The sequence below is a fragment of the Ambystoma mexicanum genome, chromosome 2p (assembly GCF_040938575.1).
Source record: "Ambystoma mexicanum isolate Mex_15411 chromosome 2p, UKY_AmexF1_1, whole genome shotgun sequence".
NCBI lineage: Eukaryota > Metazoa > Chordata > Amphibia > Caudata > Ambystomatidae > Ambystoma > Ambystoma mexicanum.
Window position 1 is genome coordinate 60,899,263 of NC_090923.1, and position 242,524 is coordinate 61,141,786.

A 242,524-nucleotide genomic window follows, 5' to 3' on the forward strand; every position below is an offset into this window, starting at 1 on the left:
AGTGACTTTACATATACAAACACACATCATAACACCACAACATTACCTTTTTCCATTAAAATATACATAAATACTATCTGATAATTCATATAAAATTGCTTAAATAATCTCATCATATGAAAAATCAAATTCATATAATTTCCTTCCATAAGTCATTGCCATATTGTTTCAGTCTCTTCTGGTACGCAGTTTTCATAGACTTTCACATTCACATATTAGATGTTTAGCAGTTTCAATCTTATCCCACCCACATAATCTGCATAGTCTTAAACTTCTCTCACTGCCAAACTTTGCAACCAGTAACTGCATGGTGTCGCATCTATTAAACTTTACCTCAGATACAGACTGACTTTTGACTGATTAGGAAAAGCAAATTGATATTTCGGTTTTGGCGCATCAATGGACCAGTATTCTAAAAATAACCCACTAGTTGCTTTTGTGGATAGTGCAATCATATCCCATTCTTTAGCACAGCCATAGATCTCCCTTTGTAATAGTTTAATTTTGGCATGCGAGACGCCTAACCAGCTAGCTAGGATATTTATAAACTCTCTCACCCCACCCCCCTTTTTTCCAACTCACCACTTTCTCACACCATGAACAACAGACTAAGAGCAGAGCCATTTACCCAACATGTACCAACACAAGGGTCAGGCAGAGTCAGGCAACTGATGACAACCACACACACCTGACAGCCCTTTCCCTTCCCCATAGGGAAGGAAGGCGGAACACGAGAACACACTTTGAGCAAGGCCAAAGAAGCAGCTATTCCAGGACGGCAGATCAAACGGAGAACTGACCTGAAAGGACGTCAAGGAGGAAGTTGCACCCTGCCCTTTTCAGCACAGACCCGCAAAGCCACCAACAAAAGAAACACAGGACCGGGAATCACAGCTGGCGAATGGTGTGAAGGAAGTCTGCGGTACATGGTACTCTCCAGCACTGATAGCCAGGGCAGGGAGATGTGGTTGCCATTGTGGTACCATCCTTAACTCCAACAGCAAAAGAAACACCAACAAGTTCAAAACAGCCAGTGAGTCAGAAAAACCTGATAGTGGACCGGACTGTGTTAGGCTCAAGGTGGCAGTGGAAACATTAAGAAGAAGATATAAAGGTCTTTTTGTGAACAAACCTGGTACCAGAGATAAAGTGCTTGTTCGGAGCTCTCTGGCTGGTATCCCTCTGAACAAATAGACTGTGTTGAACTCAAAGGGTAAAGAAACTACAAGTACCAAGAGGCCATAGGGAAGGCTGACGTGAGGGGTCATGGTGGTCATACAATTGTCAAGGCAAACCCCTTGTACAATTGAAAGTTCTTGACACATTGCAGAAGTTTTGACGACTGATTTGTGAACCCAAATGAGGTCATTGTGAAATAGGCGTTTGCGCCCAGCAGAGGGGAACGCTCTGCAAACTGCGATTTTGTGAATAAACACACACTTGCCATAGGCTAAAAGAGTGACCCAGCGAGACATGAACGCTCTTCGGAAGTCTTTATTTAAAGTTGGCAAGTGATGTGGAAGGTCTGCACCCAGAAAAATTACCAACAAGGAGATTGTGATTGAAAGACAGTAGTGAACCCGACTGAGGGATGCCAAGAGACAAATTGTGAAGAAGCTAAGTGAACAACATTGTGACGACAAGTATGAACCCGATGGAGGGATGTCCACAGTAAGTGGTTGATGTGAGCCCGATTGAGGGAGGCTAACGAGTGAGAGAAGGATCAGAGCCCAACTGAGGGATGTCCACAGTGAGTGGTTGATGTGAGCCCAATTGAGGGAGGCTAATGAGTGAGAGAAGGATCAGAGCCCAGCTGAGGGATGTCCACAGTGAGTGGTTGATGTTAGCCTCCCTCAATCGGGCTCACGAGTGAGAGAAGGATCAGAGCCCGGCTGAGGGAGATCCAAGGGTGAAGGGTAATCACCCGATGTGAAGGTTAACAGAAGGACCTTTTGTTTTGACATATTAGGCCCCCTGAAGCAAGTGAATTTGCATGAGAAGAGACTTGGGCACAGAAGTTCAGATATTGAGAAAATAAACTGTAAGCTCATGCCAGAGAAGCTCAGGACTGTGATGTGCTCGAGTGTCCCGCCTTGTCCCTTGCTAAAAACGTAGGGAAGGGAGAACCCGGCCATAACATCCTGACATCATTTTGTGAACACTTCTTTCTTTTCTTGTGAACATTATCCCCACTCTTATGTAGCATAGCGGTAAGGATTGGCAATAGGTTTTTTGTATAGGCTCTTTTTATCCAACTAGACTCCACTTGGACGGTATTATTATTTGATGGTCGTAGCATGCTCCCATCTTAGATTTAGGTTTAGATTAGGCGTTTATTTAACAATTTTTACAGTTTAATAAACACCCTTGAACTGTGATCACTTGTGTCTGTCTTGCTTTGATATCATGCCTTTCTTACAAACTACACTGATTTTCACCAATAGCCAATGCAGGCAGAGTATCTTTGCCAAAGATTAGACAATATAGTGCCAGGCTTTGTCTGAAAGTCACTTAAATTTGAGCATTCCATTTGGTCATTCTGGTTTGTCATACTATGCATCTTACTATGTAACACAGCTGCAAGTTTAGCTAATCTCCCTCTTAGAACCTACTCCTGTACTTTTGGATACGACTATAAAACATTTTCATGTTGGCTCGAGGTTTTGATTAGGTTATCAATTTTTGCCTTCATGCTATTATCAATCAGAAGTCCATTCCGGCAAACTCCTATGTCATTATACGGAACACAGCTGTAGCTAGCGTTCATTTCACTCTTAAAAGAACCCACTGAACCTGGGAAGTACATAACATATATGAGGTATCTATCAGGGTTTTGTCTGCAAGTCACTTCATCTTCCCTCTCATTCATAACTATGGCCATTTACTTAGTACCATGGAAGTTCAAACTAAGCCTTCAGGTTACATACAAGCACAGTAGCCACCTACCAGCAACATCATTCAACCAGGCTCAGCTTCTGATTCACCCATGGGACATTTATCAAAATGCACACTATACAGTCTCTGAGCTTTGCATGCATATACTATTCACAAACATTAGCAGCCAGCGTGGAGGTATCAGCCAGTCCGTATCCTGTTATGTTATGTTATTTTTCTTATACCACCCCAAAGCCCGTAGGCATCCAGGCGCCGAGACAGAATACAGCGGCTAACAATGAAGAGAAATGTACTAGTAGAAGAGGTAAGTCTTCAAAAGTTTCCGAAACGCAAGCAAGTCCCCGGTTTTACGCAAAGTAGCTGGCAAGGCATTCCAGGCCTTGGCGCCTTGGATATGAAACGCTCTGCCAAGCCCACGGGTTTGTTTCAAGTGGTGATGGGCTAATAAGAGATCTTCAGCTGATCTGAGTCTTCTTGTGGGTTGGTAGACATTTATAACATCTTTCAGGTATCTAGGTGCAATCCCATAAATGCATTTATGGCACATGGTAAGTAGCTTAAACCGAATACGGGCCTCTACAGGGGGCCAGTGTAGTTCTATTCTGGCAGCAGTAATCGGTTCAGAGTTTTTCATCCGAAAGATGATGCGGATGGCTTTGTTTTGTACTTTCTGGAGATCATGGAGATCAGCTTTACTAGCCCCACATAGAAGTGCGTTACAGTAATCCACATGTGGTAAAATGACAGCTCGCACAAGTTTGGTGCGGTTTTCGATGGAGACAAGTGGGCCAACCTGTCTGAGCACTTTGAGATGGTAATTGGTGCTCTTTGAGATAGCTGTAACGTGAGCATCACAATCTAAACTACTCTCCATGTACGTACCTAGAGTTTTAACTTTCTGCATGACTTTTATGTCACTGCCATCAATCCTAAAGCCTGAGTACGCCTGGTCCAGTTTAGTCAATGCCTGGCTGGGCCCAAAGAGTATAAGCTCAGTCTTTGATGCATTTAGGCAGAGCCAATTGGTAGACATCCACTTTTTTATTAATTGATTCACCATGTCCACCAAACTTTGGTTAGTATCATGATTGCCAGTGATGTCAAGGACCAATTGAAAATCATCTGCATAGTTACAAAAGAAAATCTGAAAAAGTTCCAAATCATTACAGAGAGGGAGGATATAAATATTAAACAATAGAGGGGAGAGGCATGCCCCTGTGGGACTCCACAAGTCAGTATGTGTGGTTCAGAGGCACAGGCCCCCCAGTATACCTGGGATCGTCGACCCTCTAAATGGCTGGGTTCTCCCTTCAGTACCAGGCTGCATCCCCCAGTATACTCCAAGTTCCTAAACAGCTGACCCTCATCCCACCACTATCTACCTCTTCGACGGTCCCACACTCATCCTCCATTGCTATAAGAGTCCATCAAGGGGGGTGTTAAAGAACATTCTCAGACATGTGCTAATTCTCTCTACCTTAGAGACCCCAGCAACTTTGCTGGATTTTGAGGACTTGACTTCTTTTTTAACCTGGACAGATTGAGACACTTTTTCCCCCACTCCCGTATGTATTTTAATGGGATTTTGTGCACTGTGTTTCTTTTGGTTGTGGAGTCTGACAAACTCCATATGCATCATCTTTTATATTGTGTCACACAACACCTTCAGTGCAGTGACATAGGGAAGTCTTTCAGATTTCCCAAATGTTTGTTTACCAGAGCAGTAAAGTGAAATTGACTTTACTTACTGTTGTGATGTTCCTCACTAGGAGACATTGCTGTATGTAGAAGTTATGCCATGGAATGCTTATTACCTCAGGTTCTGATGAGGTCACAGAGCCTGCATGTGTTTATGTTTCTCTTAGAATTCTATAGTTTGTCAGTTGAAGCTACTTGTTGGTGAAGAGGGGTCCTCTGTGTTGGAGGGGGTCTTTCTATTTTGTTATCCTAATAAATACCTATCCTGAAGGATTACCTGCTGTCCAGAGTGTCTTCGTAACACTTACCTTTGTAACTTTCTAGACCCAGGACACACGATCTTACAATAGGGTGCTTGCTGGAGGGGTTACGTAGTATCCCCTTTGTCTAGCTTCTCACGTAACAGTTTTGCTACCCATTCCTCACTGAATGGCTGGTGTCAGTGGTTTACTTTGAACTACAGTGGTGTGCATTTACCGCGGGCTGCACTCGCTGCTACAGTAAAGCACCCAAGGATGCCATTTTTGTCAAAATTGGCCCCGGTCATCTTTTTTCACCATTTCTTTGTGGAAAGGTCCTTCTTGAGATTTACTCTATGCGCCAAACCAGGTTTGGTCCCTTTTTTCATTTTGCCTTTGGCAGGATTCACGCGTGAAGCTCCAGGGTGTCTGGCTGGCAGGAAGCGAGGGAGGTGCCCGAAACTCCCTGTGCTTAGTCTCCTAGGAGACAGGAATGCACTCTTAGAGGATTGGCCGGCGAGGCTTTTTGGATTGGAAGGTAGAGTCGACCACTGGACGAAGGAATCCGAAGAAGCACTTGCAGAAGACGCCTGCTGCAACTCCTGGACCATTTGTTTGCCCAGTGAAGCCCTGCTGCTGTGCTGAAACTCCCAATTCGTATTGACAGAGAAGCCCCTGCAATGACGACTTCTCCCTTAGAGTTGATGGGACCAATCAACTCCAAAGTAAGCCACCTGGACATCCTCTCGAAGCTGGTTGAATTTCCACTGCAGTCGCTGTTGGACCGAATAGCCAGGGAGAGGAAAACCAGTGCGTGCGTTGCTTTTAAGATGGCCAAGAGCTCCAGGAAGGTCCTCTGGACTCCCAGGAAGCAGGACTGACCAAGCCCGAGCCCCCTTAAAAGAGTGCATGACCACAGATGCAAGGAAAGCCCATCTCGACAGCCAGGAACCGCGGTGTTGCTATTTGCAGTAGACGCAAGGGGCTGAAACACCGAAGTTCCACTTGTTTGAAGTTTTCCAGTTGCGATCAGTGACTGTCCCATTGTAGTGCAGGAGACCCAGATGTCCTCCCTCTTGTCCCCACGACTGAGGCCCAGGAACAACAGGATCTGCATGTGCAATACGTTCTACCTACCTGTAAGAAGTGCTTCAGCTCACCTTGACATTTGCTAACTTTAGCTGGCGGGGCTCCCTGAATGACTCTCATCTCTTCTGCTTGTGTGTTTTGCCTTCCATCCAGGAAAGGGTTAACTGACCTTGCATTAGGGGGGTTATTGAAAGTACTTACCTGCTTAAGAATCATTGTGTGAATACGTGGTTTATTCTAATCCCTCTTTTCTTTAACACTTCTCAGAAGAATATTCTAAATGTAAACAGTGATATATTAATGTCCACAGCACCCTAGTAATTGAAGTCATCTGAGGGTGTAGGTAGTGTGTGAGCCATCCCGAATTGGTATAATCCGATTTAAAAAACCAAGAGTGTTTACTTTTTAAGTGTGTTTGTGTGTTGCTGTATTTTGCTCCTTTCTGAAGAAGGCTTACATTAACTGACTGGTAAATAAATTAATAACTGTTTTATCAAGAAAGCTTGTGTGTAACAGTTTATTTGAATACTTGTCACTGAATCTCTGTGTAACTCCCCTACAGCTCACATTGACCCCTCTTGGGATAATCCTGGCTGTTCAACACGCTACCAACCTGTGTAGTACAGACTTATACCAAAAGGTTGGGGTCCTTTTGCCAGGTCGTCAGGGTTGTCGTAGTGCACCCAAAGGGTACTGCATACAATGTTACCTAACCGGGAGAGAGAATGGACTTGCTTACGAGCCCCTGGTGTGTCACCATGGCAGCCATACAATGTCAAGCTGATCTCCCCTTTTACAGATGGGCACACCCACTGAAAGGGAACATACTTTTCTTTTTTAATGGAAAAACCACAAGTCACCCAGTGCAATGAGCCATGTGCTAATAGCGCTAACCGCTGCATCATAGGGAAGTAACTGACCAAGTCCTTGCTTCACTCATATCTACCTGGGTTAACATTAACACTCAACCCAAAATGTGGGACTTAATGGACTTAATGGTACATTCTAACCTTTACTCGTCATGGCTAGGATGGGTTGACTAGGATACAACAGCACTCTATTCTGTCATGCTCCCCTGTCGTTCCACAGAACACAGCTGTTTATACCAATTAAACTAACTTTTAGAACCGGTCACTGTAGTTTGGAGTGCCTACGTGAAAGATCTTCAGATGTCAGAACTTTTATCGAAGAGTCACTTTTTCAAACGTCCCCATCTATGGACATTTATGTTTTCTTCATTGTACCTTCTTTTTCTAACGAAAACGAGACTTATTTCCATCTAATCTAAGCCTTGTAACATTTCACTGGATTTGAGAAGCACCCATGCCGTCGATCTATGTGCTATGTCTCGGGGGAGGGGGGGAGGGAGAAGTGACTTGCAGACAAAACCCCATTTTCTCTCTCATCATGCTATTGAATACAGCTGTGCTACCAGTTAATCTCACAAGCAGAGACCACCACCGCATTTTGCGAGTACCTCTGCTAAAGAGCTATGCGATACATAAGCCGCCTCTCCGGTGTATTTCACCTCCAGACAGGTAGGCTGCGGAATTGATGAGTCACTCCAAGAAAATACTGAGCATACACAGAAATGCATCTTCCTGCCCTGAGTCAACCCCAGGACGTTTTGCTGGACTGTGATCATCTTTCCCTTGTCACCCCTCTCACCTAGTCTTTTACTCTTTTTATGGGTGACCTTTTTATGTCTCTCCATATGTGTGATTGGAGTTATAGTTCCCTATAACTTTGGACCGACTGTAAAGTACTATGGCAGCACACAACATTTTAAATGGAGTGGCTTCCCTTTACTTCTATTTAATGTACTCGGGGGAACTACTGTTCCCAAGGAGTAAAGTGGGATTTCCATCCCCTTTACATTGTATATAGTGAGCCAGAACACCCCCACCTTATGTGGAGTGCTGGGTGGATACAACGTATCCCCTGCTTACTTACCTGGTAACATTTTTGTTACAACTCCAAGTTTACCAGTATGGCTGGTGAAACTACTTTAATGACTTTTAGTCATTATCCGCAGGCTGTCAAATCAGCTGCGGTAATGCACAGTAGGGCCACCATTCTGCGGGAATGGGGGGCTCCTTTTTTTCACCATTTCTGGTTTGCATGTTGTTTCCTAGGTCGTCTTCTGGCATTCTAGGAGGGAATACCCTCAGTGGAAGTTTTGTTGTTGGAGGGAATGCTTTGTATTCCACACTTAGGCTCCAGAGTGTCTGAGAAGGCAGGAAGGGAGGGAGGAGTCGAAAACGCCACAGCCCTTTGTCTTTCACCTTGCCTGAAAGGAATCAAGTCCCAATGGGGGGATGGTTGTCCTTGTTGAACAGCCAGACCACCCGTTCTGTTAACTGCAGGGAGAGTTGGCAGAAGCCGTGCTGTAGTTCCTGATAAATACTCTTATCCTGGAGGCTGCGGACTAGTCGACCGACGGAACTAAATCCGAAGAGGAAGATGATGAAAGACAGCTGTAAAGATTTCCTGCAACCAGGGAGCCCGCTCTGTAACCAGAGCCTGATCTAACCCTTCCTTCCAAGCGGACTGGGGGTCCCGAATGAGATCCACAAGACCTGCCAAACGAGTTATCCCTCGATATGCTGTGACCTTTCGGAAGGCATTGAGCCTGAGTGCAGTGCATGGTCTTCTGAAGTCCAAATGCCACTGAAACTTTGGTGGACACCTGCTGGACCTCCAGAGATAAGATTTGAATCCCTGAATTCTCTTCACCAGAGTGCAGGACCAGAAGAGTGAAGAGAATCTGACCAGCAACATTCGTTTTTAATCTGGCTCCTGTGAAAAGGCATCAAATCCACAGAACCACGAGAAACTGTGAAGAATCCTTTGCTGGAAGGTTCCTTTGGCGACTACTGCTGCAAGTACTTACCAAGTGTCTGTTCCTTTCTTCTCCAGACCAAGAATGCAGGGACCGGGTCCTGTGCGTCTGCATCCTGAAGGCATCAATCCAGAAGCTCTTTTCACCGTTTTGGCTTGGGTAATACTTACATTAAGCCTTTGTGAATCCTGTGAGGCTGAGTGGGTGAATCAAGTACTTAAGAAAGTATTTAAGTTACTTGACTTGCTCTGAATAGTGTTGATACGGTTTTATTATTCTTACCTGAATGAGTGTAAAAGCTTACCAATAGGGTTTGCATGTCTTCAATAACGGTGTGTTCTTCTTAAAGTGTTCCATTGGGATTTGCTTTCCCTGATCTGCCTTGTGCAGTCAAGTGAATACCAACCATTGCTGCGTGCCCTTCTTAAAAGTATACTAGGTTACTTAATTACCTTGAAATACATTGTACCTTTCTAAAAGTGTATAACTGGGTTATGCTTTCCCTGAAGTGCTTTAGAGCACTTCTAAAATAGTCATAAGAGTTCATACTTGCCTTAGAATTGTATCCTACACCCCATAAAAGTATAATTGGTTAAACTATCTATTCCCATGCGGAGTAATAGTGTTAATGGTTATGTACCAACAGGTTAGACTGACATTGAATAGCTGCTGCTCTTCTAAAACTGCAGTACTGGGTTGTGCTATCCCCGAAACTGCACTAGGGGCACTTCTAAAATAGTTTACTGTATTCATACCCATCCTTGAGAAGCTTTAGGCCTCTAGATAATATACAAGTTAAGCTACTCCCTTTGAACTAGGTTCTTAAAAATGACATTGGTCTGGTAACTGTATCCATTCTTGATAGAAAAAAGTTACACAGGTTGCAAGAGATAGTCTTACCAACGCCAGTTACAAGTAAGTGACTCTGAAAGTGAATAACACTGTATGTTATAACCAATTGAGCCTACTACCCTTGAAATACTGAATGTAATCTAAAAGTAACTAACTGCAATTTAACTCCCCAAGAATAGCTGAATGCCATTTTAAATGTGTTATTGGTTTGACTCACCTGGACTGCTGATTGTAATTCTAAATAAGGTCACACTTTGGATTATGTCCCAGTATCCAGTTGGCTTTTATAATTTTGTTTATATGATACGTTATACTACTTACTTCCAGAAGATTTATCTTGGCTTACTTGTATGTAAATAAAATCTAAAATAAGCTTGGCTGCTCGGTCTATGCTACCAAATGTTCTCAGCTGGTACAGCCTTATACTAATAGTGGAGTGTTGTATTGACTTAGATAGGGTTGTATGAAGCCCTTAGTTGGACTTTAGAAAACTGTCCCAACTCCTCTCGTAGAACCGCAGAACAGGAACTGCACTCAAGTCAACAAAACAAGTAATTTGCCATGACTCACAGGTATGTACCACACTACATCTCGATGGAAGATAACTGTTTCCCCCCAAAGGCAAGACCCCCGATCCGCCAACATCTGCAAGCATCTGCTATTTGAAGATATCACACAACACATCTGCCACTAGAATGCAGCCAAGTCCCACGATAACAATTTGGTCTACCTGGGTACATAATCACCTTTACTCACATGCTCTCCCAACAGCCTTTACAGCACCTACCCACAAGCCAGCTCTACATTGGTCACTAGCAGGGACTTTGTGAACGATGCCGATCTTCCTTCTGGCTAGAATGCACACAATCTCTCATACCTCGGTCCTCAATGTGCGTAGCCCAAGTCCATACATAATGACTATCCACAATGCAACCTGCAGCCAAAATGAAAACTGTGGAAAATGGAAAATTGGGATCAAATTCCTACTTCCACATTTCGCCATATTACATTATGATCAAATCACTATCGCACTAGGCCGATATAATTCTGAGCGAGCCCCAATAGGTGACTCTGGTAAGCATCCAGTATATCAATATCACTAATGCACGGTTTAATAGACTACAGCATCACTCTATTCATTGGCAGGCAGAGAGCACAACATCGTTTTTCACTGTATATTTTGTTTTACGGGGGAAGGGCGCTGTACTGAATTACCTTACCCTGCAATTTATTGATGTGAGAAACGGCTGGAGGAGAAGATATATCTGAACTTCCGCCCAAAGAAATGACCTTCAAGAAAATCAACAAAAGAAATGTGCAATTTATTATGGCAATGTTATCTTTTTACGAAAACACGAATCACTACACAAACCTTTTACAAAATACGATCCCATAGGAATACACCAGGTTGTCGCCATCTTTGCAAACATTGCCTTCTCTTGGTTTACGCATGATGAATTCCAGCAGCAGCTATGTCCGGTCACAAGGGCAGCACATCAGCTACACTGCAGAAAGTGAGTACGGTCCATGGCCTGCATTCAAAGTAAGTCTGATCTACCACTCAAACCACAGCTTCTTGACCATCAGCCATGTGACGCACCTCGAGTGGTGACGCTTGGAAGTGGTTTCCTTTGAGATAACAAGGAATACATACCTACAAAAAGGAATAAAGGGGAACCAACAGACAGCTGCAGATACACACACATATATATATAGTTTTTAAATTAATTAGAAAAAGGCATATTTCTTAAAAAAAAACACTTCACCATACGGATTTGGCAATTATCCATGTTAAATAGGAAAGTATACAGACATGCAGAAACCGTTCACCGTACGTCTGCAGTTTCAGCCAACCGAGGCTACTAGGAGAACATCTCCCTATAAAAATAAAACGTGGATGCCACAGAAATGTGCAGCCAAAGGTTGAAGACCAGCATGTCCAATTAATGCCCAAGCACTCGAAACCTGTATCATCGTTCAGAAAAGAATACAATGATTCCAGTATAATTTCAATTCGGGCACACATTCAAAATCGGACAATTTACAACAGTATACAACGGAGGGCTAGAAATCTAGTTCTGAGCATAAGCATAAGAGGGCTTTGCACTGACATGATTTGCAAGCAACCAGCACAGCTTTTCATTTGATTGTGTACTTTGGAGAAGCTTAAAATCTTTGCACAACAAACTTCTTAGAAAAACATTACAACACAGCCACGGAAATAATTATGGACACAAACCTACTAGGACAAACCAAAGATGACATTTTTTATAAAATAACTTAACTAGTGCTACAAAGGCCCAAAGAATGAACAATGAAAAGAAGCATACACAGGCCTTTGAATCTCTTAGCAGGAGACGTTATGTTCTATATGGCTTTCACTCTGTTGTGGGGGTGGGCATGGCTTTAAAGGATCCCAGTGAGAGCCACGGTCGGATCGCCCACCCCCCAAAAGCAAGGGTGAAAGCCATTCAAACTCCAGGGTGTATGCATGGTGCAAATGTTATTTTTTTTATTTTTTTCCCCTCCCCTCTGGAGATTCTCTGGAGGAAAATAAAAAACACACACAATGGCCACCCACATAGAGAAACGGCACTAAGTCCCCTTTCCATTTAAATGTTGGTCAGGAGACTGGAGGAGCACTGGGACAGGAGCACAAATATCTGGTCCAGCAGGTAAGCGGGGGAGGGAGGGAGAAGGTGGGGAAAATGTTTGGTTGGTTGTGGGGGGTGGCAAGGCAACAGAGAGAGACTCACTGTTGCCTCCTCACAAAAAAATAAAAATAAACTCAAAATAACTAAAGATGGCGCCCGCAACCCAGGGAAGGACCTTGGGGCTGGAGCAGCGGGCAGAATGTGTGTATTCTCGCCCACTGTTCCAGGCACCTGACTGGCTGAGCACCCATCCCCGGGTGCACGCACGCACGCACACACGGAACAAAGTGACATTTGCTAGTAGTTGTAATGCAATCTTTACATCCGCACCCTGTTCTTCATCACAAATCTGGACGAAATGGGAGTAGAATTGGAACATGAACTAAAGGATATCCCTTGTTTTCATTTCAACTCAAAGCAAGACTTTTCCAAAGTGTCAACGTCCGTCTACTACAAACAGAAGGGTTGCATATAAGAATAATGTCCATAAATAAAGGGAGTTTTGTCACCCCACACAATCAAAAGAGAAATAAATGAGCTGCTCCACATAACACAGTAACTGGAACTTAACATTCAAGCATATTATAATAGACGATTTCTTGCAAATGCCAGACACAAAGCTCAAGATGTCGACCTCTTGGAAGGAAGACTATGCTCGAGCAACAGAAAAAGAAATACTGTACCTTCTTGGTCGGGGTCCTAATTGTAAGGTAGTTTGTTTTCTTCAACTTCCCAAGCCGTTTACCACCACAAAAGATTGCAAATGGATGCAGACGATCACATTTTGGAATCACCTGCTAGACGGTGCACAAAAGGCACTGCATCTTTCCTTTGTTTCAGTTCCGTGTAGATCTGATGATCACAGAACACACATCCTTCGATTGTGCCGCTTGCAGAGCCTTTCCTGTCAGGCCCCAGATCGCATTGACAATTTTCCTCTATACACCAAAGAAAACCTCCTAAAATGGTATCTTGCAAGCAAACAATGTTATCAACAAGACAAATATAACAAACCACAAGGAGACATTGTTTCTGCAGAAAAACATGAAATGGTTTCAGTCTCTATCCTTTAAGTTAAACATATAACAGCACCATGGAAAGGGAAGAGTAACCATCAGACGTATGGTGGCAGATGGATGGTTGTGGAGGTTAAATACCACTTCAGTGCTTAATTCCATCGCCTCCTCATGCACTCACATCATGCCCAGCTGTGTACTGGGCATCGGATGGGCATTCAGAGTGAATATCCAGGCTCATGTATATGAAGTCATGGCAGTTTCTGGAGGAACCAGTAAAGTTTGATTCAGGGGCTAAAGAGATACTGGGCTACTAGTTGCATCAAACTTGCTAGCCATCTAGAAGTTTCAGGATGCTCTCCCTTTCCTTCAACGTCTTCCAGGCTTGTTCCTTTTCTTTCTTCGTTGGCGTTCTCTTCTTTTGCCGTGCAGCCATAATTTTCCGAAAGGCATCCATCACTTCATTATCTGCCATTCGCACCCTCTGTCGAAGCTCCTGCTTATTCATCTCGTCTTTTGCTAATCTGAAGCGAGAAAGCATTAATAGTTTTTTAAAAAGAAGCCCTCGTTTCTCCATATCCAAACAACCTGGCAGTGCAAATGCCAACAGGCTAAATATTATTAAAAAATGTAATGATAGAAAAAGCCAAATTTATTCATTTTCATAGCATACAGATTTTGGACCAAATTAGTACTGACTATCCACTATACAAAGTAAAGTACTTCTAATCCAGTTTCCTTTCACTACTGAGCTGTCATTGCAGGTAAAGGAACTGGACCAGATCACACTTGAATTACACTAACAGTATCCAGGTTTTCAATAACCATTAAGATGCTGGCTGTAAACTAACTTTCTTGTATCTGAAGGGTGTGGCGACCAACCTTTTAAAACTAATTAGGAACCGGAGCGATCAAAGGGGTCCTGTCGGGGAGAGGGCTGAAGTGTAAACCTGCTCTGTTTCCCCTCCACCCCCAATGAACAGGGAAAAAAAAAACAGTTGTCTTTGGTGCCCATTTGAAGCTGCTCCGGTGCGGGCAAAGGAAGATGGCATATTTGCAAAGCAGGCTGAAACGGACAAACTTAAGACATAGAATCTTTATTGTTTGTGAGGGTATAGGAAGAATTCCTGTTCTGGTGGATTCTAGTGCCACTTTTTAGGAGCCATCGATGTTTTGCTCCCCGTCCTTAATTTTCTGGATCACCCACTTCTGTCAGTGATTAGAAGGACTTCTCCTGCAGTCTCCCTGCCATTGCAACACTTTTTACTTTACTTGGGTATACGGTACTGGATCCCTCATGGGCGATTCTATCACCCTACATAGGTTTTTAGGGAGTAAGGTGGTGGCAGCTACACGTTAGTTTTGACTTCACCAAGGGTGCAAGTCATTTTAACGCATTGGGGGGCCAATGTACCTTTTTGATAGCCATTGGGCACCAATAGAAAAAATGTAAATCCTGCTCTAAGCCATTTTTTTAAATCTTGGGTCCCTTCGTTCAGAGCAATCCTGAGGTGGCCTTAAAATGGCCGTTGTGACCATGTGAAAACTTTGTGAGCACTCATAGCAGCTCCATATGATCGCTCACAGTCCCCAAGCTCTCCACTCCCACTTCCTGTCAGGGTGGATCTAGGCTGAGTGGCAGTCCTACTGGTTGGTCATCTGACACTTTGCCACCAATTCACTCAAGTGATAGGTAGGATAGCATTTGGTCAACCCATTTTTGCAGTGGATTTAAAGCCCTGCCTGGTTTCTACTTTTCTCTCCTGCTGCTTTTTTTCTGCTTTATGGAAGAAGTAGTTCTGCCAACCCGATGGAGTTTATTTTAGTAGACTCTAGCTGTTTGAAAGCTCCTCCCTAGTCATACTGGCAAGGTACAGTGGTGCACGCATTTCCCGATTTGGGTGTTTTGCCTCTAGGTTCCAGTCTGGGATTCATGAAGAAGCCTAATGCTTCCCCACATCTGCTGGGTCGGACCTGCCATGCAGGAACGCTTTTCAGGGCAGTGCACTGCTGCGTCCTGCGGTTTACCGCCGGAATCGTCCACTTGCTGTGGGTCGCTGCCACTGTCCAAAAGAGTGGTGAGATACCAAGAGCCTGGCTGATTTTCTGCTTGGAACATCCTAAATTACATCCAGCTGTTGCACCTGTGCATCGGATCTTGAAAGCCGACCCTGGAGAAGAAGCCCTCTGCTCAACAGGTTCTTTCGTCATGCTGAAGCCATTGTCACCGAAACTGCCAACACAAGTCTAACTCTGGGATTTGGGGTGAGCAATTATTCATGATGGTCACTCTCAGGGGCCTCTAAGGTCTGTCCAGGATCATGACTCTTAGGAGGAGAGTCAACTACATTTCCCATCTACTTCTATTGGAGGAAGTCCTGCTCTGCTGCATCTTCCTCTGGGGTTCCTGGTGTGTGGCCTGACCACTGGATCCCTTCATTGGGGCCCTCTTTGGCCTTCCGTGGGGTTTTATGCAGCATAATCTGCACCTCACGGTTAAAACAGACTTATCTCCATTAAAGCAGATGGCCCATTGACTAATCTCATGAATGCCTACGGAACTACGTCCAGTCCAGGAACTCTCCTTAAGTTACTCTGGGGCTACTGTGATTATTCACAGGTTCTCATCACTTCTCCCCAGAGCAGAGCCCTTACGTATGAGGCTAGGTCGCTAGTCAATAGTCCCCCTAGGGGTGGTGGAATGCGAGACCACACAGGGAGAGACTCCCCTCCGGGGGGAAAAGGACTTCCAGCCCATAAAAGGCCTCCCTATACCAGTTTCCAGAGAAGTCATGCCCCTCGTAAAACCATCTAACATCCAACCTGACAGTGCTACTGTATGTTGTTGTAAAGTCTATCTCACCCTCAAGATCTGCTTTGACTGAGATAAGGACGAGCCAAGGAAATATGCACAGTAACCACAGACTGCACTACCAGTGACTAGGTGGCCCCAACGAGTCATGACGATTGCATCGGGAACACCAAAGAAACACATTGACCTTACGCTGGGGTGGGCCCAGCTATATAACAAAGACTGAGGAAGGACTAATCCTTGGGTGAGACACAGTAGCCTCCATTTCCCATTCACAATGAGTCTGCCATCCCCCAGGCCTTGATAAGCTATTGCCAGCCCTTTCCCAATGTGCTCAGCAAAAGATACCAACACCCAGGCAGATGGGGAGCAAGTGCAAGTGGATTTAGGTCACCTAGCCTAAGCCCTGCCCACCTGGTGCCTTCCTGCTGCTCTTTTTCACCACTTAGCAAGCCCGCCCACTTGGTGCCTTCTTGCTTGCCGCTGTTTCCCAGCCTCTTTTCCTTTGCAGATGGGGAGCAGGTGCAAGTGGATCTAGGTTACCTAGCCTAAGCCCTGCCCACCTGGTGCCTTCCTGCCTGCCGCTCTTTTTCACCACTTAACGAAGCCCCGCCCACTACTTCTGCAGGAGTCTGTCCTGATAAATTCTGGTTTCGCCCTCACCGTCTTGTGGCCAATGCTGGATTTAACTTTTATGGACTTCATTCATTCATGGTGCGTCACTCTTTCTCAACTCTCATGCTGAACTTCCTTTGCATCTTGTACTCATGGTGGCCCTGAATCATGCTGTTCCCATCTTCATCTTGTATCCTGGCTTGCAACATTATGTTACTACTGACTTCTGCAATTGTATTCGCTCTCCACTCTTGCTTCTCCACTCTTTTTGACTGCTTACTCTCTGTTCTCCCCTCCTTTCCTTTCTCCCTTTTTCCTATCTCCTCCCCTTACTTTCATCTATGCTCTTACTCTATCAGAATTGTCCCTGGACCTAATATGATAGCAACCTCGTCTGTTTCCTCCACCCTCCCATTACTGTTTCCGCCCCCCACTCCTCTCTAGCACTATCTGAAATGTTGTCAGGCCTAGTATGATAGTCGCTTGTTTTGTTCCTCCCCTCCCTTTCTGCACCCCTCTCCCTCACCTTTTGTTTTTCTCCGGCTCTACCAGAAATGTCGTCAGGCCTAGTACGGTAGTCGCCTGTCTGTTTCCATTTCCTTCCCACTCTCCCCCTCCCTTCCATATATATGTCTTAGCTCCTGCACTATCTGAAATAGTCAGGCCGAGTACGATAGTTAATTTCACATCCTTACTGTTCATGGCCTGTAACAATGTCATTGTATTTCCTCTTGTTCCCTCCCTTGCCTTGAAGCGCTTTGAAACACATTGTGTATAGGCGCTATATAAATAAACTATCAAATCATATCATAGATATCCATTAGGTACTTGGACGAGGAAGAGACCACCAGAAACATACATCCTCACTTGCACACACCGTTTTGGTACTGGGACGAGGAGGAGGCAAGCAAGAGCAATGTGGAACTCCCAAGTCGGCTGTGAGCGGTCTAGTCCTTTTTTTACCAATCAACCTGGCAGGAAGAATGGGGGAAAATGAGGTCAGCTGTGGAAGGAGAACTACGGACTGCTGGAAGAGCGCAGACCTCTACTGGAAGGTGGTGTGGCAGATGGAGTGCTCGAGAACCCCAGTATGATGCAGAGAATGCAGCAGGAAGCAAAACTGAAGGAAGCTGGAGGCCTGTGATGTACTGCAGAAAGAAATCTGACGTGAACAGGCAAAACTGAGTGAGGCCTGAGCTGTGAGCGAAGGGAAATCCCACCTTAGCATAGGGCAAGTTAGGAATTCTATTTTGTTGAATAAAGGTTTATAACCGAAAAATTTACTTCAGTTGTCTTTGTCTACTTCATGACGCTTTCACAGTCATCAGGGAACGTCTTAAAATGGTACAAGTCAGTAATATAGTGTTTCAATGAAGCCAGATCAGACCATTTATTCATTCATCCATCCATTCATTCATTCATTCCTGCAAGAAACCATCAAAATGGTACATCAGGTCTCTCCAACTGACCCTGAAGGACACATCAGTGTGAATGTTGAGATAAGGCCTTCTTTCTCGCTCCGATACATTTTCCATAAATAGCCAACTTTTCTGAAACCTCTTTTTTTTACGAGCCCCCTGTTTATAACAGTGGAGATAACACAGAAGAGAGCAAAAGTAGAGCACTCAAATATACTTCGATACGCAACGAAAGTATACAGCGTGATGAGAGAAAGGATAGACAAGATAGACAGATGGAAATAGAGGTGGAAATAGAGGAAGAAGCAAGGAAGCAGAAAGAAATAAAAGACAAAGCCAAGGGAATAACAATAGTACAGAATGAATGGAAGGACATCTATTACTCAAGCTGGATAAGGACATTGATGGGGTTGATGGGGTTCGAGGAAGAAGAGAGCAGAGCGGGAAAAGAAAGAAAAGGAAGAAGAGAGGGCATATAAAGAAGAGAAAGAAAGAATGCAAGCAAAGGGAAGAACGAAAAAGGTACAAGGCGGTAAAGAAAATCAGGTGAGAAGAGAGGAGGTAGTAGCACAAAGAATGAAAGGACGTAGGTTGCAAAGAAGGCAAGAGTTAGATGAATTAAGTGAGATGAGAAGGGAGGAAGAAATGAACAGAAGTAGGGGACTAAAAGATGACGAGATAGAGTATTTATGTCACAGAAGCATAGTGCCGATCGAAGCACAACAACTACTTGAGGAAGAGAGAGGGTCACAACAGCCCCGTAGGGAGCTACAGGGGATACGAAGAAAGCCAACACGGGCTGATGTGCGAGTTACAGAAGGCATAGAGAAAAGACTTGGGGATTTATATAGGCAAATCAGGGATAAAGAAGGGTATAAAACCCAAGATAACGTAGAACCATCTGTATCGAGGGAAACTGGAGGAAGGCTAGATGACATAACAGACGAGCATAGGACGTGGTCTTTAACTAGACTAGATCTTGATGACGCGGAAAAGGATAACAGTCATACATGTTGGGGCATAATGATGCCAGATTAAGAAATGGAAGAAAAAACGGAGGGAGCGAAGGGAGGGCGCATGCAGATTTTCAAAGGAACCAAGTGTAAGCAAGGGGTAAAATAGTCAAATTTAGAGGACCGCAAAGAGAGAACACCAGTATCAACACCATATGCTGAGCGACCACAAGCATGATCACGTAGTACAGGGGACGTATCCCTGCCTTATGTAAGCAGATTAAGGGCACTACCAGGACGGAGATAAACAGGCAAAACAAGCCCCACCAGGGAAACAAGGCGTGTAGGCAGGTACGATTGTGGACCAGGAGTTTCAGTTTCCACCATTAGAAAAAGGGGGGAGGACGACCACAATACATACCATGGCCACAGATGGATAAAGACAATTTAAGATGTAAATTACTGAGTTTAACGTCCGGTGCGGGAAAGTGGATTTATGAATTAGAGAGAATGACATCAGGAATGACATTAGCTATAGGTGACATAAAAAGCTTTCTTGTATCCATAATGGGGGAGAGCTCACGACATTTTGAACAAGCAGGCTATGCAGGTGTAACTGCACAAAACACGACGCACAATGGAGTACCATTTAATAATTGCAGAGCCGATGTATAGCGGGCGCACAGAGTACTACATCCAGATACATCCGATATGATATGGGTGTCATTATCACTCGGAAAATGGGGAAGATGAAAATCCTGTTGCTTATATTCAAGACATTCAAGAGAGATGGTGCCTAGAGACACGTGAACTGTGGGATAAAACAGTTTTTGTTTAGACCAGAAATCTGTATGGATGATGAAGAAGGGCAGGTTATCGGTTAGAAGCAGCAGTGGTCAGAGAAGTAAGGATGGTTCTTCATGGGACCGATGATGAGGGAAGAGGATGAAGACCAGTAATGGCGCTCAGTGAAGGATACAGGCCGACAGATTTGACAGACGAGAAGCTGTTTAAGGATCAGTACTCAGATGAATAATTCATATTTTTCATAAATCACATTTAAAGAAGCCCTTCTTTTTTCAAGGGAGATTTGGAGAAAGTTCCAAATATTGTATGGACCACAAGTCCATATGATGTGGGTCTATTAAAAGGAGTAGGAGCAGTTAAAATTAAACTTAAACCAGGAGCCCTTTTGCCACATGCAAAGCAATAGCCCATGTCCAGAGAGGTAGATTAAGGTATATTTGAGGCCCTCTCCGCTCCAATGAAGCAATGAATATTAGACCATCTGATTCTCCATGTAACACGGCTGGGTACCCAGTAAGAAAATCAAGAGGGGGAGAAGGGGAAGAGTCATGGAGATTTATACAGGACCATCGCACCCTAAACAATATAGTCGAAGCTGAGTTTCTCTTCGTTCCAAACCCTTCAACAATATTGTGAAACATCCCATCTAAGGCCAAATATTTCAAAGTCCTAGATTTAAAAAATACGTTCTTTTCTATTCCCCTTACAAAGACTCAAAGGATTGGACTTCCTTTTTGTATAGAAATATTCGCTTGAAACATACTTGTTTGCCCCAGGAGTACTTTGAGTCCCCTTCAATCTTTAACTGAGTCCTTCAGAAGGACTTGCGCAATGTGCAGCTCCAAAGTGCAATGCATGGATAACATTTTGGTGTCTAGTGAGACAGAAGAAAGATGCAGAGAAGATTCAGTTAAGCTCATGACTGTACTCTCAGAGAAAGGATATTAAGTAAGAGCATTATGTTCCCTAAAACAAAGAATGGTGTCTGCACCTTTGCAAATTGCAAACTGTTGCTGAATAAATGTCTGAAGGGTGTCATATTCGTCATAATTGTCAATCATCAAACCATTGCAAAGAAAGATACGTTATGGGCGGTTTTGAATGTGTCACTACTGATAATCAGATGATCATTTTGTATATATGTAACTGATGTAGATTGCTCGTTCTCTTGCATCCCATGTGGTCTGGGTGACACGTTGCGGGACGCGAGACCCCAGTCGGCCGCCTGAGACTATTTGCTTTGCAATAAACCCTAGATTTTGGTAATTGAACCTCGTATCTGGCGTATCCGTTTGTGTGTGTGGTGATTGTGCCTTGTTTCCATACGCGAGGGTCCCCTAGGGGTCCCATCAAAATGGCGCCCGAACAGGGACCCTCACCCACTTGCTCCATCGTATACTTTGTAATTTAAGGAAGGCGAGAGAGAAAAAACTAAGCGAGGACGAGACGGTCGAGCCGGGATCGAGAGGTGGTCGGGGCGCCCCTGTGAAAGTGATGAGACTCCTTTGCAGATCTGTACACAACTGATCCCTGATCAACGTGTCTGGCCAGAGAGCAAGAAGGCGAGGGTCCCGAAACGAGGCAGAGTGAACCAAGATACGCAGACACGCCGATTCTTGGCTGCGTCAGTATACAGACAAATTGCGTCTTGAAAGACGACTTGGTTGATCAGGTGAGTCGTGCCCCGATTCTAAATAACCCTGATATGGGTTGAGTGTTGCTCTTGCAATATCAAACGCCCAGCGTAAGGTTAAAACATGCCTGGGATATCGTCTACCTGTTTAGTGGGATTTTTCCACTGAGGTAGACAATCTTTGGAAACTGGCCAGGCTGCGCCACCCATAGGGTCGCCAGCGTATGAGATGTATGTGAAGTATGGTACAGGGGCAATAATGTTTTCTGAAATTTGGCATAGGCAAAACAGACACGAGGAAGATTTCCAATAGCCAAACCATGGGAGTTATGAGATGGCGCGCATTTGACATCATTAGAGACTGGAGGAAGGAAGCTATGCTCCGCTTGAGAAGCAGACAGAAAAACGCGTGCAGGCACAAGTCTAGAGAAGAGAGAGCGAAAGAACAGGACGAAAAAGAGTGGGATGAGAATATAAGAAAGGCAGCTGTGTCCAGATGAGAGTAGACAAAATATATCCTCAACAAGAATTGCATTCATCAGATTAATCAATAAGATATTAAACGAAAAGAGACAAGAACACCCAAAAACTAAGGCTGATAAAATTGCATTAGCACCCATTGCCCAGCCCATCCCTGTTGCCCAGCCTCCATTACAGCCGCAGCAACCACTCCTCCTTCCAGTTGTTCCCCTCCAAAACATCCCCCTTCCCCTCCGCCTATTGAACTTGAATTCACCGTAACAAGAGAAGAAGGTATGGGAAGAGAGGGGACGGCACAAAGTGAGTGTACTAGAATAACCCGTAGTGCGGTCAGCAAGTAGAGGAGAAAGGAGTTGAAGGAACAGGCAAAAATGTATATAGATGGAAACGATGATACATCGACGCTGGATTCGATATATGATTTCAGGAAGACTAGTGAAAAACAGGTATTGTTGGAGTGCATGGGAGAATATTTAATGGAGAGATGGAAGCAGTTAGTTGGAATGGTACCGCCGCAGAAGTTGCGGGATTTGAATGCGTTCGCAAGGTTGAGAGAAAGAGATTCAGAAATAAAGGAACATGTACACAGGCTTTTTGAGTTTAAAAATGAAATTGACGAAGCATATGCTCAAACGTTTTCTATACCAGGGTTTAGGAACAAAGACATAAGAAGGGGAAGGCAAGAGGTGGTACCATATGTACAGCAGCATTTTTTTCCACCGTCAAGACAGGCTAGTGAGGAAATGAAAATATGTACACGAGAGGCGCTTAGATGGATTTCAGATGCTAGTATTCCCACAATGGAAGTGCAAAAATATTTGATCAATATACATTACCAATGCAGAGAAAAGCACTGCATGTGATGGTTGAATATTTGTAGGATAAAAATATAGAAAACATGCAATTTAGCCCCCCCCCGAATTAATGGCAGTGTATAAGAGAGCTTTTGTACGCGATACAGGAGAAACAGCCTTATCCCTTGATTTAGCAATAGTGTTGCATATGAGGGAGGGAGAAGGAAAAGCAAGTGTGATATTTCCCATGAGGGAAGTTTCACCTACTTTTGTGCCGTAACGGAAGCGCATTATACAGCACAGTACGTGCATGTTCCTTTCTCCAGACAAGAGGTGAATAATATAAAACAGACGATCCCTGATTTGAGAAAAAAATCTGGCGGGATTCTATAAAGTAGAGTCCTATTTGAAATCGTCCATTTTTACTATGAACGATATTGACCTAATACTCCCAGTAATTTTACCAGCAGACATGGAAGCAGATAAGAAAAGTAGATGTGGATAGTTTTGGTGACACGTGGGAGCATCTAGCAAAAGAGGATGCGGACAGGAAAGCAGGCGAGAAACCATTGCCAAATATGGCAGCATTACCAGCACGAATAATACAAAAACTGAAGGAAATAGTTCCAGAAAAAAAGAATTTTATGGGACAAACTAACTGCATGTGTTCAAGTTAGCTACAAACTATTTCAATAAATTTGAGGAATTGTTTACAGATTTTAGTGGCCAAGATGCTAGTACTGAGGCGGGGAAAAGATTATTCGTTGACAAATATGTGAAGGGATTAATACCTCCAATCCAAAATTTGATAATGACATCTGAAAGTGCATGGCAAGCAAAATCATTGAGTGAGGTATTACACATGGCCCAGTATTATGAGAATAGAGTGAATACAGAGAAAGAGAAAGATGTGAAAGAAAAGAGTACATTTGAAAACAAGGGCGTTTCTCCAGCAGGTAGCGGGTCACAATAGAGGAAGAGGAAATGCACAAGGGAGAGGGAGTAATTCCAACATGCTTGGAGGTCCTCTGGGATTAAATCAGTGTTCATATTCTAGGGGAGAGGGTCATTGGCGAGCGCAATGACCACACTTGCAAAATAGAAATGGGTATGGTCAGAGAAGACAGCACAGAGGTTGCCCGGGAACAAATGGACAGGAGAGAAAGGATATGCAGCAAAACCAGAATAATCAAGGGAATAGCAATCAGAATCAGAACCAAAATCAGAGTCAGACTCCTTACTTCCAAAATCAAAGGTGAGTGCAATTGAGGTGGGGGCGGAAATATTTTTGACACAACCAAATACATACTATTCTGGTGATTACACATCAGATGATGTATTGTTTCCCCGATAGGACAGCCCAAGACAGGGGGCAGGAACCAGTGTACATTCCCGTAAATCAAAAAGGACCCTAAGTAGAAATGAAAGTCGGGAATAGAGAGCACAGCTTTCTCGTAGACACAGGTGCGCAGGAGTGCTCAATAGACCACCACTTGGTTCCGGAAATACCTCTGTCAGGGCAAAAGAATGTTTCAGTAGGGTTCGCAGGTACGCCAGTATCAATCCAGTGTCCCAATCAGAACCAGTAACAATAGGACCATTTACCGAATATTGTCCATTTTTGTTGACACAGAATTGTGGGGAAAATCTATTAGGATTAAACATATTGAAGAAACTAAGTGCAATTATCCATTGTACTCCTGATGAAGTGTTTTTGACAATATCACCACAGAATATACCAGTGTCCGAGTTCCTGTCCAAACCTCTGCCCGGGGAGTCAAGTGAAGTACCGGCTTATGTATGGGCAATGAATGACAATGATGAGGGATGTTTGAAGATAGAACCAGTGAATTTGTTTTAAAAGAAGGAGTAACATATTCCGCAGTATAAGATTATGATGGAGGGCAAGAAAGCATTGAAAAGTATTGTCTCAGATTTGGTAAAAAGGAATGTAATTGAAGAGATTACAGGTAGCACTTGTAACAGCCCCATTCTCCAAGTGTATAAAAAAGGGGATAATGAAATACCGTACCGTTTCATAATTGATTTACGCACATTGAACAAAGTGGTTGATCCTCAGTTCCCATTGGTCCCAGACAGTCACCACAATTCTGACAATGATACCTGCCTCGGCTGCATATTTTAGCGTGATTGACCTTAAGAATGCATTTTTTAGCATTCCAGTACACCAGGATAGCAGATATATATTTGCTTTCACATTAGTGGGGCGGTCATTTACATTCACACGCATTCCACAAGGTTATACAGAGAGTCCAAGTATTTACAGCAGAGCATTAAAAGAACAGGTAGATATGCTAGAACTACCGGCGGGTTGTGTATTATTGCAATACATAGATGATCTGTTGATTGCTGCTGATACAGAGGAGATTTGTAAAAAGGAGTACCATTTTATTTTTGTCACACTTAGCAGCACATGGCCATAAAGCGAGTTTGAAAAAATTCCAATATTGTAGAAAGGAGGTGGCTTATTTAGGCTACCTACGTTCGAGAGAGGGGAGAAGACGGACATCAGAATGGATAGAGAGTATCTCTGGTATGCATAATAGGTATGGCTTCCTATTGCCGTCAATGGATAGCAAATTTTGCGATGATTGTGAAGCCGATGGTGGCATTGACGAAAAAGGATGCTGTGATGCCTTTGCAATGGAATGAAGAATGCCAGAGAGCATTTGATCTGCTCAAAACTGCGTTGTGCACCGCCGCAGTTTTGGGCACACCAAATTATGAAAAAACGTTCAGATTGTTTGTACATGAGAATGAAAGCTGTGCGCTGGCTGTTTTAACGCAGGAACAAGGTGGAAGAAATAGTCCATGTGGTTACATTTTTTCTGCGCTGGACCCTGTAGCATGCGCTTTACCAGGTTGTTTGCAAGCTGTTGCAGTGGCTGCTGTGTCAGTGAAACAAACTGAAGGAATGGTGTTGGGGCACACCTTAATTTTGATGGTGCCACAAGCCATAGACGTTCTATTAAATAGAATGCAAACGCAACATCTCACGTCCGCTAGATTGGCTAGATATGAAATTGTCCTATTTGCACCAAACATTCAAATTACGAGGTGTAGCGCTTTGAATCCTGCAGAATTAATGCCACTGCCCAGGGGAGAAATATGGGAGAATGAATCACCTCCCCATGATTGTTTAATGGTTACTGAAGAAGAAATGAAAGGAAGAGTTGATTTAACAGACACCCCACAGAAAGAGCCAGATGGATAACTGTTTTGCGACGGCTCCTGTTTTAAGTTACCTGATGGCACATCAACGGCTGCCTACGCCATTACGACAAAAAAGTATTGTAGAAAGCAAAAGAATCCCTTTCAACTCTGCACAAGCCGCGGAGATAATAGCATTAACCAGAGCATCTGAAATTTCTGGAAATCTGAATGTAAACATATATACTGACAGACAGTATGCCTTTGGGGTGGTACATCATTTTGGCCGACACTGGGCTCAGAGGGGTTTCTTGACATCACATGGAACTAGGATTCAACATGGCCCTTTGATAGTACGATTGCTGTCTGCACTTACGTGTCCGAAGCGACTAGCAATAATAAAATGAGAGGCGCATAAAAAAGTAACATGTAAAGTGGGAGAAGGAAATACATTTGCAGACAGCATTTCGAAACAAACTGCCACTGATTTGAGCACCAAAATGTTAACAGTACAGTCAGAGGAAGTGCTCTGCATGATAGAGAATGGGATTGCTACAGTCAAAGAGATGCAGGCGGTAGCAACTGCTGATGAAATACAAGAGTGGGCTGAGGGCTCTGCAGAATTAGATCTGGAAGGTTGCTGGGTAGACAAGAGTAGAAATTGGATGTTGCCAAACTCCTATGTAACTGCAATGGTTACTATGGCCCACAGCCCCACGCACAAAAAAGATGATTCTGCATTTGGCTACAGTGTGGCAGGACACACACATTAGGAAAAAATGCAGAAAGGCTAGTACAAAATTGTATAACGTGTTTGCAACACAATGTTGGAAAAAGAACAGCTACTCCAACAGGTAGTTTTGGCCCCCCCTCTATGCCATTTGAGGTGATCCATTTTGATTTTATAGAAATGGAAAGGTTTCAGAACTTAAAATATGTACTGGTGGTAGTGCGTGCGTTCAGTAAATGGGTGGAAGCATATCCACTGAAGGATTGTACAGCCATGAGCACTGCTAAAGTGATGCTTAAGGAGTACTTTTCACGGTTCGGCCTGCCCCGGGTCATATGGTCGGACAACGGCCTGCACTTTGTTGGTGCAGTAATATTACTGATTTGCGCAGGTCTTCATATTGATAAAAGATTCCATTGCGCCAGGATCTGATGAGTGCCGGTCTTATTGAACGCCAGAACAGCATAAAAAAAAGAGCAAGATCAGTAAAAATGTGTGCAGGAAACAAGTTAAGATGGACTGATGCACTGCCCCTAGCTTTGTTGTGCATGCACACATCTGTGCAAGCAAGGACTGGGCTCTCCCCCTATGAAATTGTAATGGGGAGCCCTGCTAATGTTTGGTGCGCGCTGCAGCTTAGGTGGTTGAGCAAAGTAGAATATCCTGTGCTTAGTACATACTGTAACATTTAAATAGAGAAATTGTGTTTGATTCATCAGCAGGTGCAGGAGGCTATTCCTATCAGATATACTGGTCCGGGGCATTCTCAGCAACCAAGCAACTGGATCCTGGTGAAAACTTCGAGAGGAAGTCATCGCTTGCACCCAGATGGCATGGGCCATACCAAGTCCTTCTGAAGGCACAGACAGCAGTCCGTGTGGACGGTAGGAAGGCGTGGATACATGCCACGCACACGAAAGAATTCCATCGCCATTCAAAGAACGGCCTGATCCAGACGATAAGGAAGAAACAGCTGCCCCTGAATCGAAGGAAATTGTTGCCAGTTCTGTGCCACAAAATGTGCCTGATCCCGAGACAAAACCTGGAACGATTGCTACAAAGGAGAAAGGGCTAAGAGTGCCCCAACGTTGCCCAGCAGAATCTGCATCGCTGCTGGTTGACACGAAACCTTCATCATCACTTTGGCGCCTACCACCTCTAGTTGCGCCGCAGACTGACTGAGCCTGAATCTGGAAGTGCACCCGCACTATTCATCGATCACACAGTACCTGGAGCAATACGGTGCAATCTACGTTCTCGAGATAAGAAGTGATCAGATCTTCGTTTTATTTTCTTTGTTGCCTCTATTTCCCATCACGGATGAAGTGGGAACCGGAGGCCTAGGGGAGAGAGGCGTGGGAGTTGTGCAAATCTGACAGCCCAGGAACGCTGCTCCACGGTGCTATCTTTGAAAACAAAATCCATGTGTTGATCACCCCATACGGACAAGTGGGGCTCATATGGTACAAAGGCAATTGACTGCTACGGAGTTCTTTGAGCAATGTGCAGAAGCACGATAATCTTGCCCAACGTATAGCAATCCAGGCTGCTGAGAACTGGCTAAAACACGTTGTTAACACTTCAGATCTTACTGATATTCGGACGAGTGCAGCGGTAAGAGGTATTCACGATGAACATTGTTGGAGAAGAATCAAGAAAAATGCCTGCACCAGCTTCTGCTCCCTCCTGCACCAATGCTGATAATGTAGTGAATATAGAGACTGTAAGATTGCCGAAAAAAAAGTGCCGGAAAAATTGTATGCTGATCTTAACAATAGTCATGTGTGTTATGAGTTTACTAGCACCGATAATGACAGTCCTGGTATTATGGTATCTAGAAGAGATACATCCCTTGGAAGTGTTTTTGCCCATTAGAAATATTTCCGCCACTGAAAGCCCGGTTCATGTAATTTCCTATACTTCCCCAATGGAAGAAAGACACAGGGAAGGTTATGGAGATAACATATTACTTTTGATAATGAATATGACGCACTCAATTTTGAGAAAAAACAATTGTTGGGTGTGTACACATATACCGCAACATGGTGGTAAGGAAGGGAATAGGTTGGTATGTGCAGCCATTGCCATTGAGTTCTACATGTTACGCGTCCTTAAGTGCATTATATTATGGGAAATGGAATAAGACTGAAACGGGTCAATTAGATAGAACAAACATGGACGAATTTGATGAGGTAATAATGAAACCTGTAGGTTGCTCTATATTTCGCAAAGCAAGACCAATAACACAAGTAGTAATGCCGCAAGATAGATTATGTGTGCCATATAAATCATCTGTAATCACGTTTCACATGAACAGGGAATAAAGATACAGTGCCCCCCTTCTATACAATAAATTACAGTCCTCGCTCTGTTCCATTTTGCTTAAGAAAGAGAGGCTCCTATTCAGAAGGTACATTCACCAGGTGTATGAACATTGCAATCCTTGAGAGAGAGGAAGAACCGGTGTACGTAGGTGATCCTGTCTATTTCATATGTGGAAAAAAAGCTTATCCCTGGTTGCCGAGAAATTGGGGAGGTACTTGTTACTTAGGGATTCGGTTTCCGGGGGTGTTTCTTTCAAAAACATCAGATATAGCCAAACTATCTAGATCAAGACCGCGACGAAATTAGGAAGGAGGATTAATAGCAGAAGACATAGCAAAATCGTTTATACCACTTTCGGGTGAAGCAATACATTCCTATAATATAAGACAACTTTCCAGAATATTAAAAAAAACAATAAATGGAACGGATATATTATAGAACATGATTTTGGAGGAAAAAGCGATTAGATTAATGACACTTCAAAACAGGATGGCTCTTGACATAGTTCTGGCTGATTGTGGGGGAGTTTGCAAAATCGTGGGGTCAATGTGTTGTGTATTTGTAAGTGACTCCTCCCCTACGATTTTTGAAGCGATAAAGTTGCACGTTCTGAGCTCCGATCTCCATCCCCCAGAAGGTAGTTGGGAATTAGACATAAGCTCCTGGTTTTGGGAAGTATTACGCTCATGGGGATGGAAATTGGTTGCAATTCTAGTCGCAATGCTCGGAATATTCATGACATGTTGTTGCATACACTCTTTACCAATAATTTGCACCGAAGTAAGTGATGAATGCATACACATTGTAACACAAAAAAGAACCCCCGGATTGGATACAAAGATGAATCATGAAATGAAAACAGTAAAAGAATTTATGTCAATTAATATGGATGACAATGATGACGATTATAGTAGTATGCAAAGTTCGGAATCAGATCCATGGTCAGAGGAAGACGCAATGTTTGGATGAGGTGTTTGGCTTACGGCCAAGAGAACGGTTTGTGAGTCTAGAAATTACCCTCCCATAACATAGGCGGTATATTTTGTTGGCCGAAAACCAACCGCATCAAGATATTCAGCATTATTGGTACAGACTCATGAGCATAACCAGAGAGCGTCCATTTTGTAGGAATAGAATACGCCAGGTTATTAATTTTTGCTTTCTTGCTTTTCTGTTCAGAATGCTTTGCTCTAAGTGAATTCTATTTCATTCTTGCTCATGCATAGAGCAAGGCCACAAGTTACATGTTGAAATATAGCCCAGACAACCCAGACAGCAATGCCCCGGTTTCCTCCCTCACAAGTCCTTGGAAGTAAGTAACAAGGCATTTAATCACTACGCAGGTGCCAGCTAGTCTCGCTGGTGCAGCAGAAACTGTAGAAATGAACAGTTAAAGACTGAATTATACTCTCTTCTGCGGCCCCCCTTCATTGAGCCCCTGTAAATCGAGCTGACCTCTAGCCCACGAATAGAAACTTGAAGATAGTGAGGCCTGGAATGTGTCTCTCCCCTGCACACAGCTACTTGTAAGAACAATAATATTATGTTCCCTAAAACAAAGAATGGACAAAGGAATAATATCAGAAATAATATCACAAAACACAGAATTTTGGTGAGTATAACTGAAAGGCAATACTATTACAGTTGTTTATAACATTTACCACCACTATTGTTTGTTTTAAAAAAAGAGTTAATTTTTTTGTATAATTTTCTTCTCTTAATTAGAATCTCTCCTGATGAACCACGTGTATTTCACGTGGGGAAACACGTGTTGAGAGGAAAGAATTACAAGGATGTGTATCAATGTATAAAGAAGGAAACCGCATGATCTCAATGCAAAGAATAAATACTACTGAAAAAGTTATTTTGTTGGTGTGATAATACTGTTCGTGCCAGAAGCGCACTCCATATAAGTGTTTTTTTTAAAAAAAAAACATAGAATGGTGTCTGCACCTTTGCAAACTGTTGCTGAATAAATGTCTGAAGGGTGTCATTCGTCATAATTGTCAATCATCAAACCATTGCAAAGAAAGATACATTATGGGCAGTTTTGAATGTGTCACTACTGATAAGGTGATCATTTTGTATATATCTACCTGATGTAGAATGCTCGCTCTCTTGCGTCCGTCCCACGAGGTCTGGGTGGCACACGTTGCGGGACGTGAGACCCAGTCGGCCGACTTAGACTATTTTCTATGCAATAAACCCTAGATTTGGGGAATTGAACCTTGTGTCTGGCGTATCAGTTTGTGTGTGGCGATTGTGCCTTGTTTCCATACGCAAGGGTCCCCTAGGGGGCCCCCCCCAATCAACATGACTTGGAGTGTGAAGTAACATATAAAGAATGCAGGTCACCCGAGGGGAAGGTGGGGGGGGGGCTTGACGGAGATATGGGTCCCTAAGAAACAACAGTATGAAGAGATCAAGGAGAATGAAGAGGAGGATGTGGTTGAGGACTCGACCAGAGGGGGGAATGTAGAGGAACAGGTGGATGCATTATCCCCAACTCCCGCCCCCTCACTGTAGTAATACTGGACTAGTAGAGGAGCCCTATATGGGACTCCCTTTGTTATGCCTATACTGCACCAAAGACTATATGTACTCAGACAACCGTATCGAATGTATCCTCGCACAGAGTGTGAAAGGATGTCATGTGGAAGGATGTCAGCACGCACCACTGGAAATCATGTAGCACGGAAGTGAAATCTGACAAGGGCAGAGTGACGTTATGAAGAATATACACAGGGACATACTGAAACGATATGAAAGTACTTAAGAATGACAATACAACTGAAGCAACAAGAGAAACATGTATGAAATAATAAAGTGATCATATACAAATAAGATAAAGTAACTTGATGACCAATAATTGAAAACGTGCAGCAATGCAAAGTAGATGCCACATACAGAAACTTACTGTTGAGGAAAATATAACGTTGCAAGGATGGCCACGATAGGAAAACGGACATCGGCTCGTGCAAAGATTCAATTCAGCTACCTCAGAAACAGACCAGAGTCGGGAGACGTTGGAAAATTAGCTTAGTGTGCAAAACGAAGAGGAGCCTATGTTGGCCTGGGATCAAGGATGCTATTTCAAGGAATAGCTACAAAGCACAAAGGGAGGCAGACCATTAAGTCATGGACATGTGAGACATTTCTCTTAGATTAGAGAAGAAAATATTTGCAAGAGCCAAATATTGGCTATGGACAATGAATAGGGCTCCTACAAGATGGAGTGAGCAAGTCTCTAGAGGCCAAAAGGAGCAATGACACCCAGCATAATTTAAACAGCAGTAAATAAGAGGACTAAATGGACAGATTAGCTGTCTCCTCACAAGCGATTCAGAAGTCGAAAACAAGGGCTATTCATTGAAATGTGGACAAAGATAGTGATGTGCTTACACTCCCTGTCCCAGAAAAGAGAGCGAGCTGCAAGGTGAACTACAGATGGGAATTGTTGGCTCATGGTCAGACTGATGAGAGATGGACTAATTGGGAAAGTGGGGAGTAATCGGACGTGACTGAAGCACCGGTTTTTCATTTGGCTTCATTTTCATTGCTAGCTGAGCGGAAAGTCCAAGTTTCTGTGGGTATACCAACCCATCAGTGGGTCTATGGGGCAACCTGCTTTACATGTTGCATGGACCAATCTGCAGCCTTTTTGTCCACCATAATCAGTATTATACGTATTGATGTGATATGGCATTTGTGATGCACCTATGCACAAGTGTTTCAATGCAAGACGAGGCAAGGAAGGGAGGACAGACAACGATTTTACTAGGCCCAAGTAACATTTAGTTTGCGCAAGTGCAGGGGAAGGGAAACGTGCCAGGGGGAAGTGGAGGGGGCAGTCCTGTACATGGGATCAAATCAATAACAAGAAGTGTGGCCAGCAGGTGGCAGGTGCAAGGGTAAGTGCAGGTATCCAAATGTGCAGGTAGTGGGACTGTAGGGTTACAAATACAGACCAAAGTGCAAGGGTTGCCGGGTGGCAGTGCGGGTGTGCAACTGGGCGGGTAGGGACCTGGGCCCGAAATCAGAGGGTAGCCAGGGGACCAGTGCAGTATCAGACAGGAAATCAGCAGGGAAGAGAGAAGGCAGAAGCAAAGAGGAAGGTCTTGAGGTGCTTCCGGAACCGGAGATGGTTCTCCTTGAGTTTCAGAGAGGCAGGGAGGCTGTTCCAGTGTGAGGCCCCAGCCTGAGAAAGATCTACCACCAACTTGTTGCTTGGAGAAGCTACTGACCCGGACAGAGTTGGAGGTGGACGAGCGAAGAGCTTGAGTAGGAAGGTATTTAGGAATAGAGAGCTGGAGGTATTGAGGACCCAGGCCCCAGAAGGCTGTGTGGACAATGCAGAGGATCTTGAATTAATCATTGCAGCCACTGGGAGCCAATTCAGAGATATAAGTGCTGGAGGGATACGATACCTGGGACAAGTCTCGCAGTCCTGTTCTGGATGAGTTGTAGAGGGCGGATAGGAAGTTCAAGGAGTGCCTCACAGATGACAGCCAATGAAGTACTAACCAAAATGTAGAAAAAGTTGATCCACATAGGAGAAGCGCTGCTAGTATGGGTATTTGGGGTGAAAGCTAGAATTAAAACATGTGTAAACAGATACCAAATTACATTAGATACCAAATTAATTAGAGGTGGAAAACATTTTTTAATAAATTGCATCAGATCTGCTGACACGTGTTTTGACCCTCACCGGGTCTTTCAAGGCAAAACGTGTGTTGAATGAAGCTGCCGAAAAATAGAGCTTCCAATAGTTGGCTTCGAATGAATGTCTGAAAACAATATTGCACGGTCATTTCTGATGTTATCTCGATGGTTAGCTAGAAACAGTTTTTTTTGTGAACAGTACGCACACGGATGGACGTTTCAACTAACTATGGGGAATTAATTACAGGAAACAGGCACATTCAGGCTTCCCAATATGGCTTTTGTTTTGATGCATGTTACTCAAGTTACATAATATGCTAACATCAGGCATCTTCGTGTGCAGTATCAAGGATATCTGCCTATCATCATGGGTTACATTGGCTAACGTATAGATCTTCTAAATGCAACGGATAGGTTACCATCTTTGAGCGCAACATACAAGTTAAAATTATAAAAGGTGCCGCCCAAAGTGTCCACTCCCAGATCTATCCAGGTACAGCACAGTGCTCGCGCTTAAATCCATCTAACCTTCACAGATCTAAGTGAAATACATGTGTAACCATCACAATCTCTTCTAGAGTCGTACATGTGCTAGTTCCAAAGAAGTGATGGGGAAGGCTTTGAATAAATCTCAGCCACCCGCACTGCTCTGGGCAACCTTCCAAACTACTGTTTTTAGCCCGTCTGTGCCACTGCCAAAGGGGTCCAGCCATATTGAAACCAGTCAGGTACTACAACCAGTGGTAGCAGCTCAGCCAAAACATTCTAGGCCAGGTCCCCTCTGCATGGAAACACAAGCAACCCCAGACATGTTTCGGCCTTGTCAGGCCTCCTCTGTGAGGTGCAGCTTGGTTCCCTATGGCACAGCGAGCAAGGGACCCACGTCTGGGTATACCCTCTCTCACATAAGGAGACAAATTACAACCAGAAAAGTGATGGATGGAAGGTTTTGAATAAATCTGAACCACTGGCACTGCTCTGGGCAACCTTCCATACCAACCACTGTTTTTCAGCCCATCTGTGCCATTGCAGAAGGAGTCCGGCATATGCAAATTAGTGAGGTACTACAACCAATGGTAGCAGCACAACCCAAGCCGCTAGGCAAAGTCCTCTCTGCATAGAAACACAAGCAACCTCAGGCATGGAAACAAAGCTACTCCTCACTGATGAGTCTCAACAAGGCTATGTCTGGGGATGTTTGTGGTCTCGTGCAGAAGGGATGTGACCTAGCAGTTCGGGCTGGACTGCCCCCTTTTGGGGTGGGACCAAGCCTGATTGGCATATGGTCTGTAATGGCCTTCTGTAATGGCTTGAAGGCGAAAAACAATGGTAAGGTTGCCCAAAGCAATGCCAAAGGTTAAGATTCATTCAAAACCTTCCAACCAACACCTCTTTGTACATGTGCTAATCTTCACGGTTCTTAATGTGAACTTGTCTTTGAGGTAGTCGGTGCTTAGGTCATCTGCAATGGCTGAATTATCTCTAGACTGGAACAGGACATGCTGGCCCAATACATCTTGTAATCGTAATAGACAGGTTGTCGTCCTTGAACTTGTGATTCCAATTTCAAGAACATTGAGCGTTTCATCAGCAATCCCCATACATCGCTACTAGTATGGGTGATGTAGGTGTGCAGCTGAGGTGGGAGGTGTTAGGCAAGATTGTTTGTAGTAACCCTTTGGAGACTTACACCAGCCTTGTCCTCTTGGCAATAGGCAACCCAACTTTTGGCGTAGGTCTGTACTACACAAGTTGGTAGAGTGACTGAGCAGCCAGACTTATCTCAAGAGGGGTCAATGTGAGCTGTAGGGTTGCAACATAGAGATTCATAGTGACAAGTATTCAAATAACACGTATACTCAAGGTTTCTTGATTAAAATATTTATTTATTTATTACTTTAACAGTCAGTTTTAACATAAGCCTGCTTTAGAAAGGGCCATATGAAACAATAAAATACACTTAAAAAAAACACTCCCTCAGTTTCAGTTAAGTAAGCAGATGCCCTTTTGGGATGTCACACACACACACTCCCTACACCCAGAGGTGACTTCAATTGCTAGGACAATGGGGACACTGATATATCACTTTTAACACTTAATGCAATACTGAGATTGTGGAAAAAGGAATAGGTTAGGGAAGGAAACAAAGGTTAACAAGTTCCTCAAACAGGTAAGCACTTTTTCAACTGCCCCAGTGAAATATAGGTTAACCCTATCCCTGCTATACAAGTAAAGTATGTATGACTTTTTGGAGGGACAGATCAACACAAAGTCAAAGGGTAAGAAGAGTCTTCAGGGAGCCAGGGCAGTCAATGTCAATTGAGCAAGTCTGGGGGAGCAGAGGCACTTCTTGAAAATAGCACAAAAGTCTTCCACAAGGCTAAAGAGTATTTTGTTAAAAGAAATTACTGGGAGGCTTGTGAAGAGCAAACATGCAAGCAACTCTGCAAAGAGCAGCCAATGCAAGTATCCAGTGAGAGCAAGCAAGCTACAAACAAGAGGTGTGACCCCTAGTTACACAGTACCTTGAGTCTGAAGAAAAGGATCCAGCTGGCTTCTGTTCCTGTTGTAGTCCTGTAGTTCCTGTTGTTCCAGGGCCTCAGTCGTGGGGACAAGAGGGAAGACGTCTCGGGACTCCTGCACTACGGTTTGAAGGTCGGCAGCAGCAATGGGCACATTTCAGATCAGCAGCACTTTGTGGTTTCAGCTACTCGCAAATAGCACCAGCGCGGTTTTTGGACACCTTATGTGCTCTCCTTGCTTCTGGGGTCCAGCACACTGTGGAGGTGGCTCAGGCTTGGATAGTCCTGCTTCGAGGGAGTCGGAGGATCTTCCTGGAGCTCGGGTCAGACTTAAAAACGATGCACTCAATTCTGGTGTTCCTGTCCCCTGGCACTCGGTTCCAGCAGCATCAAAGAAGTATGCCCAGCAGGTAGAGGGGTTCCAATCAAGTTCATCTTGGGATCAGTTGGTCCCACCAACTCAAGGGAAGAAGTCGTCCCTTCCGGGCTTCTATAGTCTATTATAAATCTGGCGCTTCAGCACTGTAGCAGGGCTTCACCAGGCAAACCAACGGTCCAGGAGGGAGCAGCAAGCTTCTCTTCCAGTTTCTTCTTCGGTTCCTTCGTCCAGTGGTCGACTCTGCCTTTGTTGAAAAAGACCTTGCCTTTTATGCAAGTCTCTCCCATTCATATGCAGCCCAGCGGTCACTCACAGAGCACTAAGCACAGGGAGTTTTGGGAAACTCCCTCGCTTCTTGCCCTGCCAGACACACTGGAGCCAGAGGCGGGCTTCACCAAGGAATCATGCCAAAGACCAAACGAACAACGGGACCAAACCTGGTTTGATGCGCAGAGTAAATCTCAAGAAGGACCTCACAAACTACAAATGGCGAAAAAAGAAGACCAGGGCCATTTTGAGAAATGGGTGCAATACTGCAGCAGCAAATGCAGCCTGTGGTAAAAACGCACAATGGAAGAAAAAATTAAACCACTGCCACCAGCCATTAATTGTCGTAAGGGTAACATAATAAATGTTATATGAGAAGGTAGACAAAGGAGATACTAAGTAACCCCTCCATCATTCCATGTAAGATGGTGTGTGCTGGGTCTACAAAGAGAAAAAGGTAAGTAAAGTCAATTTCACATTACTGCTCTTGTAAACAGTAATGTATCCAATAGAAGGTATGTAAACCTTTCAGATATCCAAAGGACTTCTCTGTTACGCTGCACTGAGGGTGCTGTGTGTCACAATACAAAAACGTGATGCCTATGAAGACTCCAAAACCAAAAAGAGAAACAAGAGTCCGAATCAGAGAAAAACACAAGAAAGAATGGGGGGAAAAAAAGGTCTCGCTCTCAAAAATCTTGAAGTCCAGCAAAAGAGCTGGGGTCTCTAAGGTAGACGGGCATCAACACAGAAATTAGAATTCTCCCCAACAGGGTGTAATGGACGGGAACATAGTGCAGATTTCGTCTCTTTGGCGGCTATTGTTAGGGAGAATTTTCAGTTTCTGTGCCAATTCCCTTTTATCTGAGAGAAGCCCAGCACTTTTGCTGGATTCTGGATTTTTTTGTTTTTGAATGTCCTGAGTGAGTGGAACTTTTTACCACTCACTCATTCTTTTTCTAGGACTGGGATTTTTATTTTTACTGTTTCATGGTGTTACGACAGTTTTTCTGAAGTCCTACTAAGGGCTTAGTAAAACCATTCAACTGAGGCAGTACAAGACTCCACTCTTAGTATAATGCTGTACCACCTGAGTTCAGGGTAGCGTAGACAGAGCAGCCAGGCTTATCTTAGGAGGGAGAGAGGGCTGTAGAATCAGTATAAATGAAATTGCGATACAAATGGTCCAAAGAAACACAAACACTATGGGCCTCATTAGGACTCCGGCGCTAAACCATGGTGCTATTAGCACCATGGTCCATGCCGGAGTCCGACATGGCGGAATGGGGAATTACCACCCCATTCCGAGGTTGGTGGGGCGGTAATTCCCCTTGCCGCCATGGCCCTTCCCTATTCCCATTTTTGCCCCATAGGTCTCAATGGGAATGGGGAAGGTGCCAATTACGGTACCGCCAAGGTCCCTTTGCAGGTCCCTACTTTAACGGCTGGTAAAACCAGCCGTTAAGGTCGGGTCCCGCAAAGGGACCTCGTAATTAGGCGCTAAGTGTTTAACGGCACCGCAACCTTTTACGGCGCTGTTAAACACTTAGCGCCTGGGTCATAATGAGGCCCTATGTATGCAAAAATAAAGGATTTATTTAAATACAGGTAGGCCCAGATAAATCTAGGAGTAAATAAGTGCTAACACATTATATGAAATCACAATTTTAAAAACACCACACTATACTTGAAGGTACACAGACCAAAGTATAAACCGTATTTGGAACACCCAACAGTAGTTCTAGAGAAGTTGAAAACTTTTCATACACATTCAGTATAGATCACACCTATTCTTGGGGAGTACAAACCAATGGTTACTTTCACAATTACATTCAGTAATGCAAGGGCAGTAGACCCTACCAGTTGTACACTGACTCTCGGTACAAATCACATAATCAGTCAACTGGACAATATACTTTTTGTGAATAATGGAACACTTATTCAGGTACAGTAAACGCCTATAAATACTTTTGTGATAATTATACTAGGCGAGTAAAACCTAAGAATGTAATATTCAATTACAGGTGCTTTTGAGATCAGTGAAACACAGATTGAGATAAACAGTAACTCTTGTAACTTATTTTGGGTGGCACATAGCTAACTCAAGGTAAGTAAAACCCATACACTATTTTTTATCTCACAAGGAGGCCAGGTTAGATCTTTCCAGTTATACAAGGAACTGATGTATGACTTACAAGGGACAGTTAGAACCACAGACTCTGGGTCAGATCGCCCAGGGAAAGTAAAACCCAATGTTACACTTTACTGAATGACTCAGTTATTCTAGGTAGGCAACAACCTAATTCAGACATATTATGGACAGGCTAACAGCAAGTCAGGGGAAGCAAACCCAGTTGGGGGACACTCATACAATTATCCTAACAGGCTAATGTGGTAATACCAACAGTTGGAGGACACTCATACAATTATCCTGCAGGAATAATCTGGTGAGAACAACACAACCTAATCACAGGAGAGTAATATACCCTCACTTCCACTTTCTATTAGAATGGCAAAACAGTTTCTAGGAAAGAGAAGATGTCAACCATACTTTTAAAAATAGTGCATCACACATCCAAGGTAAGTAAGAACCTTTGTAACTGTTCACGCTTAGAGTTACTGTTACCAACCAACTCTTTACAAGTAATTAACTTTTAAACATGTATTATGTTTTCTAGGCAAAAGTCCCAATCCCTTAAAAGTCTTTCCCTTATTCTTTGAGCAGGAGTGTTCTCAGTGGCAGAAGGGCGGTCACTAGGATATAGTGACCAACAGAAAGTGTTAGGATAGGTTCTTAAGTAGCAAAGGTCAGAGTTCCTTAGGAAGACTCGGCAAACAGGTGAGTATTTTACTTCTAGAGTTAGAAGAGGGTATAGGGGCTTCACAGAAACCATCCTAGCAGGTTTCTAGCAGTGAGACTGGGTGCACTGGATGAGAGGCCTCACCATCACAGAAAACTCCCCACAGCTACACAGAAATCCTAACAGACTTAAGGTACATACCCAAGCCAACATAGTACCTCGGCATTGAAGAGGAGTTCGGGATCTGCAGCCAAATACCCGGTCAGTGGATTCCTTGTCGTGGCGACTGAAAACAGACCTCAGAAGGAACTTTGCAGCAGGGATCAATGAAGAAGGCTCTAGGCAAGGTTTTCCTCACGGCTAAATGCGTTTCTGAGGATTTGGCACCTTTTCAAGGAGCACAGAAAACACAGAAAATCGTGGTTGAATTTGCATCGTTTCAAAGGTCCAGCACACTGTTGAGGGGACAGTACTGTGAACACAGCCCGCGGTAAAGGTGCCCCAAGTTAATACAAGGTATCACTGCCACCAGCCATTGAAGGTAAACTTGTCCCTGTAACAGACTTCTTACAGTTTTAATGTGAAAGGGGATGCATTGCGTCTCCCCAGCACTCCACATAAGGTGGGGGTGTGCTGGCTTCACAGAATAAAATGTAAAAGGGATCCAAAGATCCTTCCTACCCTTGGGAACTGCAGTTCTCTCATGGTTAGCAAAAGAAAGATAAAAGGGGTGCCCTAAGGCAACCCAGCAACAACAGGCACTTCATGCCGATAAGTTGTTAGAGGATAACTCACCAGAGTGCTGGACCTTTAAAATTGATGAGAATTCAACCGCCATTTTCTGTCTTCTTCTGTGCTCCTTGAAAAGGTGCCAATCCGCAGAACCGCATTCAGCCGCGAGGGAAACCTTGCCTAGAGCCTTCAATCCCTGCTGCAAAGTCCCTTCTGAGGTCTTGTTTTCAGTCTCTACGACAAGGAATCCACTGACAGGGTATTTGGCTGCAGACCCTGAAGTTCGCCTGCTGCAAAATCTTCTTCAATACTGGAGGTACTGTTTTGGCTTGGGTATGTACTTACCTTAAGCCGGTTAGGATTTCTGTGTAGCTGTGGGTTGTTTTCTGTGATAGGGAAGCCCCTCATCCAGTGCACCCAGTCCCACTGCTAGAATCCTGCTAGGGTGTCTTCTGCGAAGCCCCTTAACCCTCTTCTAACTCTAAAGTAAAGTACTTACCCATTGCCCAGTTTTCCTAAGTAAATCTGACTTTTGCTTCTAAAGAACCTATTCTGACACTGCCTTTTGGTCACTAGTCCTAGTGACCCCCCTTCTGCCACTGAGAACACTCATGAGTTAACAGTTACAAAAGTTCTTACTGTCTCAGTTGAATGGTTTTTACTAAGCCCTTAGACTTCAGAAAAACTGTCGTAACAAACAACTTTTATCTTACTATTATTGAGAACTGTAATCTTTTCTTTGGTGGGTCCAGCACACACCACCCTATGTGGGATGCAGTGGGTAACATTTAACTCCTTCTCCCACTCTCATGTAACATTTTGTGACAACTGACTGCTTCTGGCATTGGTTACTGTTTTCTACCTTTTGTGCAGGTACTAGCAGGATGATTTCTCAGCTGCAGTACAGCACACATGGGTGACCATTTTCTCAAAATGGCGCCCGTCTTCTTTTTTCACCCTTTTTCGATTGTCAGTTCCTTCTGGGCTTTTACTCTATCCTTTATAATAGATTTGAGTCCTGTATGCGTTTTGCCGTTGGTGGGCTTCACCCAGAAACCCACCTAGGCTCCAGTGTGTCCAGGAAGGCAGGAAGTGAGGGAGGGAGGAGCCCAAAAACTCACTATCCTTTGTCTGTAGGTATGCCTTGCTGAAACCAGTTCTAACTGGCGGTTGGCTGTCCTGGAGGACAGCCACCCCCCAGGTCATTGACAGCTCCATGACTGAATGAATGGTTTCCCCGCATAAAAGGCAAGAATTTTGGAACCACAGACCGAGTCAACCACTGGAACAAGGAATCCGAAGCAGAAGACGAGCAGAGATTCCAGCAGCACCTTCCAGGACCACAGAAGCACTGATAAAGCCTGGTCAAGGACGACTTCCTCGCTTAGGCTGGTGGGACCAAGTAGCCTCAAGACCGTCATTTTGGGCCATCCCCTGACTTGCTGTGACTTTCCTGAGCTGCAGAAAATGTAGAGTGCATCGTCTTCTGAAGATCGAATTCGGCTAAACTTTGCAGGCACCCGTGTGGACCTCCAGAGGCAGGAATTATTCCCCAAAACTCCCCTCACCAGAGTTCAGGATGTAGTATCCGACCAGCAATATTTATTTCTTCTTGGCACTATGAAAAAGGCCCCAAAACCACAAAGAGCCACTGGAGTGTGGTGAATCCATTGCTGCCGACCCCTTCTCCCGAGTGCTGCCCCAGAAGCCAGCCAGAAGTCCCCCCCCCCCTTTCCTCACCACGACCAAGGAGCAGGCATCTGGGTCTGCAACGTAGCACCTAGAAGGAAGCCAGATACAATTTCTTCTTCCCTTTCAAGGTACAGTGGGGCTTAGGTTCTAAATAAATTGTGCCATTTTCTGTGCTTCCTGGCTTGGGAAGTTCTGTTTTCTTCAACTAAGAGTTGACCTCCACTCCTTTGTGCAGGCCTTGCAGCTTGTGCACTATCAGGTAGGCTCCCCTTGAGCTCCGGTGTTTCTTCCAGAACCACAGACTGCTTAACTAACTTTTCACCTGAAGATCTTCATCAGAAGTGGAACTGTCCAATTGACTTTGGCTGTCATGGTTTCCCAAAGGTCCATCTTCTGATCCATCTTAGGCAATGCTGGTTCCTACATAGGTTTTAATTGTGAGCACTTGTATTGCTAGGAAACAGACTGCCTATACTCCTCTGGGAGAGTATTTGTTATTTACAGTTACTAGTGGTGTTCAGCCCAACTTTGAAACTGTCCCACCCATCTCAATTTTGCAAAGGTGATATATAGAAGTGCTGATACTGACCTTAATTGACGTCGCTCTGTGTGTCGGATATGTAAATGGTATAGTATAGTATGGTATTGTTTATTTTTAAAGCGCCTACACACAGGCAAATATTTCAAAGGGCTCAAGGAGGATGGAAACATGGGTAAAAAAAACAACAGTGGGTAAGAGCCCTTGAAATTCCGGGGCGATAATAGTCTGCACAGGCAGAGTAGGTGCGTAAAAATACAGTTAGCAGTTTGAGGTACAGCAAATAGGCTTGACAGCGAATCTGCAGTTTTACCAGTGCAATTAAGGGGTGGAGAAATGGGAGGTCAGGCAATATTCCGTCACGGTGCTTACGGATCGTGCAGGTGCATAGATGGTCAAGGGGGGGGTCCAAGTGCACCCGGTCGGGGAGACTGGGGTAAGTGCAGAGAGAGAGCCACTCTCTTTGGTTATTTCTCAAGTGCAGTGAGTGTGGGTGCGGTGCGGGTGGCCTGAGTCAAGTTCGACAAAGGTTTGGCGGGTTGCCAGGGACCTGTAAGACTCTGAGGTATACCAGGCAGCAGGTCAGAAAGCTATAAGGAAAAGGGGTCGGGGGGAGGAGAGAGAGAGAGGTAAAGAGCAGAGAACTAGGTTAGCAGGGTAGAGGGAGAGAGAAGGAAGAGGAGAAGAGGAAGGTCTTGAGGAGTTTCTGGAACTTAAGACGATCAGACAGAAGACAGAGGGCGGCAGGGAGCCTTTCTCCAGAGGGAGGCACCTGCTGAGGGTAAGGATCTCCCTCCAAATCTCTGCTTTGAGACATGGCTCACTCGCAGAAGGTTGGAGAAGGTAGATGAGCGGCGAGCTCGTGAGGGACAGTATTTAGGTAGGCAGCGTTGCATGTAGGTAGGTCCCAGGCCCCCTGAAAGCCTTGTGAACAATGCAGGGGGTCTTGAACTTGATCCTTGCAGCCTCGGGGATCCACTGAAGGGATTTCAGCACCGGAGAGATGCAGTCTCTTGGCTTGAGGCCAAGGATAAGTCTTGCGGTTCGGTACTGGATGAGTTTCAGAGGGTGCAGGGCAGAAGAGAGGAGGCCTCTCAAGGCTGTTGCATTAGTACAGCCTGGAGAGAACCAGGGCTCTGGAGATAGTGAATGCTGGGGAAAGTGAAAATAGGTAGAGTACCTTTGAGGAGGTCAGGCTGATATTTAGACTTTTTAGAGATGTCCGAGATGTGAGAGGGAGAGGGTGGAGTCACAAATTACCAATGTTTTTTGCCTCGCAGGTGGGTCTGGGCGCAGGGCTAAGGGAGGCCGGCCAGAGAGAGTGGGAAAGCATAGGAAAAGTTAATCACCTGCATTATTGCTCCTTACATTAATGGATTCCTTTTCGCATTGAATGTTATTAGATGCATTTTAGATCTGTCTGCCTTGTGTATATATAAATATATTTTAATATAAGTTTAAGTGAGTGTTTACTGATTTCAGTGTACTGCTCTACAGCTCATATTACTCCCTCCTACGATAAGCCTGGCTGCTCAGCCACTCTTCCAACTTGTGTAGTACAGGCTTATATTAAGAGTTGAGCTCCAATACCAAGAGATGCGTTATGAAGTCCCACACCAGTTGAACAGAACACAGCTAGCAACTGGTAATTACCAGTTTATACTTTCCCAGAGGTATTTAGGCAGTCTGTTTCCGGACAAAAAAAAGTGTTCACAATTAAAGTTAATGGATGAACCAGCATGGCCAAAGCCATGGATGGACCTTTGGGGAAAACAGCGAAGTCACAGTAAAGTGGAACAGCACCAGTTCTGATGAAGATCTTCTTGGAGAAAACACATGAGCTTTCCTGATAGCACACAGTCTTCAAGGCCTGTACAGTGGAGTTGAGGTCAACTCCGAATTGAAGAAAACAGCAATCCCCAAGCAAGGAGCACTAAAAATGGCACATGGTAAGTACAACCCAAGCCCCACAGTACCTTAGGAGTGAAGATGAAAACGTAGCTGGTTCGCCCTTCTAGGTGCAATGATACAGACCCAGATTCCTGCTCCTTGGTCGTGGTGACGAAGTGGGGACCTGTGACGGGCTTCTATGGCAGTACTTGGGAGAAGGGGCCGGCAGCAAAGGATTCAGCTCACTACAACAGCTCTTTGTGGTTTTGGTGCCTTTTTCTTAGTGCCAAGAAGAAACAAATATTGCTGGTAATTCTCTTCAATTACTCGATTCAGAACTCTGGTGAGGAGACATTTGGTGAAGAATTCCTGACTCTGGTGTTAGGTAAGATTTTAACTTTAGTGCTAAATCTACCTTGCTTGTGCGAACCTCAGAACTGTTTCCTGGACTGGTGGATTATTTTTCCTTACACCTCATGTTAAGCAGAATTGCATGAAGTACCCTCTGGGACCACCACACATAGTTAGGACTATAAGTGTTAGCCAAACCAACCTTTGGTATAAGTCTGTACCACACAGTTTGTGGTAGCGAGCAGAGCAGCCAGGCTTATCTCAAGAGTGAATGTGAGCAGTACAAGTGATTACACAGAGGATTTTCAATCACAGTGGTTCAAGTAGACACAAATCCAAGGTTTCTTGGTAAAACACTTATTAATTTATTACCCAATTATTTAGAAAATATTTCACTAGATGAGGCAACTTAATATTATCAACCAATACACTTCAATACAAAACTCTAGATTTTGAGACAATTTGATCTCCCCTGAAATAGGAGCCAAATGGCAGTTCAGTTACTTAGAAGTGAGTAAAAGGGAACAAGGCAAGTAGAAGAGATCACATATACTTGGACAGTACAAATAGTTTCAGTTCACCAGAAGAGTTCAATTCAAGTCAATAGGCCAGGCCAAAGTCAATGGGCTAGTGTTCTGGATAGGAAAGAGCAGTTCTAGTATCAAAAGGTAAAGTCTTTGCAAAAGTTCTCAGAAGTATTTTAGGCGAAAAAGAATCATATGTCGGGTCACAAGCTGATTAGGCCTGCAAGTTGGGAAAGTTTCACGAATTTTCACTGCATGAGTGGCGTTCTCTCAATCGGGTTGGCACGGTGCCTTAGTATGAAGAAAAAAACCAGAGCTGAAGTCGTTGGTTCCTGGCAGTTCCTGCAGATCTCACTGTTCCTGAGCCTCAGTCGTGGGGACAAGAGGGAGGACGCCAGGGGACGCCTGCACTGCACGGGATCATCGGAAAAGCAAACAAGATGGAGTCACTTGGGTTCCAGTAGCTGTAGATTCAAGCACACAAACTGGTTTCCCTCTGCATGGTTAATCCTAAACAGCCTTGAGAATGGTATCCAGGTGGCCTACGAGTTGATTAGTCCCACCAACTCAAAGGAAGAAGTCGTCCTTGAATGGGCTTCTCTGTTGAGATGAACTTGGCAATTTGGACATGTAGCAGGGCTTCACCGGGCAAACGAACGGTCCAGGAGTTGCAGCAGTCGTGCTCTTCCATCTCTTCTTCGGTTCTTTCGTTCCAGTGGTCAACTCGGCTTTCCAGTCCAAGAGACTCGCCTTTTAAACAGATCTCTCCCTTTCATTCCAGCCGAGCTGTCACTCACCCAGCAGGGTGACTGTCCTTGCCAGACAGTCAGCCAGCCAATCACGCCAGAGTATTTTTTTTTTTGGTCTCCAAGGAGACTAAAGCACAGGGAGTTTCAGGCACCTCCCTCACTTCCTGCCCAACCCAGAGACGGTCTTCAGTCCTGAAGCCCGCCAAAGGCATACCAACAAAGGGAACAACCCTGGTTTGGCACGCAGAGACAAACTCTAGAAGGACCTTTTCAAAAAGAAACGGCGAAAAAAGAAGACCTGGGCCTGTTTAAACAAAGGGGCTTAAGGCGCCATCTTGAAAAACATGGTGTTCGCGGTCGGGAAACTTCATGGAAGTTCGTTATAAAACCACTGCCACCAGCCTTTTCAATAGTAAAGGGTAGCATTCGAATGCTACGTGAGTATTTAGACACAGGTGATACTATGTTACCCTCCAGCACTCCATTATAAGATGGTGTGTGCTGGGTCTAGGAATTTGGAAAGACTAGTAAAGTCAATTTCACTTTACATTCTCTGGGAAACAGTAGTTTATCCCAGAGAAGGTCTTTAAACCTTTGGAAAGTCTAAAAGACATCCCTGTGTCACTGCACTGAGGGTGCTGTGTAACACACATGAAAAGATGATGCCTATGGAGTTACCCAAAACTCCATAATCAAAGAACACCAAGTGTAAAACACACATCAAAATACATGAAAGACTGGGAAAAAAGGGTCACACTCTTTCCAGGTAATAAAAATCAAGTCCTCAAAATCCAGCAAAGTTGCTGAGGGTCTGTTAGGCAGAATTATATGCAGTACCCTTTGGGAACACCACACACAATTAAGACTACAAGTGACAGTACAATTTCACCTTTGGTACAAGCCCGTACTACACAGTTAAAGTGGTACCAGTAGCAGAGCAGCCAGACTTATCTCAAGAGTAAGTGAGCAGTATCAAATAGTTACACGAGGGTCAGCAATTACTATGATTCAGGCAAACACTGAGTCAAGGTTTTCAAGTAAAAGAATATACAGGTATTTCACTCTTCAGTTGTATTACATTACACTATTATAAGCAGTCTAAAAATCACACTCTTAATACACCACACCACTTCCCTTAAATTCCAGACAAGTTAAGCTCACAAAATGAAGTGGGAGCAAAATGGCACTCCAGCAATTTAAAAGGAAGGGAAAGACAAACTTTAACAGAAATGGATCCACACCAACAGGTATGTACTCAGGGAAAGCAAACAGGAGAGACTACAATGATAAAATCAATGGAAAAGGCTTAGGGCCAAAGTCAATGGTTCAAAAGTCTTTTGTTCAAGATAAGACAGTTCAGGGTAGTTTGCGGTAAAGTTCGTGGCTCGGTTTCCGGGCGAGGTTGGTTGGTAGAAAAGTTTGTTCAAAGAGAAGAGAAGGACAAGCCCTCGGATTGGAGTAAGATTTCAAACAGTTTCACCGCAGCTGAACGAAACGCACAACCAGATTTGCACAGTACCTCAAAAACAGGGAGGGAGCTGTAGTTTAGGGAGAAATTCCTGGTAGTTCCTGCTGCCTCACGGTTCCTGAAGTGACTGTCAGACTGATCAGAAGTAGGAAGACTGGAGGGTCCTGCACTACCCAGGGAAGAAACCAGCAGCAGAGCAAAGCAACAAATAAAAGGTGCGCTCCTTAAAACCCAAGCAGGGTCCGACCTTCCCTGGCTATCAAGCCAACTGTAGCTCTGTACAGCGAATTCGACCAGAGGAGGGGTCCTGGCTTGCAGTTTGGGTGAACTGGTTGGTCCCACCAGCTCAAGGGAAGAAGTTTCCTGGAGGATCTTCCCTGTTGTCGGATTCTGGAGATTCGGACCTGCCACAGGGCTTCAACGGGCGGTTTAGTTGTTGTAGGGGTCCTCTTCTTCCAGTTCCTCGTTGGTTCTTTCATTCCAGTGGCGACTCTGCTCTTCCAGTCCCAGAGACCTGCTTTTTATGCCGTTTTCCCCCATTCATACAGCCTGGCTGTCAATCGCACAGCAGGGTGCCTGGCCTGGCAAGGCCAGTACCCTTAGCCAATCAGACAAGAGTGCGACTTGGGTTACCAAGGGAACCCATGGCAGGGGTCCTAAAACCCCTCCCTCACATCCTGCCTACCCAGACTCTCAGGCGCCTAAAGGAGGGCTTCTGGGTGGAAGCCTACGAAAAATCGATGAACAAAAAGGGACCAAACCTGGTTTGGCGCGCATAGTAAAACACGAGAGACACTTTAACAAAAATAAATGGCGAATAAACCCGGCCAGAGCCAAAATAAAATGTATTTGGTCAATCGGGTTTATGTTTGAGGCTAATATAATAGCCTAAAACATTACCCCGTTTACATAAGATAATCGCGGTAGAAAGGTTATGGTAGATACCACTGCCACCAGCCAAGTCTTAATGTAAAGGGAGCGAAACAATGCTCCAAGAGACACAGACAAAAAGGGATACAAATTAACCCTTTCCAATACTCCATGGAAGATGGGGTGTACTGGGTCTGTGGTAAAAGTGACTAAATAAAGTCAATGGCAACTTTATCTTTTCTGGGGGACAGTAGTCAGCCGCAGAAATGGAGTCAGTGGGAAGTCTAAAAGACAACCCTGTGTCACTGCACTGAAGGTGCTGTGTAACAAACATGGAAGAATGTGGTGCCATGGAGTAGGTGAGGCTCCAGTGCCCAAGATCACACAAACAGTGAAAACACACACAGCAAAACACATGTGTGAAAAAGGCTCACTCTTACCAGGTGAAAAAAATAAATCCTAGAAATCCAGCAAAGCTGCTGAGGGACTCAGTAGGTGAGGGACATTAGTCATTCTGGAGACTTTTCCCTAACAGGGTCTCTAAGATGAAGGGAATTGGCACATTTATGAGCACTCTCCCTAACACCTCCGTGATGGGGGATCCTTTTTCCACATCCGCATATCCTTTTACGATCTTTATTGGTCTCATTTTTAAGACTCTCCATTGTGTTTTTGAAATTATCCCTTTTTGGCCTATATAGCCTATTGTTGCTGGGTTGCCCTTTGGGGTGCCCATTTTCAATTTTCTCTGGCTAAACCTTTGAGAACTACAGTTCCCAAGTAGTAAAGAGGAATTTACATCCCCCTTTACATTTTACCTAGTGAGCCAGGGATGTACGCGATTATTTCGTATTCAAAAATGTGGAATTCTAAAATCGGAAATTTGACATGCTCGTAACGCAATAATCACACACACCAAACCTCGCCTGCCATTGGCCCCACCCTCCAGCCCCCTAGCACTCATACTTGCCTCCGACGCCGACTTACCTGCAGCTCCTCTGCAAGGCTCTATCCCTCCGACACAAGTTCTGCCTCCCCATTAAGTGGCAGACCTTCCACTACTGGGTGCTTTTTTTCTTTAAACTTTATTTGACCCATGCTTCCCTTTCTTAATCCCCCGCCACTCCCGAATTTCATTAATGTCGAGTAAGGGAAGTGGAGGACAGCCCCACAACCCCTGATCTCAACTCGGCTATCTTTTTTAACGTTGTTAACATTGCTGAATTCTGCCCTTCTCCCACGTTCAGGTTTTTAGATTCAATCTTTTCGTTGAATACCGTGAGCCAGCACACCCCACCTGATGTGGAGTGCGGGGGGGGGGGGGGGAATACAATGTAGCCCCTTTCTTACTTACCTGTAAAATTTGTGTTACAATTGAAAGTTATACCTTTATGACTTTTAGTAATTTTTACTTGCAGGCTGCTAATACAGCCTATTTTTCAAAAAAGATGGGCTCCTTTTTTTGTGATTTCTTGATTGCTTGTGGTTTCTGAGATCGTCCCCTTCCATTCTAGGTGCGAATGACCTCAGTGGGAGTTTGGTCTTTGGCGGGAATCCTTTATATTCCCTCCAGAGGGTCTGAGAAGGCAGGAAGCAAGAGAGGAGTCAACACCTCTGCAGCTCTTTGTCTTTCAACTTCCCTTAAAGGAGCCGAGTCTGTAAAATGCAGGGAGAGATTGCTCAAGTTGTGCTATAGTTCCTGTTAAATAGTCTGAACCTGTAAGCTGCTGACAATTCGACCACTAGACCGGAATCCGAAGGGGAAGATGAACACTGCTGAGGCGATTTCCAGCGACCGGAGAGCCTGCTGTGTAACCGTAGCCGGCTGTAGCCCTTCCTTCCAGGCGGCCTGAAGACCCTGAAAACAACGGCCCCTTTTTCCAGAGCCTGGTGAGATTCACTAGACTCAAGAAGACCTGCATGTTGAGCCATCCCATGTTGTGCTGTGGCCTTGCTGGGCTGCAATACCCAAATACCTTGGGACCTCGAACCATTGGATGGCCCACGGTCTTCTGAATCGAGTTGAAACGTTGGTGGCATCCTGCTGGATCTCAAAAGATACGATTTGAGTATGTTAAGTCCCCTCAATGGAGTGCTGGCCCAGATTAGAGGAGAAGCCACCCAGCAATATTCAGTCTTCTCCTGGCTCCTGAAAAGGGCGCCAAAACCACAAAGCCGCATCCAGCTGTGAAGAAAGCCAGGGCAGCCAGCAGCCCAGTTAGAACTGGTTTCAACCAAACAGACCTACAGACAAAAGACAGTGAAGTTTCGGGGCGCTCCCTCACTTCCTGCCTTCCCAAACACACTGGAGCCTGGGCGGGCTTCAGGGCTGAAGCCCACCAAAAGCAAAACTCACAAAGGACTCAAATATACATAGATTGATAGAACCACCCAGAAGAAGATGACAAACTGAAAATGATGAAAAAAGACGACAGGGGCCATTTTGAGAAAATGGCTACTCATGATTGCTGTACTGCAGCTGAGAAATCAGCCTGCTAGCAACCTGCACACAAGGTAGTACAAATGAACCACTGCCACGAGCCATTTAAGTTCAGTCAGTGTAACAAAAAGATACATGAGTGTCAGGATTCCTGATTCCTGCCCCTCATGTCCCCAATCCTCCAAGATGTCAGGCTGGAGCCAGGTGACGATCACCTACATGGCCCTCAAAAGGCCTCTCCATCCCTCCAAAGACCCACTTGGAGTCAGACTTGGCGCTTGTGGCACCAGACTCACTCACTCCCATAGGATAACATTGTGGATTGGACTTGTAGTGTATTGATGGGGACAAGATGGATGCCCCCACATATTTCGGTTCCCAGAACTGCATGTGCAGTCTAGTCTTTTGGGTGTGGTTCAGCCCAGAGACACCCGGGATAACGAGAGACTATTTAAGCCACACCCAGGCTGAGAAACATGCTCTTTCAGCTCTTTCTCAACGTTCATGAACCAGTGCCGCCTGCACTTCCTTTGTAGGCCAGGGGCCTTTCCGAATGACCAATCACGGGTCGCTTTTGTGATATACTACCCGAGTGGTAGCGCCGCGGACTGGTCTGTACCGTTTGTGGCCCAAGACGATCCTTTGCTGCATGACTTCAGAGGCTTTCAGCAGGAGATGGAAAAGCCGTTCGCCCGTCGTACTCATGGGCAGGCATTAGACAACGAACTTCTGTCCCTACGCCAAGGGAATCAAGACTTGTTAACATATATAGCCACGTTCAATAGACTCGCAGTTGAAGCAGAATGGCCAGTGGAGAAGAGAACCACGTTATTTAATCAGGGGTTGCAGCGGGAGCTCAAGGATGTTCTTGCACAAGTAGTGAACCCCCCGAAAGACTGCTCAGAATTCATTGACCTTGTTGTTCAACTGGATCATAGGTTGCAGGACCGAAGAGCGGATCGAACCAGACCGGACCCTTGCCCCATGTATGTGCGTTCAAAGGACAATACTGCCCGAACAATGGAAGGTTCAGGAGAACCAATGCAAATCGGGGGGGAGGGGTCAGATCACCCTTGACTAAAGCAGAAAGGGATAAAAAGGAGACAGCAGCAGTTATGTCTGTACTGTGGAAGGTCAGGTAATTTCCTTAAAGAGTGCCCTGTGAAGCCACCGAGGACGACGGTAGGGGCCACCGACAAGGAAGATACCATCAAGGAATCGGAAAACTCCCCAGCCCGGCAAGTGTAGCGGTCCACTTGTCGAGCGAAGAAAGTGAACTTCCGACCACCCATTTTGCATCTGTGGTCTTGAACAATCACCAACAACCATCTTGGATGCACGCAGTAAGAGTGTACATAGACAGTGGAGCCGTTGGGAATTACATCGACCAGGATCTTGCGGCAAAGATGGGGCTTCCGTTATGCCCTAAATCAACCACTGACACTGTTACCACTGTCGACGGCACGGAAGAACAAGTTACTTCTTACCTGGTAACGTTCTTTCGACGGGATGTTCCTCCGACGTATTCCTTATCTTTGATACTACGTTTCCAGCTTGCTGGCCTCGGAAATTTTTCTGTAGAGGGCGCTGCGCGTCGACGTCCGCCAAGTCGATGTCCCTCGACGGCCACCGTATTGGCGCCGACGTCACCATGCCCATAAATAGCCATGCGCTGCGTCCGTTGCTCAGTTCCGTTTTGTAGCATAAGAAAATACATGCCTGAATCGGTTAGTAACCTTGAAGGAGCGAAAGCTGCAACCACAAGGGAAGTTATCACTGCGGGGATGGATGGGAGGGGTGATAAGGAATATGTCGGAGGAACATCCCGTCGAAAGAACGTTAACAGGTAAGAAGTAACTTGTTCTTCGAAGGGATTGTGTCCTCCGACGTATTCCTTATCTTTGATAGACTAGCATTGCAATGTGGAATGTAATTGGAGGAGGGAGTGATAGTGTTATGTATCCCTTTAGGGATGGACCGAATGTAATACGGCCTTGCCAAATCTGGTCTCTTGAGCAGTGGAGGAATCCAGATTGTAAAATTTTGTGAATGTATGTGCGGACAACCATGTGGCAGCCGCACATATGTCCCGGACCGGTACCCCTCTCTAGAGAGCCGAAGAGGCTGCGATACCCCTGGTTGAATGAGCCCTGAGATTTTGGGGTGGCTCTTTCCCTGCTATTCTATAACATTCCAGGATGGCCAAAATAATCCACCTGGAGATGGTTTGTTTTGTTATGGGTAGTCCCAACTTGTGACCTGAGTATCCTACAAACAGTTGGTCTGCTTGCCTGATCCTAGCCATTCTGCAGATGTAAAAGCTGAGAGTTCGCCTAGGGCCCAGCCTGTGTAGCCTTTCCTCCGCTTTCCCCGGATGGGGAGGAGGGTAGAATGAAGGCAAGGTAATTTTCTGAGTAATATGGAATTCAGAAACCACCTTTGGGAGGAAATTAGGCTTCACCTGTAGGACAACCTTGTCCTTGTGGAAAATTGTTTGTAGGGGTTTACAGGAGAGAGCTTGTAGCTCACTCACCCTCCTAGCAGATGTTAGTGCTACTAGTAGGACAGTTTTAAGCGTGAGAAATCTCAATGCGCAAGAGTGAAGAGGTTCGAATGGAGTGCCCATTAAGAAGTTTAAGACTAAATATAAATCCCATAATGGAACCTGGTATGGTTTTGGAGGGTAAACATTAGTTAGACCCTTGAGAAATTGTACCACTAGAGGAATTTTGAAATACGATGGTTCCTCCGCAGTGCGCTTGAAGATAGAAAGCGCTGCGAGATAGCTTTTTACAGTGCCAACTTGAAGCCCTGAGTTTGCCAAGTAGAGTAGAAACGATAACACCGTTGGTGTACCACATGAAAAAGGGTTGATATTCTCTTCCCTACATCAGCTGCAAAACTTGGTCCAACGGCAGCGGTATAAAGACTTTGTTGCTGGTCTTCTGGCCGAAAGCAACACCTCCATGACGTCATCAGGGAGATCCCAATCCTTGTACCTCAACCTTTCAGAAGCCAAGCGTGAAGGTTGAGGGTTCTGGTGTCTGGATGGAGAACCGGACCTCTCTTCTGCGAGAGAAGATTCTCTTTGAGTGGAAGATGGATTGGAGGGCAGATGGACATATCTAGAAGGTCCGGGTACCACGTTCTCCTGGCCCAATCCGGGGCAATTAGGATCATGGTTTTCCGGAATCTTCTGAACCTCCTGATCATTTGAGGAATAACAGGGACTGATGGGAACGCGTAAAGGAGTGGAAACTCCCAGTCCACTACGAACGCATCTTCTAGAGCTCCTCTCGGGGGAAATTCCCTTGAACAGAACAGATCGCACTTCCTGTTGGTGCTTGTGGCGAACAGATCCACCTGAGGGGTTCCCCAAAGGGCGAAGATCTCTTGAAGGACTTCCTGAGCTAGCTCCCACTCGTGGGAGACTGTGCTCTGCCTGCTCAGAGCGTCCGCTGTCAAATTCTTCTCTCCGGCTAGGTGGACTGCCGATAGAGAGTTTCCTTCCCGAAACCAGAGCTGCATTGCCTCTCTGCACAGTGGCAGTGATGCTACGCCTCCTCTTTTGTTGAGGTAGTGCATGGCCACCGTGTTGTTCGTCATTTTCAGGACATTTCTCCCCTGTACTGATGGCAGGACAGCTTTCAGCGCTAGTCTGATCGCTCTCAGCTCTAATAGGTTGATATGTAGTCTGGACTCCGAAGGAGACCAACGACCGCTGATGGTCAAGTCGTTGGCATGGGCTCCCCACCCTGTGAGCGAGGTGTCTGACTACTGTGATCTCCGGCCATGGTTGCCAAAACAGTTCTCCTTTCAAGATGTTCTCTGGATAGACCCACCATTGAAGGTCGTGGGCTACCTTGTCCGGAATCCGGAGGAGGTTTGTCATTCTCCCTGAGAATTGTGACCACTGACTTCTCAGTGCCCACTGAAGAGATCTCATTCTCAGGCGATCCTCTGGCACAAGGAAGATGCAGGATGCCATGAGGCCTAGCAACCTCAAAAAGTCGAAGGCTGGGAGAAGCTGGGCATTTTGAAACTTGGTGACCATCTGTAGAATATCTTGAGCCCTCACCTCTGGTGGCGAGGCTTTTCCCAGGGAAGTGTCCAGTACCGCTCCAATGAACTGGAGTCTCTGAGATGGTATCATCTGTGACTTCTTTAAATTGAGGGAGAAGCACAGTCTGTGAAGGAAGAGGCAGACATAATCTCGCTGGGTCTGGGCCTGTTCCGAAGATACGGCCCTGACCAGCCAATCGTCCAGGTAGGGATAGACGTGGATCCCTTCCCTCCTTAGACTCGCCGCCACTACCGACATCAGCTGGGTACAGACACTCGGGGCGGAGGTCAGCCCAAATGGCAGAACTCGAAATTCATAATGAGAGTTGCCAATTGCGAACCTCAGGTATTTCCTGTGCTTGAGATGGATTGGCACATGGAAATAAGCATCCTGAAGGTCCAGAGATACCAGCCAGTCCTGGAGCTGGAGGGCCTATCTGAGAGAGAGAGTTACCATCTTGAACTTGTCCTTCCTGAGGAACTTGTTCAATTCTCGTAAGTAAATTAACAAGGGGGGTCCTGGGAGTCCCTCTGCCAGACATTAGTCCTGGCTGAGAGACTTACCCAGAGTCTTTAACTCACTATCTTTCACAGAGAAAAAATATCCCAAACATATCAGTCTTTGTCCTGCCCTGGGGCAGTCCAGCACCGAAATGCTAGGCAATTCTCCTCTGAACAAGAGTACCAACAGCATCCCCAGACACGTGTTTCGGTCTGGTTGGACCTCATCAGTAGGGAGGAGCTGTGCCTCTCTAAGAATAGTGAGCAAGGGGTCCACGTCTGGATTCCCCATGTAACTTAGGCTGAGACCCAAAGTTACTCAAATATGTAAATTAACAAGGGGGGTCCTGGGAGTCCCTCTGCCAGACATGGGTCTCAGTCCTCCGTCCTTCTTTATTATGAGAAAGTAGGGGGGAGTACCAGCCCTTGTTCCTGTCCTCTACAGGTACCGGTTCTATGGCACCTTTCTCTAGCAGGTCCATAATTTCCTGCAAGAGGAGCGGATCTGGAACATTTAGGGAGCTGTTCCCCGGTGGATGACTCTGAGGGATGTGTAGAAAGGGTAGGCAGTAACCTTGGGCAACTGTCTCCAACGCCCAAGCATCTGACGTTATAGCCTGCCATTCCGTCAGATGGGGAGTTAACCTGCCCCCTACAGGTGTCTTGTGTGTGAAGGCCTCAGAGTGGTTTGGGGGCGGCTGATGCAGATGCCGAGGGTAAAGAGGCACCTGCTGCTGCTGTGGTCTTGGTACTTTTGACCCATCCACCTCGGGTAGATCTCCTTTGGCCTCCTTGAGCCGACTGTCCTCTGCCTTTCCCGAATGCGGAATAATAGCGAAAGGACTTTCCTCTCCCAGAGGTTCCCGAGGGGCGAAAAGGAGTTTGGCGGATAGCAGCTCCCAGGGGAGTTGCTAGGTCTGGAAAAGACCCGGGGCTAAGCTGATGTCGGAACTGTTGGGACTGGGGGCTAGCTAGTGTTTTGGCTGTAGCTCCTGAGTTTCTATCCGGGGCTACAACCAAAAGATCAGGGGCTATAGCCCCCTTAGCCCCCCTTAGCCCCCCCTAGCTACGCCCCTGGCAGCTCCTAAGGATTTTTCTGCTGCTTTAGAAGTCTGTAACTTTTCCAGACTGTCATCAGCCTTTTTCCTGAATAATGAAGAGCCGTCAAAGGGCATATTCAAAAGTCTGGCCTGTACATCAGGGGCAAAGCCCGACTTTCGCAACCACGCATGCCTGCGGATTGTTGTACTTGCCGCCATGGCCCTGCTGATACTGTCAGCGGAATCGATGCCCGTTTGAAGTGATTCGCACATGGCATCTTTACCATCTTTAATGTTAAGGAAGGCATCCTTTTCCTCTCCTTCGGGTATGCAGTCAGTCGCTGATGAAGCACACTCCCATAGTGTGTGACTGAACCTGGCGAGCGTACAGGTGGCGTTGATGGACTTCAACACTATACTGCAGGCAGAGAAGACCTTCTTTGCCATAGAGTCGTACCCCTTGTCATCCCTATCCTGTGGGACAGTAGGGTAAGCAGTCCTACTGCTGGATGAAGTTGCCGCTTGAACCACCAGGCTCTCTGGGGTCGGGTGTTTTGACAGGTATTCAGGGTCAGCAGCTGCTACCCTATACTTTGTCGACAATCTTTTATTGACTGCTGGGATAACTTCGGGAGTTTCCCAATTAGATGCAATTTTTCTCTGTAGGGCTGCATGGAAGGGGACCACCGGGTCCTCCTGTGGGCCTTTGTCCAATATATCTGTTAGATCATCCTGTTGGAAAACAGGTGAAGGCGCAGACCAACACAAACTCAATTATTCTTGCCATCAGGGTTCTATATGGTGTTTCGGCATGTTCCCCTGGGTCTGGCTTTACAAATTCCACTTCTGGGGAAGTGTCCAGTCCACTTGCCTCATGAAGTGACTCCTGTAGTTCCTTCAGCCTTCTTTCTTCAGAGGTGAAATCCTCTGCATTAGGCAGTGTGGTTCTCTGTAAACCAAATGTTTCCTGGTCAGAGTCTTCATAAATTGAAGAAAGACCAGGGTATTCTGATCTCTGAAATGGAGTAAAGCCCATCTCTAGGGCCAAAGGAGCCAAACTCGTCGTTATTGGACGAGAAAATGTCGATGTCGTCAACGCCGATGTAACAGGCTTCGAAGGCGCCGAAAACGGCGTCGAAAAAACTGGAAGGGGTCTCGAAGAACTCGAGAGGATCGGGATCCTACTCGAGGGCATCGACGACGGTCTTGGCGTCGTGCCGGAGGCCCTTGAAATCACCATTGGCTGTGGAGCCATGGTCCTCTCTTTCATCGGCGTCGAGTCGATCGGCCGATGCGTCGAGGAACCCTTCGACAACGGCGTCGATGGCGCCGATCCGTGCGTCGAAGGAATCCTCGACGACGGCGAAGGAACCTTCGAAGACGGTGCCTTCTTACCCGATGGCTCATGGCGCTCTCGGGTGGAAAGTTTTGCCGGGTGCTGCGACTCGCGGCGTTTTGATTTTTTGGGTTTTCCACCCGGGGTACCACCCTCAGCTGTCTTCGAGGGGGTCGAGGCCGCGTTCTCGAAGACGCTTAACATTTTCTTTCTGAATTCCTCCCACTCAGCTTGAGAACTGTGTTTGGTGGGACAGGAAACTTTCTTGTAACGCTCACCTGACTCCCACGGATGCGCTGGCCTGGTTCGCGCTGCTGTGACCTCTTCTAAGGTGATGCGCAGGGTTTGGAAGACGGACTGGACGGGGCCCCCAAATATGGCTTGTCTGGCTCGCAGAAGTTTCCTTCTGTAGGCGAAAATAGGGGATTAACTGTCTGCGGAGTAATGCAATCAGCCTCCCATTTTCCCCTCTCACCCTCCTCGAAACCCTTCTGTGATTCCTCGTAGCGTCTCACCTTAGGGTCTGGAAGGACGAGCTCTCCATCCTGCTTCTGATGCAGGGGCGCGTTGGTATCCAGTTACTTCACTGGATTTTCGGATTGGTGAGAACCAAACTTGCTTGGCTTCCAGGTAAGTTTTTTGATAAGAGGTTCCCCTTGTGTCCATGCATTAATGTACTAATGCTAGTGTCTTTTTTCCCCATAGGGGCCGGGGTACGGAATGCCGGGGAACAGGCACCGACCCGAGATGAGAGGTGAAATCCTTGTAGAAATCAGGTAAGTCTTTAATGAGCGTTTTTTGGTAATGTCTTTTCATTCGCTCATTAACGCTGATGTCTCTTTTTCCCCTTAGGGGCCGGGGTCCGGAAATGCCAGGATGCGGCGCGGACCCGAAATGAAGAGGGAATGAATCAACAGGTAAGTCTTAACATGGAGATTTAGCTTTCCTTATTCCCTTCTCTCTCTCTCACCTTTTGTTCTGGTCTTTTTCTCCCTAGGCGCTGGGGCGTGACTGCGAATCCGGATGATCGCTGCTGAACAAGGAGGCGCCCAGTAAAGGTGAGTGGAATGCGGCGCTGCAACGATCGACGCGATGAGCTTTTAAATAAAAGTCTTCCTTTTCAGGATTGTCGGCGAGATGTCTCTGGGATGCGGATTTAGCAGGTAAGGACTTTTCCTTCTTCTGTTCTCTTCTTCTCTTCCTTTGCAGGTGATCCAGGATGCTGGCAGGCGTGGCAGAAGTCAGGATGCAGGAGCAGACACGGTGAGCGTCCAGCTGCTAGATGCAGAACAACGCGAAGCACGTGTGGCTGTTCTGGTGGGGTTTAAATAGCCTTGGAAGAAGTTCCAGGTATGTATCCTTCCTCCAATCAGGTATGTATCCTTCCCCGACCACGCCCGGATGGTAAATTAGTCCCACAGGTAAAGTAGTTCCTTTCAGGCCTCAAGGAGGCCGGGATCCTGCAGCATGGTCTGCATCAGGTAAGTGCACCCAAGCACTTCCATAATGAGCCTGGCGCCATAGGCGCCAGGACACTGTCCAAAGGGCCCCTATATGGGGTTGCTGGGTCCTTCCTTGGGGACTGGATGTCCGCTTTCGGGGACGCAGGGCTTGAACCGGCTCCTCGGGAGCGGGCATCGTGACATTTCTGGGGACACAGAAGACGAGGAATGGGACCTTCGACGTCTCTTTTTTGAGTGTCTAGATCTCGACGAATGGTGGGAGCTGCTTCGAGATCTAGAATTGGAGTGTTTGACGGCGAGGAGACTAATGCCTCGACTCAGCCGACGACACCTTTGAGGAGGATTTGGCCGATTTACCTCTCTCGAGCTTCCCCTTTCAGGGCCTTCATGGACATGCAGTCCTCACAGGTGCTCGGACCCCAAGCACCATAAACAGAACCTGTGTGGATCCGTTATTGACATTTTTCCGGCGTTGTCGGTTCTGATGAAGAAGCCATCGAGAACGATAAGGAATATTCAAGTCGAAATAGATAGTAAACCTGACTGAACTGAGAAACGCCGTTCCGAGGCCCCACGAAGCGCGGAAAAACGGAACTGAGCAACGGACACAGCGTGTGGCTATTTATGGGCATGGTGACGACGGCGCCGATACGGTGGCCGTCGAGGGACATCGACTCGGCGGATGTTGACGCGCGGCGCCCTCTACAGAAAAATTTCCGAGGCCAGCAAACGTATTATCAAAGATAAGGAATACGTCGGAGGACACAATCCCTTCGAAATAGCTTCTAGTCCAGTATCCCAATGCACTGCAGCTTTAACCTTTCTGTGCCAAGATGGACACCAAGAATCTATCGTTTACGACCTCATTAAGGCACCACAGTTCCGGTTGATTTTGGGAATGCCATGGTTGGTAGCTCACAATCCTCGAATCGATTGGCGAGCAAAAGAATTGGCCTTTCCCGAGACTTGCGGCCACACATGTTATCGCCAAGAGAAACAACCAATAGACACCAGAACCACCACGCTTGCGACTGTGGCAATCGGCACCCTACCAAGTGAATACCAGGACTTTCAAGATGTCTTTCAGAAAGAACAGGCTAATACCCTGCCACCGCATAGACCATACGATTGCCAAATCGACCTGATACCCGGTGCACAAATCCCTTGTGGGCGAATTTACGCACTCACGGAACCAGAAAACCAGCACCCGAAGGCTTATCTTGACCAATACCTGGCCAACGGGTTCATCCGTCCCTCGAAGTCTCCAGCAGCCAGTCCACTATTCTTCGTACCAAAAAATGAGGGGGGACGTGAGAACGTGCATCGACTATCGCGCACTGAACCAGATTACCATAATAAATCACTACCCCCTGCCACTGGTCCCTGAATTGCTTGATCAAGTCAAAGATGCCCAAATCTACACAAAACTAGACCTGGGGGAGTGGGGGCATATCACCTTGTTCGCGTAAAACAGGGGGACAAATGGAAAACCGTTTCTCGCACCAAATACGGCTTGTACGAATATCAAGTAATGGCCTTTGTAACACGCCTGCTGCATTTCAATACTTCATGAACAATGTCCTACGGGAATTGATTGATGTCTGTGCTCTAGTGTACATCGACGATATCCTAGTATATTCTGCATCAAAGCAGGACCACGTTAAACACGTCCGATCCGTATTGGAGAAACTCCAGCTCTACGCCAAGCTCGAAAAGTGCTCATTCCACGTCTCCGAGGTGGAATTCCTGGGCTTGATTCTCAGCCTGAATGGAATCCGAATGGATGTACACAAGGTAGATGATATCCTGAACTGGCCATCCCCAAATTCATTCAAGGGGGTTCAAAGTATGCTGGGTTTTGCAAACTTCTGCCGCCGGTTCATCCCAGGATTTTCGCAAATCGTGCATCCCATCACGTCATTACTAAGGAAATGCAACAAAAAGTTCCAGTGGACAACAGAAGCGGAGGAGGCTTTCCAGGAATTCAAAGCAAGATTCACATCTGCCCCAATCTTACGCCACCCTCACCCTGATCTCCCATACCTGGTGGAAACGGACGCCTCAAGCATGGCTGTGGGAGCCGTCCTCTAACAAAAGGACCCCGAAACGGGCCAGTTACACCTTGTTGCCTTCTGGTTGCGTAAATTCTGACCCAATAGCAATCATCCCGAGTGACAAGCTCCTAGGAATCACAGCAACCATAACTTAGAAAGAATTACATGAAGAAATCCAAAACCTGATGAGTCCGGAGCAATTACAAGTGTAAAGTGCACAAGGAGAACATTACATGATAAAAGACCAGTTGCCCTACTTCAGGAATCATTTATTCTTACCAAACCAAGAACTACGGGAACAAGTCATGTCCGGTTATCATGATTCCTTGATCGAGGGCCAGCCCGGAATCGCTAAAACCCTAGCCAAGGTAAAACGAAATTATTGGTGGCCCACGTGAGGTAAAGACATTATCCAATTCATCCTATCTTGTGGAGTGTGTGCTCAAAACAAGTCATCCAAGCAGAAACCGGCTGGGCCATCACAACCATTGGAAATCCCACCAGCACCCTGGCACACGTTGTCCCCCGATTTTATTACCGATTTACCACCCAGTCAAGGGTTTAACACTATTCTTGTGGTCGTGGACCTATTTTCAAAACTGGCACAATTCATTCCTCTTAAGGGGCTCCCAAATGCTTCCACTCTGGCAAAAGGTATTTCTTGAAGGCATCGTACGGCTCCATGGGTTTCCTTCAGTTTTGGTCTGAGACCGAGGTACTCAATTTGTATCTAACTTCTGGAGGAAATGCTGCTCAATGGGCCAGATCGACATCCGGCCATCCACCAGTCACCATCCCCAAATGGATGGTCAAACAGAGGACAAATCAGACGCTCGAGCAGTATCCGAGTTGCATGTTATGCCAAGCTGAAGGAAGCTGGTTCGACCCATTATGGATAGCTTAATATGCTTATAATAATTCCATAGACACCAGCACTGGGCAGACACCCTTTTATACCATGTATGGCAGGCACCTGCGTACTTCTGAGTTGGACGTTCCTACAACCCTGGAAATACCAGCAGTCAAAACCTTGCACACAACCATTTCTCAAACCTTTATAAGGGCAGCTGAACACCTACTTCAAGCTAAGAATCGCCAAAAGAAGTTTGCTGATCAACACCGAGCAAAGGCCCCCAACTTCCAAGTGGGAGACAAAGTCTGGCTGCCGTCTAAACACGTGTCCATTAAAGGAGCCCGAACTTTCCGTCCAAGATACCTGGGTCCATTCACCGTCACCTCCGAGTTAAATCCTGTGGCGGTCAGACTAGCTTTGCCGTCAAACATGCAGATTCATCCTGTGTTCCACGTGTCTCTCCTTAAACCTGTTCAACCTGGGACCCGGGTAGCAACGCCACCGCAGCCAGTAGTAGTCGCCGGGGAGCCAGAATTCGAAGTCAAGGACATCCTAGATTCAAAGTACGTCAGATCCAAATTATACTACTTAGTAAACTGGGCCTCTCCATCCCTCCAAAGACCCACTTGGAGTCAGACTTTGGCACCAGACTCACTCACTCACTCACTCCCATAGGATAACATTGGGGATTGGACTTTTAGTGCATTGATGGGGACAAGATGGATGCCCCCACATATTTCGGTTCCCAGAACTGCATGTGCGGTCTAGTCTTTTGGAGGTGGTTCAGTCCAGAGATAACTGGGCTACCCAGAGACTATTTAAGCCACACCCAGCCTGAGAAACATGCTTTGCGTTTTCTTCACCTGCAGCGTGACACTCACCATGTTCGGATCGGTCTCCAGTAGGCCTGCATCTTTCTTCTGCACTCAGCTCCTGAAAGAACAAGAACACCGTTAGGAACAGCCTTACCTTGCGGCGCTTCTGCCCATCAATCATCGCTCCTTCTGTTCTGCAGGCATCTTCGGCTGTGTCATTCCCATCCCAGCACGCCGCTTCCTAAGGAAAAGGGAAAAGAACAGAAAAAAGTCATTAGTAAGCATTCTGCAAATCTTATTTTTAAATACTGAACGAGCTTCAAACGCTTACCTGAATCCCAGCCCCTCTCCGGAACTTCTCATCCATCTGCAAGAGGGAAAAGACACTCCAGGTTAGCGTGGAAACATCTAGAGGCGCTGCATACCGTGCTTACCCACTGCATTTGTTCTTCATAACTGGCATCCGCGCTGAAAACGTTGCGGCACCTAAAAGACACAGAAAAAGAACTCAGTTCAATGCAAATACGAAAGGGGTGCATCGCGCTCTCACTCACCTTCAGCGCTACTCATCTCAGCAGCATGCCGCCATCCCCGGACGCCGTCCATCATCTAAGGAAGGAAAGGAACAAAGTTAGAGAACTGTTCAAAAGACTCATACTTACCTGTCGGTCTCTTGCCAGTGAAGTAACTAGGCAGCAACGAGCCGCATCAATCAACGTGCCCCTGCGCTGAAAGCAGGACGGCGAGCACACTATCCAAGAAAACAAGGTGAGCTGTGGATCAAAGAGAAGGGTTGGACCCCGGGGAAGAAGGGGTTCAAGCACACAGACAATTGGGAGTTAAACTCTACCAATCCTGTGTTTCAGGCCCAGTCTCCAGTCGAATAGCCTCCAGGGAAGGGTTTGAGGTCATAAGCGGTCAGAACAGGCTGAGCGACGTCCCCGTGGATACCAGGTGAGCGTTACAATGAGAAGTGGGTTACAATGCAAACCCCAGCACCCTACATAAGGTGGTGTGTTCTGGATCCACAAAAGAAAGGTTAAGACACACGTCATCTCACTACTCACATAAGAGAACGTATTTAAAGATAAAGAGAAGTCCCAGGGGCTTCTCAGTGACACTGCACAGAGGAAGCTGGGTGTCACAAAGCAAAAAGCAGATGCCTGTATTAAATATATGGAGTTTACCAGACTCCATAAATAAGTCAAAATAAAAATCCCAGTCAGAAAAAGAATGAGTGAGTGGTAAAAGGTTCCACTCACTCAGGAGATTCAAAATCACAAACAGTCTAGAGTCCAGCAAAAGTGCTGGGGTTCTCTCAGGTTAAAGGGAGTTAGCACAGAAACTAAACATTCTCCCTACCATGTGAGTAACGGGAGAAGCAGAGGAATGGATGGAGGGTGTGTGAGGAGTGGAGGGAGCAATTAGTTTGGGAGGGTGGAGGGGAGAGACGCGTGGGTGACTGGAGGAGCAGTTTTCGATTCCAAATCGTCACTGTGCAGCTCTGATTTGGGAGGAGCAAGATCTGCATCGCGGATGGGTGGGTAGGTAGGTAGGTGAGCCTTTAATTGGGTGTGGTGGAGGGGGCTGTGTGTATGAGGGGGCAGACGGGGGAAGGAAGAGACGAGAGGTTGAGTGGGTAGGTCATTGGTTAGGTTTCTGGAACGTCAGCATGCAGCTCCCATCTGGGCAGTGGGAGGCATGGTGTGAAAAAACAAATTCAGACAAAACCTTGTAGTGAGAGGATGCACCTAAATTCAAACATTCAATGTTGTGGGAAATGCACCTAAATTCAAAACCTACAAAGCGGTTGGAAAAAGGAAAAATACACCTCGATTCAAAACATTCATAGTAGTAGTAAAACGATCCCAGAATCAAAAACATTTATTGTAGTAAAAATGCTCTGAGATTCAAAATATACAGTAGTAGTAAAATGCACCTAGATTCAAAACACAGTAGTAGTAATATGACACCAAGATTCAAAAAAGATAGGGGGGAAAAACGCACCTAGATTCAAAACATATAGGGCCTCCTATATTCGCGTTGCCGCCCACCCGTCCGGCTGTATTACCGCCAGATAACAGGTTGGGCGTTAAACCTTATTCCCCATTGGGTCCATTAAACCCAATGGAGAATGTTCGGTGCAATTACCGCTGGCGGTATTACTGTGCAGTAATTGAGCCGGAAGTCAGCTTTTATTCAGCATGTTTACTCCCAGTTCTGAGCATGAGCAAAACACGCCATACTCATGATTGGACGGACCCTTAAATGCGGCGGTAACACAGTTACCACAGCATTTAAGGGCTATCGCACAACTCGTGAGCAGGCCCTCAGTGTAGTGAAAATGCACCCAGATTGGGAGCATACGGTAGTGGAAATGTCCCTAGAGGCAAACCTGAACTATGCACGGAGTGAGATGAGCCAATAGTGAGGAGTATTCGGCCTCCCGGAAATCGAATCAAAGCTTACCCTGTGCAATGAATACCTACCGTCCCCCTCTTTCACAACTTGGCTACCCCTACCCAATCTTCTAGATGTTATGTGGTGGCAGTGCAAGGTGAGCAACAGGGCAGAATGCAAATCAGTATAGTACAAGGAACTGATAGCAATGTAAGAGTGACAGGGCTTTGATTTAGCACAGTAATGGCTGTGCTCACTGCCCGTACCAACCATAATTTAGTTGTCCCTGTAGGATGGTCCATCAGGCCTCCTAGTGTAGACGAGTCGGCAAATCTGACCCTCATGCCACCTGCACGACTCTCGACATGAAGACAGGGAACCGATAGATGTGCTTCACTCTTAGGCCCATCACTGCAATCATCGATTATCACAGGTGTGAAAAGCGATATTCTCTTAAACAACCATTCAGACCATTCCCAATTATTGATTTGGACGAATGGAATTGACATCAATTGATCGGGTCGACTGACTGGGAAAACAAAAACCAAGGGTGTCATCACTGACATCAGATTGTAGCCACAAACATGAAGTACATATTCATCCATTCATGAAGCTACACAGACCTGCACTAGTTTATTGCATATAGGCACAAAGGACATGCTTATGACCCACTTAGGCATAGGACGAACAGACATGCATATCTCTATATTCATATCTTTCGGCAAAGCTGAAACCGCAAGATGCACAGAATTCATATATTTAGCTTGCACATGCTTAGCTGCTACTTAAATGGAGAAGCCATGAGGAATACTATATAAGTTATAGGCTCTGAAACCAACAAAAAGGAGAGACAGATTCTGACTGCACAGTCAAGCTGACATGATCGCTGCAGCTCAAGGGGAGCAGAAACAGGACACCCAGCCAAGGAGAAAGTGGGAGCAGGATAATTCCAGCTACCGAGATAGTGAGCCACCTGCAGAAATTCAGGCTAAAATCTTCATAACTACAGACGAAAGGGCTTCATTTTGTGGTTCGAAACACGTGACCCAGACAGAGAAGACTGCTCCCAGAGAACCAGAGAGAAGATACAAGTGTTGCCCAAGTTTCGTTAACTTACTGCACTCACAGGACTTGGTGATCAGAGAATAGCAACATTAGGGAACGATTCACACCTTTATTTTCTTTCTCATTACCTCAAAGAGGTACATTCAGTCTGAGAACTGTCTAGGATTCCAGGAGCTGGGAGAACACATTCTGCTCAATTCAAATTCACGTGGGGATATAATTTGTTGCAAGGGCCAATGGTCTTTCAGCAACCCTGCAACATTGTAGAAGGGTACTAGTAGAGGTGGTGTAAGGAGGAGTCACTGGATATGGGTAACCAATCACAAAACTAACCTATACATTCCTTAACTTACCCAAACAGACCAATACAAATGTTTGATAGGTTTTCGGGAGGGAACACAGATTTACGACCTCAAAACAAATAAAACCGGGTGACACATGCTTAGAAGCTGAGAGCTCAACATGAAACTTGTTTTTCTGGTGTGATCCCCGTTATGTTAATTTGCTAATAAACAACAGTAACTTAGACCCCTGTCTATGTCCTCTGTTCTTGTGGCTGGGAGTTTGAGGGGCCCAAGTGTACTTTGTGAATAATCGAGGTGACTGCTAGAGGAATCCGGCACCGATATACAAAGTGGTAGCAGAGGATGGTTGCGTCTTTCTGCATGCCAAGGAAATCGACATCCATGCTCACACGTGAACGCAAAAGGAGTTCGACAGGAGCCGCCTTTGGAAAATTCCTGCCTGCTTCCTGTGGGACACCTATCAGACTGGATGGCAGAGTGGCAGGCTCAGAGAAAGTCGGAACCCGAGAGACCTCAGTAGATTACGGAATGTAAGTATAGACTCAGCTACAGGGCAAATGTGGGGAGAACAGATCTGTTCAGCGGTTTCGATCTGTTCAGTGGTTCAGGCGAGGTTTTCTTGCATAGTGTAAGGATATCGGTTTGTTGGGTGGTCAGTTTGAGTATTATGCTTGGTCAGTCGGCGTAGCTTGCAGAAGAAGAAAAACTTTGAAAAAAAAAAGTATATGGTGGTTTACCTGGGTATATTGGTTAACGGAAAAGGCAACCTTATATCACGGAAGGTGGTTTACCAAGTTTCTCTCTGAGATGTCATTCTGTATGGCGACACTACAGAAGAGGGACCACAAGATTGGCTGGTTTACCCTGTTAGAAGAAGCAGGAAGGAACATATGTTAGGTTGCAACAATTCTTCCTCTATGGTAGTGGTGACATCACCGATGAGGTTGTTTAATAGGATTTGAAGAGTGCGAAAACGTGGTGAAATTCGGTAGACAATTCTTCGATTGTGGTTGAGAATCAGTGTTAAGCCATTGGTGCAGAGCGTGAGGAGCAAGCGAGTGGAATTGAAGGATAACTCTTCAGGGCAGAGAGCCGCAAAGGAGTGCTCGGCAGAGCACGCCTTTTTTATGGTGTTGAGCCAGAGAGGCTGAGAAAAGATAGGATATACTGTATTCATTCAAATCTGATGTGTCGAAAACCGCAATTAGGGGTCAAGTAAGTATTTGACAAAGTATTCTTTAAAGTAACACAATTGGGGATACGCCTCTCCAACACTTATGCATGTCCCTTCCGCGGTATCAAGAATAAATACGCAAGTATAGGGCGGAATGGACTTGCGACGCAGAAGGCAAGTTGGTGAAGCCATGGCCCAAAGACGGAAGATTTTCCAAATGTGTGCAGCAACAATTGGTCACTTATCTACAGGCTGCAAAGAAGAGGAGTAAGTTAAGCAACGGATTCACCATACTAGAATAGAGGAGTATGTTTCAGAACGAGGAAGGAATTCGACTCCGCGACCTTGGATGATGAGCCAATGGGATGCAGAGAGCGAGCAGCCCTCGGCTCCCGCTCCCCCCTCCTCAAACAGTAGCCGCACACCTAGCAACAGAGAGCAAGGGATTTTACCACATGAAAGAATTGAAAGCACAATACACAAATCCCACTTTCATGCCAATAGGGAATAGTAGCAGAGACGCACTCGATAGCGCAACACAAGCGAGTAAGACGAGACAATAGCAGCGAACGAAAAGAGCGTAGCAAGATGCAAGCGAAAGTACAGGAAAACGATGCAGGGAATACAGGACTTGCTACGGCCCAAGAGTCAGTAGCATCAAACAAATGGATAGGTGTACAGATATTGCTCAAACTAGACGGAAACCAACAAGGGAAACAGGAAATGTGGAAAGGGAAACAGTGCACAATAAAGACAAGAAGGAGGACGCTAAAGAATGGTAGGAGATAATGGAGGAATGGCATAGGAGAGAAAGGGAAGAAAGGAAAATGAAAGAGCGAGCAGAAGTGTGAGCACGAGAGTTGAAGGAGAAAAGAAAACAGAGCTAGAAGATATAGAAAAGAGAAGGCCAGAAGAAGAGAGGGAGAGTAGCGCAGCTAAAAAAAGGAGGTAACAAGTCGAGCGGATCGTTAAGGAACACTGATGCAAGCAAGAAGAGCGCCGAAATGAAAGACAGGGACGAGAGCAGAGAAAGGCAAGTAGTAGGGATTAAGATGGATTTGGCACATGTAAATGATGAGGGTGGGGAAGGTATACCGAGAATAATAGGGGAACTCTATAGAGCAGGAGAAGCCCATGTGCAGAAGGGAGCGCTGAACCCTCTGTGAGAGGGGAACACAAAGTTATATATCCAACAAAGGGAAAGCAGCGGGACGGCATAATTTTAAGGAGACAGATTCAGTGACAACAGACAGGGGGACAGTGACGGTAGACTCGGAACCATGGGGTCAGACAGACTCACAAGGGAGTGAGGACAATAAGGAGGGAAACACTTTACCGCTCCAGTGAAGTGAGCCTAGACAGAGACACAGTAGGGGGGAAAATGAGAAAGGCATGGGCAGAGAAGAGGGAGATGTCAAAGGGTGACCGATGCATCCCGCGGGGGACGGGGGGGACGCGAGACACAGACGATGAGCACAGGGATGGCAAGGGCATTCACAGCCACTAAAGAAGAAGGGGGACAAGACGGAGGAGGGAGACTATCGCAGTTCCCATTACAGGAGAAGGTAGGTGGGCGAGCTCAATATATACTGGGGCAGAAAATGGATAAAGATGATTTAAAGGTATGGTCTGGTAAAAAAATTTATTTAAAAAATAGATAGGCAACATAAAAAAAAAAAAAAAATACTAGCATTCTCTTTTTTAAAACTTCCTATGTAAAATTTTGAGCTATTCAAGCTCAAAATTCGCAAAAGCAAGCACATGGGCGCATCCATTTTGTGAAATGGATGCCCTCCTGTGCTGGCTTTTGCTTTTGCGGCACTAATGAAGGAAAAGCCAGCCAGCTGTAGTAGCCCCAAATGGGAAAGCAGATTCAGGCAGAAACAACGCGGTTGTTTTCCGCAATGCCGCGTTGTTTCTGCCTAAATCTGCTTTCCATTTTTGGAAGGGGATAGTGTGCTCGATACCAGGAATTTATTACATGAACGTGAGGGAACGCTGCAAGCTGCTTATGGGCAGACGGTATAGAGGGGGGTGGAAGTAGACATTGAACATTTTTCATATAGGTTGGAAGTATTAATTGCATGACTTCCAAGGATACCGGGGAGGCCGCTATGAATACTGAACGAGTTAGTTCTTATTCAGACCAGAGATTGCCTTAGATGGGTGTCTAGTCAAATGGTCGACGTTTAGGGAAGAAAAGGGGTTTTTAGCAAAAAAAAGGGGGTTGGAGGGGGGACCCCCCCTCTCCCCCCCAAAAAAAAGAAAGTGGAAAAAACATTCAATCATTTGACCTGTCGACCTTTTGGTGTCGACCATTTGGCCTGTCGACCATTTAGATTCCACCAGTTGACCTACAACCCCTTAGATGAGAAGGAAGGAAAGGTGATCCCAAAAGAAACTGAGGCAGCCAAAGTGAGAAATGAGACGATAATATTGCATGTGACAGACAACACAGGACGATCCTCGAGGACAGCGAGTGCAGTAGGGGTAGGATACAGACTGAGGGACATGACAGATGAGAAATTATTCCAAGATGATCGATCAGACAATGAAGTGACATTAACATGAGTATTACACATTGGGTGAGAATACATTATAGGGAAGTGCCACAGAGAATGGCTGTGTTGCTGATAAAACGCGAATGGAAAAGACAATTGCTCAATTGTAAAAGGAAAGGATACAAAGTAACAGTGGTTCTCGCACATTCTAAAGCCTCTGAAATGTTATGAGCGTTGAAAGAAATAGCAAGAACCAAAGCAAAGAAAGTAACTGCAATAAGGAAATAAAGTTGAATAAGAGAAAAGCAAAGTATGTGAACTCTAAATATGCCAAGAGGGCAAAGTATATGAACTTTGAAAAAAGCCAAGAGGGAAAACTAAGAGAATAAGAACTACAAGTACCAAGAGGCATTGGTGCAAAAGAAATACAAAGTAGTATTGGTGTTGCAAGATGATAATTGAGAATTGCAGAATTGTAGGAGGTCGAAGTGGTCATGCAGAGGTCTATGTAAAATCCTTGCAGTTTTGAAAGTCTTCGACAGAGAAAAGATACCAAATATAAACCTGGGGAAGGGTAGTGTTAGGGAGAATTCTCATTTCTGTGTTAATTCCATTGAAGCTTTGAGACGCCCAGCTCTTTTGCTGGACTTTAGGACTTTTTAATTTCAACCCTGCAGTGAGTGAGCCTTTTTTCTCACTCACTCGTGTATTTTGATCCGATTTGGATTATATGTTTCCTTTGTTTTTGGAGTCTGACAGACTCTATAGGCATCTACTTATTGTATGGTGACACACAGCACCTTCAGTGCAGTGTGTCAGAGAAATCCTTTAGATTTGTCAGACGGTTTAAATACCTTTTCTTGTGTGAACTACAGTTCAAGAATAGTAAAGTGAAATTGACTTTGTAGGTCCAGCACACACCATCGTATGTGGAGTGCTGGGGGGGGGGGGTTACTTAGTAGCCCCTTTTTCCTACTTACTCATGTAAAAAAATTAGGTTACCCTCACTACTTTAAATGGCCGGTGGCAGTGGTTTAATTTTCCTACCATTGTGCTTTTTTACCGAATCCTCAGCTGCAGTATAGCACCCATGGGTGACCATTGTGTCAAAATGGCCAGTTTTTTTTTTTCTCGCCATTTCTGGTTTGCGAGGTCTTTCTTGGGTTTTACTCTGTGCGTCAAACCAGGTTTAACCCCTTTGTTAGTTTTGCCTATGGCCGGCTTTAGTACTGAAACCCTCCTCTGGCTCTACGGTGCCCGAAACTCCCCTGTCAATCTCCAGGGTAACCTGAATGCACACAGTGCCGATTGGCGGCTGCCCTTGCAGGACAGTAACCCTGCTGTGTGAGTGACAGCTAGGCTGTGCATGAGCGGGAGAAACCTGCATAAAATGTGAGGCTTCTTGGACTCAAGACGGTGTCGGCCACTGGAAGAAACATCCGAAGGAGGAATCAAGAGAAGCTTGCTGCATCGTCTTAGACCGTTGAACTGCCCGGTGAAGCCCTGCTGCTGTGCTTAAACTGCTTTTCCTAATCGACAAGAGAAGATCCGGAAAGGACAACTTCTCCTCTTGGGTTAGTGAGACCAACTAACCCAGACACAAACTTTGCTGGAGGACCTTCCCCAACTGGCTGTTCTTCTTTGCTGCTGCTAGAACTGAGTGCCAGGGGTCGAGAAATCCTTAGTCGAGTGCAATGTCTGTAAGCGGGACCGAAGCTCCAGGAAGATCCCAAGGACCCCCAATATCCCCCCACCCCCCCGAAGCAGAACGACTCAATCTCAAGAGGCAGACTAAGCCTAAGGAAGTGATTGAACTACCAGAAGTTTGAAGCCCAAGACTGAACAGTTGAAATGTACGAGTAAGCCAAAGTGCGCAGGACTGACAGAACTGTGCCATCCACCTATCCTTTTTAAGAAACTCTCTAGACCCTGTGGGGCTGAACGTGGGGAAGGGAGTTGTTATGTAGGCCATTCTTACATTTCCTTTGAGACACTATTTTCCTTTTGTATTCCCTTAACACATTTGTCATTTTGAGAAGGAGGGCAAGGTTAGGTTTTCTTAGTAAGGTCTTTTTATTTTGACTAGACTGACTTGGACTTGTTTGTTATTTGTTTAATGGTCGAGACTACTCCCATACTAGGGTTAGTTCCAGGTAGGAATTCTACCAACCTAACCAAAATACTAAATAGTTCGAAACTTGTATCCATTGTGCCCGTCTAGTGCTCAATACCATGCTTTCCGTACATAACCCAGAACGGGTGAAGGGTGACTCCAGAAAGGGCAGAGGCGATACGCAGAACGCTGATGCCAAAGACAGTGAGAGAGATGCAGCAGTTTCTAGGCCTCCAATTATTGCAGAGCATGGGTTCACTATAGCACATAAACAAGACCTTTGTTAAGCAGACTCAAAGAAGCACAGAAGGGGAATGGCAAGTTGGTATGGACACGAAATTACTGATATATTTGAAGAGCAGAAGAAAGCAATATGCACAGCTCCAGTAGTCGGGATTCCAGACTACAGTGAAAAACTGTGTTCTCACACTCCAACGGAGTGAGAATGACTGCGGTATTCAAACAGAAGACTACCCTAGGACACACGCCCTTGGCTTATTATAGTGGACGCTGTAAGAAAAGCATGGTATCATCAGTAAGACACAAGCGGCCACAGTTCAAGGGTGTTTATCGAACTTCAGAAAAGTGTTGGAAAAATGCCCATCTAATCTTAAATCTATAGATGGGAGCAAGCTACGACCATCAACAAATAACACAGTCCTAGTGGTGTCTTGTCATAATAAAAGGGCCTATACTAATAAACCTATTGCCAATCCTTAAATACAAATAGTGGGGGAAACAATGTTATGAAAAAGAAAGAAGCGTTCACAAAATGATATGTCAGGATGTTCAGGCCGTTGGCCTCCATTCTCCATGTTTTTAGCACGGGACAAGGTGGTACACTCGAGCATAGCACAGTCTCTGGCTTCTCTAGCATGAGGATACAGGTCAATCATTAGCATCAAGGCCTTCCATGCCCAGGTCTCTTTGCCTTTCAGAGTCTCTTCATTCAGGGAGCCTGATGCAACAAACAAGATGTTATTTTCCTCTTTCAGATTTTCAGAAGTACTACATTTCTTAGAAAATTCACTTTCACCTAGAATCCCCCTCAGCTGTGCTCAGATCCTCTCAACACAATGTTCGTAAATTATGTATGCATCCAATTTCTCGCATGATATTCTTTCAGGCATCACTTTCTATGGTGATTCACTGTTCACCCCGGATCCCCCTCAGTCGGGCTCAGATCTCGCATACCCCTCAGTCGGGCTCAGATCTCGCATACCCCTCAGTCGGGCTCAGATCTCGCATACCCCTCAGTCAGGCTCAGATCTCGCATACCCCTCAGTCAGGCTCAGATCTCGCATACCCCTCAGTCAGGCTCAGATCTCGCATACCCCTCAAGTCGGGCTGAGATCTCGCATACCCCTCAGTCGGGCTCAGATCTCGCATACCCCTCAGTCGGGCTCAGATCTGCCCCAGATCTCAGATCCGCCTCAGTCGGGCTCAGATCCTTTTTCAAACACAATGTTCAATTAGTCTCCCTCCGCCGGGGCTCAGACCAACTTCATACACTTTTTCATCAACTAATGAAGACTTTCAAATGTGCACAGGATTTTGCTTTACCCGTTGCAGGACCACTTCGATTTCACAATTCTTTCACACTTCACATTTGCCACCTTTCAGCTGGATACCCAACAGAGACTTTCGAATGAGCACCCACGTGGCGACGGACCACTCCATTTGCGGTATCATATCTTGCCTACAAAGTTCAATCACTCATCTGTTTAATTGTGTTTGCGTCGCTTGCCATATACGCTTCAAACACTGTTTTCTTCAGTTTTCACTATACAATGTTGACGCTTGCAACCTTGGCTTCAACACACCAGTCTGGTATCGTCTCTCCAACTCACCAGCTGTGCAGACTTTGCTGGCGCTGCTTTGTTGTAGGAGTCAAGGACAGTACCACAGCGGCAAACGATTTTCCCCGCCTTGACTATAGACGCGGCAGAGCCCGAGGAACCTCCCCCACACACACAATGCAGGATTGTTCAGCCTTGATTCCTGGTCTTAATTTCATAAAAATGCAAGAAAGGAAAACAATCTTTCGTTTGAAAGGTTAATGTCACTTCCCATCCTCTCCGGTCTTGCCGACTTTCACCTTGTATTAAACTTCCATCTTGGAACTGCTGCTTCTGTGTGCGCTTTGCTTTGCTCAGAGTGTGCTTTCGTGCTCTGCTTTTTATCTGTGTGGGGAAGTGTGATGGAAGTCAGGTGTGTAATGATCAGTAGTTGTCTGACATTGGGACATGTCAGGTATACGGCTCGGGTGTTCCGTTTTCCCTCACAGTGAGCTGTCCGTGAATGTTATTGTTGGGAAAGGGCGGATGGGGAGGGGAAGTGAGCTCCCAAGTATCCTACTAGGTAGGAAGAGGTAAAGGTGTTACAGTGAAGGGTATACTGCGTCTCACCATCCGGTGTCCCACTTCCACAAGACCCCTCACCCAGGTGATCCTCCCACACTGGTCCACCCCCAGGAACTGGATCAAAAAGAGATGGCCATGTTCTGGCCACCTGGATGACAGATCCCCAGGACTAGCAGGTGAGACACCTTCAGGTTTCTCACAACGCTTAGACCCAATAATGAGTTGACATTACCCTTGTGAGCAAGGTCTGGCTGCTGCCGCGTTTGGGGTAGAGAAGTCAGCAAGTATTACTATGGGGCATAGTACCACACTAAGTGTAGCACACCCTTTTTGCAATCCTCGATAGGCCCAAGGGTACGATAACTAACCAGAGAGCTTCCTGATGCGAGGTGATTATCTCGAATCCAGCAATCAAAAAAGTAAGATGCAGGACTGTAAACCCAGCAACATTTGTAGCAGAACCAGATGAGGAAGGAAACTAGATGCACAACTGTTAGGGAGAATGTTCATTTCTGTGATAATTCCCTTTAGCCTTAGAGACCCCCAGCTCTTTTGCTGGACTCATGTCTTTAAAAATTTAACTGAGTGAGTGGGACTTTTTTCTCACTCTCTCATGTGTTTTTTCTGACTAGAATTTCTGTGTTCTTTATTGTTTAATGGAGTCTGGTAAATTCCATAGGCATCTGCGTTTTGCATTGTGACACACATCACCTTTTGTGCAGTGCCACTGAGAAATCCCTTGGACTTTTCTTAATTTTTAACTATATTTTCTTGGATGAACTACTGCTCAAGAATAGTAAGATGACTCCTGTCTTACTTTTCTTTTGTGGCTCCAGCACACACCACCCTACGAGTGCTGGGGGGTAACATAGTAACTCCTTTTTCCCACTTCTCATGTAATATTCTGTTACACTAACTGACTTATTCTGTTATACTAACTGACTTGAATGGCTGGTGGCAGTGGATTCTTTTTTACTACCTTGTGCCTTCAGGCTGATACCCCAGCTGCAGTACAGCACCCATGGGTGACCATTTTCCCCAAATGGACCAGGACTTCTTTTTTCGCCATTTCTTGTCAGTTAGTTCCTTCTGGTTTTTACTCTGTTTGAATCGGGTTTGAGTCCTTTGGGTATTTTGCCTTTGCCGGCCTTCAGTGCTGAAGCACGCCCAGGCTCCAGTGTGTCTGGAAGGGCAGGATGTCAAGGAGGGTCCCGATACTGCTCTGTCCTTTGTATCTAGGTGTGCCTCAGTGAGACCAGCTCTGATTGGCCGGTAAACCAGCCACCATGCTGGGTGATTGACAGCCTAGGGCTGTGAATAAATGGGAACTTGCTTAAAAGGTGAAGTTTTTGGGGATAGAGACAGAGTCGACCACTGGAGGACAACATCCGAAGTAGAAGTGGCGAGATGCCAGCAGCACACACCTTGAACGCAAAGTGAAGCTCTGCAGCCGTGCAGACCCCATTTTCGTATCGACTGGGAAGACCCGTACGAGACTACTTCCTCCCTTCGGCTGGTGGGACCAACTAGCCTTGAGACAAGCTTCATTTTGGCACAACCCCCCGACTCGCACTGACTTTCCTAAGCTGCAGAATCCCAATGCCCGGGGACTCCTGACCCAGTGTCATAAATCCCCAAAGTATCTTATGAAAAGGATACGGTAACCAAAAAGGATACAATTGATAGGGGTCTTCCGGATCCTTGAATTCACACGATTTGATAGAAGTGATGTCAATTTAGACCTTCCAAATGATACAGCTCTCTGACTGGTAAAACAGGCAGAGAGAAGGATCACTGGAAAGGGCGTGGGAGAGTATTAGGAAGGCAGCCTAGGAAAAATAAAGCATAATCAGAAACTATCTCAACTAACCTCTCTGATAGAATGGCAATAATCCAAATTCCAACACTAACCTGTAGGCTTAGAACTGGAATATTCACCAAAGTCAATGAAGAAATCCAGGAAAAAAAACAACGACAAAGGAGGGAAGGTTAGTAAGGGAGACTTATCCCGAACGGCACGAGGCTCTCGCTAGATACCGGGTTGGTGCACCACGGGATAGCGTCCATAGCTCTGTGCACAGACACCTTCAAAAAAATGTTGTAGATACACCTTCCTTTCCCACCAGGAACAGAACAAAATTGAAATGAGTCCACCATTTCCTCACAGGTTCAAATCAACCACGTGCTGGATACACGCAGACTAAGTACATGTAGCCATGACAGCCACGCTTGAAGAGTTCCAGCGTCCGCGTGTGATTTTACACGCGAACCAAGTACACGCAGCCAGGACAGCCGCGCTTGAAGAGTTCCAGAGTTCGCGTGGGATTGAAAGCGGAAACTTACACGCGGACAGGAAAACCGCATACAAATGAAACAGGAACCCGCGTGTGAGAAGACACGCTAACAAAACCTGCTGAAGGCAGATACAGGAGATCGCGTGTGAAGGAACACGTCGAAGGCCAAGGAAGCAACTGACGGGATGCGAGGACGCAGATGAAAAGTTCAGCTACCAAGATGCCAAATTGTTCAATCAGAAGCAGCGAGCCACGTATCCATGCTGCTTATGAACATTCTGCCGTAAAACACGTGACTAACCTGAATCACGTGAATTCAACGACGTGAATAATGCAGACGTCGTTTTCCTGGTAATACATCAAACAACCTCCATCTCGAATAAAACGGTCTAGCAGTTCTATGAGCATAACCCGTTCTGCGTACAGACGGAGTTCCAGATCCAGAGGTAAAATGTCCAGTATGCATGACACCCGGAAGTGCGAATCTGGGCGAAACTTTGTAGGCAGCCATAGGACCCTATAGAAGCAAGAAATCTTCATCCAGAGTCCCCTCACCAAAGTCCAGGACCGAGAGATCAAGCAACGTCTAACCAGAGCTGTTCGTTCTGCTTTGGCGCACAGAAAAGGGTGACAAAAACCACAAAAGGCTGCTGAATCCAGGAGAATCCATTGCTGGAGAGTCCCTCTCTCTCGAGTGCTGCTGCAATAGCCTGCCAGGTGTCCTCCCTTTAGTCACCACGACCAAGGACCAGGAACAAGGGGCTGCTCCACTGCAACAGGAAAGCATCCAGCTGCAACAAATTCTTCAGTTCTCAGCTACTGTGGGACTTGGGCACTGGTGTAACAGGGGCCCCCCGCAGCACAGGGGCCCCGCCAGCACATGTCCTGCGAGGGGGGGGGCCCCACTTGCAGAAAAAAAACTCCAATTCCATGACATGGAAGACCCTAGGCTAGAGGCTCCCATGTCATGGGGTGGAGGGGAGCCCTATGACTTCAAAGAGAAATAGTTTCCATTATGGTTCGGTCCTTAAAGGAAATTAGTTTTTAATGAAGTCAGAGTGACTTCAAAAAGAAACAATGGGGCTCATTCTGACCATGCCGGTTGACTCCGGACCGGCATATTACAAGTCTGCCTGCCAGGGCCGCCATGCCAGACAGGTCTGACCCAGCCGGGCACAGCGGCCACAGTTGTCAGACCCGTCACGGAAGCACCGGCACTGTTAACAATGGTGCCGGTGCTTCTGTGTCCCCATTCCCGAATGGAGATTAACGAAATTACCGGTGCCCGACTTCCCGTAATTTTTTAGGGGTCCGGCGGCAACGCGCCATTAGCACCAGCATAGTTACCGCCGGACCCGTAATGAGCCCCAATTTCTTTTTAAAGTAATAGGGCTCCCCTCAACCCCATGACGTTTGCGTGTCTGAGTGTATGGTGAAAGGGTGCACATTTAAATGTATGGATGGCTGAGTGTGCGTGTGTGTATATGGTGAATGGTGTATGTGCTTGTGTTCAGGGGCGCAACCAAACCTACATTTCGGGGGGCTAACCCTTCAAATGTTGGGAGACGCGCTAACTTCACGGGCGATGGGGAGGGGCAAACCTATTTGTGTGGGGCCATCCAACTTCTTTACGCATTTTAATGAGACTATTCAACTGCAGCTTCAATGTTACAAGCAGTTAACTCTCTCCTTTAAGTCTGAAAGTACCCACTTATGGACTGCTGTGAGAATGAGCAGTCTCCTGTTCCCACTTTACCCTTCCAATCACTCCCCTGGCATGCAAGTACTAAACCCACATCACTATTTCAAATGCCCATGTCTAAAAAATTTGGCATTTGCATGAAGGTACTAACAGTGAAATGCTTTATGTTGGTAATTGCTGGGCCCTTGTTAACAGTGAAACCCAGGTGCCATTTAACATCTGTGTCCCATTGTGTCCAGCAACTGCTCTAAAGGTCAGCCAGGTAGAGTCAACATAGCCCAAAATTTCACGGGGGGAGTGATGAAGCCCAGTCAACTCAATGGTGTTGCGTCACTGCTTGTGTTTAATGCCTCGATTACTTATTGGCAATCTTCATTACTCCTAGCCCTATTCTTCCTCATCCCAGAACTTAGGTATGAGGCAGTACTTGTGTATGAGGCAGTCTGCCTCATACACAAGTACTGGGATACGGTAGAGGTACATGGAGGTAATGCCTGACTTAGCTACCTGCAATCTTCATTACTCCTAGTCCCACTCTTCCTCGTCCCAGTACTTATGAGGCAAGGAGCCTCATACGTAGGCTCTGGGACAAGGAAGAGAGACGTGGAGGTAATTCTGGGCCAAGCAGCTGATTTTGGAGGTTGGGGTAGGGTGTGGGCGGGAGAGTGGATGTGCAGGGAGGCAGGATTGTGCCATAAATCCTAATAGTTGTCCATGTCCAAGCAAAGCAGGCATGATATGTGGTATTAGTGGCTAGAGAGGTTTTTGGGTGCATCCAGTCTAGTCATTCCTCAGTTTGGTATGACTTTCTTTAACTAGACATTTCTGATAAAGCAGTCCTGGTAAGTGTAATTACCTGGCTAGATTAGCATTTGGGAGCTGCCAGTCTAGCCATTTCCTACTTTGGCACTGTATATTTTCTGGGCATCTGTGATAACATAACATGATAGAAGTCATTTATAACTTGTTTGTACACAAGTGTTTCTAGGCACGACAAGACAAGGGAAGGAATATAGAGGGAGGACAAGACAACCGATCTTACTAGGCCTATTGTCATTCAGATCGTGCAAGTGCGAGGGCGAGAAGTGCAAGGGAGAAAGGGAGTGGGAAATGCAAGGGAGATGGGAGGGGAAAACAAGGCAGCAATGCTCCGAGTGAGTGCAGCCAGGGCAGCGCGGCTATGTGTAGTATAAGGAGAACAAGGGACTGCAGGGTTACAGTTACAGCCCCTAAGTGCATGGTAGGCTCGGAGACAGTGCAAGGGTGACCGATCAAGAAAGAGCTTGGACTCAGAGAGACTCTGAGGGTAGCCAAGCAACCAGTTGGTACAGCAGACCGGTAGGTCAGCAGGAGAGGGAGAGAGAGAAAACAGGAGAAGAGGAACATTTTGAGCTGCTTCCGAAATTTCAGGTAGTCCGGCTCAAGTGTGAGAGGGGCAGGGAGGCCATTCCAGAGGGAGGCACGAGCAGAGGGGAGAGAGATCTATCCCCACTCTCTGCCTGGAGAAGCGTCTAACCCTTAGAGAGTTGGAGGTAGCCGAGTCAAGGGCTTGAGAAGGAAGGTATTTTGGAAGAGAGCGTTGGATGTAGTGCGTGCTCCAGCTCCAGAAAGCCTTGTGGACAATGCAAAGGGTCTTGAACTTGATCCTTGCAGCCACTGGGAGCCAATGGAGAGATTTCAGGACTGGAGAGATACGATCCCTGGGCTTGAGGCCAAGGATAAGTCCTGCAGTCCTGTTCTGGATTAGTTGCAGATGACGGAGAGTAGAGGAAGGCAGATTGAGACAGAGCCTGTTGCAGTAGTCCAGCCTAGAGAGAACCAGGGCTCTGGAGACAGTGAGCTTCTGGTTGAGTGAGAAAAGGAAGAGTCCCTTTGAGGAGGAGCAGCTGGTAGTGGAACTTCTTGGTAACGTCCGAGATGTGAGGAGAGAAAGAGAGAGTGACGTTGAAGAGGACACCAAGGTTTTTTGCCTCGCAGGAAGGCAAAGGAAGAGGGCCCAAGGCGGGCGGCCGCAGAGAGAAGGAAAGCAGGAGCAGGGGCCCCAATGAGAAGGCTCTCCGTCTTACTGGCATTAAGGCAGAGATCGTTGGAGGTGCACCAATCCTGAATCGTGGATAGACAGTCAGGAATGAGCGAGAGAGGACAGGAGGCCGAGTGGAGCCTGAAGGAAAGCGGAGTCATCCTCATAACACTGAAAGTTAGAGGAGAAGGTAGAGATCAGGTGGGCCAAAGTTACCAAGTAGAGGTTGAAAAACCAGGGTGAGAGGATAGAGCCCTGGGGAACGCCACAGGTGGAGAGAAGTGGCGGTGAGAAAGGGACCAAGAAGGACCTGGGAGGGAAGGGGTGGTCCAAGAGGAATGATGTCAGTCACTCCAGGGCCTGATCCGTGATGCCCAGATTCTCACGGGGGTCGGTGATTAATATGGCGTGGTTGATCGAGTCGAAAGCAGGGGAAAGAAGGAGGATGAGGGCAGTAGCAATGCTGGCATAAAGGTTAGGGAGCAGATCTTCACAGGTGTTCAGGAGAGCGGTTTCATAGCCTCTGGCAGCTCTGCAGCCAGATCGATAGTCACAGAGACAACCATCAGATTCAGTGTAGAGAGTAAGCTGGGAGATGGCAAGCGTTTCCAAGAGATTGCCCAGGAAAGGGGTGATGGAGATTGCGCAATAGTTTTCTGGGTAGGTAGGATCGGCAGACGGCTTTGTGAATAATGGTTGCACAAGGGCGTGCTTAAGGGGAGAGAGGAATGTTCCAGTGGCAAAAGAGTAATTAAAGAAATCAGCCAAGGCTGGAGCGAGGGTGTCAATATGGTACTTGATGCTTCTGGAGGAGCAGGGGAGCACCTGTTTGGATGACACTTTCATAGATTGACTTGTCTAGAAAACTCGTCAGGTGTTTTCAGAGAGAAAGAGGAAAAAGGAGGAGAGGTAGAGATGGTCAAAGGGGGCCGAGAGAGGAAGAGGAGATCGAGGACAGGATGTCCTGAGATTTAGCAGAGAAGTGAGAGGCCAGAGCTGTACAGAGAGCCTGGGTGGGAACAGGAGGGGTAGAGACGCAACAGGATTAACCAGTTCCTTGCAGATTTTAAAGAGTTCCACCATGTCATCGGAAGCCATGGAGACGCAGGCTTTAATCTGTGATTGCGTCGACTGGCAGGGGCGTTGCTAGGGGGGGGGCTAAGGGAGCTATAGCCCCTGATATTTTGGTTGTAGCCCCGGATAGAATCTCAGGAGCTACAGCCAAAAGACTAGCTAGCCCCCAGTCCCCACAGTTCCAACATCAGCTTAGCCCCTGGTCTTTTCCAGACCTAGCAACTCCCCTGTCGACTGGCATTTTAGTGCAACCATTCTGGGTATGTCTAAATGTGGCCCTGCATGCTTTACTGTAATGTTATTACGTGTCTACACTGGTCAACATTGTGCAGCCAGTTCGACATGTTTTCATTGTGACATGGCATTTTTAATAGCAAAGCATTAATGTTGCTGTGCAGTGTTGGTGACTTGAATTTATTGGATTGGTGTTACCCTACAAAACAACTGTGGCTTCATACCCAATTTTTCTCAGAAAGTGTGCTGTATATTGCATTAAAACAAATATGTATATCTTTCTCCTAATGCAGTGTGCAGCAAACCCCTTCAGCAGCACGTTTGTGCGTATTGCGCAAGCGTGATAATCTAGGCTGGCCCAGAGTGTGGCACGACCCGTGATTTGTTGCCGAGTTTGGGAGTAGGGGCTCAACATGGCTCGCAGGGGGGGGCCCCCACATTTTGGGTTACAGCTACCTTTTGCAATTGTGGTGCTTCCTAGCTTGTGGCGTACCATTATAACCCCTTTTGAGTTGACGTCAACTTACTTGCACTGGCCTTCCAGCTTGTGCTTCTTCAAGATGGCTCCTCTTGAGCTGCTGTGATCTTCTACTCAACTACTGATTTTATGTAAAGCATTTTATAAGAAGAGCATCAGAACTTTGAACTAGTCCATTGACTTTGGGTGTCCTGGCTCCCTAAAAGCCCCCTTCTGAACAGATTGGCTTTGACAGTGCTTGTTCCCTCACAGGTTTTAAATTGTTGACCACGATTATTGCTGGGATAAAAGACTGCCAAGATCCCTCTGGAAGAATCCAACTGTTTTTCTAAGAACAAAGTATGCTCTGATCCGACTAACTTCGACTCTGCCTTCCAAGCAAAAGACCTCACCTTTTCTGCAGGTTTCTCCCATTCATTCTCAGTCTAGCTGTCACTCACACAGCAGGGTGGCTGTCCTCCAAGGACAGCCAGCCAATCACCTTTGGGTGCATTCATGTAACCAGGGGGATTAAGCGCAGGGAGTATCGTGCACCTCCCTCACTTCCTGCCCTGCCAGACACGCTGCAGCCAAAGGCGGGCTTCAGCAGTGAACCCCACCAAAGACAAAATGAACAAAAGGACCAAACCTGGGCTGGGGCGCAGAAATCTCAAGAAGGACCTTTCCAACAAGAAATGGCAAAAAAGAAGACCAGGCCATTTTGGCAAAATGGGCACCCATGGGTGCTTTACTGCAGCTGCAATAGAAGAAACTAGACAAAGGGGATACTAAGTAACCCCTCCAGCACCCTATTGTAAGATAGTGTGTGCTGGGTAGTTACAAAATGTAAGTAAAGTCAAATTCACTTCACTGTTCTTAGAAACAGTAGTTTATCCAAGAGAAGGTATTTAAAACTCTGGGAAATCTGAAAGACTTCCCTGTGCCACTGCACTGAAGGTGCTGTGTGACACAATGTAAACAGATGATGCCTATGGATGTTGTCAGACTCCAAAACCAAAAGAAACAGCGTTCAAATTAATGAAAAATACATGAGAGTGGGGAAAAGGTCTCACTCTCTTCAGGATAAAAATTAAAGAAAGTTCTTAAATCCAGCAAAAGGAGTTGGGGGTCTCTAAGGTAGAAGTGAATTCACCCATTTCTGAGAATTCTCCCTACGAGGACTTTTTTGTTCCTGGGTCTGAAATGCATCTTTAAGTGTTGCTCAAGCGGGTCACGATTCTTTGGAAGCCGTGCGCTGAGAAGGAATTATTCTTTTCCACTCCCTCCCCCCATGGTTTGAGAATAAATTTCATTTTCACATTGTATTAATTTTAGCGCTATATCCTGAGGGCCAGAATTAATGTGTCGTACCATTGTCTGCCTTATGGGTGTCGCGGTTAATGGCGTCTAGATCCCTTAACTATGTGCGTTATGTCCTGACCGCAAGGTTTAAGCCACATATTATATAACCGATGTGGGACATGACTTTAGTACACTATGCCGGCGCATAGGGTATTTTACCTGCTTTGGTTCCCTATGCCACCTTCCTGTTAATTTATGATGGGCGCCATTCTGAAATTCTGAAATAGTGGACCCATATTTAGGCTGTGGGGCGAGGTGAGTGATTTTAGACCTCCGTTTTTATAAAATGCTCTGTATTTTCTTTTAATACTGTATTATTTTCTAGTACCTATTTGACCTGACTGAGACCTATATGTGTAACAGGTTAGTCCGTTACTACGGTCAGATGTTGTAGATCTTTCGTTATACTACAACTGCCTTAACAGACTTTCAACGATGTAAACAATGAATGGACATGGATCATATTCCAATATTAAAATTCCTACACAACATACAGAAAACACCCATCAGGGCACCCAGACTTTCTAGCATTCCCCATGCTTTCCTTACCTGAGCAATTCCTGCTTTTTGGCCCGATTATGCGCACTGAGGGCTTTAAGCTCTGCCTGCCGCTTGCGAAGTTCAGCCAAAACCTCGTCCTCCGAATCCTCAGCAGGCCTGTCCTCGGACTCGAGCAAGCCCTGAGAAATCAGCTCCTCCTTAATACGGCCTTCCAAAGACTTGGTGTGCGGGACACTGAAAGATGGAAAGGTTACGTTATTACACTACTATCTAGCACAAACAACATTCAAAAAACTATTTATGATGCAAGAAAAAACAAAATAGTTATATGCCTCTAACTGTGGTTCTCTCGGGAGATTATCTTTCATTTACTTTTAAACAAAAAGGTGGCGTCTTGCCACATACATTCTTTCTCTTGATATCTATTTCATCAAGAGTACCTACTTTAACATGCTTTATATTGTTGAAGAAAAAGACTGCTATGTGCTAGCTTGAAGTCAGTTAGCAAATCGAGAAGCAACAGCAATTAACGAGTTCACATAGTTTTTTAATACTTTAGCCAATGTTATGAATGCAATTGTGACCCAACTCATTACATTATTCATGACAAGGGTTTTCATTCAGTGTTGCTTTTTTATTCAATATATATGCAACTCTTATTGTGATAAGTGAAACAAAACTGTTACTTTCTTACCTGGCAACGTTCTTTTGATGGGAGGTTCCGACAACGTATTCCACATCTATGACAGGTAATCATCACAGCTGTGCTGCTTCGGAAAATTGTCGCGTCTGCGTCCATGACATCGATATGCTGTCCTCGAGGACCTCCATCGAGCTGACGTCATCGGATGTTATAAGTAGGACGCACAACGCCCGTAGCCTCAGTTGTTTTTTCCCCCAGAACGTGTGGCACCAATCTTCTGCCATTATAACTACAGAAAGCCTTGCGGAAACGTAAGCTGCAATCGCGTAAAAAAATTCTGTAGAGGGGCAGGCTGGGAGGGTACGATGTGGAATACGTCGCCGGAACATCCCATCGAAAGAACGTTACCAGGTAAAAAAGTAACTTGTTCTTAGAGGGGATTGTTTCCTCTGACGTATTCCACATCTATGACAGACTCCCAAAGCAGTACCAACTTATGGAAGTGGGAAAAGAATTTAGAATTTTAGAATGCCCAAATAAATTGCAGAATAGAGGACCGCCTTGCCAAAGGCCAAATCTTGCCATGGATGGAATCCAGGGAGTAGTGCCTTACAAAAGTATAGACAGAGGCCCATGTGGCTACTTCACAAATGTTACAAATGGGAACACCCCTCTGCAGAGCAGTAGAGGCAGCCACACCCCTGGTAGAATGGGCCCGTAAGCCTACCGGAGGGTCCTTACCCGCCAGGCAGTAACATTCAGAAATTGTCAAGATAATCCATCTAGACAAAGTCTGCTTATTAACAGCTTGTCCCAAACGCCTTCCAGCGTGTCCTACAAAGAGCTGATCGTCCACTCTGACCCGGGACATGCGTGAGATGTAGAAACTTCCAACCTATGGAGCCTCTCCTCTTCCTTACCAGGATGCGGAGGAGGATAGAAAACCGGAAGAATGACCTTCTGGCTTAAATTAAATTCCGACACCACTTTCGGAAGAAAAGAGGGACGAACCCTAAGGACATCCCTGTCCTTATGGAACACCGTGAAAGGTGGCTTAGCGGATTGTGCCTGCAACTCACTCACTCTGCAGGCAAAAGTAACCACAACTAAATACATTTTTAAAGGTCAACAGTCTCAAAGGACAAGAATGTAAAGGCTCAAACGGAGCTCCCATTAGGAATTTTAGAACCAGGTTGAAATCCCAACCGAGGACCTGGAAAGGTGACGGTGGGAACACATTTGGCAGCCCTTTCAGAAACTGAGAAATCAAAGGAATCTTAAAATAAGAACACTCCTCAGACGAGCGCTTCAATATGGACAGCACCGCCAGGTAACCTTTAATGGTACCCACTTGCAGGCCCTTGTGGGCTAACAAAAGCAAAAAAGACAGAACCACAGGAATGGCACATGAAAAAAGACCCACATTCTTAACCCTGCACCAGTCACAGAACTTTCTCCAATGGCAACGGTACAGGGACTTGGTTGCAGGCCTTCTGGCCGAAAGCAACACCTCCATCACGTCTTCAGGGAGGTCCCAATCCTTATACCTCAACCTTTCGGAAGCCAAGCATGAAGGTTGAGGGACTGGACCTCTGGATGGAGAACCTGACCCCCCTCCCGTGAGAGCAGATCGTCTCGGTAGGGAAGATGGCGTAGAGGGCAGATGGACATGTCGAGAAGGTCCGGGTACCACGTTCTCCTGGCCCATGCCGGAGCAATGACAAACATTCGGGAAACAAACCTCCGTAGCACTTGCAGAATTACTGGGACTGGAGGAAACGCATACAGCAGTGGGAAGGACCACTCCACTACGAACGCGTCTCCTAAGGCTCCACTTGGAGGAAATTCCCGCGAGCAGAATCTTTCGCACTTTCGGTTGACACTGGTGGCAAAGAGATCCACTTGTGGGGTCCCCCAAAAAGCCACGATCTCCATGAGAATTTCCTGAGCCAGCTCCCACTCGTGAGAGATCGCGCTCTGCCTGCTCAGAGCATCCGCCGCCTCGTTTTCGTCTCCGGCCAGATGAACTGCCGAGATCGAAATTTCCTGCTGGATGGCCCAGAACCAGAGCTGCATCGCCTCTCTGCACAGAGGGAGAGACCCTGCACCCCACTTTTTGTTGAGGTAATGCATGGCCACTGTATTGTCCGTCAGAATCAGGACATTCTTCCCCCGCACAGACAGCAGAAAAGCCTTCAGGGCTAGCATGACGGCCCTCAGCTCCAACAGATATATATATGGAGTCTGGACTCCGACGGAGACCAACGACCGTGGACTGTCAACTCATTGGCATGAGCTCCCCATCCCGTGAGGGATGCGTCCATCACAATCGTCACCTCTGGCCAGGGTAGCCAAAATGGAGCCCCCTTCATCAGATTGCCTTCGACGGCCCACCACAGAAGATACTGGGCGACCGAGGGCGGCAGCTGACCGTGATCTGACATCCTGCAGGAGGACTGTGACCACTAGATTACTGTAACGCCCTTTACATAGGGACAACCAAACAAATCATCAATAGAATTCAAGTGCTCCAAAATAATGCACTTAGAGCAGCCTTAAGCATCCCGAGAAGAGCACATATATCAGAAATAAGCCGTAAACACAAATGGCTCTCTACTCAAGAAAAAATCAACCTTAAATCTGCCTCCATCATCCATAAATGCTTAAACAAAGCCCTCCAGCTACCTCTCAGAACGCTTCAATAGGAAGAATCCGTCCAGACCTACAAGGACAGTCAGCTCTAACTGCCTCCTAGTGCCCAGATTTAAATTTACCACTATTGGAGGTTCCAGCTTCCCAGTCAAGGCAGCTCAGTTATGGAACGCCCTACCTCCTGCACTTAGATCCGACCAAACGTTCAACAACTTCACCTTACCTAACTTCAGAAAGAATACCATAAAATGGCTCACAGAGAATGCAACATAAATGGCACTCTACCTCTCGCACCTCCACTTGCACTCTACCTTTTTATCTTGCTCGCCATTGATTTGATTGTTTGGTGGCGCTATATCTGCACTTGTACTTGTCTCACCTGTAGAGACAAAAACTGCCTACTCTGTAACTTGCGTGTTCTGTAACTTGTAACTTCTGTAACCAAGCTGTAAACCTCCTCGTCTCTTGCGCCCTGCTACCTCAGGGTCCGGTGCGCATAACAAATAAACAAACAAACAAACAAACTGTATCTTGAGAGCCCACTGCGGAGATCTCATCCGCAGCCTGGCCTCTGGCACCAGGAGAATGCAGGATGCCATGAGGCCGAGCAACCTCAAGAACTCGAACGCCAGGAGACTCTGGGCATGTTGAAGCTTGTGAGTAGGCCTCACCTGGGGAGAGAAACACAGCCCCAGGGATGTGTCGAGCACTGATTTAATGTACTGGAGCCGCTGGGTAGGTGTCAAATGGGACTTCTTTAAGTTGAGGGAGAAGCCCAGCCTGTGAAGGGAGTGGCAGGTGACCGACAGATGATCCAGGACTTGCTCGGGAGAGTGGGCCCTGATCAACCAATCGTCCAGGTAGGGATAAACCCGAATCCCCCCTTTCCTGAGATATGCTGTCACCACCACCATGAGCTTGGTGAAGACCCTCGGGGCGGAGGTCAATCCGAACGGCAAGACCCGAAACTGAAAATGCGAGTCACCAAATGCAAACCTCAGGTACTTCTTGTTCTTGGCATGAATCGGCACATGAAAGTAAGCGTCCTTGAGGTCCAGAGACACCATCCAGTCCTGAAGTTGAAGGGCCTGGAGGACTTGAGAGTAACCATCTTGAACTTGTCCTTCCTGAGGAGCTTGTTCAAACCACGCAAGTCCATGATGGGTCTGAATCCTTCGTCTTTTTCCGGGATCAAAAAATATGGGGAATACCATCCCTTGTTCCTCTCCGCTACAGGCACCAGTTCTATGGCACCTTTCTCCAGCAGGGATTTGATTTCCTGCGCAAGGAGCAGATCCGGACTGTTCAAAGAGATTCCCTGGTGGATTGTCGTGAGGCCTCTGCCGGAAAGGACGACAGTTGCCGTTGGCTATGATCTCCAGAACCCACACATCTGAAGTAATGGCAGGCCATTCTACAAGATGCTGTGCCAGCCTTCCCCCAACCGGCGAACCATGGGACATGGCCTCATGACTGAGCTGAAGCAGCTGCGGCAGTGCCTGAGGGTAAAGAGGCAACTGTTCGAGCGGCCTTGGCACCTCGAGTACCCTCTGTTCCACCTCTGGTACTCCTACGTTGGCCCCTTTGACTTACAACTCTATCTTTGTTAGATCAAGGGGAGCTGCATCGAAAGGAACCTCCCCTCCATTGCTGTCCCCTAGGAAGAAAAGGCGGAGGTTGGCAGACTGCAGCGCTCAACGACTTTGCTGCAGCCTTTGAGGTCTGCAACCTCTCAACGCTCTAGTCAGCCTTGCTGCCAAAAAGATGTTCACCATCAAAGGGCATGTTGAGAAGCAGGACTTGTACATCAGGAGCAAACCCCGACTTCCGCAACCACGCAAATCTGCACATCACGGTGCTCGCCGCCATGGACCGGCTAACACAGTCTGCCACGTCCAGACCCGATTGAACGGATTCACACATGGCATCCTTGCCATCCTGAACAAGGGCAAGAAAGCCCGTTCCTCCCCTTCGGGAATATGTTCAGCTGCCAACGAAACACAATTCCACAGATTGTGAGTGAAACGTGCTAAGGCACACACGGAGGTGGCTGCTTTCAAAGCTATATCCCCTGAAGAAAAGACTTTCTTCGCCCATCCGTCAAAACGTTTGTCGCCCCTATCAGGAGGGATAGTAGGGTACGACGCCTGCTTTGCTGGGGCTGCAACAGCCTGCACCACCAAACTCTCCGGAGTAGGGTGCATGGACAAGTAGCGGGGGTCGCCACTTGCTGGGCGGTACTTTTTCAGCAACGACTAACCCACTGCCGGGAGACTTTAGGGAGCAGTCCAAGCCGCCACCACCCTTCTTTGCAAGGCCATATGGAATGGCAGTAACGGGTCAGTAGGTGGACCTTGGTCCAAGATATTGGTCAGATCATCCTGCAGAAAATCCACTGGTGGCGCAGACCACCTCAAGTACTCAGTCACCCTCGATATGAGCCGTCGGTATGAAGACTCGGCGTGCGTGCCAGGCTCAGGCCTGCCGAACTCAACCTCCAGAGAGGTGTCCAGACCACTGGCGTCGTGCAAAGACTGACGCAGATCTTCCATCTGGCTATGACCAGACAATAGGTCGTCAGGAATCTCATCAGGAACCAAACCTTCCTCAGACCCTTCCTCCACCTCAGAAATATAATCCAGAGGCTGGAACAAATCCCTGGAAGAGGGCACAGAAAAAGGATCAAATACAGGCCTCACTGACTTCTTCAGGGCCTTCCTCTAAGATTCAACTGATGCGCGGGGTACCTCCGGTAAAGCCTCCACAAAAGGAATCGTCGACGGAATCGGCGTTGATGTCAAGCGTGGCACCGACGACTTCGACACAAGCCACGAGGGTGAAGCCCAGAGCGTGTCCTTCGACGGCCTCGGCGCCGATGGCATCGATGACTTCCTCGGAGGCAGAGCCTCGACAGAGTCCTTCAACCGATATGGCGCAGATAGCGTCAACGTCTTCTCACAGGTTCCGCCAGTCTCAAGGGCGTCGAGGACCGGGACCTGGAGCGGGCATGGCTAGAGCGATCCACCTTGTCCGATCAGGACCTCGACGGCTCCCGATGATCGCGCCGAAGGCGTGCGAGCGGCGTCCCTACCACTTTCCCTGCCGGCTTCCTTCGAAGGCACGGACGGAATAGACCCCTGCAATTGTAAAATTGCCATCATCTCCGTACGAAACGCCTCCCATTCCGCAGGAGAGGAATGCTTGTTGGGATAAGCAACCCGCCGTCTGGCAGAGTCCTCGGACGAGGACGGGGAAGGCAACCGGTGACGGCGCTTCCGCGAGTGCCTCGAAGAGGCAGAGGAATGGCGGGAACCACTCTGGGACCGAGACCCCCCTGGACTTAGCACGACGTCTCGGAGAGTCGCCTCTCGAATCGTCGATCGAAAGCCCCGCGGATTTCGACTTTCGGGCTTTGGAAACCCTACTTACAGAAAGCTTCTTCCGCTTCCGCAAGGCCTTTGACGTTAACAACTGACAATCGTCACAGTCATCAGTGGCGCTGTCCTCGCCGAGGCACCAGAGGCAGACGTCGTGCGGGTCCGTAATTGACATCTTGGAACCACAGTCCCGACACTTCTTGAATCCCGACCGCGGGGTAGAAGAAGACGAAGATATGATATCTTCACAAAACACCAAGTTCGAAGAACCGAAAGAATCCGAAGAACCGAAGGCGCGCCGAGATCACCGAAGCGAACACGTTCACAGAAAAAACGGAACTGAGGCTATGGGCGTCGTGCGTCCTACTTATAACATCTGATGACGTCAGCTCGACGGAGGCCCTCGAGGACAGCGTTTCGACGTCAGATGCAGAAAGGTTTCCGAAGCAGCACCCTCAGTGCAGTGACACAGGGATGTCTTTTTAGACTGCCAAAAGGTTTAAATAAGTTCTCTGGGATAAACTACTGTTTTCCAGAGAATGTAAGGTTAAATTGACTACTAGTCTTTTTAAATTCCTAGACCCAGCACACACCATCTTCCTATAGAGTGCTGGAGGGGTTATCTAGTATCCCGTGTCTAGAAACTCATGTAGCAGTCAAATGCTACCCTTTCCTATCCCAATGGCTGGTGGCAGTGGTTTTACAATGAGCTACCATGATTTTTCCCGACCGCCAACACCGGTAGCTAAAAATCGCGGAAGAAATGTTTTTCAAGATGGCGCCTTAATCTCCTTCATTTAAAAGGGTCCCGGTCTTCTTTTTTCACCAATTCTTTTTGGAAAGGTCCTTCTAGTTTTTCTCTCTGCGCGCCAAAGCAGGTTTGGTCCCTTTGTTTGTATGTCTTTGGCGGGCTTGAAAACTGAAGACTGCCTCTGGCGTCCGAGTGTCTGGGGTGGGCAGGAAGTGAGGGAGGTGCCCAAAACTCCCTGTGCTTAGACTCCTAGGAGACCCAAATGCACTCCGACGTGATTGGCTGGCTGACTGTCCGGCAAGGACAGCCAACCTGCTGGGTGAGTCGCAGCTAGGCTGGAATGAAAGGGAGAAAACTGTTTAAAGGAGAGTCTTGTGGTCTGGAAAGCAGTCGACCACTGGAACGAAAGAACCGTAGACGAGCTGGAAGAGGACGGCAGCTGCAACCACTCGACTTCTTGGGTGATTGATCAGGGTAATTGTTAGGGAGAATTTTCATTTCTGTGCTAATTCCCTTCAACCTTAGAGACCCCCAGCTTATTTGCTGGACTTTTACTTTTAACTCCTGAGTGGTGGGACATTTTCCTCGCCCTCATGTGTTTTTCCCTAATTAGGATTTGATTTTTCACTGTTTTAGAAGTCTGACAAACTCAATAGGCATCATCTTTTTGTATAGTGACACACAGCACCTTCAGTGCAGTGTCACAGAGAAGTCCTATGGATTTCTCTGAAGGTTTAAATAACTTTTCTTGGGTGAACTACATATCCCAAGAGTAGTAAGGTGAAATTGATCTTACTAATCTTTTTACTTTGTAGGTCCAGCACACACCATTTTATGTGGAGTGCTGGTGGCCTAGTAGCCCCTTATCCTACTTTCTCATGTAACGTTTTTTGTTACACTCACTACTTTAAACGGCTGGTGGCAGTGGTTCACTTTTTACTACCAGTGTGCTTTTTTACTGCAGGCTGAACCCTCAGCTGCAGTACAGCACCCACGGGTGACCATTTTGTCAAAATGGCCCCAGTCTTCTTTTTTTGCCATTTTCTGTTTGTGAGGTTTTTCTTGGCTTTTACTCTGTGCGTTGAGGCAGGTTTGAGTCCTTTGTGCTTTGCCTTTGGCGGGCTTCAGCCCTGAAGCCTGCACCTGCCTCCAATTTGTCTAGAAGGCCAGGATGTGAGGAAGGGTCACGGAACTCCCCTGTGCTTTGTAACTAGGTATGCCTGATCAAAACTAGTTCCGATTGGCCGGCTGACAGTCCGGGAAGGACAGCCACCATGCTGTGCGATTGACAGCCTAGGGCTGTGAATGAGTGAGAACGAGCTTAAAAAGGAAAGGTTCTTGGCACTACAGGCAGAGTCGACCACTGGAAGAAACATCCAAAGAAAACACAGCGAAGAGAAGCCCGCTGCAAGCTCCTGGACCTTGAATTACCCGGTGAAGCCCTGCTGCTGTGCTGACCTCTTTCATATCGACAGAGAAGCTCCAGACAGACTCCACTTTGGCGCAATCCCTGACTTGCTGTGCCTCTCCAGTCTTGCAGAAGCCCAATGCCAGGGGTCGAGTGTCCATAACCAAGTGCAACGTCGTCTGCGGAACGAATCCGGCCAAAAGCTCCAGAAGCCTCCTAAGTACACTCCAGAAGCATGAAATCCCAATCCAGAGTCCCCTCACCAGAGTCCAGGACTGAGGGAGCAAGGAAAGATATTTGTTCTGCAGCTGTGCTGTTTGCGAGGCGCTGAAACTGTGCTGCTGAATCGAAGAGAGCCCGTAGCTGCCAACGTTCTTCCAGACTACTGCCACAGGAGCAATCCAGTTGTCCTCCCTCTTGTCCCCACAAATGAGGCTAAGGAACCAGGATCTGCTTGGCTGTGGCAAGACGGAATCCAGCTGGACAACGTTTCTTCAAACCAGAGGTACATTTTGGGTTTGGGGGTACTTACCTTCTTGCCTTAATTCATGCTTTCTCCCTTTAGAATTGCACTTCGAGTTGACTTCAACACCCCTTGCACAGACCCAACAGCTTGTGTTCCCTTCAGTGATTTTCGTTAACTAACTTTGTGAAAGGCTGTATCCAAGAAGTGCATAAGAACTATAGACTTTGTCCAATTGACTTTGGCTGTCCTGGCTCCCTAAAATGCCCCCCTCTTGAATCCATTGACTTTGGCATTGATTGTGCCTCAAAGGTTGTAATTTGTTGACAACCCTTAAACTGCTGGGAAAGGCTTACCTGGATTTCATTGGAGGATTCAAACTGTCTTTACTTCATAAGAAAGTATGTTCTAACCTTTCTATTTTCCTTAACCCTTCCTTGCTGAAACACAGTCTAACAAGTATATTGGTGTTTAACATAAATGCAATACTATCCTTGTTATTGAAGTCACCTCAGGGTGTAGGAGAAATGTATTAGCATAACCAAAGTGTATTCACCAACTTTATTGACTTTTGAAAAGTGATCCTAAAGTTTGACTGTTACAAACAATTGCCTTTTTAAAAATTGCTTAACTAAAAGTAATGTTTACATAAATGAATATATATTTATAACTGAAACCTTGAGTGTAAGTGTTTCTTGGTTACTTGTATTGACTAATTTCATCTGTACAGCTCACATTTACCCTTATTGAGATAGGCCTGGCTGCTCAGTCACACTACCAACTTGTGTAGAACGGACCTATACCAAAAGGTGGGTTACCCAATACCAAGCAGATAAGTCTTGAGTAGTCTCACCCTGTGTGACTGCACCAATTCGTAACTAATAGTAATGATATAAAATGTAGTCAAAAGCCTTCAGCACAGGTGTTGTATTGCTGTACAGATACATTACGTTTCAAAACTAGCTTGTCAATCTTTGCTGATATACGGGATGTTTGAGGCTGGTCTAAAATTGGAAAGAATGTGCAGATAAATTAAACAACCACTCAGAGAAGATGGAACCTCGTTGGAAACCACACAACTGGGAGGTTGGAAGATGAAGCAGGGACGTTTTAGAAGATAGTTGTGATCCAGTTGAGAGCAGGGCCATATAGGAAAAAGGTGGAGTGGAATCTGTTAATGAGAAGGTTGTAGATGACGAGAGCAACAGCAATCTTTTCCCTAAATCATCAAAGATATTCACCTTCATAAAAAGAGAGACTGGTGTCTGTGCCTCCGAGGGTCTAGAAACCGTATACTCATGCTACAAGCCTTTATTCTCAGATTGTGCCATCAGCTGGGTGGTCATGATTTTATTCAATTTTTTCCCCCAAGAAAGGAATGTTGGAAACTTGGAGAAAATTGTTCAAAGAATTATACCACTGCCGATAGATGTGTTACACAGTTCAGTAATTGGATCAGCTTAGTGTGAGAAACCAGAAGGTGTCCCAACCACTAGTCCCCGTGGATCTGTCATCCAGGGGGCCAGGATACGGCCATCGTTTTTGGATCCAGTTCCTGTGGGAGTACCAGTGCGGGAGGATCACCTGCGTGAGGGGTCTTCAGGGAGTGGTACACCAGATGGTGAGATGCAGTATCCCCTTCCCTGTAACACATTTACCCCATCCTACCCGATGGGCTATTTAGGAACTCTACGCCCACCCCTTTTACAACACAAACACTTTCTCACTGAAAGCCCGCTCTAAGGGAAAACAGACTAACACCCAAGCCGTGTACCTGACATGTCCCATGGTCAGGTGAGGTCAGGCAATTATCGACAATCACTCACAAGTGACTACCATTACACTTCCCTACACTGATAAGCGGCAGAGCATGAGAGCACACTCTGAGCGAAGCAAAGCACACAAAGAAACAGCAGTTCAGAGACGGCAGCTGAGCAGTAGAGGAAAGGCGGCAATACTGTAAGGGTGTCCCCAATTACGCTCACACCATAATGACTACACCCCTCTAGGGAAATTAGGCAAAAATGCGATCTCGTAAGGATAACAAGGTTAATCTTTCAAAATGAGGATGGTAGCAAAGGACTATGCTGCGTTAACGGTCTTCTCCTGTCCCTCATCCGTTCCTTCCTGCCAAAGCGGTTTCAGGCAGTGGTTTATATAAGCCAGGCTTGCTGTGGTGGTGTCACTGGATCTGGATCATGGCTTCCTCCCAATCCATTCTTTTTCAATAATAGGGATGCTCCAAATCCTGCTTTCTTGTCAGAGCATGCTGTTCTACATTTTGCTAACTATGCAAAAACACACTGCAGCTCTGCAGTCTTTTACAAACTTTGAGGCCTAGCCCAAGGAACAATTTTTTTGTGTACAATTTTTTTTATGTAAATGAATTTCATTAATTCTATCCATATTTCGCTCATCCTGTTCACGTTTTATCTGGGTCCTGTAGTCTCCTCCACACTTTACAATTTATCCCATTCTGCATTTTGTTGCACAGAACATGTTATTCCTATTTTTACCTGCATGAACCCTTCACGGACAGTGGACACCTGGTGAGTCCGTTTGTGCTGGCCATGGTGACTAACACCGCACACTAAGCGCCTGTGGCCTATTTTAGATCCCACAAGCTGCATCACTTCTTGGAAGGAGGGAGAGTTTGACTCATATACAGCACTAAGATTGTACAATGCCTAGGATCCGACATTACAAATCTATACAGCTAATAGTTAATTGTACCTTATATTTAAACAATAACTACCTTCTTCAGTGCTGGTCTGTATGTTATTTTTTTTTTCCATGAGAGAGCCTTCTCAGTGCCCCTCCTCCCCCTAGTCCATTGTAAGACCTTAAAGAGGTCTTGCCTAACTCGAAAGCGACTGGAGGTTCGGGAGGACCCTAGTTCCTTCCCAACAATACATAAGGGAGCGAAATTCCCTTGACCTTTTTGACAAGGAATTGTTACTTTCCCAAAACCGAGAGAAATCTTAAGACCAGGAAACCAGGCTGAAGAATCCTGCATTGTGTGTCGAAGATACCCAGGGCCCTCCCGCGTCAATAATCAAGGCAGGGAGAAAGACCAGCCAGCGTGGTACCGTCATTGGCTCCAAGAACAAAGCTGCTTCAGTGAAAGCAACATAGCCGGTGAGTTGAGGAGACCCATGCAAGGCCGGTCTGTGTTGAAGGCAAGGTTGCAAGCAGCAACATTTTATGGCGAGCGACGGAACAAACTTTGTTAAAACGCGTGTGATAAGAGATGAGTGAAGTTAAACTGCTGACAAGTTATAATATCTTTGACGGAGTCATCCAGCACTGTGTGGGTGCTCAATCGAATGTCTCTGTAAGATATCCAGCTGAGAAGTAATAACAGTAGTTACATTTGGTCCGAGCCCGGTGGAGGCAGACCAATTGAAGGAGAACACATGAATATGAATCAAAAGGGTCCTGCGACGGGTCAAGCTAAATCCTGTGCACAATCGAAAGGCTTCGATTTTGATGAAATAGGGAAAGCTTGGAAAAGTAGAGACAGTTAGTCCGAGCCCGGCAGAGGGAGATCAATTGAAAGCTTTGTGTTAAAGTGGGTCTGAGCCCGGCAGAGGGGAACACGGCGTGAATCGAAAATCACCCAAGAAGATGTACATGATAATCCGGAGGAGAAAGGAACTTTTGATGCGTGTTGTGTTGCAACAGACGCTCTGCAATAAGAGACTTTGAATGGCAAAGAGACTTTGGCACAGAAGGCCCGGATGTTTAATTCTTGAACTGCATCCTCATGCTAGAGAATCCAGAGACTGTGCTAAGCTAGAGTGTGCCGCTGTGCCAAGAGTTTGTGGAAGTAAAGAACACTTGAAGGACCACAAGCTGTTATGCTTGTGAAAGGCAAAGATGCAAGCAACTTCTCTCATTTATTCCAGCCTAGCTGTCAGTCATTCAGCAGGGTGGCTGTCCTTGCCGGACAGGCAGCTGGCCAATCACCTAAGAGTGCATTTATGTCTCCTAGGAGACTAAGCACAGGGAGTTTTGGGAACCTCCCTTGCTTCCTGTCCCTGCCAGACACTCTGGTGCCAGAGGCGGCCTTCACTTGCGAATCCCGCCAAAGACAAAACGAACAAAGAGACCAAACCTGGTTAGGCGCACAGAGTTAATCTCAAGAAGGACCTTTCCAGCAAAATGGCGAATAAAGAAGACTGGGGCCATTTTGATGAAATGGGCACCTATGGGTGCTTTACCAAGGCTGCAATTACAGCCCGCGGTAAAAACACACAATGGTAGTAAAAAGTAAACCACTGCCACCAGCCATTAATTGTAGAAAGGGTAACATGAAAATGTTACATGAGAAACTAGACAAAGGGATACTAAGTAACCCCTCCAGCCCCCTATTGTAAAATAGTGTGTGCTGGGTCTCGAAAGTTCCAATTTGTAAGTAAAGTCAATTTCACTTCACTTGGAAACAGTAGTTTCACCAAGAGATGGTATTTAAACCTTTGGGAAATTTAAGTGACTTCCCCATGCCACTGCACTGAAGGTGCAGTGTGTCACAATGTAAAGATGATGCCTATGGAATTTGTCAGACTCCAAAGTCAAAGAAGCACAAAGAACAAATCACAGAAAAAATACGAGAGAGTGGGGAAAAAGGTCTCACTCTCTCCAGGTAAGAAATTAACTTCCTAAAGTCCAGCAAAAAGAGCTGGGCGTCTCTGGGGTAGAAGGGAATTAGCACATTTCTGATAAATCTCCCTAACAGTGGCTGAGCAGCCAGGCTTATCTTAGGGGGGGTACTGTGAGCGGTATAGTAGCACAATGAAATGAGTAAACACAAGGCACAAAGTAAACACATACAGAGTTATATTAAAATGATTTATTTATATATAAGGCAAATTAAGCATTCTTTAAAAAAGTAGCAACTAATTAAATTCATTAAATGGAAGATGGAATTCACTTAAACAAGAACCAATAATGCAGGCGAGTAATTTCTATGCTAAACATGTTCCAGCACACTGAGTGACATCAATCAAGGTCAGTATTGGCACTTATTTTGGTTCACCATTTACAAAATTGGGGTTGGGAGGGAAAAGGGTTAGAGTCAAAGTAGAATACACTTTCAACTGGTTCAATAGATAGTTTCTCCCAGAGGGATGTAGGCGGTCTTATCCCAGAAATAATAGTGTCAACAATTAAAATCTGTAAGGGAACAAGCAGTGCCAAAGCCAATCGGGTTCAGAAGAGGAGCCGTTAAGAAACCAGGACAGCCAAAGTCAATGGAACAGTTACAGTTCTGATGCAGCTTTTCTTAGAAAATGTTAATCAAACAGTCAGGAGTACTAGAAAAATCGCAGGCGCCTACCTGCTGCGGTACAAACTGGAAGGCCTGCACAGGTGAGTTGAGGTCAACTCTAGAAGGGTGAGAAATAGTATTTCCCAAGCCAGGAAGCACCACAAATAGTAGTTATACCCTAAGCCCCACAGTAACTTAGAATTGAACAAGAGGTTCCAGCTGGACGCCTTCCTGATTCAGGCCCTTGTCCCTGGTCGTGGTGACGAAAGGGAGACCGTCTGGCGGATTTCTGCGCCAGCCCTCTGGAGAGGGACATAGCAGCAACAAATTCCACACGAATCAGGGCCTCTTTGGGGTGTTGGCGCCTTTTTCTCAGTGCCATGAAAGAACAAAAAGGTCTGGTTGGATTTTCCTCGGTCTCAGACTCTTACGAGGGGACACTGGATGAAGATTTCCTGCTTCTGTAGATGAACTAGGATTCCCACAAAAGTTTGGCCAGATTAGTTCTCTGGAAGACTATGCACTCGATGATGGTCATGGGTCCCCGGGCATTGGGATTCTGCAGCCTAGGAAAATCGCAGCAAGTCGAGGGATGAGCTAAAATGAAGCATGTCCCAAGGCTAGTTGTTCCCACCAGCCAAAGGGAGGAAGTCGTCGTGCACGGATCTTCCCTGTCGAAATTAAAATGGTGTCAGCATAGCTGCAAGGCTTCACCAGCGCTTCTGCAGTTCTGGAAGGTGCTGCTGTCGTCTCTGCTCGTCCTCTTCGTTGGATGTCTTGTTCCAGTGGTCGACTCTGCCTTTAGACCCAAAAACCTCGGCTTTTATGCAAAATCCCATTCATTCACAGCCCTAGGGCTGTCAATCACCCAGCAGTCTGGCTGTCACCAGGACAGCCAGCTGGCCAGTTAGAACTGGTTTCTGTCAGGCACACCTAAAGACGGAGGCCAGTGAAGTTACGGGCTCCTCCCTCACTTCCTGCCTTCCCAGACACACTGGAGCCTGTGGGGCTTGAGAGTTGAAGCCCGCCAAAGGCAAAACATACAAAGGACTCAAACCTAGTCTAAACAACAGAGTAAAAGCCCAGAAGGAACTAACAAATAAGAAATGGTGACAGGGGCCATTTTGGAAAAATGGTCACCCCTGGGCACTGAAATCAGCCTGCAAGTACCCTGCACGAAAGGTAGTGAAACAACTGCCACCAGCCATTCAAGTTCATGTAACAAAAGGTTACATGTGAAGTGGGATAAGGAGTTACTATGTAACCCTCCCCTCCCCCGAGCACTCCACATAGGGTGGTATGTGGTGGACCCACAAAAGAAAAGTTAAGATAAACGCTATAGTAATGTTCTTGGAAACGTTAGTTCACCCCAAGAAATAAATGCATTTAAAACATTAAGAGAAGTGGGTGCTCTTGGTCACTATGCAGAAGGCAGGTGCCTATGGAGTTTACCAGACTCCAGTAACAGTTAACAATCCTAGTTGAGGAAAAACACATGAGTGAGTGGCAAAAAGCACCACTCGCTCAGGGGGTTACAAATCAAAAGATCCCAGATTACAGCAAAAAAGCTGGGGGTCTATAAGGTCAAAGGGAATTCGTACAGAAACCGAAAATTCTCCCCAACTGTATGAGTCCAATCCATGAACGTCCCCTTCTTAGCATCGGACCTTGCACACTGATCTTTGTACAAGCACCCGACTGCACCGATCCTTACCCAGGGGATTCCTAGGGTAACGTTGACCCTAGACTCTGGTCATGATCCTAGATGGCCAGTCCTGCATCTACAACCATGATAGATCGCTACCCTAACCTCCATGATCTCGCACAGCCGATGTAACCCCCAGCTTGCTTGTTGCGGCTTTCCCCGACACGACCTACAACCCATTGCCTTACACTCCCTTCACATGTCTGCTGTGTTCCCGTACACCCACCATACCGCAACATGGTCCAAGCAGGTTGTGCAAATCTTAGTCCCTCTCCTGTAGATGACAACCATTTAATACTGTTACTTCTCAGTACCTGACTGTGCAATAAACTACCTTATAAATGTCTCATAACTATGAATCCTGTAACCACTTAATTATGAAACTTGTACCCAGTTACTATGAATCCTGCAAACATGTTAATATGTAACTTGTGAACCACGACTTACACATTACACTCCCTCCACTTGCCTGCTGCAATCCCATGCATCCACTTTTCCTAAAACTGAATGAGTGAAAAAGCTTACCAACAGGGTTTACATATCTTGACTGTGTTCTTCTTAAAGTGTACCATTGGGTTTTGCTTTCCCTGATCCGCTTCAGTGCATTTCTAAAACAGTCTTCGAGTTAATACTTTTCAGAGGCGCTTCAACCGACTCAGACAAGTATATTGGATACCAAAGTATACTTATCCTGAATTGTCCATTTCCTTTCTTTAAAGTCTGAATAGCGTTCCTACTTACCTTAGAACTGAATTCTATACTTCTGAAAAGTATCCTTGTTATATCTAGCTATTAGGTAGCAGATAGTTCACATACCAATACATGATAAACACCAACCATGAAAAGCTGTTGCTCTTCTTAGACTGTAATGTTGGGTTATGCTTTCCCTGAAACGCGTTAGTGCATTTCTAAAATAGTTTCACTGGGTTCTAACTTGTTCATGAGTAGCTTAAAGGATAGTTCCGGGACTTTTTTTTTTATTGTCCCTACGGTTCGGCCATGTGTTTTTAAACATAAATCGGTAGATCGTAGAAAACTTTCCTATGGTCCTTACCCGACTTTTCGTCCATTAACGCACTCGAAATCAGCCGCCATTTTGTGATAATCCTATCATTTCCCCCCATCGACCTGGCTCACCTGCGTTTGCGGCACTAAATCAAATCCCCCGCCCCTGAAACAGACTTTATCAAAACATTCATATTCCCCGCCTCTCTCCGTGACGTGACTGTGCTGCGTAGGCAAACGTGCCCAGGCGTCTTCTACGCGACTCCACACAGAACCCGGAAACCAACACAGATCAGCTCACAACACAGCGCGTCACAATTCGGAATATGAAACTGTACTTTTAAATCAAACAGCAACACGGTACATTTGGTAAAGTACATTTATTGGACATCAAATGTTTAGAGAATATTCAGCGATTTGCATTTTTCTTTGCTCTCGATCCAAAATAGTTCGTCTTGAGGCAAGCGATGTTCGTGTGCAGTACACAGGGTGTTGGTTTACGATAAAATAAGCTCTTCGGTCGCACTGATAATCGCATGGCTGTTCCAACAACGAGGCACTAGGCCACCACAACGGTATGTATGTTGCATCTAGCCATTAGTACCGCGTAAGGGCATACTTGTACTTGGCGATCGTCCCATAAAATGGTCAGGGTGGTAACGTTGTTCACGCGGAGAAGCAACTGGCGGTTATAAAAGCCATCCGCCGGTGTCTGGTACTCGTGACACGGACAATAATGAAGGATGTTTAAAAACATAAAAAATTAAATTAGTCTCCCCATCAGATCTTTATTAAAATTATTCATTTTATATATTAGGTCGGGAAATTATTTCATAGCTAGGACAGTGCGTCATTTCCAGTAACCCACCCCCTCTCCTCCGCCTTTTTCAGAGCCGCCTGAGCGCCAGTGGACCACTTCGTCACTGATATGATCTAATAAGGCATTTGCAACGCGCCTATACACAAGTGTTTCAAGGCGTGGCGAGGCAGGGAGAGGGGGGAACAAGGAGAAGAAGTACAGGGGTAGGGGGAAGGTAAAAGTGCAAGGGGAAGGGGAGGGGGGAAGTGGAGTACAAGGTAAGTAGCATAAAATAATAAATACATAGGGCCAGCTGGTGGCGAGTGCAAGGTAAGTGCAGAACAAGTGCTGGGAAGGGGGGGGCTGTAGGATACTGAGACAGTCCCCCAGTGCAGGGGTTGACAGGGAGGCAGTGCAGGTGGAGAGTGGAAGGGCCCAGGACCGAGGTCGCAGACAGTGGACCAGTTGTAGCAGGGGAGAGGGAGAGAGAAAGCAGAAGCAAAGAGGAAGGTTTTGAGGTGCTTCCGTAAAAGGAGATGGTTCTCCTCAAGATAATGCGCGGTACAAAACAATATGCCACATAGAACGAACAAGTACAACTTAACCCGTCTTTAAAGCTACTGTATAGTAATTAAATTGCGGTATAAACTCATCTAAAGAGTTACTTACATTATATTTGCATTTTCCATTGTGTCTGTGCGTAGGGCAGCCCCGAAATACCACTCCTTCTATGCCGACGTTATTTCTTCTAATGAACGAACATTAAATGGCTATCGTTTCTGAAATTTTATTCATTATCGTTTCTTACGTTATTGCACCACACTCCCAAAAAGAAGTCTTTCGGGATGGTCCCGGCCTGTCAAGGTCAAATAACAATAGAACCTTATACTGAGTCGTGGGCCATTCCGGCACCCGAGCAAAAAATCAAAGCAGCTGACCTTCACTTTGAACGAGCACACATTCCTAGTTCGCTACATTCAGTGTAAGGCCATCTCACAGGACTTGAAATTTACACTCCATCTTTGCATTTTGTCTGCGTGCTTTGCAGCCCCAGAGAACCATAAATACGGAGACATTCTATATGTTTTGAAAAATGATTTATATTACTGTTTGGTTTAATTTAATGTGCAAATGAACAAGGTTGGATAGACACATTGCATGTACACTGAGCAATCACTTTTATTTACACATTACATAGATACACATATTCAATGGGCCTGCAACATGAGGAGACTCGAGAGAACAGACAATCAAATTACAATCATTTAAACCGTGATGTGTATTTCTCAATGAGCTCTGCTTTAGGTGGACATGGAACAGAGGCAATGTTGGGTGGCAATGCAGTTGTCCCCTGCACAGGTTCGTTCACAACTCCATGTATGTGCCTATCTAGGACATCAACAATAAGTCTCTCAATAAACTCATATTGCATATCCTCAAACACTGGTTTGATCACCCATTGTTTACTTCTTTTAGTGAAGGCCTTATTGTAGCGAAGCGTCCCTAAAGTTCCGGTCGTCCTACTTTGTTGACGGCCAACATTATGGTTATGTGCCAAGACCGCTAGAAGAGTCCGATTTCTCATGCCCTCCATGCCAAAATGCAATCGTTTTGGCCTGTACTTTAGGCACATATTGTGGAACACCTCCAAATCTCCTGTGTGGCAGAATTCTGTGAGTCCCCTCAAATCTCTTGTTATAGTTTTATCAAATACAATCTTTTCAATGGCTTTGTGAGTGGGTGATGAAGGAATCAACCACTTCTTCTTCCGTGCCTCCTCTGTGGACAAATGGCCATGTTCACAATTGTGGAAATGTTGGTTCGTGGTCCAGCGGTGAACGTTGCTACAGTGTAGCATTACTGACCGCCATTTTTCCAGTAGAATTTCCAACGACCCTTCACATGTTTTTGAGCTCCACCAAAGATGGTTGCTGATTGACTTGGACCACTGTGAAATACCTTGCATATCTTTTTTTTTACCTGCAGCCGACATTTTTTTATTGATTGTTTTTGCAAGATGCCATACGTCAAATTGGTGATTTATATTTTTGTACTCTTCTCTCATTGTCTTGGCAATTGAAACGTGTCTGTCCGTGGCTATCAGGTCGATCACCATTCCCCGCGATTGTAGTTCTTGCAATGATGCTACAAAGCCAACTTTCTCCATGGCCACTGAGGATGTACTTTGTGACACCTGCACGACCACCGAACTCACAATTTTCTTACTTTCCATGTCCTGAAAGTGGTAGGTGCAGTACTTGGCTGAAAATCCTGGGCTGTCGCACTGTCCATCACCGGATAGCCTGAACCGTTTGCCCGCGAATGTACTTTCAATAGACATTTTTTCCATTCTCCAAGCTTCGCTAATGGCTGGAAATAGATAATCGGTTTGGTATTTGTAGAACTGAGTTTTCGCAATGAAATGGATTCCCACAAACTGAAAGAAATAATCTAACTTTTTAAAACTTGAACCACTAAAAAGTGCGGCAGCTGCACAAAGTAGATTGCCTGCTGGCAGTTGCCCCAGCATGGGTTGTGCAGACCATGAGAACGGATGATATTGTGTACAGGTGGCATGTATTTTAAGGTTAGTGCCTCGAATTGCACGAGTAACATTAATCAATGGCTCCCCACATACTTCCCCACCAACCAAATGCCCACATTTCAGCATAATAATAATATCAATCAAACAACTATCGAATACAATGAATTTGGCCACTTTCCTTATACTGTCACTCTGCATCCCAGCTGGTTCGGCCTGTAACGTTGAGGACATGTCACTCACATTAAAGGTACAATCTCTGATATCGTCTTCCGCTATGTTCAGTGATATTGATGGTGTTTCATTGTCGTCCATTACATTCTCTTCCATTGCAACATCTGTTCCTTCTCCGGCGATGGGAGAATAAAACAATTTCTTCAACTTTCTCGCGGTCTTAGTTTTTGCGGGTGTGGATTCTGTGAATTGATCTCCGACTGCATCCGAACTACCAGGAGGACATTCGCTATCAATGGCTGGTGGTGGTATAGCTCAGTTGTCAATCACTTCATATTCTTCCCATTGGCACGATGCATCTCCAGTCTCAAGTCCCTGCCAAAAGGTTTGACAAGCAACATCTCTCGTTCGCTTCACTGTCTGTGTAGATGTAGTTCGTACACCCACTCGCAACTAGAGGACAGATTGGAAAAGAGATGTTCAGTTTAAACACAACTTACAGTATTGAACTATTAACAGTGAAAAACAACATAATATAGTGACCAGGACATTAACCTTCTTTTGCTTTCTTTTCTTTGAAACTTTCTTGCCTCGAACTTCAACATCTGGATGCTGTTGCTCCGACTCGTGTGTGCATGTCTCCACTTCCTCTTGCGCTGCAACGACTATATTTTCATGATAAGCACATCCATCACGCACTGACGATCCATCGACTCCCTGAAACATAGAACTTTCATTAGTATGTATAATAATATTGAAAACACAAAATGTACTTGGGGACCAATACCCACGTACATCTCAATAGCAAAACACGAATGAACACATTGTGTAGAACATTCAAACGACAATTATTCACGCATTGTTGATCTAGTTAGATGGAACTGTCAAGATCCATACCTCGGGCTCCGCATAGACTTCCATTGATGATATTATTGAAGATGACGCTTCAGCAACTCCCTGAAACACAGTAATTGCATTAGTATGGTTTTCTATTTTGTTAAAAAGAACATAAACTTTGTGCAGGCGTCAACGGCTCATCTAAATAGACCTGCACAAATGATCAGTTGTCTAAAATAAATAATGGATATCTAAATATGATTCGATTTGCTCGATCGTAGGAAGTGTCACCACCCAGAGATCTGCATCCACTACTAGGGGTGATGTTCTTGTAGAAGAAGCTCCGTCATCTCCCTGAAACATAGTACTTGCGTTAATAAAGAATGAAGTATAGCGGATGTAATCACGTCATATGATCTCGCTTGATCGAACTGTCAGTATCCATACCTCGAAATGCATAAGAACATCAAGGAACGCTGTAACTGCGGTGCACACTTCTGCAAGCTGTTGCGCCGACCCGTAACTGCATGCTCCCCCTTCTTCTTGGACTAATGCTCCATCGACTCCCTGAAACATAGGACTTTCATTAGTAATGAACACAATATTGAAAAAAGAAGACACATAGGAGGGCGACGACAGAAGGACATATCAATGGCTAAAAACGAAAGAAACATTGTGTGTAACAATCACGCTACAAGAATGCAAGATCTGATGATCTCCATCGATGGAACTGTGCGGAAACGTACCTCGAGCATCTGAGTGACATCAACGGTTGTCGTCAATGCATTGGACTCCTCAGCATCTCCCTGAAAGACAGTACTTGCATTATTTTGGATAACAATAATTATAACTGAAAACAAAGACTAGAGGACGAGTACTAGGGTGTACCATTAGGTAAAATAATTACACGATAAATTAAAACTATTGATTTACATGCCTAAAACAAGTCAGTGGCAGAATAGCCAAGTAAGATTACCCGGTAGGCGCTTGAAGTGGCTGATGACTGCAATAACGACACGGATGGAGAATCTTACGCCTTCATATTGAGTGGATACATAAATGGGAAAATTATTGTTAGCTAATGCTACACACTACCGCAAGGCCGAGAGCTAAATCCGTAAACTTGACTCACCAGTTGAGGGATGTGGACGAATAGAGTGGGAATAGCGGTTGAGAGCAATTTTCGCCTCGCTCGCGGTGTTTTCTTCTTTATTAGCAATGATGTGTAGTACATGTCTGAGCTAAAGTGCCTGCTGCAGATGTGGTATCGATCACCCCTCTTGTCCGCAAAGACTTCTAGGACTCTACTTTCAAGCTCAGACGGTGGATATCCGCAATATCAGACCCATTCTCTTATCTGATCTATTGTCTTAGGGAAAACATGCATTATAGTACCTTCAGATTTATTATGGGTCTTCGAAGGGCAACCGCCAATGGAACAGGCAGGCATTGTGGAAAGTTCTGAAAAGTAAAGATCAACAATTCTCAATGAATACCAATGTGTTAAAAAATTAAATGACACATAAAAGGTCCAATGCAAGGTTCGTTTTGGTTCTTGGAACTATACACGTTATTCACATGCGGATAAGTATTTGAATAACTTTAAAAAAATAGAAAAATAATTTGACTAAACTCAGAACATGTGACTAGTTCTTTGCATGTACTGTCATTAACGAAAAGAAAACATGGATGCAATTTGATGACTTCTAGCAAATAGATATAAATTAAAAAATTGGACGCAAAAGGATTATGGTACATGGCCTTACCTTGACGAACAAACAGTTAGATGCAGGGATCAGAGTAGTTTCTTGTCGTAGAACAGGGAGCAGTTCACAGGTTGCAAACTGACGAGTTTGCTCGAAGTGGTCACGGAAGTTCACAGAGACGAAGAGCAGATAACCAGCACCTTCACGGGTTGACTAGCAAAGCGCAAAGAAGTTCTCATTCGAAATATGAAGTGGGTTAGAAAGAATTCGAAACAGGGGTGTGTTTGTGAATGAATGACGTGTATATGTCGTGGCATTATGCGGTTTGCAGGGGGGCGTCCAGCGTGAGGGGGGATGCTTGGCAGGAGACACGGGGTCTGGAGGTAGACATGGGAACAACAACCCATGCTCTATAGACCACTTTGAAGTGTACATGGTCTTTGGCACCTCTTGGCCTTTATCGCTCCCCGACAGCTCCACTTGCCAGCGCAAGTACCCTGGTGCGAACTGCCTTTGATAGGGCGGGGGGTGGATTGGGGCGGTGGTCGTGCAGACTAGACACAGGAAGACTCGTGAATGGAGACACACTTATGTGGATTGAAGGTGGGCGGCCAGCGTGAGGGAGGATGCTTGGCAGGAGACACGGGGTCTGGAGGTAGACATGGGAACAACAACCCATGCTCTATAGACCACTTTGAAGTGTACATGGTCTTTGGCACCTCTTGGCCTTTATCGCTCCCTGACAGCTCCACTTGCCAGCGCAAGCACCCCGGTGCGAACTGCCTTTGATAGGGCGGTGGGTGGATTGGGGCGGTGGTCGTGCAGACAAGACTCGTTTGCCGCAGGGCCTCACCAAGGAGAGGCCATCTAACTGCATGTAAGAGGCAGGCTGCAGGATCTAGTACATGGAAGGCAGGGGGGTGAGTTTATAAATACCTCACCCTCCCAGGAGAATATATGGGTGCAGTTCACCCTGGAGACCCTGGATGCCTAGGCAGTTAGTCAGCCTGTACCCGGTGCCCAAAAGGATGATTTATTATGACCATATTGATTATTTACCTATAACCATGTTTTGTATCAATAAATTCCAACGCCCTTTTATTGCCAACGCTTGAACAAAGTGGTGTGGTAAGTATTTTTGGGGGAGGAGGCAAGGCCGGGAGGCTTGATGCCAACCCGCAAAATAACATATGTATGCCTGCTGCATATGGGTTCAACGGTTATGTGGATTGAAGGTGGGCGGCCAGCGTGAGGGCGGATGCTGGCCGGAGACATGTGGTGTGACAAGACAAGGCACAGGAAGACTATTCAATGGAGACACACTAGATTCATTTAAAAAATCAAAACAACCATTGTTAAAATATATGTTGGGTTTTATTTTAGATCTTAATTTCAATTGAACATAAATAATAAACATTACACATTGTAAAGTTCCGGTTGCAGCACATCCAGAGAAAATCCGCGGTATTGTCCACTGTCGCTGGGGAAATGTTGTCTAATGGCAAGTACCGCACAGGCAGGTATTACTCTCCGAACGCGGTGTCCGAGCCTCCCGTGAAGCCACCAAGTGAAGCAACGATAGGCCACCAGCCTGTACCACCTGTGAAAAAGAAAGATGCAATGGAACCAATTTACATGCGTTCGAATGATATGTAGATGTAATTTTATATGTGGGAGACGACCATGAAATAGTAGTGGCATCACTGACATCACAACCAGAGTATACTTACTCGTTACTCGGATTACGTGGACGAACAGTGCCGCGAAGTTCGTGCATAAGCACCATCATCATCCTCAACACGGTCCGTGAGAGGCAGGCTTCCCGAACTCTGGCAGCTCGGTGATGCATTGCGGACTTGGCTCGCCTTCCGAAATGTAGGCCAAGCACCCGGAATTTTCACGGCAGCAGCAGTTCTCCTCCTCAGTTGGCATTAGCTCGCACCAATTGCACGTGCACCAGGTGGAGACGCCGTCCATGCGACATGGTCCAGGCTCTTCATCCGTTGACTGGTCCTCCCAACTGCCGTCCGAATCCCCATCGTTTTCGCGTGCTTGCCTTTCCAGTAGTTCCTCCTCGGTGTACTCGGGCTCGTACATATACGGCATTATTGTAGCCATTGTGTGGTAAAGAAAGTAAAATAATTTACAGAGATGGTACAGGTGTTCACAAGGCCTAGAAGCGGCGAAGGTAGCTGACCAGAGCACAGAAACGAGTCACAGAATACTCAAAGTAACAGAGAGAGGAATGGAATCGAAAATCTGCTGCTGTGTGTTGTGAAACAGTGTGTTTATACTTATTGAGGAAAGAGGCGTCCTGCCATTTCCATGGCGACACTTCATTAGCTGAGGCGCAGCGATTGTTGACACGAAACGTGCTTTGGCGTTGGGAAATGGGCGGTACGCGTCTGCTGATGTCAGGCTCAGGGGCGGGGGATTTGATTTAGTGCCGCAAACGCAGGTGAGCCAGGTCGATGGGGGGAAATGATAGGATTATCACAAAATGGTGGCTGATTTCGAGTGCGTTAATGGACGAAAAGTCGGGTAAGGTCCATAGGAAAGTTTTCTACGATCTACCGATTTATGCTTAAAAACACATGGCCGAACCGTAGGGACAATAAAAAAAAAGTCCCGGAACTATCCTTTAAGGCCCCTCTAGAAAATAACCAAGTTAAGTTGCTCCATTTGAACTGGGTTCTCAAAAGTAACATTGGTGTTGTAGTTGTATCCATTCCTAATAGAAGAAAGATATACTTGTAACGGTGTTGGTCTAATTAAGTGATTCAATAACTGAATAACACTATGTGATGACCAATAGGGTCTGCTGCCCTTGAATTACTTATTGTATTCAGTAAGTATAACTAACCTGGTCTTAAACCACCCCGCAAGAACAGCAGAGTGCTATTCTGAATGTATAACTTTAGGTTTGACTCACCTTGACTTGTTTAATTCTCCTCTAAATGAGGTTATTCTTTGGTTTGTATACCATATGTTTTTAGATGATTTTTATAAGTGTGCTTAGATGATATGTGGTATTAGTACCCGGCGAGGGTCAATGAGCTTGTTACAAGCAAGCTCATTGGCCCTCGCCTGGGCCTTACCTCGCCGACAAATCTCCGAAGCCTCTGCTTCTCCGCCACGGCACCCCAGATTGGTTTTAAAGGCTCCCATGGAAAGGGAGAAGGGACTACACGTAGTCCCTTCTACCCGTTCCCTGGTGTTTTTTTTTTGTTGCTCCCCCTGCCCCCCTCGAGTCAAGAAACGGCTGCTGCACCATTTCTCAACCTGAGAAAAATTGCTACTAGTACCCCGGTACGACGTGCCGGGGAAACTAATTGCAATGTGACCCAAGGAGGGAGGGGCTTATCGGTCGGGTAATGCCCCCAGGGGTCTGTTAAAGCTCTTGCTATGCTCTCCTTGGCATGGTCTGTCAGAGGATGGCGATTCATGTTCAACTAAAAACCTTCACAAGACTAAGATCCACTAGAAAAGCAATTGTAACATGCCAGATATGGATAACTTCAAGCAGGAAGCCCTGACCATTCTAACAGTAGAGCAACTGAAAGAAATGTGTAAAGTCAGGAATCTCCCTGGTAAAGGAAAGAAAAATGAATTGCAAGATTGTTGAATAATGAAAGTCTGGGTAGTAGGCCTGTCACACCTAACCAACCCTGGGAATGTGGAAAATGATGAGGATGATCATTCAGAGTCTAACTCTAATATTGTTGAAGAGTCAGAAGAGTCTCGAGTCTCGAGACGAGAGCCCCTCTTAATCTCAACAAGCCCTCATGACTCAACCTGTATCCACAGGGACCACACAAGGTCCATCACTGAGTCCAGAACGTGTCTCTCTTGAGAAAATGAGACTTCAGTTAGAAATCAAAAGATTACAAATCCAAGCTAAAACCAAACATCAGGACATCAAACTAAGGGAAATGGAAATGCAACATGCTCTTGAAATGAAGAAATTGTCTCTTGTAAATGTTTCTATGCCAGAGTCTTCTAGGTGGTCCTCCAGTCCAAAGCGACCTCGCATGCCTAAAGAAGCAGCGAGTGTGTAGGATGTGAAACTTGATATTTTGGATTGGCTGGGTGCTTTTGATATTGATATTTTATTTCTATTGCGCTCATACGCAAGTGTTTCTTTTGAATATAAAAATGGGATTCAGGATTTCACAGGGAATCAGTTGATTCCTTGGCTTTTGTCTAGGATCCCCCAGGTTGCAACTGATGCTGTAATGGAGGTGGGGGAACTTGAAAGATTGGAGTGTGAAAATGTGAAGCCAGCTTTGATAGCTAGATTTGGGAAAACTCCTTACCAGTACCTTAAGAGGTTTAGGACCCTCAAAAAGAAGGATGGTACCTGTTGGGCTACCTGGGTGTTTGAATGTTTAAAAAACAAACATGGATGATAGGGTTAAGGGTTACAAATTAACTACTTTTGAAGGAATGAGAAATCAATTTTTGTTGGAATCTATGTTTGATGCCTGAACTCCTGAACTGAGACAGCACTTGGTTGACTCAAAAGAGATTGATACCAAGAATAGATCCCAAGAAACTAGCAAAAGCTGCTGACTTGTGGGTTGCCAACAGGGTTACTCACAAGGATTCTGGGCCCACTCACAAAAAGGATGAGGTGAAACAGCACAAGAAAGATGACAAAGAGAATTCAAAATCCTCCCATCCAAAAGAGGGCCACAGACATAAGAAGGGTAAGCCATTGGGGAAACCAGGTCAGTCTAGTGAAACCTCTGATGCCAAACCAGGAGGAGGTCCGCCGAAGCCCCCGTTTGTCAAAAATCTGGAAAATGTTATGCTTGTGGGTCAACTGACCATGTGAAAGGGGATTCCAGATTCAAGGGTAAACCTTTAGGGTCCATACTGCCTCCTTAGCCTTCATCCCCGAGGGAGAACTACATATGGCAAGTGGAAACTTTCAACTATTGGCTGAAAACACCATTGGAGTCTCTGCCAGTGTTTCTTTAGTGTCCCTGGGTCTGTGGGAACGGCGGAATGTAGATGGGTATGACATGCATTACTCGCCGCAATAGCATTTCTGCTGATTGTATCTGCTTAGATTCACATGCGGTGCATATGGTCCGACATCCGGTGGTAACCGCAGAGTATTGCATCTTGTCTTTCGGGGACCGAAAGGGGACGTCGGCATAGGCGTGTCTAACACTATCCCTATCGTGACGTGTAGTGTACCCATAATCCCTCACGCACTGAGGTCCCTCCGATTGTATTATTTCTGCCATGAGGGAGCCCAATGCTATTGAGAGTGTGTACATAAAGAAGTAGTAAGACGTCTATGTTTCTTCCACCCGAGCGGGGAGGCAGGGTGGGCGCATGTGAATATAAGCAGATACAACCATCAGAAATGCTTTTACGGTAAGTAATGCATTGTCTTCTGATATTTGTTAATCTGCTTAGAATCACATGCTGTGCATAGACTAGCGAGCAGTACCCCGAGTTGCTGGTGGGTTGTGAGAAGGAACAGTAGTGAAAACATGTCTTAATACGGCTTGTCCCACCTGAGAATCAGATCTAGAATGAGTGTCTAGGCAACAGTGTTTTGTAACGGTGTGTACCGAACTCCAGGTTGCCACTTTGCAAATGGACTCAAGGGGAACATTTGTAATAAATGCTATGGAGGCCCCAGGGCCCAGAGTAGTGTGCTCTAAGCTTGAAGGGCAGTTATCTCTCAGCAAGAGTAGAACATAGTGTGATGCATTTGACAATCCACCTTGAGATAGCGGATTTAGAGACAGGATCCCCTTCTCTACCAGCTGCCACTAAAACGAAAAACTGGTTTGCTTCCTCAGTGGTTTTGTTCTTTCCAGGTAAAACATGACTGCCCTGCGCACATCTAGTGTGTGTAGGCTTCTTTCGCCCATTCGAGTGGGATTCTGGAACAAAGTGGGTAGTTCCTTTGTGCACATGGAACTTCGAAATAAATCTAGGCACAAATCCCTGTGAACTGTAACAAAAGGGTCTAGAACTGACAGGGCCTGGAGTTCACTAACCCTTCTAGTAGAAGTGATAGCCACTAGGAAGGCTATCTTATAAGTAAGGTCTTTTAGACTTGCTTTATGCATTGGTTCAAAGGAAGACCCCACAAGTCTGGTCAATACCACATTTAGATCCCATCTGGGAGCTGGGTTAGAGACGGGGGAATTAATTCTCTTAACCCCTTCCATAAAAGCCATTACAACAACAGGTATTTTCTACCACGACACCTTCTGTTGTGACATAGTGTAGGCTGAGAGAGAAGCTAGATGAACCTTTAGGGAATTAAAAACCAGTCCTGAATCTAACAAGTGTATCAGGTACAACACAATGTGAGTAGGAGAGCAGTCAATCGGGTTGATGTCTTTGGTATTGCACCAGATGACAAAGCGTTTCCAATTACTGGAATAGCAATGCCGGGTGTTAGGTTTCCTAGCTTCCCTAGGAAACCTAGGAGTATGTCCATGCATCTCTGAGGGAGTTGAAGGTGTCCGAACTCTCAGGAGCCAGGCCGCTAAATTCAGAGTTTGCGGGCATGGGTGAAGTGTTTCCCCTTTGTCCTGAGACAACATGTTTTACGGGCATGGCATCTTCATAGAGGAGAGAGGGACATCTCTATCAGATGAGAGAACCAGTGTTGGTTGGCCCACATGGAGGCCACCAATATCATGGTGATTGGTTCCTGGTGCATCATGTGCACGATCTTGTCGAGTAGGGTTGTCGGGCGGGGGGGGGCTTGGGGGGCGGCGTACACAAATTTCCCTGACCATGTTATCCAGAGTCTGTTCCCCTTGGAGTGGTTCTGGGGATATCTGGAGGCGTAATCTAGGCATCGGGCGTTCTCCTGAGTGGCGAACAAGTCGATCTGTGGGAAGCCCCATTCTGCAAAGACGTTGGAGACGATGTCTTCGTGTAGGCACCATTCGTACTCTGTGGGCAGTGGAAAATCTCTGCTTAGCAGGTCGGCTAGAAAGTTCAGTTCGCCGGGAATGTGCTGGGACAGCAGGAACATCTTGTGTTTGAGAGCCCACATCCAAATGTTCTGGGACAGCTTGGATAGCCCTGGAGAGTGTGCCCCCCTGCTAGTTTAGGTAATACATGGCTGTGGTGCTGTCCGTCAGGACCAGAACTTTCTTCCCCAGTAGTTGTGTCTAAAAGGCCTTTAGTGCTTTGAATACTGCGAATATCTCTAACAGGTTTACGTGGTTGGACGCTACTTGAGGGGCCCACACTTCATGCGCTGTCTGCTGTAGCAGATGAGCCCCCACCCCGTGAGAGATGAGTCTGTCGTAAGAGTGGCTTCTACTGCAGGGGTGGTGAAGGTCTTCCCCTTCAAGAGGTTTTCCCTCGACCACCACTTCAGAAAGAGAACGAGGACTGGCGAGACAACTACCAGATCCTCCCATTGTCTGCTGGCCTGACACCACTGGCCGTTGAGCCATTCTTGCATGGGACGCATGCGCCGCATGCGCCGCCGCGCATGAGGAACTAATAAATAAATGCATGACGCCATCATTCCTAGCAGTCGCATGGCCTTGCGTACCGTCACCTCCCGAATGGCTACATATTGAGGGATCTGAAACAGCATGTTCTGAACCCTCTCGTTGGAGGGGAAGACGAGGCCATCTTTGGTCCGAATTAGAGCCCCCAGAAACTGACCTGACTGGAGTCTAAGCTGGATTTCCTCTCATTGATGGAGAATCCCAGACTGGACAAGAGGTCTATTGTCAAGTGTTCAATAAGCATGTTTCGTAGGAGTCCTCCGTTATGAGCCAGTCGTCGAGGTAAGGGTAAACCGGGACGGATAGTCTGCGCAGGTGTGCTGCAGCTACCGCCAGAAACTTTGTAAACACCCTTGGCACCGAGGCAATGCCAAAGGGGAGTACTTTAAATTGATAGTGCCTGTCCTCTATCATGAACCTTAGATATTTTAAGTGCGCTGGCAACATGGAAATATGAAAGTATGCATCTTTCATGTCCAGTGTCGCCATGTAATCCCCCTGTTTTAACAGTGGGATTAATTCCTGCAGAGTTACCATACGAAACTTGAGGTTTGACAAATTTGTTTGCTGAGCGCAAGTCTAGTAAATGGCGCATGGTGAGGTCCTTTTTGGGTACAAGGAAGTGCACTGAATAAATATCCTCGTTTACCTGAAGAATAGGGACGGCTTCTATAGCGTCCTTTTCCAGAAGTGCTTCCACCTCTTGTATTAGGATTCGCAGATTGCAGTCAGGCGTCGTGCTTTGAGCGGTCTGAATTTTGGTGGTCGGGCGAATTCCACACAGCGCCCGTGGGCGACTGTCTTGAGAACCCACTGGTCTGACGTTATCCCCTCCCATGCCGAAAGGAAAAATGTTAAGCGCCCCCCGCCCCCACCGGGGTGACATGGGAGGGGACCTGGATCCATAGGTCATTTCTGACATGAGGCCTTTGCTTTCCCTGCGCCGCTGTCCCCGGGTGGATAGTTGACAGGGGTGCTGGATGCCTGTCCTGAGTTCCAGGTATTTCCTGTATTATACAGGTTTTGTGAGGAACGGGATTGGCCTCAAAAGGACCTGCGGGAATCGCTTCCCCTCTGAGGGGGGACGGGAGTGCTTTTGGGTGATTTGCTGAAGGGACTTAAGAGTCTCATGCTCCTTTTTGGAAGTCTCGCTGGCATCGGCGACTGCTTTACCAAAGAGATTTGTCTCCTCAACAGGCTTATTAATAAGAGATGCCTGGGTTTCCGGCTTGAAACCAGAGTTCCTAAACCAAGCATGCCGTTCGCGTAGGGTGCCTTGAGCTAGTAATCTTCCCGCCGTCTCCGCAGCATCCAGCGTGTTCTTTAGTACGTTTTGGTTGACCTGCCTGCCCTCGGTCACGATGGCAAATAACTTGGTTCTAGCGGGCTCAGGCACCTCTTGCAGGCCTTCCTGCAATAGGTTCCACTGTGCATCAGCATAACTAGCAAGCAAAGTAGTGTTTGCTATGCACGTGGAAAAGGCAGATGCCGTGGTGATCCGTTTTCCCCAAGGCGTACAGCCTCTTTGACTCCTTATCAGGAGATGCCTCTCCTGTAGGAAGGGGTACTTCCGCCAATTTACAGGTGGTGGTAACCACTAGTGAGTCGGGGGTGGCATGCCCTTAATGTATGTAGGGTCAGTAGGCGATTAACAACATTTCTCCACCCTCTGATTTACTGCACTAGCTTGGCTGGCGTGATCAAGGAAGGAGCCAGTCTCCTACTGATGGAATTGAGAAGAGGTATGGCCTGGCTGGAGGGCGGCTTTTCTTTGAGGAAATCCTCCACAAAGTCCTGTTCAGGCAAAGCCTCCTGGGTAGCTATTTGAAAGTATTCAGCTGCCTTCCTCAATATGGCTTTAAACGCCATTTGATCGTCCACTGGGGAAGCCTGGCGGCCGGAGGGGAATCCAAATATAGGACATCAGGGTCCTGGTCGTGAGTGGGGAGTGGTTCCTTCTCAACCTGGTGACTGTCCTCCCAGTCTCCTGTGGGATCTGCCTGGTCATCCACAGTGTGGTTCTGTAGGAAGTTAGTATCCTCCTCCTCATCATCATAAATGTCCTGATAAGTGTCCATCTGGATCTCGTCTTCGGGATGGATGGAACTGAAATCCTCCTGAAAAGGTCCTAATTTTCCTAGAAAATGTAAACAGGCACAGAGGGAGGGTTCTCCCGAGGTCTCTTGTGGGTAGGTTGCTTGAAAACGAGACAAACTTCTCCAACCTGTCCATACATACTTCAAAATTGTTCTCTGGTCCATCTAGATCAATCAGAAGGGTGGAAAATGTTCATTTTCCTCCCTATGGCACCGAAATTTGTCTCCAATAGCGCTAGACAAAAAGGCACAGAACTCTCTTCGTAGTCCTTGCGAGCATCGACGTGTCTGTGGACCGCTCCTTGTGCTCCGTCGTCTCCTTAGACCTCTCCTTCAGCCCCACTAGCAAAGTAATCCTAGCAATGCTTTTGGAGATGTTCGGCGAATCGGGGCGATGTGCCGGTTGACTAGGAGGCCTAGCGGTAGATTTTTCTCCTACCTTTGGGGGCGTCTGAGCGTCAGCTAAGCGCGCTTCAACGGCCGGATGTTTTTTTGAGGTAGCGCCCTTTGCTTTAGAAGGCCCAGTCGCAGGGCGCTGCTGCGGGTGTGGGAAGTCCGTTTGACATGAAGATCCCGTCTAAATTTTCGGCGGTCCTGTTGGCACTTCGCCCGTTTCAACGGTACCGTCGAAACCAGGGTTGGGGTCGTGTGTTTAGTGTGGCTTCGATCTGGTACGTGTTATCCCCATAGCGTGACTTGTGCCAGGCCTAGCGGGTTCGGGGATGGTTATGGCAGACCTTGGAGTGTCCGTCGTGAGGTCGATGGCATCCGACACAGACGCCTGGTCTCCCTAGTACCCCTGTCACTTTCGGCGGGTGCAGTGGTGCGGGAATAAGATCCAGCCCGTGACATGCCACAGGCAGCTCATCGCTTAATGCGGCACGCTTTATGCGTTTTCGGGGGCGCAGGAGTTTACAGGCCGTGCACCGCGCTTCGTCGTGGTTAAGGGGTAGACAATTATTGCACTTAGAGTGCTCGTCCTTCCAAGGATATCTGGCCCTGCAAGAGGGCAAAACCTAAATGGTGTCCTTTCCATAGCGAAAGGCAATAAAGGCGATGACCAGACCTAGAGTGTAAAGAGGGGGGAAAGAGGCGAGACATAGCTAAAAAGGATATGGCCACCCCGACCCCGCTCTCCCTACTGTGTAGGCCGGCCAGAAGGCCCGGCCATGTGGCCGGCTCTGTCGGCGGATCGTAGGCATCGAAAGTCCTCCGCAGTCTCCGGCGTAGTCCAGGAACCACCGTCGAAATGACATTAAGGGAATAATCAACAAAATAGATAACAAGGTGATAACAATGTCTCTCATGAAAGAGCTCCGCAATAGGGCGACCAGTAATATGGGTGGAAAAAAACAATCTGAGGGACCTCGGCACGTGAGGGATTTTGGGTACACTACATGTCATGATAGGGATAGTGTTACTGACACGCCTATGTCGACGTCCCCTTTCAGTCCCCGAAAGACTAGATGCAATACTCTGCGGTTATCACTGGATGTCGGACCATATGCACAGCATGCAATTCTAAGAAGATTAAGCATCAGAAAACTCTATACCAGATAACACAAAAGAGTACTACAAGGACAGTGTACTTGTAGATGGTCAGGAGACCCTGCCATTTGAGACACTGGTGCCAGCATTACAGTGGTGGATTAAACCTTTTTCAAATCTGTGGATGTTGCTAAGGCACCCAAAGCCCCCACTAAGCTTGCTGGAAGCCATCTCCAGATGGTTTCAATACTACCAGCTCTCATCCAGTGCAACAATAGGATTGTAAGACTACCGGTCAGTGTACAAAGTGAGGTGCCTGGGAGAGTCCTGCTGGGGAATGACTTAAAAACTCTTGGAGTTGTATCACGCATCCCCAAGCCTCCCAGTAAAAGGAAGCGGGAGCAGAATTAGATGGCCAGAGAGCTCACCTTGGATGACTCTAAATGGGTTGTTAAAAAAGAACCTATAACACTCAGTCCACAGGAAGGACACATTTCTACTTCCAGGAAGCAAGAGACAAAAGGGAAACCCAAGGTCTCAGGAAACCAGAAGAGTAGCACTTCTGTGCACAAAACCAGGACATCCCCGAGAGAACAGTACCCAGTCACACCTGTGACAACTCCACCAGCTGAGGCGGAGTGTGAGGTTCAAACAGAAGAGGTTGAATCAGCTACTGATGACAGAGTTGGAAGAACTTCCCCCTGTTGGAGATCTGGATCCTAAAGACCACCCTGAGCTGCAGAAGGTGGCCCCTGTAGGGCAGACTTCAGCAGAGGTCAAAGAGTGTCCTACTCCTGAAGGTCTTCGACAACAGGCAGCTTCCCAGTTGGATGGCAAGAGCCAGGGAAGCACAGGTTGTACTGGGAGGATGGTCTCCTATACAGTGCACCTATGTAGTCTACCCCAGGAGACTACAGAAGACTTGTAATGCCCCAGGAGGTGAGACCTCATTTCTACAGTTAGCCCATGAGATTCCTTTGGCTGGTCACTTAAGCTTTAAGAAGACCAAGGAAAGGATTTCGCTTTATTTCTACTGACCCAAGATGGGGTCTGATGTAGATAAATTCTGTAGAAGCTGTCACACTAGTCAGACTTCTGGCAAGAGTGGAGCCAAGAATGTGGCACCTTTCGTGCCTCTCCCTTTTGAATGGGTAGGAATCAACATTGTTGGTCCCTTGGACCCTCCCACATCTTCAGGCAACCGCGTTATATTGGTTATGGTAGACCAAGCTACCAGGTATCCTGAAGCCATACCTATGAGGACTGTTACTGCTCAGGCAGTGGCTAAAGCCCTACTTGGTATTTTTACCAGAGTAGGTTTTCCTAAAGGAGGTTTTCTCAGACCGGGGGACCCATTTTATGTCCCACTACATGCAAGCCATGTGGAAAAACTGTGGAGTGACCTACAAGTTCTCAACAGCCTACCATCCCCAAACCAATGGTTTGATAGAGAGGTTTAATAGAACTATGAAGAGCATGATGGGTGCTTTAGAAGAACCCCTTAGAAGAAAGTGGGACCTTCTACTGCCATGCCTTCTCTTTGCTTATAGAGAAGTCCCTCAGGAAGGGGTTGGATTCAGTCCCTTCAAGCTTCTCTAGGGCCAATGGACCTCTAACCAGATGACCATAATCAAGGAGATGGAGAGTGCTCCTTCCCACAAGCCATTGAGAGTCACTGACTATGTGATATGTCTCCGGAGGAGAATGTCACATGATGACAGAAGCTTCAGATAACTTGAAAGCAGGTGAAGCATTGGCATGACCAGAAGGACAACATGGCTGAGTTTACTCAAGACCAGCTAGTTCTAGTTATGGTACTTACAAGGCAGAGGGCCTTACAGGACAAATGAATTGGCGCCTTCAAGGTTGTGGGAAAACTTGGAGAGGTGTTACGCTCACCTGGTATTCACAGGGACCCCACCCAGCCGGGTTACACGCTGGCATGCTTCTCAGCTTTGCCCTAATGTGGTCTGCGGGGAAGGTTCTGCCTGAAAACACGGGAGGACTTTGTTCAAGACTGACCGACTGGGGTAGTATCCTCCCTCCACCCCCGTATGATTTCAGTCCCTCTGGCGCCCTCTCCTCACCTTGTGGTAGAATTAGGCATGCTCTCCGTCCTGCCTTCTTTGCAGGGGCGCGTTGTCTTTCATGGGCGAGTGTGGTCCAGTTACTTCACTGACGCCGGCTCGTTTGATATTGTTCAGGTAGGTCTTATTGCTGTTCTTTAGTTTTGTTGCCATCCTGCATGCCTTTCTTTGTAGAGGTTGCCTCCATCTTCCTCTTTCAGGTCGTTCTGTACGGGAGGCATGCAAATTCGAGGAAGCTGTTCTCAGTAGCTGCGAGTGTTTAAAGATGAAGATGTTCCTTTTGTCTCCTTGCAGGTTCTGCTTCTCCGAGGTTCGAGGGAATAGCTGGACACGGTGAGCGTCACGTTGCAAGCTGCAAAGTAACGCAAAGCGTGTTGTCTTGCTCGGGTGTGGTTTAAATAGCCCCAATAAAATAGTCCAGGAAAAGTAGTCCCTAGGCTACCACACCCAAAACACTAGACTGCATAGATTGGTTCCTAGGAACCAAGCTATGAGGATGCCTCCATGTTGGCTGACAATAATAAAGTAGTTCCCAAGCACATTGTTTATTCATAGTATATGAGCCTGGCGCCATAGGCTAGCGCCAGGACTGGCCCCATGAGGGCTTTTGAAGAGGATGCCAGGCTCTAGAGGCCAGAGTCCGGACTCCACCTGGCCAATGGGTTTGCCAGAGGGGGTTTTGGGCGAGGGACGTGACAAGAGGTCAATTATTTGGTGGACTTAGGCAATCCTAAGGAGGCCTGCACGGTCTTTCACACCAACCGCCTAAAGGCCTATGTCTCTAGACCAGAACTGGGAGCTTTGCTTCTAGCCTCTGCTGAAGAGGAGGAGCGTGAACCCCCTGACCTACCCGACCTCCTCAGGGGACAAACTTTAGATGCGAAGATAGGAGTTAATCTCTCTTCTGATCTGACACTGGAACAACAGGAGGAGTGCAAAACTCTGTTAAATCAGTTTGCCCCACTGTTTACTCGATCAGCAGGCTTGACCCCTTGGGGCCAGCATGAGATTCTCACTGGTGACCGTTTACCTGTGAAAAGCAGAGGTTATAGAATGTCCGACCATGTAGGAATCCACATAAAGGAAGAGGTCAACAAGATGCTTGATCTCGGGGTAATAGAGCCCTCTACAAGTCCATGTGCTAGTGCAGTTGTACTAGTGCCAGAGGCAGGATCCAAGGAATTGAGATTCTGTGTGGACTAAGAATTAATAAAAGAAATTATCCTCACCAAACAAACTTCCTATAACCTCCGAATTTCTCAAGCCAAATCTAACACCAAAGAACTCTTTGTAATTCTGAAAGAGGTAAAATCCCCTGTCCCAATCCCAGACTCTTGCCTTAAGTATAAAAATTGGTACACAGGTATACCAAAATGGTCTAGCTAATAAAATCACCTCCCTTCAAACCAAGATTAGTAATTAAAAAAATAAATAAAATAATATTTAAAAAAAAGACTCCCTCCTTGTCATGATCTCTGCTTCCAAAAGGTCAGGGTTTTCCCAACTCCCTTGGAAGCAGATCCATAACCCAGGTTCCGAGTGCCAACCAGTCCCAATTGGGACCTTTTGGACCCAGTCCTGGCGCCAGTGGCACCAGGCTCATAAATATGCCCAGTCCCAGCGCTGGAAGCGCCGGGCTCATAATGCTTGGGTGGACTTACCTTCAGCAGACCATGCTGCTTACTTGCCTGCCAGTTGAGCCTCTGATCCTCTTCTGTTTGGAAATACTTTTACTGTTGGGTGGGGCTGGAGCCACTCCCTAGATTCAGAACACTGGAACTCTTCTGGAAGGCAGGAACTCTTTTCTTACCAGGAACTCTTTTCTTACTTAGGCGTGGCTGTGGAAGGAGGGACCTAAGCACTACAGGAGGCTATTTAAACCACACCCGGTGGATGAATCTTGCTTTGCGTTATTCTGCAACCTCTGCAGCAGAACGCTCATCGTGTCTTCTGCATCCGGTCCTGGGCCTAAGGAAAAAGGCTTACCATCCTGAATCCAGTCTTCAGCAACACCTATAAAGACAAGAAAGAACAGGTTAGCATTCCGGCATCTGAAAGGCAAAGGCTTACCTACTCTTTGTGCGCTCCGGAGGTCTTCACACTGCATTCCGGCATCTGAAAGACAAAACAAGGTGCGTTTAAAGACATTGGGGAACTTTAATACTCACGTGCCATTACTCCTTTCCACATCTAATCCAGTGGGTATTCCGGCACCCTGCAGCCGCTCCGAACTCGTACCTGCAAAATAAAAAGACAGTTAGAGCGCATAGTGAAGCAGGCAACAAGCGCTTACTTACGTGCTTCCAGGCGCTTCTATTCATCACACGGGCTCCATCTTCAACTCACTTCAGCCCGTCATCCGCCATCGCCGGAACCCTGCAAAACAAGAGACATCATTACTAAAGACTTTAAAGACATTTGAATGACTCGAAACTTACCGTTCGTGCAGTAAACGACGGACAGCAGTCCTCTGAAGTCAAGAGGCCTGCGCTACCTATCCAGTGAAGAAACTGGTTACAGCACCCTGCCCCGAGGCAGATGGAGAGCTCGGCATTCACTTACCTAAGGTGAGAGCGTTAACCTTTGGGGGTCTACAGGAGAGGAGAAGAGGAAAGAGATAGGGCCACCCCAATAACCCCAGTTCATTAACCCCATATTTTCTATCTGCAGACATCTTACTCTACACGTCAGGCATACAGTGCACAGAGGTCCAGCCCAAAGAGCCAACCGGGTGCTACACATCACCTTTGAAGATACGGTAGTCGCCCAGTCAAGACCGGCGCCTCTGCGAGAATCAGGTGAGCGTTACAGACCTCTCCACTCCCATATCCAGCAACACTAACTCCTCAACGTCACAATCCATCCTGAAGCCTCCACCTGCGCCTATTCCCCACTTTAACTTTCGCAAAGTATCTACCAAAGAGGTTGAGAAAGTCATTCTCACTCTCAAACCCTCGAATTGCCATGGGGACCTATGCCCTGCACAATTGATAAAAGATGCAGCTCGCAAACTTTCCCCGTTTATCACCAAGCTAATAAACGCATGCTTTACGTCACCTAATAATCTGAAACAATCTTGGATCCTCCCACTCCTTAAAAAACCTAATCTAGATCCCTCCTCCCCCACCAATTACCGCCCCATCACCACAGTGTCCATCCTACTCAGAATCCTTGATAAAATAGCGTACCAACAAATTCAACACCACTTTGAACACAACCACCTTCTAGGAGTCTGACAGTCAGGCTTCAGACCCCAGCACGGAACAGACTGCGCTTATAGATCTCAAAGCACAGACAGATGAGCTGAGACACGTGGGTAAGACAGCGTTACTGCTACTCTTTGATCTCTTGGCTGCATACGATCTGGTCGACCATGAGATCATCTGCAATCATTTACAGTCGGCAGCCCACTTTTCCCAAGAGGCAACCGACTGGATTCAATCCTTTGTCAATAACCAAACCATGCGAGTCTTCTCCACACTAGCAGCTGCTGACCCAACGCCCATTACCTGTGGCGTGCCACAGGGCTCCTGCGTCTCCCCTACTCTGTACAACATTTTCACAAAGCCCCTTTTCGATGATCTAGATGGTCTGGGTATCACCTACACAAACTATGCTGATGATACCCAGATCCTCATCCCGCTGACGGGGGATTATTACAAGGATTTGGCCTTTCTAAACAGAGTGTACCTCATCATCCAGGCATGGATGGCCTTACACGGTCTATGCTTGAATGATGACAAAGCGGAACTCCTCATCCTAGGTACCACACCCAACCTTAATAAACTAGGCCGAAACTACTCTTCTTTTGCAATTGACAATAACAACATCGCCATAGCTAAGGAGGTTAAAACCCTCGGCTTCTACTTAGACTCCACACTTACCTTCAAAAAACAAGTAAATGCTATGGCATCTGCCACGTCCTATACATGCAAACTCAGAGCAGCCAAACAGTTCCTTTCACCCAATAACTGCATCACTTTAGCTAGAGCGGTGATCCTGTCTAAGTTGGACTATTGTAATGCTCTCTATGTAGGCAGTAAAATAAATGACGAATAAAATTCAAATTTGACAAAATAATGCATTAAGCCCTAAGCCTCCCGAAGAAAGCCCACATTTAAGAGACTAGAAGATCTGTTAATTGGCTCTCAACGAAAGACAACATTTTCCTTAAATCTGTCTCTCTAACTCACAAATGCCTCCACCAAGCTGCCCCTCAATACCCAATAACGAGATTCTCTAGACAGGTATCCTGCCGCCACTCCAGAAGGGCCAACTCCAACCTCCTTCTTGTGCCAAGATTCAAACATACTATGTCGGGGGGTTGGGGGTGGAACAGCTTTCCGGTTAAAGCAGCACAATTTTGGAACTCCCTACCACCATACCTCATGGAAGACCTTCCCTACCCACAATTCAGATCCAATACCATCCTCTGGATTAAGGAACATGACACCTAATGTATTTCCATGCGGCGCTATAATATAAATACTGTAAATTGTGTATATTCACTGATCCTCTATGCTTAGACATACTATATAACCTGTAAACCATGTATATCTCCTTGTAATTATAACCTGCTGTTTCGGTTTTCAATGTTTTGATGCTTCCAGCAACGTAACCTCAGTTGGATTCCATCTATTGTGCTCTCTGTAACCTAAGCTTTACAATCCTCGTGTTGCCTTTGCGCCCTGCTACCCCTGGGTTAGGTGCGCACTACAAATAAATAAACATAAACCGACTATAGAGCCCTTAAAGCAGACACCATGACCAATGCCCATCCTTTCCCTAGGACAGATGCGCTGGTGGACAAACTTGGTTCAGTCAAGTACCTCAGTACATTTGACCTAACATCAGGCTATTGGCAAATCGCTCCGACAGACCATGCTATGGAGAAAACTGCATTTTCAACCACATGAGGCCTCTACCAGTTTAAGGTCATGCCGTTTGGACAACAGAATGCACCTGCTACACCAGGATGGTGAATCATGTTCTGAATGGGATGGGGGACTTCTGCATGACATACTTGGATGACATTGCAGTGTTCAGCCCCATTTGGAAGGAACATATTGACCACTTAGGATATGTATTGCAGGCTTTTGAGCAGGCCACTCTGATCATAAAGCCAAGGAAATGTCAAATTGGTCAGAGTAAAGTGGTCTACCTTGGGCATGAGGTAGGAGGAGGTGAAATAAGGCCCTTGCCTAGCAATGTACAAGCTGTACAAGACTGGGCCACCCCTACTACTCAAACCCAAATCAGTGCCTTTCTTGGTCTCACAGGTTACTATAGAAACGTCATTGACAATTATGAGACCATAGCTTCTCCCTTGAATGTGATCTACTCACCAAAATTTCCCCAAGAAGGTCAGTTGGAATGAGGAGCGCACTAAGGCATTTGAAGGACTTAAGCCCTTTGTCAAGCTCCAGTTTTAAGAGCTCCTGACTACAACCAATCCTTTATTGTACAGACAGATGCTTCCAATACAGTTATAGGTGCAGTTCTGAGTCAGCTGGATGAGAAAGGCATAGAACACCCAATCTGCTTCATCAGTAGAAACTGAAGGAACCTGAAACAAGATGGGCAACCATAGAACGTGAATGTTTTGCCATTGTGTGGTCTGTGAAGAAGTATAGACCATACTTGTATGGATCTACTTTTGTGATTCAAACAGACCACCAACCGTTGAAATGGTTAATGCAGATGAAAGGGGAGAATCCTAAATTGTTAAACTGGTCAATCAGCCTACAGGAGTTTGATTTTACCACTGAACACAGTTCAGGGTGTAATCACCAAAATGCTGATGGTCTCTCCAGAAAGTAGGACTGACTGGAGTAAGGAGATTCATCCAGGGGTGGATTAAAATCCTCCTATCCCTTAGTCTGGTGGGGGACGAGTGCTAGGGAGAATTCTCAGAAATGTGCTAATTCCCTCTACCTTGGAGACCCCCAGCAACTTTGCTGTATTTTGAGGACTTGATTTTTTTTAACCTGGAGAGATTGAGACCTTTTTTCCCACTCTCTCATGTATTTTAAATGTGAATTTGAACACGGTTTCTTTTGGTTGTGTAGTCTGACAAACTCCATAGGCATCATCTTTTAAATTGCGTTCCACAGCCCCTTCAGTGCAGTGACACAGGGAGTCTTTCAGATTTCCCCAAGGTTTAAATACCTTCGCTTGGATAAACTACTGATTCCAAGAGCAGTAAAGTGAAACTGACTTTACTTACATTTGTAACTTTCTAGACCCCGCACACACCATCTTACAATAGGGTGCTGGAGGGGTTACTTAGTATCCCCTTTGTCTAGCTTCTCATGTAACAATTTTATTTTACCCTTTCCGCGATGAATGGCTGGTGGCAGTGGTTTACCTTTAACTAGTGTGGGGTGCATTTACCGTGGGTTGCATTCGCAGCTGCAGTAAAGCACACAAGAGTGCAATTTTTGTCAAAATGCCCCGATCATCTTTTTTCGAGATTTCTTCTTGGAAAGTTTCTTCTTGAGATTTGCTCTGCGCGCCAAACAGGGTTTGGTCCCTTAATTTGCTTTGCCGTTGGCGGGATTCACGAGTGAAGCCCACCTCCGGCTCCAGTTTGTCTGGTGTGGGCAGGACGTGAGGGAGGTGCCCGAAACTCCCTGTGCTTAGTCTCCTAGGAGACCCAAATGCACTCTGCGATGATTGGCTGGCTGACTGTAAGGCAAGGACAGGACAGGCAAGGACAGCCACCCTGATGGGCGACTGACAGCTAGGCTGGAATGAATTCTCTCGGAGCTGGTTGCATTTCCACAAAGTTGCTGCTGGAAACCGTAACGCCGGGGAAAGAAACACCAGATTATGTGCGTTGCTTTTAAGTTGGTCAAGAGCTCCAGGAAGATCCTCCGGACTCCCAGGACGCAGGACTGACCGAGGCGGAGCCTGAGCCCCCTCAACAGAGTGCAGAACCAGAGAAGCAAGGAAAGTCTCGACAGCCAGAAACCGCAGTGTTGCTATTTGCAGTAGTCACGAGGAGCTGCAAATGCTAAAGTGCCACTTGTTTGAAGATAACCGGTTGCGAGCGGTGCCCGTCCCATTGCAGTGCAGGAGTCCCCAGAAGTCCTCCCTCTTGTCCCCAAGACTGAGGCCCAGGAACAGGGAGATCTGCAGAGCTGCACAGGAACAGAAGTCATCTGCGGCACTTTTTCTTCAATCCAAACGTACTTTAAAGTCTGAGAGAACTTACCTCTTATTGTAGAGTTGCTTGCATCTTCTACTCCTCACAAGCCTAAACAGCTTGTGGCCCTACATTGATTCTTCTTTTCTTCAAAGACTTCTAATATATTGTGCAAATACCTTTCTGCTTACGTACCAGGAGTGCTTCAGCTCTTATAGACTTTTGCCCATTGACTTTGGCTTAACCGGTTATACTGAATGACTCTGCTTAGGGGATCCAAAAGTATTTGCCCGTTTAAGAATATTTGCGGTCTCTTGTTTGTTCTAATAACCATTTCCTTTGACCAATTCCTAAGAATATTCTAAACGCAACAGTAAGATATTAATGTCCCCAGCACAGTACCTATTGAAGTCCCCTGAGGGTGTAGGTAGTGTCTGTGGACCATCCCAAAAGGGTAATTCCTGATTTAGAAATATTAAGAGTGTGTTTTTGAAGTGTATTTGAGTGTTACTGTTATATTGCTCTCTTCTGAAGGATTACTCTTACCGATAAATAAATTAATAATTGTTTATTCAAGAAACCTTGCGTGTACCCTCTTGAGATACGCCGGGCTGCTCAACATGCTACCAACCTGTGTAGTACAAACTTATACCAAAGGTAGGGTTCCAGGAGGTCAGGGTTGTTGTAGTGCACCCAAAGGGTTCTGCATACAATCATGCCTAACAAGGGCCAGGTTTCCCCACTATGCATCAGCGCGATCCTTCGAGTCATTTTCTTGCCAGTTGGCCATTCTTAGGTTTCCAATACACTTAAAGGAGGGAAATCCAATAGTACTACCTAGGTAGTAGCTCTACCTTGTATCTGGAAAGTCAGTATTTATAAACATAGGAGGTAGTTGGCTCTTATCAACAGCTTACAGTCTATCTTCATTAAATCAATGCTGTAAAAAGTACATATTTAATCATATTGTAATATTCAATTTATTAGAAAAAATACATTTAAGGCTTAAAAAAAAGCAGTCAATCCTATTCACTTGACATGATAAAACGTTAACTGTCTGTCTAAAAACAGATGATTTAGTCGTGACACATAGATTTAGATGTAATCTAGTAACGTATGTCTAGTTGACAAATTATAGATTCAATGATCACTGCAGGGAGCAATTGCTGTCTTGCACTGATTGTGGAACCCTATGCTAGGATGGCTATTTCATCAATCTAGTGATTGCTAATCTAGATGAAGAAAACTCGACATGTTTCAGTTCTCTAATATTTCTCGGAACTTTCTTCAGGAGTGGTGTCACTGTATCTAAATAATTACAGTAAAAAACAGCAACAGGAAGTACTATAAATGCATAGCTCATTCGATATTCATTCTGTTGGCAGTGTTGAGTATCAAAACTTGAATGTTCTTTCTGCAGCTAGTCTTGTCGGTGCGAGTGGCTCTTTTGGGGGGGGTCGATTCCTGAATATAGCAGGATTTTGTCATCATTGGTCTGCTCTTGGCTCTAAGTTGAGTCTAAAGCGACCTCTTGTGGAGAGGCTCTATGTCCTTATAGAGTTAATTCTTTAATGATAGTTCTCTTAGTTTTTGGTGCGGTGGGTCGTTCCCCTTTTGGGTACTAGATGGAGTCGGTAGACTGGGTTGTGCCTTTTATAGAGTATTGGTAGCCTTGGTGGTTGTAATCCTTAGTGGCTAGTCATCAATTTTTCTCTTCCGTGTAGTGGTGCTGAGGTTATCATCGTTTAATGGCAATTTTGTAGAACTCGTTTTGTTTTGGTCCGTTCACTCGCATACTCTTGCTTCCTGCACGAACTCTGCCGGGTGCCGGAATGATCAACATTCTTAGGTTTCACCATCCGAGAATTTGTTCTGGGTCTGCTTCTCAGATCTTGCAACCACAGAACGGATTTGCTGTACCATTTGCCAAATTCAGCTACTCCAACAATACCAGAATTTGAGGACCCTAATTTTTTTTCAAACAGCTGGATCATACTAAACTTTTCTCACTACCGCAAAGGGACTTGGAGGTGGTGGTGTGCTTGAGAAAACATTCACATAAACAGGCCAACTAAACCTTTTGAGAGAGACCAAGCATAGAAAGAAGTCACCTACAAGAGAATGATTTCAACAGAAAGGTAGAATGCTCACCTGAAAGGCTTGTTCTGGCTTCGCGGAGAGGTACTAGCACAATCAGGTCCAGACTCCTTTGCAGCAATGTCTGGGATTGAGGAATCTTCAACAGGAGCTATGATGTTCTCCTAAAGACATATGGGATGAAACAGCAACTGGTTAGTGTCCCCAGAGCACCCCCTAATAAATGGCATTTAAATGTCACCAAGCATGGGATAATTCTGGACCCATAGGACGTTGACAATAAGAACATGAACGTGAATACTCAAGGTCAAACTAACAGCTAATGAGGAGGAAGTAGTAGAGGCCCAAGATCTGCAGGAGTGAAACCAGAGTATCTAAGGTCGAAGGGGGCCAATGCTTTGCTGAGTAAACATTGGCCCAGGATGCTAGATCTGTGGATTTAAGCAAGGCAGAATTAAACCCGGCAAGATGCGATGCAGAAGACCAGGTGAGATCAACATGCAGATTTTAGCATCATTGTGACATTGAAAACCTCAGAGATTATTACGCAGCTTCCTAATGCACACTGGGCTTCTACTTGGCATTGGGATACAAAAAAAAAAAAAAAGAGGAGTTCCTGGCCAAAGGAAGACAAATTCACCTAAGCATTAGTGACTGAGCAACAGAGTAATAAACACTATTAGCACATGGAGATCGTTATTGATTACCTTTCAGCCAATCAGAAAGTTTAGAGTGTGGTCAATGGTAGGCAGAATTGCATGCAGCACCTTCTGGGACCACCACATACAATTAGGACTACAGGTGTAAGCAAAACCAAGCTTGGCTATAAGTCTGTACCACACAGTATTTGATAGCGAGCTGAGCAGCCAGGCTTATCTCAAGAGGGGAATGTGAGCAGTACAAGGATGTTACACAGAGGTCTTACAATCACAATGGTTCAAGTAGACACACGCAAGGTTTCTTGGTAAAATACTTATTAATTCATTACACAGTCATTTAGAAAACATTCACTAGATAGAGGCATCCTAATTTTATGCACAAATATACTTCAACACAAAACCACTAAGTTTCTGAGTATATTAGTCTCCCCGGAAATAGGAGCAAAATGGCATTTCAGTTACTTTGAATGGGAGTAAAAAAGGCACAAGTTAATAGAATAGATCAAATACTTTCTTAGGCAGTGCAAATAGTTTCAGTTCACTGGAGGACTCGATTCAGTTCAATAGCCCTAGGCCAAAGTCAATGGGCTAGTGTCTTGGATAGGAAAAAGCAGTTCTTGTAGTAAACGGTAAAGTCTTTGCCAATGTACTAAGAAGTAGTTTGTACGAAAAAGAATCATATGTTGGGTCACAAGCTGATTAGGCCTGCAAGTTGGGAAGGTTTCACGAACTTTCACTGCAAGAGGTAAGTTCTCTCAATCGGGTTGACAGAGTACCTTAGCATGAAGAAAAAGATGCAGCTGAAGATGTTGATTCCTAGCAGTTCCTGCAGATCTCACTGTTCCTGAGCCTCAGTCGTGGGGACAAGAGGGAGGACGTCGGGGGACTCCTGCATGGGACGGGTCAAACAAGCTGGCAAAATGGAAGTTCTTCAGTTCGAGTAGCTGTTGTCAAGCCCACAAGCTGGTGTCCTTTCCACTGGTTAATCCTTACCAGCTCCGAGAATGGTATCCAGGTGGCTTACGAGTTGGATGGTCCCACCAACTCAAAGGAAGAAGTCGTCCATGAAGGGCTTCTCGGTCGAGATGAACTTGGCGATTCGGACCTGCAGCAGGGATTCACCGGGAAAACCCAACAGTCCAGGAGTTGCAGCAGCCATCCTCTTCCCCCTCGTCTTCGGTCGTTTTGTTCCAGTGGTCGACTCTGCCTTCCAAGCCAAGAGATTGCCTTTTAAAAAGTTTTCCCTCATTCATTCCAGCCTAGCTGCCACTCATCCAGCAGGGTGGCTGTCCTTTCCAGACAGTCATCCAGCCAATCACGCCAGAGTGCATTTGGCTCTCCTAGGAGACTAAGCACAGGGAGTTTCGGGCACCTCCCTCACTTCCAGCCCACTCCAGACACTCAGGCGCCCGAGGCGGTCTTCAGTCCTGAAGCCCGCCAAAGGCGTAGGAACAAAGGGACCAAACCTAGTTTGTCGAGCAGAGAAACTCTAGACGGACCTTTCCTAAAAGAAATGGCGAAAAAAGAAGACCGGGACCAGTTTAACCAAGTTTGGAATTAAAATGATTAACTTATGAAGTTACCTAAATACCAAAAAATAAAACCACATTTAAACTGACTAACTCATTTTGTCTATTTACTTCACACACTATTAAAATAAAATGTCTTACTTCACCTCCAAAATTAAAAACATGCATTTCTCCTGCCACTTTGTGCTAATAGCCTTATAGACTTCAGGGGAGCAGGTCCCGATCGAGGGTGAGGGGGTTGGGGGGTGGTCGGTGGTGGGGATTAGGAATAATACCCCTCCCCAACTCTGCTTCGCCTTGGGTCAGAACTTTATTATTTATCCCGCGAGAACAACCACTCCCCCAGTTTAGAAGACTGTAATATTACAATATAAAAGTATTCTAAATTGTGCTTCCTACTACTCATCACGAGAAACCTATGGTGTTGAGGCCGATTTTGTACCACCTTCTGTTGCGGTCACTACACCACTAACCCTAATGTAAGGCTAACAAACCTGACAAATAAGGGAAGGCAAGCCGCTCTTAAACGAAGGCAACATGGACAGAGTGACAAGTGTTATGTAAGTGTCCCAAACACACTAGAGCCTGGGTGGGCTTCAGGGCTGAAGCCCACCAAAGGCAAAACTCACAAAGGTCTCAAACCTACATGAATTGATAGAAGAGCCCAGAAGGACGTCACAAACTAAAAATGACGAAAAAAGAAGACTGGCGTGATTTTGAGAAAATGGTCACCCATGGGTGCTGTACTTCAGCTGAGAAATCAGCCTGCTAGTAACCTACACAAAAGGTAGTAAAAATGAACCACTGTCACCAGCCATTTAAGTTCAGTCAGTTTAACAAAAGGTTACATGAGGAGTGGGAAAAGGAGTTACAATGTAACCCCCACCACCCTACATAAGGTGGTGTGTGCTGGAACCACAAAAGAAAAAAGTTAAGTAATATAAAAGTTATTTTACTACTCTTGGGAACTCTAGTTCTTATAGGAGAATGTATTTAAATATGTATACATAGGGTGCTGGGTGTCGCAAATATTTACAAACTACGCGGATGACACTCAAGGTGTCATCCCGCTGTCTGGCTCACATAGCTTGGACGAACTGGCCATTAAAAAATGTTTCACTATAATTGAAACATGGATGGTCCATAACAAGCTGGCTCTAAACAAATCAAAGACTGAGCTTCTTGTTATAGGATCCTCTCACATATTAAATAAACTTGGTCCACACCATGATAGCTTTCAGCTGGGTGCAGAAACTATCATTCCACTAAAAAAGGTGTAAACACTTGGTGTGACTTTAGACCAACGACTGACTATGAAGCAAGATACCAAGTTTTGGTATCTTCATGTGCCTATTACATTAAACTACTAGCTCATTTACAGCCCCTCATATCACAAGATAACGCGGAGACCATCGCAAGAGCAATAATAGGGTCCAAAATGGACTACTGCTCAAGTCCTTTAATGGGAATAAACAAGACTGATTGTAACAAACTGCAAGTGTGCCAAAATGGGGCGGTCAGTTGTCATGAAACTCAAACGCAGAGACCATGACGCGACTGCAAGACATGCTCTCCATTGGCTCCCCGGGGAGTCCAGAATTATGTTTAGGACTCCAAGTATAATTAAAAAATGTAGACGTAGCAACATGCACGACTACTTGCAACAGCTTCTCATTATGAGAACCAATACTAGAGCCCCAACATCAAATAATCAACATTTGTTATTTGTGCCGAAATGCCGAACCGTTAAGGGGACCAATTCAGCCTTCTTTTCTATTGGGCCCAAGGTTTGGAATGCTCTTCCATTGGATATGAGATGCATTGAGTCACTCGAGACTCAAGAAAAGGTTAAAGACTCACCTTTGTAACTAGTCTGTTTTTTAATCTCCTAACTGATGCTTTTAGCTTCCTTCTTTGGTACTCAATTATGAATTCTTAGCTGCTTTTTATTATGCGTTTAGGTCTTGTAGCGCCCTCACGCCTTAGGGTCCATTACCGCGCTAGACAAATGCTATAAAGTAAAGCAAAAAGAACATGCATGTATTAAACAGAGTTTACCAGACTCCATAAAACAGTAAAAATAAAGATCCCAGCCAGAGAAAAAGAATGAGTGAGTGAGTGGTAAAAAGGTTCACACTCAGGAGATTAAAATCAAAAAGCTGTAGAGCTGATACAATGGAATCCAAACCTCTTGTCCGACAAACACTCCACGGCCAACCAGATCTCCCCGATCACAGAAAATACCGCCCCCCTCTTCAACTTCACACCAGTCTCTCATGATACAGTACTTAATACTATAGCCAAACTTAAAGCGTCCAACTGCAAAGGAGATAACTTTCCAGCACACCTAATTAAACTTAGTGCCCCCATTCTCACGCCTATAATCACTAACTTTGTAAATACCTCCTTCTCCACAAATCAGGTCCCAGTCAGCATTAAAGCGGCTTGGGTCACCCCTCTACTAAAAGCGCCCACACTAGACCCACTAGTGCCCACAAACTACCGGCCCATAACGACTGTCCTATTCTTACTTAAAATCATTGATAAAATAGCTTACAACCAACTACAAACTCACCTAGAACATAATAACCTGCTAGGAGCCATACAATCAGGCTGTAGGCCTAATCACAGCACTGAGACAGCCCTCCTGGATCTTAAAATACAAATAGACTCTTAGAGATTCAGGCAAACTAGCCACACTACTGCTACTGGACCTATCAGCAGCATTCGACTTGGTAGATCATGACAAACTATGCAACACTCTAAAAAAAGATTTTAATCTTTCCAACAACGCCACACACTGGATCAAATCCTTTCTCACTGACCGTACATCCAGAGTTGCCATTGGAAACTTTGCAGCGGACCCCATAATAGTACCCATTGGAGTCCCCCAGGGATCCTGCCTCTCCCCCACCCTCTATAATGCATATACTAAACTTTTATTCTGAACCTTAGACGATATGGGTGTCATCTACACCAACTTCGCAGATGACACACAGATCCTCATCCCTATTACAGGCGACTACACCCAAGACACCCTCACCATTAATAAAGTTTACTCCATAATCCAAAACTGGATGGCCCTGAACAGTCTCTGCCTAAATGATGAGAAAACAGAGGTCCTCATTGTGGGCTCCCAAAAAAGAATAAGCACCCTCCACCCGGACTACTCTCACATTAATATCGACTGTTCCCGGATCCCAGTACTTAAACAAGCCAAAATGTTAAGCGTCTACATTGATGCCAACCTCTCCATGCATAAACAAATAGCAGCCCTTTCCTCGTCCACAGCCTACACAGCAAAACTTATTGCACTCAGTTGCCAATTTCTCACCCCTGTAAATTGCATCACCCTGGCTAGAGCCCTAATCCTAACAAAACTAGATTACTGCAACGTCCTCTTCCTAGGAACTTCCAAAACCAATTTAAACAAAATCCAATTACTACAGAATAAAGCCCTCAGAGCGGCTTTAGGGATAAAGAAATCTGAACATATATCCAGCACTAGAAGAGAAAACCACTGGCTGCCAACTGAAGCAAGGGTCATATTCAAAACCCTTAGTATCGTCTACAAATGTACCACCAACAAAGCACCCAGCTACCTCAACAACTCCATTTAAAAAAAAAAAAAAAAAAATGTCATGTAGGTCGCTGAGATCTAATAATCTGGCCCTCTTAGAAGGTCCTCAATACAAATACAGCAGAGCAGGAGGAAGTAGTTTCAAAGTTCTAGCCCCTTCGCACTGGAACGCACTACCTCCGAGTATCAAAAACGAGGATTCCTTACAAAAATTCAAAAAAGCATTGAAAACCTGGTTATTCAATAAATATGAACCGCTCAAGCCCTACCCTCCCATGACCAACTACACTGCTTAGGGCAGCCGCAGTACTGCAAATAAGGCTGAAACAAAATGGGAAGGGCTAACTGACCAATTGGAATCTGGTGTATGACTACATGATATCTTGTAACCTATGTATAAAGAAAAATGTATTATTTGTATTGTAACTGCAACATTGTATAATAATGAGTTTAACTCTCCTGTATCTTTCGCCATGATACCCTAGGGTCTGGGCGAGTAACAAATGTAATAAATAAATAAATAAAAAAGTAACACCTATACTCAAGGTTTTTGTTATAAATAGTTATATATTTAACAAGTTTTAAAATAAGAATTCTTTAAAAAGTGCAATCTATGTAGCAATCAAATGCACTTTAAAATACTTTACCAGAATCAACACAAAGCTAGTAGATGCTCTTTAGAGATGTTTCTTACACACTTCCTACCCTTCACTAACTAGGACAGTAATGGCATGTATATATCACTAGCATACTTTGTAGAGTGGGAGGTTTGTAGAAAGGAAAAGGTAAGGATAGGAAAAAGGTTAAACAGGTTCTCAGAGCATGTGAGCACTTAAATCTTCCAATGAAGTCTAGATAAAAACCTTTTGCAGCAATAATAGTTTAAAACCAAAGTATCACCTATGAGGGACAGTAAGAATCAAAAGTCAAATGGATTAAGAGCCAGGACAGCCAAGGTCAATTGGAGCACAGTCTATGGAGCTGAGAGACTTCTTAGATAGTAAATGTCTTGCACAAAGTTAGATAGTTTGTTAACGAAAAATCAATGTAGGGTCACAAGCTGTTACATCTGCGAAGGGCAGAGCTGAAACCAACTCTAGCAAAGTAGCTACTGCAAGTCTCAACTGAGAAGAGCGAAGCTAAAGACACGGAGGTAAGTATCCCAAGTCAGAACAGTACCTTTTGTTAGAAGAAGAGTGGGTCATCTGGCTTCTGTCTGGCTGTAGCAATACAGATCCTGGGTTCCTGGGCCTCAGTCGTGGGGAAAGAGGAAGGAAGTCTGGGGATTCCTGGGGCAGCAATTCAAAGGTCACCAGCAGCTACGGGCTGTTTTCATATCATCAGCACTTCACGGTTTCAGCGCTCGGTAAACAGCACCACCACGGATCTTGGATACCGGTTGGGCTTCCTTCACACCTTGCATCCTGCACTCTTGTGAGGGGACTCTAGCTGTCGTCGTCCTGCTTCTGGAGGGTCCTTGAGACTCCTGGAGCTTCTGGGCGGATCAGACGTTGGTAGTTAAACTTTATGAGAAATCTAAAGTATTTCTCTGACACTGCACTGAAGGTTCTGTGTGTCGCCATACAAAAGGTAGATGCCTATGGAGTTTGTCAGACTCCAAAATCAAAGGAAACACATAATCCAAATCAAGTCAAAACACACGAGAGAGTGAGAAAAAGGGGCCACTCACTACAGGGTTAAAATTAAATAGTCCTAAAGTCCAGCAAAAGAGCTGGGGGTTCTCTAAAGTTGAAGGGAATTAGCACAGAAATTAGGGAAAATAGGGGGTCTCACAGGTTACAGGGAATTAGCACAGAAACTGAAAATTCTCCCCAACAAGCATCCACTCTCAGATAGGGATAGCAGGCCGACACATGCCACGTTAGGTTATGTTATTTGTAAAGCACCTATTGCCACTGTTGTAAAATGTCTGTGCATTTTTTAGCCATAAATAATGTAGGTAGGGAGTGGCAAGGTCCCCAACAGCAGCCATCAACTATACAATCAGGTTACGGGTGCTGCGACAAATTGTCAAAGAAGCAGAGGGATCAAAAGAGTCCGACTATAGCTATGTGAACAGCTGGACCGAATTGTGTGCGCGACTCCACTGTATTCTAGTTGGCACTCAGCCCGCTACGCTCGTAAAAAATAACCCCATTGATATACAAAGATATAAATATTTCAATAAAAACACATGCATAAAACTATCCCTTCAAATAAGCACTAGAGTAACAATACACAGTATTAAAAAGATAACAAGCATATTATAAAACTATACAAGGGTTCTCGTAATCCCACTTCTATATGTGGGTCCTCTACCAGAGGTGAGCACGCAACATGAAATAACAGGGGAGTGGAGAGAACCAATGAACCATACAATCTAGCAATCGGGCAGGTTTCTCTATGAGCCTTTACAATAACATAAAGTGTCATAAACACACAACTTCAACCCTAGAAAGTGTGTATGGCCTTTGACTGCGTGTTAGGTGCTGACTATCCGGTCTGAGTATGGGCTAAAAAGAGAAACAATTTTAGCATCAGCTAAAATACGTGCAAATCTGCTTTCCAGCAACATCTCACTGCTCTCTCTCGTCGTATTGTTTTTAAACACCACCTTATGTACCAAAATCAATAAGTGGAGGGACCAATTAGCATACAGAATGTGCATCCTCATATGCGAGGTCAAGACTTCCCTTCTGTAAGCCGATGTATCTAGTGCCTTGCGCTTACTTTATTAGCAGTTTAACAATTGTTCTCATATTCCACTCAGTAGTAACATGCCTGGAAATTAATTGTTCAGCAGGAATTCCAAATTTGCGACAAACTATCATCCACTTCTCTCACTGCTTGATCACTTATACGTATTTTTTAGAAAAATATGCAATTTTGCTTATTTTCACTTTGTAAATGTTTCACTACGAGCAGCAGAATGCAAAATGAGGTGAGCTCAAAAACAACGGCAGGCTAAAAGACAACTCAAGCTCTGTAAACTTTCCTGCTTAAAGATTCTTTATGTAGATTTTATTTATTGAGCAATTTTATGGCGCCTATACAGCCAAGGTGTTTCCATGCGCCACAAGGCGGGGGTGGGGATAACAGAGGAGAAAAAACAATAACAGTCCTGCTAGGCCTTGTGACATTCAGATTGTGTAACTGCAGAATAGGAAGTGCAAGGGGAGGAGGCAGGTCAGGGAGGAAGGATGGATAAGGGAGAAGTGGATGGGGAAGTGCAGGGCAAAGCGGGGCACCAGGGGCTGGGCAAGTCCTAAAGGGAGCCCAAAGGTCAAGTGCCGGGGGAACAGGGGAGAGGGTCAGCTAGTGCCAGGAGGGGGGGTGAGCAGACACAATAGGCTAGTCAGTGAAGGGTGCAGGAGCGAGTGCTGGTTATAGGGGTGTTGGGGGAAGACTGGTCGAGGAGGGCCGGGCACCAGTAAGACTCATAAGGTAACCAGGAAACTATTCGCAACAGCAGGAGGCATTCGCAAGGGAGAGGCAGAGGAAAGGAGGAGGGGAAAAGGAAGATCTTGAGGAGTTTCCGGAACTTAAGGCGATCCGGCTCAAGTTTGAGAGGGGATGGGAGGCCATTCCAGAGGGAGGCTCCTGCTGAAGAAAGATCTACCTCCGACTCTACTTGGAGAAACATCTGGTATTTAGGGAGAGAAAGTTGAATGTTGCGAGGTCCCAGGCCACAGAATGTCTTGTGGATGATGCAGAGGGTCTTGAATCTGATCCTTGCAGTCACCAGGAGCGAGTGGAGAGATTTTATGGCTGGAGAGATGCAGTCCCTGGGGTTCTATTTTGGTTTAGTTGAAGAGGGCGTAGGGAGGGAAGAGGCAGATTGAGGAAGAGGCTGGTGCAATAGTTCAGCCTGTAGAGAACCAGAGCTCTGGAGATATTGAGTTTCTGGGGGAAGGTGAGGAAGGGGAGAATACCTCTGAGGAGGCAAAGCTGATAGTGAGCCTTTTTGGCAAGATCAGCGATATGTGGTGGGAAGGAGAGAGGGGAGTCGAAGAGGACACCAAGGTTTTTTTGCCTCTTGAGAGGGTGAGGGGAGAGGGCCCAAGGAAGGTGGCCAGAGAGCAGGAGGGAAGGAGGAGGCAGGAACCCCAATGGGAAGCATCTCAGTCTTACTGGCAGTAAGGCAGAGATGATTAGCAGCACACCATGTCTGGATAGAAGTCAGAAATGATTAAGGAAGAAGAGGAGGTAGAGCAGGGAAGCTTAAAGGAGCGCTGGGTGTCATCAGCATAACACTGGAAATTAGGAGAGAAGGTGGAGATCAAGTGGGCAGGAGGGGCAAGGTAGATTTTGAAAAGCCAGGGCAAGAGGATAGAGCCCCGAGGGACGCCGCAAGTAGAGTGAGGTGGAGGAGAGCAAGGGGCCCAGTTGAACACGAGAAGGGCCATCAGAAAGGAAAACGGTCCAGTCTGAGATGCCAAGGGTATCACGGAGCAGATTATGAGGATGGCATAATTGACAGTGTCGAAGGAAGATGACACATCGAGGGGGATGAGAATGGAAGGAGAGTTGGAGTCAAGGTTTGAGAGCAAGTCTTCACGGGTGCTCAGGAAAGCAATTTCCATGCATCTGGCTGCTCTAAAGCCACACTGGTGATCGCGGAGACAGCCATAGAATCAATGTGATGGATTAGTTTGGGAGATGACCAACTTCTCCAAGCGTTTGCCCAAGAAAGGTGTAGTGGAGATAGGGCGATAGTTAGCTGGGCATGAAGGGTCAGCAGATGGCTTTTTTAGGAGGGGGTGCACAAGGGAGTGCTTGAGAGCCAGTGACAAAGGAGTGGTTGTAGAACTCAATGAAGGAGTGAGGGAGGCAATGTTCTCCTAGATAGTTTTGGAGGAGCAGGGAAGCACCTGTTTGGAGGAGGCTCATTAGAGCAGACTGTCTTGGTGACTTCATCAGGGTGCAATGGGTGAGAAGGTGGAGAGTAGGGGGCAGGGGAGAGAGGGGCCAAGGGAGGCCTGAGAGCAGGTGGGACAGGGGTAGAGGAGAGAGAAGACAGGATGTCCTGAGTTTTGGATGTGAAATGGGAGGCCAAAGCCGTGCAGAGGGCCTGGGAAGGAAGAGAAGTGGAGACTACAGTAGGATTGGCAGGTTACTTACATATTTTGAAAAGTTCAGCCGTGTTGTTGGTGGCCCCAGAGATGCGCGGCTTGGATATGGGCCCGCTTCTTTGAGCGGATGGAAAATCCGTATTGCCTTTGGAGCAGGTGACAGGCCAGTTTGTCAGAGGATGTACGAAGCCACCCACTTCCATTCCGCAACTCTGCTCTTACTTTTCAGCGAGGCACTTGCGCACTTGGGAGCAGGCGTCATGGAATCCTCATTGCCTGCCATGAGGATCCTATGAAGCCTGCTTCCAAGTGCAATAAAAAAATAAAACAGTCACTTGTGATGCAACACATACAGTAGAAACCCACACGGCCGTCCTGGAAGTATCATTGCCTATTCAGAACTTTTTTTCAAATACTTGGCAAGGGTGTCAAGAGTGTTGGAGATGCAGAGGTGAAGGTTAGCAAGGATTGAGTCGATGTGAGAGTCAATAGCCGGGGTGGGAGGGGGATTGAAAGAGGCAGCCAAAGCAGGTACTGGCACTCGCTTTATCAGTTGAATGACGGGTAAGGCGACTGGTAGTGTGGGAAGAGGCTTAGCCGGGGCGGGCCCCCAAGAGCTCCAGATGGGAGGAGAGGAGAGCATGGTCCGACCAGGCGAGAGTTGTAGTGAGAAGGTTAGAGAGATCCATTTGAAAAGAGGTTCAGATATAGCCACATGCTTTTAGTCATTCTGTGGTACAGGAAAGTTGACCGCTGTCCTGCATGTTACGATCCTCTGTTCTTATACTTATTATTTATTTGCATTTATTGAGCGCACAGCAGCCCGAAGGCATCGAGGCGCTTGTTACAGTTGTGCTTATACTTAGTTACATACAGTTCAAGTCCGTATATGTTACATTGGACGAGATGGCTTGCTTACATACATTGAAAGGTAGGTATCTCGGTGCGAGTATTTCATTGAAAAGAGCAGTTTTGAGATTTTTACGGAAGGTGTAGAGACATTTCCGCTCTGAGATCAGTAGGGAGGGTATTCCATAGCTTAGGGGCAAGGTAGGGGAAGCCTATTCCCCTGCCTTGGTCCTGTTGATGCGAGGTATCGTTAGTTGATTGGTATATCGTAGTCTAGTCGGTCTGGTAGATTGTGATCTAGATATGGTATCAGATAGGTATGAGGGTGCTAAGAGGTTGATGAATGTGTGTGTGGTTGTGAGAATTTTGAAGGTGGTGCGGTCCTTGACTGGGAGCCAGTGGGCGGTCGGTCTTGCTTGTGTAATATGGTCTCTTTTCGGTATGCTGAGGGCCTCTCTAAGAGCATTGTTTTGGGTTGTTTGGAGTCTGGTTAGATTTTTTTGGGAGGTGCCAGCTAAGAGTGCGTTGCAATAATCGAGTTTGGCTCCTATAGTTTCTCTAGCGATGGAGAGGCAGTTATCCTTAGTTAGGAATTGTTTTATAGCATTTATAGGTTTAGTACTCAGTGCGGAGGCCGAGACTATGGCGCTGACTTGTTTGTCCATGGATAGGGTCGCGTCTATGTGGACACCAAGAGTTTTAACCGAGGATAATACTGGGATGACGCAGTTATCTATGCTGGAATTGAGGTACAGCGGGTTAAGGTTGGATAATGTGGATTTCTGGACAAGAATGATGATGATTTCAGTCTTGTCCCCGTTCAGACAGAGGCCGTTGGTAGCCATCCATGCTTGTATGGTGGAGTAGATTTTCTGTAGTGTTGTGGTGTCTTGATGATAGTGCCCCGTAAGGGGAAGGAGCACCTGGGTGTCATCAGCATAGTTTGTGTATGTGATCCCAAGTGCATCCAATTTATCAAAGAGAGGCTTGGTAAAAAGATTATATAAAATGGGGGCAGTACAGGATCCTTGTAGCACACCGCAGTGGAGGATAGAGGGAGCTGCATGAGCTGTGTTAGAGAACACTTTCATAGCTCTGCCCTCTGGGAAGGAGGTTACCCATGTCGCTGCATCCTTGGAGAAATGCGCAGCATGTGTAAGGTGACTGGTGAGTGTGTTGTGATCTACCAGATCGAACGCTGCTGAGAGGTCGAGGAGGAGGAGTGGTGCAGGCTTGCCTTGGTCGAGGATGTTTGCGATTTCGTTTTTTAAGTCTAGAAGGGCGGTTTCAGTTCCGTGCCCCTTGCGGAACCCTAATTGTCCCTTTCCTAGGATCGAGTTCGATTCAATGTATAGTTGAATCTGTCTGTGGGCGGCCTCGTCTAGTATTTTCAGACGGAATGGAACTGTTGTTATGGGTCTGTAGTTATTGGGTTTAGAAGGGACTAGCGTAGGTTTTTTTAAAAGAGGGCACACCCAAGCCTCCTTAAGGCTATCTGGGACTATGCCCGTTTTGGATGAATGCCGTAAGGAGAGGAGCGAGTGGTTCTGCGCATTCCTTAATGATTTTAGGGGGACACACATCGCCCTTACATTGTGAGGGTTTGAGGTGTCTAATGATGTCAATGGCATCTGCATCAGTGATTTCCGTGCATGAAAATTTGGGCAGGTTGCTTTTTTGGGCGTTGGGCTGTGCCTGTGCACGAGGGCTCTGCTTGGGTAGGGCTTTGTAATGGCGAGATATTTTGTTTTGGAGGAGGTTTATTTTTTCAAGCATGGCGGATGTGTACCATGCTTTGTCTTTGACGATCTCATCAGTGCAGATGGGTGGTACAGTTAGTTCTTTAAAGGTACTAAAGAGTTCTTTGGTTTGGGAGTTAGCAGCGTTGATACAGTGGTTGTAGGCTTCAGATTTAGCATTGAAAATTGAGTCTTTGTATTTCTTGGCCATGGACAGGAAGTTATCTTTGGTGGTGTCACAAGGATTGCTCTGCCAGTTTGAGCGCCTGGCGTTTGTACTGCGCCAATCACCATTGTATTGGTCTTACAGTACAGAGACATGTACCAAGTTCAGTCGATTGTGTCCTCGGCCACAGAATCTGGACCATATAGAGACAATAAAAAGCAAACCAGGGGAAAGCAGGCTACAGATAAAACAAAAAGGGCGAGTTCAAACATAGTAAGGATTGGTTAAAGGTAGAAAGATGGTGTTAGTGATAACTTGGGTAAATATTGACCCAGCCAAAGTAGTTCATAGAGCAGGATTGCATACATTAGGAGGTACAATCCTAAGGATATGTTTTTACAAAAAAGTAGCGTGTGGCTGAATGATGGACTCAAAATGTGCTGAAGCAAACCCCTTGAATGGTGTCTGCTTTTATTGCCCAGGAGAATGTTTAATTTTGCCCACAAAAACTCCAGAATAGCAATGCTGGGAGCACCAAGCCTAGTGGCCAAAAGAAGCCAAGTCAGAAATAGACTGAAACATGTGAATGGGAACCGAAACAAACACCATCAGCTAAAAGCGTTTGGGAAGATTGCACTGACAACTTGGCAGCCATTTCTAACATGTTCTAGGGATGTAAGCACGTCTTCAGCACAAGCACGGTAAAGTGCTTTCGCAATTCCAGGGTATCATTGTTAAGTCTAGGTTCATTAAAACACCACACAAGGGAACAGGGAAGCAAGCCCCCTTGTACTTAGTCCCAAGGTCACGGACGGCCAGATTCTATAGAGAGGAAAACTGTGACAACTACTGGCCGTCTTAAATGAGGGTGGGTTTTAAACTGTGGCTCCCCTCGGAGAAAAGCCCTGTGTGGGGCTGCCTGCTATACCTTGAGACCTGCAAGGAGCTTTGTGGGACCATTATAGTATTGTGGGAGCCTGGGTTGCTGTTTGGGCAGAGATCGGGCTCCAAAGAAACCATAACACAGTATTAACAATAGCAGCCAGTGACCCTGCATGTGGCTTATGACTCAAATGAAGCACTGTCAACTCGTCCCTTTACCGTCCCAAAGGGATTGAGTCCCATATTTGCTCTGTCCGCCTCATATGTGCCCTCAACTTGAGCCTTGCTAATAAAGTCACCACTATATTTGTTGTATTGCACACCATACATTTCATCTTTGGGCCACCTTGCAAAGCTGGATTTGGCATGCAGGGGTGTCGGAACCTCGGTGGGCATGCACGTAAGGTTTTCAGGATATCCTTCATCAAGATTCATAAAATAAATTTACATACAGCGATAAGGCATGTACATTTCTCTCATGAATATTAATGAGGAATATCCTGAAAAGCCCGACATGATTGCAGCCCTCAAGTTTGACACCCCCTACTAGAGGTTCTGCTTGGGTAGATCTACTACTACTGCTTGTGTTTATATCATATCCACAAGATTCCACCAGTGCATAGAAGTGGTTTTGGTCATAGGCCTAATAGCTTAATCATTTTGAGGAGTTGTTTCTTGGCGCTCTCCAACCTATACTTCTCCCCTTTCATACGTGGCCTCCAAAAATGTAAAATGCTGCAAATGCGCTGTTCAGAAGGGGACACGTTTCTCCACCCAGTCCCCTAACACTCTCCAAAATGCTTCATGTTGAGGCTCATTCATCTTATAACCAAGAAACCGTCTTTGGTGTAGCAAAAGGATAGTTCTACTGGGCTCACAGTACAAGAAAGCACGTAACAGATTGTTCCCAATTATAAGCAAAATCTTTATTAGGGATAGTTTTAGAAGTTATTTTTGAAACTGTACTTTTAGAATAGAGCAGACCCCGCTTGTTTCTTTGATGTACAAGCAGAAGACCGAAAGACTTAAACTGATAAAATCGTCTGTCAGTTAAATTTGAAGGCATCAAATGTGTTCTAGGAGTAAATTAATGATCTACTACCCAAAACTTCCACCAAGCAATCGTCAGAATATGGTTACCCGCTAAATTCTGAATCAACAAAGCCACACTCACACTGCCCCATAGATAAGATCTTTGCTGTGGTCGATAGGATCAACTGACCGCTGCTTTCAAGGTCCCATGTTAGGACACAGATGTCATGTACTCAAATACAACACCATTCATTTCAGAAGAACTGTGCTCTCTCCTGCAGGACTGCTACACTCAAAATCCTACTTAAATCTTGAAAGGTATATATCCATCAGTTGGCGATCAGGCAGATGTTCTGTTCCCTATAATTTATGCAGGTTATCACCTTACATTAAGAATAAAGGAACAACTGGTTCGTCAGCATAAACATCACCCCTGTACTGCCCATTCAGTCGTCCGACTCCCAGGATAATTCTAGGTTTAAATTATTTAGTCTTGCTTGATCTGTCCTCATCACTTCATAGAGCCCTCAGTCAGTGTTTCTCCGACACCTGCTGCCTTAATGTTATCAACAACTCCATGGCACGAGTATGGGGGCAACCTTTGCCCCTGACTTAGCCAATCTGTACATGAACAACTTTGAAATCACTCACATCTATGTGACGGACAATCCCCACCATGATAAGATAAAGGCATGGTACCGCTACATAGACGACATTTTTATGATTTGGCAAGGCACCCAAGAAGAATTGGTAGTGTTCACCAGTTGGTTGAATACAAGAGAGGCATCTATACAATTCAAGTGTGAGTCGAATGAAAATGTCATTCCTTTTCTGGATCTTTCCATCCAGAGAATGGCAGATAATAAGGTTGGCACGAGCTTATATAAAAAACCTACTCAAAAAAACACCTTATTAGAATTCAACAGTTACCATCCACAATCATTAAGAGAAAACCTACCATTTGGCCAGTTTCTCCGTATCAGACGGAATTGTTCTGATAAAAATGATTTCAAAAACCATAGCCAGGTCCTGAAAAGGAATTTGAAAGAAAGAGGATATCCGTCCCACATTATTAGAAGGGCCTATAAGAAGGCCGCTAACATAACAAGGACAGATTGCCTATCGAAACACACCACGACTACTTTAGATAAAATCACCTGTGTGTCTTCTTTCACACCAATCAGCAATGATTTAAGGCAAACCGTTTTAGCTAACTGGAAAATGATTAACACAGAGGATTTTAGCATTCCTCCTCCTCGTTTTGCATTTAAACGCCTCACCAACATCAGAGATAAACTGGTCCACACCTATCCAGTGCCTAAATCCAGTTCTAATGCCCAATCTACATTGTGGCAATTACCCCCTGTAATAGGACATTTTAAATGTGGGAACTGCAACATGTGTCAATTTACAAAGAACATCAAAACCATAGTTCTGAAAAGCAGAAACTGGAAATTGGATTTCTTCAGTAATTGTGCCACCAAATGGGCGGTATATTGCATTATATGCCCATGCGGACTCATATACATCGGTAAGACCAAACGTCCGGTGCGCACAAGAATTGGGGAACACCGTGGGTGTATTAAAAACAACACGGCGGACAAACCACTGGTAGAACACTACAAAATGATGAAACACACACATAACGACATATTCTGGTGTGTGTTACAAAAAATGGACTATCACCCACGGGGAGGTGATCGTGATAGGAAACTACGTAAATTGGAACAAAAATGGATATATAATTTGGACTCGGTTAAACATGGTCTAAATTTGTATATTGAATGGGGATTATTTTTGCAAAAATAATTTACACAACTTCCCGAGTGCGCTCACACAAATGGGACTAATTTTGAAATAAGCATTGTTGAGCTTCTCTCATTGCTTATAATATCCCATTCAGCCGTTTTGCAGCACAGTCAGATTCATGTTGCCCTTTCAAATATGTCCGTCCTACAAACAGATATCTCTAGCTTCCCTCACGCGTTTCAGGTCATGTGATTTGTTTCGAAATGTGAATAATGTGATGATGACATAGGAAAAATTTGTTCGTTTCAGTTGCTGGTGGAAACCATTGAGGCAAGGCGATACGAGTCATATCTATGACCAAAAGGTAATTTGTATACCAGACAAAGAAGAAAGTGAGTTTCTGATGCATAAATAGATTCGGTTTAGTAACCGCGCTCGTGTGGTTTTTCTTTTCATTAGAAAACGTGCGAAGTCGAGCGGCGATAAATGTCCGATTTCCCTGCATGTGGATGAAAAATGCGCGTGTGGCATCACAGAGCCCGGAAGAGTGAATTCTTGCTGGTACGTCTTTTTGAGTCTGTAGTTATGCTCATGTCTGAGCGACATTAATAGTAGTATATCAACTGTTTTGTCAGAACAAACACATCGACATCGATTGTTCTGCGTTTCTCTTTCCTTTCTTTTCTTTCTTTTAGACAGGATTAAGCTATAACGCTACTCTTTGAAGTGGGAATAAGTGTCCATCTAAATAACGAAGGCCACGACAACATAGAGGACCGGCATTCTGAATGATTGCCGGTACGTTATGCTCTGACCAGAATGTATTATATGATCATGGTGAAATAGAGTTACTTGTGTGGAAACAACACCACCAGTCTATGAGAGTAAGACTGTTCCATTTTCTCTCCTCTGGCTAAATCTCAAAATGAGTTTCCTAATAGCCCAACAAAAGAATGTGGCTAGTTGATAACAAGTGAGGTGGAACCCATGTGTTTCCTTCACTATTGATAGCAAGAAATGACAGGCCTAATAACGTGAGCCAAAAAGAAATATAATCACTGATTCGTGATAGGACAAGCCAAATTATAGGGCTGGCACATACTAAGCTGCCAATGCTATGGTATGGCTTTTGTATGTGTTTTCTCTGAAATATAAACATACCCAACAAAACAGATGGAGAGGTTAAACATAGGTTCTCTGCTATAAATACATGTGAAAAATAATATTAGGCTCGTTTAGTAATTTATTTCGTTTTTTCTGTTTTTTTAGATACTTCAAGACATTGCATACTTGATTGTGTAACAAGCTGTATTTGTCAATATTGTGTCCTGAAGAAAGCCTTACATACACGACTAATTGATAAAAACTTAAGGAGAAGCCGGTGTGAAAATATTAAGGCTGGACACGTATTTGTGCACGTCGACACAAATGGAGTGGGGACGCTTTAGCAATATAAGTTTAGGCTATTGTGAAGTCACCCACTGTGCTACTAACATCACTATTGTCTGACGACCAAATATTAGGTGAACACATCATAAGATTTAAATCATAGATTAGATTTTTATTTGTGTTTGTAGTGTTTTTTATGTATAATGAGTTGTACAAATGTGACCCAATGGTCTGTTTTATTAGAAAATATAATAAACTGATGAATTATTTTTGCTAAAATTGAGCCTACCATCTCTTTATATTTGTTAAAAGATTGATGGTCTGTGATTACATGGATTTGGTGTGAGAGCTAGTTATGTTGACCCCTGATGAGGATATGTAATGGTAGTTTGTTGGAAACCCCTCTTGTGTTTTTCTATATACTTGGTCCTCGTCCAACATACCCCAAAAAAAAGAGGACTCATGCTATAAAAGCGTGCTCATTATCTTTGTATAAATTAATGTTAACCCCTCCACTTCCTCTACTGTTACCCCTTGCAATAACCAATGACTCAACCCTCCACTATGCAGCCCATCCAACTTTCCTCTTCCACCAGGGACACTACTTAAGCACACCTCATCACATCTTCCCGCTTTGTGCATTCCCTCATCTTTCTCTGCCATTATTGTTGCAGGATCTTCTTGACTAGATTGACATTTCACTAGGCCTCCATTTCTAATCAGGGTATAGAAGGGTACAAACAGGCCAGCACTGCTCCTACACTGCCTGCCCAAGACTGGGACCCTGCCTTGTACAAAAGGCATAGTGCATGTTCAACCACAGGTCTTTTGGCACTGAACTACAAGGTGACAAACGGGGACAGATCTCACTGGCTTTAGTTAAGAGTGCATCTGAAAGAAGTTATTGGAGATGGAATGGATTTCAAAGCACAATCAGTTCCAAAAAGTAGGTGCAGATCCCAAATAGGTCGTTCTAGGTCTTCAAAATCAGAATTTTGTCAAAGCAATCCTGTGCAGAGGAACTACAACACTGGTAGATTAAAAGGGTGGTTTTCATAGAGTCAGCCACAGTTTAAAACTTAGTTCATTGTACGATGCAATAAATATCCAAAATAAGCTTTTCAAAAGTGTGAAAAATGTAGTTGTTGCCACAGACGCTAGTGCTCAGTCACCACTAAGGGCCACTCAGGCATGGTATCTTGTGTAACTTCCCCAAGTCTCAAATACACTCTAGTAATGTTGCTCATTAAACTTCCATGTCCATGATTTTAGGATAGGTAAGCGGATTAATGCATTGTACAGAATGCAAATAGGCCCCCTCCACCCATACTCACCTCTACAAGAGCCTGTAGGAGCCGCTGCGTTAAAGGTCCAAAAGGGCAGCCATCCTCTGGTTGGTCATGATGCAAGTCAGATTTTTTCAGGAGTGCATCCATATCTAGAAAAAGTAAGAGTCATCAACCGCGAGCCTGGAAAGGCACATATGCAGCAAAGGGACAGCACAATGGAATACACACGTGCCTTCACTGCTACATAAAAACAGCTGCAAATCTGTTACAGTCCATCCTCATTACGCTGGATCGCATACAATTCCAAATCAACGCAGAGGATGTTGTGCTACAAAAATCTCTGATACAGGCGTGCATTCAACCTTCTGGCCTTCATCATACAACAGCTGCGGTCAATACAATATGGTTGGACTTCTGAGTTTGGCGATAGACATCCAAGGGAACCCAATAAAGGCTGCAATGGCCATGCGGGCTGGAATTGGAGCACTTTCTCCATCATGCCTTTCAAGCGTGTTCCTACTTTCCCAGGATGCATGGGGAATCAGTGAGAAGAGAGGCTTTCTGTATAGCGCTATTGCACTATCATGCTAGTGGAGGCACCTGCTCATTACAAGTCCAGACAGGGTTCCCCGAACAGCATGAAAAACCCTGCAAGGAAGCAGATCTCTACGGTAGCTCCATGAAAGTGTCACAATGACCTTCCCATCCACCAAGAGGTTAATTTTAATGTATTAATGAATTGCATTTAAAAGGGACACATGTCCTCAAAATGCAATTTGTGAAAAGCATCCCACCTAAAACATGCAGCCACAGAAAATGTACAACACCTGGGTAATGTTTTATAGATATGACAACTGTGCTTAGTTAGCTGAACAGAGAGAAAGTGGCCTTGCTGGAGGGCATTCTTCTTAACTAGATACGTTCTCTCATATTCCTGCATGCGCAAAGTTATTCACCACAGTGTCTATTGCTGGTTGTCTGTAGTCACACCCAGCATCACTCAGTATGCAACAGAGTAACGTTTACTTATTTAACCGACTGTGGGAAGTTACCCACACTAGTTACCTTTTGTGTCCAGTTCGGTTAATGGCCCCAGAATACCCTTTTTCTTATCTGCAGCTGCTGCAGCCCGGGCTCCATCCTTCTGTTCTTCCAGCAGGTCTTCCTGAGCCCATCGCAGAGAGTAATGCTTCCCAAGAGGCGGGATCTTAAGATACAACAATAAATCATATAGTAAAAAAAAGTAGGATTCTCATTACAGACACTAGCATTAACAAATGGAGCCTTATTTCATAAGAATGGGTTCCCGTCAACCTTAAAGGGGCAACGGTCAACAACTGTATATCCAGGGTTTACAGTTTTTATTTTTTAGCTCATTAAACTGCTCAACAAGTGTCCTTTTTTTCTTATTTGCACATTACAGATTTGCATGTTTTCGTCATGCAACCATTGTTTTTTGTTTGGAGCAATGTTGTTATGAACAATGGGCAATGAACTGAACTACTGTTGGGACAGTTTTTTCTAAAGGCTTCATAAAACCATATCCGAGGCAGTACAAAACCTCCACTCTTAGTATAAGGCTGTACCACCTGAGAATGTTTGGTAGTATGGCCAGAGCAGCCATGCTTATCGAAGGAGGGAGAGCGGACTGTAGGTCAGTACAAAGATATTGTAGCATACATATGTTTCAAAGAAACACTGACACATTAAGTATTGTAAACATGTTTTATTTTAAATACAGTAGGACAAGATACATCTTGGGGAAGTAAGTACCATTTACATAAGTTGTAAACACTTTTATAAAAACCAACGCAATACTTCTGGTATACAAAACAAAGTATTTTACAGTATTAAGAATAGCATTCAGCAGCTCAAGGTGAGTCAAACCTAAAGTTACACATTCAGAAAGGCAATATGCTATTCTTGGGGAATAAGACCAGGTCAGTTACTTTTAGATTAATAAGCAATTCAAGGGCAGCAGACCTTAATGGTCACAATGTACAGTGTTATTTGTTCATAAATAGAACGACTTAATTAGACCAACACTGTTACAAGTATAACTTGCAACATATGTGAAGGTATACAGTTTCACCACCAGTATTACTTTTAAGAAGAACAGTTCAGAGCTAATATGTTAACATATACTTTCTGGAAGGGCATTCAGCTATTCGGAGAGAAGTATGAACGCAGTAAACAATTTTTGAAGTGCACTAAAGCAATTCAGGGAAAGCAGCACCCAATTACAGTTTAAGAAGAGCAACATCTATTCAAGGTCACTATAGCCTATAGGTATATAAAACGTGTTACAATATTTCTATTAAAGGAATAAACAGTTTAACCAATTATACTTTTCAGAAGTGTGATATACAGTTATGCAGTAAGTTCAGGGAAAGCACAACCCAATTATACACTTTTAGAATGGCAAAACTATTCAAGGTTAGTAATTCAGCCATTCAAAGGTGAGAGCTCGCATACCTTTAAGAAGGGCTACAATCATCCCTACTCCAAGATAGTTTTTTTTTAAAAAAAATTAATTTTTTAAAAATGAATAATCTTGCTGTTTATTTTACCTACAGGAGTTGTTTCTTCCTCCTGAAGATGCCTTGTGTACAAGTATTGGCAACCACAGAAAATATGTGTATTTGATATCCCTAGCAGCTCCTCACATCTGTCGTGTGCAGCTGCTCAATCTAAAATGTCCTTAGATGTTCCAGCTCCTCACAAAAGGAATCCTATTGAAATAATCTGGATAGGCCCAGAGAGTTGGAATCAGTGACCGTTTAAGAAATGCACCAAAGCAGATCAGGGAACGCAAAGCCTACCACATTTAGAAAGGTAATGTAGTTCAAGTTGGGTAAATCCAATTGGTCAGCTTTTACACCCATTCACTTTAGAAATGATGCAACTCTACCAACAATATTACTTTTTTAGAATAGTGAAATAATTCAATGTTAGTAAAATAACTTCAATATGTTTAAAGGAGCTACAAGCAACATAAAGATAAGTATCAACTTGAAGGACACTTTGCAACTTATTCTGTACAAGAACCAAAGTTACGTACACAACTTATTTACAAGTAGGAACATTCAACACAGATTTCAAGACAGAAGCCTTATCATCAAAGTCCTTGTCTTACACTTCTGCCTCGGAGACAACTTGTGCACTAGAATGACCCTGGTGGTCTAGGTGCCAGCTGTAAGCAGGTCAAGATAGGGTTCAGTTGCAGGAGAGTCAAGAGTTCTAGAGGATCTCTCTTCAAACAAGTAAGTAACAGCTTCAGAATTAGTGAAAAGTGGTTAGGGGCTTCACAGAAGTATCCCTATGCGTGTTGCAGCATTAGGCCTGGGCGAATGGTATGGGAAACTCCCAACCACACATTACCCACTCAGCCTCACAGGATTCTACACAAGAAAGTATTATGCAAGCCAACACAGTACCTCAGTTAAGCGGAAGAGCTGGGAGTCGGTCGTCATCCCGTGACAGCAGAACAGGACCCGGTCCCTGGATTCTCGGTCTGGTGACTGAAGAACAGACACTGGATGGGAACTGGCAACAGCAGTGGCTTTCAACAAAGGATTCTTTGAAGCTACTCACGACGTTGCAATTTCGGTACCCTTTTACAGGTGCCCGATGAAGAACGAATATCGCCGGTCAAGTTCCCTCTTCACTCTCTCGGTCCTGCACTCTGGTGAGGGGACTTCAGGGATTCAAATAGTGTCCCTGGAGGTCCAGCAGGAGTCCACCAAAGTTTGACGGAATCGCACTTCTTAAGACCATGCACCGCACTCAGACTCGAGGTTCCTGGGTATTGGCGGTTTGCAGCCCAGCAAGGTCACAGCACGTCAAGGGATGGCTCGTCCTGCATATCTTCTTGAGACTTGTGGATCTCACCAGCCACTGGGTAGGAGCCATCGCATTCGGGACCCCCGGGTGATAGCCAGCGAGGAATAATGACTAAAAGTCATAAAAAAGGAGTTGTAATTGTAACATAAAATGTTACCCGGTAAGTGAGAAAGGGGGTACAGTGTTTCTCCCCAGCACTCCACAAAGGGTGGGGTGTGCTGACTCACTATATAAATTGTAAAAGGGGATGCAAATCCCACTTTACACCTTGGGAACAGTAGTTCACCCAAGTACATGAAAGAGAAATTAAAAAGGGAAGCCCAAAATGCAACCCAGCACCACTGCATTTAAATGCTGTGTGTTGCTGTAGTACATTAGTCGGCCCAAAAGTTATAGGGAACTATACATCCATAGACACACTATGGAGTAACAAAAAAGAAAAAAATAATAATAATCACCCATACAAATGTTTGTTTTAAAATGAGTAAAAGACTAGGTGAGAGGGGAAAAAGATTCCCACTCACCGAAGTACAAGGACAATCACCAAGTCCAAGCAAAAGGTTCTGGGGTTGACAAAGGTCAGGAAGATCATTCACATTTATGAAAATCTTACCAGCAACTACAAAGGCTTTCTTTTTTTTGGTAACTTTTGAAGATGTTTATATATGCTTCAGATTCATTTCTCTCTGTAAAGAGACTTTGCTGCATCGTTACACCGCAGCATGAAACGTTTTTCGTACTAACAGTTCTTTAATCCCTTAGGTGCTGCGCAGTATCATTTGTGTAAGGGCGAATTCTCAGAAATGTGCCAATTCCCTTGTACCTTAGTTCCCAGTCTTTTGCTGGACTTTAGGACTTTTAATTTCTAACCTGAGAGGGCGAAACCTTTTTCCCACTCTCATGCATTTTTCTGTGATTTGGTCTCAGTGGCACATGGAAGAGTCTCTTAGATTTTCCAAAGATTTAAATACCTTCTCTTGGTGAAACTAGTTATCAAGAGCAGAGAAGTGAAATTGATTTTACTCACATTTTGTAACTTTCTAGACCCAGCACACACCATCTTACCATAGGGTGCTGGAGGGGTTATTTAGTATCCCCTTTGTCCAGTTTCTCATGTAACATTTTTATGTTACCCTTTCTACAATTAATGGCTGGTGGCGGTGGTTTACTTTTTCCTACCATTATGTGTTTTTACCGCAGGCTGCAATTGTAGCTGAGGTTTGGTCCCTTTGTGCGTTTTGTCTTTGGCGGGATTCACTGGTGAAGCCCGCCTCTGGCTTCAGCGTGTCTGGCGGGGGCAGGAAGTGCGGGTGGTGCCTGAAACTTCCTCTGCTTAATCCTCTTGGTTACAGGAATGCACCCAAAAGGTGACTGGCCGGCTGGCTGTCCTTTGAGGACAGCCACCCTGCTGTGTGATTGACAGGTAGGTAGCGAATGAATGGGAGAAACCTGCATAAAAGGCAAAGCTTTTTCGTTGGAAGGCAGAGTCGACCACTGGACGAAGGAATCCAAAGAAGAACTTTGAAGAGACGCCTGCTGCAACTCCTGGACCGTTGGTTTCCCCAGCGAAGCCCTGCTGCTGTGCTGAAGCTCCAAATTCGCCTCGACTAGAGAAGACCTGCAAAGGACGACTTCTCCCCTTGGGTTGGTGGGACCAATCGAGCCCAAGACTAGCACATCTGAAAATCCTCTCAGAGCTGGCTGTACTTCCACTGCTGCTGCAGGAACCGATTGCCAGGGGGAGGAACACCAGAATCGAGTAAGTGTCTTTAAGTCAGACCCAAGCTCCAGGAAGATTCTCTGGACTCCCAGGAAGCAGGACTGAACAAGCCTGAGCACCATCAACAGAGTGCTGGACCACATATGAGAGGAAAGTCCATAGTGGTATCCGAGAACCGCAATGGTGCCATTTGTGAGAGCCGCAAGGAGCTGAAACAACAAGTGCAGCCGATCTGAAGCTTGCCAATTGCTGCCGCCAACCTTCAATTCGTAGTGCAGGAGTCCCCAGACGTCCTCACTCTTGTCCCCACGACTGAGGCCCAGGAACAACAGGATCAGCAGACCTACACAGGAACAGAAGCCAGCTGGAACCAATTTCTTCTAACCAAAAGGTACTGTAAAACTAAGGGGACTTGCCTCTCGTCGTGTAGCCTTGCTAGGTCTCAGTTGAGACTGGTCTTGGTTGCTTTTGCAAAGTTGTTTGCAGCTTTGCCCCTCACAAGCCTCCCAGCTTGTGGCCCTACACAGATTTCATTTCATACAAAAACGTCAAAAACATTGTGCAAGACTTTTCCTACCTGCAAGAAGTGCTTCAGCTCACCTAGACATTTTGCTAAACTAACATTGGCTGTCCAGGCTCCCTGAAAGACTCTTCCTACCTCAGACTTTGTGCTTTACCTTTCCCCAAGGAAAAGGTTAATTTACTTTGCATTGGAGGGTTCAAAAAGTACTTACCTGCTTAAGAATATTAGTTAACCATTTTTTATTCTCCTTTTGACACCAACTTCCATATTGCTCTAAATGTACCAGTGATATATTAATGTCCACAGTGTCCTAGTTATTTATGTCACCTCAGTGTGTAGGAAGAATCTGTGCCATCCCAAATGGGTATTTACTGACTTAAAGAAACTGAGTGTGTATTTTGAAGTATATTTTTTTTGTAACTATATATTATATTATATATATTGCTCTCTTCTAAAGAAGGCTTATTCAACTGACTGTTAAATAAATATTTGTTTAATCAAGAAACCTTGAGTCTAAGTGTTTATTTGGATACTTGTCACTGTGAATCACTGTAATAACCCTACAGCTTACATTGACCCCTCTTGAGATAAGCCTAGCTGCTCAGTCACTCTACCAATTGTGTAGTACATGCTTATACCAAAGGTTGGGTTAACTATTGCCACGAGGTGAAGGCTGGCCCAGTCTTCCACAGGGACAATTTATTTCATTACATGTTCACGTGTGAACATCAGAGCACAGCAGTTAGCACCGTAGGGATGCCCTTGGGTTGGTAGTACAGGGACCCTCTTAAATCCGGCTGGAGCAATTCGTGTAGACCTGTACATCTCAAACATCTTATCAAACCGTCAACAAGCTTAGGTCTTATTTTGGATCAGGAGCAGACCAACGAGGCTGAAGGGAAGTCTTGTGCTGTTACAGAAACTCTACCCACAGGTCAGGCAGCACAGTTATAACATGTTTTTACATGTTTATGCAAAGCTACTGCGAATTTTTCATGGAATGAGTCAAAAAGATGGAAAAAAGTGAATGGAGTGTGAGGTAAAAGTGAAGGGGGTGCTGACATTTTTGTAATAAATAAGAAGAATATGCCTATTCATTTGTAGACAAATGCATAAAACAATGTTAAAGACATGAAACAAGTCACTAAGGATTGCTGCACATTACCATTCTGAAATACATACAGGCTTATGTCAGTTTATGGATTCTGTCCTTCGATTATGGATGTTGGACTATAGCACATTTTAAAAAGGAATATTGCACCCAAATTGAAGAACTCAATCTATGTGCATTCTCCTACCTTCAACCGTGTCTAAGAGGAACTAAACGTGCCTACATGTTCATATACGACCAGCATACTTGCCAAGTGTCGTATTGCAATTGATTATAATAAGAAACAGTTTTTAAAACAATTAAGCAATTATGAGTGTTTGTCCTAGATTGAAATGCCGTAGGCCCTTGTTAAAATGTCAGAGTGAAACAAGGGCTTTTGACGCGGGCCCCTGGTAATCACCACTTGTGACAGCCTTAAAAACAGTTTTTTTTTTATTGATATAAGCAACCTGGGGGAACCTCCAAAAAGGCGCTACAGGCACATTTTGTTTTTAAAAAAATACGGGCATCTAGAGAATGTGACATATGGACTCGGGAAGCAAACATCAAACATGGCCAACATAGAAAGGTTAATCGAGGCTCTGAGTCGGGCCACTCATCCATTTCAATGCCGTGGTCATGGTGGGGCCAGCAAAAGTTAGGTGATGGACCAAAGATAAGACAGAGTCACCTAGAGAGCAGGGTCACCTGCAGGTGACGTGGTGGGAAGAGAGCGTGGGCATCAGGAGGGAAGAAAGAAAGGCAGGGGTAGGCCGAATAAGGATCCCCAGAAGCTGTGGTGCCAGCCAGCACGATGGAACACCAAGGTCTGGAAATATAGTCCGGGTTTCGGTTGGCGAACACTCCCCATGAAGCAATTCAAACAAATGGGGATTCTGGAATCCTGATGGTTGGTAAAATTAAGACCAAGATTCAGTTATTGGTTAGGAGAAATGGAATCTTGTTTCCGCTAGATTGCCCATTTAAACTCATGTTGACCTGTCCAGTGGCATTCTGCCGCCAGACAGTGAAGGGAACAGGCGCCAGTGCTTTATGAGAGCATCAAAGAATAAACATTCTTCCTTCCCAACTGTAACAGAATACATTAACACAGCACTGGATTGCTACGCTGCCTCCAGTGCAATGGCCATGCATGGTCCAATCAGTGGCCAATCGAGACAGACACTGCACTTCTGCGATATCACGTGTGCATTCCGTACTTCAGCATATACCAAGTGGTTTTCCAGCTCACATTCACATGGATACGCTGGTGAGGATCCTTAATGAATATGTACCTTGTAATGATCAGCTTCATCATCGGGAGCCTTGAGCAGATCTTCCACAGTACGGACTTCCTCACAAGTTATGTCTGCGCAGTACGGCTCTACAGACGCCCAAAACCTGAAAATCAAAGGCAAGTCAAGAACCAACCATGAAGTAGGATAGAACCCCAGCAAGCCCCAGCAAAGCCCACAGTTATGACAGGCACTGCCATAATGGTACTACCTGACCATAAGATTGCAATAGCTGGAAATAGTGCAAGTACATAGGCATATAACGTCAGTGCCTTGCAAATGCCTATTTAGGAACTATACATAATCCAAAACTGTTTGCACTTGCAATATTTTCTTTTAACATACCTTCACTGCAAGGAACAGGCATGAGGGGACATATAAAGTTGGCTGGTTAACATATTTCTATAATAACAGGAGCTCATTTACATCTGTAATTAAGTCAATAACGATCAGATGACAGCTTAAAAGGAACACCACAAAGGTTGATGTTGATGCGTGACTGAGCTTGCTTAAATAGATCTTTTGGATTTGGAGGTTCTGATAGCAGGTGTAAATGACCATAAGGTTTTGGCATGGCCATAGGGCTGGACAGCCAACTGGTCGGTAAAAGCTAGTGTTAGGAAAATGCTCACTTTTTAAAAACGTTCCCTCTATGCAGACACCAGTGAATCCACTATGAACCTGGAATTCTGCTGTCAGAGTGAGTGAGGTCTTTTTAGCCTCATTAATCTATTTAATTAATTGACTCAACTCCAAGAACGTCGGTCATTGCAAGGAAAGGGTACAGCTTTTCTCACTGTTTTACATTAGCGGACAAGTCATCTTCAATAGAGTTAAAAAGCACACAATGGGCCTGATTTACAAACATGTTTTCAATGGGGTTTCCCCCATGTTAAAACATTTTTGTAAATCAGTCTCATTTTCGTTTCATCATGTAACATTTTCTGTTACTTTTGTGATGTGCATAAAATTGGCTAGTGGCAGGATTTACCATTCTTTTTACCTGGATTTTTGGGTACCATATACTCCAAGTGGCTGCTTCCCCATGGTACAAGTTATGCCCTTTGTTAGGGTAGATTTCTTTCTTGTGTGAAATCTCCACTCTGAGTCCCCCAGCACTGGTGTGCTGGACACCCAGATTTTGTTGCCAATTCCCCTAATTGAGTGGGAACTTCCCCCACCCTCATTCAGTAGCATTTTTATTCTGGTTGTTAGGGAAGATTTTAATTTAGTGCTCAATTCCTCACACCTTAGAGACCCCCCGCTCTTTTGCTGGACTTTAGGACTTTTTATATTATGCGTTTCCTTTGTTTTTGGAGTCTGGCAAACTCCATAGGCATCTACTTTTTGTATGGTGTTAGAGAAAATATCAAGGTTTAATTACCTTTTCTTGGGTGAACTACAGTTCCCAAGAACAGTAAAGTGAAATTGAATTTACTTACCTTTTCTCTTTGTAGGTCCAGCACCCACCATCTTATGTGGAGTGCTGGGGAGGGTGGGTTACTTAGTAGCCCCTTTTCCAACTTACTCATGTAAAAATGTTATGTTACCCTCACTACTTTAAATATGGCTGGTGGCAGCGTTTTCAATTTTCCTACCATTGTACTTTTCCACCGCAGGCTGAATCCTCAGCTGCAGTATAAACACTCATGTGAGACAATTTTGTCAAAATAGCACAGTATACTTTTTTGCCGTTTCTTGTTTGTGAGGTCTTTCTTGGGTTTTACTCTGCACGTCAAACAAGGTTTAAGCCCTTGTTTGTTTTGCCTTTGGCGGGCTTCAGTACTGAAACCGCCTCTGGCTCCAGTGTGTCTGGCAGGGCAGGAAGTGAGGGAGGTGCCCAAAACTTCCCAGTCCTTAGTCTCCTTGGTTAACTGAATGCACCCAGTCTTGATTGGCTGGCTGCCTTGCAGGACAGCCACCCTGCTCTGTAAGTGAGAGCTAGGCCATGCTTGAATGGGAGAAGCCTGCATAAAAGGTGAGGCTTCTTGGATTGAAGACAGAGTCGACCACTGGAAGAAACATCTGAAGGAATCGTGAAGAGAAGCTTGCTGCATCGTCCTGGACCGTTGAACTGCCCGGTGAAGCCCTGCTGATGTGATGAAACTGCCTTCCCTAATCGATAAGAAGCTCCGGAAAGGACAACTTCTTCCCTTGGGTTGGTGGGACAACTAACGCAAAGACGAACTTTTCTGGAAGACATTCCCCAACTTGCTGTACTTCTTTGCTGCAGCTGGAACCGAGTGGGTCGAGAAATCCGTAGTTCAGCGCAATGTCTCTAAGCCGGACTGAAGGTCCAGGAAGATCCTGAGGACACCCCCAAAGCAGGACAACCCAAGCTTGAGTCTCCTCACCAGAGTGCTGGCCTCAGGGAGCGAAGGAAGCCCATCAAGTGTCCACGATACGTGGTGGTGCTATTTGCCAGTAGTAGAAACTGTGAAGTGCCGCTGAATTGAAAAGAGCCTGTAGCTGCCACCGACCTCCGAAATGCTGGGCAGGAGTCCTCCCGACGCCCTCCCTTTTGTCCCCATGGCTGAGTCCCAGAGACACAGGATCTGCAATGCTGCAACCAGGACAGAAGCCAGCTGAATCCTCTTCTAACCTAAGGTACTGTGTTGACTATGGGGTAGTTCTGCTCATCTCCCTCGAGACTTGCAGTAGCTGCTTTTCTAGAGTTGATCTCAGCTCAACTTTCACAGGCCTAACAGCTTGTGACCCAACAGTGATTTTCTACAACAAACTCCAACTTTGTGCAAGACTTTGTTATCTAAAGCAGTGCCTCAGCTCCATAGGCTTTTGCTCCAAAGTGACCTTGACTGTCCTAGCTCCCTGCAGACTCTTCTAGTCCATTGACTTTTGATTCTAACTGTCCCTCATAGGTGATCATATTTGCTGGGTAAGGTTTTATCTAGACTTCATTGGACGATTTAAAATGCTCACATGCTCCGAGAACCTATTGACCTTTTTCATTCCTCTAACCTTTTCCTTTTTTACCAATCTCAGAATGTACAAAGTGCAAAAGTGATATATAAATGACAATACTGTTCTAGTTAGTGAAATCACCTCAGGGTGTAGGAAGTGTGTATGAAGCATCTCTAAAGAGCATCTAGTTGCTTTGCCTTGATTCTGAGAAAGTATTTTGAAGAGTATTTTTATTGTTGCACAATGCTTATTTAAAACGGACCGTTAAATAATTATTTTACTAGAAAAACTTGAGTGCAAGTGTTATTTAGATACTTATATTTGTAGATTTCGATGCTACCACTCTAAAGCTCACATCTACCCCTCTTGAGATAGGTCTGGCTGCTCAGCCACTCTACCAGCTGGTGTAGTACAGACCTATACCAATAGGTGGGTTACCGAATAACAAGAGGACAAGGCTAGTGTAATCTCCCACAGGGTTACTACATCAAATCTTGCCCAACACTGGTGGCAGGCAGTGAGGATTTGTGTAGAGAGGTTACATCGACTATTTGCTATACTTGTGCCCAACTAAACAAGCCACAAGGCTAAGCTCCATCAAAAAGTGAAGCAATTGTAACATGCCAAATATAGATGACTTCAATGGGGAAGCCCCGATTGTTGTGACAGTAGATCAACTGAAAGATATGTGCAAAGTGAGGAAAATACCTGTAAAAGGAAAGAAATGAGAATTACAAGGTTGTTAAATCACCAAAGTTTGGGTAGTAGGCCTGTAACACCTACTAAACCTAATGTGGAAAATAATGATGAGGATGACATTTTTAGGGTCTAACAACAATCTGCAAGAGTAGTCCAAGGAGGTGGAAGAGTCCCAGAAAGGCAGACCCTCTCTACCACAGCCTGCCCTTATGCCTCAGACTATTTCCATTGGACCATACAAGGACCAGTTATAAGCCCAGAGTATGTTTAGTTTGAGTCACTGAAATTAGAGTTGGAATTCAAGAAATTACATGCCCAGGCTGACGCCAAACATCAAGATATGAAACTCAGAGAAAGGGAGATGCAACATGAAATGGATATGAAAAGGTATTCTGCTTCCCTTCCAGGGTCCTCTAGGTCTGCTAGTCCCAAGAGGCCTTGCTTGCCCAAAGAAGCAGCGAGTATGTATGAATCAAAACCTGATGTATTGGATTGGCTGGGTGCGTTTGAATACACCTATGGTCTTCAAGGAATCAGTGGGGATGTTCATCCCTTGGCTCATGTCTAGGCTCCCCCTGAATTTCTGTGATGCTGTAATGGAGTTAGGTGCGATTCAGAGAAAGGATTATGAATCTATGAAGTTGGCATGAATAGCCAGATTTGGGAAAACTCATTCCCAGTACCTTTAGAGTTTTAGGATCCTCACAAAGACTGATGGTACCCCTTGGGCTACCTGGGTATGCGAGTGCTTAAAAAACTTAGATGATTGAATTAAGGTTCACAAGGTGAACACCTTTGAAGGATAGAGAAATCTGTTTGTTATAATCCATTTATGATGCCTGCTCTCCTGAGCTGAGACAGCACTTGGCTGACTCAAAAGAAACGGATCTCAGAAAGCTAGCACAAGCAGCTGACTCATGGGTAGCCAACAGGGCCACTCACAAAAAACAAGAGATCCACAAACATCATAAGGGAAGATCCCATGGGAAATCTGGTAAGTATAGTGAACCCTCTGGTGCCTTACCAGAGGGAGGTCAGCAGAAACTCCAATTCCAGAGAGCAGTTGGGAAATGGTTTGTCTATGGGTCTGTAGACCATGTGAAAGGAGATCCCAGATGCAAGGGTAAACCTTCACGGGTCAGCACTGCCTCCTTAGCCTTTCTTCCGGTGGGAGAAGTTAAAATGGCTAGTGCCCACTTCACCTACTGGCTGCAGAACCCTTTGGTGTACAAGCCAGTGTATCTTTAGTGTCCCTGGGTCTTTGTAAAAACCAGAATATGGATGTGTATAGCTCCATTCCAGACAACACACAATGATATTAGATGGACAGTGTTCTTGTGAATGGACAGGATACTCCTGCCATGAGAGACACTTGGGCCAGCAGAACAGTAGTGATGAAAGCTTTTTCAAGCCTGGGAATTTGGCTAAGGTTCCCACAGGTTCCACTAGATTTGCTGGAGGCCCTGTCCAAATGGTTCCAATTCTACCAGCTCTTTCAGTGTATAAATATGACAGTAAGAGTCCCCGACAGTGTTCAGAATGAGCTGGGAAGAGTCCTGTTGGGGAATGACAAACTCTAGTGTCCAGAACCCCCAGGCCTCCCAGTAAGAGGAAACGGGAACAAACCAAATTGGCTAGAGAGGCTACCTTAAGAGACCACTGGGAGCCTGTAGGATCCTCCTTGTGTTAGTAAGTTACCCTCTAACCAAGGCAAATCCAAGACTTGACTATTAGGGAAATTGGAGCCCCAACCATGCCCGGGACACTTCTAAGCCAGATAAAATAAGACCCAGGAGAAGTGGTAGCATGTACCTTGCTGGACTAAAGCCCCTCTAACCAAGATACCAGAGACCCAACCAGCTCTTGAGAGGTAGTGAGGCATCCTGGAGGCCCCTCTAGCTCTAAGGGATTTCTTTCTGAGAACACCTCGAAAAAGCCTTTTGTAGGTTCAGAAGTTGTCAAAACTTCTGGAGGGGCTGTTAAACAAGTTTCCCCTATACATTATATACATGGGGGTTTCTGCTGACCTCCCTCTGGTTTAGCACCAGAGGTTTCACTAGACTGACCTGGTTTCACATATGGCTTACCCTTCTTATGATTGTGGCCCTCTTTTGTGTGGATGGATTTAGAATTCTCTTTGTCATATTTCTTGTGCTGCTTCCCCCTCATCCTTTTTGTGAGTGGGCCCGGAATCCTTGTGAGTGGCCCTGTTGGCAACCCACAAGTCAGCAGCCTTTGCTAGCTTCTTGGGATCAATTTCTTTTGAGTCAGCCAAGTGCTGTCTCAGCTCAGGAGAGCAGGCATCAAAAATAGATTCCAACAAAAACAGATTTCTCATTCATTCAAAAGGTAGTTACTCTGTAACCCTTAACCCATCCATCTATCTATGTTTTTCAAACATCTACACACCCAGGTAGCCCAAGGGGTACCATCAGTCTTTTTGAGTGTCCTAAACCTCTTAAGGTACTGTGAATGAGTTTTACCAAATCTAGCTATCAAAGCCAGCTTCACATTGTCATGCTCCAATCTTTCAAGACCCCCCCCCCCACCTCCACTACAGCATCAGTTGCAACCTGGGGAAACCTAGACAAAAGCCAAGGAATCGACCGATTCCCTGTGAGACCCTGAATCCCACGATTGTATTCAAAAGCACTCAACCAATCCAAAATATCAAGTTGTACATCCTACATACTCACTGCTTCTTTAGGCAGGCAATGCCTCTTTGGACTGGAAGACCTAAAAGGACTCTGGGATAGAAACATTTTCAAGAAAATGTTCTTCATTTCAAGAGCATGTTGCATTTCCAGTTCCCAGAGTTTGATGGCCCGATGTTTGGCTTCAGCTTGAGCCTGTATTCTTTTGAATTCCAATTCAAGTCTCATTTCTTTCAAGAGACACGTATTCTGGACTCAGTGATGGACCTTGTGGGGTTCCAGTGGACAAAGGTTGAGGCAAAAGGGCAGGCTGAGGCATAGAGGGGTTCCTATCCTGGGACTCGCTCCCTCCTCTGATTCTTCTAAGACAATAGAGTTAGACTCTGAATTATCATCCTCATTATCAATTTCCACATTTAGTAGGAGTTACAGGCCTACTATTCAACCGTTGGTGATCTAACAACCTTGTAATCAATTTATTTTTTCTTACCTTTAACAGAGAGTTTCCTGATCTTATACCTATTTTACAGTTGATCTACTGTTAGAATGATCAGGGCTTCCTGCTTAAGTTATCCATATTAGACATGTTACGATTGCTATTCTAGTGGGGCTTAGCCTTGTGAAGGTTTTTATAGTTGAACAAAAGTAAAGCAAACACTCTATGTAACAACTCTACAAAAGATCCTCACCACCTGCCACCAGTGTTAGGCAAGCTTGTATGCAGTACCAGTAGGGTGCACTACAATAACCCTGACCTCCAGGCAAAAGGGACCCAACATTTGGTAGAAGTCTGAACTACACAGGTTGGTAGTGTGGCTGAGCATCCAGGCTCATCTCAAGAGGGGTCAATGTGAGCAGTAATGTTGCGACAGAGTTTCACAGTACAGTTATTCAAATAAACTCCTACAGTCAAGGTTTCTTGATAAAAAAATTATTTTATTCCACAGTCAGTTGTATAAGCCTTCTTCAGAAGGGAGCAATATATGTAACACTTAGAAACACACTCTTCAGATAATACCCATTGGGGATGGCACACAGACACTTCCTACACCCCCAGGTGACCTAAATAGCTAGGACACTGTGGACATTGATTTATCATTGGTACATTTAGAGCAATACTGGGTTTGGTACAACGGTTAGATAGGGGACTAAAACAAAGGTTAACAAATAATTCACAAACAGGCAAGTACTTTTAAAACCTTCCAATGCAGAGTAAATGTACCCTTTCCTGGGGGAAAGGCCAAAGCACAAAGACAGAGGTAGGAAGAGTAACCCAGGGAGCCAGGACATCCAATGTTAATTGCACAATGTCTAGGGGAGCTGAAGTTCTTCTTTTGCAGGTAGGCAACAGGTCTTGCACAATGTTTTCAGAAATGTTTGTAGCAAATGGAACACTTGAAGGCAGGGGCGCCTCCAAGGGGTGGCCACGGCCACCCTTATAAAAGCATTTGCCCCCCACCGGCCCATTCATTTATGGATGTTTGTTTTGGTGTGCCACACCAAGACTTCGTGTGGCCACCCCTATGAAAAATGTCTGGGGGCGCCACTGCTTGAAGTGCCACAAGCTGGGAGGCTTGTGAGGGCAAAGCTATAGCAACTCTGCAAGGTAACCACGACAGGTCTCAACTGAAAGTAAGGCTATACAACAAGAGGTAAAGTCTCTTATACTTTACAGTACCTCTGGTTAGAAGAAATAGTTCCAGCTGGCTTCTGTTCCTCTACCTCTACAGCTCTGCAGATCCTGTTGTTCCTGAGCCTCATTCGTGGGGACAAGAGGGAGGACGTCTGCGGACTCCTGTTCTGCAATGGAAAGGTCAGCGGCAGCAATGGGCAAACTTCAAATCAGCGGTTCTTCAGCGTTTCAAATCCTCGTGTCTGACAGCAAACAGCAACACTGCAGTTCCCGTATACCACTCTGGACTTTCTTCGCATCTGGGGTCCAGCATTCTTGAGGTGGCTCAGGTTTGGTCAGTCCTGCTTCAGGGAAGTCCGGAGGATCTTCCTGGCGCTAGGGTCCAACTTAAAAGCAACGCACACAATCTGGTGTTCCTCTCCCTGGCACTTCGGTTCCAACAGCAGCAGCAGAAGTACAGCCAGCTCTGAGATGATGTCCAGACGGGCTTACTTTGGAGTTGATTGGTCCCACCAACTCAAGGGGAAAAGTCGTTCTTGCAGGGCTTCTCTAGTCGAGGTGAATTCGGACCTTCAGCACAGCAGCAGGGCTTCCCCGGGCAAACCAACGGTCCAGGAGTTGCAGCAGGCGCCTCTTCCAAGTTCTTCTTCGGATTCCTTCGTCCAGTGGTCGACTCTGCCTTCCAAGCCAAAAAGCCTTGGCTTATATGCAGGTTTCTCCCATTCATTCCAGCCTAGCTGTCAATCACACAGCAGGGTGGCTGTCCTTGCCGGACAACCAGCCGGCCAATCACCTTTGGGTGCATTCCTGTAACCAAGGAGATTAAGCACAGGACGTTTCGGGCACATCCCTCACTTCCTGCCCCTGCCAGACATACTGGAGCAAGAGACAGGCTTCACTCGTGAATCCCGCCAAAGACAAAACAAACAAAGGGACCAAACCTGGTTTGGCGTGCAGAGTAATTCTCAAGAAGGACCTTTCCAACAAGAAATTGCAAAAAAAGAAGACCGGGCCATTTTGACGAAATGCGCACCCATGGGTGCCTTACTGTGGCTGCGAACGCTGCCTCCGGTAAAAACACACAATGCTAGTAAATTGTAAACCAGTGCCACCAGCCATTAATTGTAGAAAGGGAAACATAAAAATGTTACATGAGAAACTAGACAAAAGGGGATACTAAGTAACCCCTCCAGCACCATATTGTAAGATATTGGGTGCTGGGTCTAGAAAGTTACAAAATGTAAGTAAAGTCAATTTCACTTCACTGCTCTTGGAAACAGTAGTTTCACCAAGAGAAGATATTTAAACCTTTGGGAAATCTAAGCGACTTCCCTGTGTCACTACACTGAGGGTGCTGTGTGTCACAATGTAAAGATGATGCCTATGGAGTTTGTCAGACTCCAAAGTCACAAAAAACACAGTCCAAATCACAGAATAATACATGGGAGATTTGGAACAGGGTCTCACTCTCTTCAGGTTAGAAATGAAAATTCCTAGATTCCAGCAAAAAGAGCTGGGGGTCTCCAAGGTAGAGAGGAACTCGCACATTTCTGAGAATTCTCCCCAACAGAGTATTTATCAGAAATTACAGCACAACTTCTGCAAACTCTCCCTGCAGTTTACAGAACAGGGCGATCTGGCTGCCTAATCAGGACAGCCAGCCCCCGCACTGAGAGTTGGTTCCTTTCAGGCAAGGTGAAAGAGAAAGGGATGCAGAGTTTTGACTCCTCCCTCGCTTCCTGCCTTCTCAGACTGGAGCATAAGCAGGGAATACAAAGGATTCTCGCACAGGACAACATTTCAACAGAGGTCATTCCCACCTAGAATGGCAGAGGAATACCTTGGATACAACAAACACACATGAAATGGTGAAAAAAGAAGGAGGCCACCATTCTAGCAGAATGGTGGCCCTGCTGTGCATTACTGAACCTGCGAGTAATAACGACAAAGTCATTAAAAGTAGTTACACTGCCACCAACCATTCAAGTAAACATGCATTTGTAACAAAATGTTACCTGCCAAGTATCCCCCCCCACCCCCCAGCACGCAACATAAGGTGGGGTATATGCTGGCTCACTATATAAAATGTAAAGGGGATGAAAATCCCTCTTTAGCCCTTGGGAACAGTAATTCACTAAAGACCTTCCTCTTCTCCTCTGCCCCTGCTAACCTCCGCTTTCTATGTGCTACCAGCTCTTGCTCAGCTTGCCGACTGGTTGTCTGGTTCACCTCAGAACCTTACAGGTCCCAGGCACCCACACCAGTCCCTGCACTTGCCTCCGGGCCGCCGCACTACTTGCAACATTACACACTTCCCTAAGAGATAACCCTCTGCACTTATCCAGTCCTCCAGGACCAGTCGCAATTGCATTTCCTGTCTGGCACTTACACGACCTGAATGCACCTTACCCAATAAGTTTGTTGTCTGTCTGTTCCCTTGCCCCCCCCCCCCTTGCATTGTGCACCTGAAACACTTGCGTTAGTACCACATACGTCCCGGGAGGATAGCTCAGCCTCGTTCTCGCCTTGGAAGCAAGACGACACGAAGCAACACAGGTTCGATCCCCGGCTCTGCGCTTAGAAACCTCTGGGTATTTAAGCGCATTATAAAAGATGCAACTAAGACAAAAAAAATAAAAAAACTTATACAAATTAAAACAAAAACAATTCCTGTAATAGCGCCTTGATGCCCGTCAGCGCTTTAAAAATGCAAAAATAAAGAAAAAAACATAAAGGCACAATAAACTGCTCATATCCCCCCTTATCTTAACTTCTGGTCATGCACTTTCATTATTGCCGGTGTGTTAGGCTTGTACCCTCTCTCTGCCCCGCCTGCCGCCCCCTCACCCCAACTACCTGGTAACACACTTGAGTTAGCATAAGTGTCGTTGGGACTAGTATGCTATTATTATTGTATATTATTCTGACATTTCCAAGGCCTTACGAATGATTATATCCCCATGTTCCCCTCCCGTCTTGGAGCGCTTTGAAACAGTTTTGTGTACAAGCGCTTTATAAACATACAATACATTAAAGAGAAATTAACAGGGAAGCCCAAAGGGTCAAAATGAAAATGTTCCCACTCATCTTGAGGCAAGGTGAAATAATTACCAAGTCCAAGCAAAACGTTCTGGGGTTGACACAGGTCAGGAATATTTATCACCAATATGAAAATCTTACCCAACACCTCCCCTCAGGCAGACAAACACAAGAGAGACACAAGAGACACACACACACGCCCTTCCAAGCAACAATCATTCCTCCTCCTCGACCCAAACAAACAATCCCTGTGCGCTCTCGCGTGAGGCAGGGGGCATGGCAGATTTAGAAAGACCACTAAGTGGGCTTTCTAAATTCTGTCTTATTTTCGATAAAATAAGAAGAAATGTTCACTCTACAGTACACACTTTTCATTAATGCTGAATCAGAGCATGCCCACACTTTGAAATATATCCTTATTCTCTTGCGTTCTCTTGGATAAAACACTTGTAGGTTAGCAAACATTGTGAAATAACATCAGCAGTGTAACAGGTAGGTAAAACTGTTTCAGAGTTCAAATATAAATAGGTGGTCTTTCCTACAAGAGAAAACGCAGCAATAGGTAAACGACATGTTAGAGAGATTGATCCGTTTCATACTTAATCCCCTCTCCTAGTGAGACCCGCAGCACTTTTTGTTGGACTTCTGGACCTTTTCCTTCAATCCTGAGGAGAGCCTTTTCCTCCCTCATCCATTTTGGTTTGCTCTGAATTTTGAAACTCTGTTCTCTGTATTTTACCTTTTCCATGGAGTCTGCTTTCCTCAATCTCTTTAAAAGCATCAGTGTTTAACTTTTTCAGCATACAGCACACTATGTGCAGTGTTGCTGGTAAACCTTTGGGTTCGCATTTTGAGATTCTTTTACTATTCCTAAAAACTACTGTTCTTAAGGATAGAGGGATACTTAGTATCCTTCCTAAAAATGTGTACTCCTGAGAGATTACCACACACCACCCTATGTGGATTGCTAACAGGATACCTAGTATCCCCCCCACCCTGCTCTTGTGACTTTTTAGTTACAGTGACAACCCTAAAGTTATGGCTGGTGGCAGTGGACGTGTTCTACCGACTATTGTGTTATTTTTTACCGCAGACGGTCATTCTAGTCTGGGCTATGCACAATGGGGTCACCTATGTTCCAACATGGGGGTTCCTTTCTTTTTTCGCCATTTCCCGCGTGGTTGCCCTTTGTTAGCCCTTCTACCATTCTGGGAGGGGGGAGGTCTGTGCGAGTTTTGCCTTTGGCGGGTTCCCTTAGGTGTCCCTGCCTAGGCTCCAGTGTGTCTGCGAAGGCAGGAAGCAGGAGAGGAGTTTAACACTCACCTGTACTTTATCTGCCAGAGTGCCAGAATGGAACCAGTTCCCTCTGAGGGGCTGGCTGTCCTAATTGCACAGGATTTACAGATCTCATTGTTACCAACACAGTAGGTATTGTTCCTGGTTCCTTGAGTAGGTTTGTGCTAAGGTTTTCCCCACATTTGCACTTTCGGTATACCTAGTTCATTGGGAGTTGTACATTGCCTTTTCTGCATTCAAACAATCCTTCAAATGGTATTGGGTTTCAACGGGTTTGTACATTTTTACCAAATCTCCATGGTTTGCATGAACCATTAGATCTAAAAATGCTACCACCAAAAGGTTCGAACACCAAACGTTTGATCCTTTGGTGGTAGCATTGTTAAAAAAAAAAAAACATTTAAAAGAAAGAAGAAACTGGGGCTGCGGGGGTGTCCCCTGCATCGCCTTGCTCACTATACTTTGTAGTATAGTGAGCGGAGGACACACCTGCAACCTTCCGTGTAAAAAAAAGGAAAAAAGAAGAAAAGGACCCTGCGGCACCGGTTCCCGATCACGGAAGTGAAAGGGAACGGGCGCCGCAGGGACCCAGCGTGAAGAAGACGGTAAGTGGAGTTTGTTTATGTTGGCGGTGTGGGTGGGGGTGTGTTGAGGGTGTGGGTGGGGGGGGGTCTCATGGGTGTGTTGCGGGTGTGGGTATGTAAGTTTGTTCGCATGAGAAAGGTGCAAACTTTTGGTAGTTCGCCCCTTTCTCGTGCGAACTTTCCGGTCACGGCAAAATCAGCTGCGGTAGGATCGCGTACATCAGTTTCAACTGCTGTTGCCGTAGTTGGTGGAACGCCCCAGAGTCCCCATTGGCTTTGGGAAGACTCACTGGCTTTCTCCAGCGTCTCTTTAGCATAGGGTCAGAGAAGCATTTTCCCCAACCCTTTTTCATTTAATAAATATCTTTGAAAAAAACATGACAACCTTCTGTCCAGCTCTCATTTCTGACCCCCTCACAGTAACCACTGCAGTCATGGCCTCAACTTTTGTGTGACAGGTAATCCCCGAAGCAGAAGACTTCCTTCTTGGACTGGTGGGGCTAACCAGTCCCAAGATGAACTGCATTTTGCGCTCTCCCTGGAAGAGCTGCAACCCCCACGGCCCGTAATTCGCGAATGCCCGGGGTTCTGTGACATTTTGCTGGGCAACGTCAACCGTAGCACAGTTTCGTCTGAAACTATGCAGGCATCCTCCTGGAAATCCAGAGGCTGGACTCCACCCCTAAACATCCCTCAGCCGAGCTGAGGACCAAGAACGGAGCAAAGTCTACCACGCAACAACCATCCTGGCAAAAGCCAAGAATCATGAACCAGTGTCTGGGCTCCAACACCAATACACCTCCCTTCGGGCAGCAGTTGAAGGTCTCAAGATCCCAGCAGGCGAAATACAGCTTCCCAAAGATGCATGCCAGGGGGCCCTCCCGACGGGGTGTGCCGGGGCTAGTTCAAGGAAGAACAGGCGAAAGGATTGTAGGCGCCCCTCAATGGACAAGAGAGAAAGAACCCGAGATTCTGAGAGCCCTACTTGAGGGACTGTTTCATAACCTAGGCGCAAGAGCGCTTTGAATGTTGGGCCATGTTATACAGTTTCAGTTCTGGTCACCGTATTTCGTTGCAGGCAGTTTTGATGATCTCAATATGCCGTATTGTAACAATGTATAAACAGTTATAAGGGCATTGGGAGCACTTACCCTCATCCAGGTCTTTGATTTTGACCTGTTGATTACCCTGGATGTTTTTTTTGTTTGTTGCTTTTTTTGTTTATGGGGTGCCTTTTTTCTTCTTCACGTTGGTTTCGTTTTTTTGCAATATATGTTTTTTGTGGTATGTTTTATACTGAGATGTGGAGTCGGATAGTGATCAAAGTACCGCCTTGCGAGATGTGGTCTAGCTTAAAGAGGCACGGCTCGTCAGGAGACCGGCTGAGGGTCAGGAAACCGGCTGAGGTTTGTGACACTTGTATACCAGGCTGCATCCAAGGATGGCCGATATAGAAATAGTCTCTATGAATGTCCAGGGGCTGAATACCCTGAGGAAAAAGGAGGAGGGTGCTTGCCAGACTGGTGGAATTGAAGGATGACATTTCCCCACTTAGAGACTTATTATTGCAAAAGGACTGGCCTAGGTTACGCTCCAGATGGTTCCCACATCTGTTTTTTGCCCCGTCCCCTCAAAAGAATGCAGGGGTGGCATCCTAATAGCCAATTCTCTTTGCTTTGAGAAAATTAATGTTTTTCGGGACTCCCCGCCACCGCCCACCCCTAAGGGTGGTATTTGGGGTTGCAGGTGAGGATAGGTGGCCGAGATCTGACCCTACTTTCGATTTATGGTCCGAATCAACAACATGATGTCTTCTATGCTCAAGTGCCCCCCTACATAGCCCAATTTCAACATGGGGACCTCAGGGACGGTGGGGATTTCAATGTGGTGTTGGATGCTGGGATGGATAGATCAGGGCTCGTAACCATGTCGGAAAAGGCGAAAACAATCTCCCTCAAACAAGCCATGGTCCATGTATGGCGACATTTGCATCCTCATACCCACGATTTTACATACTTCTCACTACCCTGCAGTTCTTCTAGAATAGACTTTGATGGCTTCTCAGTCCCTACTCCAGGGGATAAGCTCAGCCAATATAATAATATAGAACTAGTACTCCTTTCAGATCATTCCCCTATTACCGTACAGCTGGATGCGGGTAGGCTGGGTACTATGACAACCACCATATGGAAATTAAATGACTCCCTTTTAGTCAAAAATGCTTTCTGCGCCACCATCACAGAGAAAATAACAATATTTTCAAGCCATGAATGGGCAGTCACTATAGCTACGGTATGGAATGTTTTTAAGCCTACATTACTTGGTGAGTTTACTAGCCTTTATTTCGGCGTGTAAACTGATTTTAACAGCCCAACAACGGCAAGCTGAAGAGCGAGTGCAGGAATGGGGGAACCAATATAAAAAGGGATGGCTCAAAAAGACCTATAGACAGTTGCAAGTGGCGATGAAAACACAATATTGGATGTCTCCCATAAGTTGCTCAAATCTAAGTACTTCTACTTTAGCGCCTCTAATAAGCCCTCATGCATCCCAGCATACCAACTTAAAGCCCAGTAGAATAGGAACACTATAGGGGTCTTGAGGGATACAACAACCATGTTGTCGGAGGATGAGCACACTAAAATACACATCTTATCACAGTATTATACAACACTATTTAAAGCCGGACACTCAATGGGACTCAGCACAACAATTTCATACGGGAAGCACATCTTCGCCAGATTGTCGAAGACGATGAGCAGAGATTGGACAATGCTAGAACAATGGAGGAAATCACGCAAGCAATTCGTGCTCTTCCTACTAACAGATGGTTTTACAGACCTTTTTTATAAAAAACGTGCTCCTGTACTCGCCCCCAAATTGGCGCTCCTTTTTAATTCCTTTCCAGACACAGGAAACATCACTCCCTCCATAGGGGAAATCGACATTAACATTGATTGGCAAGCCAGGCAAAGATCACATAGATGACCTGGCCGGGTAATACATTTGGACAAGGACAGGGAAATACTCCAAGTTGGTTCAGCTTAGGGAGAATGGCATCAAACTGATGCTTCTATGGTATTTTACTCCAGAACGCCTTCATAAAATGAAAATCAACACATTTCCCCTCCCCCCCATGTTGGTGGTGCTCTAATGCTACGGGGACCTTTCTTCACATGTGGTGGACATGTCCTATTACCCAGGTGTTCTGGAAAGAGATGCTTGCCCAAGTTAAAATAATTAATGGAGTCGAACTAGCAGCAGACCCTCAAGTGGTGTTATTGGGCGATGAAGACTCACGGGGCATTATACGTTGGGGACTAGAATATCCAAGTTAATAACTGTTAGGTAAGAATCAGTGCAGTCCAACTGGTGTGGGACTACACATTATCTGCTTGGTATTAGTAAACCCCCCTTTTAATATCAGCCTGTACTACATACGTTGGTAGTGTGACTGAGCATCCAGGCTTATTTTAAGATAGGTAATGTGAGCTGTAGAGCTGTACAACTGAAATCATTAAGTACAAGTAGCCAAGTACACATTTATTTATAATATACACAAGGTTTGAATAAGCACCCTTTAAAAAGCTTTATCTACTAGTAACATTCAAAGTTTGGATTCAGTTTTTAAAAAAAAAATATAAAGTTGGTAATTACTTTACTTATGCCAACATGTTCCAGCAAACGGAGTAACTTTAGTAAAGGTCAGTCCAGTTACCAATTCAGTTATTGAGTTGTAAAGGAAGGACAGGTTAGAATAAGATTTAGAACATAGTTTCAACAGTTTGTATAACAATTACAATCTCCTAAAGGGAGGCAGGTAAACTTGAATCCCAGCAATAATAGTGTCAACAATTATAACCTATGAGGAAACAAGCACTGCCAAAGCTAGTAGTACCTTTAGGGAGCCAGGACAGCCAAAGTCAATGGACAAAGTCAATAGTTCTGATGTACATCTTCTTAGATAAAGTCTTGACAAAGTTAGTCACTGTAACTCAAGTGAGCTACTTTGTAGAGAGCACAAGCTGTTAGGCCAGTGCAGGTGAGTTGAGATCAACTCCAAAAAGTACTTTGCAAGACAGGAAGTACAATTTATGGCTAAAAAGGTGAACACTCCAAACCGCACAGTCCCTGTGATTTGAAGAAAAATGTTCCAGCTGATTTCCGCCTTGCAACAGCCTGCCAGACCCTTGTACCTGAACCTTGGTCGTGGTGACGAAAGGGAGGATGTCTGGTGGGCTCCTGCGGCAGTACTCAGGAAAGGGGCACCTCAGCAATGGATTTCCTTTGTTTCAGCTGCACTTCAGTGTTTTGGCGCCGTTTCTTCAGCGTGAATAAAGGACGAAAACTCTGGTTGGAAGAAGCTTGCTTCCCTCGGTCCTGGTCTCTGGTGAGGGGACTCTGGATCAAGATGTCCTGCTTCGATAGGGTCCTCTGTATGCCATGAAGATTTGGACAGATTTAGACTTTGCAAGACGATGCACTCATCCATGGTCACAGGAACCCTGACATTGGACTTCTGCAGCTCTGGTGAGGCACAACAAATCGGGGGTTGCGCCAAATGGAAGCTTGTCTTGGAGCTAGTTGGTACCACCAGCCCAAGGGAGGAAGTCGTCCCGTACGGGTCTTCTCAGTCGATATGAAAATGGGGTCAGCACAGCTGCAGGGCTTCACCGGGCACTTTAAGGTACAGGAGGGCTGGTGTCTCATCACGTCGTCTTCTTCGTATATTCTCCAGTGGTCGACTCTGCCTCTAGTCCCAAAGACCTTGCTTTGTATGCGATTTCCCATTCATTCACAGTCTAGGCTGTCACACAGCAGGATAGATGTCCTTCAGGACAGTGAACCAGCCAATCAGGACTGGTTTAACTCAGGCAAACCTAGAGATAAAGGACTATCCCTCACTTCCTGCCCGACAAAGAAAAAATACACAAACGGGCTCAAACCGGAGTAAAAGCCAAGAAAGAACTAACAAACAGAAAATGACGAAAAAAGAAGACAGGAGCCCTTTTGGAAAAAATGGTCACCCATGGGTGCTGTACTGAAGCGAAGGGTTCAGTCTGCGGTATAAATGCACACTGGTAGTTAAAGTAAACCACTGCCACCACCCATTTAAAGTATGTTAGTGTAACAATATTTTTTTACATGCAAAGTGAGATAGGGAATTACTAAGTATCCGCCCCAGCACTCCGCATAGGGTGGTATGTGCTGGACCCACAAAGAAAAGGGTGAGACTGGGATCATCTTACTATTCTTGGGAACTGTAGTTCACCCAAGAAAATGGAATTAAACATTAAAAGAAGTCCAAGGGATTTCTGACTGGCACTGCACCCAAGGTGCTGTGTGTCACCATGCATAAAGCAGATGCCTTTGGAGTTTGTCAGTAAAACCCAAAAATCAGGATGAATACATGAGGGAGTGAGAAAAAGGTCCCACTCACTCAGGAGAAAAAAAAAAAGGAGCATAAGAGCTGCGGTTCTCTAAGGTTGAGGGAATTAGCACAGAAGTGAATATTTTCCCTAACACTAACACACTTTCTGGTAGCAGCGAAGCTGGTCGTAGCAACGAAGTGGAAGTCCCTGGCCGCTCCAGATATTACGGAGTGGTGTACTAGAGTCTGGTATGTGGCCGCAATTAATAAAATAGATGCAGAGCTCATGGGGAGATGGAGTTGTACCTCCAGGAATGGGGCCACCTCATCACATAGCAAGTCAAAATGATAACCCTGGAATACATCATGAGCCTTACAAGATGACATCCTTCTCACCGTTTAGATATTTACATTAGACAAGGTAATCCCAACCCCGCTGCCTGTCACCCCCACCCCCCCGACCTCCACACCGATTCTTGGTTTTCATTTGGGCTCAGTTTGATTAAATGTTTGTGGTGTTGCCATATTATTGCAATGTCGTATTCAAGCTGCAATATCCATTTATTATTTAAGTAACGCTGCAGTAAAAATGTTATGATGCACTCCTACCACTGGCACTGTCAGCAGCAGTGAGCACAGTAATGCGGTTCATTTAATCTTTAAAATCTGAATTACACAAAAAAGGTATCGTTCTCCAATTATATAAAGGTTTCTTCTCCCCATCCACTTTACCATAAACAGTATTGCTTGTATTGTACTGCATCAATTGTGGTGTGCAATCCCATTTTGGGGTTACCTACTGCCCCCAAATATATCGGTGCACAAATGTTCGTTTAGTGTGTGGCACTTGATTTAATTGCATTTTTTTAAAAATTGCATATTTTTAATATACAACTAGAGCCCTGCTCTCCGAAGTGGAAGCCATACAGTCCAGACTGCGCCATCGAAAGAGTTTGGTTAGACCCAAGTGTAAAAATCGCTTGCAGATTCACTTGGTTGGCCTCTACGAACCTCACACCAGTGTTGGCTGTGAAAAGCCCTCCCTACAGCCAGTGGTAGCTGGATGATTATTTTATTGGAGGGGCGTAAATGTTGTCCGTGAATATGCAGAACGACAGAGTATAAGGAGCTCAAACCAACCAAGAAGGGTTTGAGGTGGTTCTACCCCCGCGAGGAGCAATATTGGGCTAAATCCCGCATCTTCACCACAGTTTCTGATTACATTTAGTTAAAGGTCCGTTTTTCAGCAGCATTGCAAGGAGTGTTTACCCATTTCTGTGCTAATTCCCTTCAGCCTTTGAGACCCCCAGCTCTTTTGCTGGATTTAGGACTTTTTTTATTTTAACCCTGCAGTGAGACCTTTTTCCTCACTCGCTCTTCCATACGCATCTGCTTTACGTATGGTGACACACATCACCTTCGGTGCATTGTCGCAGAGAAATACTTGTAGATTTCTCATAAGGGTTAAATACCTTCTCTTGTGTGAAGTACAGTTCCTAAGAATAGTAAAGCGAAATTAAATAGACTTTTCTCTTTGTATGTCCAGAAGACACCATCTTATGTGGAGTGCTGGGGGGTTACCTAGTAGCCCCTTATCCTACCCTCTCATGCAACATGTATACGTTACCCTCACTACTTTAAATGGCTGGTGGTAGTGGCTTAATTTTTGCTACCATCGTGCTTTTCTACCGCAGGCTGAACCCTCAGCCACAGTACAGCACCCATGGGTGACCATTTTGTCAAAAATGTCCCAACCCCGCCCTCCCCCCCCCAGGTCTTTAGTCACCATATCCGTTTGTGAGGTCTTTCTTGGGTTTTTGTGCATTGAGACAGGTTTGAGCCCTTTGTTTGTCGTGTCCCGCCAGGATGTGAGGGAGAGTCCAAAAACCTCACCTGTCCTTTATCTCTGGGAAGGCCTTAAGACAACTAGTCCCGATTGGACAGGATCAGGACAGCCACCCTGCTGCGCGATTGTCAGTCTAGGCAGCGCATGAATGGAAGAAACCTGCTTAAAAGGCGAGGGTTTCGGGACTACAGGCAGAGTCGACCACTGGGAGAAACGCCTGACGAAGAAACCATGAACGAAACTTGCTGCAACCTCCTGGACCTTTGAATTGCTCGGTGAAGCCCTGATGCTGTGCTGATCTCCTTTTTCACCTCGACAAAGAAGCTCCGGACTGACTATTTCTCCCCTTGGGTTAGTGGGACCAACTAATCCCGAGACAAACTCCACTGGACCAACCTCCACGACTGGGTGTGCTTCTTCGTTGCTGTAATAACCCAATGCCAGGGGTCGAGTGTCCGTAGTCTAGTGCAACATCTGCCGTGGAACGAATCCGGCTAGAAGATCCAGGAGACTACTAAGGACCATCCCGAAGCAGGACCTCCAGATCCAGAGTCCACTCACTAGAGTGCAGGACCAAGGAAGCAAAGAGTCCAACCGGTATCCATGATATGCAACTGTGCTGTTTGCCAAGTGCTGAAACTGCGAAGTGCCACTGAATCGAAAAGAGCCCGTAGTTGCCGACGACCTCCCAAGTACCGCCGCAGGAGCCCTTCAGACGTCCTCCCTCTTGTCCACCAACTGAGGCTCAGGAACCCAGGGTTGGCTTGGCTACAGCAAGACAGAATCCAGCTGGACCACGCTTCTTCAAACCAGTGGTACTGTTTAGGATTGGGGTTCTTACCTCATCGTCTTTTAGCCATGCTCTTCTCAGTTGGGAATTGCATTGGCTTACATTTTAAAGTTGATTTCAACTCTCTTCTCACAGGCTTAACAGCTTGTGGCCCTACAAGTGATTTTCTGACAAACTCTCTAACTCTGTACAAAACTTTGATCTAAGAATTGCAACAGATCCATAGACTGTCCCAATTGACTTCGGCTGTCCTGGCTCCCTGAAGACCCTTCTAGTCCATTGACTTTGATACCGTGTGACCCTCATAGGTGGTAGCTTGTTGTAGACTGTTACTGCTGGGAAAGGCTTACCTAGATTTCATTGGAAGATTTAGTTTTCCTCAAAAATACTGAGAAACCGTTAACCTTTTTCCTTCCTTAACCTTTCCTTTCTGCAAACTCAGAATCTGCAAACTCAGAATCTGCAAAGTATAACTAGTGTGATATACAAGCGTTTTACATTTATATGACAGAATCCAAGCCCCCCTGAAGCATGTACCAGGGCAGTGCTTCTGCCAGGCAAACCATGGAGTGAAGAAGCACAATCAGTCCAAGTACCCGCTACACATCTTTCTGGTGGGGGGGCAGTGTCCTTGCCCACAACGGTCCACCAATTAAGCTGCCAACTTATTAAGAGACGATGGGCCATTTCGCAGTCGAGCAAACATACCAAGCTAGAGGTTAGGATAGAAACTTCCAAAACAGAGAGACAAATTGTTTTAGCTGGAGCATGAAGCAACAAACACAGAGGACATCTGTCCAAAGCCAAAAACAGTAACGCAGCCACAGAACATCTATAAGCAATCTCACCAGTTTATTTGAAATTTTCAGTAGCTACATAACTGGACAACTATCTCCCGCAAAGTCAGACACAGCCAGTGTGAGGACAAATCTTAAACTATACCTGTGGTGAGAGGCTCTGAACGGTTTGCTTTTTTGTTTGGGTTAGGTCCACATCCAGGGCCTTATCCAGGACCGAGCTCTGATGTGCCCCATCCCATGGGAAGCCTTAAGTCTCTCAGATATAGGGTCCCTCAAGGATGCATAAATCATTTGCCAGAAGCCAAGTAACCCGTTGCACTAATTAGACTTTTTTTTAACCCATGTCCCAGAATGCAAGATACACTTTTCATACCTACTGGGAGCTTCGTTCTTTGGGACCCTGGGTGTATCGATGGGTTCTTCAGGAAATTCGTACTCTTGGACTTTGGGTTGCAGAAGTTTTGACTTTGGTCTCCCTGGGCCCGCACTTGTTATATGACCCACTTTACCCTCGAGTTTCGGCTTTTTAGGTTTGCCAGGCTTGATCGGTGTACCCAGTTCATGTTCCTTGCCCAACTTCAGGAAGCGGCGGTCACCTTTTTTGTCCTGCCAGTCAGTCAGAATCTAAAGAAAAGAAGAGAAGTTGAAATCAGAAAACCAGACAGCAAAACATAGCACGTAAAAATGACATGCATAGTCTTGGAAAATGGCGAAGTGTCAACTTCACTGAAACGGCATGTGAATTAACATTCACATTTTTAAAGCATCTGAACAGAGCGTCTGTAAGTAGTACTGGGCCTCATAAATGTACACTCACGACTAGACACTGTCTAGGGAGAATTGTTGTCGGCGAATGAGAAATTGTGCTCTGTGTTTGTGTCAAAATATTACTATTTTCTAAATATGTCCTTGTAAGGCCATTATACTGTCGATTTGGAGACCGCAAATACATTTGTCAAGGGGGAACATCCACAGAATTTTCAATCTTCACTCCATTGCAGGCATTGTGGGAGCTATGAAGTAGTTTGGAAGCGGATCCCAACAGTAGTTCCGTATAGACACACCCCCTTCAGATGAATGGCTACACTAAGTGATGACTTGCAATAGACGCCTCTGCGCTAGCCTAGGATAGACTAGCATACTTATCTAACTGACACATATTAGTAGTCTACCTCAGATAAGGGACCCATACTTTGCTTCCTTGTATTCACTTGAACACTTTGCACATCTGTATTCATGCTAGTTCATCAATATTACATGTACTGCAATTTTTGTATATCTAATATGTATGTAGCCTAAGTATTCTTGCAACTGCTGCGCCCGGCTACCCCTGGGTTTTGAGCGCATTATCAAATAATAAACTAAAACTAAACTAAGTGAGCATTTCGAAGAAGGACCATGGCACTGCTAGGACGTTCAACTACATTTCTGATTTTTACATGTGCTTTTGACTCAGGTTTGTAATTGTTTTTCAGAATCAGTCGTTTGGAAATAGGCATATAGAGATACTAGGCATAGACTTATTTGATAAGAACACACTGGACTAAAAATGTACTTCGTTGACAGGACAAAAAGTATGGTATGGGTGCAAAACAAATGCAAGAAGAATTGATTTTTCATAACAAGTTTAACTGTGCAAGATCAAAACTTTTAGAAAACTACTACATTTAAAGAGGGAACCAAAGTATTTAATATGCAAAAGAAGAATTATTAACGGAACAAAAATAAAATGGTGCTATATCATGTTGGATGTTCTAATGGTGTGAAATGCAAACATTTTGCACTGTACCCATTACATGAGAACTAATGTGACGGGCATTTTACAATACACACGTAAATGCTAAAGATTTTGTTTGAACTCATGTCCAAGCAGTCAGTTTTGTGCACCAATTTTCTATTCCATAACGTAGTATTGTACCCTCTTGAAACATGGGTTTTGCAGGGCTGCACCACTCAGAGCAATGGGAGATCTATAGGTGCAGCTTCACCATGTGCCAACCACAGGCATGTTTGAGATCTAGTTTTGTGGAAATTAATTATCTATTTTTTATCCTTCTAGGGGATCGATCTGAGGATGTGTTGTGCGATCAGACGCAAAATCAATCATATTTGCTTCTCTATTTCTAGCAAATGGGTCCCATTTTCAACCCGTTAGGTAAAGTTTCTGTCCCTGCAATGGTGTCGGATTAACAAAACATTTGAGACGGCGGCTTGCAGTTACCTAGTTCTGTCACACAAGGAAAAGGAGGGTGGATGAAGGACAATCACTTCTGGGCAAAAGCTGAAATGAGAAAGCTGAGAGTGAAGGGTAAGAATGGTGAAGCAACACAATTGGTGAAGGGGTGGCCTCAAAACAGGACCCAATGTCTGCGTCCAACAACTGATTAGCTGTAATCAGAACAGACGGTCCAGATATGAAGGTTTCTAGTATAAACTGGCCAGAGCACCAAAGCTGCAAGTAGCAAAAAAATTAGAACATACTGTTAAAAGGTTCCTGGATCGGCAGCGAGGGTGTCCTGCTCCCTTAGTTGGCTCCTTGCTTGTTGTTTCCCACAGGTCATGTTAACATATACCTATAAGTCGGAATGCATCAATCACTCGTCTTAAAGGATATGCAGGACAATTATTAGGAATTAGTGTGCCGCAATTGGGTCAGCCGAGGTCTTTTCCAAGAGGGGAGTAACCAGAGCCGTTTTTATTAAGGTCGGAAAAGTCCCTCCCTGGAGTGACACATTTATGATATTGGCTTTATCTTACGCCAGTACTGGGTTGTAGTCCTTTGGTACTTTAAGGGGAGTTAGGGGCAGGGGGGTAGGATCCAAAGCTGAACCTGAAACCATAAACCTATGGACCTTTTTATAATGTCCTCACTGGATAGCAAATCGATGCATTTAAAAGATGGTGAGCTTCTGCTGAAATGACACTAGGACTCTCACAAGTTGTTATCTCAACTTCAATGGATGCCCGCAATTTAGTGAATTTAGAGACGAAAACAGTTGACAATTTAACACACAACATTTGAGATGAAAGGACTATCTAAAGGGTTTGTCCATGTGGCGAGTCCATGAAAGATTTTACAAACTTCTCCCGAGTTGGAATTTGCTGCTGCTATCCTCCTAGAAAAGTAGGCCCTCTTGGCGAACAATCACTTTTTGTGATTAGCAATATTTTAAGCATAAGTTACCTGATCTGATCTAGTGGAACACCAACTTCTTTCTAGCTGATGGCCTTGCCCATTTCATTGGGCCAATTCCGATTTAAACTATTTAAGTGGGTTTCAGGTTTAATTTGCTGTTGATTTAAGTGTTGCCAGGCGGTTCAGGCACCAGATAACCTTATCACTGAAATGTGAAAACAGATAATCGGGTGCCTGAGTAGGGTCACAACCTGGATAAGTGTAAATAAGCATCATATTAGGTGCATTTTACGCCTTGGGCAACTTAAACCTCTGTTACGAGAGATTATCATTCTCTTTTTACACAACAGTAACAAGATCTAAAAGATGGCCCGCTACATGGGTAGGACCAGTAATGCTAAAAACTAAATGTCTAACCGGTTAATCCAACACAGTACTTTCATCAGCAACATTTATGTTAAAATCACCAAAAATATATTTCGCTGACAATGATTGCAGTTCTTCACAAAAAAGTTGCAAATGTGTTAAACACACATTAGGCCACAGCCCTACAAAAGAGAAACGAGAAACAAAGAGTGTGGGTTGCTCAAGAGAGGTCAGGTGGAGAGGAGGTGAACCAAGAGACCAGAAGGAGGACGGCAGAAATTGTTAGTGGTGACGTGGGGATTGTGAGAGAGAGCGGTACCTGTGTTTAAGAGTGCATGAATGGTTGTTGAAAGGTGTGAGCGCGGATTAGTGAAAGCGTAGGTGAGTGTATAGGAGAGTGAAATGGGTGAATTTAAGTGGGAGGCGAAGAAAAGCGTGGGGAGGAGGGTACAGAAGAGGAGAGCTATATACAGGGGAAAGGTAACAGTAACAGGAACTGGGCGGTTGAAAAGATACCAGATCACATTGAAGAACCCAACATCCTGGAGACGGTTAGGATAGGTTTTACCCCCTAGAAAATCCCAAGAGGGAGTGGGATAGAGATGGCTGAGGCTTTTAGGACAGAAATCTAGTCGAGTTATAGAGAGTAGGTGTGATCGTACTAGGCCAGGAAATAGGGACGCCCGGGATAATGAGGTGGGAAACACATGGGAGACGAGAGAACAGCCATTAGCGGGTCATATCTTATTCGCATATCATCCAAAGGAAAACCCTGAGTCCAAATTAAGAGAAACAAACACTATAACTGGGACTATCAAGACAAAATTATCCATCAAAAATGCTTCAAATGTTATGAACCTTTTCGTGGTACATGTAGACAGCATTGCAGAGAAAGAAGCCAGAGTGAACCAAATTGCGTACTTGGGAAACAAAAACAAACCAACCTAGACCAAAATTATTGTGGTTCTTCCACTGGCGGAATGATTGTTAAAAAGATGATTCCAAGTCTATGGAAGTCACCCACCACAGAGGACGTTAGAACACATTGTAACGTGGACAGCTTCAATAACATATGATCCTGCTTCATGGGAGTGTATGTCTTAGGTCAATCAGCAATTATTTTTTCAGAGGAAGCACCTGAAGTGATGCTCATAATCCTCTGGCCCTGTTAACCTGGCGCCCTATACAATTGGTTTACAGCACTTCCACTTTTGATGACTGTAGAATTATGATTATTATGTTTCCATATCTCGGATTAGAAATATGACTAATGGAATTTGTTACCAATTCAAAATTAGTATAGGTTTGCTTTTTCATGTCAACTGTTCGCCTACTGTAGTATGCCTTAATCTCGAAATAAAACTTGGAATGAAAAAAAAACGTATTTTAACATTTATAGCGACACACAGATGACAAATGTGCATTTTATGTGCCGGAACTTCGACAAATGAACAACGATATGGTGCTTATTCCTATAGAATGATAATGAAATACTTGCCTGTGTCTCCGCTTCCAGGACACGAAGTCTGCGGCTGGCAGATGAAAGCAAAGTCTCTAGCTCGAGTTGGAGCGTGTCCAGCTCCTCTATTCCAATGCCATCATCCTCACAGCGTGACAGCACGGCTGTATAGCGCGGGCACACCTTGATGTGGTCCACGGACTTGAAGTCATGGAACTGGAGGGGGCAGTCCTTCAGCTCATTCATTTTTCCGTTAAGAAAATACTAACCTGTGAAAGAGGAAAGGTATTAGTGGCCAAGATACTTAAACAATCAAAAGTATCTACAAAATCTTTAGATCAAAGAGAGAAGAACCCATGTATGCCAAGCACACTTGAGAACCACCTCAAGTATTTCAAAGGAGAGAGGCAGAACAGGGCAAAGGAGCACAGGCTTCTTAAGGTGTTGAAGGACACAGAAAAGTAGAGTACATTGTTGCAGTGCATACAAAGTTTAGGGAAATTAGTACCCAAAAATAAACACACACATATTTCGAGTTGCAAGCAACAAGCCAGGCATAAACGTCACTCACTTCACTCCCTCAGTTCTCCATATGCGCACAGCACACCATGGAGTAAATCATCATTTTCCAATGACTAGTGCCAATTTCGAGGACTTATAATGCTAGTGCATAGCATAGTTAAAGTAAATAAATTATGTATGTGGTTTTAGAAAATAACATTCCCCAATAACATTTGAACCATTGCATAGAAAATGTGGAAACAGTACGTTTTGTAGGCATCCGTCATTTACATGAAAAAGGTTTTACTTGTTCACCGACAGCTTAATATTTTTGTTTTCATTGCATTTTGAAAATGTTTTAATACAGTGTTTTCAGCTCAAATATCTCACAACTGTAATTGGTGGGAATTTTAGCAAGGATATACATATCAGGATATGGTATTCTAAACAAATGTTTTCACGCATGTGCATAATTAATGTACACCTCCCATATAGGAGATTTAGAACATCAAAATTTCGATGTGTATGAAAACTATCAACATCTGGGCTGACATGAATTTTCACAGGTGTTTAGGAGATGTATCAAATTTCCATGTACGAAATGTAAAACTCATATGTGGCACCTATACATATAAAAACGAACAAAATCAGACACCGGTTTAACACGTGTTTCATGAATATAGGACTTAATACAAAAACACACATATGCTACGTATACGCCATACTCTCAGAAGTCTTATACTAAAACATCAAATACTCATACGTCTAACACGACACACCCCTTACCCCAGTGCTCTTACACCAACCACTCACATGTCAGACAACCACACATCAGAAACACACATGTCATATGCTCACATGACATACTCTTGTTTATATGACATACTCATACTTTTTCCTACCCCAAACAAAGCCAACGAAGTACAATAATAAAGAATGTTAGTTGTTACCCCAACTAAAAAAAATTTAGTATACAAACAGTAGATAGAACAAAAGGAATAGGGCCATACGTTGATCGATCGTACAAACATTTCATATGTACCTTACCGTAGTTTTCCTCACTTTTACACATGCGAAATCAGGCAGCAGGGCGCAGCCATCTTGTGCTAATCTTATCCATTGCTGCATCGCCCTATTGTGAACTGCCGTGGCGGCACTAAATCATATGCCCCGCTCCTGAAGCTGACATTACTATACGCGTACGGCCCATTTCACAACGCCAATGCACGTCTCATGTCAACGTTCTCTGTGCTCCAGCTAATGACGTGTCTCCATAGAAACGGCAGGACACCTCTTTCCTCAATCAGACATCAGATTTGTTTTTCCAATCGTTTCACCGTCTATTTTAGTGTATCCTGTGGCTCGTTTCTGCTCTGATCAGCTATCGTCATTGCTCGTAGCCCGTGATACTAGTACTATCATTACTATCTATTTTAATTTTGTCGCATAATGTCAACAATGCAGACCTACCAGTATGAGCCGGAGTATTCCGAGGTGGAATTACTCGAAAGAGAAAGATGCGGAACCGATGGGGCTTCGGACGACAGTTGGGAGGACGAATCACCAGATCAAGAGCCTGAGCCTAGTCTCATTGACGACGTCTTTACCTGGTGTGCCTCCAATCGGTGCGAGGTAATGCCAACCGAGGAGGAGAACTGCTGCTGCCGAGAAAACTCTGGGTGCTTGTCCTACATATCAGAAGACGAGACACGGCCGCAATGCGTTACCAAGCTGCATGACTTCAGGGCAGCATGCCTCACATGGTCCGTTTTGAGGATTATGATGGTGCTTATGCATGAACTTCGCGCAACAGTTCGCCCTCGTAATCCAAGTAACGAGTAAGTGTACTCTAGATGTGATGTCACTTAGGCTACTAACATTTCAGGTTTGTCTACTATATTGTTGTAACTTTGATCTATCACTGCCAAATGAATAAGTCTTGCAATTCTATACATCACTCGCGATTTGTGGAAATCATATTTGTCATCTTATGCGTCTTTCACGTACAACCAAGAAACAATGTTTCTCTGTGTCCCAAATGTAATGGAATGCATAGCTGTTCACGTTTGTAATGTGTCTACACTTTAAAGCCCAAGTTGATTGATCCGTGAAGTACCATTTGTACTGGCACCAATGCCATAGGATACAAGATTTGATACACTTATCTTGTTCATTTAAATACAGTTCGTATCTTTCTCTTCCACGGGTGGTACAAGCTGGTGGCCTATCGTGTGTTTACATGGGAGGCTTGGACACCGCGATCGACGAGTAATACCCGCCTGTGTCGTTGGTGCCATTAGAGACATTCCCCAGTGACAGCGGTCAGTACACAAGATTTTCCCACACTGTGCTGCAAACCGAAGTATACAATGTGTAGTACATTTGTGCCATCAACATCAGCAACAAAATAAAATACAACTGAACTTTTATGAATGGTTGTTTCAATTTTTCAATGCAGCAAGGACACACTCACTTGTCCTGGCAAGGCTGACTGTGTCTGAACGGCCGAGGTGCCAGACACCATGTACACTTCAAAGATATCTGCTGCGCAGGGGCCATTGTACACATGGCCTAGCCAGCCCCCGTACCTCCATGCAGGCTCCCCTGAAGCAGGCCTGTGCCCCTGCAATCCACACAAGTGTGTCTCTCCCTTCAGTGGTGTTCCGGCCCTTTCCTGCATGCCTCTTGGCCGTCCACCCCTTACCCCATCAATGGCAGTTCGCACCTGTGTCCCTGCCCTCCCAAGGGGGCTCTCAGGGTGTGAATGGCCGAGGTATCAGACACCAGGTACACTTCAAAAGGTATCTTCCGAAAGGGGCCATTGTACACATGGCCTAGCCAGACCCCTTGTCTCCATGCAGGCTCCCCTGAAGCAGACTGTGCCCCGGCAATCCACATAAGTGTGTCTCTCCCTCCAGCGGTGCTCCGGGCCTCGTCTGCATACCTCATGCCCATCCATCCGCCCTCCATAATCAACGGCAGTTTGCACCTGTGTATGTGCGCTGCCAAGGATGGAACGGCCGAGGTGCCAAACACCATGTAAACTTCAAAGGCATCTTCCGCGTAGGGGCCATTGTTCACATGGCCTCCCCAGACCCAGTGTCTCCAGGCAGGCTCCCCCGAAGCAGGCCGCGCCCTGCTATCCACATAAACCCACGTCATATACACGTCACTAATTCACATATACACCAATTTTCTAATTCTTTATAAACCCCTTGATATTTATCATGAGAACATCTGTGAGCACTGCAAGTCAACTTGTGATCGCCCTACCTGTTCTCCTGCTACTAACTCCCCTGCTTGCTGAATCCAACAGTTAGTTGGTCAAGGTAAGGGCAGGTCACCTAATCATCTCTTCTTGATCTCTAAATTTCTATTTCGAACAAATGTACCCAGTAGTGTAATGTTCATTCATCTCATTGCCATTACCATGGAATTTGTTTTGTTCTCGATATATAGCAATTGTCATCAATGTCAATTGGGATAGGATTGCATCCTTCGCGGACTGTGTCGATAAGCAAGTTTCCTTTTGATGCGATAGTACATTCAAGGGACAAATAACACGTTACGATTTGCGTCACATCAATCAATTGTGTATGAAAGTTAACCTAGAATACAGTCAGCTAGGCTACACAGGTTTCGCTTCTGTGACCAAAACAAACATTGCATAGAAAAATGTATGATATAATTCCATCTTTCTCACGCATTCATGCAAAATAATGTTTGAACAATGACGACTTTTTTTTGTTTTGTTTTTTTTAACAGATTTTTCAACAATGCCTGCAAGTATGGTTCACGGTTGCCGTTCTAAGAGCCATAACAAACCTAAAAAGGCACAATACAGCATATATCCCCGAGGAATACAGACATAAGAGAATGGGTCAGATATTGCAGATTTGTGCCGGAAGAGCTTGAAAGTAGAGCCCAGGATGTCTTGGGGAACTTGAAGGGTGATCGATTCCGCATCTGCAACCTGCACTTTACCAAGAATATGTACGACCAATCGCAGTACACAAAGAAGCATCGACTCAGAACATCTCGTAAATTGCTTCCAAATGCAATTCCAACTCTATTCATGCACACGCTGCCTCACGGTTCATGATTTAGCTGTAGGCCTTGGGGTAACGAACAGGTAACGACATGGACGGATTGGTGCAAATGTTTCTTACTAAACTTTGCATATTTACCAGATTATATTGCTCTATAACTATACCCCATTTTGCTAGCCATCTGTCCCTGGTTTTAGGAGCATCATATAAAATTATTTATCAACACAGAAAACTATGCTATAATGCCCTTTGAAATAAGCACAATCTTTTCGTAATCCGTTGCTTCACATGTCAATTTTTTGTAGTTGAGCATATTCACTGAAGCACAGACTATCGGTAGTGACGACATCACTGTCACGTCCAGTATAAAAATGGGCCATACAGACTTTTTGAAGTTCATATTCTTGAGAGTTGGATCTTTGCACATATCTAATGCAAATCAAATGTTCCCTTTACCACTTTGTGACAATGCACTGAAAATTAAGGAGAAAGATTCTGCATCCATTTCTTTACCGGAGTCAACGACAACTTCGATCGCCTATCAGGTAGTTTTATTTCACTATTCGTGTACGGAAATGTAATATGTATGGAATTTTAGATAATATGAAATAGTTTACGTATACCGTCATTTGTTTATATAATGTTTCATTTATGGGTTTTTATTGATATGTACCATTGACCACATCCGATTGTGTCTGTTCAATTTCACTGTTTTCATCCATATTAAAACAAGTACTTTGTTACAGGGGTATGCTGGGACTTCCGCTACAATTACATCATTCTTTGGAGCTGGTCCACAGCATGAGGTATGCATACTGACAGTTCCGTTGAATGAAAGAAAGTATATCCTACATCTGATACGATTATAAACAAGAATCTTTTCAAACTTTTACAATTTCTACCCTAATGCCGAATACAATGCAAAATGCTTGAGTGCAAACATTACAAACAGCGGGTGTCGCACGGTGACCTCTGAGTACACTAGCCATCAATAAGGTGAAATTCGAAATATCTTTTGACTAAACGACATACAGTGTTTACGAGGGTATGATGTAAGCGATGTGTGCAAGGAAAGAATTTGATTTAAAAAACAATTGACTTTTTTTAATGAATATTCTATTCAAGGGATGTATACAAGGTCGGAAATTAGAAGAGGTGGCACGTGGATCAGAGGTGGCGGACCAGCTTGCTGGTGCGGGTCGTTAAGTGAAGAACATGGTTTCACAGAAAATCAAGAAAACAAGGGTAACTAACAAACAATTTTGTTTAAAAAAGTGGTTTGGGCTGGTGTTGTCTTCAGAACGTGTTTTATTTTTTATCTAAAGTGCTATATACTGTTTGTTGGATTTACATTGAACATGTTTTTCCAACGCATCTCCTAGAGGCCCAGAACAAAACGAAGTATGAAGACACAGACAACAAATGAAACCAAAGATGCTGCGTGCCAGATTTCACCATGGAGCAACTAATATTTGATGCGCGGCGTAGTCCAGTCAATAAGCAGACTCGAGATGCTTATGCCCAATGGCCAGAAAATTAATTCAATGTGACCAGCGAAGCGAGCAAAGTGTTTTTGGACCATTGCCGCAATGTGAGAACTCGACAAGATGAAGAAGAAACTGAATATAAGGAAGATGCTTTTGAATTACTCAGTGACCACTACACACAATCTCCGCAAAAAAAGGGCCACCCAATAAACAATCGACATTGATGGTTTCTCCAATTCGTGTGCAATAACACAAGCAGAAATAACAGACGCTGAGGTCTCAACGCAATTGACCACCAAAGATCTCGACTTCAGTGTGTCCTGTTCGGCCGATATGTCCACCACAGTTTAGTCACAAACCACATTCATGCAGGAGGATAGTCTAATAAAGGAGCACCAATACATTGCATTCGACAGCTGCCTGTTACAGATTATACTAATGCTGAAATGTGTCCATCCAGTGGGGGGGGGCAGTATGCGGGCAGCCATTGGTGAATGTGACCTGTGTATCACAAGGCACAAACCTGAAAATCCAAACCACCTGTGGCCTGCTCCATGCTACATTTTCATAGTCCGCTCAACCGATGCTGGGAAAAGTGCCAGCTGGAAATCTACTATATGCAGCAGTTTTACTTTTCAGTGGCTCTACTTTTAGTAAGTTGTCCAGTTTCTGTCAATTTGTGGGACTCTAGTTCCTTTCTAAAACACTGTACTACAAATATCAACGAGAATATTTATTCCCTGCATTGGAGGATGCCAGCAAACAGTTTGTTTTTCAAAAATATTTCAGATGCCACTGTGGTCTGCAAAGCTATTTGCGCACATTGAAGTAAAGGTCACCGCGTTTGAATTTTGCTTGTGAGCTGTGCACATCCACGCATCCTACACACTATTAGGTTTGATTGTTTTTCATCCTTGGAAGAAAGGGGGGCGTGTAATACCATCAAATATGATAAGGTTTACCATTCCAAAACTGGACAAAGGAACATGTAATTGCATTTTATGAAAATTTGTTGATCCGAACGGAGGCTCTGCGTTACGCTGAGAGAATGGAAATGCCGAATATTATGTACGTTTTACTGTAGACGATTTTATAGACAAACGAGTCAAGGTTTCATTATCTGACCGTTATTGCTGGCTTACATTGTAATGGGTTATTGTGGCATATTGCAACGACGCAAAAACAACCTGTGTGTGTACTCGTCTTTGTCCCGGGCAAATGGGCAGTCCAGCACCAAAATGCATGTAGTCTACATCTGGTTTTCCCCAGGTTCCACCAATGTCAAATTCTGTGCTAATATTCCGTTACAATGCCCTCTATGTGTTCTTCTAATTCTTCCGTCAACTTCCGCATCCCATTGCGATGGGAAACATTCTCATAGCACTAACCTCTCAAGTACATCGTAGACTCCAACTTTCCACAATGTTTTCTCTGTGTTTCCATTGTTTCAAGTTTGTGTTCATCATTAGTTTTCACACGGTGCAGAATGAATGGGTAAAATAAATTAGAAGAACAGCCACAGAGACACATTTCTGTTATGCTTTCTACACAGCTACATCCTGCCTTTCTGCGAATGTCATCGATTCCACATACCAATTGATGGCTTCCTTAGCCGGCAGCTGCAGATACACTTAAATGGCTGGAACACAATGACGCTGTTTTGGAATGATCGCCCCGGGCCGATATGCCCTTTCGCAGTACCAGCGAGAAGGAGCAACCTGACATCGTTTGCGGTGGCCTAGCGCCAAGCTAATGCCGAAGCTTTGCAATTCACGGTGCGTCCAATGCGCTTCTTATACCCAAAAGGAACACCGTGTGACTCACGATAAACATTTGTGGATCGAAAACAAAGAAAGAAATTACCAATGTGGCAATCACCGGATGTTCTTGGAGAGTTTATTGTGAAATAAAAGCACATTATAAATTGCACAGTATTGCGGTTTCTGTTAAAAATAAAGTTTTGTATTCAAAATTGAGACGCGCCGTGTTGTGATAGGATGTGTGTTGATATTCCGGGTTCTGCGTCAACTGACGTCAACACGTAGGTGATGACTGGGCGCATTTGGCTACGCTGCCCAGTAACATCATGGAAATAGGCAGAGAATATCGCTAGGAATGGTGATGTCAGCCTCAGGTGCAGGGGATATGATTTAGTGGCACCAAGGCAGTTCACTTTAGGGCAATGCGGCAATGAATAGGATTAGCACAAGATGGCTGCGCCCTGCTGCCTGATTTCGCATGTGTAAAAGTGAGGAAAACTATGGTAAGGTACATAGAAAATGTTTGTACGATCGATCAACATATGCTTAAAAACAGATGCCCGAATGCTCGGGACAATAATATTTTTGAGCGCACTATTCCTTTAAGGCACAAATCGTCACTCTATATCACTACAAATTCAGCCACTAGACACTAAGTAGAAACAATAACTCCATTCTACTACAAATCCAGACTTAACACTCACTTCAGATAGCAGGTAGGTTACAAAGTAATACCATGCAGTTACAAAGTGGAGGAACAGGGGCAGAGATTTCTCTCACAAGCAGGTTGTGGTGGACATTAAACCATTGTCTTATGGGCCCTGGCATAATCCCGAAGTAGCAAAATCCCTCTACCATCTGTAGGCACCAGCGGAATCCCTGGCTCGCCTGCGGGCGCCAGCGGACTCCCTCGCTCACCTGCAGCATGCAGAATCCCTCGCAGGCGTCAGCCGAATCCCTCGCTCGCCTGCGGGCGCCAGCGGACTCCTCACTCACCTGCGGGATGCCAGCGCACTCCCTCACTCGCCTACAGGCACCAGGCAGAATCCCTCGCAGGTGTCAGCGGACTCCCTTGCCTGTGGGCAGCAGCACACTCCCTTGCTCGCCTGCAGGTGCCAGCACACTCCCTCACTCGCCTGCGGGCACCAGGAGCATGCAGAATCCCTCACAGCTGTCAGTGGACTCCCTTACTCGCCTTCGGGCAGCAGCACACTCCATCACTCTCCTGCAGGTGCCAGCGGCTCCCTCGCTCACCTGCAGGCGCCAGCGGAATCCCTCACTCACCTGCAGGCGCCAGCGGAACCCCTCTCTTGCTCACAGGATCTAGTAGAATCCCTCTAGCAGGATCCTGTGGAATTCCCCTCACCTGAAGGATGTAGTGAAACTCATCACCTGCAGGAAATAGTAGAATCTCTCTCTCTCAGCTGAAGATCTAGTGGAATTCCTCTCACCTGCAGAAAATAGTAGAATCTCTCCCCCCCCCCCCCGAAGATCTAGTGGAATTCCTCTCACCTGCAGGAAATAGTAGAATCTCTCCCTCCTGAAGATCCAGTGGAATTCTTCTCACTTGCACATAGCTCTCAACCATTTGTGTCACAAAGGCGGGTGAAAACACCCGATTTTATTTTTGGCGGGTGAGAGGCCCATTGAAATGAATGGGCATGCAGGAGGCTTGGCGGGTGAGTCAGCTGTTTAGAAGGCGGGTGACACCCGCCAAAAGCATGTGAGTTGAGAGCTATGCATAATCTACTGGAACCCTATTTACCTGCAGGATCCGGTGGAACTCTTTCCCGCTGCAGGCTCTGGTCTACCCCTGCAGACTGTGGCTTCTCTCCACTGTGAATGCATTCCATGCTTCCTCCGGTAGCATGCATGTGGTGCGTGCGTCCCTGGATGGGGTGGGCTGACACGGTGCACTGCAAGGCAAGGCTCCTTCCTTAGCCTACACTGGGGCACCGCTCTGCGGCGTGCTAGAGGTGGCTCGCTCGCTCGCCACTGCCAGGTGAGAATCCCTTCACTGACACACGCTGCTGCCAACCCTTCCCGCTGCCCCGCCTCCACCTCCCATCTCCCACCTCCCAGCCCCATAGCCTGTACCTGCACACTGCCCAGCCACCGAGCACAGCTCCCAGGCTAGAGAGCCTAGTTCCCATTCGAGAAACGGACCATAGCAACGTTCAGCCTCCACTACATCACGTGGGCCGCTCTGCATCACGTGGGTATCATGGACCGTAGCAACGATCCGCCTCCGCTACATCACGTGGTCTGCTCGGCATCACGTGGGTTTCACGGACCGTAGCAACGCTCCGCCTCCACTATATCACGTGGGCTGTGCTGCATCACGTGGGTTTCACTTACCGGAGCAACGCTCTGCCTCCACTAATACACGTGGTGGGCTGATCTGCATCACGTGGGTTTCAACGTTCATTCGTCATCTTTTTTGCACGAGCGTGACGGCAAGGCAGGGTAACGGGTATCAAAGGCCCGCCTGCTCTTCCTCACGTGACGATTGTGATTTTCCCGGAGCAAAGAAGCAGTTCCGGATCAATTTCAGCGAGCGGGATTCTCGAAGCCGCAAGGCTTTGGCCGCCGGTGCAACTAGTGCAACCGAACTGCTCGTGCCTTTAGCTTGCAGTGGTTGGGGGTGAGCATTTTCTCCGGTACCGGGAACATTTCTGCATGTTTCTGAGCGGGAACTGGGAAGGCTCTTGCTGCCAGACTGCAAGAGCAGCAGTAATCTCTGTGGCTGGCTGACTATACAATGTGCATTTTCTTAGGGGTACCATGGACGTTCCTGCAAGACACCAGGTTGAGGCAGGGGAGCGGAAAATTAAATTAATTTTAAAAATCAATTTCAGATATTCAACATGAAAGGTATGGAGGGTTAAGAAAAGGAACAGGGAGACGGTGTATGATGGTGTTTAACTGATCAAAGGGGGCTAAGAGAGTAATTTAATGTTTCATGAGGCTGTGTTTAGGGTGGGTGGGTGTAGAGGGGGTCGGCTGGGGCTATCTGCGTGTGGTCCGGGAGAGGCACATGGGCATCTTGGTGTGGCTCTGTAAGGGGCATCTTGCTATGTGGAGGGAGGATACTGCATTATGGTATTGGTCTAGAGGGAGGGATGGGGCATCTTGGTGGGGTCTGAATAGTTGGATAGGGGTACACTGGTGTGGGTCTGGCAGGATGGGGCACATTGGTGTGGGTCTGGAGGGAGGGATAGGGACACTGGTGTGGGGTACATTGGTGTGGGTCTGGGGTAGGGATAGGGCACGTGGGTCTGGAGGGAGAGATGGGGCACAGTGGGTCTGGAGACTGGTATGGGTCATCTAGGTGTGGCTCTGGAGGGAGGGGATGGGGGCACATTGGTGTGGGTTTGATAGGGGAAATTGGTCTGCCTAATGTTATCGTATTTATACCGCACTACCATGACCTGAGGGTTTACGAGCGCCGACAATACCAACACACAAAAAAACGAGATCTAACTTATCAGGGTCCAGAATCTACGTACAGAAGATTTTTCAGTTTGTCCAGTCAGCCTCTAACAAATGAGAAATGTGTTTAATCTCTTTTTAAAAAGTTTGGTGGTTCTATATTTAATGGATTCGTATTGTTAGATCTTAAGGTCCTTACGCTATATTTGATAGCTAAAGGTTCAGTTAAGTACAGAGGCATGCGTTCCAGGCGAATTTTGAGTTATTAACAGGAGCCTAAACTGAATTCTGGCTCTCATCTGAGGCAATGTAGGGAGCGTCTCGCATCAGAAACTTGCTCTCGCCAACAAAGTCCTATGACAACCCTCACAGCACTATTCTGAATCACCTGGAGGCGGTCGTAGTCAGACTGTAATGTGTCATAATGATGTTGCTTGCCTGAAATGTTGGCCCGTTTTGTGAGACAACATTCCAGGTTGGCACAGTTGGTGGTAAGCTGGGCTCGGTGGCGGTGTGCTGCAGGATCTGTCATTCCCTTATCCCTGAGGTGTCTTGTATTTCTTCACTGGCGACGAGGATCTGTTTAGAGGGACAGACTCCGCACAGCTACCTGTGTGTGCAAGCCCCGGCATTGGAGATCGAGGAACAAGGGCAGGCTCTCCCTCCATGGCAGATTGCACCCCGCACCACTGGATCCCGATTGAGGTGCCAGGTGTTTCCTGTGTGTCGTGAGCTGCACAGCATAGGCGGCCAAAGGTAACGTTTTGAGGTGCGCGACGGAGCCGCTGCGCGTGTTGTGGCTCGAGGAAAGGACCCAGCAAAGACAAAGGCCGCGCTGAGGGGATCGCCAGCACTGACAGGCGCCGGTGGAAACAAGGCTGTTATTCAACAAACCAAGAGAAGAGGGATCCACAGCCTTAGAGACAGAAGGCACTATAGCCGGGGGCAGCAGGAAATGTGAATGGGAAGGCAAGGCACGCCTTTCATATGGGACAGCAGAAAATGTTAATGTGAAGGCAAGGCAAGCACTTCATCTGGGAACCGTCTAACGGAGAATGCAAACTGTAAGTACACGTTCTGCAGCTGTGCACTGTTGGTCATAGTGAGTCCAGTCCTGGGCTGCAGTACTTTCTTTTCTATTTTGGGCAGCAGGCGTGGAGGGGCGAGGGCATTTGGTTCCTGCAGGGAGAATCGCCACCAGAGAACACGTGATTGGCTGGGGTTCCAGTGAAAGGGAGTGAACCTCACTGCTACCATGCAACACACCAATGCCAGACCCCCTACAGCTTTCCTAATGTCCCCTGGTGAGCTGCCAGTTTCGTGAGATCAATGACGCTTTCAAAGTGTATTTGAGGGCGGTTGGTGGAGCCAGGTATAATGACGATGAGAAGGAGGCGGCTCTCTTCAACTGTACCGGCACAGAGGGTTTGCAGATTTTCAGACATTTACCAGGGGAGGATGTGCACATACCAGGAAGTGGAGAGGGAGAGAGAGTGGTGAGCGCTTATGAGACTGCCTTGAAGAAGTTCGAGGGGCTATTTGGCAAAAGTGTTAATGTGGTTCCCACTTCTCCAGAGCACAGGGACTTGGGGAGAACATTGACTCTTATGTTCCCGCTCTGCGGACACTGTTGGCCACGTGCAGGTTCACTGGATCCCAGGATGAGTAAATGAGGGATCAACTAATGATCAAGCCCAGCAACCCCAAGGTCAGGGAGAGGCTCTGGATAGAAAGCTATTTTTTCCCCCCCTGGAAAAATTGAGAGAGATCGTCAGGTCAATAGAGGCGTCGTGTGCAAGCGTACAGATTGTCACAGAGAAGGAGGAGAGGCATGTTTAAGGAGAATCTGTACAGGCGGTCTTTTCATCGTACCGGAAGGGCGGCAGCAACGACGTCAGAAGGAAAGCAGAAAAAGCTGAAGGGCAAGGGCCCAGGATGAACAAAGGGAGCTGGAGTGACAATTTAAAGGAGGTCTGCAAGAGGTACAGGTGGTCCAGTCATCCCACGGGATCCAAAGATTATCTGGCCGGAGCAGTCGAGTGCAGGCGATGCAGGACCAGAGGACACTATGCTAAGTGCACCTGCAGAGGAGGGATACAAATAACACAGGACAAGAGCGTCATCTATTGTCTGTTTGGGCCCCCGGGAGCATCTGTGATCATTCATATATCTTAAAAGACAGAAAATGGCTTACTTTAGTCAGGCGTCTTGTATTAGTAAACTGGAACGCCGCGGGATGCAGGCTTCTGTCCAAGCGCCAAATATTGAATTACAGCGCAGCGCTAAAACTGATGTTTTAGTTAGTTCTCCTCTCTCACATATACTAGACAGTCCAGAGGCTCATGTCCTTTTTCACTGATAGGACAATGTATATGACGTAAGGCACCACAATATTGGAGCACACACACCAGGATTTTCTCCATCACACTGGTTCCCCAGCCCATGAAGCCCAGAGGAGTTGAGCCGGCATTATATAGCTGTATCATTTACCTATTATAAAGGTCTTTTTAAATAAACAGAGATGACTAACTAGACACTTACAGCTTTATTTTTCATTCCCTAGCATCAAGGCTCTTTAGCCACACACCCCCAACTTGCATGAGGCAACGCCGAACTTGCGATTGCACTCCGTCCTGAAGAAGGTTGACTACGAACTATCTAATGAGGGAATTTAACCCTTCATAAGAGAACTGAACCGAAACATGTTGACAACAGTTTTCTGAACCCCTGCATGTAGACAGCGGCCACATCACAAAATAATAGAGTGCAAAAACTGACATTTGTTTGACTTACAACTGTGGTATCAATATTATATCGCTCTCTTAATGTATGCAAATATGATGAATGTATGTGGAAGGTATGAATGAAGATTGTTTGGAAGGATGTGTTTTTTGGTTTACTGAGCTGGATTTTGTTAAAAATATAATTGCCAATATTTCTTTGTGTATAAAGATTGTATATGTACAATAAATATGCAACGTATTATTTAATACAATTTTTACTTGTCATCTCTGGTTTAGTTTGCCCACCTCCTCCTTACCTCAGTGTTGCAGAGGGTGCAGGCGCGTCAGGACAGGGTGTGGTCTCAGCAAATTGGGAGGAAACCGGTTGAGGGCAGGGTGGGAGACCGGGTGTGTGTAAAGAATCCTAGGTTTGTTCCCAAAGGGGACAGAGGTTTCATGTCTCCTTGTGTGGTGGCAAGAGTTGGAACAGGATATGTGGTTCTTGATAATGGGTCGAGGTGGAGTAAAAGGAGAATTGTAGTGTTGGACATGGGTGTGGTACCTTTGTCCCACCAACGGGAGAGTGTTCTTGATGGTGTTTCCTGTGACTTTCAGGTGCAACAGCGGGTTGACCAACGTAATGAGGAGAGGTTTGCTTTGGATGGTGTGGAGACCGCGACCAGTGCTGTGTTGGGTGATGAAGTTCATTCAGAAGCTGTGAGTGGTGGTCGTCCAGCCAGGGTCTCTAGGTCACCCGCAAGGTTGAGGGATTATGTATGGTAGGAAAGGTGTGGGCAGTGTGAAAGTGTTATCCGCAGTTCTAGTTTGACGTTTGAAGGGTTTTTCTATTTTGAATGTTTCTCTTTAAGGATTAATGCCCTTCTTTGATGACTGTTTGTCTAAGCATGGGAGATGTGTCATAATGATGTTGCGTGCCTGGTATGTGGGCTTGTTTTATGAGACAACATTCCAGGTTGGCACAGTTGGTGGTTAAGCTGGGCTCGGTGGCGGTGTGCTGCGGGGTCTCAGGTTAAGTCTGATATTTAATAGCTTCACCAACCCCCTCCTCACCTGATGCCTTTAAGGTTGAGGTATCGTCTGTATCTGTGTCCCCAGAGTCGTCCGAAGATAGCTCTTTCCTTCTCTGTCTCCAATTATCGCTGGGCTTCATACACGTCCTTTTCCCCTGTTTGGAGTGATGGGAATGAGCTCCACTGGAGGCCACTTTGCCACAGATGCAGCTTGCCTGGCAGCGGGGATCCCGGGGAGCCCATCTCAGGCCAGGGAAAAGCTTTTCCGAAAAACCCTGGCAGATGGTTATGGTTGAATGGACTACGAATCCCAGAATGCACCTTGTAGTTGATGAAGGGTTCCGTGATATCTCCGGGAGAAGATCTGAATGCTTGAATAACACAGACAGATGGAAACTCAGAGTCTGGAGGTGAAAGGAAAGGTAGTGTAGCGTGCACCTCGCGTAGGATAGAACAAGCGTGCACGGGGAAGAAGTGGAATACAGGAGGTAGGCAAAGTAGAAGGCACAAAGAGTACAAGCCGTCTGAGAACGGCAGAAACGAAGGGTATGCCATATGGGAGCGGCAAAAGAGAACACACACACACACATGAGCGATGGATTACCTTCCGTAGCACTGGAAGTTGCAACGCGATTGTGTTGGTCGCTTCCTGGAAGATATAGGCCGAAATGTCTTCAGTGCGCAAGGCACTCCTGGGAGATTAGTCCTTCCTCTTTTTCTCATGGTGACATGGCCGGTAGGAATCAAATGTCTAGACCGCGTACAGCGTTCTCAGGGAGTAACCAAGATGCGATGTTCCAACAAAGTGGTAGAGAAGACAAGGATGTTGTCCAGGTAAACGACTACTGAAGAATAGAGCATGTCTGAAAAAAGGTTGTCCGTGAATCTTTGGAATTGTGCTGGTGCATTGACGAGCCCAAAGGGCATTACTCTGTATTCGTAGTGTCCAAGTGGCGTCCGGAATGCCGTCTTCCATTCATCTCCTTCGCGGAGTCTCAAAAGGTGATATGCCCCTCTCAAGTCCAACTTAGTGAACACCCGAGCACCCTGGACGGCTTCAATGATATCCTTCATCAAAGGCATAGGATATCTGTCCCGCACTGTAAGGCTGTTTAGACCTCTGTAATCTATACAGGGACGTAGTTCTGTTGTACCTTTTTTAGAAATGAAGAATAGTGAAGCTCCTGCTGAAGAAGTCGACTCTCTAATGAGCCCATTCTCCAACTTGATTGCAAGATAATATTTCAGAACTTCTTCTTTTTCGGGTAGAGAAAGTGGGAACATTCTACCGACAGGAACAACTGCTTCCGGTATCAGATCAATCTTACAATCTTCCTTACGGTGTGGGGGCAAAAGACGTGGTTGTGCGTCTGTGAACACATCCATGAATTCCCTATATGGGGCTGGCATCATGTTGACGCTGAAGGAAGGATGTAGTGTAGCTTGAATGACCGGGGAGATCTCCTTAGTCAAGCAATGTTGATCACAGTATTGTGATCTGAAGTCTACTGTGTTCAGACTCCAGTCGATGTGAGGATTATGCTTCCTTAACCAGGGAATTCCCAGTATAACTGGAAAATGTGCTGCCCTGATCAGATCAAAGGTAAGGTGTTCCTGATGGTTAGCCATCCTTATCTTCAGTTCCTGTGTTTTGTGGCTAATGGGACCTGAAGTGAGTGGAGTACCATCGACTCCTTCCACCGGTATAGACCTAATCTTTGGGCGTCCGGGTATTAGATGTTCCTTCGCCCACTTGTCCACAAAATTGCCTGCTGCTCCGCAGTCCAACATGGCTATGAATTCCACAGAACCATTTGGATCCCATTCTATCAGTACCTTGATCACCATAAGACTGCAGCAGTCCAACATCGGAGGCTGTGTCATACGACAGGGATTTTCGGTATTCACCCCTTCCCTTTCCATGTTTAACGTTGGGGTCTTTCGTTTCCCTGCCTTCTGGGAGGTACTTCTAGACAAACCCTCAATAAATGGCTGCCTGATCCACAATACATACACAAGCCAAGGTCCTTTCTTCTTTTACGTTAGCTGGTAGAGAGTGACCTCTTGTGGCTCCAATCTGCATAGGCTCTTCAGTGGATCCCTTTTCAGGCACCGAGGAGGGGCTTGGTCCCGATACGAAGGTGCGTGGTCTTCTCTTTGCCTTTCTTTCAGCCATACGGTACTCTATTTATAAGACCAAAGAGATCAGGTCTTGGAAAGTAGTAGGTCTGGCTACTCTCGCCAGCTCGTCTTTAATGTCTTCGTGGAGACCTCTTCGGAATATAGTCTGTTGGGCAGTTTCGGGCCATCCTGCCTCAGCTGCTATCCTTTGAAATCTCATAACGTAAGTCTGGACATCAGATGATCCTTGTCGTATGTCGAGCATGTTTTCGAAAGTGGAATATAAGACTTCCGGTCTCTCGAACCACTCTCGCAGTCTTTGAACATATGGGTCGTAACTGGTAAGGACCGGGTCCGAAGTAGTGACTAGAGGTGTGGCCCATGCGAGTGAATTGCCTGTTAGATTGGATATTAAGAACTCGACCTTTGTTCTGTCTAATTCGTAGGTTCTAGGACGAAAGGTAAATTGAATGGTACAGGCATCCAAAAACTCATTTATCTTCTTTGGGTCCCCATCATATTTCCCACATGACAGAGGAAGGGGAGGCAGTTCTCCTCTGCTATCATCCCACTGCGGAGCCTGTTGTCCCACCTGTTGGATCTGTTGCTGCAATGTAGTATTATCCGCTCTTAGAGACTGTACTTCAGCTGTCAATGCTTGAATAGCGTTTACCATTTCTTGGTATTGTGCTAGGGAGGCCATTTTCGTTAGGCGTTGCAATCTCTCAGGTTCTGTCTGATATTTAATAGCTTCACCAACCCCCCCACCCCCTCACCTGATGCCTTTAAGGTTGAGGTATTGTCTGTATCTGTGTCCCCGGAGTCGTCCGAAGATAGCTCTTTCCTTCTCTGTCTCCAATTATCGCTGGGCTTCATACACGTCCTTTTCCCCTGTTTGGAGTGATGGGAGTGAGCTCCACCGGAGGCCACTTTGCCAGAGATGCAGCTTGCCTGGCAGCGGGGACCCCGGGGAGCCCACCCCAGGCCAGGGAAAAGCTTTGCTGTAAAACACTGGCAGATGGTTATGGTTGAATGGACTACGAATCCCAGAATGCACCTTGTAGTTGATGAAGGGTTCTGTGATATCTCCGGGAGAAGATCTGAATGCTTGAACAACACGGACAGATGGAAACTCGGAGTCTGAAGGTGAAAGGAAAGGTAGCGTGGCGTGCACCTCGCATAGGATAGAACAAGCATGCACAGGGAAGAAGGGGAATACAGGAGGTAGACAAAGTAGAAGGCACAAGGAGTACAAGCCGTCTGAGAACAGCAGAAACGAAGGGTATGCCGTATGGGAGCGGCAAAAGAGAACACACACACAAGAGCGATGGATTACCTTCCGTAGCACTGGAAGTTGTAACGCGAATGCGTTAGTCGCTTCCTGGAAGATATAGGCCGAAATGACTTCAGTGCGCAAGGCACTCCTGGGAGATTTGTCCTTCCTCTATTTCTCATGGTGACATGGCCGGCAAGCATCAAACGTCTAGACCGCGTACAGCGTTCTCAGGGAGTAGTCCTTCCTCTATTTCCTCCATACTGTCCATGACAGGCGAGCCGTGAGTTTCTATGGTAGGCGAGTCGTGACACGGGGTCTGTCAATAAAGGCACTTACATTAGTTATCCCCGGGGTGTCCTGCATTTCTTCAAACTGCCAATTAGCAAGCTGCAGCAAAAGCTGAGTTTCTATCCAATAATTGCCCGGGCTATTGTCTCGCCACTGTCTGGGGGAGGGATGGGGGCACATTGTGGGTCTGTGCGGAGGGATGGTTTATCTAGGTGTGGGTCTGGAGGGCGGGATGGGGCATCTTGCTGTGTGGATGGTGGGATCTTGGGTCTGCAATGGATGGGGGCACATTGGTGTCGGTCTGGAACAGATATGGGGCATCTGTTCTGGAGGGTGGGATGGGGACATCTGTGTGCGTCTGGAGGGTTGGATGGGGACATCTTGGTGTGGGTCTGAAGGGAGGGGATGGGCGCACATTAGTGTGGGTTTGATGGGAGGGATGGGGGACATTGGCCTGTCACTGGTGGAGGGATGGTTCATCTAGTTGTGGGTCTGGATGGCGGGATGGGGCATCTTGCTCTGTGGATGAAGGGATGGTGGGATCTTGTGGGGTCTACAATGGATGGGGGCACATTGATGTCGGTCTGGAACAGGTATGGGGCATCTGTTGTTCGGGAGGGTGGGATGGGGCATCCAGTAGTAGGTGGGATAGGGACATTGTGCATCTGGAGGGTGGGATGGGGAAATCCTGGTGTGGCTCGGGAGGAAGTGGATGTAGGCACATTGGTGTGGGTTTGATGGGAGGGATGGTGCACATTAGTGTGGGTTTGATGGGAGGGATGGAGCGCATTGGTGTGGGTTTGATGTGAGGGATGGGGCACATTGGTGTGGGTTTGATGGGAGGGACGGGGCATTGGCCTGGAGAGGTATGGGGGCATATTGGTGTGGGTCTAGAGGGAGGGATGGGAGCACATTGGTGTGGGTTTGATGGGAGGGATGGGGTCAATGGTCTGTGTCTGGGGGTGATATGGTTCATCCAGGTGTGGATCTGGCGGGCAGGATAGGGGTATCTTGCTGTATGGATGGAGGGATGGTGGCATCTTGGTGGGGTCTGCAATGGATGGGGGCACATTGGTTTTGGTCTGCAGGGAGGGGTGGGACTTCCTGGTTTGGATGGGGACATTGGTGTGGGTCTGGAGGGAGGGGATGGGGGCACATTGGTGTGGGTTTGATGTGAGGGACAGGCACGTTGGTCTGGGGGAGGGATATGGCATATTAGTGGGGTCTGCAATGGATGGGGGCACATTGTGTCAGTCTGAAACAGGTATGGGGCATCTGTTATGGAGGGTGGGATGGGGCATCCTTGTGTGGGTGGGATGGGGACATCTTGGTGTGGGTCTGGATGGAGAGGATGGGGGAACATTGGTGTGGATTTGATGGGAGGGATGCGGACATTGGTCTGTGTCTGGGGAGGGATGGTTCATCTAGATGTGGGGCTGGATGGGGCCATCTTGCTGTGTGAATGGTGGTGTCTGCGATGGATGGGGAATATGATGTCGGTCTGGAACAGGTATGGTGTCATGAACCTTGGACATAGCCCCTTCTGGTCTTCCTGGTCCTGGTCCAGATGGAGAGTGTGTTTCTTGATACTTCCAACATGGCCGTGCCCAGTGCCATGTTCCGTACTAGCCTGTACGTCGGACACGGCACGTTCTATAAATGGGCCACGCCTCTGCGCGTCTCAATGCTATCTCTAGGTAGTATCTCGACGTGTGTGTGCTGCTTGGCGTTACCCTTCCAAGTTCCTGGCCAACTCCCTTATTTTTTCTTCCCTTTTCCCCTGTTTCCAGTATCTCTTAACTTTCTTTGATCCTCTTCCTGGACGTCCTGGAACACTCGACTTCCTGGAACTTTGAACGCTCGCGCTGGTGTCAGACTCAACTCGCGTGCACTTATACAAGTCCCGGTCCGGCCGGGAGAAGGAGTCCTCCGCGGAACGCCACAAGAAGAGAACTCGGGTGAGCCGGGGGGAAACCTTTGACAGATTGAGACGCCAAACGATCAACACTGATACCGCTATGGAGAAAGCGGTCCAGGACCTCATGCGCGGCATGCAGGAGCTAACAACCGAGGTACAGAACTTAAAGGCAAAGAACGCAGCCTTGAAACAATTAGTGCTGTCACGTGACTCTGCCAATAAGGAAAGCGTGATACTGGGTGGAGTGGTAGACAAATACGATGGCTCGCAAAAATCCTTACGTGGATTTCTGGATTCCTGCTTGGTGCATTTTACATTCAAGCCCTATTATTTTTCAACTTCCAGGGCCAAGGTGGGCTTCATAATCTCCCACCTTACAGGGAATGCGTTATCTTGGGCCACTCCCCTAGTGAACTCTGGAGACGTCCTCCTGGACGATTATGATGCATTTATCCAGGCGCTCAAGTCTATGTTTGACCGCCCGAACAAGTGTTCAGCGCCCAGGAACGCCTACTTGATTTTAGGCAAGGATCCCAGGATATGCTAACGTTCGTTACCAGATTCAAACAGCTGGTAAAGGAGGCTGATTGGGGCCCTGAAGCGAGTTTCACCTTATTTCGCAGGGGTCTAAATGACAATATCAAGGATGAATTAGCCAGAGTGGCTCGCCCCAGTTCGTTTCAGGCTTTGGTAGATCTAGCCTTACAAATAGACTTTCGTATCCAGGAAAGAAGGGCTGAAAGGAAAAGGCTAAAACTGCCTTTCAACGAACCCCTCCGGAGTCGACTGTGAAATCCGATCCTGTCTCAACCCCTGATAACGACTCCGAACCAATGCAAATAGGCGCCTTTCGTGGGCCAATTACTCCACAAGAAAGGATGAGAAGAATTCACACCAGCCTGTGTATGTATTGTGCCTCAGACAAGCATCTCGTTAGAGAATGTCCTTTAGCCCCTCCACGGCGTTCGGGAAACGCCAGCTCCCGGCCCTAGATGGAGCGAGGTTTCGGGAGAATGATGTCTGCTCCACATCAATCACATCCTTGAACTCTCCTGGACAGAATAACCTGGTGGTTCTACAGGCCTTTCTATCGCCCTCCAAGCACAAGACCTATCCCATACTGGCCCTGGTGGACTGTGGAACTATGGGAATTTTCATTGATCAAGACTGGGTTATCAAACATAAAATACCAAATGAGTCACGGAACATTATACAGCCGGTAGAAGCAATTGATGGGAGACCTCTCTCTTCAGGACCCATAACCCTACAGACAAAAGAGGTCTGTCTCTCCATAAACCACCACCAAGAGCAGATTACATTCGACATCATCAAGTCAGCCCATTACCCTATGGTTCTGGGTATGCCCTGGCTTCAAAGACATAATCCGTACATTAATTGGACAGCAGGGTCATTGTTTCTGGGCTCTGAGTTTTGTATGTCCCACTGTTTATCCCTGGATCTCTCCTTAATACCAGCTAATGAACATTCAGGAGAGCAAAAAACCTCACTCATGGTTTCCAACAGTGTACAAGTCCCAGAGGTCTACCAAGGATATACTGATGTCTTTTCGACTGCCATAGTCCAGGCTTTACCCCCTCACAGACCCGAAGATTGTGCCATTGAGACAGATCCCTCTGCAGTAATTCCCTTTGGCAGAATGTTTATCCTTTCAGAACCTGAGAAAAAGGCCCTCCGAGAATACCTGGACATCAATTTGGAAAATGGCACCATAAGACCCTCAAAATCTCCAGCGGGTGCCTCATTGTTCTTCGTTCCTAAGAAGGATTCCAAGGAACTCAGACCCTGCCTCGACTACCGTGGTCTAAATCAATGCACCCTCAAAGATCGGTACCCTCTGCCTCTGATTTCAGATATCCTGGAAGCTGTCAGAGGCGCCGTAATATTCATGAAGTTGGACCACCAGGGTGCCTATCACTTAATCCGTATCCGGGAAGGGGACGAATGGAAGACCGCCTTTAGAACGCCCTTTGGTCACTTTGAATATCTAGTCATGCCCTTTGGATTAGCTAATGCCCCTGCAGTTTTTCAACGTTTCATGGATAGGGTGTTTTCTGACATGCTTTTTCTCTTTGTCATTGTCTATCTAGATGACATTTTGATTTATTCCAAGGATCCCTTGAAACATGAAGAACATGTCATGGCGGTACTACAACGGCTCTGTGAAAACAAGCTCTTGGTCAAACCTGAGAAATGTCTTTTTCACGTGACTTCAGTTCATTACCTTGGATTCATCCTCAGCCCAGAAGGAGTTGGAATGGACCCTTCAAAGGTAAAGGCCATACTGGCCTGGCCTGCTCCTACATCGGTGAAACAGGTTCAGTCTTTCTTGGGACTTGCTAACTTTTATCGAAAGTTCATTCCTACCTTTTCTGAGCTTGTCCAACCGATCGTTGCCCTGCTGAAGAAGGATGTTCCCTTCATCTTGTCTTCCTCGCAAGAGAAGGCTTTTCAACGCTTGAAGACAAGATTCACGCAAGCCCCCGTCCTGGCTCAGCCTGACTTAGATCGCCCTTTCATAGTGGAAACGGATGCCTCCAACCATGCCATAGGAGCAGTCTTGAAACAGGTGCTTGAGGACAAAATGGACCACCCAGTGGCTTACCTCTCTAGAACCCTAACAACCAGCAAAACCCATTACTCCGTCCTGGAAAAGGAGCTGTTGGCAATCCGCCAAGCCTTCACAGAATGGCGACATTTACTCCTGGGTGCTAGATATCCAGTCCAGGTCCGTACGGACCATCGAAATCTACAAATTCTCCAATCTATGGAGTGCAGGAACAGTCGTCAGGCGCGTTGGGCCTACTTCTTCGCCCAGTACCAATTCCAAATCACTCATGTTCCTGGATCACAAAACGTGATTGCGGACGCCTTGTCCCGAGGTCCTGACTATTTAACCACTGAAGATAGGGCCTATCCTACAATGTTTCCCAACACAATCTTTATAGCTCAAGCGATCAACCTCTTGGAAGAGATTCGAGCCAAAACCCAGTCCTCTGACCTCTGGAAGGACGTCTCTAGGAAGAATCCCAGGAACTTAAGAATCAAGGAAGGATACTTATTCAAGGACAATGCCTTGGTCATTCCCACACCGAAACTTCAACATAAAATAATAACTCTCTGCCATGATACTTTTCATTCTGGACATCGTGGTGTAACCAACACACTCCGTCTTATACAAAGACAATTTTGGTGGCCGGAAATGAAATGCAAGGTACAAGAGTACATCAAGACCTGTACTGTCTGCAGTCAGAATAAGCACGACAATAAGAGACCGGCGGGCCTTCTATTGCAACCTACACTGCCAACAAGACCATGGGAATGTATAGCTACAGACTTCATTGTGGAATTACCACCTTTCCGGGGTTACACGACCATCATGGTAACCATAGACTTGTTTACTCATATGGCACATTTCACGCCTCTCTATAAACTTCCTTCCTCTTCAGAGCTCGCAGGAATTTTCCTAGAACACATTTTCCGTCTTCATGGACTCCCTTCCAAGATCATATCGGACCGAGGACCGCAATATTTTTCACAATTCTGGAAACATCTCTGTCGTGTTCTAGGGATTCAACGCGCTCTTTCATCTGGATATCATCCACAGACCAACGGGGCCACAGAACGTGTTAATCAAACCCTGGAGCAATATCTTTGTTGTTTCGCAACCAAGGTACAGGATGATTTGGTCCCTCCTTATACCCTTGGCCGAATTTGCCTATAACAAATCAGATCACTCAGCGATCAACGTTAGCCCCTTCTATTGCAGTCAAGGTTTTCATCCCTCCGTGTTACCTTCAGTTCTACCACATCCAGCTCCAGTCCCTTCACTTGATTCCTGGATTGAAACTCTCCTCAACATCCACAAGGAAGCCAAGGAACAATTGGGAAAGGCCCAGATTCGCACTAAGCGATATGCTGATTCCAAAAGAAGACCAGCACCCTCCTATTCTATTGGTGACCAGTTCTGGTTGTCCTCGAAACTATTACCACGACATCTACGCCCTAACAAGTTAGCCCCCCGATATTATGGTCCATTTTCCATAAAAGAAATCATCAATCCTGTTTCTTATCGGCTCAAGCTACCAGACTCCTGGAAGAGAATACATCCAGTTTTTCACACTTCTCTACTCAAACCCTACATCCACTCCACCCGGAAAACCGGCAGACCCAGTCCTGTGATTGTGGACAATCAGCTGGAATATGAAGTATCCAGAATATGTGACTCCAGGTACAAACGGGGTCGGCTTCAATACCTGGTCGAGTGGAAAGGCTATCCTCCTAGCGAGAGAACATGGGAACCACTATCCAACCTAAACACCCCTCAATTGCTGAGAAGATTCCATCTCATACACCCTGGCAAGCCTGGTGGGAGGGGGTTTCGGAGGAGGCATGCTGTCATGAACCTTGGACAAAGCCCCTTCTGGTCTTCCTGGTCCAGACGGAGAGTGTGCTCCTTGATACTTTTAACATGGCCGTGCCCAGTGCCGTGTTCCGTACTAGCCTGTACGTCGGACACGGCACATTCTATAAATGGGCCACCCCCCCGCGCCTCAGCGCGTCTCAACGCTATCTCTAGGTAGTGTCTCGACGTGTGTGTGCTGCTCGGCGTTACTGTTAAGACGGATTTCTGAATTCTGTCCTGGTGGCGCAGAAGCTCAGAAGGCCAACCTAATTACTTGGAACAGGGTAACCTCTGGACGAGCCAGACCAATCAAGGTAGCAATCGCGGCGGTCAAGACTAGGTCTCAAGAGGGGTGAGGGTGACTGAAAGCCCGCAATGAGCACACAAAGCAAGATCACTTACAAAACTACTCCAAACAGTTGGTATATTAAAAATATATACACATTTATTTCAAGGCCTTTAAAACAATGACCGTAGCGAGAAAATCACAATATAACGATAGTAAACCAACACATACCATATCAACACAATATATGTACAAATACAACAAGTCTCAAGCGTTATATGCACAAAATGTGTAGTCCACTTAAAAGGGAGGGAAAACAGGCAGTGCGAAATAATGCTTAGACCCAGTTCACCTTCAGAGGCACCTAACTAGATGGAAGTCCGAGCCCTGCGAAGAGTGGAGCCTTGTGCTCAAAAGTACCTGCACACGCTGGTGCCAACGGGCAAAAGGAGAAGCTCTTCGAGGGAAATCAGGCAGTTCAGTTTAGTGCACAAAAGAAGAACAACAAGTTCCGCGACTCAAGCGCAGCCTCCACAGTGGGCAGAAGCAGAGCGCGAGTACGGAAAAGGGTGCTGTTTGACACAGCGGGGAAAAGCAATGGGCTCCTGCAGGAGGGCGACCAGATCCTAGCTATGCTACTCACCGGTCCCTGATGCAAGCAGACCCAGGCTTCTCCGCGTCCGTTTCAGTAGCTGGCAGGTTCAGAAGAGCAGGGAACGCCTCGTCGTCGTGTTGAGTAAAAAGACGTCCCAATCGAAGAAACCCGCACAGTTTGTTACCACAGCAGGGCAACGGAGCGGCCGTGTGTATCTGAGCCAAATGTACACTACTCACTTCAGACCTGGGAACGCCAAGTGTAGGAAGCGTGTGAGAGTGACAAGGGCTCGAAATACTACACAACCTGGCGGCGGTTACAGAGCAATACTCCCTTGTAAGCTGGTCAGTCAGCTGGATGGCCCAGAGACGCTTCCGAAGGCTTACTGGCAGGAGATGGTGAAGATGCCGAGAATAGCTGTTCCCGCTATTCCAAGGGTCGAAGTACCAGTACAGGCCTTCTGGTTTGATCAAAGGTGAAAAGGGTTTCACAAGGCGACAGCAGTGCAGAGGAGAAGTCCTTCAGCGGGTCACCAGAGATTCCTCGGTCCAGCCTCTTGGTTGCAGGATACTTGGCTCCTGTATTCCTTCGTTCGTGAGAACTCAGGAGATCGACATGGTAGTGGTGTTTCCAGCCCCCTCTTATCCACGGTTCCCTTCGCGCCAAAACGGAGGGGACCCAATGGGAGATCCGCTCATCAACACTCACACCATTCGTGGACCAATCACGGACCACGGTGGTCCCAGGCATTCACACCACCCTAGACTCTCTGGCACCCAGGATGTGTATTGGGACCAGACATCCCAGCCCACATCCTGGAGGCACACACAAGACATGTAGAAGCCCTCGAAAGCATCCGTGTTTCGCGGGAAAGTACATGCCCAAATAAGGAAGGCCCCGGGTCGGCTCGACCTGGGGAAGGTGAAGGGAGCAAGACGGTCAGCGGACAGGACAAAGGAGCCTCGTGGTCTGGCCATTTTGGGAGCCAGGCCACCATTTTGGGTTAAGCGCGAGAAACGCGCTTAGAACGCCAAAAGGAGCTCAAAACACAAGAAACGATCGCTGCAACCATTCCCGTCCCTGAATCACTTGCACCGATCAGATACAATCCTAAACGAGTATCTAGGGCCTGTAGAAGGCTATTGTCCCAAGAGAGCTGTAACTTAGCTTACAGTGCCCTCTTGTGTCATGTTGCACGAAAGCCGCAACATGATAAAAGAAACTAAGGGAAACAGCGTTCCCCGGTACTGACTGTCTTAAGGGCATGTCAGTTTCCCCTTAAGAAAGGAGCGAAAGCCCAGAGGAGTGCGGCAGAAGGCTGCACTTCTCTGGCAAAGTCAAGAACAAGGTGAAAAACAACAGCAAAAAGTTTAGGGGTTGCCACATGGAAGGAAAATTACCTACAATTACGAAATCTTTCCTAACAGTTACCCTTCCAAGTTCCTGGCCAACTCCCTTATTTTTTCTTCCCTTTTCCCCTGTTTCCAGTATCTCTTACCTTTCTTCGATCCTCTTCCTGGACGTCCTGGAACACTCGACTTCCTGGAACTTTGAACGCTCGCGCTGGAGTCAGACTCGACTCACGCGCACTTATACAAGTCCCGGTCCGGCCGGGAGAAGGAGTCCTCCGCGGAACGCCACAAGAAGAGAACTCAGGTGAGCCGGGGGGAAACCTTTGACATATGGGGCATCTGTTGGTCTGGAGGGTGGATTGGGGCATCCTGGTGTGAGTGGGATGGGGACATCTATGTGCATCTGGAGTGTGGGATGGGGCTTCCTGGTGTGGCTCTAGAGGGAGTGGATGGAGGCACATTGGTGTGGGTCTGGGGAGGGATGGAGTACTTTGGTGTGGGTCTACACGGAGGGATGGGGCATCCTGGTTTGGATTGGATGGGGACATCAGTGTGTGTCTGGAGGGAGGGGATGGGGGACATTTGTCTCTGTCTGAGGGAGGGATGGGGACACATTGTGGGGCTGGGAGCAGGGATGGTACAGGGTCTGGAGGGCAGGATGGGGGCATCTTGCTGTGCATGGAGGGATGGTAGCATCTTGGTGTGGGATGGGGCATCTGTTGGTCTGGAGGGTGGGATGGGGAATCCTGGTGTGGGTGGGATGGGGACATCTGTGTGCATCTGGAGGGTGGGAATGGGGGCACATTGGTGTGGGTTTGATGGGAGTGACGGGGCATATTGGTGTGGGTCTGGGGGGAGCTATGGGGGCATGGTGTGGGTCTGGAGGGATGGATAATCTAGGTGTGGGTCTGGAGGGCAGGATGGGGGCACCTTGCTGTGTAGAGGGACTGATGGTGGCATCTTGGGGGGGGGGCCTGCAATGGACGAGAGCACATTAGTGTCTGTTTGGAACAGATATGGGGCATTTGTTCTGGAGGTTGGTATGGGTCATTTAGGTGTTGGTTGGGAGGGTGGGATGGAGCATTTAAGTGTGGGTGGGATGGAGATATATGTGTGCATCTGGAGAGTGGGATGGGGCATCTTTGTGCTGGTCTGGGGGAAGGATGGTGGCATCATGGTGTGGGTCTGGAGGGAGGGATGGGGAAAATCGGTCTGGGTCCGAAGGGTGGGATAGGGCATATTGGTGTGTGGAGATGGATATCTTGGTTTGAGCCTGGAGGGCAGAATGCAGGCTTCTTCCTGTGTGGAGGTAGGATGGGGCATCATGGTATGGGTCTTGAGGGTGGATTGGGGGGGTTTGGTGGCATCTTGGTGGGCTCTGGAATGGAGGGATGGGGCATTGTGGTTTGGGTCTAGAGGCATGTTGGCACCTTGGTGTGGGTCTAGAGGCATGGTGGCATCTTGGTGTGGGTCTGAGGGAGGGATGGGGCATATAGGTGTCGGTCTGAGAGGGAGGGATGGTTCATATTGGTGTGGGTCTGAGAGAGGGATGGGGCACATGGGTGTGGGTCTGGAGGGATGGGGACATTTTTCTGTGTGTGAAGGGAGGCATAGGACGCATTGGTGGGGTCTGGAGGGAGGGATGGAGCACATTGGTGTGGGTCTGAAGGGAGGGATGGGGGCTCATTGGTCGGGGGAGGGATAGGCGCATCTTGCTGTGTGGAGGGAGGATGGGGCATCATAGTATGGGTATTGAGGAAGGGATTTGGCATCTTTGTGGAGTCCGGAATGGAGGGACAGGGCATATGATGGGGGCATGCCAGGGAATGATGAGCATGTGGGTCTGCATGAGTGCTGGAGCACTGTGGAGGGAAGGAAGGGGATCATTTGGGTGTGAATGGAGGGATGGGGTATGTATGTCTGGAGAGAAGGATGTTGGTTTATGGAATGGGGTAATCGGGTGTGGGTATAGAGAGAGGGCGGATGGCGCCATCTGAGTGTGAGTCTGGAGGTAGAGGTGAACGAATATGGGTGTGGCTATGGAGTGAGGGATGGTGCTACTTGATATAGGTATGGAGGTACGGATGTTGGTGTTTGTGGGTTCGGAGAGAGGGATGGTGGAATGTGGGTCGGGAGTGAGGTGGCATTTGAATCTGGAACGTGTGTTTGGAACGAGAAATGGGGCATTTGAGTGTGAATTGGGACATATAGGGATGGGGGTATCTATTTGTGATTGGGGGCATGAAGGATCGTTAACAGCGGAGCAGCCGGAGGGAGTGCAGCGTGGCCCGACCTAGATTGCATCCCAGACGCGCACACCCACAGCCCGGGGCAACTCTCGCAGAGCGGTCTGGGGCGTGCATGCAACCGGGGAGCAGGGATTCCCTTCCACCGGAGGGGGGTCCGCGACCCAGAAGATGGACGGTGTCATGCCTGCCGGACATACCTCTGGACCAGGAACAACTTCTCCATACAAGAGGAGTTACGCCCATAGAACTATTAGACCTTTTTACTCAAAATGGAGGTTGTTCGATGCATTGCCCGGAAAACGACATCTGCATTTTTCACGTCGTTAACTTTCACGTGACTTAGTTCTGTCACGTGTATCACGGCACTGCGTACATAAGCAGCGTGGAAAGTCCATTCGCTGCTTCTGATTAAATCAATTTTGGCGTTTTGTAGCTGAACTCCGGACCTGAGTTCTCGCATTCTTTTCAGCAAACTTCTTTGGCCTAACTTGAGCGTGTTTTCTTCCACATGCAATTTCCTGGCTTGCGTGTACCCAGTTCACGTGCCAATCTCCACGCGGACGCTGTCTGCTAACGCGGCGGTCCTGAGCTGCGTGAATCCTGTTCGCGTGCCAATTCACCACGCGGACGCTGTCTGCAAACGCGGCGGTCCTGAGCTGCGTGAACCCTGTTCGCGTGCCAATTCTCCTCGCGGAAGCTGTCTGCAAACGCGGCGGTCCTGAGCTGCGTGAATCCTGTTTGCGTGCCAATTCGCCACGCGGACTCTGTCTGCAAGCGCGGCTGTCCTGAGCTGCGTGAATCCTGTTCGCGTGTCAATTCTCCACGCGGACGCTGTCTGCAAGCGCGGCTGTCCTGAGCTGCGTGAATCCTGTTCGCGTGTCAAAACTCCACGCGGACGCTGTCTGCAAGCGCGGCTGTCCTGAGCTATGTGAATCCAGTTCGCGTGTCAAATCTCCACGCGGACGCTGTCTGCAAGCGCGGCTGGCCTGGCTGTGTGTATGCTGTCGTGTGCAATCCTGCACGTGTTTTCTTTTTAACTACTTCGAACTTTTGGTACCTGTGAGATTCTTATTTTGTTCTTCGTGCGAAAGGAAGTATTTCATGAACTATTGGAAGGTGATTGTGCACAGTACATTGGACGCTATCCTGTGGTGCACCAACCCGGTATCTAGCGAGAGCCTCGTGCCGTTCGGGATAAGTCTCCCTTACTAATCTTCCCTTTCTTTGTCGTTTGTTCAACTCTTGGGATTCTTCAAGAAACTGTCCTGGAATTCTTCAGTTTAGCCTTAAGGTCAGTGTCTGAATTAATACCAATTCTGTGTTTCTTAGTATTTGACTTGGGACAGTGTCTTATGATACTTATCTATTCTAGGCATACTTCCTATACCATTCCCACGCCCTTTCCAGTGATCCATCTATCTGCCTGTTTTATTCAGTCAGAGAGTTGTATCATTTGGAAGGTCTAATTTGACCTGCCTACAATCAAGTCGTGTGAAGATAGGATCTGGAAAAGCCCTACCAAATTGTATCCTTTTTTGGTTACCGTATCCTTTTCAGTTGATACTTTGGTGATTTATGACAGACGGGGATGCCTGGTAGGGTTGGGTTAACCTGCTGGGGATGTCCCCAACCACGTACTGGAGAGGGAGCCCCGCGGGGCTGTCAGAATTCCTCTTCTTGGACTTGAACTCGTAGTGTAGAAGAAGAATTCTTCCCACTAATGTACCACTTTGAATGTAAAATTAAACATACAAAGCAATCCATTAATTGAAAGATTGGATTCCCACCGAGACCTCGTGGCTGTAGAAAATAAACAGAGATATGTGATTAGAACAGCTCTGATTAAGATTTCAGAAAACAGTTCCCAAACGTAAATCACACTAACCTGAATAACAACAACAGACTTGGAATGACTAACACAACTGGTTCTAGGGCGATATGCAAAGGATGTTCTGAAAGAAAGTTGAACACTATAATCCTATTTCCCTGAATCAGATAGAGAAAGACTAAATATAACAAGCGAAGAAAAAATAAATCTTGCTTACCCAAAATATTACGTAGGTTAGACACGAAAATGCGGAACGCCCTTATTCAGCTGGAGGATTGGATTCAAAACTGTTCTACTGTTTAGAGACAGGTGCTGTTCTTGGTGGGCTGTGATCACGCGGATTGGTGCTGATTCCGGCGTTGTAATGGAAGATCTCCCCCCCCGGTGCAGCAGAGGCTGTCCCACAGTGCAGCGGAGGCTGTCCGACGGTGCAGCGGAGGCTGTCCCACGGAGCAGCAGCGGTTGCTGACCCACGGTGCAGCGGAGGCTGTCCCACGGAGCAGCGGAGGCTGTCCCACAGTGCAGAAGTTGTCACGCGGAGATGTGAACACTGTCTCAAACGAGTTATTAAACAGATAGAATCGTAAACCAAAAGAGTATCCAAGTTCAATCAGGGTCGAAAACCAAGCGGACAGTATGGGAACAATAGGAGAAGATACCAGACGTAACCAAGGAACAAGAGCAAGAGTTCGTAACCAGGAAGACAGAAGGCAACTAAGTAGACAAGGAAAATCCAAAAGCAAGTCAAGTCCAAAGCCGGGTCAAGAGGTAACGTAGTCAGAACAAGAAAAAAGGCCAAAAACCGAACGCCAAAAAAGCTCGATCAGAAGCACTAAACCCAGGTGGAGGCGTGACCAAATAGCCAAGATCACATGATTAACGCCGTGATCCCACACGCACATAGCTTCCCCTTAGCAACGAGTCACGTAGCTTCTATGGTAACCTCAATTCACTGCGGCGAGCCGCGCTCCATGTTAATAAACCCGTAGTCCAAGGTTTAGTCTGTTGTGTCTCCTTGTCGTTTGCACTGAACTAAGAACACGGGACCCATCTCGCAGCGGTCTATTCATGACAGTACCCTTCCCTAAAGACAGACCCCGTCTTCTCAAGGCCCAAAAGTCAGAAATCAAACGGGGAGCATGAATATGTTGGACAGGTTCCCAGGTCCTCTCTTCCGGGCCGTACCCCTTCCAATCCACATAATACATTCTGACCCCCTTAGAGACCCTGGTGTCCAAAATCCTATTAACCTCATACTCCTCTTCCCCTGTACCATGACCGGAGGAGGATGCGAAGGTAGAGCAGTATCAGGCAAAAAAGGTTTGACGAGAGAGACATGAAACACCGGATGCACCTTCCACTTAGCAGGAAGAGACAAACGTACCACCACAGGATTAATTACAGCCGTAATCACATACAGCCCCACAAAACATGGAAGAAACATCTTCCCTCCAGGTATCCGCAGATTCTTAGTTGACAACCAAACCTTTCCACCCACCACATAATCAGGGGCCGGAGAACGGTGGGCATCCGCAAACCTCTTAGCGTTATCCTGTGCCATTTCCAAATGTTCCCTCGCCTGTTTATGTACTAAACACATGTGTTGAATGCAGGAAGATGCCGCCGGATGTCGTGCGGGCAAAACAGGAGAAACATGCAAAGATTTAGGGTGTCGTCCATACATAGCATAAAACGGGTAGACGTATGCAAAGAGTTATTATACGCAATTTCCGCCATTGGAGTAACGACAGCCAGGAGTCTTGATACTGGTTCGTAAGGCAACGAAGATACTGTTCCATGGTGGAGTTGAGACGTTCCGTTTGCCCGTCTGTTTGAGGGTGGTAAGCGCTAGAATACCTTTCATTTATACCAAAGGAAGCAGTAAGCGACTTCCAAAAATGAGATGTAAATTGGGAACCTCTATCCGTGATGATAACAGACGGGAGACCAAAAAGACGAAACACTTACTTGAGAAATAGATCCGCCAGCTTTGGGGCGGAAGGCACACCTTGACAAGGTACAAAAAGTGCCATTTTGGTGAAGTAATCGATGATCACCCATATGGTGTCATAACCAGGGACCGGCGGCAATTCCACCACAAAATCCATTGAGATCATGTACCAAGGATAGTCAGGAATTGGCATGGACTGCAACAGCCCAACAGGTTTGGTATTCGTGGTTTTGCACTGGGCGCATACATAGCAATGAGCAATATGAACAGAAACATCCTTTAACATAGAAGGCCACCAGCACCAACGTTGTAAAAGATCAACGGTCTTTTTATTACTGGGATGAGCAGCCAACCTCGAATCATGACACCATTGGATAGCTTTTTTCCTGGTTTCATTGTCCGGAAGAAACAACAGACCGTTGATATGGGGTAATCCGTTTATTATTTCGAGGTTGAGTTCGGCATGTTCTGCGGGATGGTTCTTTACCCATTCTCGTAAATAATTACATAACGTAGGCTGGAGGGTACATCCACAAATCACCTGATGTGGTAAGAGAAGAGGTCCGTCTGATCTAGGAAGGGATGAATCTCCATGTATACGCAAAAGTGCATCCGCTTTAGTGTGCAAAGAACCGGGCCGATAAGTAATGGTGAAATCAAACATTGAAAAGAACTCGCGCCACCTAGCACGTCTAGCCGTGGAACACTTTACGGATTGTAAGGCCACCAGATTTTTATGGTCAGTGAATACCTGAACTGGAAAGACTGACCCCAATAAATGATGTCGCCAAGTCAAAAACGAGTCACGTACTGCTAGCAGCTCCCTTTCTGTGATTGTGTAATTCCTTTCATATGGGATAAGTTTCCTTGAATGGAAAGCCACCGGATGCAACCCTTCAGTATCCGGACATACTTGACACAGAATGGCAACAAGAGCGATATCTGATGCATCCGCCTCTACCACAAATGGTAGCTTAGGATTAGGGTGTTGGAGTACCAGTGCACTAGTAAAAGCCGATTTAAGACTTTGAAAAGTCTGATTACAGACTGTCAAGATATATACAACCAATAAGGGAAGAGCGGTCGACACTCTCCCCCGAACCACAGAACCCGAATGAGGCGACCCTCCCACCGTGGTTGGCACAGGTGCCTGATGTACAGTAAACAGGACACCACGTGGCAGCCAGTGGGGGGAAGACGGTTAGGAAGAGGTTGTGGACAGGGTGGGGGATTACAAGGAAACCGGAAAGAGGTTGAAGGTAATCCTAGAGTGGATAGTTTGAGGGAAGCAACAGGAAAAAACCCTACACTACTAACCTGCCTAGTTTCCTGAACCTGACAACGCTCCAACACACTTGTGAACACCTTAGCACATCTTAATACATGTACCACAGTGCACATTGACATAAACAATACATAAAGCAAGCAGTATGGTACATACAATGGAGAAACTCTCCCTTATGAAGGACATAACACATGGCCCATTCGGGCTAGCAGAATGCAAACATGGATCACAATAACATAGAGTACACTTCTACGCGTGGAACCTGTTTTTCCTGCTCTGCTGCCATATATAAACCTCTAGCGCTGTAATTTCTCATGTCAGCAGATAACCTTATATGCTGTTTGAAGGAGGACGGATGTCTAAAAGTCCTCAAGAAAACATTGTATACCAGGGCGTAGTTTTTCCTCAATAGTGTTCATTTGAAAATGCCCTCGTGATTCAACATTGCGGAGTATATGGCCACCTTTCCGCACCCTAGCCTTTCAAGAATCAATGTTCGTGATACGTAGACCAAAGAACTCATGCAAGTGGTTAACCATAATTTGCAATAAACACTTATCTGAAGTCCGGGAGGCTCGGAAGCCGTCCTGGATGCTGGAGAACACAGCACTTCACACCGGTCATTGACGGGACCTTGGAACGCCTGGAAAATCGCTCGCCGCCACCGTCTCTGCCGTTGAAAATCGCCCCGGGATGGAGCTCCGCGTACACCCACAATAAGCCACACCTGCCGTGCGCCGCGTGGCCTTAATAAACCTTTCTTAATTCACATCAGCTGGTCACACGCGCGCACGGCAGTGAACTACCAGTCTCTCCCAAGTGTTCATGGGAATTGTAGTTTCTTGTTCATATTTGCATTTTTTGACATCTCTTTCGCCCTTGCCAGCCCCTAATCCTGACACAGACCTTCTCCCAAAGGAATGGTGTTTTGCTGCTTGTTAATGCGGTCAGTGGAGCGACCAAGGACGAGAAATCTTTTATGAATCTCCTGTAGAAATTTGCAAAGCCTAGAAATGATTGTAGGGCCTTCACAGTTGTGGGCCAGTCCAAGATTACCTTGATTTTAGACATGCTCATTTGTACTCCCTTACTCTGGTTATCTCATAACCCAAGAACTCTACTTCTGAAACGTGAAAGATACATTTCTCTAATTTTGCATACAGACTGTTATCGCAAAGCCTATGTAGGACACAAGCAACATGAATCACATGGAGATCATAAAATGCCGAATAGATCAATATATCATCCAGGTAAACCACTAGAAATTGGTCCATCATATCATGGAATACATCATTGATGAAATATTGAAAAGTGGCGGGTGCATTGCACAGCCCAAATGGCATGACTCTGTACTCAAATAACCCATACTTGGTTTTGAAGGCGGTTTTCCACTCATCTCCGCTATGGATTCTTACCAAATTATAAGTCCCGCGGAGATCAAATTTAGTAAAGATTACAGATGATCCCAATTGGTCCAAAAGCACAGAAATAAGAGGTATGGGATACTGATTACGCACAGTGTTGGCGTTAAGGTCCCTATAGTCAATACATGGATGGAGATCTCCCTCCTTCTTGGTTTTTGGGCACAAAAAATAACGGGGAGGCTGCAGGTGAACGAAGGACAAATGAAGCCTGATTTGAGGGACTTATCAATATATTTCTTATGAATAACATCCTCCTTCTGGGTTAGAGAGTATATTCTTCCAGATGGGATCTTAGCCCCAGGAAGCAAATCAATGGGACAATCGTATGGTCTGTGGGGGGGGAAACACAGTACCTCCCCCTTCATCAAACACATCCCGAAACTCGGAATATTCATTGGGTAAAACACCTGTCACAACAGCCCCGATAGTAGATTCTGTATCCATCAAAGGTTGGCAAGGATTATTGGTCAAGGGATTCCTATCAAAACTCTTAGTCTCACAATATTCCGACAAGAATTCGATGGTACCTGCGTGCCAATCAATAGACGGATTATGCAATCAAAGCCATGGTATTCCTAGAATAAGCTTGAACGGCGGGGCAGTGATTAGATCGAAATATATGTTTTCGGAATATCCATGGAGTGTTTCCATAATCAGATCAATGGTTTGCTGAACCACCATACCAGATATCAAAGTGTAACCATCGACAGCATTAACAAACACCGGATTTTCTTTTTCAACAATGGCCAACCCCAGGTCCTTCGCATAAGAGGTATCAATATAATTACCGGTAGCACCGGAATCCAGAATAGCTGTGGCATGAACGACCCGACCTTGCGGTAGTCGAAAGCTCACCTGTGCTGCTACAGGTTGATTGAATTTAGAGTCCATAGAAACATTAGTGCTCGGCAATCAGACTCCTCTCATTGCAGAGCTTTCAAGTTTCCCTGTTTCTTGGTAGGCTTCTTAGTACATGCTTTTAGTAGGTGTTCTGAAGACCCACAATAAAAACACATTGTTTTTCTTCCGGTGTTCTCTTTCTTCTTGAGAAAGAGGACCCCGCGTAGGTGCTCCTATCTGCATTGGTTCAGACACAGCCGTAACTGGAGTAGGAATGGGCTGAAGATCGGGAGCGAGGCCCCTTTTCTCCCCTTTTCTAGCAGCTTTGCGAGCATCAATCTGAAGCACTAGTTCAAGTAGTTCTGGAACGGTAACCGGAACTACTGGTACCATAGCAAGTGTGTCTTTCAAAGAATCCGATAATCCCTTGTAGAAGAGAGACGCCTTCTTATCATCAGGCCACCCTGTCTCCGCAGCCAACTGATTAAATTTGGCTAAATAAGCTAGAAGTGTCAAATCGCCCTGTTGTAAATTCAACAATTCCAGTTCCACGACTTGTCTTGTATCGGGTGTCAAACACTTTGCCCATGGCATCCATTAATGCATCGCAATCAAACAATAAAGGACTACCCTACTCCAAAAGAGGATTAGCCCATGCTGCAGCAGTACCACGAAAGTGTGACAACATAAATGCAGCCTTGGTAGCGGAATCATGAAAAGAACCTGGCCGGCACAAATAATGGAGTCGACATTGATTCAAAAAGGTCCTAAAGAGTCTTGGGTCTCCATGAAATCTTTCTGGTGAAGCCAAAGGGAACTGTGATGTAACATACACTGGGCCGGCCTCCGCCTGTGCAGGTTCAACGGCAGGAGCATTAGGCATTACCGGTGCCACTTGGGGCCGAGGCTGTATGGCGGTTTGTAGTTCTAAGATTTGTTGTTGAGTGGTGGCATAAGCAGTAGCAATGTCGGTTCTTAGGTCGGCCACTAGCTGAAGTAGATTAGCCAGGGTCTCGTTGGGATCCATTTTAGAAGGCTTCTGATTTTGTCAGAATTCCTCTTCTTGGACTTGAACTCATAGTGTAGACGAAGAATTCTTCCCACTAATGTACCATTTTGAATGTAAAATTAAACATACAAAGCAATTTGTTAATTGAAAGATTGGATTCCCACCGAGACCTCGTGGCTGTAGAAAATAAACAGAGATATGTGATTAGAACAGCTCTGATTAAGATTTCAGAAAACAGTTCCCAAACGTTAATCAAACTAACCTGAATAATAACAACAGACTTGGAATGACTAACGCAACTGGTTCTAGGACGATATCCAAAGGATGTTCTGAAAGAAAGTTGAACACTATAATCCTATTTCCCTGAATCAGATAGAGAAAAAGTAAATATAACAAGAGAAGAAAAAAAAATCTTGCTTACCCAAAATATTACTTAGGTTAGACACGAAAATGCTGAATGCCCTTATTCAGCTGGAGGATTGGATTCAAAACTGTTCTCCTGTTTAGAGACAGGTGCTGTTCTTGGTGAGTTCTGAGAACGCGGATTGGTGCTGATTCCGGCGTGATAATGGAAGATCTCCCTCGGTGCAGCAGAGGCTGTCCCACGGAGCAGCGGCGGCTGTCCCACGGAGCAGCGGCGGCTGTCCCACGGTGCAGCGGCGGCTGTCCCACGGTGCAGCGGTTGCTGACCCACGGTGCAGCGGAGGCTGTCCCACGGAGCAGCGGAGTCTGTCCCACGGTGCAGAAGTTGTCACGCGGAGATGTGAACACTGTCTCGAACGAGTTATTAAACAGATAGAATCGTAAACCAAAAGAGTATCCAAGTTCAATCAGGGTCAAAAACCAAGTGGACAGTACGGGAACAATAGGAGAAGATACCGGACGTAACCAAGGAACAAGAGCAAGAGTTCGTAACCAGGAAGACAGAAGGCAACTAAGCAGACAAGGGAAATCCAAAAGCAAGTCAAGTCCAAATCCGGGTCAAGAGGTAACGTAGTCAGAACAAGAAAAAAGGCCAAAAACCGAACGCCAAAAAAAGCTCGATCAGAAGCACTAAACCCAGGTGGAGGCGTGACTAAATAGCCAAGATCACATGATTAACGCCGTGATCCCACATGCACGTAGCTTCCCCTTAGCAATGAGTTGCATAGCTTCCATGGTAACCTCCATTCACTGCAGCGAGCCGCGCTCCGTGTTAATAAACCCCGTAGTCCAAGGTTTAGTCTGTTGTGTCTTCTTGTCGTTTGCACTGAACTAAGGACACAGGACCCATCTTGCAGCAGTCTATGCATGGCAGGGGCCCTCTCACCAAGCCAGCTGCTGCGCTGGTCGGGAGCACGCACTCCTCTCTGACCCGCAGATAGGTATAGGTGGGCACACACTGGTCAGCAGGGAAGCCCTGAGTGGGGGCAGCTGGGAGCCGAGGGTATCCTGACTGTTCTCGGGGGGCGCCTCCCCAGGCAGACAGGGGCCCGGCACGCCAGGCGTTAGCCCTGAGTCATGGCGCAGCAGGCTTACTTGACGGGCGGGTATCAAGGTTCCAGCTGACCATATCTGTGGGCGAGTGATGGCTAGGCCCACTGGTTCAGCGGGTGACCTTCCCTCTTGCCCAGGTACCTGGAGCTCGGCCCTGTGCGGCCAGGCTGGGGTTTGAAGAATCTAACAGTCCCTCCCGACCCCATGCGTATGCTGTCTTTGGCCTGCCTTGCTGTCTGTCTCCCAGCCCCCTCCTACACCCCAAAGGAGAGCGAAGGGGGTTAGGGAAGGATGAGTGGATTGGGCTGGTGGCGGAGCGCCCTGCGTCCATCCCCCTGGGAAGCACTGTGCTACTGCAGGCAGTGGGCAGGCTTCCTGGGCTGAGCACCTGGATTTTTTGTTTTAAAACCACAATAGTCTCAGCCTAGCTAGATGGGGTGCTGGGCTGCCTCGCCACAGGCGGCGCTGCCTCCCCCCGGCCTCGCCTGCACCGTTGACGTGTTGCCTGTGACTCTTGGCGGTGGATCACTCGGCTCACACGTCGATGAAGAACGCAGCTAGCTGCGAGAATTAGTGTGAATTGCAGGATACATTGATCGATACTTAGAATGCACAATGCGACCCCTGGTGCTACGCCTGTCTGGGGTTCGCTTGTACATCAATCACCCTGCGTTCCCTTTGTCCCCTTAAGGCAGGGGTGCACAACTGATTTTGACAAGAGGGCCCAAAGTACCTTACATGAGGGCTATAGTGGGCCGAAAAGTAAAAGTGGGCGGGTCGGTAGGCGGGACATGTCAGGAGGCTTTTTCAACCCCCAATTTGTATTAAACACATGGAAAAAGAATATGTTTTTGAGGGGTAACGATTTTTATTGCATTTCAAACTTACATTTTGTACTACACATTTTCCATTGTTATCATTTATTTCAATGTAGTTATTGTTTATCGTCTGTTTAATTAAATTATATATATTTTATTGACCCTTGATTGGACATTTCATTTTTTTGGACTGCTATAGTTTGCTGTTTGGGTTGCCCAAGAGGAGTATGGCCTTCGTTGAGTCAGGTTTCCTCAAAAAAGCAAAGGATGTACATCTCCTAACTGTGCCTGTTTTAGCTTTATTATTGAGTTCACTCTTGGAGTGCAACACTATGCCCCATGACTCCCACCCACAACCGAACACTATGCCCCACAGCCCCCTAACCCCCAACCAAACACTATGCCCCATGGCCCCCTCACCCCCAACCAAACACTATGCCCCATGGCTCCCACCCCCAACCAAACCCTATGCCCCCTGTCCCTCACCCCCCAAGCAAACACTATGCCCCCTGTCCCTCACCCCCAACCAAACACTATGCCCCATGGCCCCCTCACCCCCAACCAAACACTATGCCCCACGGCTCCCACCCCCAACCAAACACTATGCCCCATGGCCCCCACCCCCAACTAAACCCCATGCCTTTGGCCCCTCACCCCCAACCAAACACTATGCCCCATGGCTCCCACCCCCAACCAAACACTATGCCCCATGCCCCCCTCACCCCCAACCAAATACTATGCCCCATGGCTCCCTCACCCCCAACCAAACGCTATGCCACATGGCTCCCACCCCCAACCAAACACTATGCCCCCTGTCCCTCACCCCCCAAGCAAACACTATGCCCCATGGCCCCCTCACCCCCAACCAAACACTATGCCCCATGGCTCCCACCCCCAAGCAAACACTATGCCCCCTGTCCCTCACCCCCCAAAGAAACACTATGCCCCATGACCCCCTCACCCCCAACCAAACACTATGCCCCATGGCCCCCTCCCCCCCAAAGAAACACTATGCCCCATGACCCCCTCACCCCCAACCAAACACTATGCCCCATGGCCCCCTCACCCCCAACCAAACACTATGCCCCCTGTCCCTCACCCCAACCAAACACTATGCCCCATGGCCCCCTCACCCCCAACCAAACACTATGCCCCAAACACACAAGCATGCACCCATACAGACCCAAACCCCCAAATCAGCACACTCTCAAACATGCACCCATACAGACCTGAAGCCCCCACTCCCAACTCAGCACACACACTCTCAAAATGCACCCATACAGACCCAAATCCCCCAACTCAGCACACTCTCAAACATGCACCCATACAGACCTGAATCCCCCACTCCCAACTCAGCACACACACTCTCAAAATGCACCCATACAGACCCAAACCCCCAAATCAGCACACTCTCAAACATGCACCCATACAGACCTGAAGCCCCCACTCCCAACTCAGCACACACACTCTCAAAATGCACCCATACAGACCCAAACCCCCCAACTCAGCACACAAACTCTGAAGCATGCACCCATACATGCATCACAACATACACAGCACAAACATACAAAAACAAACATTCATGCACACCCGAACCCCCACCCCTCCCCAACTCAGCACACGCACTCTCAAACATGCACCCATACAGACACGAACCCCCCACCCCCCTACTCAGCACACACACACTCAAACATGCAACCATACAGACCCGAACCCCCCACCCCCCAAATCAGCACACTCTCAAACATGCACCCATACAGACCCGAACCCCCCACCCCCCAAATCAGCACACTCTCAAACATGCACCCATACAGACCCGAACCCCCCACCCCCCAACTCAGCACACACACTCTCAAACATGCACCCATACAGACCCAAACCCACACCCCCCAAATCAGCACACTCTCAAACATGCACCCATACCGACCCGAACCCCCCAACTCAGCACACACACACTCTCAAACATGCACCCATACAGACACAAACCCCCCACTTCCCAAATCAGCACACTCTCAAACATGCACCCATACAGACCCGAACCCCCCACCCCCAACTCAGCACACTCTCAAACATGCACCCATACAGACCCGAACCCCCCACCCCCCAACTCAGCACACACTCACTCCCAAACATCCACCCATACAGACCCAAACCCCCCACCCCCCAACTCAGCACACACTCTCAAGCATACACCATGCACCCATACAGACCCGAACCCCCCAAGCCCCAACTCAGCACACACACTCTCAAACATGCACCCATACAGACCCGAAACCCCCACCCCCCAACTCGGCACACACACTCTCAAACATGCACCTATACAGACCCAAACCACCCAACTCAGCACACAAACTCTGAAGCATGCACCCATACATGCATCTCAACATACACAACACGAACATTCAAAAACAAACATTCATGCACATCCGACACAACCCCCCACCCCCCATCTCAACATACACAACACAAACACTCAAAAACAAACATTCATACACATCCGACACACCCCCTCACCCCCCATCTCAACATACACAACACAAACACTCAAAAACAAACATTCATACACATCCGACATGCCCTCCCACCCCCCATCTCAACATACACAACACAAACACTCAAAAACAAACATTCATACACATCCGACACGCCCCCCCACCCCCCATCTCAACATACACAACACAAACATACAGCAGAACAGGCCCGACACACAAACACACAGACCACTTACGGGAGGCGTGCTGGAAGGCAGGTAAGCTGGAACGATGGCGAGGTAAGTGGAATCCTACTACGGCTGGCGTTGCAAGCAAGGCTGAAATGCCTTCCGGCATCAAGCCTTACTGGCCACGCCAGCCATAGTGCTGGCACTCCATTGGTGCAGCACACACGCACTACATGGCTCGTAGGAGTGACATGGTGTGTGTGCTGAGCCAATGACGGCCAGTGTTTTGTCCGGCCCGGAAGACAACAAAGACTTTCCTAATGGAGGGCGGCCGATGCTGCTTGCGGGCCGCCCTCCATTAGGAAAGTCTTTGTGCCTCGCGGGCTGGAAAAAACAGCAAGGCGGTCCGCAATTGGCCCGCGGGGCGTATGTTGTGCACCCATGCCCTAGGGACAGACCCCGATCAGCACCGTCGCAGGATCCATGGGCCTGGTATGCAGGCTCATTACCTGCGCGTCCCAGCTTTCCCCAGTTTCCCCGCACTGGATGTGGTGGTGGCGGCGGCGGCGGCGGCGGCCCTTAAAAAAGCCTGGTGCACCATCACCTTACCCCGGGGCACCTACCCGTGCTGTGTGTTGCTGTGGTGTCCCACGGCTGCCGGCGCGGGATGGCCATGGAGCGCAGGCCTCACGACCATGTGGCCTCGGCCGCAGATCGGGACAGCGCACACTCAGCTGCGCCAGAGGCACAGGGCTGGGGCAACCCCCCATACTGGCACGAGGCCAGCTGCCCCGAGCTTTGTGCTCCCCGACTACGGCCTCAGATCAGATGTGGCGACCCGCTGAATTTAAGCATATTACTAAGCGCAGGAAAAGGAACTTAGCAGGATTCCCTCGGTAATGGTTCCCTCAGTAACGGCCAGTGAAGAGGGAAGAGCACTGCGCCAAATCCCTGTTCAGCGGCGTGCGTTGGAAAAGTGGCGTACAGAAGACAGACTCCTGGCATCGCTCAGGGGGCTCAAGTCCTTCTCATCGAGTCTCACCCCGCGAACAGTGTTAGGCCAGTAGCGGCCTCTGGTACGCCGGGATCGGGTCTTCTCGGGGTCGGGGGCAGGTGGCTCTCCGCTCCGGCAGAGAGTGTTACAGCCCCCTGACAGCAGTTTAGCTGTGTCCGTGGGGCCGAGGGAGGTTGACAGCCACTGTGCCCTTCTCCAGCAACCATCCTGACCTCTCTTGGGGGTCGCTGAGGCGGCGACGGAAGACTGGGCTCCCGATGCGACTGTGGTGGACTGCCCTCAGTGCGCCCTGACCACGTAATGCCGCGGGCAGGGAGGCCCACAAAGGGCACCAGGGGTCTGATGTGATGTTGGTTACCCACCGGACCTTTCTTGAAACACGGACCAAGGAGTCTAACACGTGCACGAGTCGGAGGGCCGAACAAAACCCTGTGGTGCAATGAAGGTGAGGGCCGGCGCGTGCTGATTGCGGTGGAATCCTTTCCCGGTGGGCGCACCACCAAGCCGTCTCGCCCGCTCTGTCAGGGGGATGAAGTATGAGCGTGTGTGATAGGGACTGATAGATGGTGAACTAGCTCTGGTGGAGGGCCGTAGCAGTCCTGATGTGTAAATCGGTTATCTGACCTGGGTATAGGGGCGAAAAACGAATCAAACCATCTAGTAGCTGGTTCCCTCCGTAGTTTCCCACATGATAGCTGGCGCATGGAAAACCCAGTTTTATCTGGTAAAGCAAATGATTAGACCTCTTGGGGCCAAAATGATCTCAACCTATTCTCAAACTTTAAATGGGTAAGAATCCCAGCTCGCTGGCGTGGAGGCGGACTTTAAATGCAAGTGCCCTGTGGCCCACTTTTGGTAAGCAGAACTGACGCTGTGGGACGAACTGAACGCTGGGTTAAGGCGCCTGATGCCAACGCTCATCCGACACCATTGTGGTGATTCATTGCTAATGTGATGTTTGTATATGTGGTATAAATGTTCCATGAAGAATGGTTTGTATGGAGTAATTGAATTGTTTTTTGTATGATCAATTGTTGTGCTTTATGTGGTTCTATTTTTCTAATTTTCCAAAAAGAATTTCAATTTTGATGTAAAATAAATGTATATGTATTTTTGTATTTCGTTGTACTTTAACTATTCTTTCAAGATATAAGTATGCGTTTTCTATTTAGGAATACGTATAGGGTCTCAGTATTACACCTGTATTTTATTAGTTTGGTGTCCTATCTCTTTGTTTAAATATAGCTAGAGCATCTGGCCCATACCCAGCCAGCGCTGAGAGCCGTGGGAGCTTAGTCGTGACAAGTAGGAGGGCTGCTGCGATGCGCACGGAAGCCCGGGGGGAGTGCCCGGGTGGAGTCGCTGCAGGTGCAGATCTTGGTGGTAGTAGCAAATATTCAAACAAGAAAGTGTGAAGGCAAAAGTGGAGAAGGGTTCCATGTGAACAGCAGTTGAACATGGGCCATTAGGTCCTAAGAAATGGTTGAGTGCTGTTCGGAAGGGACGGGCGATGGCCTCCATTGCACTCAGCCAATCGAACGGGAGTCGGGTTGAGATCCCTGAACCCGGAGTGGCGGAGACGGGCTCTCTTGCGGCATCCAGTGCGAACTCAAACTTTCCCAGAGATGCTGGCGGGATCCCGAGGGAGAGTTTTCTTTGTGTAGGGCTGGGTACTCTGGAATGGGTTCGCCCCGAGAGAAGGGTGTAAGCCTTGGAAAGCGTTGCTGTTCCGGCAGCGGCCGGTGACCACTCGCTATTCCTTCAAAATCCAGTGGAGATGTGTAGCTCTGGATGTGAGCCAGGCTCTTCCTGTGGAACGCCCCAGCTGCAGTGGTCGCATCTAGCCATTCCGCTCCCAGGGTTCAGGGTTGGTGTTCTGCCTCGGCTGATGACTAGCAGCTGACTTAGAACTGGTGCGGACCAGGGGAATCCGACTGTTAAATTAAAACAAAGCATTGCGTAAGGCCCACGGTGGGTGTTGACACGATTTCTGCCCAGTGCCCTGAATGTCAGTGAAGAAATTCAATGTAGCATGGGTAAACGGCGAGAGTAACTATGACTCTCTTAAAGTAGCCAAATGCCTCCTCATCTAATTAGTGACGCGCATGAATGGAGGAACAAGATTTCACCTGTCCTTACCTATTATTATCTAGCGAAACCACAACCAAGGGAACGGGCTTGGCAGAATCAGTGATTCACTCTTGTCTGGCACTGTGAAGAGACATGAGAGGTGTAGGATAAGTGGGAGGCCCTGGGGTCGCCGGTGAAATACCACTACTATCGTTTTTTCACTTTCCCTGTGAGGGAGCCCTGACTTCAGTGCTCACGACACTGTCCAGGGACAGTGGCAGGTAGGGAGTTTGACTGGGGCGGTACACCTGGCAAACCATAACGCAGGTGCCCTTAGGCGAGCTCAGGAAGGACAGAAATCTCCCACGGAGCAGAATGGCAAAAGCTTGCTTGATCTCGATTTTCATTATGAATACAGACCATGAAATTGGGGCCTCAGGATCCTTCTGACTCTTTGGGTTTCAAACAGGAGGGGTCAGAAAAGTTATCAGAGGGATAAGTGGCTTCTGGCGGCCAAGTGTTCACAGCGACGTCACTTTTTGATCCTTCGATGTTGGCTCTTCCTATCATTGTGAAGCAGAATTCACCAAGCGTTGTATTGTTCACCCACTAATAGGGAACATGAGCTGGGTTTAGACAGTCGTGAGACAGGTTAGTTTGACCCTACGGATGATGTGATGTTGCAATAGTAATCCTGCTCCGTACGAGAGGAACCACAGATTCAGACAATTGTTGTATGTGCTTGGCTGAAGAGCCAATGGGGCAAAGCTACCATCTGTGTGATTACGACTGAGCGCTTTGAAGTCAGAATCCGCCCCTAACCGTAACAGTACTGCAGCACTGTGGAGCCTCAGTTTGCCTAGGATAGCCGGACTCTGAGCTGGTGTGTAGAGAAGCTCGCCTCCGGACTTGTGTGTGAACAGAAGGGGAACACCTCTTTCGCCCGTAGTGCACTGCATGTTCGTGGGTAACCTGGTGCTAAATCATTCGTAGACTAACCTGATTCTGGTTCAGGGTTTCCTAAGTAGCAGAGCAGCTACCTCGCTGTGATCTATTGGACATCTTCCTCTGAGCCAAGCTTTTGTCAAAAGGTGCTGGAGTGGTGCCGCAAGGGCTTCCTCCTGCTGTGCCACAGGGTGCACAGGAAACGACCACCCACCAAGCCCGTGCGGGTGTATGGGCTGGGTGGGGGGTGCTCTCCTCCCTCCCGCCCAACCAGCAGCCGGCAGAGTGGCTTGACCCAGCCCTTGAGAGGCAGGCAGAGAAGAGGCGCGGAAGTGCCTTAAGCCCTGGCCGGTGGCATAAGGGCAGGCACAGCCTGGCGACCGCCGGGCCATCTATTTGGGGGCCCGACCTGCCATCTGGTCGAGGGGCCGGGGGAGTTGGACCAGGTGGCCCCAGTGCGGGCTGGCCCGGCTGACTCCTACATTTGTCTCTGGTCATGTTCTGTAAGCCCCCACTATGTGGGGGCTTAATAGTCTGTGTGGAAGTGACTCCCTGCAGGGTGGCTCTGTGGCGCAGGCGGTAGACACTTGCTCCGCATCTGGACCGATGCAAGGAAGAGAGTCTGGGCCTTGGTTTGCCGGTGGCGGCTTAGTGCATGGAGGCTGTGCCTTAAGTCCTGGCCCTAGCAACGCTGTTTCCGAATGCATAACTTCCACCGAACGCACAGATGGACGTCTGAATCAGAAATTCCGGCCCCTGTTTCCGACTAAAGTTTCAGCAGAGCTAAGTCAAGTGCAAGTAATGGAATTAGCGACCCTGCGGGATCCCCATTCCTCTGCACGGGTAGAGGCTGGTGACGCGGCCCTGCCGGAGCTCCGGGGCAGCTGTGGCACCTTTCCGTCCTCTGGGTAATGTCATCCGTGTGTGACCAAGTCTGAAACGCAATGCTGGTGTCAATGGGTGCCCCGAGCGGGCCCCTTTCCTCTGTCGGAATAGAACTGCTAAGTGTGGCTGGCCCTGAGTTCCATGGCATTCATGGGTTAGTCCCAGTGGCAAGTGGCACCTGTGTGTGACCAAGTCCCAGCGATCGCGGGGAGCACAGCATCGGTCGCGGAGAGCCCCGCATGGTCCCTGTGCCTCCCTGGAAGGAAAAGTTCCCCCGCCTTGTGGGCAAGTGTCCTGTAAAATGATTTCAGAAAGTTGGCCGCAGATACCCATCTGGTCGTGCAATGCTTTCCCATGGGCATGGGGCGGCAGCACCCCACCCCGGCCGTCCTGGAGCTCTAGACGTCCAGACTGTCTAGACGGGACAGTCCTGCAGTATGCGGACAGTTGGCCACCCTATCTGCAAGCCCTGCCATCTGGTATTTGGCCATAGAATTAATGCAAGTACCAGATGGCCGGCCTGCACTGGAAGTCTGGATGGATGTCATTTAGACATTTTGTTTTCTAGTTGGTTCTATAAGGAGCCTGGGCACTTTTGCCAACAGGTCCCCCTCTGTCACTCTTGGTACACAGATTACAAGAAAGTTTAGTCACTTTCCTCCAGATTACTATAGACCGGGTCTGAGGGACCTGTCTCCGCTCGACTTGGTTCTCTCTGTCCAACCCGGGCTCCATAGCCAAAATACCACCCGGCAGCCCGGGGGCTGTGCCCCATGCAATGTCCCCAGGAGAGACTGGCCTGCTGGCGGCACTCTATCTTGAAGGACTGTGTCTGCTGATTCGTCCTCTAGTCATGCATGCTGTTAATACTTTCTCACAGGTCAGATTCCAGCTTCTCTCAAACACTCATTGGTTGTTTCAAATTTGAAAAAGCCTTCTTTAGACCCTCTTGTCCTGGCTACTTTTTTTTTGCTCCATTTTGCTTCTTCAATTTCTTATGAAGCTTTTTGAAGCCTTTGTCTGCAGTTTCTTGAGTAATCTTTCTTCTTTTACACTTTTCGTCCAGGACGTGGCACAGAGGGGATGCTGATCTCCAACATTGACGATGTGGTTGAGCTGCACGACTCGGGCGGCGTTGGTGCTTTATTGTTACTTGACTTATTTGCCGCCTTTGATACCATTGATCATGCGGACATGCTTGTACGGGCCGGCCTTTCTGGTGCCTTGGTTTTCTTAGCTTCTCGTTTCTTCGTTTCTCTCTGACCGAACAATCAATTTCCCCCCCTACCCCTTTTCACTCTGTGCCCACTGATTTGACAGGTGGAGTCCCTCAGGGTTCCTCCTTCTTCCAGGTATTGTTTAACATGTACATGCAACCTCTTACTAAGCTCTCACGGCTTCCAATGTTATTCTTAACATATGACACAGATTCTGGTCTGTTTAGATCTCTCTCTCTTGTCGAGACAGCAAGCATATTTAGGGTCTGCCTCGAAGCTGTTGGTACTCGGTCGGTGTAATAGCTGGCTCAAGTTGAATGGGAAAAGAAATGAGGTGTTGGGCCCTACTTCCTCTACTGCCCTTTGGACCCCATCTTTTTGGTCATCTTTAGGGGTAAATATATTAGCCTTTCTGTCTGCGAAATATCCGATAAGTCCAGTATGTCAAAGGGGCTATCTTCAACTGAAAAGCCTTAGTAAGGATTTTTGTTTACTCCTTTCTCAGTTACGTGCCCCTGTGGTGTGCTCACTTTTTATGTCCTCCATGGACCACTGCAGCGCCTTATTTCTGGCACAACCTGTCTACCTCTTATGGCACCTTCAGGTCCTGCCGAACTCTGTAGCCAGAGTAGCCACTTCAATACCTAGTTGTACTCGCATTACTCCAGTTTTGCACCATTGATTCTGGCTACCCATGGCCAAGCACATTCAGGTCAAGGCCTAATGTCTAGTTCATCATGCCTTTTATGGAACTGAGGCAGAATATCTACAGACCAAATGATGTCTACATTCCTGCTCGGACACTCTGCTTGTCGAATGCCTGATGTTAAATATTTACAAAACTCGTCTAATGGGAACTAGCCTACTCACACTGAAACATCCATTTCCCATTCGAGAAACGGACCTCTGACCTGGAGAGGCAGAAAGGTCCTCTCGTCTAATGGGAACTAGCCTACTCACACTGAAACAGCCATTTCCCATTAGAGAAACGGCCCTCCGACCTGGAGAGGCAGAAAGGTCCTCTCGTCTAATGGGAACTAGCCCACTCACACTGAAGCAGCTATTTCCCATTAGAGAAATGGCCTCTGACCTGGAGAGGCAGAAAGGTCCCCTCGTCTAATGGGAACTAGCCCACTCACACTGAAGCAGCTATTTCCCATTAGAGAAACGACCCTCCGACCTGGAGAGGCAGAAAGGTCCCCTCGTCTAATGGGAACAAGTCCACTCACACTGAAGCAGCTATTTCCCATTAGAGAAACGGCCTTCCAACCTGGAGAGGCAGAAAGGTCCTCTCGTCTAATGGGAACTAGCCCACTCACACTGAAGCAGCTATTTCCCATTAGAGAAACGCCCCTCCGACCTGGAGAGGCAGAAAGGTCTCCTCGTCTAATGGGAACTAGCCTACTCACACTGAAGCAGCTATTTCCCATTAGAGAAACACCCCTGAAAGTTGCTTTTCCTCGCGTAGAATGCTAACACTACTTAAATCCATTGTCCAATCTGTGAGAAACCTGAAGGCATCCCCCTGACTAGTCCCTGGGATATGTCATCCAGGTGGCCAGGACACGCCCATAACCTATTTGATCCAGTTCCTGGGGTTGGACCAGTTCGGGAGGATCACCTGGATGGGGGGGTGCTTGGGGAGTGGATGTCGGACACAGATGGGTGAGACGTGGTATTCCCCTTCTTCCAACACCTTTTCCCCATCCTCCCACGTAGGATACTTGGTTACTCTACCACCCCCCTTTCCAATTATTAACACTTTCTCACGACATGAAAGACAACTGACAAACACAAGAGGCGTTTACCTGACATGTCCCAACACAAGGGTCAGGCAATGGACCAGAACCACACACACACCTAACGGCCCTTGACCTTTCCCAGAGTGATAAAAGGTAGAGCACAAGAGCATCCTATGAGCAAGGCAGACCGCACACCGAGATGGCTTACCCAGGGCGGCAGTTCAAGAGGAGGAGGAGAAAAAGGCAGCGAGAACCAAAGGGGTGACAAGGAAGGAAGCAACCTTGCCCTTTTCGAGGAAAAAAACCCACAAAGCCTCTGTGAATTAAATCATATGACTGCGAACAATAGCCAGCATATGTTGCAGCAGGTGTCAATGTTACACAGGACCCTCCTACACTGATGACCAGGACTGGGAGAGACGCTTGCTACCCTGGTACCATCCTTGACTCCAAAGACAAGAAAAGCCAAGTGGTTCATCACAGCCTGTGAGTCGAAAGAAGAAATGATAAGAAACCGCTCTCTGTTGAAAGAAAGCTGCGAATGGCAAGTTAAGGGAAAATCAAAGAACTGTTAACACTTAAGGGGAAGACCACCTGCAGAGGGGTCCGGCACCATGTGGGTTCTCACTTGAGAGGCTCTGGTTAATTCCCCTATTGTTGAAACTACTGATACCAGAAGGCCTAAGGAGAAGGTCACTGTGGTCCTACAGGGGTCTATCAAAACCCCCTGTACAGTCAAAAGTCTTTTACCGGCAAATAATTGGAAGACGAAGGGATGTGAATCCTGCATAGTGAGAAAGTAGAAGGAACTGTGGGCTGGAAAATGTGAAACCGATGGAGGGATACCTGCAGAGCGGGGTGAAGCATGACGCCAAATGAACATTGTGTTGTCAAGAGTGAACCCGACAGAGGGATGTCCAGAGTGGATTGTCTAAAAGGACATTAAGAATTGTGAATGCAACAGGTGAAATTGTTAGGAAAAAGCCATAGTGAACCCGAAGGAGGGAGGCTAACATTCGAAAAGGGTCTGAACCCGGAAGAGGGGGATCCAGGGGTGAAAAGTAATCACCCAATATACATACGGAAAGGAACTTATTGTTTGGTTATTTTGCACACATCAGGGTCTCAAAGGCAAGAGACTTTTTTGTATAAAATAGACCTGATACCAGAGAATGGAAATGTAGTCTCGTGCTGGGAAAGCTCGAGAGTGTGCTGTGCTCAAAACGTGGGGAAGGGAGACCCCCAGGTACCACATCCTGACTTATCATTTTGTGAAATTTTTTTCTTTCTTTCTTATGACCCTATCCCACACTCCATTTGGTATTTAGTTGAAAGCATTGGCAATAGTTTTTTTTAGTATAGGCCCTTTTATTTCACAAGTCGCCACTAGAACTGCCTTATTATTAGTTGATGGTCGTGAGCTTGCTCCCATTTTAGGTTTCGGGTTAGATTAGGCGTTTTGCAACCTACCTATACAGTTTAATAAACACTCTTTAACTGTGATCACTTATGTCTGTCTTTACTGTTGACCCCATGAGTTCCTTACAAATCTTTAGGAAACTGTTACTGCTGTGATGAATCTGAGGGTGTCCTCATTCTCTCTCCAACATATCCTCCTCCCAGGTGGCCAGGGAAAGGCTGAAGCTACAGGATCCTGATCCTGTGGTTGGATATGCAAGTGAGGACTACCTGGGTGGAGGAGACTTGGGGAGGGGAGAAGAGACACCCTTGGGTGAGACACGGTATCCCCCATTTCCCTTTCATAATGAGTCTGTCATCCCCCAGGCCTTTATGGGCTATTGCTAGTCCTTTCCCAATTTGTCTTCTAAAACATGCCCCCACAGACACAGGTACTGGGACAAGGAAGAGACAAAGCAGAGTAATATATCATCCTTTCATTGACTCACACCAATACACTCACTAGTTTGGTACTGGGATGAGGAGTAGGGCAGAAAGAACAATGTGGAACTCCCAAACTGACAGTGAGCGGTCTAGTTCTTTTTGGATCAGTCGGACAGGCGGGAGGTTTAAAACCAGGAAGCACAGGGAAAATGAAGTTAGCTGTGGAAGCATATCTACGGACTGCTGAAAAAGCTTAGACCTCTCCTGGAAGGCGGCGTGGCAGACTGAGTGCTCCAGGACACTGGTTTGATGCAGAGTGTATGAGCGGGAAGCAAGAGTGAAGGAAGTTGGAAGACGGTGGCGGACTACGGAAAGGGAGCTGATGTGACTAGGCAACGCTCTCAAGTGAGGCCCGAGCTGTGAGAGATGCATTGGGAGCAAGAGTGAAGCCATGGAGAACAGCTGGGGAGTTCATAGGAGGCGCTGCATGAGAGAGAGAGAACTCGTGGCAGCTGGTAGCCTCATTGGGGTGCCGTAAGCACTGACAGGTGAGTCAGCTTAAGAAGAGGGACACTGGGGCGGCAGGTGAGCAGGTCAAAACCTGTGAAAAAGTGTAATGAATGCCAATTTGAATGAGAGCAGGCACTTTTGAATATCGATCTGAATTGAAGCAAGTAATAGTGAATACCGATCTGAATGAAAGCAGTTTTGTGGAATCGCACGCTATAAAGGAACTGTCTAACATGAGAGAACAATCATTGGCAATAGCCATAAAAGCATATGAAAGTGCACCAATTGGCAAATTAAGCAAAGGCAAAGCATCATAAGGATGTGTAATGAGAATAAACCACGCTCCACTTTAGAGCTTAACAGTGGCAATGTGCTCTGAAGGCATCATGAAGTAGACACAAACAACAAGTTCAAGCTTTATTAACTTAAATTTAGGGTTTAAGGTCTAACTTGCCCTATGCTAAGGTGGGCTTTCCCAAGCTAAATAAAACGAAGGAATGTCTGCATCAGGAAGTCCAAATCAAAAGTCAGTCTGTGTCCAAAACCTATACTTACCCTCAAAATTAACTGCATACAGTGTGTAAGGTTATCAGCATAAAAAATAAATAGTGTTGGGGGCATTGTTGCACGATGTTGGAGTGAGGACGTGTTTCTCATCAACTCTGTAAGAGGCGAAAATACCCTAGTCATTATCCTGCCTTGGTCGGCACGGCGACGAATATTTCTGCCAGTAGTCAGTGAAAAGAAATACCCAACGGGCCACTAAGGGAAAAGCGTGCCAACGATCCGAGGTGGCCTGCGGCTGCATTGAGCCCCGGGCTCGGCAGAGCCCGAGTACCGCACCTGCTCGGAAGGAGGACCTATCCCATGTGTGGAGTTTACGAGTGACCCTCCTTCACTGGTCCTGGGCAGCGCTGAAGAGTAGGAGCCCAGTCACAGGAACCGGACCCGCCTTTACCCATGGACGATGCCTAACTGTAATGTACTGAAGGAAGTCTGGAATACTAATTGCACTGCATGTTGCAAGGCCTGACCGATGGGCAGGCAAACTCCTGGGCTCACAATACTGGGCAGCGGAGCTGCCGGGGCGCAACCAGCTGCGGTGCCGCTCAGTGTACCCCCTCCCCCCAAAGTTTGACTCGTCGAGTTACTACAGTTTACTTGGTTTGCTACAGAATATATTACGGAATGTATGTTCTTGATTCAATGCTGCTGACCGTCTGTTTTGGTCATCAACAATGTTCGGGCGACAGATGCCTTGGGTTGGGGTGGATTATAGGGTGGGGGGGAGATAGTTATGTTGCTTTTGTTCTCGTTTTTACACTATCCCATTTGATTCAGCCATGTACTCACTTGCCTGCACCACTAGGTATGCAGGCACAACATTCCCCGCATTTCATCTGATAATTAAATACACTTTCTATTTCTGGTTTTTCAATGTCCAAGGATAGCGCAAGACCTCTCAGGCTCCTCACTTGGAATGTTGATGGCCTAGGTTCAGGGATCAAACGGCGTCTGGTCACACAATTTCTCAACAGACACTCCCCTGATATTGTTCTTCTCAGTGAAACTCTCTTGGCAGTGCAACATGCACCCTTTTCTGATGAACAAACTATCGCACCGCAATTCATGCAGATTTCTCCATGGGTTCTAGGGGGTTTCTGATCCTGCTTCATAAACTACTTCCTTTTACTCTATCCTTGGTTGAACAAGACCCCCAGGAGTAGGTTTGTGCTGCTACAAGGTGCCCACATTCGCGACAAAACAACTGCCTATTTTGAAATGAATAAAGGTACTGTATATAGCCCTGAAGTGATTTAGGAAGCGTATAAGGCAGTGATCCGAGAGGAGATGTTTTCTTGGATATCTGCCAATAAAAAAGCGCACTAGAAAAAAGTGTTAGATGCAGAAAGGGAGGTGATTGAAGGGTAGGCAAAACACATACTTATTGGATCACCCGAAACGCACCGGTCCCTTCTGACAGCAAAAGAACGACTCCGGAATGTTGGCCTAGACATTGCTAGGCAGGCCCATGAGGAAATGCGCACACGTATCTGTGAAACGGGGCAAAATGCTGGCCTGGCTGGAGCGACAAGATGAGGGACACTGCCATGTCAGAGGGATTAGAACTGCACAGTCCGAGCTGGTGCATTTGGACTGTGAAATTGAAGAAGGTTTCGCAGATTATTATGCCAAATTGTATAAGCGCCTGACCGCACTGATGGACAATGCGGTGCTGGATGGTATTACGCTCCCCTGTCTGTGATGAAAAAAGCACAGCTGGACAAAGATATTACAGAATCTGAAATTACGGCAGCTTTTTCTCAGCTACACTCTGGCAAAACGTCGGTACCCAACAGCTTTCCCATTGACATCTGGAAGAAATTGGGAGGAGAGAAAATGACTGGAGGAAATGGCTGGTCCTCTACTTAAAATGTTTGTCTCTTGTAAGGAATAGGGAACTCTTTCCCCAGATCTGCGTATAGCTAGCATTATAGTTATCCCCAAAACAGGGAAACCTCCTGAAATTTTCAGCTCACATAGACCAATCTCATTGATTAATAACAAAATGAAAATCCTTGCAAACGTGCTTGCTGCCAGACTACAAACGGTGATCTCGCCTCTAATTCCCCTGGATCAATGCGGCTTTATGCCGGATAGGTCGACATGTATCAATATCCGCAGGCTACATTTGATGCCGGAAAGATCACCAGTTCACTGTGAACCCCTCGCACTAGCTAGTGACTTTGAGAAAGCCTTTGATTCTGTGACATTAGAGAGCCTCTGGGAAATTATGCAGAGGATGGGATTTGGGGAGACCTTTTTGGGTTGGGTCCAATTATATGAATCTCCACTGGCGGAAGTTAGGGTCAATGGGTGGGCCTCCAAAACATTCCCATTGGGAAAGGGGACGCGCAAGGGTGTCTCCTGACCCCGTTGTTATTTGCAATAGTTATTGATCCCCTTGCCGCACTGCTCCGTCATGCGGACTCATGGACGGGATTCCGCTGGCCTGAGGGTGCAGAGGACAAGGTATCACTGTACGCAGACGACCTCTTGATATACCTAAGTGATCCGGTCCGCTCCTGTCTAGTTGTTATGCAGATACTAGAGCAATATGGGGTATTCAGCGGGTTACAAGTTAACTGGAGCAAATATATATTCTTCCCGATTAAAGGAATGGATTGCACACTTCCCCCAAACTGTCCATACCACATGGACTATGATCACTTCCGCTACTTGGGAATCCAGGTGATGGTTGACCACTCTGAATATCTAACCCACAATTTACTCCCAGTCATCGAACGATTCAATACTGATGCCCGGCAATTGACACTACTTCCATTGCCCTTACTGGGTAGGACGGCCCTCTTCAAATGCTTGGACTACCAAGCTTTTTGTACGTCCTTCAACATGCTCCTCTAAGAATCCCCGACCTGGAGTTCCATAAAATAGAAGGTATTCTCATGGGTCTCCTCTGGGGAGAGGGACATCCACAAATCGCCCTTCAAACACTATAGCGTTCTATCAGGGAGGGTGAGATTGGATTACCACATATTCAATGGTACTATTGTACGAGCCAGATGATGGCCATTAACGCTGTCCTTCATGGCGACCGGGAAATACCACACATCCGAAAAGAGATTAATAGGTTACAGGATATATCGCCATTCATGAATCTATACCAACATCTGGGCAGAACGTCCTCCCCCCGGACAATGGTAACACTCACAGCATTAATATGGAGGGAAGCCCATAAATATATAGGCTGGGACAGAAAGATGACTTCGGTACAAACTCTATGGGGGAATGGTAATTTGCCTGAAATAAACCGACTGCAAATTTGATCAGAATGGGTGACAGCTGGGATTGTGATGCTGGGGGGCATACTCACTGGGGGTAAAGTGACCCCCTTCGAAGTACTGAGCCACAAATTTCGGTCTTCCTGGCACAGTGCATTACCATTATCTTCAACGTACCCACGCAATGCACACGCATCTCCTGGGTCGTCCCAGATATGCAAGAATGCACACCACTGGAGCGGAATGTTCTGTTGGAATGCATATCCACCAAAGTTACCACAATGTATAACGTTATAACTGCCTTCGCCACATCAGGGCTGTCTAACCTTAAGTCAAGGTGGGAAGTGGGGAGGATTAGATAG

At 46.3% G+C, this 242,524-nt stretch overlaps 1 protein-coding gene and 1 pseudogene across 2 annotated transcripts; one reads left to right on the top strand and one right to left on the bottom strand.

Moving 5' to 3' along the window:
- Positions 1-10,916: 10,916 nt before the first annotated feature.
- TADA3 (transcriptional adaptor 3) lies at positions 10,917-195,377 on the bottom strand. 2 transcript variants are annotated; one of them, XM_069643254.1, is made up of 9 exons: positions 195,247-195,377; positions 185,392-185,621; positions 180,765-181,015; positions 158,758-158,863; positions 151,352-151,493; positions 150,332-150,435; positions 130,406-130,515; positions 84,646-84,831; positions 10,917-13,809 (listed from the first exon to the last, which is right to left on the bottom strand). In XM_069643254.1, the coding sequence occupies exons 2-9, from the start codon at positions 185,596-185,598 to the stop codon at positions 13,617-13,619; spliced, it is 1,299 nt and encodes a 432-aa protein (XP_069499355.1). In that variant the 5' UTR covers positions 185,599-185,621; positions 195,247-195,377; the 3' UTR covers positions 10,917-13,616. The 2 variants fall into 2 exon arrangements, with proteins under 2 accessions (XP_069499355.1, XP_069499356.1); XM_069643255.1 differs by lacking the exon at positions 195,247-195,377 and adding an exon at positions 194,915-195,039 and having other exon boundaries at positions 11,390-13,809.
- A 29,788-nt stretch (positions 195,378-225,165) lies between these two features.
- On the top strand, positions 225,166-225,306 carry LOC138568550 (5.8S ribosomal RNA; annotated as a pseudogene).
- The last annotated feature ends 17,218 nt before the right edge of the window (positions 225,307-242,524 follow it).

Excerpts from the sequence above, each read along its gene's own strand:
- TADA3 (XM_069643254.1), bottom strand. The coding sequence starts at position 185,598 with ATGAATGAGCTGAAGGACTGCCCCCTCCAGTTCCATGACTTCAAGTCC. Across the intron at positions 181,016-185,391 it reads TCCTGGAAGCGGAGACACAG|ATTCTGACTGACTGGCAGGA; the intron begins GCAAGTATTTCA and ends TCTTTTCTTTAG. Across the intron at positions 150,436-151,351 it reads AACCGAACTGGACACAAAAG|ATATGGATGCACTCCTGAAA; the intron begins GTAACTAGTGTG and ends TACTTTTTCTAG.